This window comes from Camelus dromedarius, chromosome 5, assembly GCF_036321535.1.
Source record: "Camelus dromedarius isolate mCamDro1 chromosome 5, mCamDro1.pat, whole genome shotgun sequence".
Lineage (NCBI taxonomy): Eukaryota > Metazoa > Chordata > Mammalia > Artiodactyla > Camelidae > Camelus > Camelus dromedarius.
In genome coordinates, this window is record NC_087440.1 from 3828673 (window position 1) to 4030872 (window position 202200).

At 40.4% G+C, this 202200-nt stretch overlaps 3 protein-coding genes and 2 pseudogenes across 4 annotated transcripts; 2 read left to right on the forward strand and 3 right to left on the reverse strand.

The window, feature by feature from the left end:
- Positions 1-18821: 18821 nt before the first annotated feature.
- PIAS1 (protein inhibitor of activated STAT 1) lies at positions 18822-133853 on the forward strand. Its single transcript, XM_010985125.3, has 14 exons — positions 18822-18874; positions 48664-49108; positions 91353-91437; positions 91701-91748; positions 95286-95376; positions 96030-96164; positions 102941-103046; positions 112394-112467; positions 120731-120891; positions 122312-122442; positions 123157-123337; positions 126933-127075; positions 128973-129010; positions 129820-133853. The coding sequence occupies exons 1-14, from the start codon at positions 18851-18853 to the stop codon at positions 130111-130113; spliced, it is 1956 nt and encodes a 651-aa protein (XP_010983427.1). The 5' UTR covers positions 18822-18850; the 3' UTR covers positions 130114-133853.
- Positions 39447-39693, reverse strand: LOC105093279 (anaphase-promoting complex subunit 11-like; annotated as a pseudogene).
- Positions 58378-59934, forward strand: LOC116153405 (large ribosomal subunit protein eL33-like; annotated as a pseudogene).
- A 2415-nt stretch (positions 133854-136268) lies between the features above and the next one.
- Positions 136269-146111, reverse strand: CALML4 (calmodulin like 4). The gene is made up of 5 exons (XM_031452910.2): positions 145836-146111; positions 145680-145710; positions 141091-141231; positions 139355-139543; positions 136269-136577 (listed from the first exon to the last, which is right to left on the reverse strand). Exons 1-5 carry the CDS (start codon positions 145968-145970, stop codon positions 136480-136482), a joined length of 594 nt encoding a protein of 197 aa, XP_031308770.1. The 5' UTR covers positions 145971-146111; the 3' UTR covers positions 136269-136479.
- Positions 146112-146314: 203 nt separating this feature from the next.
- On the reverse strand, positions 146315-167007 carry CLN6 (CLN6 transmembrane ER protein). 2 transcript variants are annotated; one of them, XR_004137123.2, is made up of 9 exons: positions 166849-167007; positions 162472-162586; positions 159204-159302; positions 157866-158054; positions 157511-157566; positions 155888-156010; positions 153968-154310; positions 146894-147054; positions 146315-146541 (listed from the first exon to the last, which is right to left on the reverse strand). XR_004137123.2 is itself a non-coding variant. In XM_031452909.2 (7 exons), the coding sequence occupies exons 1-7, from the start codon at positions 166932-166934 to the stop codon at positions 154040-154042; spliced, it is 939 nt and encodes a 312-aa protein (XP_031308769.1). In that variant the 5' UTR covers positions 166935-167007; the 3' UTR covers positions 148362-154039. The 2 variants fall into 2 exon arrangements, 1 of the variants encoding a protein (XP_031308769.1); XM_031452909.2 differs by lacking the exons at positions 146315-146541; positions 146894-147054 and having other exon boundaries at positions 148362-154310.
- Positions 167008-202200: the final 35193 nt, after the last annotated feature.

Genomic DNA, 202200 nt, shown 5'->3' on the forward strand with positions numbered 1-202200 from the left:
AAATAAATATGTACATTTTAGATTAGGCTGGATGATGGGTACATGAGGTTTCATTGCACAATTTCGTGTAAGTTTAAAATTTTGCATACTAACATTTAAAAAATAAGTAAATAAATCCATTTTGAAAGCAACTGTTTACAATCTGTCAACTTCTATATTACAAGAAATACCGACACTAGCATTTCAGACTCAATGTGAACATTTTATTCTACCAGTTAGATGTTCTCCATAACCCTTAGTTCTGACCTAATGAATTTTTTAAAGCTGAAGAATGTCTCTTGCTAAAGGATGAAACATGCAGACCAAGAGAGCAAGAAAGGAGAGGAAAAAATAAAATTGTAGCAAGTCATGTCTGTATTTTCTTAGAGGCGAAACTAAAGCCAAAAAGGAAAAGGAGATTATAGAAACTGAGTGTACTTGGCTGTACCCTCAACATCATAGGGTAATGGGGAGGGAAGGGGAGCCAGAGCCTGAGGGTATGGAGCTAGGGAAAATGACCCTGCCATCAGACTAGCCCCTAGGGGAGCTGGCCGCAGTCCAGGACAGTGTCCGAAGGGACACGCAGTACTCAGAGTCAGACAGGCGGAAGCACCTCAGTTCTGGGTCATCAGTTGATTCAGAACAAAACAGCAGCCAGAAGTTGGGGGTTTAGAGAATACTGGCCAGTTCCTCAAAGGGAGAGGCTGATGAATGTGGGCAGAGTGTCCTGGTCACATGGTCCCAGGGTCAAGGCAGGAAGTACACAAACAGTAAAGACGCAAGGCGGATGCCCAGCCGAGTGTGGTCCTAAGGCTCTTTCCTGTTGAAGGGAAAGCAGACAATTCAGGTTAAAACTTTAACTGGTTAAAACTGGTTAAAACTTTAACCAGTTTTAAGAATGCATTGAGAAGGGTGGGTGTAGCTCAATGGTAGAGCACATGCTTAGCATGCAGGAGGTCCTGGGTTCAATCCCCAGTACCGCCATTAAAATAAGTAAATAACCTAATTACCCCCCACCACCACCAAAAAATTGAAGAATGCATTTAGAAGGTGATGTGAGCTCTGTCATCTTTTCTTCCCTCCTCTTACCTGGAGCTCCTGGCTTCTGAATGGTTTCTGTGAGGCCATAGTGTTGGCTACCTCATGCCTTTTGTCCACTGCCTTCTCTGATGGTGTCCAGGCTTCTGTTCCACTATCTCCTTCCCCCGGTTGTGGAATGAATTCCCAAGGAAAAGACTTCTGAGGTGGATATTTGTAAGCAGGAACTTTATTGGGAAGAACTCTCAGAATCAGCGCCTGTGAGAAATGCGAGACAAGGGAGGAGCTGGACTTCAGTGTCATCAGTACAAAGGCCTCAGCCAACCCCAGGGGGAGATCTGGAGCTGGGGTGGCCTTTCAGACATGCTTCAAATCGAGGCGATGAGGCCAGGCCTTTATACTCCTTCTAGGCTTTCGATGCTGCCTGCTCCTGAGGAAGGGGTATAATTTGGCTGAGGGTAAGTCTAGGAGAAGGGTGGGCTGTGAATAGCCAATAATGCCTGCGTTTCAGTTGTAAAGGACATCATAGCGTCCCCTAAAGGGTAGTTCTCGTGGGTCCACCGGTCACTCTAGGGTAGAGGAGAGGAAGTATCTGTCAGAGTTCTCATGCCTGGCACCCTGCAGCCTTCCCTCATTTCCAGTCCCTAAAGATGGCCACCGTCGACCGGGGCCTTCTCCTCTATCTAGTCAGATGGGGACACAGGTTGCCCAGCTTCCTGACTCAGAGCAAGACAGCTTTCTCAGAAGGTTCCATAAGCATGACGTCACGTGATTCCAGTGAGATAGGCGTTCGTGAAATATGTTAACTGGTGCCCAGAGGCCCCAACAAGGTTGCAGGAGCTCACTTAACCCCAGACCCACCTGCCTGAACGAACTGTGGCTGCTAATACTCTCTTTGCAGTGGTTGGTTTTGGCCGAGAACTTATGTGGGGTTGAGGCTGCACATGGCGGGCTTGAAGGTCTCCAGGGCCTAAGGACGCATTCTAACTCTGTGACTTCTTTTAAGCAAGTCATTGGCCTGATTTGTAGTCAGCTGGCAAATATTTAGCCAGCACTTATGTGCCAGGAACTCTGCATAGCTTTGGTGAGTCCCTCTCTGGGCTTCCTGTTATTCTTTGTAAAATAAGGCTGTCGGAATAGATGATCTCAACAGATTAAAATGGTGGCCATATTTTCAGAAATAAAAATCCAAGATATGCTGTCTGCTAATGCCAGAAGATTTGATATTGAGCGTGCCCCCAGGAAATCCAGGATGCATGACCTCATTGCACACCTATGGATGGGCTCCCCAACCCCTCCCTTTGTCTTCCCCAGACATTCCCCATAGAATGACTTGTTCCTCAGAACCAGCGGTGGAGGCTATGCGAGTTATGCCATCTCCTGTGTTGCTAATCTTTAAAATCATTTAAGTGTTTACCCTTATTTTTTAAAATTCTCTAGAATTTACATGATCTGAGTTTAAACAGTCTTGAACACATTCCTCAAACACTCTTATTTAAACAAAGCCAAGCCATGCTGATTACACAGCCAGGTTTTTTTTCCAGAGCCTGGAGACTTTATAACAGTTTTATCTTCAGGACAAGCATCCATAACCTCCTAAGTGTTTTGCATTCCAATAGTCTTTCAAAGGTTGGTGCCAGAGTCAGAATTCTCCACAGCACAGTCCACAGTAGTTCAGGCAGGTCTGGCAAGGCAGGGGCCATTAGCATCTCTGCAGTCACAGACACACTTTCCGCCTGGTCACAGAGCCCCAGAGCTGAGATTTGGGAAGTGGAGAAGGACAAGGATTTGAGTACCAGTCTTTGGCTTGGTAGGGAAGGGCATGGCCGTGAGCAAAAAGCCACCAGAGTAGTGAGTGCTTAGTACTGATAAGGCATTTTTCAAAATACTGTAAGAGATATAATGAGAAGGGAAGGAAATTAAAATCTCTCACAAGTTTGTTTTATGTTAGACACTTGATACGTACCGCCAATCAATCTGTAATAACGAAAACGATAATAGAGGCTTTGACGCACTTGCTGTGGTCTAGCCACAGCGCTTAATGCTCTTGTTTTCTTTTATTTCATTTATTCCTTCCACATAGTTGTTTTAGTTGGAAGTGCTGGGAGCCTTCCATGGACAAAAATCCCTGCCCTGGAGGAGATTTAATTCTGGTGGAAGAGACAGGCCCACAGATGTTTAAATAAGTAAATTAAGTGGAGCATTAGAAGATGACAATTACTGAGGAAAAGATTAGGGCTGGGTTAGATGGATCAGGAGTGCCCACTGTAGGGAGGGACACAGGGGGCTTGAATATCAGATAGATGGTCCAGCTGGTCTCCTTGGGAAAAGTAACATTTGAGTGAGATAGAAGCCATCAGGGTTTATAGTTAGTTTTGTTTTGTTAAACTGTGTGTTAAAACAGGGGTTGGTAAGCTTATTCTGGAAAGGGTCAGAGAGTACATATTTTAGCCTTCGCTGGCCAGATAATCTCTGTCACAGCTACTCAAAAAGCTAAGCTGCCACTCTGCTGTACAGACGAGTACTAAACAGTACTAAACTCTGCTAAACAGACGAGTGTAGCTGGGCTCCAATAAAACTTCATTTCTGTGTCCTGTCGGAACTTCGTATGATTTTCATGGGTCACAAAATACTATTCCTCTTTTGATTTTTTTATTTTTCCCAACCATTTGAAAATGTGAAAACCACAGCTTATGGGCTATATTTGGCGTAAGAGCCATAGTTGGCTGACCCCCGAGTGACAAGGAGTGACAGGATCTAACTGAGCTTCAGCGGGAGTGCCCTGGCTGCTGGGTTGAGAAGAGGCTGGAGGGAGAAGCAGGGAGACAAGAAGAGGCCATTGCAGGGGGCAGGCATAGCTCTGTGGTAGAGCGCATGCCTAGCATGTAGCAGGTCTTGGGTTCAATCCCCAGCACCTCTAGTAAGAAAATTCATAAATAAAGAAACCTAATTACCTCCCCCTCAAAAAATAAAAAATAAAAAGAAGAGGACATGTGATACAACATTGTAAAATGACTATAACTCAATAAAAAGATGTTTAAAAAAAAAAAGAAGAGGATATGGCAGTCAGCTGGGGGAAAGGTGATGCTAAGCTTTGGACCCGTGAGCTCATAGTGATTACATTCTTATCCATCCTCCACCAAACCTTTGAAATAGGTAGTATAATGATTCTTCATATAAAGAGGAGGATATTCAGACCTAAGGATACAAAGCACACTAGGGGCAGAGTTTGCATACGAAGCCCAGATCAACTCCAAAAGCCCTGGTTCTTAATAATCACGCCTTGCCGGGCCAGGGTGGGGGAAAGCAGTTAACTTAGGAATTCTCTTATTCCTCTGTAGCTAAAGAGTCCCATGAGAAGCAGTGGTGGGGCCCCTAAAGTGTGTCTCAAAGACATATATAATATATTATACACGTAACTTTGAAAAGATAGAAGAAAATAAAAGTTTTAAATAAAAATTGCTTAAAATCCCATACTCTGAGATAACCTCTGTTTAATATATTAGAATGTACCTGTCCATATTTTTTTCCATGTGTAAATATACCTTTTGAAAATTGGATTATAGGGTAGGTATTATTTTATAATGGGATATTCCCACTTCATATATTTTGAACATTTTCCCCACAGGATTAAATGTGGAAATTTCATTCTATAAGCTCATTTGTAATGATTGCAAAGTATTCCATTATTAATTGAGCACCTACTATGTGAGAGGTACTGTCCTGGGCTCTTGAGACACATCAATTAACAAAAGTGAGAAAAAAAATCCCCTTCCTTGGGTAACTTACATTTTAGCAAGAAGGGACAGTCATTTTAAAAAAGAAATCTAATAAATAAATAAGTGTAGGGCCTTGTAAGCTGAGCTCACTGGTCCAAAGTTTAGCATCACCTTTCCCCCAGCTGACTGCCATATCCTCTTTCCGGCTCCTAGAAGCTGCCTGCATTCTTCGGTTCATGACCCCTTCCTTCACCTTTAGAGACAGCAACATGGCATCTGGAAATCTGACTCTTCTGCCTCCCTCTATCCCTTGTAAGGACTCCTGTGATTACATTGGACCCACATTGATAATCCATGCTTATCTCCCCATCTCCAGATCCTTAACTTAATCATATCTGCAAATTCTCTTTAGCCATGTAAAGAAACAGAATGATAGATTCAGGAGACTAGGATGTGGACATCTTTGGGAACTATTATTCGGCCTACAACTTCAATCCCCTGGATCAGGGCTTTGCAAACTTTTACTAGAAAGGACCAGACAGTAAATATTTTAGGCTCTGCACGTCATACTGTGCCTGTCACAACTACTCAATTCTGCTGTTATAACATGAAAGCAGCCATTGATGATACAGAAATGAATGTGCACGGCTGTGTTACAATAAAACTTTATTTACAAAAATAGGTGTGGGTGGAATTTGGCCAAATACTGTACTTGAATGAAGTATGGGCCTTAGCATGTCAACCCCATCCTGGATAAAATTATCTCTGTTAAAAGTACCCATGTATTTTCTGTTTTCCTGACTGATTCACTTTAATTACCTCAGAAGGGTGAAATTGGAAGAGGCTAGTGAGGACATTTTCAAAATTTCTGTATAGATCTCTATATTGTTTGGCTTATCACAATTATGATAAATATATACATTTTTAATTGAAATATAGCCAGTTACAATGTGTCAATTTCTGGTGTACAGCATAATGTCTCAGTCATGCTAGAATATGTTACTTTTATGATTAAAATACCAAACATCCAATAAACAAAAAACTCTATTGTATATCTATACATAAAAATATGTTTTCTATAATAGCAAAATATTGCAAAATGTCCAGCGTGGGTCAGCAGGGCCATCTCTTCACTGAAGTCACTCAGGAATCTTCGCTATGGCCGCCCCAATTCAGCGTCTGCTTCCGCAATCATCACAACGGGGTTGGGGGGGGGGTGGATAGCACAGATCCATGACTCTGCCTAGAAGTGACACATCCTCCCCCTAACACTTGGGTATTTGTGGACAAACTTAATGACCATCACAGGTATTTTTGTTTTGAGGGTTCATTGCAATGAAATAGACTATATGTAACAATAACAACCTCTCATTACCCATCACTGGGTCTAGTTTTTTAACTCCATGTAGAACATCTGCTACTTTATTTTTATGGTTCTGAGGGTGGGCCACCATATTCTAAGCCCCTCTTCAAAAAGTTTTAATTTTGCTTTAAAGCTGAGTAAAAATATCTAATCCTTAAGACTGAGTTCCTGCCACTAAACCAGCCTACTCAAAGTAAGTTATAATTGGGATATCTCTGTATTCTTCCTTCTTCTTTACCTGATATTTCACTCTGCAATTCTTTTGAAGACTGAAAAGCCTGGTTAATAATGCATTTTTCAAGAAGATCAATTCAGAAAAACTAAAAATGTTTGGTTTAATGCAAAATAAAAGTTTTGTTTCATTTTTGCTTTTATTCAAAATAAAAAATGGTTTAACTTTGTTCACTAAAACAATGGGTATTCATAAAGTTTGTATGGTCTACTTTGTGGAATGGAAGAATGTTAGAGAGAAAAGCAAACGGTTGTTTAGCAACTAAAAGGTTAATATAAATATCTGGGCATATTTGAGAAGGAGCAACATGAGGCAGCTTTCTAATCTTTCATCCTGAAATTAGATCCTAGGTCTGTCTTGAAGCTCAGCTCCCTGAGTGCAGGCTTCTTAATCATTGGTTGAAAATGCCTTGACAGAAAATAAACATTACAGTGAGGATGGCTGCTGAAAACTCCTTGTCTGTGAAGAAACAGACAAGACAGCAGGAAAGTAAGCAAAGGAGGCATTGATTCATTCATTCATTCATTCAGCTAGAGTTCATTGAGTTCCTGTTTTATGTCAGGTCCTATTCTAGGTACAGGGGGTACAGTGGAAAACAAGACAGGTATGAACCCTGACCTCCTGGAGCTTACTCCTAGGTATGGGTGTGCACCAAGTAGACAAATAGATAAAACAATTTCACTCTGTGATAACAACAATGAAAACGAATGAGAGAATGCTGCATCAGACAGGGTTGTTGGCTGTAAGCATGTCAATCCACTTAGGTTAAAAAAAGAAAGAAAGAAATGAAAGTTATTAGAAGATAATTGGGAACTCTTAGGACCAAAGGGAGCCTGGACGAGTGGACTTGGAATGTGAACCAGAACCCTGAGAGATCCAGGGACTGGGTTGCAGGAACCACTGAGAAGGTGGTGCTGCAGAAAGCTGTGCTCGCTGGGTCTCTGCCCTTGTGTCTCTGTGTCTCAACAGAGAACCAGGGAACCAGCAGTGAGGTTTTGCTTGATCGGGCTTCATTCACACACGTCTCTATGAGGTCTGCTGTCACGGAGGTGACTTAGATGTGGGTCAGCCAGAAACAAGGCAAATATCAACTAGAGATGCAATAAACTCTACCAAGTACCATCCTTGGATAGCAAGGCTTCTCAGAGAGAGTAACATTTAAGCTGAGCCAAGCCTGTTCCATTCCTCTTCCCAAATTTGCCACACTCTGGTTTTAATGAGTGTTTTCCCGTTGCCTGATGAAGCTGAGCATCTTTTCATATATCTATTGGCCATTTGGAATATGCTCTTTAGGGAAGCACCAGTTCAACCCTCTTGTCTATTTGCTCTGTTGGGTTATCTGCTTTTCATTTTGCTCAATTGCTTTGAAGGAGTTTTATAAACTTCTTGTATAATATTCTGGATGATCTCTTTTGTTGGATGCATATATTTCGAGTATGTTTTCCCACTATTGGCTTGCCTTTTCTATATCTTAATAGTGTCTTATGGTGAAGAGAAGTTTTAAATTTTATATATCTAATTTATCAGTGTTTTCCTTTGTGGTTGGCACTTTTTTATCTCATTTAAGAAATCTCTGCCTATCTCAAGACCATAAAGATATTCTTCTATGTTAACTTGCAGAAGATTTATTTATTTTATATTTCATATTTAAATTTATAATTTGTCTGTAATTGCTTAATTAATTAATTGTTCCCTTCGAGACAGCATTTGCTATTCCTCAATCATTGCATTTCTGTAAATATTAGAATCAGTTTAATAGTATCCGTAACAAAAATACTAGGATTTTGATTACAATTACATTGAATATATTCTAATGAAATAAATATTTAGATTGGGGAAGAACTTACATCTTTACAATATTGAGTATTCAAATCTATGAAAAGAATATAATCCTTCAATTTATTTAAGCCTTTAATTTCAGCAAACGTTTAATAGATTTCAGTGTAGACTTTTTTTTTTGTAACATGTGTTCTGATATATTTTTTGTTATTTTTAAAATGTAATTGTAATTGGCATCTTTTTCTGAATTACATCTTCTATTTGTTTATTCCTGTTATATAGGAATATAATTGATTTTTGGTAGCTCACGTTGTATCTAATGAAATTCACTTATTAGTAAATTCTAATAGTTTTTCTGAGAATGCTTTGCTGTTTTCTTCCACGCACCATCATGTTCTCTGTGAACAACAGTTTTATTACTTCCTTTCCAATCCTGAATTTTTTCCTTCTTCTTACCTTATCATCTTTGTCTCATTCCTGTTTTCAAAAGAAATATTTTCAACATTTTACTATTAACTATGTTTTCTGTAGGTTTTTGATAGATACTTATAATCGTATTAAGGCGTTTCCTTCTATTACTAGTTTATTAAAGTTAATGTCACAAATAGGTGTTTAAATTTTATTAAATGATTTTCCTGCCTCTATCAACATGATCATATCATTTCTCTCTTTTGGTTTCTGTTAATGTGGTGAATTAAAATGGTTGGTTTTCAAATGTTCAACAGTTTTTTGTTTTCTTAGAATAAGCCCCTCTTTGTTATATTCCATTATGCTTATATATATATATATATATAAAATATATATATATATATATATTTTTTTTTTTTTTAAAGAAAGAAGTTCCTCTCTCTTCCTCTTCTTTTATTTTTTCTTTTTTGGCTTTTTAATTTTCTATTTTGAGAGGAGGTAATTAAGTTTATTTATTTGTTTGTTTTTTAGTGGAGCTTCTGGGGATTGAACCCAGGACCTCATGCATACTAAGCATGCGCTCTACCACTGACCTTTACCCTCCCTCCTCCCTTATGCTTATGTCTATATTACTGGATTCATTTTGTTAAGACTTTGCTTAAGATTTTCATCCCTATGAGAATGAGAAAGAATTGCCTATACTTTTCCTTTCTTGTAATATCCTTGTCAGATTTTGGTTTCACAGTCTTGGCCTCATAAAGAGTTGAGTGTGTTATACCTTTTTCTATCTTTTTGTATCCTTGAGAAGACTTTAAGATTGGTTATTTTGTCCTTTTGTTTGTTTGTTTGTATTCTTTTCTTTTCCATGATAGTTCATTACAAGATATTGAATATAGTTCCCTGTGCTATACAGTAGGACCTTGTTGTTTATCTGTTTTATATATAGTAGTTAGAATCTACTACCCCAAACTCCTAAGTTATCCCTCTCCCTCCTTTCCCCTTTGGTGACCATAAGTTTGTTTTCTATGTCTGTGAGTCTATTTCTGTTTTGTAAATAAGTTCACTTGTATCATTTTTTAGATTCTACATGTAAGTGATATCACATGATATGTGTCTTTCTCTGTCTGAGTTACTTCACTTAGTACGATAATCTCTAGGTCCACCCACATTGCTGCAAATGGCATTATTTCATTCTTTTTATGGCTGAAAAAATTCCCTTGTATCTATATACCACAACTTCCTTATCCATTTATTAAGATTGAGTATTATTTCTTCCTTAATTGTCTGGAAAATTCACTGGTGAAATCATCTGTGTCTGGAGTTTTCTTTGTAAGAAAATTTAAAATAGTGGATTCAACTGTTTAAAATAGGTGTAGGTCTATTTTCATTTTCTTGGATATGAGTCAGTTTTGATAAGTTGTATGTTTTATGGAATTTGTTCATTTCGTTTAAACCATCCACTGTATTGGAATCAGGCTGCTCATAGTATTTTTTTAAAGTATCTTTTCTAGTGTGTGTAGGATCTGTAGTGATCCTTTGTTCATTCATGACGATGATCATTTCTTTCTCTTTTTTTCTTCTTCTTGATCAGTTTTATTAGGGGGTAGTCAATTTTAGTAAACTTTTCAAATAGCCAACTTTTGGCTTTGTTGATCTTTGCTATTTTATATTTGTTTTAAATTTTATCTCTGCTCTCATTTTTTTATTATTTTCTTACTGCTAGTTTGATTTGCTATTCTCCTAATATCTTCTTGAGATGGAAACTTATATAATTGATTTTCAACCTTTAAATTTTTCTAATATGGCATGTATGACTATAAGTTTCCCTCTAAGTTTGTTTGGTTTACTATTTTTTTAATTGTGCTAAGTTATATAACAAAAATTTCCACTTAAGAGTTAAATAAATTCAGCAAATGTGTGAAATACAAAATCAACACAGAAAAATTATTTGTATTTCTATACATTAGCAAGGAACAATTTTTAAAAGAAAATTAAAATAATTTCACTTGTAATAATATTAAAAAGAATAAAATTCTTGGGAATAAATTTAACCGAGGGATTCATAAGGAAGATTGGTCTGTTGTTTTACTGTAGTGTCTTTGTCTCAGTCTCAGGCTACTGCTGGTCTTACAGAATAAGTTAGGGAATGTTACCCTCTCTTCAATTTTCTTGAAGAGTTTAAGAAAGATTGGTGTTAATTCTTTAAATGTTTGGTAGAATTCACTAATGAAACCATCTGGTTCTGGGATTTCTTTGTTGGGAAAGGTTTTAAAAATTACTGATTCAGTGTCCTTACTTGTTATAGGGCTACTCAGATTTTCTATTTCTTCCTTTCATGAAATTGATAATAATGTCCACTCTTTCAGTTTCTCTTTTTCCTATTTATTTATTTACTTATTTATGGTGGGAGGAGTTAACTAGGTTTTATTTATTTATTTAATGGAGGTGCTGGGGACTGAACCCCGGATCTCGAGCTTGCTAGAACGTGGGCTCTACCACTGAGCTCTTTGCTCCCCCCAACTCTTAGTTTCTGATTTTAGTAATTTGAGTCTTCTCCATTTGTTTACGTTAGTCAATCTAGCGACAGATTTGTTAATTTTGTTGATCTTCTCAAAGAACCACCTTTTGATTTTGTTGATTTTCTCTACTGTTTTTCTATTCTCAAATTCATTTCTCTCCACTCTAATCTTCATTATTTCTTTCTTTCTGCTGTCTTTTGGTTTAATTTGCTCTTCTTTTTCTAGTTCCTTAAGGTATACAATTAGATTATTGATTTGAGATCTTTCTCGTTTTTTTAAATGTATGCATTTATAGCTGTAAATTTCCATCTGAGCATTGTTTTCATTGCACCCGGTAAGTTTTGGTGTGTTGTGTTTTATTTACATTGGTCACAAAGTAGTTTCTAATTTATCTTGTGGTTTCTTCTTTGATCCATTGGCTATTTATAAGTGTTGTTTAGTTCCCACATATTTGTGCATTTTCTAGTTTTCCTTCTGTTATTGGTTCCTAGTTTCATTCCATTGTGGCTAGAAAAATATTTTGTATGATTTCAATATTTTTAATTTATTAGACTTATTTTGTGATCTAACATGTAGTCTATTCTTGAGAATGCTTCATGTGTATTTGCTTCATATATTTTGGGGCACTGTCATTAAGTACATATATGTTTATATGTGTTATATATTCTTTGTGGATTAAACCTTTTATCAATATAAATGTAAACAAGTTAAACTCTCCAATTAAAAGACAGAGATTGGCAGAACAGATTTTTTTAAAACTTTATCAGTATATAATGTTCTTCTTTGCCTCCTATTACCTTTTTTTGATTTAAAATCTATTTTGTCTGATAATTATACAACCACCATAGCTCTCTTTTGGTTATTATTTGTGTAAAATAATTTACTCCATCCTTTTACTTTCAACCATTTTATGTCTTTGTATCTGAAGAATGTCTCTTGTAGACAGCATGTAAATGAATTATGTTTTTTAAAATCCATTTTGACAATCTCTGTCTTTTAAATAGAGAGTTTAACCATTTACATTTAAAGTAATTATTGATAAGAAAGGATTTTTCTTCTGCCATTTAACTATTTTTCTTTATGATTTACGTACTTTTTATTACTCAGTTCCTCCATTACTGTCTTTTAAAAAAGGCTGACTTTTGTGTGGTGCTTTGATTCCCTTCTTCTTTCCTTTTCTGTACATATTTTAGTGATTTTTCAACCTCATCTGAATAGTACCAGCTAAAATTCAATAATATACAAACATTCTGCTGACACCAGTCTGTCCCTCCTCCTTTATATTATTTCTATCACATACTGTATCTTTACACTTTGTGTGTCCATTAACATAGACTTATAGATATTATTTTGTGCTTTTGTCTTTTAAACTATGTAGGAAAAAACAGGAGAGTTACTAAAAGTACAATAAAGCCGACTCTTACATTTATCTATGTAGTTACCTTTACCAGTGTTCTTTGTTTATTCATATGGCTTTAAATTACTATTTACTGTCCTTTCATTTCAACCTAAAGGATTCCCTTTAGCATTTCTTCTAGGGCAGGTTTATTAGTAACAAACTCTCTTATCTTTTATTTATCTTGGAATATCTTATATTCTCCTTCCTTCTTGAATGATAGGTTTGCTGGATATAGAATTCTTATCTCACAGGTTTTTTTTTTCTTTCAGTACTTTAAATATACCATCTTGTTGCTCTCTAGCCTCTATGGTTTCTGATGAGAAATCAGCTGTTAATTTGATTGAGGATGATTGTATGTGATAAACTGTTTTTCTCCTACTGCTTTCAAGATTCTCTCTTTGTCTTTGGGCCTTGATAATTTGACTATAATATGTCCCATAAATCAATTTGAGTTTACCCTACTTGGAGTAGGGTATGTGTATTTGTGTATTTCATCAAATTTGGAAATTTTCTGCCCAAAATTTCTTCAAATATTCTCTTTCTTTTTTCCTTCTGTAACTCCAATAACTTGTATATTGGTCCAGTTGATGGTGCTCTACAGGCCCCTTCGGATCTGTTCACTTCATTTTTTTCTCCTTTTGGCTTCTCAGATTGAATAACTTCAGTTGTCTTATATTCAAGTTCATTGATTCTTTCATGTGATTGCTCAGATTTGCTCTTGAACTCCTCTAGTGAATTTTTCATTTCAGGTATCATATTTTTCAGCTCCAGAATTTATACTTGGTCCCTTTTAATAACTTCCATCTTTTTATTGATATTCTCATTTTATTCAAACATCATTTTCCTGGTTTCCTTTAGTTTTTTGAGAGTACTTTAGATAGTGGTTTTAAAGTCTTTGTATAATAAGTTCAATGTCTGAGCTTCCTCAGGGATGATTTCTGTCAATTATTTTTTTCATTGTAAGAACCATATTTTCCTGTTTCTTTCTACATTTTGTGATTTTTTTTTTTTTTTTTTTTTTACTGTTGAAAGCTAGACACTTGAATGATACATGGGTTATCTCTGGAATTCACACAATCTACCTTGCCCAGAATTTTCTGTTATTGATTGTTGAAGCCTCAGCTTGTATTTAGCCAGTATTTTTATTGAGACTTCCTTGAACACTGGGAACTTAAAAAAAAAAAAAAATAATAATAATAATAATAATAATAAACAAAAACAACACCCTCTCCCAATCTTTGCAGTTGGCTCAATGTGGGGGGATTCCTTTAATACTTAGCTAGGCCGTTTGAAATTTTCTCAACCTTCACTTCCTGATAGCACTGAGCATATAGATCAGACAATGGTAGAATCTCAGTATCTTCTTGGGTCTTTCCTGAGAATGCATCTTGTCTCAGGCATATGTGTAGCCTCTAAATGCCCCTGTGTTCACAAGCATTTTTTAATTTGAATGTCCCAATTCCCCAGCATATTTATCTCTCCAGGTTTACTTCCAAAGTTTAGGTGGTCTACTGCATGTACCAACTGTAGTCTTTGGCCCCAGGCAGTTGCAGGTTGTTTGTTCACCTTATAACAGTGTTTTCAAGCAATGCCTACTGCTTTTTTTGCTGTGGATTCCAGGTTAGGCAAAATAGAGGCTAGTGCTTTGAATTAGTCCTTCAGCTATCCCCTAGATAGATTGGAACAAACACAATGATCACACGGGACCAGGGTTCCACCCTGGGAGACAGGGAGGGAGCAGGGCTGGGGCAAGTAAAATTGTCATACCATTTTCTTACCATTTTTAAGTTGCCTTTATAAAATAATAATAATAAGCATTTTCTTGATTGCTGTAAACCTTTGACTGTTTTCCAGAGTTCCAATAAAGTTGATCTGACAGCTTTTGGTTGTTTTTTTCCATGTTTCTGTGGAGGTATGGGATTTGTACACATTTACTCCATAGACAAAGTGCAGGGAGGTGTGGGGGTGGTTAAAGTAAAAGTAGATACACTCCATAGACAGACTTAGGAGATACACATTCCAAAGGCAGAATGCGGGCTATCTCAAGAGGCAAGAGGAAAAAGGTGAGAGGTGAGAGGCGGCAGCCTCAGAGCACAGAGTTGTCTGGGAAAGTGACATCATCCACGAGGTGTAGGGTTGTTAGTTTTCATGGGCAGGGTAACTTCATATGCTAACAAATGGGAGGATCATTCCAATCAGTTTGGAGAATGGGCTGAGATTCCCAGGAATTGGGCCACCATCCACTTTTTGACCTTTTATGGTTAGCCTCGGAACTGTCATGGCGCCTGTGGGAGTGCCATTTACCATGCTAATCTATTACAGTGAGTGTATAATGAAGCTCAAGGTCTACTGGGAGTTGAATCTTTTGCCATCTTGGTGCTAATTGCTGTGCCATCCTTTTAATGGTTGTGTCCTGCCCACTTCCCTCCTGTCTCATGTCTATGATTCATTCTGGGTTAATTTTTAAGTGTTGAGTGAGACCCACAATAGTTTTAGGGTCCCATAAAAGTGTTATAAATCTTTAAAATGAGAAGAAAAAAATAAGTACAATCTGCTTGCATTACATTCATCTTTGTACCGATGCAGCTGTAAAAATATAACTTTAAATTTTTTTATGGAAGAAAGAGCCTTTGAGGTTCTGACACCAAATATGTGGAGTCTTTCCACGTCAATTTTCCAGAACTAACTAGGTATCCAACAATTCACTTTTGACACTAACTCCAGGAGGAGGCTCAGACCCACAGATTAAGTGCTCAGTCCCACAAGACTGCACCTACTTCAGATACCAGTTGCCAGTTCCATAGGCCACTTGTACTTCTGACTACTACCTTTGAGGATTCCTACAATCTTCTCCTCAGTTTCAATAATCCAGAAAAAGTGAGACAGGAGGGAAGGGGGCAGGGCAGAGCCATTCAAGGAATGACAGCAGTTTAACATCAAAATGGTGGAAGATTCAACTCCCAGTTGACCTTGAGGATTAAGTTGGCAGGAGGTTTGACTTCTAGTAGACCTTGAGTTTCATTATATGCTCATTGTAACAGCCTATAATGATAAATAACATGCCTGCTGGCGCCATGACAGTCCCAGGGCTAACCACAAAAGGCCAAAGAATGTTCGGTGGCCCAATTCCTGGGAATCCCAGCCCCTTCACCAGGGTAGTTGGAATGGTCCCACCTGTAGGCTTGTGAAGCTACCGAGCCCATAAAAACTGGCAACACTATGCCTAGCGGCCCTTTTTCACTCCCTCCTCTTTAGAGACGGCCTGCACTCTGTCTATGGAGTGAGTACCTACTTTTACTTTAACCTGAGCACCCAACTCTACACCTCTTTCCTTGCCTTTCTCTTGCCTTACACTCTATGTAGTATGTATCTCTCTAAATAACTCTACCTTTACTCAACTGTGGCTCACATTTGAATTCTTTCCCATGAGAAGCCAAGAACCCACACCTGGTGGGGCACACCACAGGGGCTCCACCAAGACCTGGGACATGGCCCTCCTCATGCCCCACATCCGTTTTCCTGCATCAGAAAGACTCACAGAACTCAGGAAAACACTTTACTTGCACCTGTTTATTGAAAAGGAAACAACTCAGGAACAGCCAAATGGAAGAGATGCATGGAGTAGGTCTCGGGGCAGAGGATGCAGAGCTCCCAAACCCTTTTCAGGTACCAGGCTTCCCAGTACTTCCATGTATTCACCAACCTCCCTCTAACCACATTTGGTCTTTTTTCTTTTCTTTTTTAAAATTTTTTTATTGATTTATAATCATTTTACAATGTTGTGTCAAATTCCAGTGTAGAGCACAATTTTTCAGTTATACATGAACATGTATATATTCATTGTCACATTTTTTTTTCTCTGTGAGCTACCATAAGATCTTGTATATATTTCCCTGTGCTATACAGTATAATCTTGTTTATCTATTCTTCAATTTTGAAATCCCAGTCTATTCTTCCCACCCCCTGCCCCCTTGGCAACCACAAGTTTGTATTCTATGTCTGTAACCACATTTGGTCTTGCAGTGAGCAGATCCCATCCTGAAATTTCCTAGGAGCCCCACCCTACGTTACTTCATTAGCATAAATTCAGGTGTGGTGGAAAGGGGCTCATTATGAGTAACAAAAGACAATCCTACCACTCAGAAAACTGCAAGGGTTTCAGGAGCTCTGTGCCAGGAGCCAGGGACAAAGTCAAGTTATATTTGTTTTATTATCCCACAGTCCCTATAAGGCAAAAGTGCCCAGGGCCACAAAAATCATAATGTGGTCCTGTCAGTTATGTAGCCTTCCCAGCGGTCTATTTGTGAAATTATGGCAGCCTGGAGTAGAGTGAGGGTGGTGGAGACACAGTGAAACGGACAGGCTTGGGATATGTTTTAGACTGGGCTGGCTGATAGGTTGGATGTGAGAGGTTAATGAGAGAGAGAAACCAAGGATGATTTCCATATTTTGGGCTTGAACAACTGGGTGGATGATGCTGCCATCCACTGAGAATCCTGGGGAAGGAGCAGGTGTTGGGGTAAAATCAAGGCCTTTTGCTATGAGTTTGAGACGACTATGAGTTGTGAAGTAGAGATATTAAGTAGCCAGTCTGGGTTTTGGTGGGGAGGTCTGGGCTGGACAGCAATCAGAGAGTCATTCCGTTTGTAGACTTACAGTCAAGGAGTTGGATGAGATCACCTGGGGATGGTAAAATAGAGAAGAAGGTAAGGACTGAGCCCTGGAGCATAGCAACATTTAATGACTGAGCCAAAGAGGAGAAATCAGCAAAAAGACTGAAAAGGGGGCCCAGGGAGGGAACAAGAAACTCAGGACAATAAGATATTGAGGGAAGTTCAGGGGGAAAAGTGTTTCAAAAGAAAGGAAGCTGTCAACTGTTTGCAATTCTGCTGAGAGTTCAATTTAGATAAGAATAGAGAATTGGCAATTGGCTTCGGAAAACCGGTGATCATTAGTAATCTTCATAAGTGATCCTGATGAGGGAAGTCAAAGCTGGATCTGAGTAGGCTAAATAAATATGAAGTGAGGGAGTGGGGGCAAGCACTGCAGAGAGCTCTTGAAAAACTTTATGAGAATTTATGCAGTGAAGAGAGCAGAGAAATCGGGCAGTTCTGGAGGCGATTTGGGCGTCAAGGAGGTTTGTTTAGATGGGAGAAATTTCAGGATGTTTATATGCAGACAGAAGCCATCCAATAGAGAGGGGGGAAAGTAATGATGCTGGAGGGCAAGGTTATTGTAGGGGTGAAATTCTTACGAATGTGGAGGGGAAAAATCTGAGTTCTTGGTGGAGGGACTGGCATTCACAGGCACAGGGAAACTTCATTCATAGCATCCCAAATGTTACTGTGCCTTTAAGAGTAGTTTTGATGGTGAGAAGACAAGGAAGTTCATATCTGACATCTTTCTATCAGGTGTGAGACAAAGATGAGCAGCAAAAAGTGGAGTTTGGGAGGAGGTATAGGAGGCTTTTAGTGGAGAGGGAAAGGTGTGAAATAATTCTTTTATCAGTCTACTTAAATATCAGTTCAGTGGAGAAAGCCCTTTCAGGATTAAGTACATTTCCTTCCAACCTCCTTTTCTCTTCGGGGACTGTTTGCTTGTTTTTTGGTACTCATCATTTGTAATTGTATCTTTATTGGTTCACTTGTCTGTTTCCCCTGTTAGAGCTTCGTTGTATTTAATTTCTCAGTGTATATCTAGCCCTTAGAAATAGTGCCGCTACATTATTTGTTAAAACAAAGACGTTAATGAATGAACGTCTTAACAATTTTTGTCTTAGAGGCAACCTTTTTAAAGTCCTTGTTTGGGTAAGTCACTTTTCCTGAGATTTTACGTCTCAGGATGTATATAGCACAGGAATTGTAATCTCTCCTTGCCTCACTGCGTCATGAGGATCTGAGCTAAAAAACCTGGAAATGCTTTAAGTGATCCTTAAATGAAATGTAACGGGTTGTTATTTTTAGCCCACGTGTAGCCGAGCAGGTAGCAGGTGCTGAAAAGGACTTGCTGATTGCGGGAGAGGGGCATTATTGTTTCCTGCGACTGTAGGCATCGAAGATTTGCAGAAGGGCTCCGCAGGCCGTGGAGGGGCGGGGCTCCGGCCAGCAGCCCTCGCGCTCCGGCCTTTCCCGGGAGGCGCTAGCCGGGCCAGGATGGGGGGCGGGGAGGCCGAGGGGGGAGTAACTGTCAAACCTCCCCTCTTGGCGCCATTATTTAAATGGTACGTGCCCGTCTCGCAGCTGTACGTGCCCGGGGCGGGGCTGCGAGCATCCAGAGCGGGGCGGAGGCCGGGGGCGGGCCGGGGAGGTGGAGGGGCGAGAGGGGACGGGCCGGGGCGGGGCCAGGCTGGCTAGAGGGGCGGGTCTAGCGGCGGCCCCCGGCGAGGTTCACTGCGCTTGCGCTGACAGACGCAAGATGGCGGACAGTGCGGAACTAAAGGTAAAGCGCAGCTCGAATTCACTTCTAATATTCGGCCGCGGAGACGGCGCTGCTGGTGCCGGGGGGGATGGGTCCGACCCTGGGGGGCCGCTCGGGCCTGACTCCACCGGGACCTGGAGTTGTAGAGGGGAAAGGCGCGTCCGGCCCCAGCTGAGGGGGCCCGGCAGCGGCGGGCCGCGGGCCCCGGGTGCCTCGGGGGCGCTGACGGGTCGTCCCCGGCGTGTTATTGTTGTGGGCGCCTCTGGCGGGGGTGGCGGGGGAAGAGATCGCGAGTCGGGAGGTGGGGGCCGCGGCTGTCCCCCGGGCTCGGCTTCCTCACCTTCCAGTCGGCCTCCCCGCCCCCCGGGAGGAGCGGGGGCAGGGGCAGGGTGTTCATGTAGGGGGGATCGGGAAAGCTCCCCGCCGCCGCTTCCTCTTCCTCCTTTGCAGTCCCGGGCTCCTGTCAGGCGCTCTCCTCAGACCCCCGGGAACTTGGCTCCGGCCGCCCCGCCCCTCCGTGGCTCCCTGCCGCCCCCGCCCCGGACTCTGCTCTCCCGGGCTGCCCGCCTGTCAGGAGGCGCCCGGGGTGCCCCGCTGGTGGGCAGCGCGATCCTGGGGCGATGGGGTGGGGATGTAGGGGAGAAGCTCTGGTAAAGTTTACTGAACCCCCGGCTGGCGTTGGGGTTCGACCGGTGGGTAGCGGGGGAGTCTCCCTGGGCGGGACGGTACTCTTTCGCCCTGATTCCGGGTATCGTGGGGGAGAAACCCCCTCGAAGGGTGTGTATTTGGAAGCAGTGGTAGGTGGTGGGAGGCAGTTACTCTCCCTTCTTTTCCTTCTCTTCCTTTGGCTGGAGGGTGAGAGGAGCCTTCGGGGGTCTGCACACACCATGATGGCGATGCTATAGCTGATGGAGGTGAATGGTTCGTGTTTATATCCCCCCGTTGCCTTTTGTTTGTAGGGACATCTTGCTGGCCATGTTGATTTGAACGAAATTCTCCCCTCATCCTAGTTCAACCCCCAATAAATAGAACGTTCCTCCGTTCCTCCCAACTGTACCAATTACTCACGCCTCGCGAAATTGGATGAAAGAGTGCCCCCTTTTCCCCGCTTTTTCTCCCACCCCAATCTTCTTTACCTGATGATGGCTTCTTTACTGAAGCAGATACACCACTACACAAGCAGTTGGAGGAGGGGGTTGGAACCCTTATGATTGGACTGTGACAAATGGGGCTCCGCTTGAATAATTTTGCTTTAGTAACAAGCAGTTTTTAACTAACGCGTATTATTTCGAGGCTCTGAACGCGATATTCCCTTCTCCGTGGCTTCCTGTGTGTGAGCAGAGCAGCTGGTTGTATCCTGACCCAGAGAACTGACATCTCTGTCAGAGTGGAGATTGGGATATACAATTGTACATCATTGGGGAGAGTCTTCTTTTTGTAATTAATAAAAATTATTCTTACAATTGTCTCCTTTATAATGAAACGACAACTTCCAGAACAACCAAACGCCTGGTTTGTTTCTGGAGAGTTTTTCAGTGGAAAGCTTTGATGGGAGATCGTTTCCCCCAATAATTTTGCAATGTTAACATTCCAAAATTTGTATAATTAGGCTCTGCATTTGTCATTCTTTTTAAAATTTACTTCTTATTGCAAATTAATTTAAAGGAGAGCAGATTTAGAATGGATGGTTTCGTTTTTTCCAGTTTCAAACTACTGACTGAAATGAAAAAGCCTCAGGAATTTGACTATTTGGAGGTAATTAACTCCTGAAATAAAGTATGCAACTTTAAGATACACGTTTTCTATGGTATAACTCTTAAAATGTAGTCACTATGTTGCTGGGATCCTTTGCCTTCTAATATTTATTTTGTTAGGAATCCTTTTGAATGATAGCTAATCAGTTCTGTAATACGTGGGCTACAGAGTAAAGCTGAAAAGCCTGTGCTGGCTATGTTGTCACTCTTGATGCTGTCCAAAGAAACTGGTATGGAAAGCACATGCTGGGAGATTTCCTCCTTTGTTCTTTCTCATTTTAAGAAAGTGCCTTTGGGGATAGATCAGATCCCTGGTGTGAGTCTTGTTAAGTAAAGTTTCTCTTTACAAAAATGATCCTGCATCGGATAAACGCTACACACTTGCGGGGAAAAACATTATTTTTCTAAAATTGATCTCCTTTTTTGGTTTTCCAAAATCTACGTGAGTTTTTCCAAAGGAGTTTTTTCTACTATTCTGTTCTGTTGTACAGGTTTTTTTTTTTTCTAATTATAATAACTCCTCTTGACATAATGATCTGTCATTGTGTGTTACCCAGTACTTTGAGGAGCTGTGATAAATTGCTTAGCTGGTGATGGCAATGTTAAAATTTTTGTTTATATTTGATTATGATTACATTTGCTGTTCTTTTTTTTTTTTTTTAAAGGAGAGAAGATGATCTTAAGAACACCTACCCTAGTTATTTGAGAACGTGTATATAATTTTCTGTGCAGTAAGCTTTGGAAGATAACCCTTTTTGGAAATTGTATTTTCTGAGTGTTTTTTATTTGTGATTTTTGGAGGTAAATAACATTTATTCCTAATAAGGAGTGAAAGTCAGAGTAAGAATTAAGAAAAGCTCAGGTTTTTCAGAATTCTAGGTGAAAACACAGTGCTTCAGTGGATTTCCAACTATGAGGCGTTGAGTAAATACAGTGACTTTTTTTTTATCTAAACTTATAACCCACATTTCATTTTACTGTGGATTGTGTTCATAATTGTTTTCCTCATAACCCATCTCAGTGAGTCTTTTTAAATCTGTAACAGATCTGCAGGATCAGATGAGGAAAATGGATAGATCTGTATTCCCTGTAGGAATAGTGCAAACTGCAACACTTAACGATAGTGCCAATAAAAATTAGATTGTGAATCATACATATCAAAAATTTCTCTGTACCCATTTGTTTATGAAAGGTTTAATTTTTTATTAGGGGAATTATCCATAAATGACATTTGTAGGAATGTGGAGAGTGAGCATTTTATTATCTTTGGGAACTGAGAAGCAGGAGGGTCATATGATCTTGGAAGTTAATAATCTGACAGCTTCATGTAGCTCCTCTTAAAGTACTTAAAAAAAATTACACATTTTTTGCATTAAAACTCAAATTGAGTTACATTGCCATTTTAACTCACAGGAGGAACAGTAGGCAGGAAGAAGTTCATTATCATTTTAGTGGAGTAAATGATGAAATTCAAGGGGAAGAGAAATCATACTTTAAAAACCATACTTTTAAAAGTAGTTATCTATGTAAGCATGTCAATAAATTCTGTCATCATATTCTGCATCTCTGTTTTCAAGAAATAGCCACTTAATTTTGATCTTTATGGTGTGATTTTGTCACCTTTTATTTCAGATGGAAGCAAGTAAATCTGAAAATTTATTCGTGGGTTTGATTTGAATCTCCATAACTTGCTTTTCTCAAGTGCCACATTTAGATGGCTTTTGTTTTAAGTCACCCTTTTTATGAACAGTATTTAAAAGCAATTTATAAAACACTTTAGTTTTCAAGTATTTCATATACTTGTTTTGAAATACAGCTTTTTCCTCCACCGTTTCTCTTTGGTGGTTGTATTGTCTTTCTCTTCAAAGAGTCTTCTGTAATCCCAGTTGATTGCAGCAGTGCTTAGTGGTGAGTCCATAGCTGATTAACCTTGGGTTTCTGCTGGTGAACTCCATCAACATGCTGCTCCAGGGTTCTTGTTGAGGCTTTTGAGTTCAGTGTAAGTTGTACCGTTCTTGCTTGTAGCTAGGGATAAGAAAAGAAAAGGGCTTAGAGTTGTAGTAGGGACTAGGAAGAATTATCTAAATTTCTGAAAAATTGGGTGTTTATGACAAGATGTTCTCTTTAAAAACAAACAAAACCCCTGGTTCATTACTCCATAGACTTGATTGTGCTGTGTTCTGAAGTTTTCTGCTCTGGCATTAAGTACCTTGTTTTTTGTTTATATTTGAATAATGTATGGTACTTTGCTGTTCGAAGTGTATCACATTATCTTCTTTAATTTTTCCAACAGTTCATTGAGGTAAGAAAGGCAGATAATACTCCCTTTTATCTATAAAGTAAGCCCAGAAAGGGTAAGTGACTAGCCCAAGGTCGTACAAACAAAAGTGGCAGGCACTTGAACCTAGGTCTTGTGATTTCAAAACCCTGTACTGTAGGCTGCCTTAAAGGTGCCTTGTCAGTCCCGGGAGCCCTCTAGGGTGCCTCGCTCACAAAGAATTCTAGTTATGTTGTTGCTAATACTTTCCCTCTTGCTCTATGCCAGAATATTTTTGGATATTCCTTGGGCTTTTTGCAAGGAAAATTTTGGAGTTTGTTAGTTAGAATCATAGATGTTAATTCTTTCAAATATTATTTTGCTTGGGAAAGTTTCGGAGAACACTGAAGAGTAAGCAGAAAAATTAACAGCACCTGTAGTCGCAGCGTTTAGAAATATCATGGTTAACATCTGGGTATCTATCCATTTAGACTTTCTCTCTGTGAGCATTATGCATATGTATATTCACCATAAAAAGAGATAATGATACTCTTTATTTGTAATCTATTTTCATGACTACCTTTCCAGGTTAGTAAATACAGGTCTATATGATTATTTGAAAGGTAACATTGTACTTTATTCAGCTAGTCCCCTGTCGCTGGACAATTAGATTATTTCCACTCTTTTTTTAAACTGTTTTAAACAATGTGTTGACAAACAGCCTGATTAAAAGTTTGCAGATGTTTTATTCTAACTGAATATTTATTTGATAGACCTTTTTTTGTACCTCAGGAAACAGTGCGAATGATAGTTTTGATTGGATAAAGTGTTGTGAGTGAAATAAGTAGTTTTTGATTTGTTCATTGTCTTTACCTTTATTGTTTCTGTTCCTGTAAACCTGTCAGATAAGATTATTAAATGATGGCAGAGATAGATTTTATAAAATGTAAGTAAACATTGCTTCTGAATCAGAATATTTGATACAGTATGAAGTAGATTATGAAATAGCACGTATAACTTACTTCAAGAAGTGTTGATTTTGGAAATTGTATCACAGTAATCAAATATTGCAAGTTTATGTGCCTTATTTACATGCCCACCTGTTTTTAACTGATATTTAAAAAGAAAAAGTAATGCTGAACATTAATATAAAGACAGTGGAAGTTAAGAATTTTTGCCTTATCCATATTTTTAATCTCAAAGTGTTTGCCATAGTATAAGATTGGTAGGTAATGTTTCAAGGAGGCTGTTAGAGAAAGGAGGTTAAATAGGCAATGAAAACATTTTTATATTTTAAAAAAGAACTTTATGGGTTAAATCAGCTAATAAATGCATATGTGAATTCAATTAAGAATATTATTTGTGCAACATTTGAAAAGTACTGCACCACAGAAGGGATAGCTGATGAAATTAAGGATATGGACTGGATTATACTCTAAATTTGATATGTTAAATTTGCTCCTTACTATAATCTTTAGCATTTATGTAACAAATTGAATCATTAGGATTTTTTGAAAATAGGTGATAGAGAAATTTAAAAATACTTGGTTGTCCTTTACTGTCAATTGCAGAAATAGCACAAGTTGTCTTGCACTTTTTGCTGCTCTTTCTAGAAAATGTTTGTTGACTATACTGCTTCCCTTTTCTTGTTAAAAAATTGTGGAACTGTCATTGCTTTTGATTTCCTCTACTCTTGCTTTCGTGATATCACATGAGAAGATAACTCCTCCAGCCCTTCCTCCCCTCAGAATTTTCTGGTAAACCTTCATTCTTAGCCATGAACGTCTATAATTCATTAAGATGAAGAAATCACCTTTTTTCCTTTTCTGCTTCACCATAGAAATGCAAACAAAACAAACATAAACCCTTTGAACATTAACTAGTAACTTTGAAATGTCAATAACTCTTACAGGACTGTTGTGTATGTTCCTATTTTAGAAAACTTCATCTCTTTCTTACCTTTCCTGCTATTCTTCTGTGCTTTCAGTTTCCCCTCTTTGGTTGCCAGGTCAATTTTCCCAAAACACTCCTTTCATCCTGTAACTCCATTGGCTTTCCATCGAAAACAGGATAAAGTCTTAGCTTCTCAGTTTGGTATTCAACATTTTCTATAGTCTGACCTTGGTATATTTTGTGTGTGTGTTTTGTCTCCTCCACGAGATAACAAAAGTCCTTAGCTTAAAGCCAGAGCTGTTAGTTTGCTTTTTTTGTTGTTGACTAGTGTTCTGCTTTGTATACCACTCCATTTCCCCCATCCCTACCCTGTGGACACAATAGGCGCCTAAGATTTGTCAAGTGAACAAATTATGTTAAGATTTGTTTCTGTTAGGGGGCAGAAGCACATGTTTATATCCCAGTCTGAATTGTGAATGTTCTGAGATAGGCTCATATCTTCACACTTTTTTCCATGGCTGCTTCGTAGATGAGCTTGAGTAACATTAAATCCAGAGTAAGTTATGAAACACTGTTTTAAGTTTACCTTTTACATTTCCTTAATTTACATAGATGATAAATGCATACATTTCTCACTCTGATGATACAGCAGTAAGCAGAGTAAAATTTTATAGGCCTTCATCATCTTCACCCCACCCACGCCTCACCCCTTGCTATCACTTTGGTACCTATTCTGTTTTTTGAGGAGAGAGTATAACAGCTTTATTGAGATAAAATTCATATCCCATGTAGTTCACCGATTTAAAGTGCACAATTAAATGGTATTTTAATGTATTCACAAAGTTGTATAACCATCACTGCAACCAACTTTAGAACATTTTTCTTCCCAGGAAAAATCTTGCACCCTTCAGCTATCACCCCCACTGCCCACAACTCACCTCACCCTCAGGCAACTGCTAATCTACTTTCTGTCCCTATGGATTTGCCTGTGTTGAACCTTCATATAAATGGAATCATATAATATGTAGCCTTTTATGTCTGTCCCACTCATTTTTGTTTGTATGGGCATTTAATTATGTCTGTATAACATTTGTAATTTATTGTATGTGTATATGTCTTGATTCAGAACAAACTAGAGACATAGATGGAACTCAGTAAGTATGTATTAAATGTATGTATATACATTACATAATTAGACTATACACACTATACATAATATCCTTTGACTTGCTTTTTTCACTAAACAATGTACAGTATTCAAGCTTTTTCCATGACATGTCTCAACACGAGATAGTCTCATTCTTTTTTATAGAGCAGATATTTCATATGTATCTTCTTGAATTTATCGGTGTATATGTCTAAAAGTTCTTAACTTGATTGATGGTTTTTCTGTATGTTTAAAAAATAGTAGTTGCCACATTTAATGTAGCTTCTATAGTGTTAATATTGGAACTTCACTTAAAAATAGGAATAAAACTAATAGGTAAGCGTTGTTTGGCTTGAGGAGAAATGAAATGTAGCGTTCTTTATGGGGTTCTGGCAGTACACAGCGACAGAATTCATTTTGTATTTGGGTGTCTGAATGTGAGCAAGCCTGTTTTTAGCTTCATGGCATAGTGCTTAAAATAGAATTTAACATGCTATCTTGCGCTTTATGGTGAATTTTCAGACTTTTTCTTGCAGCCATGTAGGTCTAATCTTAAAAAAGATCTGAAAGATTTCAGGATAAATTTTTTTTCTTGTATATTAAAATCATCAATCTGGTCTGTGGGCTTCTGTGAGTTACCCAAGAAAGGGAATGTAGAGGCACCTAGCTCAGAGTCTGACTTATGATAAGTATTTGGTAATTATTTCTTAAGTTATTCAGGAAGTATATCGTATTTTGTTGTTCATTATATGTTTGAGTTCTGACTGTGTGAAATACCAGATTGTGGTTTGAGCATATCACCATATTATTGTGTATATTTAAACACTCTTGTTATAATGTGATGTATACTAAAAACATTTTTTTTTCTTAATCATCCAAGTAATGCATCAGCTATTTCAGTGGTTCTCAGAGTCTATCTCCCAGACTTCTATTACGTCTCCAGACTCTTTCTGGGGATACTCCAGGTCAAAACTATTTTCTCAATAATAGTGAGGCATTATTTGCTATATTGACATTTGCAGAATCAGTGGTGGGTAAAATTGCATGAATTAGAACAGAAGCATTAAACTGTACTGGTTTAGGACATCACCATGCACTAGGAATTAAAAAATAAATGGCAGTTACACTTAATGTCCTTGATGAAGCAATAAAACTTACTAATTTTATTATGTCTCAGTCTTTGAGTACATTTTAAAAAATACTTGTTTGATGAAATGAAAAGTCCTCCAAACCACTTTTACTGAACATCAAATCCAATGGTTAATTCAAGGAAAAGAACTTGTACAGTTGTTTGAGTCACATGCTGAACTAGCTGCTTTTTTCATAGAATACCACTTTTTCTGAAGAATGGCTTACAAAGTATGGTTATAAAGGCTTGGCTATTTGGCAGACATTTTCTCAGAACTAAACCAAGCGAGCCTGACAAACTGACAGTATTTTTTAGTTAAAGGTAAAATTCAAGCTTTGAGTGAAAATAGAGTTTTGGAAGACTTGTATTTGCCACTTAGAGCTCTACAGTTTCCCAATACATAACTTCTTTTTCCTTTTTTGTAAACTCAGCGGTAGCATTAATGAATGTGATATCTTGAAGTTGTATAATGAAAAGGTCAACATATGGAAGAACTGTGTAAATCAGTGAACCAGTATTTTCTAAGTAACCGGTGCATGGTGTTACAAAATCATGCATGGGTAAAAAGATCCATTGGAAATGGAAGATAGACCAATAGTTTTCAGTTTATCAGAGTAGGAAATGTTCATTGATACAGTTTCAGGTTCCATATTGGAGCAGCTTTTAAGAAACTGCCACTTGTTGAGTTTTGGTGAAGGATCAAAGAATATCCACAGTTATCTGAGAAAGCTATTGAAATACTTTTTCCACTAGATACCTGAATGAGACTGAATTTTACTTGTATACTTCAGTCAAAAGAACCTAGTGCAGATTGCATGCAAAAGTGGACATGAAAATCAGGCTGTCGTCTTTAAGTCAGACATTAAAGAGATTTCAGAACTGTGAAACAATGACAGTCGTTTTGCTAATATTTTTTGTTTTAGTATAGTTTTTTTAATTTGATATTTTGATTTATGTTAACAAATTATTTCAAAATGACAGATCTTTTAAATTTTTGCTTTGATTTTTTTCTTTAAAATATTTTATGTTGTAATATATACATAACTTGACTTACCATCTTATCCATTTTTAAGTATATACAGTTTAGTACTATTAAATATATTTACGTTGTTATGCAACCAATCTTCCGCACTTTTTACAAAACTAAAACTATGTGTCCATTAGACAACAGTTCAGTTTTAATTTCTAACACAGTGAACATGAATAGATTTGATTAACAAAGTTTTGGGGGGTCCTCCATTTCCAAGACTATAAAACACTCCAGACAGCCAAAATTTTGAGAACCTGAGTGCTCTTTTTTATGTAAGATTCAAGGTGTAGGAGTCTGTAGTTTAAAATAGGAATATCCCTCTCACCTTCTCATCCATGGTATTTTTTATAATGTAAAAGAAAAAACAGTTTGCGTGTAGGTAATAGTGATCCATTTCCAAGGCAAGTTTGCTAAGCAGAGCTGTTTAATTGTATCCTGTGTCTTGTAGTAAAAATGTTAAGCAGCTTGTGTTGTGTTGAATAAACGTGTTCCAATATTTCAATCAGTAAAGGTGTGGGGATCGTATAATTTTTTATTTGTTTAAGGTTATGTATCAACCCTTGATTGCCTTTTTTTTTTTTTTTCCGTAATAGGGGATGGAATTAGCTCTGGTAAATGAAAAATCCGTACAGCTGCCCCCTAGCCTTATTTTAGCTAATAATTTCCTCTTCAGCAGATCTTATTAGCCCTTACCAAATATCAAAGATGATTGATTTGCATTTGACCTATTTTGTTTTCTTCCTTTCCCTGTTGTGGGAGCTAGGGATTATAAACTGAATGCTTTTCACTTTCTTTCTACCTTTCTTTAGAGTCATGTTTGAAAAATTTCAGCCTCTGTATTTCTCAAGCATCTTTCCCCAGGGTGACTTGTATACTTTACTGGAAAAGGAAGATTTTTTTTGTCACAGAAGTTGTTCTAATATGTGATTTGAAAATAAGTAACATCCTAAGGGTGAAAGATCTTTTTAAAAAAATATGTTTTGTGTTTAATTGAATCATAATTAGTGAAAAGAACATGAATTTTAGGATTGCCATTAGTTTCCACTCCTGAATTTAGATAGGAGTCCTAGCTATAGTTCAGACTAATGGGAAGGATGAACAATGAAAGTTAATAACCCTCAGTTTCAGACTACTTTTAAAAAGTAACTTCTTGGTATATGTGGCAAGTATTTTAAAAAGGTTTTCCAAGTGGCAATCCTGCTGTGCTATGGAAAGGATATTAGATAAGACTCATTTATAATTAGCAGCATTTGCATATAAACCAAACGTGCTGTAACTATTGAGAAGGTTAAATTTGCTACTCATAGATTGCTTGATAATTGTTTAGAACATATTTTCTTGTAGGTAAACACTTCATACTTTACTGAGTTATTCTCTGGAAACTGTTGATGTTAACAGGTGATACTGTTGAGTGTGGAGGGTGATACCGAACATTTTGTTTTGCAAACAGATTTCAGTTTTATTTGTAGCTTTGGTAAAAGTGACACATTTTTTTGTTGTTCAAACATCTGTCATCCTAACTGCATAATCCATTTGAAGGAATGGGGTCTGAGGGCAATGTGTGTTAGTGTATAGGGAGGGTGGTGACGGTGGTGGTCGTGAGGATGCAGTGAAAACTGTCAATTCAAAACGTTTATTCTCTACTGAAGATAATTCTACAAATAAAGTTCAAAGGAAACTTTACAAATAAAGGTCAAGGGAAAAAGCAGTATGAAGCGCAATCTCTTGTTAGCTGTGAATTTAGAGTATTTGATTGAAGAAGTATATAATACCTAATGAATATTAAAGTAATTTTTTCATTTGATTTAAAAATTGATCCTTTAATATTTTCCCTTTTACAGTCTTAGCTTGTTACAAACATGGTATTGAAGAGAACTTGTTATACTTCCTATATAGTTAGGCCTTTTCATGCACTCATTTATTTATTCAGTAAATATTTGGGTGTATTCCATGTGCCTGGTGCTGGGCTAGTCATCAGTATACAAACATGGTTAAAGCATAACTCCTGACAGAAAGGAATTCAATGTGGTGGAGAGATGGACACATACTGTCTTGCATCGTAATTATCTGCTTAAGATAAATAATAGAGCCATGTGTGGTTGATCTGTACTTTTTGCCTAACTATGAATCTCCACATTCTTGATGCATTTAAGAAAATTGCTTCTCCTCAGCTTTCACATACAAATGACTTAGATTAGAAAAAAAAAAAACAAACTGGTTACTGTAACTTATTCTTTTGAAAAACTTATGTATAAAAAAGGCTTTTAATTCTGAGATTCCTGTGTCTCTTTCTTACAGCAACCTGCCCCCTGCTCACCTCCCCCTTCCTGCCCCATGGTTTTAATAAAGTATCTCATTCATTTTTCGGGTATTATGCCAAACTAAATTAAAGAAACCAAAATCTTAGGAGCAAGAGGAGTTTAAATAAAGTTAACATTGAACTCTAATAATGATCTTACTCAAAGTTACTTTACTTTTAAATCTTTGACAAATCTTAGCTTTTCAGAAAATTTTCTCTAAAGACTAGTTTTATCCCTTGAGTGAAACTCTCAGCAGTTTGAAGTATGATATAATTTTGACCAGTCTGAACAGACATTTTCTCTTCTATATTTTTGCCTTGTAACAGAAACTAAAGATAATTTCCACATTGTACAGGGTAAAGAGTGACATTTCAGTTTTTGAACTTTTCCTTGTAACCTGTCTGGAGGTTTTAGGATCTTTATTCCTGGTATGCTCAAACTTCATGATGTGGAAACTTTGTGTGGGTTATTTTTTCAGTCATTGTGCTGAGGTACTTGGTGGCCCAGTCTAGAGACACATGTCCTTTATTTCTGAGAAATTTTCTTGTATTAATCCTTTAGTAATTTTCTCCATTTCCTTTTCTGTTTTCTCTTGCCAGAGGAATGAACCTCCACGTTTGTTTTGTTTTCTTTTTTTTTAATCATTTATTGTCTTTTTGCTCTTCATGAGTGTGAATTAATTTTTATTTCTTTCTTGTTTTATTCTCTTTATGTTTCCTTTTAGGAGAGGGTACGATAAATATTGTGTATAGTCAGTCTGTATTTAATTGGTGAATATTGTAAGCTTTCTGCAAGGCTCATGATACAAACTGTATGATGACCATTCTTAAATAGTTGCCAGTGTTGAATTAGGGTTTATATTGTGTTAATAGAAAGTGTTTTCTTTTCTGAGAGGAAGCTAAATTGCTTTAAAAGAAAATAAATGTAGGTGGGGAGGGTATAGCTCAGTGGTAGACTGCGTGCTTAGCATGCATGAGGTCCTGGGTTCAATTCCCAGTACCTCTGTCTATCTATCTGTATGTCTGTCTATTTTATAAATCTAATTAACCCCCCAAAATGTATATACAAAACTGTAGAAGAATGTATAGCTTATAGGCAACTAATAAAACAAACATCAAACTTAACAGAGTATTCCAAACCATTGAGGCTTTGTTTTGTGCACCCACATCCTGTCTCCTCCCTCACTTCCTCCATGTAACTTTATTAATAGGTTACTTTCAAAATCAAAACTAGTAGTGAAATGTTAGTTTTATGTATTATTAACTTATAAGATTGTTTTTAAGCCTTTGCTTCTAATCAAGCTATTTAATTATATCATAGTCTTATACATTTCCAAATTTGACGTAATATTCTTTGAAGAGGAAGATTTCCACGGGTGGAGAGGAAAGTTTTGGAAACCTCATTTTGGAAAAATGCCTAACTGTGGCAAATATACATTCCCATAGAATCTAACAGTTATGCTCAATGATGTTTGGGGAAGAAAATGGAACTTAAGTTAATCGCCACAGTGATCCACACTTGGTCAAGTCTTGAAAAGTGCTTAGACTATTATGTGTCCATGGTGTAATCTATGAAGAAGTTAAATCAGAGTTATAAGAAAAGTCTAGCTTTTTGGTGGAAGCATAAACCATTCAAATCTATGTTGTACTTTATATCTTTTTGTCCATTATTTTGTTTGATACATTTTTTAAGGTTTATGTAGAATAAAAATAATTATGCCTTTACTAGACTGTAGATATTCTGTGCCAAATATTGAAAACAAACAAGGACTCTCTCCTCCCCCTGCCTTTTGCCTATTTCAAGTTTGGCCTTTCAAATCACAGTTGCTTTTTAAAGCAAGGTTTTTATTCATTCCATCAATAAAAATGAGGGCTGGTTAATGTGCCAGATACTGTTAGATGCTCAACAGTAGGTTGGAAATGAGTCTTTGCCCTCATGAAACTTGCATTCTAGTATTTTGATAAGTATATGAAAAGTAGTTTGATCTCTTGCACCTTTCTGTATCTAAATCTTTATAATTAGCAAGAAATGCAATTTTTTAATTTTGGAAGGTTTTTTAAATTATCAAGTAATATCAAATAACAATGTTGAATGCATTGTTAAAGAAAGTCATTGGTTTTATGTATGCTTCCTAAAGGCAGTTATAAGGGGAAGGATATGTGGGAGGAGCAAGGAAAAGTTATGAAATAATTACTGTGGGGAGTTTGACTGCTGGCTCCCTGGAAAATTTAATAGAATTCCTGTATCCATTGCGATTGATGATTATGGATGTATTATAACATCTGTTTGCCTGTATACCTACATTCTTCTGTCTGCCTGAGTTGTAAAGTTGGAGCCAGTTGAGTGTGCCAGGCATAGAGGCGCAAAGGGATTTTTGCAAAGGAATGTTTAATGATGTACCATGACATACCATGGAATCTAAGCTGGACCTGAAGGGGTAGAGAGCAATAACATCAATTAATTGGAGATAGCAAGAAGTTGAATTGTTGCAGTGGAGATAACTTAAGCACATAAGACTAGGAGGTGATAGTTGGAGTATGTGAGTATTTGAACTGGTGATTTTGGAGGTGGTACAGATTCTGGTGGAAAGGTCCAAGGTGTGGCCATGAAAGTGAGTGGCTGAGGGTGGAGAGTAATGATGAGGAGTTAAGAAACACAGCCCAGGGTATTGGGCTGGAGCCTGGATAACTGGGGCAGGGGCTAAAAGCTCCAGTGAATGACAGAGATGTTATTTTAGAGCTGCAGTGTCCAGTTCTGCAGCCACTAGTCATATGTGGCTATTAAGCATTTGAAATGTGGCTAGTTCGATTTGAGATGTGCTATAAGTCAAAAATATACACTGGATTTTGATGACATAGCATGAAAAAAAAAGGAAAATATCTCAGTAATTGTTTTATATTGATTATATGTTTGATAATAGTTTGGATATACCGGGTTTAGTAAAATTATGCTATTAATTTTACCTGTTTCTTTTTACTTTTTTTTTTTCTTTTTTAAAATGTAGTTAGTAGAGAGTTTTAAATTGCATGTGTGGCTCGCCATTGCAGCTTATATTTCTTTGGGTTAGTGATTTTCTAGAAATATTATCACCAATAACTAGTATGAGGATTAGGAGGAAAGACTGGGTCTGTAGAACCCGGTATAAGAATCCTTCAGGAGAAGGTGTGGACATTATTCCTAGGCTTTTTTTTTTTTTTTTTTTTTTTTTTTTGAATTCTTGGGCGATTTCTCTTCTCCTGTTCTTTGTGCTTGGAATTCCCATCTATTCAGTCCCTCCACACCTACCTCCGCTCCTTCCACCCCATAGCTGACCTCAAGGAGTTTGCCTCATTCTCGTGGAAGAGAGAAATGTCTAGAACTATAATAGAAAACAATATAGAAGGTTAACCATGTAAATAGCTAACAGTATATTCATAAGAAGAACAGTCACTTCAAACTGGGCCTTAAAAGAGAAGACTTTTGATAGTTGGTGATTACAGGGAGGTTATTTCAAGCAGAGGGAACAGCATGGTGGTGAGGAGAGAAAACACTGAATTACGTTTATGGAACACCCACTAGATCCATGTGTGAAGATCTATATATAAGAGAGTAATGCGAATTTGGGGAAGTTAGAGATAGATTGTTATTAGAACTTTTCACATTGAAATTAGAAGTCTGAAGTTGTACTAAGTTCTGTAAAGGAAAAAGACAGAACTCTATAGGCACATGTAACAAGGAGACCTGACGTAGTTTGGGTGCTCAAGGAAGGCTTTCCGAACCATCTGAGCTACAGACTTCCTCCACATCCAAGTCTTGTCAAATCTTTCTTAATGTTATGCCTTCCTTTCCTTCCCTGCTGCCACCGTCATTATTTCAGACTCTATATAGTTTCATACCAACCTCTAGGTTGGTCTCATATCTTAATTTTTCTTTACAATTTATTTGCTCTTTAGTCAGATTGACTTTTTGGTTATATGTCAGTCTCTTCCCCACCCCTGCATTTCCTGCAGTTGGACAAGTTTTTATAACTTCCTATTTTTTGTAGGATTAAGAACAAAATTCTTTAACTTATCTGTCCAAACTGGGTAAATTATTGCTTGGATTCCAGTAACATGCTGAGTAGGCACTGGGCAGAATTATATAATGCCCTTATTTGTGGGAGGTAATATGTATAATTTCTAATACGTTTGCATTGCTTGTATGGTTCATAATAATTGATGCCAGAACATCATTACTCATATTCATTGGCAATGAACAAGACACAGTTTGTACAGACAGAGCTTATAGTTTGGTAGAGAATAGGCAAGTAAACAGGGCCTCTCTACATTATGGCATAAGGGCTGTATTAGGTTAAATTGGGGAACACATAAGAGGGTAAAGTTACTAATATTGCAAGTGGCCTGAGTAAAGTATCCCAAAGATGATGACATCTAAGTTGAGACCTGAATGAGTTGAAGTTAGCTAGAAAAAGGTTGGGATGGGAGAGGGAAGAAGAGTTACTGAAAGAACTGGAGGATGTATGTGAAAGTCCTGGATGATGGAGAGCTGGCTAAGGGGGTTAGGGGCTCTGACTGAGACTGATCATGAAGGATATATTAGCCATGCTAAGAAATCTGGCCTTTGTCCTGAATGCAGTGGGTAATCGTGAAAGGTTTAAGCACCAGAGTGACATGGTCAGATTTATATTTTGGAAAGATCACTACTGTGGAGAATGACTTGGGATAATATTAGAGGCAGGGAGGACAGTTGAGTTTCTTGCAGGCGTCTGGGGGAGAGATCGTGGTAGTCTGAAAGTGGTAATAGGGACTTAGACATTTTAAGGTGGTAGGATTGCTGTGACTTGGTAAATAGACGTGAATGAAGGGAAAGGTGGTATAGAAGTTTCTGGCTTGGACAACTAGTTAGGTGGTTTGGAAGAAATTTGGTTTGTTAGGTTTGGACATGTTGAGTACTTCTGGGACATAGAGGTGTTTAGCAGAAGTTGATTTGTAATTCAGAAGACAAAGGCTAGGCTGGAAATGAAGATTTGGGAATTATTAACCTAGGAATGGCATTTTGAAGTCATGAGATGCATGAGGTCACCCAGGAAGACTGGACTGAGTGAAAATAGAGTTAAGAATTCTAAGGAACTCTTAGAATGGAGGCCTGGAATAATTTTTTAAAATATCTTTTGAAACATAAAAACATCTTCTTTGGACTTGGTCTAATGTTTTTAAGAGTTTTCCTGTCCTTACAATTAGATACAATAGGCTCTTTTGTAAAAATTACACAATTACAGTTATCTTTCACTGTCTACATCTGTATGGTTTATGAGTTCATTTAGCAAGAATTCAGTAGTCTATAGAATATTTTGAAAATATATATAAGATTGCTAGTGGAGAATTTTTTCAGAAGTTTGGGAAAAGGGATAGAGATTAATCACATCTACATAACATTTTAATTACATGTAGTCACACGGGCCTTTTGATTTGACATTTGGTAAAAGTAGTTCACATGTTTCATAATACATGTTTAGTTTTAGAGTATTAATTCCAGGGAGACCATATCATTTATCATCTAAACTGGGACACTTTTTAGAGTGGAAGGGGATGCTTATAATATTGTTGCTGGAACAACAGGTGTAAAATGAAACTCCTGGAAATCTTGAAGATCTTATCATTTTTTTCCCCAGAATTCTTTTTCTGTGAACTAAGAAATGAGGTGACAATGAATTAAACAATGATAATAGTAAAGAAGAGATCTGTGGCCAAGAAAGCTTGCAAAATGTTGGATGCAAAGATAGCATATTTCTGCTGAACTTCTTAGGACCTTTAATATATTAGTATTTGAGAAGGAGGGCATGGTAGGGAATTACAGAATCTCAATATCCTGTATTTGTTTTGCCACAGCATCCTATTTCTCTGAGTATCTATTAACCCTATGAACCTCGTTTGGAAAATGCTGATTTAGAGTATCCTGTCATTTAAATTGGAGCTTTTTAATGTGAAACCCAATCAGATTGCTTCTTAGTGATGTTTTATTTTGGCTTTTTTTTTTTTTGTCATATCTAGGCAGCTAACTTTATTAAAATAAAGAAATTTTGAAGTTTAAATAGACAACCTCAATTACAGTTCCCTGAAAAACATTGCAGTTTTGTTATTAGGGAACTTTGAGGACTGAATACTAATTTATTGAACAGATTTTTTTCAATTGACATATATATAGTCAGTTTACAATGTATCAATTTCTGGTATACAATATAATGTTTCGGTCATCATATACATACATATATTCGTTTGAACCGACTTTTCAGAAGGCCTTTTCAGTGTTATTTCTTCCAAACTAGGCAATCTGCCTGCATTTGTTTCTTCTTTTTTATCATTTTAGACTTAGGATGCAGCAACAGGTATTGTTTCTCTTCTGTCACAGAACCCATCTCTTACGTTTTTGATCCTCAAATGTAAAATTATGCCTTCTAGATTTAGGAAAAAAGAAAGAATTGAATTTCAACTTTTAAGAATATTAGTTGCTCTGAGTATTTGGAGAAATGCTCTGGAATTTGATTAGTTATGTGTTTAAGGAATGGCATTGAGTTTCTTCTTGTTCTTTTGATTGATCTGATAAACTTATTTTTCTTTTTTACTTCTAATGGCAACAAAAGCTAAGATATTCTTTTAGCATAACTATAGTAAATTTCTTTTGTTGGCTAGTTTATTGTCCTTTAGACATAACAGCTAAGTTTTTTTCCCCCTATTTTTGTGCTTTAAAAAATTTCTTCTTCCTTGACAGTAACTTTGGCATTGGCATTGCTTTGTCTTTTTTGTGGGGTGGGGGAGTTAATATTCTGCATTTGTTAAAATGGATGCTGTTTAGGGTTTTTGGCATCAGGAGTTTGTGAGTAGCTAATCTCCTCTCCCATAAATTTTAAGAAGAGTGTGTAGTATGTTTTCATGGTCCTCACAGTGAAATGTATCTTTATGTACATTAATGGAATTTCTCAAAAGAAAATATAAGCATTTTTTAAAACTTGATTTCACTTTTATAAAAACTTGGCATGTAAATATTCATATTGATCTGTTCTGAAGATAATGATTTGTGTAAATTTTGTAGTAGGTTAGCAATTTTACTTTATGTGGAATAAAGGATGTTTTGTTGTTTCTCTTACCTATAACTAAAAGAATGATCAGGTGAAAGCATTCTGTTCTCTGTAGAAAAGGAAGGAGTGTTATCATTAATAGGTTTCTGATAGGATTTAAAAGAATACTTAGGCAAGCTGTCATTGCAAGACTTGAACAACTTTTTCCTGCATCCTTTTTTTTTTTTTTTTTTTAACTATTCCTCTGTAGTTTGTGAGGAATCATTCCCAAGGCTCTTAGAACATTTGTATGTATCTTTTTCTAGGCTTGTTTTTCTCTGGCATCTGTAAATCAAGAGTGAAACATAATAAACTTAGTTGTTTTTCTTGTGTACCCTGGACAGTGTTTCTTGAATAATTACCTTAAGATTGGAGAATCCTAGGGGAAAATAGTCATCTGAATCCCTAGGGAGTTGAGCAGTCTTATTTGTAACCTTATACTTTATTGTTACCTGGAGGGGAATTTCTTACCATGTGCCACTGGACTCTGTAGTCTTGACTGTGTTATATCCCAAGTTTTAAGGGGGACCTGTATGAGTATTTAAGAAGCAAAACTCCCCAGTTTTGTAGGTGGCACAAACCTGGGAAGACCATTGATGACAGAATTGAGGGGAATTAGTTCATCTTCATCATCACCTTCTGGGTACTTAACTACTATACTTAGCATAGGTGATATTTCAGAGAAAAGTCCTTGAAAGCTCAAAGTCTAGGGGAGGATATAGACTAGAAAATCAACTATTTACAACACTGATAAGTGCTATATAGAGGGTATAGGTTTCAGTTCTTCAACAGGGTTTTAAAGTATTAGAATGATGAACTTGAAAAAAAATTTAACAGCACTAAATATAAAGTTCTATTTTTAAATGTAAAAAAAAAATGTTTTAGAGGATGAGGAGGTGAAAGCAATTGAATAAAGGTTTTAGGTAACTTCAAGCTTAATATGAGCAAGAGTTTGATGTGGATGTGACTCCCTGTCCCTGCTGAAACAAAAGCATAACATACAGCATCCTTCCAGTTGCCCAAATAAAGCAGGCCAGTCAGCCTAAGATGCCCTGTTCAGTTGCACTGGTAGAAATATTTGTGCCCATTAAATAAGAGAGGTAGTAATGCTAAGACTAGTCAGACTGTTATCTGGATTATTTCATTCATTCTGAGTATGATGGACTGCAGAATGCTCAGAGTAATGATCAGGGTGGGAAGGGGTCTATACCAACAGGACAAAATTTTAGAACCATTGGGTAGAAGTTTAACAAAAATTTTTATTCATAGAGCTTTTTAGTAATGTAGACTTTTAAGATTAGACTGTGAACTCTTTTATAAGTGTTTCAGCAGAGACTGGGAGACCATCAATTAAAGAGGTTACAGTAGAACTTCGTACGTTAGATAGAGAGTTGAACTAGAAGATTTCTAGTTTTATTTTATGTTATAATCCTACGATTCTACAGTTTTAAAAAACATCACTTTCAGATTACCTAATAGTGTCTGTCATTGTCAGTACTCTGCAGCATTGTGTGGACTAGCATCTGACTTTTGAGTCTGAGCTCCGCTACTTGCTGGATTTGTGAAAGGATAGTCAATCTTTTATAATTTGATAAACTTAAAATTTCTTAAAGCCTTATTATTTTAAAATTTTAGATTTTATTTGAAAAGTGAATGATGATTGTTCTCATGATCATGTATAGTACTACTTTTTTTTTTTAATTAGAAAAAAGTGTCCAACATTGGGATGGATAAAAACACATGCAGCTCCAGTCCTTGTTTCAGCCTTGTCGTAGCCCAGAGAGGACTGTCCCCAGTGAAGACCATGGCTTTAATTAGAAAAAAGTGTCCAGCATTGGGATGGAAAAAAACACATGCAGCTCCAGTCCTTGTTTCAGCCCTGTCATAGCCCAGAGAGGACTGTCCCCAGTGGAGACCATGGCCACCCAAACCCACTTGTGAGGGGCCCATCCCAGAGCAAGGGGAAGGGGCATCCAGGCCCAGCGCAGCCTCACCCCTTGAGCTTACACTCCTGGCGGCACATGGGGCAGTGCTGTTGGCCCTGCTGCATGCTGAGCCACTTGAGGATGCAGTGCATGTGGAAGCAGTGCGAGCACTGGCCCCACACCAAGGGGCGCTCGTCACCCAGCACCTTGCAGTCTGGGCAGCAGCCATTGAAGGCTGTCCGGCAGATGCTCATCGTTGGCCACCACGAGACAAGTGGCCACGCTGTTCTAGCACTTGATCCTCATTTTCATGGCACGGAGCCTAATGACGTGCCTGCCTTCCATTGGGCCTAGTACTACTTTTTATTTAATTTTATTTTTAAATATATTTTTATTGAGTTATAGTCAGTTTACAATATTGTGTCAATTTCTGGTGTGCAGCACATGTTTCAGTCGTATAGGAACATACATATATTCGTTTTCATATTCTTTTTAACCTTAAGTTACTACAAGACATTGAATATTGTTCCCTGTGCTATACAGTATAAACTTGTTGTTTATCAGATTTTGTGAGACTCCTCCTGTATTTTGAAATGAGAGACACTCTGCCGGAGTTCAGTAGGTGTTCTGTGCGGTTCAGTGGGTTTGTAGATGTAATTCTTAGTGTATTTCTGGCAGAGGGCGAACTTGAGTCTCTCTGCTCTGCCATCTTGGCTCAACCTCCCCTTTGGCACTACTTTTTAAAAGATGCACTTTAGATAGAATATTGAATGGAACCTGCAGATTTTTTTTTTTTTGCAGTATTTCTTGGTACTGTCTCCTTTATTTCTGTTGTCACAGTTCTTTCTTACCTTATAATGAGATAAATAATTCTTGCTTGTTGCCATTTCTTTTAGCTGGAAGTCTTAATTCTTAGTTTTTTTCATTCATCCTATAGGTGGCTACACGAATGACCTTAGACACTATTTCTATCACATTTTTACTGTCCCCAAGTATATATGCATTTATTCCAGTGCTTGTTCACTCTGTGTATAGTCTAATTTCTTTAACTGTCATTTAGTGCCCTCATCCCAGCGTAACACGTAACTATCCTGGCTGAGATTTGTGGTAAGACACCTGTGTTGGTTAGTGGTTGTGAGTTTAAGCTCTGGAGTCAGGTCAGGTTTGAGCCCCGTCTCCATCACTTACTTATTGTTTGACCTCAGGATTAGCATCAGTTTTCTTATCCATACAATGGGAATAATAATAGTCTGTCTCTTGGGTTCATGTGAGGGTTAAATAAGATAATCATGCTTACTATAACTAGTGTGTAATTGGCATGTTATAAGCATTTAACATGTATTAGGTTTATCATTATTTTTACTTTATCAACCCATGTATGACACTTAAATTTTTGATTGAAAGCATTGCTAATAGAAATTTCACTGACTATACAGATTGTTTGTATTTCATTAAGTGGAAGAGTAGAAGAATGAGAAGAAAGATTTCATTTAACACAGTCATAGAATTATAGAATTTTGAAATTTTAAGGAACCTTTGAGAACATCTACCCAGTCTCATTTTTGAAGTGAGAAAATAGACCCTGAAAGATTGTGATTCAATAAATCAGTGGCCGACTCAGTACTAGAATCTGAATTCTATGTAAACTAGTACCGTACTATGTTGTAGTTGTACTTAGCACATGGTAGGTGTTCAGTAACTTTTGAGAATTGGATTAATATGATTATGGGTGTCCATTTGTGAAGGCTAGCTTATCTCTATATGTTCATTGTTTGTTCCTTTAGTCCCTCTTTCTGCAACTCATTTAGGGCTTGTTCATTGATCCAAAAAGCGTTTATTGAACATTTGTGTGCAGAGCAGCTTTTTACTTAAAGTCATATTTTCCTACCTCTGCATAGGAAGTTTGGCAATATGGTAGAATTTTAAACTCTAAATTTAAAATTAAGTTTTAAAATTAAGTTAAACTTCAAAAATTAAAAAAAAATTTTTAATGGGGGAGGCAATTAGTTTTGTTTGTTTTATTTATTTTAACAGAGGTACTGGGAATTGAACCCAGGACCTCACACATGCTGGACATGCACTCTACCACTGAGTTATAGCCTCCCCCCCAAGTTAAACTCTTTTATTGTAAAAAAAATTTTACCCCAAATTTAGAATGTTTTGTCAGAGAGGATATATAGCTCAGTGGTAGAGTGCATATGTAGCATACACAAGGTCCTGGGTTCAATTCCCAGTATCTCCACCTTAAAAAAAATTAATTAATTAAAAAATAAACAAATAAGCCTAATTACCCCTCTCCCCCCCCAAAAAAGCCCCAAATTTTAAATGTTTTGGTCTGGGTTTGTTATTTTAGTATTTATCACCTAGAAGGAGCTTTTTGAAGGACAAGGGTTTATGAAGTGTGGTACATAAATGGGGATGATTTTTAAATTATCTATCAAAAATCAGAGCCATGGTATGCCATTTCAACAGTGTTAGATTTACACTTTGCTTAAAGGAGAACGGCATCTCCATGTTTTGTCATTATGTGAGAGCTAAATGCAACCCATGTGATAAAAGAGACCAGGAGAGGAGGCAGACAGTCAGCTACAGTAGGCACTACAGGTCATTTTTCAATCATCTTATATTGAGAATTTAAAGATGAGAAATTGGGTGGAACAAGATTATGGAGAAGTATGTAACCGGCCTGACTTGCTGCTTTAGTAGAAACTATCTAACTAGGTTTTCTGGTTGAACTGGGCACTGTTGACAAATTGCTAATCTAACAGCTGCTTATGAACCATTTCAAGTGGAGAGGATTAGAAATGACCCAGAAGTCAGTTCCATTGAATGAAGAATCTTTGAAAATAATGAATAAAATATTTTTGTAGTACTGTACAGGCTTTAATGTATGCAGTTAGAGAATTTTTGATGATTGCTTTTGTAGATAGAAAGCAAAAGTATAAATGAAATATGATATTGTTAAATGCCTATTTTGTCTATCTTTAGAATTCATTTTGGATTACAGTTGGTTACAAATTGATACCAGGTAAAGAGTCATAACGTAGAGTCTGCTTTATGACTGATCCTCTAAAATACTGCAGTGGGATATATGAATGACAGCAATTAGGTGGTTCAACAGAAAGTGCCCAATTCTTAGTCATAGTTTAGATATGACTTTTAGTAACATAAGGTCATAGCTAATGAGACAGTAAAATTGGCACTTCTTATTTAATCTTAAAAAGCACTCTGTTAACAATACTTGATGTTGCTTGAATATTTTGTTTATCTTTCTCAGAATATGGTCCCTGCCTCTGTAGTTGGAACAGTGTTCTTATACATGCACATGCACACGTCTATGTGTATGTATAAATGTGTGTGTTTGTAAAATCTTACATATCTGAAAAGGAGTTAAGTTCAAATGTCTTCTTATTGAATGGTGAAGACCTCCCCCTCTTCATGCCCCATTCCCCTGCTCTGCCCTGGGACCACTGGAGGCCAACCCTATACTGCCAAAGCAGAAGACTGGGAGATTCCTCTCTGTCGAAAGTGATCAGATAAAAGGAAAAACAGGAATCCTCCAGATAGCCAGGTTCCTGTCTGATCACCCTGGAATGAAGTACTGCTCACTCACACAGTTCATCTGATCATCTTTTCAGTGTCTTACTCTTACCCATAAATGTACAGCCAAGGATTCCCTATTTGAGGAAAACGTCAAGCACAGAAAGCAGAGACCAAAGCAAATACCACAGAAGAACTCAAGAGATTACAGAGACAGTGCAGGCAGCTGAAGAAAACAGCAACGTCAAACACCCAATTTATTTATACCCTCAAGGGAAAGGAAGGTAACTACATTCAAGAAAAGTAGAACAAGATGTAGAGGGAAAAGCAAAGAAAAAGAAATTTACAGCAATCAGAAAAAGCTCATGGAAATTAAAGTTCTAATATAAGAGACAATAAAATTGAGGAAATCTCCCAGAATGTAGAGCTAAAGACAAGAGAGATAAATGCAGGAGGAAAAAGAAAATAAATGCAAGAGAAAAAATAAAACAGAGCAAAGGAAAATTAGGCAATCGGGGAAGCCCAGTGTCTAAATAATAGGCATACAAGAAAGAGAACAGAAAAAAGTTAAAGGGAAATTATTGTAAGAAAACTTCCCGGAACTAAAGGATATACATCTCTAAATGTAAAAGAGTTAGCAGTTATTGGTTCATAGAATTAAGAAAAAAAAAAAAAACCTACTCCAAGATACAATATTATAAAATTTCAGAATACATAAAGAGAAGCTTCTGTAAACTTCTGGAGGGGGATATACATACAGGTGACTGTGAAAGACTGGGGATCAGAATGGGACCCCAGCCTTCATGACAACAGCACTAGAAGCCAGAAGATGAGGAAAGGCCTTCAGAAATCTGACTACGTACTTTCCTGTCTGGAATTCTATACTGAACCAAACTGTTATTAAGTATGGGTAGATGAAGATATTTTTAGATAACTCAAGGAATTTAAAAAACAAAAAGTACTTCCCATGCCCCTTCTCAGGAAGCTACTGGAGGAAATACCCCATTAAAAAGAGAATATAAGAAAAGGAAGAAGTGAGATCAGGGAAATGGTGGGGGGGGGGGGTGTCTAACATGAAGAGAGACAAGGGAATTCCCAGGATAAGTTTAAGGGAAATTCCGTGACCATAGTTTTGTACCAGGCCTAGAGAGCAAGCAGCCCAAACTGGACCCTGATGGAGGGTTATAGGAGGTATATTTTTAAGAAAGAAATTAAAGCAGATTTACCTGATATGTTTGAATTTGTTGAGAGGAAAGTTACACTTTTAGCAGTTTGCAGATGAATTAGCAGTAGTTACATAGAAAACTGAGAAAAATGCAAAAATGATGCAGTTACTAACTAGAAGGAAAACAAGATCATAACAAAAAAGGAACAGTAATCATAATGTGCTTTTGGCTCAGCTGTGAATATTACTTAACAGCCATAGTAATAACATAAACACCAACAATTGATTCAACCAAAAATTTTGATGGGAAGATAGAGGTAGAGGAGGTGAAACAGATCAAAACCATTATCTTTTAATAGGAAGTCAGTTTTTTTCTTAAAAGGAAAAAATTTTAAATTGCTCTAGCCTTAGATAGTGGAATATAGTGAAAAATGCCAGAAGAAATCACTAAAAAGATGTGAAAGTGGTTGCCTTAGGGATGTGAAAAATGTGAGAGGGGCAGGGGACATCTGTTTTACTTGTAAAACTGACTTTTGAAGCTGTGTGCATGTCTGGCTGATTAAAAAGATTAATTTTAAAAAGATGCCCCTCACAGAATGCTTTGTCTAAGATTCTGAGAACTGTATCATTTGGGGATGAAGAGTCAACAGAATGCTGTCCGAGGAGGTAATGATTTCTAGAAGTAGCAGTGGTTGATATTATCCTTAGTTATAAATATTCATTTTGTTGTAGTGCTAACAAATGGAGATTTTCAAACACGTGAAAGATTAAAACGTACTGCATTTCAGCATCTCAGATGTGTTTAGTTTTCCTCTGTGTTGTCAACACTTTACGTTGTGAATTGACTGTTCCATGCTTCTCTGAAGCTTTCCAGTTGGGTGATACTTCAGATGTTTGTGTTTCCTGCCCTGTTTTATTATTTTTTTTTTTAAATACTGCGTGCTTACTTCTGTCCTAAAGAATATACAGCAGCTGCTCCAATAATAGCAATAGATACCTTCTCATCTTTCACTATACCTGATAATAAGGTGCAGTGGTTAATTTTAATCCAAATGTTTTCTTTTATCTTAACCACTAATTTTTTTTTTATTAATAAACTTAATTTTTTTAGAGCAGTTTCAGGTTCACAGCAGAATTGAGCAGAAAATACAGAGTTCGCACACAGCTCTCCCCACCCACACATACACACTCCTCTACCCTCAACATCCCTCATCAGTGTGGCATATTTGGTACAATTGATGTACCAACATGGACACATTATTATCAACCAAAGTCCCCAGTTTACATTAGGGTTCACTCTTGATGCTGTACATTCTATGGGTTTTGACAAATGCATAATGACATGTAGCCACCACTACAGTGTCATACAGAATAATTTCATTGCCCTAAAAATCCCTTGTTCTCCATCTATTCATCCCTCGCTCCCTCCCTCTCCCCAAACCCCTGGAAACCACGATCTTTTTATCGTTTCTGTAGCTGTGCCTTTTCCACAATGTCATTTGGTTGGAATCGTACAGTTTGTAGCCATTTGCAGCCCTTCATTTACTTTTTTGTTTTTACTTCAAAAACCAGAGTCTTATAACCGGCATAAACATTTCCATTACATCAAAAACTTCAAAATACCTAGGAATGAGCTTAACCAACGATATTACTTATACTTTGAAAACCGAAATGACACAAAGAAATGGAAAAATTTCTTGTGCTCTTGAATTGTAACAATCAACACTATCAAAATGGCCACACTACCCAAAGCAATCCACAGATCCAGTGCAACCCCTCAATGGTTAATTTTAATCCAGATGTTTTCTTTTATCTTAACCACTAATTTTTTTTAAAGCCAAAGGTGTTGAAACTTGAAGATGTTAAATAAATCGATCTTTTTAAAGTTTTTCTGTTTCCTAATTAAAAGGCATGTGGTTTGTTTCCTCTAAAAGACACTAGCATAGTATAAAAGTATATTTAGAGTAGAACTAGTTGTGTAACATTCAACAAATTTCTTAACCTTCCAAGGCCTCAGATTTCCCATCTATAAGCTGGGGACAACACCTGCCTCATAATTGTGATGATTAATTATGCATCCTGTGAAAGCAAAAACAAAAATTATATACCTGTGCCATTAACTTTTTTCTGTCGTTCAATAAGCAAGAGATTTTATTTTATGTGAATTGTCAACGTGTTCTTGCAAAAATAGAACAATAATACGTCTCTGTTGTATTTAAATCCTATACCTATAGAGTCAGGACGGAGCTGCCATAAGTTTATGGTAATCACTGAATTTTGGTTTTTGTTTGTGTTTGACTTAGGAGAATGGAGTTGAACTGAAATGGAAGACATTCTGTTCTTTCTAAAAATTTATCCTGTTTTCTCTGTAAAACAAAATACATCTGACCAGTGCCAACTTAAATTTATTTTTAACCTATAATCTTTGAAGCATAATTTGTGCTATTTCTCTAAAAGCAGAGGCTTACTTTTAGGGCTTTTCTGTTGAAATCCCCATTCCTTTTAAAATAAGTAATGGGGGGAGATATAGCTCAGTGGTAGAGTGCATGCTTAGCATGCATGAGGTCCTGTGTTCAGTCCCCAGTACTTCTGTTAAAATAAATAAATAAGTAAACCTGATTACCCTCCCCAAAATAAAATAAGTAACAAAAAATTTTAAAACTATTTTGTACTCTTAGGACAGTTTCGATAGTAGTGAGAAATTGATATCCTGCTGACATTATAGTTAGTAATTATTTGATTTCTGATAACATAATCTAAAAAAAAACATTTATAGGATTTGTGGTAGAATTTGTTTTTAAGGTCTACATTGGTGAACATAAGAGCTTGAGAGTTCATTTGGATTTATATTATAGTTATGTGTATAACTTAGCACTGTATAATCCATCTCCACTCTTTCTTCTTGTGTGACTTTCTTGTTTACTTTGTTCATCGTTCATTCATTGTCCAGACATTTGATGAGTTTTTACTATTGTTGGGCACTAATGTTAGATGCTGAGGGTAACACGACCTTGTACCATAGAGGACCTCAGTCTGATCATGGAATCATTTGTATGAAAAGAAAGTTATAATACAGCGAGGTAAGTGCTAAAATAAAGATATGAACAATGGCCAGTAAAAGTAGTGTGAAGAGTGTCATTAAGTCTTGCTAGGCCCAGAGGGCAAGGCTGATGACAAAAGCTGGCTTTGAGGAAACAAAGCATTCTCCAGGCCGGAAAAGGCAGGGGAAGGGCTCATACTAATTTGATTAACCGGCTTGTATATAAAGCTGTTTGTACACTTTTTTCCTCACTTTTATTTTTTTTTATTGTTTTGTAATCTGCAAATAACTTCAGTTTCTAGATGATTGGCTTGGGATGGATATCTCAGGGAGTAGTAGGAAATTAGGGAAGACAGCTTAGCTTTTGTGTTTCTGGTACTTGTGATAAGGTGAAAGGATAAAACATTTGGGAAAATAGAGGGCAAATGGTAAGCTTACATGTGTCTTTCATCCTGACACCTCCCTGTTGGTGGTAAAGTCAGGGTTCTGCTGTTAATAGCTGTATGCCAGTAGAGTGAGTCAGTCATGTGTTTTTGTTGTTGATAGCTGTGTGATCTTTGGATTTCATTTTCCTCAACTTTAAAGTGAGAGAATTGGTGTAGATGGGCATTTCCTGTTGGTAGCCTCTTAGTAGTTGGGGAAAAAGGAGAGTGACCGAATAAGTTTGACAACATAGAGTTAAAGTTAAATAGATTTCTTTACCACAGCTTCATGCGTGTGGATTAAATTCTGGGACTTCTTAGCCTGGCTTTGCAAACAGTAGAGGAAGTCTATAATGTTTCCAGCGTCATCCTTTTCAAAATGGTTTAATGGAAAGATCATGGGGTTTAGAATCATGTTTATCTGGGTTTGAATCCTGATTGCTACTTAGTTGCTACACAGCCTTAGGTAAGTTATTTAACCTTTCTTAACTAGTTTCTTCATATGTAAAGCTGGAAGGATAACACCTCGTGGAGTTGTAAAAGATGTAGTGACAACCCATATGAAATATCAACTATCTCTTGTATATAATGGGTAAAAAAGGTATGGTTTAAGCCCCATAATAATACCGAAGTTAGTGTAGAATGTAATGCCTGGTAATGTTATTTGTATGCTGCCTACATCTGGTGTTTGAGGTGGGCTGTCTATGTTTCATATATACTTATATAATTTTTCTACAAGAAAACAAATGTTCTTGAGGGCTCATTATTATCTTTTGCCATCCACTCAGCACTCTCCTGAATCCTCAGTGTTTGATAAAAATACCTGAAAATTCCATTGTAACAGTGAAATGTGGTGAGATGTGGCTCTACCTGGTATATATTTTACATCTTCCATAACCCTCGGTAGATGTTAGTGAATTTATGAATATTAATTTTAAGTTTCTTTGGTTACTTACATTAAATGGTTGAATTCTAAATTTGAAATGAGTAGAATTGACTGTAAATGAGCTGACCTTTAAGCAAAGCATAAGGAGTAAGTATTATAATAAAGTACTGTTTAATATTGCAGATTATATTGTTGAATACTAATATTTACGTTTTGTTTTGTCTCTAAGCAAATGGTTATGAGCCTTAGAGTTTCTGAACTCCAAGTACTGTTGGGCTACGCTGGGAGAAACAAGCACGGACGCAAACACGAACTTCTCACAAAAGCCCTGCATTTGCTAAAGGCTGGCTGCAGTCCTGCTGTACAAATGAAAATTAAAGAACTCTATAGGCGGAGGTTCCCCCAGAAAATCATGACGCCTGCGGACTTGTCCATCCCCAACGTACATTCAAGTCCTATGCCAGCAACTTTGTCTCCATCTACCATTCCACAGCTCACTTATGACGGTCACCCTGCATCATCACCGTTACTCCCTGTTTCTCTTCTGGGACCTAAACATGAACTGGAACTCCCACATCTAACATCAGCTCTTCACCCAGTCCATCCGGATATAAAACTTCAAAAATTACCATTTTATGACTTACTGGATGAACTGATAAAACCCACCAGTCTAGGTAAGATTATTCTGTAATGGTTATTTGGTTTCTTTTAGGGGATACATTTTCATTTTTGACTTTGACTTTGACCCAGTTTATTATTCATAATGAAATTTACACGTGGTAATAGCATCCAGTTGATGATAAGTATCTTTCAATTTTAGACAAAAATCAAATATGTAAAAGCTGTCTTTTAGACAGAAAAAAGTACATTCAAGTCTTCAGTGATGGTTGCTGACACAGTGAATAAAAAGTTTCCAAGAATATAAATGTTTTTAAAGTGTAATGTTTTAGATTGTTGATAAATATTCCATAATAACCCTTACAAATTAGAAAATTAAAACCCAGTGACTACTACCAGTCTTTGAATTCAGTTTTTGATTTTCAAGGATTAATGACATCTGAAACAAATGACTATTTTCAATTATTTAAGTAAGTAAATGGTTTTAATTATTATAAAAGGGGATTTGAGCTTAGATGTATAGTATTTCACCTGACTTTTTCAAGTGGATATGTGTACTTTGCAGGTATACACTTGATCATGGTTATATACTACTAATGAATACTTGAACCTTCAGTTACTGTGTTTTCCCATCATTTGATTAGTGTCTAGATATTAATAGAATTTGATGCATTAATCAGCTTGTAATTTTAATTGCTATAATGCTATCTTACTTTTTTTAAGGTGGAGTAAAACTGACCTATTGTGATCTCTGATGCCTTTGGTGTAATGTATATCAAATATTAGGAACTGGGAAGGTGTAGCTCGTTGGTAGAGTACGTGTTTGAGTGCATGAGGTGCTAGGTTCAATCCCCAGTGCCTCCATTAAGGGGAAAAAAATTTTTTTTTAAATCCAAAAAAACAAAGTTTAAAATATCAGACTTCCAGATGCTGGTTTGTTATAAATCAGTGGTTGGCAAACTATGGCTGGCAAGGCAGATCCAACTTGCAGCTTGTTTTTGTGACTCTGAGCTAAGAATGTTTTGGGTTGTTTTTTTTTTTAATATTCCTAAAGTATCGTAGAATAATAACAAAAACAAAAACAAAGAAGAATATACAACAGAGACCATGTATGTCTGCAAAACATAAAATATTTACTGTCTGACCCTTAACAGAAAAAGTTTGCCGACCCCTGTTACAAATCATTAAATATTTCATTGTGGGGAATTGGTGAGTGATTTATATATATTCTTTCCCAGATTATTTCCCATTATAGATTATTAGAAGATATAGATTAGTTTTGTTTAGGCATGAGTTACACTGCTGTTGGCCATGAACTTAGTGTTAATGAATCATCAATATATGTTAAATAAGGTGTCTCTAAACAGAAACACACATAAAACAAGTTTAGGTATTGATCAGTTGATGAAAACGTGATCAGAGGCTTACAGGAACCTAACCCTACATTGCCCATAGGAGCAGTGGTTCAGTATTCACTAATTCATTGATTGTGGTGACTTTATAGAACAGCTACCACAAGTAATAAAAATCGACTATACATTTAAAGTATAATTTGATTTGAATACCAGTTTTCAAGAATAAATTCATTGTGGTATACACACGGAAAGAATAGGTGGTGTAGAATTGCTTGATGGTATGTAAATAGATTTCTAGTTTCTCATTGTTATCACAGAATTAAAACAAAAGCAAACATTTTGGTTATGCATAAAAATATCTCACTAGAAAGTAATTTGTGGAAGTTAATTGATTCAGTAAATATTCGGGGGATGGAAATGCTTAGTGAATCTGAAAAGGATTGTAAAAAGATGCTGAATAATCTGCAGCATTTGAGATGAATATATTTTGAGGCTCTGTTAAAAAACCATTGAAAAAAGAGCTATAAGATTTTTAACATTGTTAAAAGACTATCTCTGTACTTCATTAAATGCAGTGTCTACTTCATCATGGAATTCATTTTTCTGAAGGCTTACTTTTGCCAGTAGATTATTTGTTTTGAATCTAAGAAAACAATGTTGTCTGAAAAATTAAATGGCTTCCAACATTCTCTTTGTTTCTAAACATACATACATTTAAAATCATTACAAGCTCTTAAGATTTTAGTTTTGACCTATAGCTAGCTAGTTCATCACGATAATCACTTGAGTCAAGACTGTGATGGGTAAATTTCACTTTTCATTTTTTCCCCCTTCCATTTTGTCCTTAAGCACTATGTCCTTTAAACAGATTTTAAGATGTCTAGTGTAAGCTGAATGTTTTTATGCATGGTTCATGTTTCTAACTAAAATCAAAATACTTGTGGTATTCCTCCATCTTATTAGATAATTCATTTCTTTAACATTCAGTAATTTTAAGGTCTTTATCATTTTGGAACACATGTTAAACAGAATTCTTTTTATTTTCCATGGTTAACTAGAAGAATTGAGAGATGAAGTAGAGGTGGTTGTAAAGTAAAATGTTTGATTTACTGTGTATTTTTTGTCTGTCAATATTAAAATCCTGTTTGTTCTATGAGGCCCATTTCAAATGCTTTTTGAAACCTTTTCCATTAGTCTTTCTAAGATGTCACCCTTATATCTGTCTGTTTCTTCCCCTATCCAAATCAGTTTCACTTTGCTGCATGCTCTTACAGCATTTTGTTGTTGTTAGTTCCTCAAAATGGTAGGGTCTGCTGTATTCATGTGTATATTTCCATAATAGCTAGCTGTGAACCTGTTATGTGGTAGTTGTTCAGTAAACATTTATTAGCTCTCCAATTTATTTAAAAACAATAGAATCTTTTACTTTATTCTAATTCAGTGAATTTTAACTATTTTACATTCCAAACACAACTGTGGCACACCATGTATCATAAACAGTAAACAGTGGCTTATGATGGGGATGGGAAATAGAGGAGGGAGAAAAGCAGTGTCCTTCCCTTTATTGTTCTGCCCCTGCTCTGATCTCTGGTTAATTGATGACTCGGATATTTAATATACTCTATTTAAAATTTTTTCCTAATTATTAAAATACCACATGTTTGATGTAGAATTCATAGACACTGCTTTAAAGAATAAATTTTAAAGTATTCCTAGTGTGTTCTTCTAGTCAGTCTTTGTGTGTGTGTGTGTGTGTGTGTTTGTGTGCGTGTGTTTCTGCTTTTGAAGAGGAGGATCTCAAATATTAACTGACTTAACCCAGCAGGATCTTAGCCACATGTATTGATCCCGACTATTTCAGTCTTCATAGTGTATTGAGCACCAGGTGTTAGAGTGTACTTTGTTTGAAACATCTTATTTGCATAGTGTGCCACTGTTGGTGTTTATGAGCCAGGGATTTTACACAATTATGAAAGTCAGAAGGACAAGTAATTTTGGATTAAAGTATCTTGTTACGTCCATTTAAGGCAAGATATTTCCCCTTAGTCCTTTAATATTATTTTATTTAGAATAATAAAATTATTTAGAATATTTTTATTTGTATATATATTGTTTAAGTTGGCCAGTATTAAAGCAAGTAAAGGCAAAAACAAAATATTTTCAGTGACTGAAAGAATAATAATCCTTTAGAATGTAGCATTTGATTTCAATTTTAAGTAAACAACTTCATTAATACTCAATTTTATATTTGTTACTGAGTTATTTCTGTCTTCCTTGACTTAGGTAAATCTTCAAAGAGAAAGTATATTTTTCCATGTAGTGCCTGTACATATTTTTAATTGTTGCAGTTGTTTCAATGGCTAACATGTAGAGAACAGTTATTTTGCATTCATTTGGAGTAGTCATGTAAGTTTGGTAAACTGTCTCAAGGGTTTGCTTCATATGAAATTTAAACCAAATTGTATGTTCTCAAAGGATGTCTTCCTTTTCAGGTTTTTAAAAATCTTAGATAATACATCTGAGTAAGTTCATATTCCGTGTCTATGGATTAGAGATGTCTCATAGATTGATATAAGGAATAATAATTGATGTTGAGTGTTGTTTCTAATGTTCGGATTCAGTGTTCTTCCAGCTGATTACTGAAGGATAGATATGCTATCCTCTGTTATCCAAATTGGAACCAGTAGTTAATTGATAAAAGTGATGAATAATAAAAGTGATACATAATAATCTAAACATCTTACCTTAATGTAAAGCATATTAATGTATATTTACTTGCCTATCTTTTCATGTTGTGGGTCAGGGTCTTTTCTTTGAGACCCTGATTTCCGAGCTTTAGCTTCTTTAAAGTGGAGAGAGAATTTAAAGGCTTTTGTGAAGCAATTTGAGTGCAGAATCTGTTAAAACGGGAGGAAAAAACTTTTATAGTTACGTCACTCACCTAATTCCATTGCATTTTTTTTTAAGCAGCTTGCTTTTATTGGGTCTTTGCAGAGCATTTAACTTAGTTTTCATAAAAAGAGCAACTCTTTCCTTTTGCACTGTATTTCATGGATTTTGTAATATTTAAGTTTTATAATTACAAGTGCGACTGGCATAAACAGGTCTGAGAATAAACACCTCTGGTTCTTGGTGAGCACAGCAAGTGGTGTGAGCAGAAGTGCGCAGAAATACTAGAGAGTGGTCTGCTAGCACGAGCAGTCGCCTTGCTAGAGCGTAAGTCAGGATGGATAGAAGTAATTGGGAGCATCAGTTAATCCAGTTAACAGAACATCAATTAAGAGGGCTTCTACTGGTTTTCTTTTGCACCATTCTTACTTAACTCTCCACAGACAATGAAATTAGAAGTTTATTTGTCCTTTTGCCTGAAAATAATTTTAAGCGGTTTCTTTGGAGGAACAGCATAAATTATAATTTTTATGATTAAGTTCATTTTGTTTTGTTTTTAAGAAATCTGCTTTCATCTCCCTGTCACCTCTTTGGGAGGGTTATAATGGAGAGAAGATTGGGAGAAACAGGGAAGAAAGCAAATTATGTTTTTTATATTTGTAGTCTTACAGAACTCATTACAATTTCATTGTTTTCTCATTTAAGACAGTGATAGTAAATAACAAAGATAAAATGAAAAAACCTCAGGCATTTTCTTTTGTGAGTGTGTGCTTTGACAGATTATATACTTAAATTAAATTGTATATTCTTTTGTAATTTTTAAAATTTTTAAGTGTACATTTTACTGGTATTAAATACATTTGTTGTGCAGCCATCACCACCATCCATTCCCATAACTCTTCATCTTGTAAAGCTGAAATACCCGTTAATAGCCATTAAACAGTACCTCCCCATTCTCCCCTCTGTTCAGTCCCTGTCAACTGCTACTATATTCTAGATCTTTAAGTACATAACCTTTTGAGACTGGCTTCTTTTCATTCAGCATTAGGGCGTTTTCTCTTTCTTCCCACTTTTTTTTTTTTTTAATTGAAGTATAGTCAGTTTACAGTGTGTCAATTTCTGGTGTACAGCACAACATTTCAGTCATACATATATACATACATATATTCGTTTTCATGTTCTTTTTCATTATAGGTTACTACAAGACATTGAATATAGTTCCCTGTGCTATACAGAAGAAACTTGTTCACAGGGCGTTTTCTCTTAAATTTGATTTTTTACTAAAAATTGTCATTAAAATATTAGAAATTTATCTGTGAAGATTATCTCCTATTCTTGATCCTCCTAAATTCTAAGTATTCTAATAGTTTTTGCAAACTCTGTGCTACAGACTGAAGAATCTGAAATTCTGAGACAGTTTAGTTGGTCATATGGATGTCATTTTTCATTTGGTGATGAAACAAGTCATTTGCTTATTTTTTTAAGTCTTTGAAGGTGGCTTCTATTTAAGTTTTAATATTTGTCAAACAATCTTTCCTGTTAAACACAACAAATATCTGTTCTCTCGGTTACATGTATTTTATTTTCCTGAGCTCTGTTCCAAGTAGTTCCAATTTGATGTGGTACAGTGTATCGATAACTTTCTAGAGAAGACCAACAACCTAGGTGTATTGGGTTTATAGTCTCAGTATTTTAGAAAGCTAGGTCAAGCTCTTTCCTTTTTTAAGTAGAACATTTCTATATAGAAAATTACAATTATTTTAGGCTTGGGAAGATGTGTGAATAATTTATGGAAAAGATTTGAATTAAATATATGTATATAAAAACTTGGTTTCTTGCCTTAAGAAACAAGGCAGCAGATGCTTCAGCACTCCTAAATAGTTAAAATGATCCATCTTGTTTTGTGCAGTGCGGGTAAGGTTTCTGCTACATCTTAATAACATTGGTTACCAGTGTTTTCTGCCAACGGCTCCTCTGGCATTGGATTAGATTTCACAGTTTCCTTCTCCTCTTATTTTTTATAATTGAGTTTGCCTTCCTCCACATGCCTAATAGCCAGTGCCTGGAGATCAGGTGATGCAAATCTAAGGACGCAGGCTCTGATAAGTATTGGAAAGGGCATTCAAAGGTTTTATGATTCACTTTGCTCTGCTTTTAGAAAATTTGCCTTCTAACAATTTAACACAAGCTGTGCTCCTCTGTACTTGAATTTTGGGAAATCACAAGCAGTAATTTTTTCTGTAGGCGGATTTCTTCCCTAGAAACTTTTCTTCCTAATATGGCAGCTCCAGTTTCTGACTTCCAAAACAAAATCTAAGATTTACCTTCTAAATCTGCAGCCCCTTGTAGATAATATTCTGTCTTTTTAGCTGATAAGTTTAATATTTTTATTATTGTTTGTATAAGTGGCCCAGAAGCCTGAAGGCATCTATTGTTTTTTAAATAAATGATTGTCTGTGTTCTTGAATGCTATCTTGGGAATTAAGAATGATGGACTTTGTTGTTGTTGGGAAGGAATCTTGACAATCAGAATCAGTAAAGAATCCTGTATAATTGTAAATATGACATTAAAATTTTTTAATTGTGAGATTAATTAACCAGCCATTTAGGTTCAGAAGCCAGCAAGTACAGTTTTACAGAGAAATCCAGCATATAAGATTTTACTGGAATAAAATTTAAAGATCAAACATGTAGTATATATAATGTTTGAAATGGTAGCATTTTAGAATTTGCCAGTGGCTTCTACACCACTTTGTCTCAGTCTCCCCAGCACAATTGAGTTACCATACGAGTTGCAGACCAGCCAGCTGGAGGACTTGGTTGTGGTGATCATGGGAAAGGGAGGATGGTGCAACAAAGGAAGAACCCATGTTTGGCATTCCATTTCTTTCCCTTATTTTTTTTTTTTAAATAAAGATATTACTTATTTATCTTTTTCTTTTTTGGGGGCAGTACTGAGGGTTGAACCCAGGACCTTGTGCATGCTAGGCACATACTCTACCACTGAGCTGTACCCGTCCCCTCTTTCCTTTTTTTTTAAATGAAATTTTGTTGATGGCTATCTGAGTGATTAGAAGGTAATTTTAAGCCATTCCCTTTCTTGAGCCATACTCCTTCAGTGTTTCTAGTGCCTGCAGATGACCCCAATACTTTTGAGTGGGGATTAGTCATTCTAGTTCTTTGGTACTACTGCTGCTAAATTTAACACTAAAATGTAAATAAGCCTTAGATGTGCCAAAGATGGGCATTTTGCAGTGGAAAAGAAGCTAGATGTTGAATATAGTATGAGAATTAAATCACTTTAACGTAGGTAAGAATAAAAAGGCTGAGTTATTTAAAAAAAAAACAAATTAATCACCTCTACAACTTCTCTGCAGTTCCTAGAATTTTGTTTCTATGTTTATTTTGGTGCTGTGTTTTTAAATACTTTATATCTGCTCTGAAATTTTATTTTATTTTTAAAATTAATGATTTTATTACTTAAGATACGAATTAAAGGGGAAGTCACTAAAACTACTCTTAGCATTTTGTACTTCTTTTCACCACCTCTCCATGTAAAGTTAGCAATTTATGTTTACATACAATTTAAGAAACCTCAGGGGTATGATGGAGTTAATTACATAAAATGTTAACCTCTTTGCATCAATTTTTAAAAAAAGCCCAAATGTAAAGGTAAATGCCAAATAAAAAATATTGGAATCAAATGAAGGATACTAAGACTCTATTAGGCAAAATGTATGAAAACGTAAGTTATTAAAGGGGAAATGCAACTAGGAAACATGAAAAAATACTCACTTCCACTCGTTCTTAAAGAAAACTCAAAATAGGTCAGCAGTGAGGTTTTAAATCTCATCTGTAGTTTGCATTAAAATATATATGTGTTTCTATTAAGTATCAACGAGATTTGTTAAAATGGTTGTTTACTGTTGGTAGCAATATAAATTATTACAGCTCTTTGAGGATGCAGCTTGTCAGTAACTAGCAAGAGCTTAAAACGACATTTTGATCTATTAATTCCACCTTTGGAAACCCAAACCTAAGAATATTCATTGTAACATTATTTCTAGTATGAAAATTAGAAATAACCTAAATATCCAATAGTAGAATAATATTTAATTAACATGTGGTTTATTTACTATGTGGAATATTTTGAGGCTTGGTTAAAATTGATTGTAAGGTCTTTAATATATGAGTCGAGGAGAGAAATGGGATACACAACTAAAAATTGTTATATACTCTAACAGGCATTTAGCTAGGAGATTTATAACTGTTATCTCATTTAAGCCTTTGGACAGCTTTGGTAGGTTAGACTAATAGCCTAAATTTTATGAAAGAGGTAGTAACTGAGAACTGAAGAAGGCAATTCACAAAACTGAGGTGAAGGTGTCATGATTTGAACACAAATTTGCTTCTAAAGCCAATACTCCTGTATAACATAATGTATTAAAAAAAAGTAGATTTTTAATTGTCCTTTAAAATAATTTTGCAATCTTATAACATCTTTTGCTCTCTTTTTTATTTAGAGAAATCTTCTTGATTTTTTTCTATAGAATTCTTTGGAGAATTCTACAAATAGGATCACTGTGTTGTAATTTACTGTGTGGAGAACTGCTGAAAGTCTTCTGTATTTCGTACATACATTGAAAGAGGGTTTGACATTTTAATTTACATGATAATCCTTACCGGTACATACTATAAATGGAGTTTTATTTCAGTAGATCAGGTTGGACCTGTGTGAAATTCACAGTACATATGATGAATTTTGATTTATCACCTCTAGATCTTAGTATTTTTTTTTAGTTGAAGTATACTCAGTTACAGTGTATCGATTTCTGGTGTACAGCATGTTTCAGTCATACATATACATACATATGCTTTTCTTTTTTTTTTTCATTATAGATTACTGCAAGATATTGAATATAGTTCCCTGTGACTAGATTTTTTTAAAGTGTTAAAATTATAGACCCCTCATTACTCAATACCTACATATTTTAAAGAAAAATTCAATTTTTTCAGTCCAGTCTGTATTTCAGGTTTTTGCTAAATTCATTCTGTTGAAATTACAAGTATATGTAGTTAATCTCAAAATCTCACTGATTTTCTAATATTTGATGAGAGCAAAACCTTTTTTGCTTTAAATAAAATGATTTACAGTATTTTCTAAGATGTAGAGAGGCCTTAAAAATAGGATGAAGATTGTAAGACTCCTCAAAAATAGTGCAGAAAAAAATTATAAGTAAAATTTTAAAGTTCTTCTAAAATAACTGAATAAAAGACAAGTGTAAAATTAAGTTACAGCTCTTTCAGCCATCCTGGAGCCTGTGGAGGCCTGCTGGGAGCAGGACTTCTAAAACAACAAATATGCCTGGAAGGCTGCTGTCCAAGGCCATTTTCGCTGGCTGTAAGCAGGGTCTCTAGAACCAGAGGGAGCACACAGCTCTTCTTAAAATTGGAGGTGTTTATGCTTGAGAAGAAGCTGAATTCTATCTAGGCAAAAGCTGTGCTTATATGTACAAAGCAGAGAACAACACACTAACTCCTGGTGGAAAACTGGACAAAACCAGAGTAATCTGGGGAAAGGTAACTCGTGCTCACGGAAACAGTGGCATGGTTTGTGTGCGAATTCTGAAGCAACCTTCCTGCTAAGGCCATTGGACACAATCCATGTGATGCTGTACCCCTCAAGGATTTAACTTTTTGAAAAGTTAATAAAAGTGTGAATTTGTTCTCTTGAAAAAAAATGAAGTTACAGAGGATTCATCACTTATTTTATTGGTTAATTTTTTCTTTAGTTCTTACTTTTTTTGCTTATTTTTATCCTTTCCATATGGATCAAGCCACTGTAAAATATTCCAGAAGAACAAAGATTTTAATAAAGCATATTTTCATTTTTATGTGAATACTGATAATCATGAAAGTACAGTCTTCTCCATTCCGAGACTTTTTAAACAACATAAATATAAAAATAACTTACTTCTGATTTTTAAAAAAGTTTATGTATTTAACTAATGTTTGTTATTTTTGTGCCAAGCACCATTCTAGTTGCTAAAAGAAAAAAAGTTATTGAAGAGTTCATGATCTAGTAGAGGAGTCAAACATACATTAATTCATCTTAGAAAACACAAGGCAAAGTAAACTAAACGGCATAACCTAAGGATAAAAACTAAAGGGATTATGTTTACCAGGGATCATGAATTTAACATTTTTGTCTTGTGGAATAGTTGAGTCAGAATTACTGAGGATGCTTTAAAAAAAGAGATTTTCCACACCCCACATCTTCTGAATTGTATTTAACATCATACTACATTATACACCTTTCCCATGTAGATCGGGTCATTTCTTTGAACTCCTACAGAATGCATCATAGTATAAGCATAAACTTAAATTTTCTCCTTTCCATGCATTGGTTCTTTTTTTTTTTTTTTTTTTTTTTTTTGCTCCTCTACCAGTGAACATCCTTATATATGAGAATATATATGTTTGTACTTAAGTATTTCTTTACATTTAAAGTAGTTTTTGCTAGGTCGAAGGAGATGCATAACTCTAATTTGCTGTCAAATTGCATCATCCCCCTACCCCCCCCAAAAAGTTTATACTCCAATCAGCAACATTCTTAAGAGAGTGCCTCTCACCCACAGTTTTAGCGATACTTTAAATAATTTTTATAAACTGATAAATGGAAAGTCTTATTTTCATTTGCATACATTTGCTTACTGCTGAAGTTGAACATTTTAATGATTATTAATCATTTGTAGTCCATGAATTGCTTGTTAATATTCTTTGCTGATTTTTCTAGTGTTTTTTTTAATAATTGTTTTGTACTTTGTATGTAATACATACTAGCCAACCCTCTGTTGTGTGTTATGTATTAAATAGTTTACATTGATCTGTCACATATCTTACTATGTAATTTATAGTATCTTTCATTTCACAGAAGTTGAAAACAATCAAGTTGTCCAGTCTGTTAATTATTACTTTTATGGTGTTTGTATTTTTAAATTAACAGCCTCACCCTGTTAAAGCATACAATTCAGTGGTTTTTGGTATATTCATGGAGTTGTGAATCTATCACCACTATTTAATTAAAAAATTATCATCACTGGAAAAAGAAACACCGTAGTGATTAGCAGTCTCTCCCATTCGTTGCTCTTCCCAGCTCCTGAAAACCGTTAGTCATCTTTCGGTCTCTGGATTTGCCTAATCTGGATATTTCATATAAATCACAAAATATATGGCCTTCAGTGACGGGCTTTCACTTACCATAATGTTTTGTGTTCATCCATGTTACAGCATGCATCAGTACTTCATTCTTTTGCAGGTGTATAATTATTTTTAATGGGATGTGTATAATTTCCTTAACAATTTTTTTAAATTGTGGTAAAAGATTTTTCATCTTATCTGTTTTTAAGTGTACATTTCAGTAGTGTTAAGTGTATCCACATTATTGTGCGACTAATGTTGAAGTATATTCACATTGTTGTACAACAGACCTCTAGAATTTTTTTATCTTGTAAAACTGAAACTCTATACCCAGTAAACAACTCCCCATTTCTCCTCCCCTCAGCTCCTGGTAACCACCACTGCACTTCCGTTTCTAAGAATTTAACTACTTTAGATTCATCATGTAAGTGGAAACATATGATACTTGTCTTTTTGTGACTGGCTTATTTCCCTTAACACAGTGCCCTCAGGTTTCATCTGTTTTGTAGCTTGTGATAGGATTTCTTTCCTTTTTAAGGCTAGTATTCCGTTGTATGCATGTATCACGCTTGGTTAACCGTTAATCTAGGTGGACATTAAGTTGTTTCCACCTCTCGGCTCTTGGCAAACATCTCTTTGAGATCCTCTTTTCAGTTCTTCTGGATATATATACAAACGTGAGAGAGCTGGATTATGTGGTAGTTCTATTTTCAATGTTTTGAAGAACCACCATACTATTTTCTATAGTGTCTGTACCATTTAATATTCCCACTAACAGTGTACAGGGGGTTCTAGTTTCTCCACATCTTTACCAACACTATTTTCTGTTTTTTATAGTAGTCATAGTAATTGGTCTGAAGTGGTATCTGATTGTGCTTTTGATTTGCATTTCTCTAATGATTCATGATGTTGAGCATCTGTTCATGCACTTGTTGGCCATTTGTATATCTTCTTGAGAGGAATGTCTTTTTAAGTCCTTTGTGCATTTTTAAATTGGGTTGTTTTTCTGTTATTGAGTTATGGGCGTTTTTTATTTATTCTGAATGTTAAACCCTGATCAGATACATGATTTCCAAATATTTTCTGCCATTCTGTAGGTTGCCTTTTCACTCTGTTGTTTCCTTTGATGTGTGTGGGTTTTTAAGCATGATGTAGTCCCGAGTGTCTATTTTTGCTTTTTTGGCCTGTCCTTTTGGTGTCATGTCTAAGAAATCATTACCAAATCCAGTATCATAAAGCATCTCCCTTATGTTTTCTTCTAGCAGTCTTATAGTTTCAGTTCTTCAATTCATTTTGAGTTAATATTTGTATATGCTGTAAGGGAAGGGTCCAACATTATTATTTTACATGTGGATTTCCAGTTTCTCTAACAGCTTTTGAAGAGACTGTTCTTTCTTCATTTTGTGGTCTTAGCACCCTTGTCAAGGACCTTTTGACTTTATGTGCAAGGGTTTATTTCTGGGCTCTTTTCTGTTCCCTTGATCTATTTGTCTGTCTTTATGTCAGTACCACACTGTTTTGATTACTGTAGCTTTGTTACATCTTTTAATACCAGGAAATATGAGACTTCTAATTATGTTCTTTTTCAGGATTGTTTTGGCTGCTTGGAGTCCCTTTAAATTCCATATGAATTTTAAGATTTTTTTTTCTATTTCTGCAGAAAATGCCATTGGGATTTTGATATGGATTGTATTGAATCTGCAGATCACTTTGGGTAATACAGACATTTTTAACAATGTTAAGTCTTTCAGTCCTTGAGCACTGGGTGTGTTTCCATTTATTTATGTTAGTTTCTTTCAGCAGTGCTTTGTAATTTTTAGCATTTAAGTCTTTTGCCTCTTTAGTTAAGTTTAATCCTAAGTATTTCATTCTTTTTGATACTATAGAAGATGAAATTGTTTCCTTAATTTCCTTTTCAGATTGATCATTGTTATTGTATAGAAATGCATATAGAAATGATTTTTGAGTGTTAATTTTGTGTTTTGTGACATTCCTGGATTTGTTTAATTGCTTTTTGTAGGATTTTTAGGTTTTTCTACATATAAATCATATTGTCTGTGAACATAGATTATTTTATGTCCTTTTGAATTAGGATGCCTTTTATTTCTTTTTCTTCCCTAATTGCTCTGGCTAGGACTTCTGGTATGTTGTTGAATAGAGAGTTACTTTGTTCCTGATCTTGTTGAAGAATGATGTTAGCTGTGGGTTTTTCATATGTGGCCTTTATTATGTTGAGATAATTTCCTTCTAGTTTTAGTTTATTGAGTGCTTTTATCATGAAGGGATATTGAATTTTGTCAGATACTTTTTCTGCTTCAAATGAGATGATGTGGTTTTTTTTTTTTCATTGTATTACAGTTGTTATATTGATTAATTTTTATATTTTGAACCATCCTAGCATTTCACTATAAACCCCACTTGGTCATGGTATATAATTCTTTTCATACGCTGTTGAATTTGAAGAGTGGACATTCTTAATCTCCCTCTCTAGAGGGAAAGCATTTAGTCTTTTACCAGTGAGTATGACATTAGCTGTGAATTTTTTTCATAGATGCCCATTTTGTTGAATTTTTTTTAATTACAGAATTGTGTTGGAATTTGTTTAAATGCTTTTTCCTCCATCTGTTGAGATGACTCTGGTTTTTGTTCTTTATTTCTTATGTTAATTGCTTTTCTTCTATTAAACAGTGTGGCTTTTGGATTTTGTCTGATTTTTGATGACCTATCCTGTGTCCTAGATGAGTAAATTAAAAATTCCCTACGTTTTCTATTTGACATTTGTGGGTTTTTTCAATTAGTTCTTCATTTTATTTTTATTTATATGAGAGAAGGCTCTTATTTTCTCAGACTGCTTTGAATGTTTTTTCCAGACCTTACTCTGTTCTCCTGATCTGTTTGTATATTTCCCCACTAACATGAATTACTTAATTTTTTATTGTAATTAAAAATTTTGAATAGGTAATACATTTTTACTTAATACAAAAACCAAAAGTTACAAGAGTTTTTAATGAAAAGAAGTCCCTCTCCAACCTATATTTCAACCACCGGTGTTGCTTTCAGTTCCTTTTATGTCTTTCCAGAAGGTTGTCTGAGTCATATTTGCCTCATTCTTTTTTTAGCATCTACTTAGTATGCAATTGATTAGGCTGTGCTTTATTAAATATTCTCCTGTTGATTGACATTTAGTTTCCTGCTGTTAGAAACAGCATTACAGAAATTGTTCTGTGATATGTATCACTGTGCACATGTCTAAATATATCCAATATTTTTATAAGATAAATTCCTAGAAGTAGAATGTATGTTTAAGATTTTGATAGATGTTGCCAAATTTCCTTCCAGAGGCTTGTGTTAATTCATAATCCTAGTGGCAACGCAGAGTATTTTCTTCCCTATGCCTTCAGCAATACTGTGTGTTATTAAACTTTTTGATCTTTTGAAATTATTAGGTGAGTATTTGTACCTCATGATTGTTTTAACTTCCATTTCTCTTGAGTGAGAATGAGGTTTATTTGTTTGAGATGGTTATATTTCTTTTTCTTTGTACTGTTTGTAAACTGTGCCCTCTTAAAAATTGGTTCATTGAACTTTTCCTCTGATTTGCAGAATTAAGAAACTGCAGCTCTTTTCTAGTGTAATATCTTTTGACTTTATTTATGATTGGTGTTGGAAATTTGCATTCCATTACTTTTTATTGCTATTTCATGGTGTATCTCATGGTGTGCATTTGTCATAGTTTCTCTACCCTTTCACCTATTGAAGGGCATTTTGTTTTTTTCCAACTTTTGTCTATCACAAATAATGTTATTTTAAGCATACACATACAGCTTTCATATGGACATAAGTTTCCTTTTTTCTGGATGCATACGCAGTAGTGAGATTTCTGAATCATAAGTGTAAGTGTGTGTTTAGTTTGTCTGAGAAAACAACAGACTATTTTCCAGAGTGTCTTCACCATTTTACATTTTCAGTGGCAAAGTATGAGATGCATCCTTGCCAGCATATTTGTTGTCACTTTTTTATGAAATATGTAGTGCTACCTCATTGTGTTCTAATTTGCATTTCCCTAATGGTTAATGATGTTGAACATCTTTCCATGTATTTATTTGCCATCTCTGTAACCTCCTTGCTGAAATGTCTGTGCATGTCTTTCACGTTTTTTATTGTATTGTTTTGAATTTTGAGAGTTGCTTTATATACTTTAGATACTAGTCCTTAGATACATGATTTGCAAATATTTTCTTCCAGTCCGTAGCTTGTGTTTTTTTTTCTTAAAACATATGATGTTGAAATAATTATAGATTCATAGGAAGTTGCAAAGAAGTGTACAGGAAGTAACATCTGTGTATACTTCACCCAGTCTCCCTCATTGTTAGCATCTTTCCTAGCTATAGTGCAGTATCATAACCAGGAAATTAACATTGGTAAATTCACAGGGCTTATTCAAATTATATTCAAATAATATATATTTACATTATATATAAAGTTATTTATGCACTCATTTGTGTATGTATATAGCTCTGTAGTTTTATCACATGATAGCCTCATGTAACCACCACCACAATCAAGATATTTAACTTTACTAACTCCACGATACTACCTCTTGCTACTCTTTCATAGCCTCCCTTACCCTCTTCCTCCATCTCTAGTCCCTGACAACCACTAATCAGTTCTCTGTCTCGAAATTGTTATTTCACCAGTGTTACATAAAAGGAATCATGCCTTATACACCCTTTGAAGATTGGCTTTGTTTCACTCAACATAATTTCTTTGAGGTTCATTCAAGTTTTGTGTATCAGTAGTTCTTTTTTATTGCTGGAAAGTCTTCCATTGTGTGATATACTACCATTTATTTAACCATTTTATGCACTGAAGGATATTTAGATAGTTTTCAGTGTTTGGCTCTTATGAATAAAGTTGCTATGACCATGCATATGCAAGTTTTCTGTGTGGAAGTTAAGTTTTCATTTCTCTGAGATAAATGCCCAAGTGTTCAATTGCTGTGCCATGTGGTTAAGTTCATCTTTAGCTTTAAAAGAAACTGCAGGATTATTTTTCGCAATGACTATACCATTTTGCATTTCTACTGGCCGTGCCGAAGTGATCTAGTTTCTCTGCATCCTTGCCAGCATTTGGTGTTATTATTTTTTTTGTTTCAACCATTGTGATAGATGTGCAGTGATATCTCTTCATGGTTTTAATTTGCATTGCCTTAATAGTTAATAATATTGAACATCTTACTTACTTGCCATCTGAATATCCTGTTTGGTGAATTTTCTCTTCATTTCTTTTGTCCACTTTCTAATTGAAGTGTTTGGTTGGTTTTTTGGTTTTTTTTTTAACTATTGAGTTTTCAGAGTTCTTTATGTATTCTAGATACTAGTCCTTTGTTGGGTATGTAGTCTGCAAATATTTTCTCCAATTCTGTAGTGGTTTTTTAGTCCTCTTAATAGGGTACTGTGCAAAGCAAAATTAAATTTTTTTCCTTTGTAGATCGTGCTTTTGATGTCAAGTCTGAGAACTCTTTGCCCAACCCTAGATGTAAAAGATTTTCTGCTGTGGTTTTTTTTCTAAAAGGTTTATATTTTTATGTTTTACATTTAGATCTATGACCCATTTGTTGTTGCCTTTTATATAAGGTGAGGTTTAGGTTGAGGTTCATTAAAAGATGTCTGATTACTGCCATACCATTTGTTTAAAAAGGCTTTCCTTTCTCCGTTGAGTTTTTCACCATTGTCAAAAATCAGTTGTCCATACTTGTATGAGTCTATTTCCGGGTCCTTTGTTCTGTTCCACTGATCTGTGGTCTGTCTCCCACTTACATCACATGATCTTGATTACTGTAGCTGTATAATGTTTTAAAATTGAGTAAAGTCATTTCTCCAATTTTATTCTTTGGTGTAAAAATTCTTATAACTAATATAGTTTGCCTTTCCACACAAATTTTAAAATTATCGTGTATGTCTCAACAAAAAAAATCTACTGGGATTGATACTAAATGAATTAAACCTGCATTTCAATTTAGGGACAACTAACAGTTTTTCTATGTTGAGTCTTCCAATATATGAACATGGTATGTCTTTCCATTTATTTTTCATCTTTGATTTAGTTCATCAGCATTTTGTAATTTTTGGTATACAAGTCTTGTACTTGTTTATTAAAGCTATACCTAAGTGTTTCACTTTTTTGAGTGATTGTGGATGTTACTGAATTTTAAATTTTGATTTTCATGTGTTCATTGCTAGTATATAGAGGTACAGTTGATTTTTTTGTTATTGTTGATTTTTATAGCTTGTGACCTTGCTGAACTCACTTCCTAGTTCTAGAAAGTCTTCTGTAAATCTTTTGGAATTTTCTGCATAGACTACAATGTCATCTGCAAATAGGGACAGTTTTATTTCTTCTTTTACCATCTTACGTGCCACTCATATACTTGCCTTGCTTTATTACACTGACTTGGATTCCATTACAGTGTTGAATAGTAGTGGTGAAAATAACCATCCTTTCTTTGTTTTTAATCCTAGGCGAAAGTCTCAAGAGAAACTGATTTTTCAATTTCTCCTGCCTTTAGACTTTTCCTCTTAAAGTCTACCTTGTTTTGTGTTGTTATTCTTTTTTAAGCTTCCTTTTTGTTAGCATTTGCCTGATAGAAACTTTGTTCTTTGGGGTTTTTCTTTCCAACGTTTTGTGGCATTTTATTTTAGAATGTTCTCTGTGTTTTAAATAACAGCTTTATTGATATATAACTTATAGAGCATAAAATTTACCCTTGTAAAGTGTACAATTTATTGGTTTTAGTATTTTCAGAGTTGTGCAACCATTACCATGGTCAGTGTTAGAACATTTTCATCATCCCAAGAAGAGACCACGTACTCATTATCATTCACTCTCCAGTCCCAGCTCACCAGCCCCTGGAACTACTAATGCAATTTCTGTCTTTATGGATTTCTCTATTCTGGATAACATTTTCAGGGTTTATCCATGTTACAGCATGTATCAGTACTTCATTCCTTTTTATAGCAAAATAATATTCCATTGTATGGATATACCACATTTTTAAAATCCATCAGTTGATGGACATTGGGTTGTTTCCACTTTTCCACTATTTTGAATAATGATTATGAATATTTATTTTATGTACAAGTTTTTGTATGGATGTATGTTCTCAGTTCTCTTGGTTATATACCTTGGAATGAAATTACTGGGTCTCATGGTAACTCTGTGTCTAACCTTTGAAGAACTGCCAGACTGTTTTCCAAAGGAGTTGTACCATTTTGCACTCTCACCAGTAACATTATGAGGGTTCCTGTTTCTCCACATCCTTGCCAGCACATTATTGTCTTTTTGATTATAAGCCAACCTAGTGGGTATGAAGTGGTATCTCATTGTGGCAGGTTTCTCTCTTATAAATAGCAAGCATCTAGCTGGCTTTTAAGAAAACTCACTCTGAAAATGTAACGTATTCTCACATTTATGTTATCACTGTTACATTTGGTCTTTGTTTCCTTTTGTCATTTTATTTTTCTTTCCTGACCTCTGTGAGATGAATTTTGCTTTCTTTGTTTTCCTTTCATTTTCTAGTGATTTGGGAATTCTACCTTCTATTTCTGTTCTATAAGTAGTTACTATTTAAAATTTACCAAGCACATTTAAGCCTAAACTTTCTTACCACCATCATTAATTTTTCATGTAATCATTGTGCCTTGCCTCTTTCCCCCTTCATTAGTGTATTCATTGATTTATTTTATCAGAAATATGTTGGTGGCTATTTCCTCAAAATTTATATTAACAAAGCTTACATAAGAATCATTGACAGAAGAAACATATTCCCTCATGCATGATGAGAGATGAGAGTCAAAATCTTAATAGACTCAATAATTATGGTTATGAAAGACTTGCTGTCAAACGGAGAAATATACATTCACTTTAGTACTTTATTTCAGATTATTTTGGGAAGTCTCTGTAGAATCCACAAGCTAGCTGTCAGTCATTCAACTCAAGATAGATGGGGTGGGCTAAGAAAATCTGAGGAATACATTGTGAATTGAGTTAAAGCTCCACCAAGAGAGTGCAGCTATAACAATATTTAATGTGTCAAATTGTAATTTTTTTCCATTTAGCAGATTAGGAAATTCATGTTTTCAAGTTCACTTAGGACATGAATTGTTAACTTTCTTTTTAATAGAAATAATACATCATTCTTTAATAGATGGCTTTGATGCTATAGCTTCTATTTCTACTTAAGGTTGAAGTTTCTCTAGAATTCATCCCATGGTTAAGATAAAGTAAACCAGGGGGGAGGGTGTATATCTCAAGTGGTAGAGCATGTGCTTAGCATGCACGGGGTCATGGGTTCAATCCCCAGTACCTCCATTTAAAAAAATGATTAAATAAACTTAATTACTTCCCCCACCAAAAAAATTTTTATAAAGAGAACCAGGCCATATATATATATATTTTTAATTAGAAACAGTACTTTATTTTCTTTCTCATTTTTCAAAATTGAAGTATAGTCATTTTATAATGTGTTAATTGAAACGTGCTGTACACCAGAAATTATCATATGTATGTATTTGTTATTCATGTGTTTGTGTATAATTTGCTTATGTTTATGTAGTTTATGGTGTGATTTTGAAGTGAGTTTAAAGCCAAGATTATACTTAATGTATGTGATGGTTTTTTTCGTATTAATTCTCACTTTCTCATCATAAGATTTCAGTTTGCTAAATGAGACTTTTTAGAGGAGAATGACACTTAACTTAGTGTGACTAGAATTAAAATGCTGGAGCTTTTACTGCCTAACGAGTAATCTATATCAGCCTTTCTAAGTCTGCAGTTTCCTTCTACTTTGCTCCCCAATCTAGTATTTCACTTCTAGCTTTACCTCCATTATGTTTTTAAAGTAACTTCTGAAATGTTTTTTAACTTTGTATGAAATGAAATTATAATTCTTAATGATAGTAATTTGTTGTATCTCTTCTTACCTTACATATATGAGATTTTCTATAAAATTAGAGGATAGACACTAATTTTTTTTAATACCTAAGCAGTCATCTCACACAATTAAACATTTCACCCTTTAAAAAAAAGATAATTATTAGTCTAATTCATTTCTTCAACTGAGGGTCATTGCAAAGCATACTTCTGCATGGCATACTACAGTTTAGATACTGATTCAATTAAAGGTGATTCTTATTTTTCCAGTTGATTTTTTATACTCTAGTTTGCATATACACGCATTTGCACGCATAAATATGTGTGTGTAAGAGACAGAATATATTCACTTGCGCCCAGAGTTGGAGAGAGGAAGAGAAAGATATGAGAATGTGTATGTTAGAGATATTAAACTATTTGCATCCCCTTTTCTTCCTCATCAAGGCTAATAATGATGGTTAAACACCTATCTCTGTGCCCATGAGGAAAATACCCTTTGATTTTAGACCTTATAGATTTTCTGAATGGAAGGTTTTGTGGTACAGAAGGTGAACTGGAGGAGCAGGAAGAAAATACTCTCTTACCTTGGTGCAAAACTGGCCCAGGCCAGATTTCAGTGGGAAGTTGTCTTTGGCATCTTCCTATTTGTCTGTCTTCATGCTTCTGCCACTTCCTTCTGCCTGCTTCTTAGGTGTCTAGTGCCTTTAGCTCCTTACTGTGGCATTTTTTTCCAGGCCTGTAGATGCACCTCTTACTAGCCTCCACAAAACCCCTCCATTTTCTTTCTAATGTCTGTAAAATAAGAAAATAGTCTGATCTATAGAGTGAAGGGAGTTGGTTCTAAAAGTCAATTTAGTAACCTGACTACTGAGAATTCCTGAAATTCTTCAGTTACAATAGTGTACCATGTGTAAATAGATACATAGCACAGTAAGGTTTCCTCCAGCATTGGGTCAGATTCCTGTTTTTTTTCTTGTTGTTGTTGAATGTAGATGAAGTTGGCTTATGTTTAGGGGCATGTTGTGTGAAAAATCATTAGTGAGCATGGTAAGATGCTCTTGTTAGGAGAGGAGTAGAGAAACAGACTGATCAAGGGAATCACACTCTTTTCACCCGGGGACTGTGGTCAAACAGGATTTCTGGCGTTATTTATGATTATTGGGCACCATAGAGGAAAGGTGGCTTTGAGCAAGGAGCTAAATCCAAGAAGCTCACTTTTGCTTGAGCATTCTTCTGGGTCAGTTCCATGAAATTAATCTTGATACTCATTTCTCTTTTTAACCAGAGAAACTACTAAAAGTAGTTTCTCTGCTTAGAGATGGGAGTTCAAGATGGTAATAGCTATTTGTACATGCTTCTGTAATTTAAATATTTGTCAGGAATTATCCATTAACTTAAAACTGTTTTCCCTCTGATCACTATTCGTAACAAGTATGCTTGGGTATGGGCTCACTTGCCACCACCTTCACCTCATGAGTCCTCTTAATCCTTATCAGAAGGAAATTCCATTTCTTCCTGTGGGGAAGTAAACATAATAGTTTATAAGACTGAGTTCTCTTAAGTAGTATACTTCAAGAGCATAAATCAATATTTACCAAAACGCCTGGACCTTCTAGTTAGTCTGTTGTAAATATGAAATCAGTTATGGGTAATTGTTCTTAAATGCCTAATATTTATATTAGGTAGTTATAGTTTTTGGAGCCTTTTCTAGGCTCATGAATTTAGGTTGCTCCTCAAATGTTAATATTTTACCCTTATACTTCACTTAAGAAAGAAAGGATAGCATAAATGGATTTGATAATGGCTGTTAAACTATATCCAAATGCAATTATACAACTAATAGTATATGATGACAAAAAAGGGTCAACATTTATAAACCAGAAGAAAATTCACGGCAAATACGTAATGCTTATACTTAGCTAGAGAAAATGACACATTTAAGAAAAAACTAAGTGCCTAGTCATTGTGTTTCAGTCTGTACTACCAAGTAGTTACTGAAACACTAAAGTAATTTTCCTTTCTAGTCTAGAGTTGTAATATAGCTAGAAACTTCTAGCTCCTTTTATACAAGAACTCTCATACAAGAAAATTACTAGAAAATCAATTGTGAGGAATTGTTAGAATTGAGTTCAGCATGAGAGCTAATTGAAAGTTATTGTAAAAAAAAATCAGTATTCTTTTTTACTGCGAATGATAGAGAATCCACCCAAAACTGGCATAAATGTAAAAGCTAATCCATTACTTTATACAACCAAAGAATAAGAGGTGTGATGCTGAGCTCAGCGAGCATCACCATGATCCTTTTCTTGACCCTCTGCTTAATTCCATGAACAAGTCTTCTGTAGTCTCCATCCCCGATTCCTCAGTTTTTCCATTCTCCTACAGATCTATTCCACTCATGCTATTATTCCAGTCACTCCACTGAAACTTGCCCTGTCAGGAAGATCTGTGATGCCAAAGCCCATGGTGTGTTCTCAGTCCCCTGCTTACTTGATCTGTTATCAGCATTTGACACAGCTAATCAGGTGCTACTTGCAGGTTCCAGTCACTGGACAAAATAGTCCAGGGCACTATTCTCTCTCTTCGATTTTCCTTCTGTCTCACTGGTCATTTCTTCTTACACTTCTTTTCTTGTTCCTCTTCTTCTCCCAGACCTCTTTTCTGTCTATACTTCCTTCCTTGGTGATTTTATCTAGTCTCAAGTCTTTAAATAGTAACTAAACATTAATGACCCTAAATTTATATCTCTAGCCAAGTCCTCTCTGAGTTCCAGAGTCTCATCCACCTGCCTATATAAAATCACTGTTTAGATGTGTATCTCAAACTTAATTTGTCCAGAAGTGAATTTTTGTTCCCTCTTCCAAAACAAATTCTACCCACGGTCATTGTCTTGGTTAAGGGCATCTTCCATCTGTCTAGTTGCTCAAGCTAAGAATCTTTTTTTCTTCTTCAGTAATTTAAAAAGATTTCTAAACCATTTTAAAATTTATTTATGTATTTATTTTATAATATCATATTTTAAAAATTGAAGTATAGTTGATGTACAATATTATGTTATGGGTATACAGTATAGTGACTCACAAAGTTTTAAAGGTTATACTCCATTTATAGTTCTGTTATTGCAAAGTATTGTCTACATTCCCCATGTTGTACAGTATATCCCTGTAGGTTATTTTATACTTGATAGTTTGTACCTCTCCCCATCTCTCTCCATCTTGCCCCTCCCCCCTCTCTCTCCCCACTGGTAACCACTAGTTCCTTCTCTACATCTGTGAGTCTGTTTCTTTTCTGTTACATTCACTAGTTTGTTGTATTATTTTTTTTAGATTCCACATGTAAGTGATATCTTACAGTATTTGTCTTTGTCCGACTTACTCCACTTAGCATAATGCCCTCCAAGTCCACCCATGCTGTACACCAGAAACTAATACAACATTTTAAATCAACTGTATTTCCATTAAAACAACCAACCAACCAACCCATTTAAAATATGGGCAGAAGAACTGAACAGACATTTTTCCAAAGGAGGAAATGCAGATGGCCCACAGGAACATGAAAAGTTCAACATCACTAATAGCAGGGAAATGCAAATCCAAATCACAATGAGATATTATCTCACACCTGTCAGAATGGCCATCATCAAAAAGGACACTAATAAATGTTCGCAGGGATGTGGAGAAAAGGGAACCCTTGTACACTGTTGGTGGGAATGTAAATTGGTGCAGCCACTATGGAAAACAATATGGAGGTTTCTCAAAAACCTAAAAATAGAACCACCATATGGCCCAGCAGTTCCACTTCTGGGCATATATCTGAGAAAAACAAAAACATTAATTCAAAAAGATACATACACCCGCTATTAACAGCAACATTATTTATAATTGCCAAGATATGAAAGCATCCTAAGTGCACATCAGTAGATGAATGGATAAAGAAAATGTACATATATATGAAATGGAATACAACTCACCCATAAAAAAGGATATTTTGCCATTTGTGGCCCTTTACTTCTTTTTCCACTTCAAAAACCAGAATTTTATAACTGCCATAAACATTCCCATTACATCAAAAACAACAAAATACCTAGAAATAAACTTAACCAAGGAGGTTACCTATACTCTGAAAACTGTAAAACATTGATAGAGGAAATTGAAGATGATACAAAGAAATGGAAAGGTATCTTGTGCTCTTGGATTGGAAGAATCAATATTATCAAAACAGATCCAGTGTAACCCCTGTCGAAATACTCATGACACTTTTCACGAAACTAGAATAGTTTATATGGAACCATAAAAGACCCCGAACTGCCAAAGCAATCTTTGGTAGGTCTTTTTTCTTCTCTTTCTTCTTTTTGTTCTCTTTTCTTGTGGTTTGATGACTAGGGAAGTTCCTTTAACATTTCTTGCAAAGCTGGCTTGGTGGTGCTGAATTCTTTTAGCTTTTGTTTACCTGTGAAGCTTTTGATTGCTCCATCAAATCTGAACGAGAGCTTTGCTGGATAGGGTATTCTTGGTTGTATGTTTTTCCCTTTCATCACTTTAAAAATGTCACGCCCCTCCCTTCTGGCCTGTAGGATTTCTGTTGAAAAATCAGCTGATAACCTTATGGGAGTTCCCTTGTATGATATTTGTTGCTTTTCGCTTGCTAATTTTAATATTTTCTACTTATCCTTAATTTGTGTCAGTTTGATGACTGTATGCCTTGGTGTGTTCCTCTTTGGATTGATCCTGTGTGGAACACACTGTGCTTCTTGGACTTGGGTGACTGTTTCCTTTCCCAAGTTGGAGAAGTTTTCAGTTACCTCTTCAGAAATTTTCTCAGGTTCTTTCTGTTCTCTTTCTGGGACCTCTGTAATGCAAATATTAGTGTGCTTCATGTTGTCCTAGAGTTCTCTTAAACTATCCTCATGTCTTTTCATTCTTTTTTCTGTTCTGCTAATCTGTCTTCTAGCTCACTGACCCATTCTTCTGCCTCATTTAGTCTTTTCTTGGTTCCGTCCAGTGTGTTACTCATTTCAGTGATTTTATTCTTCAACTCTGGGTATTCTTTATATTTTCCAACTCTTTGCTAAAAACTTTGCTCTCTGCATCTATACTCCTCTTGAGTTCTCTGAACACCTTCGCCATCATTACTTTAAACTCTTTCTCAGATAAATTGCTTATCTTCTCATCACTTATTTCTTCTTCTGGGATTTTATGTTGTGCCTTGGCCTGGAAGATATTCCTCTGCCACTTCATACTGTTTATCTTTCTATTTGTATTTTTAGGTAGGTTAGTTACGTTTCTTGACGTTGGAGAAGTGGCCTTCTGTTGGAGACATCTTGTGTCCCAGCAGTACACTCCTCTCTTGTCACCCAAGGGCCAGGGTCCAGCTGGTCCTAGTGTAGAGTCTGGCCTGTGTGGATTCCTTCCACAGGCTTTGAGATTGTTATTTTCTATTTTCTGGTATCTGCCCCCTGCTGGATGAGGCTGGATTAGAGGCTTATGCAGATTTCTTGACAGGAGGAGTCAGTGCTTGCCCACTGCTGGGTGAAGCTTGGTCCTGGACCTCTGGTGGGTAGGGCCGTGTCTCCAAGCCAAAATCTTTAGAGCCATCCTGGATTCTTCTTTTTTTATTATGTCCCAATCTAATTAGTTAGGAAATTCTGTTGACTCTATCTTTAAAATATATTCAGAATCTGACCATTTCTCATAACCTTCACTGCCACTACCCTGATCTGAGCCACCGCCATCTCTTACCTGTATTATTGTGTTGATCACTGCTTCTACTTTTGCCTCCTTTACAATATTTTCAACTTAGCAGCCAGAGTGATTCTTTTAAATGCTTCTTTTAATCATGTTTCTTCTCTGTTTAAAGCTCTCCACTGGCCCCTCATGTGAGTAAAATCCAAAATCCTTGTTATCTAGCTCTGTCTTGTCTTTACCCATTCGATATCACCATTTACTAGTGTTCTTTAACTTTGCCCTCACCACTGTGGCTTTCTTGCTGTTCTTTGGATACACTGTATGCTGTATGCTCTTATATTGGGGCCTTGGCGTGGGTATTTACCTCTTCCCAAGGTACTCACGTGACGATCTCCTTCACCTCCTTTAAGTCAAGATATTAATATTTTTTTAAAAGACTTACCCAGACTACCCTATTTAAAATTCCACTTCATTCTTTCTAATCCCTATTACTCTGCACTATTTTTTTCCATACTGTTTATCACTTTCTCACATACTTTTTATTTATTGTGATATCATTTATTATCTTTCTTTTCCCATTGAAAAGTAGGTGCCATAAGGGCAAAGGTTTTTGGTTTCTTCTTCATTGATAATCCCAAGCACCTAGAATAATGTCTTACATGTATTAGGTGCTCAATAAATATTTATTGAGTGAATGTTTGTATAGCAAATCTGTTTTATATTCTTTATTTTGTGACTCTGCTTCCTTGAGCTTGGTCTCATCTTTTTTAGACATTATGTATATATAGTTCCCAGCAGTTCTTGAAATCCTTCCAGATTCAAATGTAGCCCAAAAGAGAAAAAATCTTTGTCCCTACATTCCCAAGATAAGTCCTGAGGTTCACGGTGATTGAGCTATTTTAAATGCCACGTCCAGCCAAGCAGCCCTGCAGGGGAATGCAGTGCACTTCTCAGCCTGGACTTTGGTCATATGCTCCATTCTGAGACTGGAAGTAAATCACAAGCAAAAATGCCTTTTAGGGGAATAGAAGCGGCTGAATACAAGAAATGTCTATTAGTTTATATACGACTGCTTTACAAAATGTGACCCTTGGATACTGGTTCCATGGGATGTCAGTCGGTATTCTTTGACCATGTCGCATTACGTTTGGAAACTTAAATTTAAATAAGCTTTGTTATTGCAGAATTTCTCAGGGTTTTAAATATGACAATATGCTCTATGAATCTCATAAGTGGGAGATGTTTTATGCAACAACTTGCTAAAATTCTTTGAGCACGGAACCTTTTTCCCTTTAGAACAGCTTGTGCTGTATTCTCATGGCCCACACTATGAGAAATACTGTTAGGTTTGCTAAGAACTAGATAGAAAATTGAAGAAAAATCTCATGCCACAACAACAAGCATACAAGAGAATACTCATCAAATTTATAGAACTTACTTGAAGAAAAGAAAGTTTATGATCCCCCCTAAAGACTTGAATATATAGAACGACACTGTCCTTTGAAAGATGTCTATTCTCAATAAATTTAGCATAGTTGTAATTAAAAATCCAATTTAACAGAAGGGGAGATAAGGGAAGAGAAAGAGAGCTTTATCAAATGATTTTAAAGTTTCTTTTGTGTTTGTAGGTTTTTTCCTTATTGCAAGGAGCGGTGATACCTCAGGCTATCTAAGAAAGGTTTATTGTAAGGCTATACAAGAATTAAAACCAGAATTACAAAATTATGATTATGTGCTTTCTCTGACTGGTAATGTGCGTCCTCTGTGGCATCTCTTTTTCTTTCTAAGCATCTATTTTGTTTGGCTCTGGAGACCCTGTATGTTCCACACTCCAAATCCTAGGAGAAGCTAGTTTGAATTGATTTTAGTTAATATGTTGCTAATGCATGGATGGATTCCTTCAGGCATAGTCATTTTATGGGTTGCCCTGTGGATAGGCCAGCCCTGGGAGAATTAGGCTCCCTATTGCCAACAATGGCTGTTCAGTATAGAAAACAGCCTAGAGCTGCTTGCCTGGTAGAAGGTATGGGCTGGGAAGAGTCAACTAGGATGGGAAGTTGGATGTGGTAGGTAGCATGACTGAAATATCCAGTATAATCTAGAAGAAAAAAATAAGAGGAATTCTGAAGATGAAGTATATGCTATCCCACATATAATACATAACTATCTATATATGTAGCAAAGGCCTAGTAATTGAAACTGTGGAACTGATGCCTAAATAAGCAATTAATGAAGTAGAAATATAATTTTAAAGTAACATAAAAGTGAAATTTCTAATTAGTGGCATGAATTGGATGCTGAATTGTTCAGGAGTACTTAATTAACCATTAAAAAGTAAGATTTCTACCGCCAACTTGTCAGAATAATATCAAAATGGCTTAAAGATTCAAATGCTTAAAATGAAACTAAAGTGATATCAGAGGGAAATATAGGTTGCATTGAAATAAGTGCATAAATAATGCATTAAACTGCATAAAAATATTTAAATAATATTGAGGTTAGGAAGAAATTTTCCTTCAGGAAAGAAAGCATTGAAATTTCATTATGAGTACTCAAAATTTTTTAAATTACATTAAATGGCAAAAATAAATAAAAGGAAAATAATTATATGACTATATTACATATCTTTAATATATGAAAAGCTGCTAGAAGTGATTTGTGTATGGACAGGAGGGCTTAATCCTACCCAGCCATCAGACAGTGCTACACTGGTTTACATGCTCTTCCCACTTTGCTGGATGACTATTTCGTATTTTATTCTCACAACACATTATTCTCTCACAAACAGCTATTCTTCCACTCTGACTCTTAGCTCATGACTTTGCTTGTTATTTCTTCTTCACCATGAAAATGGAACCAGTCAAAAGTTAACTTCTAAAAGTTCCCACAGTCATAAGTGCCTCATACACACCTATTTACCTCTCCGCCCATATGCTATGTACACTTTCTTTTGATACTGTATAAGTTGTTTGGTCTCTGGGCCAAGGTCAATTCTTACACTTGTGCATTAGATCTCATCCGGTTGCTTATTCAAAGACATTGCTTAGTAATTCTTTTTTTTTTTTTAACATTTTTTATTGATTTATAATCATTTTACAATGTTGTGTCAAATTCCAGTGTTCAGCACAATTTTTCAGTTATTCATGGACATATAGACACTCATTGTCACATTTTTTTCTCTGTGAGTTATCATAACATTTTGTGTATATTTCCCTGTGCTATACAGTGAAGTCTATTCTACAATTTTGAAATCCCAGTCTATCCCTTCCCACCCTCCACCCCCCTGGTAACCACAAGTCTGTATTCTCTGTCTGTGAGTCTATTTCTGTCCTTTATTTACGCTTTGTTTTTGTTTGTTTGTTTTTGTTTTTGTTTTTTAGATTACACATATGAGCGATCTCATATGGTATTTTTCTTTCTCTTTCTGGCTTACTTCACTTAGAATGACATTCTCCAGGAGCATCCATGTTGCTGCAAATGGCATTATGTTGTCAGTTTTTATGGCTGAGTAGTATTCCATTGTATAAATATACCACATCTTCTTTATCCAGTCACCTGTTGATGGACATTTAGGCTGTTTCCATGTTTTGGCTATTGTAAATAGTGCTGCTATGAACATTGGGGTGCAGGTGTCATCCTGAAGTAGATTTCCTTCTGGATACAAGCCCAGGAGTGGGATTCCTGGGTCATATGGTAAGTCTATTCCTAGTCTTTTGAGGAATCTCCACACTGTTTTCCATAGTGGCTGCACCAAACTGCATTCCCACCAGCAGTGTAGGAGGGTTCCCCTTTCTCCACAGCCTCTCCAGCATTTGTCATTTGTGGATTTTTGAATGACGGCCATTCTGACTGGTGTGAGGTGATACCTCATTGTAGTTTTGATTTGCATTTCTCTGATAATTAGTGATATTGAGCATTTTTTCATGTGCCTTTTGATCATTTGTATGTCTTCCTTGGAGAATTGCTTGTTTAGGTCTTCTGCCCATTTTTGGATTGGGTTTATTTTTTTCTTATTGAGTCGTATGAGCTGCTTATATATTCTGGAGATCAAGCCTTTGTCGGTTTCACTTGCAAAAATTTTCTCCCATTCCGGAGGTTTTCTTCTTGTTTTATTTCTGGTTTCCTTTGCTGTGCAGAAGCTTGTAAGTTTCATTAGGTCCCATTTGTTTATTCTTGCTTTTATTTCTTCTAGGAGAAAATTTTTGAAATGTATGTCAGATAATGTTTTGCCTATGTTTTCCTCTAGGAGGTTTATTGTATCTTGTCTTATGTTTAAGTCTTTAATACATTTTGAGTTGATTTTTGTATATGGTGTAAGGGAGTGTTCTAGCTTCATTGTTTTACATGCTGCTGTCCAGTTTTCCCAACACCATTTGCTGAAGAGACTGTCTTTATTCCAATGTATATTCTTGCCTCCTTTGTCAAAGATGAGTTGACCAAAAGTTTGTGGGTTCATTTCTGGGCTCTCTATTCTGTTCCATTGGTCTATATGTCTGTTTTGGTACCAGTACCATGCTGTCTTGATGACTGTAGCTCTATAGTATTGTCTGAAGTCTGGGAGAGTTATTCCTCCAGCCTCTTTCTTTCTCTTCAGTAATGCTTTGGCAATTCTAGGTCTTTGATGGTTCCATATGAATTTTATTATGATTTTTTCTAGTTCTGTGAAATATGTCCTGGGTAATTGGATAGGGATTGCATTAAATCTGTAGATTGCCTTGGGCAGTGTGACCATTTTAACAATATTGATTCTTCCAATCCAAGAGCATGGAATATCTTTCCATTTTTTAAAGTCTTCTTTAATTTCCTTCATCAATGGTTTATAGTTTTCTGTGTATAATTCTTTCACCTCCTTGGTTAGATTTATTCCCAGATATTTTATTACTTTGGGTGCTATTTTAAAGGGGATTGTTTCTTTACTTTCTTCTTCTGTTGATTTATCGTTAGTGTAAAGAAATGCAACTGATTTTTGAACGTTAATTTTGTAACCTGCTACCATGCTGAATTCTTCAATCAGCTCTAGTAGCTTTTGTGTGGACCTTTTAGGGTTTTCTATATATAGTAACATGTCATCAGCATATAATGACACTTTTACCTCTTCTTTTCCAACTTGGATCCCTTTTATTTCTTTCTCTTGCCTGAGTGCTGTGGCTAGGACTTCCAGGACTATGTTGAATAGGAGTGGTGATAGTGGGCATCCTTGTCTTGTCCCAGATTTTAGTGGGAAGCTTTTGAGTTTTTCACCGTTGAGTACCATGCTGGCTGTAGGTTTGTCATATATAGCTTTTATTATGTTGAGATATGTTCCCTCTATACCCACTTTGGCAAGAGTTTTTATCATAAATGGGTGTTGAATTTTATCAAATGCTTTTTCTGCATCGATTGAGATGATCATGTGGTTTTTGTCCTTTCTCTTGTTGATGTGATGTATTACATTGATTGATTTGCGTATGTTGAACCAGCCTTGTGTCCCTGGGATGAACCCCACTTGGTCATGATGTATAATCTTTTTTATGTGTTGTTGGATTTTATTTGCTAAAATTTTGGTGAGGATTTTGGCATCTATGTTCATCAGTGATATTGGCCTATAATTCTCTTTTTTTGTAGTGTCTTTGCCTGGTTTTGGTATCAGGGTGATGGTGGCTTCATAGAATGAGTTTGGGAGTATTCCCTCCTTTTCAATCGTCTGGAAGAGTTTGAGAAGGACTGGTATGAGTTCTTCTTTGTATGTTTGGTAGAATTCCCCGGTGAAGCCGTCCAGTCCTGGACTTTTATTTGTAGGGAGGTTTTTAATTGCTATTTCTATTTCCTTTCTAGTGATCGGATTGTTCAAGTGTTCAGATTCTTCTTGATTCAGTTTTGGTGGACAGTATGTTTCCAGAAACTTGTCCATCTCCTCTAGGTTATCCAGTTTGGTTCCATATAGTTTTTCATAATATTCTCGTATGATATTCTGTATTTCTATTTTGTTTGTTGTAATTTCTCCATTTTCCTTTCTTATTTTGCTAATTTGTGCTCTCTCTTTTTTCTTCTTTGTGAGTTGGGCCAGAGGTTTGTCGATTTTATTTACTTTTTTAAAAAACCAGCTTTTGGTTTGGTTGATTTTTTCTAGTAATTCTTCTTTCTCTCTTCTCTGTCATCAGTTTTTTGCCTATTTACCAGGTCATTCCATAATATACAATTTTATGCTAACTTTCCCATCTTGAAAAAACAAACTACTTTTCTCCTAATTTCCTTCCAGCTATACCCCCATTTTTTTTATTTCACAAAAATCCTTACCAGGAATGTTTCAATTCATTGTCTCTCATTTCTTTCCTCTCTTTCTCTCATGAACCCTTTCCAAATGAATGTTTCAATTCATTGTCTCTCATTTCTTTCCTCTCTTTCTCTCATGAACCCTTTCCAAATGGTTTTCACTTAATCCATGCCAACTTTTCTCCTAATTTCCTTCCAGCTATACCCCCATTTTCTTTTATTTCACAAAAATCCTTACCAGGAATGTTTCAATTCATTGTCTCTCATTTCTTTCCTCTCTTTCTCTCATGAACCCTTTCCAAATGGTTTTCACTTAATCCATGCCAAATAAACTGCTATCATCTAGGTCATCAGTGAATGACCATTATGTCACTAAAAGCAGTGGTCATTTCTCAGTTTTGAAGCATCAAAAGAAAAAATTACAAGATGACTGATACAAATAGTGATTTAAAAACCAAAGACAGTAAGACTATGAAGAGTAGTCAGCTTACAGAGTAGCCAAAGCAATGCAAATTTTAGACAATAAGATGTTTTTAATCTAGTGCCCAATGTTGGCCAGGAACTTTTATTACTCTCGTGTACCACTTACTTATGCAAGTGAACATTGCTGGAAGCAATCTGGCAACTTGTACAAAAGCTTTAAAAATATGTATATCTTTTGACCCACTCATTCCTTTTCTAAGAGTTTGTCCTAAGGAAATAAAGATCATATAAATGAACACACACACCAGGGAGAGAGGATAAGATTCATCAAGGCATAGTTTCTAGTAGGAAAAAGTTGAAAACAACCTAAATGCCCAACAATGGGAGATCGGTTAAATTATGGCATATCTATGTAATAGAATACCTTGTAGCCACTTAAAATGATGACAGAGATAGGTTTTTTGACGTGGAGAGTTTTCTTATTATACATTATAAAAAACTGAAGTGTAGTTGATTTACAGTGCTGTGTTAGTTTCTGGTGTACAGTGTATTGATTCAATTAGACGTATATATTCTTTTTCGTGTTCTTTATCATTATAGGTTACTACAAGATACTAAATATAGTTCCCTTTATTATACATTTTTAAGTGAGAAAAGAAAAGTATTTAGTGAGATTTTTGTGGGAAACAATGTGTACATTATGTACACAGTGTGTATGTATAGGAGGAAGAATGTACACCAAAATGTTTTTTAGCTTCTATCATCAAGTAGCAAAATTTTAGTCTTTTTTTCTATCTTGGGTTGGTTGTATTGCCAACAAGAGAAAAAGAAGAAAATGAATTTTTTTTTCAAAAGAAAGAAAATGAATTTCCCAATTACAGTCTGCTTCCTTTTTCTATTTTTGCATTTAAACATCGATCATCAGACTGGGTTCATAGCTGGCTGGCTTGATTTGACCCAGTCCTGTTTCTTAACCCCTCTGACTTAAAATAGCCTGATAGCATGCCAGCTGTGAAAGGATAGGCCAGATAAAATATTTACCATACTTTTAGCTTTAAAGTTACCCGAGAGTGTATATAGATTCATTCAATTTAAATCTGTCAGGAGACCAGCTAACTCAGTAAACTATCTGAGAAATTATAAAGGCAAAATAAATAGGACAAGTAGAGTTAAATCCAGAGGAGAAAAATGATGAAAAGTGTAGCAAGCTTATTGAAAATGAATTTATTAGGAACCTGCAATTGGAATGTGATGCAATAAAATCAAAGGATTTTACAGAGCTGGAGTCAAATGGTGTTGATTACATGTTACAGCGTTGTTTCCCACTTCTTAGTACTGGTAATTTTTATTCTGTATGAGTGGAAAAATTCACATTGTACCCCAAAGAACTTTACCCAGGTTTTATTGTGAAGCATTTGCCACCATGAGAATTGTTAAAATCTAGCAATAGAACATCATAGCTGTATATTTATTGTGTGTGTGATTTTACATTGTTTTCTACATAAGATACTTAAAACAAGTTATTATAAAAGCAATACATACTCAATATGGAAATTTTTTTAAGTTACAGAGAAATCAGTTTTTGCTGCCTCTTGATCTTTCAGTGCATATATTCTATAAATAATTTTACTTATGCTGTACATTTCAGGTTTATAGCTTGCATTTTTCCCTTAATATTTTATGACTATGGTCTCACGTCATTATATATTACTTGCTTTAAAAACTTCCCATATTAAAGATAGATAGTTAAAGCATTGTGAATTTGTTGATGATTTGGTATATGTCTTTTATTGGAGGAAATAAATTTTCTACAACTTTCTGTCTTAATGGTGGCTAGTAGCCTAATGATGAAGTTCTGTAATTCCAGCTAGGTTTTTAAAAACTACCTAGTTGCCCAGGTTTTTGTTTGTTTGAATAAACCAGAATGTTCATTAAAGATGTTAAGGCTGACATTTGTAGATAGGTACTTGAGTTTCACTTTCCCCAAGACCAGCAAGAAATATTCTATAACAGAAAGATGACTATTTTTAGCTTTCCTTTCTGCTGGTGAGGTGGAATAGCGAATATTTTTAGAGCAGTTGAAAGTACAACCACTTAGATTAGCTCAGTGTTTCTATCATCAGAATCTCAATAACCTTGTTTATTTTATGTATCTGGGTTTTACCTTCCAGTGTTTTGAGTTTATGTAAATTGCAACGTGATTCCTTTCTCTTTTTAGTCCAATTCATCTCTATGGAACAATATGTTAAAAAAAATGAAATTTCTAAAACCTTAACTTTCTCTCTGCACATTTTGTATACTTTAAATTATAATTCTATCCTGATTATTGTGGGCGATGCTTTTCTTTCTTACAGATGAAACATTAGTGATTAATACTTATGGGGTCAGGTCATTGAAAATCTTGTACAACAAGCCCTTAATATTCACAAGAGATACCCTCCACGGCCTTTGTAGGTATCCTTGATTATGAACTCCACTAGAACATTTCATCCTTTCTCTAAAGTGGAGCATAGAAAAAATGAAAATCTAATGACTCTAAACGAGGGTAAATGTTTTTACCCTCAACGAGAGCTACTGACAAGTATACAGCAATTTCGGCCACATTGAGAGGCTGAGTTATTACCCAAAGGATACTCATTCTACACCCCCAAAATAGATAATATTCAACTCCTATCTTAGCAAAACTTCTAATTACTGTACATTATAGAACTTCGGAGATCTTCAAGATTGGTTATGATGTTTCAAAACAGAATGGTAATTAATTCACAAATCTGAGATACGTAGTTTCCTATAGCAGATATGAAAACAGAGTTCTCATATTTAAGTGTTTAAATCAGTAACCATTCATACCTGAATCTGTTGCAGTCTGGCTTTTGCTCCACATTCCACTGAAACAGGTCCAGCCAAGATCACCCGTGACTTGCTAGTTATGAAATTCACTTCTCAATTCTTATCCTAACTGACCTCTGAGCATTTAACACTGTCACTTTGAAATTCTCCTTTCCCTTGGTGTCGAGGACATCATTTCCTCATGTTTTTCTTTCTGAATATCTGGCTGTTTCTTCCTTGACTTGAGCCTGAAATGTGGTACAAGTTCCCCAAGGTTCTGTTGTTAATCCTCCCTTTCCTTCTGCCTCCCCCGCCCACCTGTGTATGTGTGTCATTTTGCTTTAATTACTATTTTTTTTAAACAACTTCATATATATGTCCTTGACATACTATAAACTGCACATATTTGAAATGTTCAGTTTAATACATTTTGACTATGTGAAATCACCACCACAGTAAAAATGGTGAACATATCCATAACTCCCCAATGTTTCCTCGTCCCTTTAATAATCCCTACCTGCTGCCCCTTCCATTCCCACCCAGCCCCTGGATTAGATGTGTTTTCTGTCACTATAGATCAGTTTGCATTTCCTTAAATTTTATATAATGGAATCATGGAGCATATACTCTCTATTAACTTTTTTGAAGGAGGTGAGGTCTGACTTCTTTTACTCAAGATTATAAGATCTATTGTAAGATTTTGTGTGTATCAGTAGTTGATTCCTTTTGATTGCTAAGTGGTGTTTAATTTTATGGATATAACATTCTTTATTCATTTGCTCATTGATAGGCATTTGGGTTGTTTCTGGGTTTTGGCTTGTCAGAACAAAGCTGCTTTGAAAATTGGGGCTCAAATCTTTGTTATATGCTTGTATTCTTCTTGGATAAATTACTTAGGAATGGAATAATAGAGTCAAATGATAGATACAAGTTTAACTTTGTAAGCAACTGCCAAATTTTTTTAAAGCGTTGGGTCATTTTACATTCTCACCTGCAGTGTATGAATTTTCCAGTTGCTCTACATCCTTGTCAATGCTTGATATTGTCATTTTAAAGATTTTAGACATTCTAATAGGTGTGTATCTTATTGTGGTTTTAATTTGCATTTTCCACAGGGTAAGGATACTGAATATCTTTTAATATACTTTTTTGTCATCCATATATTTGTCTTCTTTGGTGAGATATCTATTCAGATCTTTTGTCCATTTTAAATTTTGTTATATTGTTTACTTTCTTTTTAGTGACTTCTTAGAGTTCTTTGTGTATTCTGGCTACAAATCTTTTAATGGATATGTGATTTGTAAATATTTTCTCCCAGTCTGGCTTCTCGTTTCATTTTATTTTTAACAGTGTCTTTCAAAGAACATAACTTCTTAATGTTGATGAAGTCCAATTCATCGATTAAAAAAAAGAATATGTTTTGGGGTTGTATTTAAAGGAATCTTTACCTAACCCAAAGTCACAAAGATTATCTTTTATGCGTTCTAGGTGTTTTGTAGTTACAAGTTTTACATTTAGGTCTCAGACCTATTTCATTAATCTTTTTATTGTAATAAAATATATATACTATGAATGACATTTTTAAGTGTATAATTCAGTGTATTAATTACATTCACACTGTTGTGCAATGATTACCACTATTTCTGAATTTACATCACCCCAAACACTGACTTTGTACCCATCAAACATTAACTTCCCATTCCTCCTTCCCTCAGCCGCTACGAACCCCTAATCTATTTTGTGTCTGTATGAATTTGCCTATTCTAGATGTATAAGTGGAATGATACAGTATTTGCCCTTTTGTGTCTGTCTTATTGCACTTAGCATAGTGTTTTCAAGGTTCATCCATGTTGTATCAGAACTTCATTCTTTTTTATGGTTGAATAATATATTCCATTGTATGAACAGACCACATTTTGTTTATCCATTCATCTGTTGGTAGGCATGTGGATTTCTTCTATCTTCTGGCTATTGTGAATAAAGATGTTATGAACATTGGAGTTCAGGCATCTGTTGGAGTCCCTGCTTTCAATTCTTTGCAGTAGTATATACCTACGAGTGGAACTGCTGAGTCTTAGTGATAATTCCATGTTTAACTTTTTTGGGAATTGCCAAATTGTTTTCCACAGCATCTACACCATTTTAATATTCTCATCATCAGTGTATGAGGGGTTCCAGTTTCTCCATGTCCTCACCAACTCTTGTTTTCTGTTTTGTTTTGTTTGTAATTATAGCCATCCTAGACATTTTGAAGTGTTCCTGGTTTTGTGTGGTATGTGGTTTTGATGTGCATTTTTTTTAATGACTAATGATATTAAGCATCTTTTCATGTGCTTATTGGCCCTTTGTATATATTTTTACCGACATATATATGAAAAACTAATCTTTGACTTAGGTGTAAAAGGCAATTTAGTTGAAAAAGAAGAGTCTTTTCAATGAATAGTGCTGGAACAACTGGATGCCCATATGCAGTGGGGTAAAATTTTCATATACCCCATAGATAGTATACAATGCAATAATTAAATATGTTAATAGGGATAGTGATTGAAAATATGTTAAGGGCAATTTTTAAAAAGCAATCTTTCAAATTATATGTATAATTTGATTGGAAAGAAATGTAAAAATGATAAGCAGTTATGATGAAGGTATCGTGGATAATTCTTTTCCTGTTTTCTAAGATCCAGTATAATGCTAGGCTGCATTAATAAAAATAAACCATGTGGATCAGGGGAGCTGATTAGACCTATGTGACGAGAAGAGCACGGGCTTTGGAAATGTGTAGAGCTGAGTTCCAAATCTGGTTTTACGTACCTTCTGTGAGGCCTTGACAATTACATAACTACTTTGAACCTCAGTTTCTAAATCTGAAAAAAAGAGCAGATACTTTTTCTTCATGATTGTTGTGTGGATTAACAATAGTAGTTGTTGATTAAAAAAAATACTATGCTAATCATATCACATATGGAATAATACATCAGTCAGCTTACAGGCAATCAAAAATTTCAGTATCAGACAACTAAGATTTATTTCTCACTTATATTATTTATTAACTGCAGGTTGGCTGTGGCTCTGCTGTATGTTTTATTCACTCTAGAATCAAGGCAGACTGGAGAGAAAGATGCTAAGGCCCAAGGATAGTTCTTTAAGGTCTGCTCAGAAGTGGTACACTTCCACTCATACTCCATTGATCAGGGCTACTGTCAGTGGCACTGGGTCATAATCCTCCCACAGGGATGGGCCAATACAGAGAGGCAGCAAGTATTTTGGAGAAATGATACATGCTATGACAGTGTGTGCAGTTCTGGCTGTCACTTTAAGAGTGTGATAGCCTGGGATATATCCAAAGGAGAAGGATCAGGATGGGGGAGTCATTCTGAAATCTTGCCTGGAATACAGTGGGAAGAGTTCATGGAGAGAAGGGGGCACATTAATGCTGTCTGAAATATCTGTAAATATTTGTAGAATGGCTGTGATTGGATATGCTGTATGACATCTATGGGTAGGAGTTACAGGATTATATTTTTTGATTCAGTGTAAGAACATGAGGAAGGGTGACATTAAAGGAAATTGGTGCTTGTTTTAAATACTTTACTTCATTTATATTTCAAATAACCCAGTGAGGGTGTGTGTGTGTGTGTGTGTGTGTGTGTGTGTGTGTGTGTGTGTTTATGTTTAAATATTACAGAAAACAGACTGAGAATGGATAAGTACCTAAGGTCACATGGCAAGTAAATGGTAAGACCAGTTTGGAATCGAGGTCTCTGTGATCTCATCTCTTTCCACTAAACTTTGCTACTCTGTTGGGCTGCAAGCTTTCTTACAGTTACACTGTTCATCGCCAGTCATCTCCTGTCTGACAAGGTAATGGCCCCTCTTCCTCCATGGCTAAAAGGGCACAAACTATAAATGAAAAAACTGAAAGGAAAGTTGAACTCTGTCTAGAACAATGGTCTGCAAACTTCGATCATTTGTACCTCTCAGCAAAAAAATTTAGTATATACCATATATGTGTTATACATTAAACTCTTATACTAATATTGTGTATGTTATAAAACACACCAAAAATGGAAGTTTTTAAGATTGACATAAAGTTTTAGATGTCTTTGTAAAGTAGATTTTATGTAAAAGCTCAACTTTTTACACTTCCGTTTTATAAGTAGATAGGTATTTGTTCCTTTATCCCTGTGGATTGTCGTGTGTACCCATCTGAATGCATTTCCCCAACACTGGAGGTCGTTATTTTGGATGATTTGTAAGACTCTTTTTTCAATATGAAGATTCCATGAATCTGTTTGGTGTAATTTTTCTGAAAGGGATAATAATAGTTTAATTCACTTTTAAAAAAAAATTTTAAATAGTCTGTTATCTAAGACCAAAAGTATAAATTCACTGGCATTCATAGCAAAATTAAACCTGAAAATCACATAGTATGAAAGACGCTTTTCCAGTTAAACAGTAATAACCCCATGAGCATTCCAGTCAACTGTCTGTAAAAGAGATGTAAATAGGCATTAGTATTAAGTAATAAACCTGGATTTTATTTGTGGCTCAAGAAACAGTCTCGTCATTTTAGTCATAACTTCTTTATTTAAATCTGCATATGTGTGTCCAAAACTTACTGTACTCATATATTCTAAAATGAATCTGAAATTTTGCCTAGAGAATAATGGGTTTTAGTACTTCAGAAATTTTTTTAGCACTCTTCTAGAATGAAGCCAATAATCTAAATCGGGCTAAGCCTACTGGACTGAAATCTTCATAGAGATATATCCTCTAAGACTCAAAGGAGTTACCTTCATTGTCTAACAGAGGAAACTTTTCTTTTCTACATTCTGATTGTTGATTATCAGCCTCTTTGCAGGTTGATATTTCACAATTAAGGTAACTTTCTAGTTAGTAACTATTTCTTGGAGATAGAGTCTTTAAGAAAAAAGTCTTCCCAGATCACAAAATGCAGAAATGCAAATTTAGACTTGAAAAGATACTCCTGTATTGACATGAAATTGTAGGTCAACAGTGCCTTTTTGCATTTGTACAGATTTTTTAGCATGACATACTATAGTTTGGTGGTAGTCTTGGAGGAAGTATTGCTTGAAAGTAAGAGATGGCCAAGTTCAGGTACTTTTTCTGCACAGGTTTAAGTGGCTCACATGCTGGGAGTTCCTTGGTAGTAACTTTTAGTGATCCATTTGTTCTAGAAAATTACCCTGGAAAAATATAGTTTACATAATTTAATTTGGCTTTTTTTTTAATTGAAACATAGTTGATTTACAATGTTGTGTTAGTTTCAGAGGTATAGCATAGTGATTGTTACACATATAAATACTTTTTCATATTTTTTCAATATAGGTTATTACAAGCTGTTGGATATAGTTACCTGTGTTATACAGTAGGACCTTGTTGTTTATCTATTTTGTATATAATAGTTTGTATCTGCTAATCCCAGACTCTTATTGTATCCCTTCACTCTCCTTTCACCTTTGGTAACCATAGTTTCTTTTCTATGTCTGTGAGTCTCTTTCTGTTTTATAAATAAGATCATTTGTGTCATATGATATTTATCTTTCTCTGTCTGACTTACATCACTTAGTATGATAATCTCTAGGTCCATCCATGTTGTTGCAAATGGCATTATTTCATTTTTTATGGCTGAGTAGTATTCCATTGTAGGTATATACCATAACTTCTTTATCCAGTCATCTGTTGATGGACATTTAGGTTGCTTCCATATCTTGGCTATTGTAAATAGTGCTGCTATGAACATTGGGGTGCATGTATCTTTTCAAATTAGAGTTTTCTCCAGATGTATGTCCAGGAATGGGATTGCTGGATCATATATGGTAGTTCTATTTTTAGTTTTTTAAGGAATTGCCATACTGTTTTCCATAGTGGCTGCCTAATTTGGTATTTCTTAGTTTTCAGTCTTTTGTTCATTTAACAGACATTCAGTGCTACTTTGTGCCAAGCACTGAGAAAACATCAGTGAAAAAGAGGGATATTGACCACTGATTTTTTTAAATATACATATAACATGTATTAAAAGCCAGTAGGACTGTTGCTCACAGCAGCAGCCTGCAGGCGTCCCTGGTCCACACTGACCTAGGCTTGCTTGTCTGCTCTCCTGCTCTTTTCTCTCTCCCCACCTCCACTTCCTTCCCTCCCTCCTTCTTGTTTTTCCTCTTTTGAGATCGTGACCACAGGCAAATTTTGAAGTCAAGTCATCTAAGCATAGGAGAAATTATATATGATATTTATTGTATAAAACTTGCATGATGTAGTTAGATGGGAGATGGTAAAACTCTTAATTTGCCTTAAAGACCAGATGTCATCTCGCCTGTGGAGATCTCAAGGTGTATATATTTGTTACTTAGCTGAGAAACCATGTATCTTTAAATGGGTTTGTATTATTCTGTTTTTAAACAAGTGTGCATTTTAGATGAAAATGTTTATATGATTATATATTTGGCACATTTCTTATTTTTCAGTGCCTTAATTGACTTATCTAAACTCTGGTATCCATCCTAGTTAATTTAAAGTCATGTGAGTGGGTGCATTGTTTTATTTGCATTGTATTCTCTGTTGATGAATTTTTTTTTTTTACTTTTTTTAACATTTTTTATTGATTTATAATCATTTTACAATGTTGTGTCAAATTCCAGTGTTCAGCACAATTTTTCAGTTATTCATGGACATATACATTTGAAGATAATTAAAAGTATAATCCTTTTCTTCTTTAGCATCAGACAACAGTCAGCGCTTTCGAGAAACCTGCTTTGCGTTTGCATTGACGCCACAGCAAGTGCAGCAGATCAGTAGTTCCATGTAAGTTGTCTTCAAATAGAACTTGCAGTTTGACTTTTGAACCCAGTACTGTCTGTAATAAGTGACTTTTTAGAACAGTGTATTGGGTGAGTGTTAATGTCATGCAAATATTAGTATTGAAAATATATTACAGTGTTAGTTACCCTGAGAACAATTAGTATCTCTGATTAATTTGCAATGCTTTCTGGAGTAGAAGTGTCTTTGAATCAGCTTTCATGTGCATGTCTTTAAAATAATTATAGTTCTTCCTCTGTCTTTTCTAGGGATATTTCTGGGACCAAATGTGACTTCACAGTGCAGGTCCAGTTAAGGTACAGTGATGACTACAGTATATATCCAAGTTTTAAAGTTAATATTTCTTAAGGATATTAAAAATATACCCAGTTTTCAACAAGTATTGAAAGTACTGGGTTTAGATGTTTGGGGGAGGGAAAACCTTTTCCTATTATGAAATGTCCTAATTATTATCCAATTTCAGTTTTAATATAGCAAGTCATGTACCATGTATTTAACCACATTTCTCTATTTTGGTTGCCTTTGGTTGGTTTATAAGCTCCAGCTAATGATATGTTTAAATATCATAGAGGTCAGCCCTTTAAAAGCACCAAGTTTTATGAAAGCAATGACCTTATCTACATGAGTGGCAAACTGCTGTAGATAAGGAACTGGTACTTAGGTTAAGTCTACAGTGTCTCATGGGCTAACAACCAAAATAGTCTAATTTGCTTTGTCCTGTTATTTTAAATCATTAATTTAAATGCACTCTTAATTTAGATTCCATGTGAGACATCTCTTTATAGTTTTGCAAAGACAAAAAGAAAATTTTCCAACATGGTACTGCCCCATATTCAGTTTCTTTTCTTAGCCCATTTCTTCTAAGAATACCTTATGAAATCTTTTACATTAATATGTCTCTCTCTCTCTCTCTGGCTTGTATAAACCACCTTATGCTGGATTTTTTAGTCAATGACTAGACTTGTGTCGGCCTAAGTGCCCTGCGCTGTTGTAGTTGCAGTAGTAGAAGGGGAAATACAGGACCACTGTCTGCCTCAGCCTGTTTTCTCTGTAAAGTGGGAAGGATAAGTCAGGTAGCCCAGTCTCAACAATCAAGTCCTAAGTTTTACGTACAGGTTGTAGATACACTAGGAGATCTGAAAAGAGCCTAAAGCACCATGCTTCCTGGAGCGACGTGGAAATCTCTGATCTAGGCTTAAAAATAGTGAAGACTGAGAAAGCGGAGGAGAGGTTGAGGTCTTGCTTTTTGGAAGGCACCAACAAAGGTATTTCTATGTAAAAGCTACTTTGTCTTCTGTCAGGGGCAGACCATGATCATGACTGAATAAAGGGTTAAAATATGATGCCTTCATAATTAATTATATATTGCTGTAATATTTTTTACTTCCTGCCTCAACAGTTCACATTTTGTTCATATGATATGTGATATTGTCCTTTAAAACAGTGATTTTCAAATTGTTGCTGGGAGCCACCCTTTGGGATCTACCCTCCGGCTACCATTTCACCTTCTACCCCTCCAACCCCCTTAACCCCACCATATATACACACTGAATCAAAGTAGTGCTTGCTTTGATCTGTTTTGCATGTTTGACTTCTGGGTTTTTATTTGAGGAAAGTTTTAAGACTAAAATAAAGCTTGAAAACTGTAGCTCTAGAACAAAAGATCTAGTTACTATCCTTAGTATTAACATATGTGCATTCTTTAAATCAGCAAGAGGTATGGTTCATATTCCAAAGGAAGGTTTTTTTCCCCCTAGGATAGACCAATTCAGAGATTCTAAGGGAATTTTGATGGTTAAAAATGGCTTAGCCATTTTTATTCAAATTTATCTCCAGAAGTTGAAAAAAAGAGCCATTTTGTATTATATTTGGTAATTGTTAGGCGGTTCTTTGTGTTTTAATAAAAAAGTTTTCATCCCCGCCCTCCTCACCCTTCACAGCAATCCCATTGTATTAAGTGGGGAGCATATACCTGTCTACTATCCTTTTTTTTTTTTTTTGAGAGTGATACAAAAGAGATTGTATTCTTCAAATCAGAACTTGCATTTTATTTTATTTTTTAACACCTTTATTGTGATATGGTTCCTATACAGTAAACTACACATATTTCAAATGTATAATTTGATGAATTTTGATAGATGTACACACCAATGACACCACCACCACAATCAAGATATCTAACATTTCCATCAATCCTCAAGAGATGCAGTTTTTAAATTCCCAGTTTATCCCTTCCCACCCCCTTTACCATAAGTTTGTTCTCTATGTCTGTGAGTCTGTTTCTGTTTTGTAGGTAAGTTCATTTGTGTCCTTTTTTTTAGATTCCACATATAAGCAATATCATATGGCATTTTTCTATCACCTACTTACAGTTCTTTTTCTAAAACATGAAAAGAATTTGGTCAGAATTAGGGTCAGCATTTTCTCTGTTAGATTCCTAATCTGTTTTCATTTATTTGTTTCCACTCCTCACTGCCATGAACTCCTATACAGAAACTTTTTACTATTGTTTGCCTTTTTTTCTTTTTTTCCCTTTGGTTTGTTAGGGCGATTTAGAGTTTCACTTTTTACTTTGTTGAATAGGCGTCAGCTTGTCATATAAAGTATTCTTTTTCAGTAGCTTCAGGCAGCCAGGTCCATGTTTCGAATTTATCACCGCACTGGAATAATTGATTTAAGTCTTCATGACGTGCTCTTACTGTTGCCGTGTAAAGAGCTGGCCTGTAGTGGGCGGTTCTGCTGGGGTCACAGATGATCCTGAGAGCTGTGACACCTGTTTGCTGAGTATGCTTTGAGAAAATGTTTGTAGATTAGTAATTCTCTACCCTTTCATGGATCTCTAATCCCTTTGAGAATCTGATGGAAGCTATAGATTGTCTCCCCTTAAAGATGAACATAAATGTGTATCCATGTGATTTGACAGAGAAAATTGTCCCATTTTGTGGATCCTCCCACACAATAAAAGATGTTGAAAGAAGATGTTTGTGCATTAGGGTATTTCACAGAATTCAGAGGCAGCCTTCATCTTACATATAACTCAAAGGTGCTATGAACATTCTGTAAATATGGAATGAGCCTCAGCTCTATATTGGGAATAATTAAGTAATTAAGAATAGTTGTCTTAAAGAGCAAATTAATAATTTATTTCTTGATCTATGTAAGAATGAATAGAGAATTTATAACTTACGTAGCTGCCCTTGGTTTTCTCAAAAGATTATACATTTAATTTAGAAATGAATGTTTTCTAAACTAGTATTCTAAATACTTGTGGATATAATACAAATAATGTTATTCAACATCTTCAGTTCTCAGGGAATAATGGAGTACCTGGGCTTAGTGGACAGAACTTGATCCTGGGGGTGCACTGCTAGCATTTTCAGTATGTTCTGCTGAGAACTAAAACAGTGTTTTGTTTTACTGGCACATAAGTTTGAGAAATACTGTATATTTCCCTTTTAAAAAGTTACAGTGCTTGTTAGCCTAGCTCTGAGAAGTTCTATGTTAAGGGAACTTAATTTTTTGATTCAGAATTTCTTAAATTTATTCAACCACAGAGTGCCTTCCCTTCCTTCCCCCGCCCAAACATGCTTAAACAAATGATTGGAAATATTATGAAGACAACTACAGGTTGGTACTTGTGAGCACTGAAACTGTACTTTGATGGAATTATTTATTTTGAACCTGTTTAAATACATTTATTCATCATGTGAAATGTCTAGTTTTACTAGTTTTTGATTGTTAAGTTTGACCATCTTTTAGATTAAGTATGGAGCAAAAATATTAATGAGGTCATCCTTTAATAAAGGAAATTAAACTTGTCCTTTATTGTTTAGGTTTTGTTTATCAGAAACCAGTTGTCCACAAGAAGATCACTTCCCACCCAACCTTTGTGTGAAAGTGAATACAAAACCTTGCAGCCTTCCAGTAAGTCCTAAAAACTATTTTTTAAATGCATTGCCAACATAGCTATCAAATAAGTCATCACAGCTGTTGTTAATCATAGGGGTTTTTTTCCCCTAAGAAAACATCTTTATTTTGGATATATATTCATGTGACTGAGTGAAACACTTGTACCAACTATGTACAATTAACAGCTGTGACATTAGCTGTGGAGACAGAGTCTAGGACTTGGCATTGGGTGTGGTAGATTTAGTGTTGTGCCGAATTTTGGGAAGTAGAGATGATTTCAACAAAACCTCAGATGTATTCATTTGGATCTGGAAGCTTGTGGGAGCATAGAGATTTGAAGAATGCTGGACCTTTAACAGAGGAATGGGGGTTCTTATTGTTCACCTTTAAAATATTCCTTATAGACTTATCCGAGCTCTTTAAGAATTTAGTCTAATTCTTAAATTTTAGAGATTTTTAAGTTCTATTACCAGTATTTTTTCAGGCTTACTACAATGAGACTGTAGGGTTGTTTAGAGAAATATACAAGAAACTCTTAGAAATGATTGCTTCTCTACTTTTAAACTAAAATACTCAGATTTTCTAATATGTCGTTTGTAAAGTATTTTTAAGGAATGAAAGTTGAGGTTTATGGGAATAATGTCAAATGAATTCTGTTTCATCCTTAGGGTTATCTTCCACCTACGAAAAACGGTGTGGAACCAAAGCGACCTAGCCGACCAATTAACATCACCTCCCTTGTCAGGTTGTCCACAACTGTGCCAAACACCATTGTTGTTTCTTGGACTGCAGAAATTGGAAGAGTAAGTAAATTTTTGTTTCTACCAGATTTTCGTAGTAGAAGGAAGGATTAAATTCCATGGATACCTGAGCTTATATAAATGTAAATGATATTATCAGACGAGTTGCAGAAGGATTTATTTTTGTCTCACAATAAATTTTCAGAGTGTTCCCATTTAAAAAATGGGAATGGGATCTCGCAGTATCCAGTGTTTTAAACCTGATAACTTTCACTCAGCAATTTACCATAAACGTCTTCCTACGTTACTTCATGTGCAACTGCATGATTTTAAGTGGCTACATGATACTCCAATATGAGTGTGCCATAATTTAGCCTATTCCCTATTGTTGAGCATTTATTTGGTTGGTTGATTCCTTACTGTTTCAGAGAACATTTTGAAGACCATCCTAGTGGTTATAACTTTGCATACATAAACATGATAATTTCCTTAAATTCCCAAAAGGAATTGCTGCGTCAAAGAGCATGCAGAATTTAAAGAAATTTTGTGTACATTGGCAGATTGCCTTACCAAAAGACGTACAAATTTATTCTCTGACTTTCAGTGTTTATTCACATGCCTATTGACCGATAGCCTGTCAACAGAGTTTTATTTTCTTTAAAATCCAATACCAATTTTAATAGGTAAATAATGGTACCACATTGCTTCAATTAGTGCTCCTTTTATTTTTACTGAGATTGAACATATTTTGTTTGTGATTATTTACATTTTTAAATTATAGCAATATCTATTTCTCTGTTGCTATTTTTCTTATTTTTATTGATTTATGAGTTCTTTATATAGTGATTTAACCCTCTTTCACATGTTGCAAATGTTTGTTTCTAGATTGTTGCCTTTTGTTTTTATTTATGTAGTTATTTAATGTGTAGAAGACTTAATTTACTGTGGAGCCAAATACTGACCGGTTCTAGCTCTTTATAGTCTTTCCCTCAGCCCCCATCATGCTTAGTCTGTCTGTGCTTCCCAATCTTACATAAATACTTGTTTATATCTTCCTCTGAACTTTTGAGGTTTCCTTTAAATATTTAATCAGTTACGAATTTATGTGGGGTGTGAAATAAAAATTTACTTAATTTTTTTAATAGCCAGTTCTGAAACCATTAACTAAATAAATGCTGATAACTCAGAAGCCACCATTATTATGTATTTGGTTTTTATTTATTCTGAACTTTTCTGTATTGTTTCTTAGCCTAGCATTCTTTTTCTGGCATAATTTCAGACTGTTTTTGATTATTACAGTTCTGTGATATGAACTCATGCCTGTTCACTAATTTGTTTGAAATTTATAGAATACTTACTATATTTCATGTACTATACTAAAAACTGGCAGTACCATAAGAAGAAAAAGAAGTCCTGACTCTTTTGGAGCCTAGGATCCAGGAGCCAGGAACCTAGTCACACACAAAACTGTGAACTTTATTATAAGTACTATCAAGGAGAGAGGTGTGTGGTGATTTTAGATTACATTAAAGGGCACTTTGAACTAGAGAAAGGGCAGGCAGGGCTTCCCTGAGGAAGTAATGGCTGAGCTAAGAGCTGAGAGAAGGGTAGAAGGGAATCAATCAGTTAGGTGAATGGTTGAGAGGAAACAATCTTCAGAATAGCCCACTGGCAGGGGTGAGTCTAGTTCTTTTTAAGAAGCTGAAAGGGAGCAACTGTGGTTAGAGCGCAGAGAATGTTGGAGAGCAGGATGCAGGATGAGGCTGGAGGTGGAAAGGGGCCAAACTGTGCAGGGCCTTGGAGGCATTGTTAATGTTAAGAATATTCTCTCTTTAAGCAGGAAGTTTTTAGGACCCTATTTCTGTTCAGAAAGGGCCACTCTTCAGAGTGTTGAACAATTTGAACACAGGCCAGAATCACACAGAGAGGTTACCTCTTACAAGCAAGCTGTTGCTGAAGTGTTAGTGAGAGAACATATTAGCCCTGAGTGATGCCGTTGGGGATGAAGACAAGTAGGTAACTCTGTAGGATTGAGTGATAGAAGCAGGGGCTGAGACAAAGGAGATGTCAAGGATGCCTCCTTGGTTTCTGGCTTGAGTATCAAGGTAAATGATAATATTACTGATAGAGGAAACACTGGAAAAGTACAGAGTTTAGGTGTGTCTTGTTTTGTTTTGCTTTGAAGGAAGAAGTATGGGACTACAGGGAGACAATCATGAGTTCAGTTTTGGAGCTTTTAAGTGTGGGATGCCTTTGAGACATTCCGAATAGGCAGTGGGGCAGATAGGCTCAGAGGATAAGTTTGGGCTAGAGGGAAAAAATGTGAGTCATCTGCACATTGGTGGTTTTCGGAGCCATAAAAGCAGGATGACATTGTTTAAGGGAAACCTATTGAGTAGGGAGAAAAGAGGGTTGAAGACGTGTTCTTGAGGAACTGTAACATTTGACGCTGGGTAGAAGAGAGTGAGCCTGCAGAGGACATGGGGAAATAGGACCAGAGAGGTGGGGCAGAATGGAGGGTGGCTATGAGAAGCCAAGGGAAACGTGCCAAGAAAGAAGCAGATTGTAAGCAGTATTGAACAGATGTTGAGACGTCAGGTATGTTGAAGTCTAAAAAAAAATACCTTTTTGATTAGAAACATAAAGGTGACTTTAGCATGAGCTGTTCTGGTGAATGTCGGGAGGAGAAGCCAGATTGTGACCAGGCGGAGGTGAGGCTGGAGTTAAGTATAAAAGTGTGACTTTGGAAAGAGAGAAGGGTGAGCTGGAGGGAAATGTGAGATATAAGTTATTTGTTTTAATGAGAATCTTAAACATGTTTAAAGGATGATGGCAGATAAATCTTGAGAGAAAGAGAAGATAATAGTGAATTGCATAGTAACTCATTGTAGCTAGGAGGGACAACCTTATTTAATAGAAGAATAAAAGGATTGGATGAGTCCATGTGATTGGTGCTGGAGAGATGAGTAAGTCCTGATCTGATGACTTCTTTTATGTCTGGGAGATAGGAAGTGAGGTAAGTCTGCTGAAAGTTTGAAAAGAAATAGGGGCCTTGAGGAGAGTGCAAGTGTTGGGAAAGTAATTACAGGAGGGAAGACAGGTTCCCCTGCATTATCTTTCTGAGAGTGTGAATGAGATTGCTTTTAAATGTGTACATTAACTTAGGGAGGATTAGTTTATTTTAATTAATTAATTAAATTTACTATTTCAATTTATTAAATTACTTAATGTCCTTATTCCAGGAACTGTATGTTTCTCCATTTGTTCAAATCCTCTTTCATGTTCCTCAGTAATTTAATAGGTCTCTTCGTATACATCTTCCATATTTTTATTGACTCCTGAGTTGTATATTATTATTACTGCTATTGTAAATAGATATTATTTCTATTATATTTTCTAAAAAATTATTTATTGTTAGTTTATTTAAAAGCTAGTTATTGTTGAATATTTACTTCACACATAAATCTATGTTGGTTCCAATAGCTTTTTAGTTGGTTTCTTGGTGTTTCCAGATAGGCAGCGTTGAATTTGAGATGTATCATTGATACATGTATCGTACAGATAATGATAATCCTAATTCTTATTCTTGTCCTATTGTGCTATCTAGAGCCTTCAGAACAATGTTAAATAATGCGAGTGCTGGTGGGCATACTTGACTTGTTCCTTATGTTAATGAGAATACTGCTGGTGCCATAACGTTAAGTATTATAATGGCCGTTAATTTTTGATAGAACTTACTTACATCAAGAATGTATTCCTATGGCATCTTTTTCACTGGATATCTTTGAGAGAAATGGATTTTGAATTTGGACAAAATCCTTTTTGACATCATGGTTATATTTTTTTCTTTTACCTAATGAATATGCCACTATTGAATTTTTAAAATCCTTTGAAAATGTTTTCTTCGAATGTACCTTGTGGTTCTCCCTTTTTGTCCCCCTTTTTGAAGAGAGTGTTGCAAATGTTTTGGGGTTTTTTTTTTTGTTTTTTTTTTTTTTGTCTGTATGAAGAGTATAGCCTGCCAAGGAAGTGTGTAGACACCAGGGTGTTTATAGTAAGCTATGAAAGAAGTCTGAAACTGTGGGAGAGGAGGGAGATGTGGTTGCTGATACATAGTCCTACAAGAGAGGGGGGGCTGTTCTTCCCTGGGAAGCCTTCCACACCTCAGAAAGAAAACATTATCTTCAATGATTTGAAGGTCTGCCTGGTGAGACCCTGATCTACAAGTTGGAGACCTTCTTTTTGAAGTAAAAGTTAGAGAGAAAATTACTCTTTTCTAAAGCCCAGAAGATAACTTATTAGATTGTTTTTTGATCACTGGTTTTAATTCAACTTGTGAAGATACTCTGAACAGTGTGTGTAATCCCTTGCTATTTTGGGGATTAATTTCTATTATTAGTTGCCACTGAGAAATGTTAGCATTATGCCTTCAAAGGAAATAAATGGAAGAGCTAGTGTTAGCTAATGCAGTGGTGGTAACCAACTTACAATATATAACTATGAAATCAACACATTGCACACCTTGAATTTACACAATGTTATATGTCAACTATAGCTCAATTTTTAAAACTGTAATATTTCAAAGAAAAAGAGCTAGTACAGTGCTTGAAGGAAAAAAGTGAACTGTGTTGTAACTTCTTATCCTATCTCAGGGAATCACTGCATTTAGCACTTACTTACAGAGAAGTTACTGACACACTGGTGTAAAGGGCTGTTAATGAGCAGATCATATCTTAATAATGAAGAAACTGTCCTATGCTCTTGATAAACAATTCTGAAGACTTCCAGAAAAGCGCTAGACAAAAACATCGGTGTAATGTAATAACTTTCAGTAGTTGGAGTTAGGTAGTACTTTGAAGGGTTGGCAGAAATAATATGATACCATCTCCCTAGAAGAGATCCTATACCACTGTGAAGTTTTGGGGTGGGGGAGTTGCTGCTGAATTTCTTTCATACAATATAAAATTTAATTCCATATTGTCAGTACAAGTGCAACTGACTGACGCCTGAGCTTCTTTTTGCTTTTTCTTCTACTGCTGTTTCTCTTCCCCACCCCCTTAATCTGGTTACATGTTTCAACTAGAGTGAACATACCTTTTCACTGAACTTGTAGTTGTGGTTTCTACTTGATCTCTCCTTAAAAATTTATATAAAGCCTTAGGGTAATTCCTAGTTCTGAAGATTCAAGCTGTCAGTACATAATTTCACAGTGTTAATTAGCATTTTCCAGTTTCTGTCATACTTGAAGCATTCATCAAATAAATAATAAAGGTGAATAAAGAATTTTTCCTAAAAGAAGCTTTTAAGTTTTATATTAGATTGGTATGTTGTATGCTTTAAAATTTATGCAGGTTTTAAGGTTACTTGTTCCTCATGAATTATAAAAATATATATTTTATAATTAATTATATATTTCACAATTTATTAATGAAAGTAAATTAGCTTTTTTGAGGCCTCATTTTTTTCCCCTGGAAAATGTGTAACATGTGAACACAAATAGGTTTCTGAACTCTAAATGAAAATCTGACCATCTAGAGGGTATTGTAGGATATGTTCTCTTCTTGCCAAAGAAGGAGAATACATTTTCAAAGGTGTGAAATGAACTGAAAGTTGGAATGTAGGATTTTGTTGGAATTGGCTAGGTTAGGAGGATCAACGCAAACTATATGAGATCAAGAACTATAGAGTACTACAGTGGCCTTGGCCATTAGTCTATTGTCTTGACATCCCTACTCTTTCTTCTTGATTTCTAGTGCCACCTTTGTCACCAAGCAGATGCAAGATCATGAGCAGATTACATGTATTTTTTAAAATTTAAATTTAAAAAATTGTGTGTGTCTCCATTTCATCAACCCTTCACTTAGAAAAATACTTACCCTGCCTGTCTCTGAAAGGCCTTCTGTGAGGTTTAAATGAAGTGGGTAGTATATAGTAAGAGTGCTTAGAAAACTGTAGCTATAAATAGAAGATGGCAGTAATCATTCTTCCTTTTTGCTTCTTTCCAAATCCTCTTGGTCTTCCTCTTGATTCTAACACCACATGGGAAGTGGGCCTTCTTATGCGGACACCTTTCCTACCGTGCGTACGCCTCAGCCCTCTTTCCTTCCTCTTGTCCAGTCATGTGCCTTTACTTTGCATTGGCTTACCTATTTCCTTTGTCCCCTTTCTCCTCCTGCCATCGCTGGGTAGTCCCTCTTCTGGTAGTGGATATTCATCTGTTCATTTGCCAATCCAGCAGCTTCTCTTTGAAAATCTTTAAAATTCTCTCTTCTTGTAGTGATAATGGCCCAAGTAGGATCTTTTCAAGAACTAGTTAAAGGCAGAGAGAGAGATTAAGTGGTATAAATTAGGATACCAATCTGATTTGTAATTTTTAAAATAGCTACGATTTTAGATATACCAATCACCTATAAATAAACCATATTATACCTGTAAATATAGTATATGATGACTTTGACATCTTATTGGCCTTGGTTTATGTTTAGTTTTAACAGTGTCCTTTTATAGAAGTGACTGAAATTGATTGGCTTCAAGCATAGGCAGTCAGGTAGTACAGAAGCATGGCAGACCTGGCTTTAAAAGTTGCGGAATTAGGGCACGTTCTTTTACTTCTCTGCAGTTCACTTTCCTCATCCATAAAAGTAGGATTACCTCAGCAGCTTTTTAGGTTAGGATTAAATGAAACACTGTTCATGAAAACACCTAAGATAGTGCTTGGCACACAGTAGGTGTTTTAACAGGTGTTTGTTTTCTCTCCCTATCATTGTGGGATTAAAATAGATGTACCTATTTACTTACATATGTTGTTTGTTTTCTACATCTTTTTTTTTTTTTTCCAGAACTATTCCATGGCAGTATATCTTGTAAAACAGTTGTCCTCAACAGTTCTGCTTCAGAGGTTACGAGCAAAGGGAATAAGGAATCCGGATCATTCTAGAGCTTTAAGTACGTATGATAATCTTATTTTATTTATGCAGCTGAACTATTTCGGTAAAGGTTAGAGTAGTATTTTCTCAACTCAAGAAACTTCAGGGTTTGGTTTTTAACTAGAGCTTGTCAGAGTGGTTAAAACACTGAAGACCGTGTTTTGTGAGCCAGAGTAAATCAAGACTTAAGAATAGTTTTAATATCTTTGTCATGACCTCTATTTTATATTTGACTGATCTTAAAATTAACTTTATAAAATCAGTACATGAATACAGATGCATATTTTACCAAAACTTGATAAAACAAATAAATGTTCAGGAATCCTAGGAGATGGGAAGGAAGTCTTGCCTATATCTCACAAGAATTATTTTATATTATCCAGGAAAAAAGTCCAAGGATATGTGATGATAACATCCTTGCAAACCAAATTACAAAGAGAGTTAGTGGGGTGGTAGATACAATAGTCAAGTAGGTTCTGCTTTTAATTAAATATGTGGCCTTGGACAAGTCACTCTACTCCTCAGACTCTCATACTCCTCATCTATAACAAGAGATTTATACCACATGAACTCTAAAGCCCCTGCCAAGTCTAAGTTCTTAGGTATGAATAACTAGATGGTTCATTTTCTTGTGTTGAATTTGAGATAGAGGAAGGTGCAAGTTGAGTGTTCTCATCCCAGTGTTTGAGGGTTAAGGCCAGAGGTTGGCAGCCTTTCCAAGGAAGTAAACTAAGTTCTTCCTTTATTCTCTTCTTTGTGAGAGAGAGATTGTTCATGGATGGATTTGAGGGTGGGGCTGGGCACTTGGCGAACAAAGCTTCTACAGACTGGGGTTAGATAGCTTACCCTTGAAGGATTCTTGATTTGAATTGATTAACGAAGCCCCACTATCAGGTTTGTAGTCAGGAACATGCAACTGAAGTAGTTCAGGCCATCTTTTGTCTCACTTGCCTTTGTGGCATAGCTTTTATCTTTTTTTCCTAAACTATTTCTATGCCAAAGTAAAAGATTCCACTACCTCTGAATATCAGTATACCCTCAAGAGTTCATTGAAGGGGTTTCTGTATTAAAAGAACCCTTTTAAAAATGCAAATATTCTGAGTCAAGAGGGGCACACTGGCGGCTAGGCATTCCTTGACAGTGGATCACTGGAATGGCAGCACTGGTTTGGGGTCCGGGGTAGTGGAAGCACCATGTTATATTTAATCATCATCATCATCAGAAGAAGGAGGCACACTGTCTTGGCTCAAGCTGTGAACTCTTCCCCACTGGTAGCCGCAGCACCATCTGGAGGGACAGTGGGCTGGTGAGCCTAGAGGTATTTTGTTTTATGGAAGGAACCGCTGTTAGCCACTGTGAAGCAGCAGAAGCGGCTTCATTCGCAGCCTGTTGATTTCATCTCTAATACAGGGCTGGAGGTGGAGAGTAGTGGAGACTGGGGAGGATTTTTGCAGCACTGTGTGTCTTACCTTCCTTACTGGCCTGGGGTACCGACAAAAACATCAATTTGGATCCTACTACCAGTAAAACATTCGTTGTCGTTGACTAAAGAACACATTTTCTGCCTTTATGTTATCACTAAAGAAAACTTTCCCAACAAATTAATTTTGTAATTAAAAGATGGTGTGAAACAACTTGACAGAAGAAAATGTTGGTGGGTTCCTCAGATATTTTTCAAGAGTCAAATTATCTACAAATTTGTTCATTGTGAGTCATTCTTAGTCTTATCAATAGATTCTTCTGGCAGCGTTTTATTAACTAAAACAGGCACTATTCTTGATATTAAAGTCGATAGTATTTATACTTTTCACAGAGAAATTCATTCTCTGATTCATTTGATTTAGTAGATTTTTGTATTGTGGTTTCCATATTTGTGCAGAGTTGGCCTCTCACAACTGTCACAAAACAGTCCTTTACTAACTGTTGGTCAAGTTCCTACCTCCTTACCCTCTTCCCTTCAGCAGTCACTTTAAACCTTGGCCATACTTTACTCAAACAGTATCCCCTCTCTTTCAGCACACTGACAGTACAAGACAATTGGGGCTACAAGATGTGAATTCTCTAAACTGCCCATTTCTTCCTCAATCTTAATGTCACCATAACCAATTTTCAACTTAACCTTCATTTGTACCCAACGTACTTACTTACTCTCTTCAATCTCAGGAGAAAGTGTCCCCTTTTTTGGCCAAAGTTAATCTTTTATTCATTTATTCTTCTCATTCAAAAAATTGTACTAAGAGTCTACTGTGTTCCAGGCACAGGAGAATATAGCATGAAACAAAACACACACTGTGTCTGCATCCATCAGAAGGTTGTAGTCTGGTGGGAAAGACAGAATTAAATGATTGCACAAGTCATTAGTGAATTACGGTTGTGACATGTGTCTTAAAGAAGAAAGACAGGGAACTCTGGAGGTAACATCAGGAGAACATAGTCCTCTGGTGTTGTGATGTTTGAGACAAGACTATAAGGATGAGACAGAGTTAAGCCCCAACATGGGAGGAAATAATGCCAAGAAACACGGCCAGTGGAGTTAGAGTGGAGAGAACAGAGGAGGAAAGTGGCCAGAGAGATAGCCATGGGGTGAGTTCATATGGGTCATATAAAGGCAGATGATAGAAAACCTGTAAAGGATTTTTAAACAAAGTGGTATGATCACATGTGGTCAATAAAAAGATCACTTAGAAGACAGAATTGAAGGGGAGCTAGGCTGATAAAGTGTGACCAGTTAGGAACCTGTTGTACAGATAAGAGATGAGTATGTCTCATGCAACGGTAACGATGATGGAAACAGAAGTTGATGGTTTGAGAAGTTGTTGAAGGGGGAAAATGGTGATGGATTACATGTGGGGAGTGAAGAAAAAGAAGTGAAGGAGGAGTTCTAGGCTTCTTACTTAAGCACTGGGTTGCTTATCAGGGCCATTTGCTGAAGTGGAGAGCAGTGCTGTAAAGATTGCATTGCAAGATCAGAGTGCACTCTTGGCCTTTCAGTATTTGAGAGGTCTATGGGGCATCCAGGTAGAGATGCTCAGAAGCAGTTACTATTTTCAGTTCCTTCCACTCTATAGGCTCTTTCTGTCAATCTTGCTTGTCAAGCCTTTTTCATCCTTTAAAAAATACAAAAACAAGCTGCTCTCTAGATAGAGCTCTGTGTTCCTCCTATTGTCCTCATCCTGGTTTCTTCCAAGAGCAGTCTACACATCCCTTTCTACCTCCTCGCTGAAACCCATTGAACTTTTAACTCCCATCATTCCACTGAAACTACTCTTGCGGATGTCACAAGTGACAGTCTGCCAGATTTAAACTTTGTCTTTTCAGCTTTCATCTTAAATATTTTTGCTGCGTTTCATACCAGAAACTTTCTCCTTGAAATTCTCTTCTCTGTGTCTTCTCAATCACTTGCCTTCAGTGAATTCTCTTAAGAGAAACATCCTAAATGTTTTCCCTGGGTTTTCATCTTTGGTCCACTTCTCTGCATACTTTCTCTAGAGATAATCACATTCACTCTTGTGGTTTAAATTAGCACCAACTCAAATTTTTTTTAAAAAGAATTAGCACCAACTCTCAAATACATATTTTCATTCCAGACCTTCCCCTGAATTTCGCGTGTAGATACACATAGCTGTCTTCACTGAAACGTGCCACTGGTTCTTCAAATTCAAGTAATTAAAACTGAACTCAGCAAGTTCTGTCAGACATACACCCTAAATATTTCTCAAATCTGTCGAGAGTTCTCTCTCTCCCTACCGTCTTTGCCCTCATGTAGCTCTCGTTTCTTGCCTTTATTTTTAAAACCTATTCTTAAATAATACATTCCTCTCCTTTCTTGGCTCACCTCTTCATACCTCCCTTCTGGCAGCAGTCTGAGTGATTAATACAGATCTGATCTTACTGTTCCTTTGCAAATCCATGGCTTCCTAACACCTATGGAGTCAAAACCCCAGCTTTGTTAGCATGACATCTGTGTCCAGCTTTCCATGATGTAGCACCTGCTTAGTACTTTCTTGTGTCATCTGCATTCACTCTTCTTCTCATTCTTTGTATCCCAAAGATAATGTTTTTTTCCTCTTCTCACTGCTTTGCAAGTATTAGCCAGTATTGTTCTCTGTGCCTCGGAACTTCTCTGGTGCCTCTCTGTCTAACTCTAGTTACCCTTCATGTTTCACTTTTTCCAGGAGGCACCTCCAGAACCCCCAAGAGTAGCAGCGTTGACTTCCAGCTAGTTTCTGTCAGAGTACATTCAAGATGATGTCACCAAGTGTCTGCTCTCTACTAGACTGAGTTCCTTTGGGCAGGAATTTAATCTTACCTTTCTTTGAATTCCTAGCGCTTAGTGCAGTGCCTGGCACATAGTAGATCCTCAGACTTTTGTGAAGTAAACTGATGAAAAGAGGTCTTGGAGAGGAGAGGGTACAGCTCAAGTGGTAGAGCGCATGCTGAGCGTGCACGAGGTCCTGGGTTCAATCCCCAGTACCTCCATTGAAAAAAACTAAAATAAATGAATAAACCTAATTACCTCCCCCTTGCAAAAAAAAAAAAAAAGAGAGAGAGAGATCTTGAGTTAAAGATCGGATCTCTGTGCCTCTGTTTTCTTGCTTATAAAATGAAGTATTGGATTTAATGTATTCAATTATTTCCCAGCCTTAAAATTTTTTAAGATAGAAATTATTTTTAAAAAAACCTAGAATGGCACTGTCTAATAGAACAATCTGTGGTGATGGAAGTGTTCTGTATCTGCACTGTCCCATGTGGTAGCCACCAGCAAACTGTGTCTATTGAGCATTTGAAATGTGGTAGTGCAAACAAGGACCTGAATTTTAAATTTCATTAAATTTAAATATAGCCACTTAGGACTAGTGGCTACCTCTCATAGCACATGACAGTAGGGATTAAAAAAGATTAATTTTGAATGTGACTAACTTTAACTTTATTAAAGGTCATATAGTACAATACTGTAATCGCTGCAGCTCACAGCGACACGAGGAGACTTACCACGTGGTGGTTGATGGAGCAGGGTGAATACTGACTCTGGTTTTTATTTTTCACTCCCTTGCCCACAAAGGATAAGTACTTTACTTACTTTGTTTTTCCTCCATACTTTCTTGTGAAATTTAACGTAGTGATTTCCACCCACTGTCTATCTTTCTTCCTTTATTTTTGGTTATGTTTATTGAGGTATAGTTTACAAGCAGTAAAAATTCACCTTTTTAAGTGTACAGTTTGGTGAGTTTGACATGCCACAGTTAAAATGTATAACATTCTTCACCCCAGAAAGTTCCTCTGTGGCCCTTTGAGTCCAACTCGTCCCCTTACCCCCAGTTCTTATAACCATTGATGTGGTTTCTGCCTCTGTAGTTCTGCCTTTTCCAGAACATCAGACACTTGCGATCCCGCAGCAGGTAGCCTTTCGTTTCCGGCTTCTCTCCCATAGCATAATGCTTTTAGGTGCATCCGTGTAGTTGGATCATCTTCATTACTGCGTAGTGTTCCATTTGTCTGTACTGTAATTTGCTCATCCACTTATCAGTTGATGGGCATTTAGATTGCTTCTAGTTTTGCATTATCATGAGTAAAGCTGCTGACACATTTGCATTTTGCATATAGATATCGCAGTTTTGTGGACACACATTTTCATTTCTCTTGGGTAAATATTCAGGACTAGGATTGCTGGGTCACATGATAAATGTTTGGAAACAGATTAGCAATTTCTTATTAAGTGCCTATTCCATTTTGTATTCCCACCAACAACGTATGAGATTTTGAGTTGTTCCCCACCCTCACCAGTGCTTGGTATTATCAGACTGCTGTGATTTTAGCTCTTCTGGTCATTGTGTAGTGACATGTAGTTGTGGTTTTAGTTTGTGTTTTTCTAATGACTGTTGGTGTTAAGCATCTTTTCCTGTGCTTACTGCCATCCTTATGGCTTCTTTGACGAAATGTCTATTCACATCTTTCCCCCATTTCTTTTATGGTCTGTTCTTCTTGTATGCTATGAAATCTTTGCCTAACCCAACGTCACAAATATTTTTCTTCTATTTTTCTTTTAGAAGTTTTTTTTTTCAGCTGTTCAATTTAGGCCTATAATTTAATTTTTGTATATGACTCAAGGTAAGGTTAGAGGTTCACCTTCTCCCCACCCAACCCCTCTGCCCATAGATACCGAGTTGTTCCATAACGTTTGTCAAAAATACTGATTTTTCCTCCATTTAATTATGTTAGAACCTGTGTCAAAAACCAAATCACCACAGATATATGAATTAATTTCTGGACCCCATTATTTTCCATTGACCTATTTATCTATCCTGGTGCAAATAACAGTCTTAATTACTAAAGCTTGATAGTAATTCTTGAAATTAAGTAGTTCTCCAACTTTTTAAGAGTTGTTTTGACTAAGTCAAACAATTTTAAGTATAATATATAAAAAGATAATACATAGTGATCAAGTAAGGTTTATTCCAGGAATATCAGGTTGATACAACATTCAAAAATCAAGCAGTACAATTTACCTCAGCAAACTAAAAAAGAAAAAATCATCAGACCGCCTCCATAGATCCAGAAAAAGCATTTGGTCAAATTCAATATCCATTCATGATAAAACTGAGCAGAATAGAGAGAAGGGAACTGCTTCAATGTAGTAAAGGGTATTTACAAAAAGCCTTCAGCTAATATCATAGTTAATGGTAAAAAATTTGAATGTTTCACCCCTAAGATCGGGCATAAGGCAAGAATATCTGCTCTTAATACCTCTATTCAGCATTGCCCTTGAGGTCCTGGCCAGCACAGTATGCAAGGGAAAAAAAGAAGCATATGCATTAGAAATGAATAAATAATTATTGTCTTTATTTGAAGATGACCTCACTGTGTAGGAAAAAACCCCAAAAAGCTACTAGAGCTAATATGTGAATTTAGCAAGGTTGCAGAATACAAGGTCACTTTGTAAAAATTGTATTTCTACTAGCTGTAAACAATTGGAGATTGAAATTCAAAAAATAAGGATTTCCTATAACAACCAAAAGCATGAAATACTTACGGCTATATTACACAAAATATGTGCAAGATTTGCATGCTGAAAACTATAAAACATTGATGAGAGGAATTAAAATAAGATCTGAATAATGGAGAGATATATCATGTTAATGGATCAGAATACTCATTGTGATTGATCTATAGATTGAATTCAATCCATCAAGATCGTGATGTATTAAAAGTATTGCCTAAGATGGAGTCTGTGATGGCAAAGGTAAAAGGCAAAGCTCTTTAAATAGAAATTGACAAGCTGATTCTAAAATAATTTCACAAAATTCATCTCTGAAAGAAAGTGAACATACAAGTCACATTTTAAGTCGCAGTAACTAACAGTTTTTGAGTATAATGTTAGGTTATTTAAAAGCATTTTATTTGTATTAACTTCATTTGCTCCTTAAAACAATGCTATTTTGAGGTTCACTTATTGTTCCCATTTACAAGATGATGAAACTGAGGCACAGAAATGTTAAATGACTAAGTCTGAATTCTAACCTAGACTGGCTCTAGATCCTATATTCTGGACCACTACCTCAGGTTGCCTTTCCTGTTTCAGTTTCTTTTCAGAATACTAACACTGAACTTTGTTTTCCATGAAGCTCATATTATGATCTATGGAATTGCTTCATTTAAGTGGAAGTTTAAGTAGACAAAACCTAGAGTCAGTTACTTTTCCCATTGCTGTGTGTATGGTGGGTGTTAGAAGGGTGGTTGATGAAGACATGCAGAATGGTTAGTAATCACATTAGAATTCTACCTCTGCACTTGTTTTGTATGGCAATTATTTGTTACCTTTAAAAAGATACTATTCATTAAATGTATCTTCATAAGAAAGGAGTGACTAAGATTGGGTCTATAATGGCAAAGGCATACTTTTCATAATTTACATACAGTATTAATTAACATAAGTGATGTGATAACTATATTTTCCAAACTAAAACCCAGGGATTGTATGCCTTTTTAGATATGATAAACAGTCTCTATGTAGACTTTAAAATTCTGGAGTTTCTAGGCTATGAATAAATAGACTTTTTAGTCTGTCGTCAGAATTGCGTCTAGGGCTTTTTAAAAACTACCCATTAGTGTCCCTCTTCTCCATTCTGATTCAGTGTGCAGTTACAAATTAGAAAGCTCTATGGTGGTTCTGATGTGCATCTTAGTTGAGGTCCGCTAATTTATGGAGACAACTGGATAGAATATCTAAAATTTGGACTATCTCAAAAAAAATCCAGACTGTCTGATCATCATGTTTAATAAAGGCAGGATTCTTAATTCTGATAAATGGTTATTAGTGCAACAAACATCTACTCTGAAATCATTCTTCCTTAGCCAACTACTTTTCCCTTCCCCATTTTCTCCTATCTGTCTATCTATAACTATCTGGTCACACTTAGTTATGCCTCAGCTCTGAAATTCTGTGATTGCCTATGTGCACAACTACTCCATGTGGGCCCCCTTACAGTTTCTGAAATTATTGAAATATTTAAGCATTTCCAACCTCATTTCTGTGTTGAAGTTTAATTAAAGTTTCAAGGTTTTCAGATGTAACAGATACCTCAGGCTTTCAGATGAGAAGTATAAAGGTCATTGTTACATTAGACTGACCGAGAGTAATTGAATAGCTTTAAAAGTAAAATTATCAATTTACCAGGTACTTAAGAGAGGTACTATTACCTCTCTCAAGAACCATAGGAAATTTGAACTGAGAAGACTTGGAGGTTACCTATTGTGGGTTGTTATTTTGCTGGAAGTAAAATTGAACTCAGAGAGGATTAACTTGCCCAAGGTAGCATAATTAACTAGCATATGGATAAATAAATGTAAACTCAAATAATTATATGGCAGAAAAGCAGTTGAACTTTTTTCTTCTTGTAGTTTGAAATTAGAATTAATGTGTTAACAATAAATGTTTTGTTTATTATCTGAGCTTTGAAAAAACTTAAACGTATTTGTTGAATATGTCAACCTGCCATAGAAATTTATTATCTGAGCTTTGAAAAAACTTAAACATATTTGTTGAATATGTCAACCTGCCATAGAAATTTTTTCTGTTACTGCAGTGCAGTTTTTATTTTGTGGGTGAAAAATAGGAAACTTAGAGGAAATGTAGTCAGTCTGTAGATATACAGTTGTTTTTCCTTCCTTTGCTTATGGCAGAGATTGTAAACCATATCGTTTTTATCTTTTAATTCAATTAATTGGAAAATAATTGAGCAGATTATTTTTGAGTTCCTTTTTTTAAAAGTTCCTCATTTTAAGTTTCCCATTCTTTTTCTTATATTGCATCAGTGATATATCTGTAATAAACTTCTTCTATTTGTTTTTCTCTTCGATGAACGTCAGTTAAAGAGAAATTGACCGCGGATCCAGACAGTGAAATAGCTACAACCAGCCTGAGGGTTTCTCTTCTGTGTCCAGTAAGTGTTAACTAATACTTGCTCTCCAGAAGGCTTGGGGTGCCTTTTTTTTATTAAGTATTTCCACTGTTTGAGAAATTCTGTTAACTTTGAAACATGCCCGTTTTTGGTTACAGTTTATGAAAAGTAAAAGACATTGTTATTTAGTCTTAGGATTTGAAATCTAAACAAACGTATGTCTATAAAATTTTTCTTCTCTTAGTAAGTTTTATTTAAATATTGCTTGTAGTTACTAATTGACTGTCTCTTAGACTTAAAGTATAAAATCTCCAAATAAGGCATATTTATTATATCAGGGTATTTATTATAATTTCATTTTTTAAAATAGTATACTTCTAAATAAAAATCTGGCCATGATTATTCACACATTCAACTTAACCATTTTGCCAACAATGACTATATTATAAGAATACACCAATTAAAAACTATTCTCTTTAGCCTGAGTAATTGAATTGGTTATGCATATAAAAGTAAACTAGAAATATTTTTAAACCAGAAAATGAGATCAATTTCAATCATGTCTACAAAATTAATATACCAAATGGTTAAACTTTGAGTGAAAAAGTTTCCCAAAAATGTGTTGTTTAAGGTTTATTTTTTACCCGTTTTTTGGGGGGGATTTTGTTGTTTTGGTTTTAATTTTTTTTTTTTTTTGAGGGAGATCATTAGATTTATTTATTCATTCTAATTTACTTGTTTGTTTGTTAATAGAGGTGCCAGGGATTGAACCCAGGACTTCATACATGCTAAGCTCATCTACCACTGAGCTGTACCCTCCCCCACAACTGGTTTGATGTTAGGTCCACCAGTACTAGGAATGGTAGTTGAATGATGCTTTCATATAAAAATATATGAAAAACTAAGAGTAAATTACTTGGACATTTTGATGACCTTTTGTTCTATAATTAATCAAACTAATATCTAAACTGGGGAGAAAGTATGAAAAATAAGAGGACACAGCTGTTTCCTAATTTGCTGGGATTGTTAAGGCAAGCCTGATATTGAAAGCTTTTAATATTGGAAATCCTACTAATCTAAAATGAAGCTGAAGTTATTCTTTCGGCAGGGGGGGAGGTAATTAGGTTTATTTGTTTCTTTATAGAGGAGGTACTGGGAATTGACCCCAGGACCTTGTGCATGCTGAGCATGCACTCTACCACTTTGAGCTATTCTCTCTCTCCTCTATTTATTCTTAAAGAAACAAAAATTTTTAACAGAAAATGTTACTTGTTCTGTATCTTAGTCTTTATAGTTTATCAAACCTCAAACACAGTATGAAAAAGTTATCAGCTGATGAATCAATTTATAATACAGTATTTTGTGTAGCTTTTTTTTAAATTTTGTTTTACCATTGATAATGGAACTCCTGTTCATTATTAAGTTTCTATAAATTATAGGAAAAAATACAGTGAAGTTAATAAAAACCAACAAATGTATCATTTTGTATATATCCTTCTATCTTTTTATTCCTTACTATAGCCAGTCATTTTTTTAGGGAAAATATTTTGACTCCAGGCTTTTTATATTATTGTTTAAAATATGTAAATTCTTTCCCAAATATATGATGCAATCATTGCCAGAACTGAAGGGAGTAATAGACAGTAACACAGTAATAGTAGGAGACTTCAATACCTCACTTTTGGTTATAGATAGAACAGCCAGACAGAAGGACAATAAGGAAGCAAAGGACTTAAACAACACTATATACCAGTTGGACCTAACAGACACATGCCGAGGACTGCACCCAGCAAAGCAGATTACACATTCCTCTCAAGTGCACACAGCACATTTTCTAAGATACAGAACATGGTAGGCTATAAACAAGTCCTAACAAATTTAAGATTAAAATCATATTAAATATCTTCTCTAACCACAGTGGGATGAAACTAGAAATCAGTAACAGGAGATAGAAAGGAAAATCCATAAGTAGGAGGAAATTAAACAATGCATTCTTAAACAACCAATGGGTCAAAGAAGAAATCACAAAGGAATTTAGAAAATATCTGAAGACAAATTAAGTGAAAACACAATATACCAAAACTTAAGGGATGCAGCAGAAGCAGTAGGAAGAGGGAAGTTTATAGCAGTAAATGCTTACATTAAAAAAGGAAAAAGATCTCAAATCAGCAACCTAACCTTATATCTCAAGCAACTAGAAAAAGAAAAACAAACTAAACCCAAGGTCAGCAGAAGGAAGGAAATAATTAAAGATTAGAGCAGAGATAAATGAAATAGAGAATAGAAAAACAGACTAAAAAAATCATGAAATCAAGGGTTGGTTTTTTTTTTAAAGATTAACAGAATTGACAAACCCTTAGCTAAACTAAGAAAAAAAGCGGGAAGACTCAAATAGCTAAAATTAGAAATGAAAGAGGAGACATTATAACTGATGTCACAGAAATAAAAAGGATTATAAGAGACTGCTGTGCCAGAAAATTGGCAAAGAAGAAATGGATAAATTCCTAGGAGGGAGAGATGAATAGATGGAGCACAAGGGATTTTTAGGGCAGTGAAATTGTTCTGTATGATACTATAGTGGCTACATGTCATTGTGCATTTGTCAAAGCCCATAGAATGTACAACGTCACAAGTGAACCCTAATGTAAACTGTGGACTTTGGTTGATAATAATGTGTCCATGTTGGTTCATCGATTGTACCAAATATGCCACACTGATGAGGGATGTTGAGGGTAGGGGAGTGTGTATGTGTGGGTGGAGAGAGCTATGTGGGAATGCTCTATTTTCTGCTCAGTTCTACTGTAAACCTGAAACTGCTCTAAAAAAAATAAAGTCTATTAAAAGAAAAAAAAAGCAATGGATAAATTCCTAGAAACATACAACCTGCCAAGACTGAATCATGAAGAAGTAAGAAATCTGAACAAACTTGTAAGTAGTGAGGAGACTGAAGCAGCAATGAAAACCTCCCAATAAAGAAAAACCCAGGACCCTACGGCTTCACTGGAGAATCCTACCAAACATTTAAAGAAGAATTAACACCAGTCCTTTTCAAACTCTTCCAAAGAATCAAAGAAAGAATATTCCCAAACCCATTCTGTGAAGCTAGCATTATTGATCCCCAAACCATACACAGACATAACAAGACTACATAGAGGGTCTCTTTAAACAGGTGGCATTGGGAAAGCTGGATATTCACGTCCAAAATAATGAAGTTGGACCCCTACTTTGCATTATGTGCAAAAATTAACTCAAAATGGATTAAAAATCTAAACCATGAGACCTTAAATTGTTATATTCCTAGAAGAAAAAAATAGGGGAAAAGCTTCCGTTGAATTTGGCAGTGACTTCTTGGCCATGACACCAAAAGCATAGGCAACGAAAGCAAAAATAGACCCATGGGACTACACCAGACTTAAAACTTGTGCATGTCAAAGGCAACAGTTAACAGGGTGAAAAGACAGCCTGTGGAATGGGAGAAAATAACTGTGAATTTTATACCTGAGAAGGAACTTTTACAGCCCAAGAACAACAACAAAAAACAAGCTGGTTAAAAGTAGGCAAAGGACTTGAATAGACTTTTCTCCCAAGAAGTTAACACAGATGGCTGACAAGCACATGAAAAGATGTTCATCATCACTAATCATTAAGGAAATGCATGTCAAAATTACATAAGATAAACTTCACGCTCTTCAGGATGGCCCTTGTCAATAAAACTGGGGATAATAAGAGTTGACAAGGATGCCAGAGACACTGGAACCCTTGTGTACTGTCGGTGGGAATGCAAAATGCTGCAGACATTATGGAAAACAGTATGGAGGTTCCACAAAAATTTAAAAATAGAATTGCCATGTCATCCAGCACTTCCTCTGGGTAAATATGCAAAAGAATTCAAAGCAAGATCTCAAGGAAATAATTTGCACACCCATGTTTATCACATTATTCACAACAGCCAAGGGGTAGAAGCATCCCATATGTCCATCAAGAGATGAACAAATAAACTGTGTATGGACATACAGTAGGATATTATGTATACAACATTAAAAAAGGAGGCAATCCTGTCCTGTGCTACATATGGTTGAACCTTGAGAACATTACAATAAGCAAGATAAACCAGCCACAGAAGCATAAGTACTGTATGAGTCCACTCCTGAAATACCTGAAGTAGTCAAAATCATAGAAACAAAGTTGAAAGGTGGTTACCAAGGGCTAGGGGGAGGGCAGATTAGTGGGTACAGAGGGTCAGTGCTGCTGGATGAAGTTGTAGCTGCCTGTTACACAACAACACGAAAATATGTAGCATTACTGAATTGCACACTTTAAGATGGTTAAGGTGGTAAACTTAATGTTAATTTTTTTTTAACCACAATAAAAAATATTGGCTGGGTGGACAAGGGGTGTATTCTTAAGTAATCAGATAGATGTTATAACTGACTATGGTATAAAGGACTGTGGTATTTTTTAGCATTTAGAAAAATGGTTTATAGACCAGGTTAGTGGAGGGTGGGAAAACGACATGTATTTTTTTTAAAGGTATATACTTTTCATACCTTCCTTTCCTCCAAACGCCGATTTATCCACCCTCCCCCTCAACATGACTGCTTGCCACCTCATTCCGTTATAAAACACCAGTCCAGAGAATATGAGAAATTTAGGAAAGTGCATATGCTTCATTTTCCATTTAAATCACTGGCAGGAGTCTTGTTTTTCTGAAATCTCATTTTAAAAGTGTTTACAGTTATACTAATAAATACGGTGTTTATATCATTTAACATTTAGATGAAGCATTTATTCATATAAATAAGCACTACAATATAAATCTTGATGTTCTTATAGAACTAGTTTTGAATTTCATAGTTGAGGTGATCTTTATGTTATTAGAAAATGTTAATCACGTTTTGCTCCTTGCATCTGTTAATTTAATGGGCAAGCTTTAATTTTTCTTTCCATAAACCCCTGCGCCTCCCTTTTTAGTTTAAATAGTTTTAGGAGTTCCTTTTAAATTGACTTATGCTTTCAAAATTCAGATTATAGGAAAAACCTCTATATATATAATCCATAATTATAATACTTTTATGGATTTCTATTTGACCAAAGGGACAATCCTTTTACGATTATTCTGGAACAGCAAGGCAATATATTTTAGGTATGTTTTTACTCTAAAAAGTAAAACTTAGTAATGATAACTCATCTATATATCAAATTTATAGAATAATAAAAGAGATTTGTTCCCTTTGAAATATGTAAATATGATGTCTGACTGTGCATTTGAATTGCCCTTGTTATGATATACACAGCTCAAAATAAATGAGTTTCTGTTGTTTGTGTGCCATTTAGCTAAAGGCAATGGAAATAATTAAAAATGTTTTTGCTCTCTGGGAATTTTTTAGTTCTGATTTATTAAAAATAGAGCTGGAAGAACATTTGAGAACCTGCCTTGTGAGATACTCCCCAGACCTGTAAACTCAAATACAAATCACTTAGAGTTAATAGAAGGAAAAAAAAAAACACTCTGTGGAAATTTATTCATGAAATATTTATGATGATGATGGTGATGGTGATTAAAAAAAATTGTGGAATTCTTAATATCACACCATTGCTTTCTTTTTACAAGGAAAAAGTACATGATATTATTGATGTTTATAGGGTCCTTTTGATAATAAGCTGGTTTGAACTTAAATCTAAGTCGAATATTTTCCCTTTTGCCATATTATCAGTTACGATTATGTTACAGTAAGATTCGTCCCATTAGAAAACTTACTTGGGAATTGTTTTCGGTGTTTATTTGCAAATGATGCAAATATCCACCCCATCCTATAAAGGGAAAGGGGAATTTGTAATTACAAGATGAAGATGTTCAGAGCTAAGCTTCTCTCCTGATACCCAGTTAGAGAAATCAGTGTCCATTTGTGGATAAGTATTTAGAATTTAGTGATTATTTTGAAAAATCAGGCATATGAGGATTATCACAGAACAATTACCTTGTGATTCTTTGAAGCAAGGCGTTTGTTTGACAGCTGATAAACAGTGCATTCTGAATTGTGCTTTCCCTTTCCTATACCTTATCTGTACACATCCTTCCTGTGCCACTCATGCAGCAGTGTTCCTTAAAAACTCTGTAGGTGAACTTGTCAGTGTGGCTGATCATTAAGGGTTTGAGAGTTGCTGTCCACCAGAAAGATGAACCGACAGCTTGGGGATTATAGGACTGAAAATATGTGAGAGGATGGTCTTTGGAGAGTAACTACTTTTCAGAGTATACAATTGTATGGCCTATGGCTTGGATTCTGCAACAGTCTTTATTTCTTATCTTTTTATCCATTGTCTTCATAAACTGTCATGAGTAGCCTGCTAGTTCTGCACTTACATGGACCTTGTCTGTGATTACTATGTGTGCCTAGGATTTCTATTCTATGACTTCTAGAAATTTGCACTTCAGAGGTAAGTTAGGGTCTGACTTAAGACATAAAAATTCAGTTTAGCACCACCAACTAGATCGTTATTTGGAAAATGTTTCTAGGCTAATGTAGCATGTCCTGGCTAATGGTAAATAGATGATTTTTCTTTTATAAGAGCTAGTTCTGTCTGTGTGTGTGTGTGTATTTTCATCAGGTACTTAGATAAATCAAATCATAAAAATTGAAGTATGGGGGGTAGAGTGTAGCTCAAGTGGTAGAGAGCATGCTTAGCATACATAAGTTCCCGGGTTCAATCCCCAGTACCTCCTCTAAACAAACAAACAAACAAACAAACCAACTACCTCCCCCAACAAAACCAAAAAAGAAAAAAAAAATGAAGTGTAGGAAGGGAGTAATGAAGTTGTTTAACACTGTGTGAGCACAGAATAGAAGACTGAGTGAGCTGAGGTTTGAGTGGGTCTCCTGCTACCTTACAGAGTGATTTGAAGCAAGTAATTCTGTACTGTAATTAATCATGGGGGGTAGTGTAGTCACATGAAGGGTAGAGTTGGGGGGCCAGAGAAGGGAGCTCTCAGTTTTTCTGTGCACTCCTCCTGTCCATACTTCTGATACTGTAACTGGCTTTTCTCCCTTCTCAGAAGTTGATAGCACATTCTGGGTCCTTTTTATTCTTCATCACTACATCCTATTGCATTAAGGAGGAAACAGTGTTACTTCAGAGATAGAAAAAGAGGCCCAGCAAGGTTAAGTGCCTTTCCTAGAGTTACAGTAAATCATTGGTGCCAGAACAATAATTTAGGGCCCCAAATGACAGTTAATTTCCGCAGTAGTCTAGGAAGTTGCATATTTCCCTGAAATTCTTCAAAGGCAAGAAACTTTCCCTCTTTTTTTCCTCATTTAACTCATATCCTTTTCAAGCCTTTGCATTTTTTAAGCTTGCAAATATGTGGGAGGTGTTTTCCTGATATTTAGCAAATAATGTGGTTAGTGAACGTAGATAACTTCTGTGCAGTACGGCCACTGTACGCCCTGGGGCCTCCACTGTGGTTATCCAGCTGCACTGTACGAGGCGCCCTCCAAGGAAGGAGGTCCAGATGTGGTAGCTCCCTGGGCAGGTCTCTGGACAGCTTGTCTGCTTTGGGCTATAAAGCTGGCAGTTCAGGGACCAGATGAAGCTGATTTTGGTGTTTGTAGGACAGATTCAACCTATGTCAGCTTAAAGCACCATTTGCAGGGCAAGAAGAAAAAGTCTCATATCATGCTAGAGATGCTAGGAGTCCAGAGGTGTTTGCTGAATTGCCCGTGGTGGTGCGCAGGGAGGGAAGAAATAGAGAACACACATGCCTGGCTTTCTTCTCAAAGCTGCCTTTTGGCATGTTAGGCCAAACATTGTGGGGAGTGCTCATTCCATTTTGACCTGTGAATTACTTTTGTTCAGAGATCAGGTTGATAATCAATGTCATTGTTACCTGTATCTTGCAGTATCTAATAAGGCATTCCTTCTTCCTTTCCCGATCCCCAGCAAAGTGGTTGTTAACTTTTTTGGATCAGGGATTACTCTAAAAATTTGCTGAAAACATGCTCTCCAGGAAAATGCACACACTTAAAAGATTTTGCATATAATTTCAAGAGGTTCACAGTCCTGTCTGCTAAAAGCTGATCGGTGAGCTGTGGACTGAGAGTAAAGAAGACTTTCCATATACTGATTTAATATCCAAAGAAATACTGTAATTTTTTAACCTGTAAATGTTTCACCTAAAATGTGTTTAGTGTTCTTCCATAGTAATGAGAGGTAAACACGATATGCTTTAAATCAGAATACTTATTATATTGTCTTTTGGGAAAATTTTACCAAAACTTATATTTACTTCTGTCTCCCTCTTTTAAAGCTTGGTAAAATGCGGCTGACAATTCCATGTCGGGCCCTTACATGTTCTCATCTGCAGTGTTTTGATGCAACTCTTTATATTCAGATGAATGAGAAAAAGCCAACCTGGGTTTGTCCTGTCTGCGATAAGAAGGCGCCATATGAACACCTTATTATTGACGGGTATGTCGATTTAAAGGTTTTCCTCGCACCTCAGAGTAACCATCTACTTTTCATCTTTAAGTCCTCTTGTTTTGAAAACGTGCGCTTTACTGTCTATCCATCCGTCCTGACGGTCACTGCTTAAAGCGCCAGTGGTTCTAAGCAGGCTGTGTGCTTACACCTTGTCCTAGCGTGACTCCTTCTGTCCCTAGACATGCAGACCAGGTTAGAGAAAGAATGAAAGAATGACGAAGTTCTGATTCACTTAAGCTGACCAGAATGTGGGCTTTTTAGTTAAGTTGCCGGTTTTTGTAGATTTTCTCGTCATCCATCATACCTAGTCCCTGCTGCACAGGCTTCTAAAGCGAGTCAGTACACTGAATAGCAGTTCTCTTTGTTTTTCTCTTTTCTCTAAAATACTTACCTCTGTCTGTCTTCTCTACCCACAGCATCACAACAGTTTTTTTTTTTTAAACACTCTGGTGTTTTATCTGCCCTTCCAGACACCTTGGAATGTCCCTTTAATTTTTCTCCCATTCTCTAACCTCCTTTTTGCTGTTGTGAAAAGAAGGATCTGTTGATATTTCCTGTACTCTCTAGCAAAACACTTAAGGCAACTTACCTAAAGTATTTGAGAAAACATAGGACCCTAAGATGTAACATAAGGAGTGGAATACCTTTAGCAATACAAGTGTAACCCAGAGCATGAAAGATGTCGGACCAATCATACAGGGAAAAGTAAACATGTAGAAAAATTGGAAAATGTAGGAAAATAAAAAGCTTTTATGTTATGTTACTTTCTGATTTTTGCTTTCCCATAATTGTATTTATACAATATTAGTATTTTTTATCCTTTGGTTTCATCTAACATTATAACCTAAGAATTTGATCATTAATTTTACACATTTTTGCAAATCTTGTTTTTTAATATCTGCTTGGTATTTATCAAGGAGACTTAAACTTTCAATACATATTTTTTTATGTAGTGCTTCAGTTCATCAAATAAGATGTGCTTATTATAGGCAATTTGGATTATATAGAAGAGTAGAAAGAAAAAGTTAATATCCACAATGTCACCACTCAGAGATAAACACTATATACCACTTATACACAGAATTTTATTTTTAAAATGTTGAATTGTCTTTTCCTGGCCTCTTCTCACTTTCTGTGAACATAGTTTTCCTCCCATATTATTAAAAATCTTTGGAAACCTCATTTGTCATTGTTACATGATATGTTCTTGCATCAAGTTACCGTAATTTAAATAACTGTTCTCCTACTTAGCCGTAGATTTTTGAGAACAAATACATCTTCTGGGTTCCACTTTCCTTCTCATTTATACTTGTACCAAACATAGAAGGTCTGAATGTTTTTTGAAGAGTAATGATTCTGATGTCTTAATGTAGAATATGATATTCAAAGGGCAAATTGTTTTTTATAGCTTGTTTATGGAAATCCTAAAGTACTGTACAGATTGTGATGAAATACAGTTTAAGGAGGATGGCTCTTGGGCACCCATGAGGTCAAAAAAAGAAGTACAGGAAGTTTCTGCCTCTTACAATGGAGTCGATGGTGAGTGTTCCTTTTCCAAAAGGGTGGGGCAGTCTCCCTGCGGTTGTAGAGCCTTGGTTTTCAATATTAAAATGCATAAATTTTTAAAAAAAACACTCAGCAGTTTATGGAGAGCTCAATAAGTCTTATTAAATTGTTGATTAAATGTTCAGAAGTAGTGAAACTTCTTAAATTTACTTTTGCCAGCTTTTAAAATTTTGTGGTATAAGATTTCAAAGTAACATAACCTAATAAGTTATTTGTAAAGTCATGCTTTTGAAATGGTATCTTATCCTTTTAAATTTTTAACAGACTTGGTACAGATTAGTAAATGTTCCTTTTTCATTTACATTTTTTCCCTGGCTTTTTTTTTTTTTTTTTTTTTTTTTTTTCTGCTGGAAGGAGGCTATGGCTTTTTAAAATGTTACCATAACATTTCTCAGTGTATCAGGTAATGTACAGGTAAACGTGCAATGTATAGTCTTTGCTCTCAGACGACTTTTATTCTGAAGTGGACATATGTTTTGATTGTGTGCCCTAATTCAGAATTGTTTTTCCAAAAAATCCTGTAACAACCAATAATAAATAGTAGTTTTAAGCTTAGAGGAAACAGAACCACTGTTGCTTTTCTACTCTCTGACCCGTAACTGATCAGCTAATCCATAGACACATTGCGGAAACAAAGAGAGATGTCATAGGTCTTTTTTGCCTTGTGTTTTAATCGTCCCCACACAGGATGCTTGAGCTCCACATTAGAGCACCAGGTGGCTTCTCACCACCAGTCCTCAAATAAAAATAAGAAAGTAGAGGTGATTGACCTCACCATAGACAGTTCATCTGATGAAGAGGAGGAAGAGCCATCTGCCAAGAGAACCTGTCCTTCCCTGTCTCCCACATCACCACTAAATAATAAAGGGTAAGTACTGAGAATTTAAAAAAAAACAAACAAAAAACCTCCTTGTCGAAGTTAATTTTGCAAATAGGATTAAAAGATCTGCCAAATAAAATGATTACACATGATTGTAAAACTTAGTGGTCAGAGAACTTTCATCTGTGTTATATTCTTGAGGGGTTGCGGTGATGCACTAGAAGGGTCACTTGGATATGACATTCATCACACCAAAAAATGATTCTAGTAAAGTAGTTCTCAAACTTTGGTGTACTTCAGAAGTCACCTGAAGGGCTTATTAAAGCACACATTGCTCTCCTATCCCTCCACGTCTGATTCAGGAATAGGAACTGAGAAATTTGTATTTCTCTTAAGTTCCCGGGTGATCCTAATGCTGCTTATAAGATTTAGGATATTTACTCAAACTGAAGAATGTATGCTGTGAAATTAACCCAAAGTTGAATGTTTCAAGTAGAAAGCAGCATAAGACCAGATGAAGGCTTTAAACGTGCCTCAGAACGTGTAAGGCTGGCAATGAGAGAAGCCCAGTACTTACACAGAGTCACAGTGCACAGTGCTTTCTATTTTGCAGACTCATTTCCCATACTTCCCATTAGTCTCATATCAATAATAATGTACCTTGGCTTATGCTTCAGTTCGCGTCAGGAAACACTGATACCTACTTTATGTAAAACTCCCTGTGCTAAACATTGGCGACAATAAAATGAGTGAGTACAGTCCTAACCTGAAGGAGTTGAACATTTCGTAGGGGATGGTATATAAAGCAGGCAGCTACCTCCAGCTGTGCTCTTAAACAGACTGTCCGTCTCATGAGACATTGCGGCACAATTGCAGCACACTAAAGGTAAATCTAGAAATAGACATGACCCTTCTTAGGTAGCATCAGGAGAGTGGTGTGGCCTGGTGTAACCAAATAGGAACTATTTTTTTTAACCTTCCAGCACACAGGAGTGCCTGAAGAACATAAGTGGGAGGAGGAAAGTCTACAGAAGGCATCGTTACAGACTTCAAGGTTTAAGAGAGAAAGTTAACACCAGACCAAGAGCAGGCATTTCTGTGCTCTGAGTCGAATTATTTTCAGGCTTGATGTTGTTTGATGAGATAAAAAGATCTTCTATTTGAATATATGTGTGGTTACTTGAAAGGTGAAGTTGCAACAGTAAAAGAGCACAGCCATGATTAATGTCGCTCCTCTCGTTAGAGGGCTTTGTCTATTTCAGGACTCTTTATAATGCAACCAGACATACTCCACAGGTTGGTATTTTCACTCTAGAGTAGCTTATCTCCCCATACAGACTGAAATACAGGCACTGAAAGCAGTATCATTATTCTAAACAGAATGAATATTTAAACACTAATTCCACTTTGCATTCTCCTTTATTAACGTTCACCTCTGGCGAAAGCCTGCCTTGATGGCTGTTACCCAGCAAGCCTGACATCATCACTACAGCAGCTTTTATAAATCTGAGTGGGGAGAGAGCAAAAGTCAAATTACTGGAAGCTGGCATAGGTAGAACAAATACCTGTAGGATTTTGATTCTAAGATATTTTATATTTAATGTATATTTTAATATAGTATGACTACAAACATATTATTACTTTAAATGCCATAGTAGCCCCATTAAAAGATATTTCATAAATCTGGGTATAGAAATACTTAAATTAAGGATTAAATGCTGAGGCATTGTGCTGTACACCCGAAATCGACACAACATTGTAAACTGACTATAACTCAATTTTTTTACAAAAGGATTAAATGCATAATTATATCTGTTAATTCCACTCTTTAGAATATTGATGGTAGTCATATATATGTAAACATTTTTCCTTAAAGGAAATTTTTTGAGTGTTTAGAAATCTAATTTTTCTTCCTTGATTATTTGCTTTGCTGTTTCTCCAAAAATAGCTTGTTTATTATGTTTATAAAATTACATTAGATGCATTAACTACTTCCTGAGCTTCTCAGTGACTAATTGAGCCCAGGTAGAGTATTTGCAATTCCAGACCTTTCTCCATTTTCAGATAAAAATTTTCAGGTTCAGGTCACCTGAAGGTTTATGACATTTTTAGAATGGTAACACCATATTCAATACCAGTGGCTGGTTTACAGTAATGACTAGCCAGTAAATAGAAACCTAGACCCAGTGTGTTGTTTTACTGTGCAGTGTGAAGGTGGAAATGCGTCTTAGAACACTGCCACAAAATTGAAAGCAAAGGAGCCAGCCAGGAAATAGAAAGAGACAAACATCAGTAAATGGTAAAACATGTTGCTGTCTTTAGATGCTGAGCGTTTAGTATTCATCCAGAAGTCTCCTTTGCTGTTTGGTTTACCAAGGTGTTTCCAAAGACTAGCATTTCAGCTGCGTTTGTCTCTTGTGTAATCCCTTAGGCGTCGTCAGAGGAGATAGCTAATGGAAAATGATACTTTTTATAGATGTTAAGAGGTTTACCTTAAATTTCCTTTAGACAAAGCATTTTTATGAGGTGGAGGGGACTGTATGTTATGCTTCATACCCCATTCATAAAAATATGGTAGAAGGTTGTAACTAGAACTCTGTTCTTGGAAATCCAACCTTGACATCTTTTGAAATATTCTTTACCACTGTAACTGTATCTGCATACCCCGAGTACTTTACACGAAGTTTTAAAAGCAAACAACAGCCTCTTCCTACCTTCTTTTTTCTCTTTATTTTCTGTAACTTGTCTGTTAACCTCTTGCATGGTCGGGATACCATGTTTTCACTCAGGACTATTAGAATTCTTTCTTTTTCTTTTCAAAATCATTTCAGTTCTTCATTTTTCCTCTCTCTCTCCCCCTTTCTGCTTTCCCCTAATTTTTGGTAAAGCAAAAAAAGTTTAAACTACTCAGCTGCTTGAACTGTCACTCTATTGTTACAGAATCACTCTCTTTGTTCTTTCTTCTTTGTCCAGTTACACCTTCTCCCTTTAAAACCATTCCACCACCTCTTCATTTTGGAGCATCTCTACCCCTTGTCTTGCTGCCTTCATTCATTCAGAAGACCTTTTATGCAAACAGTGTGCTATTGACTATACTGAGCATTAGGTATACCAAAAAACAGTACCTAGTTTTTGTTCTCATAAATCTCACAAGTCTAGGCGCCAGCTGTTAACTCCTCCCTGCTCTCAGATTGCTGCATTCCCCTAGTCTTGTTTATATGTGTTTTCTTTGCAAGGATTTACCTGTACTTTTTACTAGCAAACCCTCTAGTGCTTTTTTAAAAAGATTTCAGAATTCTGTCTGCTGTAGTTACTTTTCACTTACGTCCCATTCAAGTGGCTCAGCCACGGCCTTCTCCCAACACCCTGAAAGTGTTGATGTTCTAAAGACAGCATGCGATTCATGAATGTTGGATGCCATTGCATCCTTCTCTTTGTCCCTGTGGCCTCTGCAAGATGCTAATAAGTATACAAATTATTTCCTAATAATTATGGTAGTCTAAACTATACACTGCTTTGCTTGTCTTTTGTTTTTTTATTCCCCCAGCACAAAAACTAGGACTCAATGTGAGATGCACCCCTTTTGTTAAACTTAAAATTTCAACTGACTCATGGAAATTTTGCAAACCTTTCCTTCTTCTAGCATATTAAGTCTTCCACATCAAGCATCTCCAGTGTCCCGCACGCCAAGCCTCCCTGCTGTAGACACAAGCTATATCAACACATCCCTCATCCAGGACTACAGACATCCTTTCCACATGACACCCATGCCTTATGACTTACAAGGTGAGTCACCAATTCTGTGTTGTCACACAGCGTTATGAATGCCTTTGATCTCTATAGTCTTCTTCTGGGTAAGTCTAAGGAAGAATTGGAAGATTGGGAAAAGAGGGGGCTGGATCTAGGAAACTGGGAGAAATATATACTGTGGTCATGAATAAATTCGAACGCAGTACCTTGTTTGTACCTTCATCAAGAGCCAGTGTTTTGCTACTAGTGGTGAAAACAGTGCAGTGATCTGTAGGTTTTGTGGGCTTCAGAGTATTCTGAGGTGGTTTTTTAATGACTTCCAGTATGTTGTTTTGAATTTTTATATTTGTGAAAATTATTTTTTGTTCCCTGAATCCAGTTACAACAATGCAGCAGGCATTGTGGGTAACTATATTGTACTATCTTTTAGATAATGTAGAATTGAGACATTGGAAAATTTTTAATTTTTCTTCCAGTGAACCTGATTCTTCTTTTAAAAGTAATTTGAAATGTCAGTGTGCTCATTTCTATGATGTATTTTGAGTTCATAACAATTGTTTACATTATCAAAAAGAATTACTAGGTCTCATACATCTTTGTAATTTAGTAATTTATATATTAGCCATATATAATCTTAGAACGTATTTTAAATTACAAAAAAACCACATATGCTCATTGTAGCAAATAAAATACAAAAATGTAAAGTAGAAGCTCCCCCCCCCCCCCTTCCCTACAGTAAGATTCAGGGTCATTGGCAAGGATTCTTGGGAGCTGAGATAGTTGAGTGGATTCTTAGTGATTGCTCTGAAAACCGTTTCAGCTTTGTCCAGTAGAACTTTCGGCAGTGAGGGAAATGTAATCTATACTGGCTAATACAGTAGCCACTAGCCACCTGTGGTCATCGAGCATTTAAAACATGGCTAGTGTGACTACAGGACTGAAGTTTTCATTTTACTTAATCTCAGTCAGTTTAAGTAGCCACATCGCATGGTTAGTGGCCACTCTGTTAGATAGTGCAGCCCTGTTTCTCACTCAGCCCACTGCTGACCTCACTGGCGAGGACCGCAGTGCTGTGCATTTGCAGGTCCTTATGCTGTAATCTGGTTCTAGTACAGACAGTGGATGAGTCCCAGGGTATTTGTGTTATTGTTGTATTTTTATTTCCATCTGCTTGTTGTACTTTTCCCCCAGTGTAGATATCACAACAAGACATTTTATTCATGTTGGTTTGCTTGCTCTTCACTGCGCTGCACACTGGGCGATGTGGACTAGAATGTGAGGTAGAAGGGATCGGCTTGCAGTGACCTCCTGGCAGCCAGGGATGAGAGCTGGTCCTTCTGGAATAGCCTCCCTGCCAGCAGTCGGACACCCCCTCAGATCTCTTCCCCCTCTTAAGTCACCCAGGAGTCCCTGAGTTACCATCTGGTACAGACAGTTGGGAAGTTGAGCGAATGTGAGAAAGAGAAAGAAAATCTGTTTTACGGCTTGCTTACCATCTTTCAACTTCAAACCTTCTCATCCACAAAATGAGGCCAAAAATAGTTACATACTTCATTAGGTGATTGTGAGTGATAAATTAGAATAGATTAAAAAGTTGCTTTACAGGAGTCAGTGAGAGCATTTGATGAAAAGCGCTGTGTCAGCTTAAGGGATCAATGTTAGATTTAACAGGGCCGCAGTGGCCCAAGTCCCACAAGTGGAGTCCCTGGGAGCGAAAATCATTGCTAAAGCTTGGCCTTCAGACTTCAGTAATCCAGAAGTGGGACAGACGTGAAACGTTCAGCTCAACTCTTTATGTTTAAATAAAATTCTAAATGAATTTTAGAATTAGCTTTTAAGATACTGTATTTGTTTTTGTAGTATTGGGGCATTTGGGAGGGGTTTTGTCCTTTTTTTTTTTTCTTTTTAACTAAAATAATTTTTTCTCCCACAGGATTAGATTTCTTTCCTTTCTTATCAGGAGACAATCAGGTATGTTATATGAAAAAAAAACTATTATTTTAATTCTACATTAAAATACTTCAACAGTATAGTATGTAGCCAAGAGAGGAAATTTCCTTAGAAAATTCATAGTAGTCATACCCATTTATTGTTACAGATTTAAAATTGTAAGTAATAGTTCCTTTGTTTCAGCTGCGCCTAAATATATAATAAAAACAGTGTCTATTTGTTGGTTTCCAGTGCTGTTTTATAAAGAAACAGGGCAGTCATATTGACTGATACATCGCTTGGCCAAGGATCTCCCAAAGAGGAAGAAAGTGGACTGTTCTCCATCCTGTAGCTTCTGAGCATTTGCCTATTTGGAAATAGCATTTTGAGAATTGCTTGCAATACAAGTTAAAACAAAAAACAGTAAAACAGATTTGCCCCCAGTTTCAGATACAAAAATGTCTTTTAAGATCAATGATGTGAAGGAGGGAGGGTATATATAGCTCAGTGGCAGAGTGCTGCTCAGCACACATGAGGACCTGGGCTCAATCCCCATGAAAACAAACAATAAATAGATAAATTACCTAATTACCTTCTCCCCCCAAAATTAAAAACAAAACAAAAAATTTAATTTTTTTAAAGAAGCTATTTCAATTTAAAAAAAAAACGATGTGATCATTACATAAGTTCATTTGCTTTTGCAAAACGGTAACTAAGTATTTCAGAAACACCAGGTACTCAGAATATATTAAATTTCAGACTTGGTCTTGCTGAGAAGAAAGCTGATTATTTATGAGTGTAACTAACTTTATTTCCTTATGTATTTTTCGGTCTCTCGTCTCCCTTCCCAGCATTATAACACCTCGCTCCTCGCCGCCGCCGCCGCCGCGGTCTCAGATGATCAAGACCTCTTACACTCGTCGCGGTTTTTCCCATATACCTCCTCCCAGATGTTCCTCGATCAGCTCAGCGCGGGCGGCAGCGCTTCTCTGCCCACCACCAACGGGAGCAGCAGCGGCAGCAACGGCAGCCTCGTGTCCTCCAGCAGCCTGCGGGAGAGCCACAGCCACGCCGTGGCCGGCAGGAGCGGCGCGGACACGGCGTCCATCTTCGGCATCATACCGGACATTATCTCGTTGGACTGATCCTTTTGCCCCTGCTGCTCCCGTCCCCACCCCAGATTAAATGAACTTGGCAGAAAGAGGAGAACTTTGTGCTATGTTTTACCTTATTCTGTTTGGAAAAGTACACAAGCGTGGTTTTTTTTTTTTTTTTTTCCTTTTTTTAGGGAAAAAAATTAAAAGAAATGTACAGAGAACAAAACTATATTTTCAGTTTTACTTTTGTATATAAATCTAAGACTGCCTGTCTGATAAAAATACTTGTAAAAAACAAAAAAAAAGGAAAGAAAAGAAAAAAAGAAAAAAAAACAAGTACCCACAAACCACCTTCAGTTCATTTTTTCTGGATTCTGAAGATTTTTTCCCCCCATCATTTGTCCTATGGTTTTGGTTTTATTTTACTTCAATGGCATTATTTTATTTGCAATAACAGAAAAGGAATTGCATGTATGAAGTTTTAAATTGTGGGCTTTTCTTTGTTGTGGGGAGGGGGCTGGGGAGGATAGTTTTAATTTCCATTTTCTAAAAATGACAGACTTGGATTCTGTTTGTGTGTGTGCATATTTCATCCAGCCTTAAGTTATAAATCTCATCTGTCCCACTGCATTCCCTGTGTATTTTCAGGACATAGCTTGTGGGTGTGTGCGTTCAGTGTGTGTCTGTGTGTATTCTTCTGTCATTACTGTTCCTTCTCCCGAGTTTGCATTCAGTTGATAAATCAGTTGCCTGCTTTTTTCAGAGTGCTTTGAAGGTCTTGAACTCACATACGAGCATCTTTATCAACTATCCCAATTGCATGTTCTCCATCACATGTTCTCTCTTATTTGCTAGACACCCCCTGAGAATGTGTTTCAGAGATGGGAGGAAACTGTCTGGTAAGGTAGGCTTAGCAGGTCTGTGAATAACACACTTTAGTCTAGTTATTCTGAATTTGGATTGCCAGTATTATGTATTTAAACCAAGTCTGTGAACACCTACTTTTTTTGGCCACAGGGTAAAAAGTTTTCGTATAAGATCTTGATACCAAAGTAGGAAGTTAAAGTAGCTTAGAAAGGCCCTGTTGGGTGTCTTGTGCAGCTGACAGAGGTAAGGCTACATCACCTCAAAAAAGACAAGACAGTCAGTCATCCTAAAAGTAACTTCTCTTCAGAAAATACAACACACCACACATGTCAGTTCGTAGAAATCCATCATCTGATAAACGAAATTCAAAATGGGCTTGACCCTTAGTCGCTTTTACTCTCTGGTTCTGAGCGTGCTTAGTTTCTTAGCCTAGTTATCTTGTTTTGTTTTGGTTTTTTCTTCACCTTTTAAAGACAAGCATGACATAGGAAAGTCACTTTTTTTTTTTTAAAGAATTCATGGATCAGTCTGATCTATTCTTATTAATAATGGAACATGTAAATATATTGAAAACTGTTTTTCAGGAGATGAGTGAGGGTTGGCGGGAAGGAAAAAGTGGTTCTACTTGTGTTCCAAAATTGTCATCAGAGAAGATAGTACGTTCTTCAGGTAATATCTGAAGGTGTCGAATATATTTTTTAGCTGATTGAAAGGTTTAACGGAAAAGGTAAAGAAGGGGCATAATGATTACCAGTTTTCCAGACTGGATTTTTATATCACAACCGTGTTAATGTTCTCAGAGTTGTTCTCAGAGTTGATGAAGGACCACCTTTGTGTATAAAATTGTCATTCTGAACCTTGCAGTGGTAACAAATTGACCTGCTTTAATCCAGTTAGAATTCAAGATGGCTGTGTCTTCAATTGTATGATAAAATTAATGGTTCACCTGACTGTGTGGCACCTAAAAATAATACCTGTTTTTGCAGCATCTCTCTGCCACTAAATTGTTGACTTGAATTTTGAAAAACAAGTTGGTATTGATATGTATATGTGTGTGTGTATATATGTATTTATAGACAAGTGTGTGTGAGTGACAAGTGAGTTATATAGTCTTCCCCTGCGCATGTGTATTCCACACATACATGGCTGAGTTACAGTCACTAAACGATTTGCAATTAAAAAAAAGTTCATTGTCACTTAAAACAAAATAGTTAAGTTTTTAAATGAATCTGGTGTAATGGTGAGTAAACACTTTAGAACTCTCATTGCCATGCTAACTTAGACTAATATCTAATAGTATTATAATTTGTGTCTAAATTCAGATTGGGATAGAAATTACTTAAATTGTGGGGAGTTGCCTCTTATTTCACATTGTAATAGGAAACTTTCTCTTAATTCAACTACCTAAGATAAAATGAATAGTTTTTTTGTTTTTTTTTTTTGTCGTCGTTAGTGGTCTCAAAATTCTGATCAATAACTTTGTGTCTGATGCTGAATTACAAACTCTTTGAATGATCCAGTTGAAAACCCGTCCCTCTACTTTCTTCAGCCCAGTTTTGGAAAGGGTTTATTTCCCTCAGCGTCCTGCATTCTACCAACCTAAGGGAAGAATAGGTAACAGGGAGAAATACATGTCTGTCTAGTGGCTTTGGTCATGTCTCCATAGGAGAAAGTAACCGTTTGGTTTGTCTTTTTATTTTAGTTCATTCCACTCTAAGGAGTCTGTTCCTTTCAGTTGTTAACTTTCTAAAACGTAGCAGTAGTGGTAGCAGTGACAGCTGTGGCCATCACTCCGTTGGTCTCATGGCCGATATTAGACTTTGATGGTTCATAGTAATTACTGGTAGGGTCATGCACTGCAGCTTTATCTTCTAAGTTAAAAAAAAAACAACCCACAGTCATTTCTTTTTTTCTTAGCCCACCATTACTCCCCCACCCTTGCTAACACTGACATGCTGTCTGTGGACAAGTAATAGTTCTCAGACTCTTTAGTCAAGTTGCCACCATCCCCCTTGCCTTGGTCATTTATAATAGGTGTGCACATGTTTGTATTTCTGTACAGTACTCTGTGTGTGTGTGTGTGTGTGTATACACGTGCACACACTCATCTTTGATAAAATAGCTGTTTGACTAGCAGGGTTGAAGTGGCTTTTAATTGTTTTGGGCATTATTGAACACATCTTTTTAAAACAATCTGGACCTTAACCATGCCACGCTCAGTTGACTAATTTATTTTGAGCATTAAAATTTTTCTACTTCTATTCTATTAACTTAGACATCACATTATTATTACTGACTCAGAAAATATTCACTTAAGCTTCTGAAAAATGTGATTTCTTGGCAGATTTTCCTTTGATTCAGATGTCTGAAACTGAATGAAAACATATCCCAATTTTAAATTACCAATTGTGGAAAGAACATTGTTTTTAAACAGCTCCAATTTTAAACACAGAAAACACTTCAAGATCTTCAGGCTTTAAAGCACATTGGAAATTATTTTAGTATGAATTTTGTTTTATCAATACATGTTGAATTCTGTTTTTTAATCAAAAGAAAACACAAAGCTTAGATTTCAGAAAGAGGGAGGGAGAGAAGAGCTGGTGGTCCCAGAGTGTGCTGCTGTTAATTGTTTAATTAACAAAGGGGAAAATGTATATAAACAGATATAAGAGTTACCATAAATTCCATGAACTTAAATCTGTGATTCATTGCCTTAAAACTTTCTCTCTTAGAATTTCCACACCGCATGCCAAACCAGTAAAATGGCTTTTAAAAATGTATAGTAGACCAATGTCAGTTTGTATAAAAGTACCAAGTGGAAAATATTTATTACATGCATTGGAAAAAAAATTGTTTACCTATTGAATGTTACCTGTTTATGTAGAGCTCTTTAGATGTAATAAAAGAAAAGCCTTCAGTTACTTTGTCTTCTGTAGAGTACACTGCTGGGTATACAAGGGGACAGTCCTTATGAGAAAAAAGTGACAATGCTTTGTGCTTCCAGAGCCCCTTTGATCCAGAGATTTCAAAGCATGACACGTTACTCGTTCTCTTGCAACATGCTTTGAGGTAAGTAATGAACATGCAGCCATCACTCCCCTTTCTTACTGAAATACGGCTTAGTTTTGTAATGAGCCACAGCATCTGTTTAGTTTTAAACCTGTTTAATTAATCTGCAGTTTGATTATTAAGAGCACCATGGCCTTTTTTTTGCAAACAATACTAGGTGCTAGGTAAACTAACTGGAATTTCAGGAATGAGCATGAAATCGGGCCATGGGGTAGGGTCAAGGCCTTCCCTGGGGTAGCGGTTTAAATCAGAACACATCGCAGACTCTGGGCGTCCTCCCCACGAACACCCTTCATCAGGAGCCCTGAGTCGGTGGACGCGAGCCCCAGCTTCCGGTGGCCCCCACACCGCACTTCTGGCAAGATACACTTCAGATTCCCGTTAGGCAAGTGAGATTAATAAAACTTGCTTTAAAACCATACAGGCGCCCTTCAGTGGCACCCAAAGACAAAGCTCTGGGGGAGCGCGCCCTCATTTATTACTGTAGCCCAGAACTTCCTTGTCCCATCCCACCTAAATCACAGATACCTGCTGTCTAATCCTTGGTATTCCAGATTGGCTGTGCAAGACTAACTTCCTGATGTCCGTGATGAGTGTAAAAAAGGAATGAGGAGCTTGGACCCTTGAGCCAAGCCTGAAAGTGAAATGTAACTGTTCTCCCTGGGTTGCCAACAGCCAGCCAGCCCTCAGGTGGATTTACCCTGAAGGTAATGAAGTTAAAGCACCGACCGGGGCCCCTCACTTGCTCTGGCCTCATCCAGGCTCCCGGGAGCAGCCCGAGGACTCCTGTGTTTCTACTGTAATATTCCTAAAGCAGGCTGCTGAATCAGAGAACCCCCAGACCCCATAGAACGTAGATCTGCCCCCCGCACCGTGTGAACCTGGGGTTCCCAGCTAGACAGAGTTACCTACTTGGTGTTTAATTGTCCACTGACTGCCTGCTCCCCACAAAACTCCCCCCTGCAGCTCTGAGGGGTTCCTCCCCACTCCCACAGGCGGCTACACTGTTGGGGAAATGAGAGCCGCTCTCCTTTCTCAGGACCTCTGTTTGGTCTAAAGTCACAGAGCATCAGGGGATAGTTGTACCAAGACTGTCTTGTCCCCTGCAGTTTCCCTTGTGCCTGGCCCTTAGCTCAGTGTCCTGTGTAAACCACCCAAAAGACACACCTCCCTCTTAATTTGTTTTCCTTTGCTTTAGCCACTGAGGCGCCATTAGACAAAGCCACAGCCCTGAGAGCCCAATTTTGATACATATAAGGATGAAAATCCCTGCACTTAGAGCTCTACCCTGCTCCCCCCTCAACATGCCAGTGTGTGCCTCTAGCCCTTTTTAGGGCTGTGCTGACGCCAGCAGTGTGGCCACAAATTTGATGAGCGCACAGGCAGCACCAGCCTGGCACCTCCTGGCTACATAACTAACTTAAAAGCCACTTGAGCTGGAAAAGCTCCCGGCCAGACCAGTACCCCTCCTGTGTCCTGATCTCTTGCTGAGTCACGGCCATGGCCTCTTCCATCCCCTTATTTACTGTCTGTTAGTCCTGGGGAAATGGCTTAAAGCCACGATCAATTTGGCCCACTTACCTAGTCCCATAAACCTCCCTGATAACCGGCCAGGGGAGAGCGCGAAACTCTGACAGACGCATCACGGGTCTTCTCAAGCTCTGCTAGGCTTCGGGAGTGGAACTCGTCACACCTGGGTTCCTCTGGTGAGGGGCGTAAAGGTGGGTCACTCTCGCCAGGGTTAAGCCGAGGCTTTGTTTTAACCTGAGTGCTTTCACCTTGTCCTGCTTGTAAGTGAACATCCTGAACTCCACCGCTGTGCCTTGGGAATAAGGATTTCTAAGTGGCCCTGTGGTGCTGCAGGAAATGTTGCCATAGTTTGAGCTCTCTGCCTGTTGCTATTTCTCAGCTAGCACTGGCTTTATCTTGGAAATGTGGAAGATGGTTCCAGCACCCAGATGCAGATTAGTGTCTTTTGGTAAACTGCCCTTTTTTTTTTTTTAGGAGAAGCACTATCATGGCAACTCAGGGTTGCACAGGACTTTACAGTTTGCAGAGGCATGTTCAGATCATCTCAGACCCATCCTCAACAGGCTCCATGCAGTAAGAAGTAGGAATCCAACTTCAGTGAGGATCCTAAGGCTTTAAAGATGAAACGATGTCCCCAAAGCCACACGGCTGGGAGGTGGCAGAGTCAGGACTGGAACCCTGGCCCAACTTCAAACCATAGGCTCTTTCCATGCTGTCAAGGGCTCCACTAATGGTAGTTATTAAAATCAATAAAAATATTTTATTAAAGACGCATGAATACCATAACTGAAATCATTCATTTTCCTTGTTAAGTCACCCTCTGTGTAGTCAGGGACGTCATCTTGCTGTGTTTGCCATCCCCTTAGCATGACAGGAACACTTTCCTTGTTAAAAATTCATCAGTCTGAGTTTTCAGGCCCAGGGGAGGCTCTCTGGCCTCCTCCTTAGTCAGTAGTCCTGCACAGGAATGGTGATCTTGTGGATAAATTCATCATACTTCACTTTGCCGTTTGGTTCGATACCTGCTTCTCTGAAAAGATCGTCCACTGCAATAAATCACATGAATTTTTCAGTTTGGCTCCAGTGTTACGTTCTAGGACATCCAGTTCTTGGGGGCTGGGGCTCCCCAGAGGTCTTCCCTGAGCATCCAATTGACTGTTCTCGTAGACTGGGAGGTAAACCAGTGAACAGAACAGGACAATCCACCCCCTGCCTCTTGGAGACCACGGATTCAATTTTGGCTTAATCAAGTTTTTTTTGTTTGTTTGTTTTTGTTTTTTTTGGCAGGGGCCAGGGTAGGGAGGCATACTGGTAAGGAGTCAGACCCTGAGGCCACTTTTTGCCTTTTTTTTTTTTTTTCCCTTTTATTTTCCCCTTCTTCAGAAAATACCTGACCCCTGTGCCAATATTTCCAGAAAACTTTGGCATGAATTTTACCTTCCTTCAGCCCCTGCAGACCAGATGCCCACTGCAGCTCCATCCTGGGCCCCCCGAGCCCAGACTTTGGCCTGCCTGTCCTTCCAAATCGACACCCCCCACCCCAAGAGGGGACCTGGTGACAAGTGGTACCTGCCACCATCATCTTTTTTTTAAAGTGTGTTTGGAGGGTGAGGATAGGATAAGAAAATAAACTGAACTGTGCCTGAAGCTCAAAGCCTACAAAACTGCCATTGTTCTCTGACATTGCTCAAAAAAACAAAAAACAAAAAAAACACTTACTTGCTTCTTCTGGTTCTGGATTCCTAGGATAAAATACTAGCTTGTCCCAGGCTTTGACAAGAGCCATTTCAGCTTACACTTCTCTGCGGTGGCCTCTCAGAACCATTCTCACCCTCTTATAAAACTGTCTCCCTGCCCCACGTCAACTTCCCCAGCCCACGACGGCCCCGACCTAACGCTGCGCAGTCAGGAAGGGTCCTGTGACTTCCTGCCTCGCCGTCCTCCTCCAAAACGTAATTACTGTGCTCTGTGCCTAAGCTGATAGTACTGTGAGTATTTTTAGAACATTGAGACTGTAATTTATCTTGTTTCATGCAGAAGCTTCTACCCGTCAACCAGTTGGTTAAACCTGTCCCAGGGGACAGGGCCCAACACCAGCTCCGGTGCCAAACACGTGGCCCCCAGCTGCCCAGAAGAGGGGCAGCTACAGTCCGACGCTGCTTCCTGGGGAACTCGGCGGCTCCCTGCAAGCCCGTGAGGAACTGGGGTCCCGGAGTCGGCCTGGCCCAGGCCTCGGGCGGGAGGCCTCCCTGCAGCCGTCTCCAGCTGCTCCCAGGATGCTTCCGTAATAAAACAAGCTTTTCCTTCAGCCACCCAGGGTAAGGGAGTTTTTCTTCTAGTATCACCTTTCCTGTCTTCCACAGCAAGAGGCAGGGACATCGGTCGCCCTGCTTGGCTGGAACACGTCGCCAGTTTCCTTGAAATGTTTCTCCTACTCCATCAACAAATGAGAGGCGTGTTCTAATTTGGGGGCTGCAGTAGCGCTGCAGACAGATCATTAAACCCTAAGAATTAAGGCCCCTGCTGGCCCTCTCTGCTAACACCCTACCCGGTACCTAAAAGGCCAAGCAGTGTCCTCAGAGCCTGGGAGGGAAGGAGAGCCGCGGTTCCCTGTGCACAGTAAAGCAGCCGCAATGAAAGGCAAGATCATGAGAGCTGCCAGCCTGAAAAAGCGAGGGACGCGCCATCTGCCTTCGGTAGCACTATTTTTACATGCTTTGCGCTGTGCCTTTGTGACTGCAGATAAAATCTCAGCAGACTGCTTTATAGAATGTTAGTTCTTGGAAGAAAGGACCTGAGGGGTTGTCTATTGTAACCTCGTTTCCCAACAAGGAAACTGAGGAGGGTGAGAGAGGTTTAGAAACTCATCTGAGGTCCCCCAGAAGGAAGGGGAGCCAGGATTCAAGTCTCATTCAAACTGCACCCTTACAAATCCTCCGTTGGTTTGTTGTGATTTAACCAAAAGCTAAATAAAGGCCCATCATTATTGAAGCCTTTTTCCTCCATCCAGTGTGTCCAAGCCCGGCCCCTCCTGCCCCAATCACAGGCGAAGCCAGTGGCCTAACTAGAATCTCAGCTTCTGGGGTTGGTGGCTGTGGACGCTGGCAGCAACCCAGGATGGCTGCCGTGGCCGGGCCCCGGGCCCCGCCAGGCAGGCAGGCAGGCAGGCTGGGGGACGCCAGCAAAGGCCCCAGCAGCAAGGTCACCCTTATCACATACATCGGGCTTTCCCAGAAGCCCCAGGCCCCTGGTCCTGCTCTGGGGCAGGAAAGCATGGACGGCGTGAGGCAAAGGCCACCGCACACACACCCCCTTCTCAGTGCTGGCTGAATCGTGACAAGGGAATAGTAGCATCTCAATTTAGAAATTCTTGGCAACAGTAGCAGCTTCAGGCAACAGCTGTGTTGATTGAGAGAGCCTGAGGGGGGCAGGGGTAATGTCACAGACCTGCATTTGGCTCCCAGCCCTGCTACTCACCAGCCACTCATGGCACCTGTTTCTTTCATCAGAAGGCGGGGGGCACCAAATGAAGGGCCACAGTGAAAGCTCAACATGGGGTGATGCCCAAGTTAATCCTAGCCAGTTCCCCGGGGCCTTCCCTACACCCTGGGCCAACCTCTCCCCTGTCACCCCCCAGGCCCCCGCGTTCTGCCCCAGGCTCTACTCCAGAGTTCAAACTCAACACCTAGTCACAACCTTCTGGGCATCCATCAAATGCAGCGCCTATGCACCACGGGTGGCAAGGATTGGGTTTTGGTGCCCTTCCCCTAACTCCCTAATCCTTTCCCACTGCTGGGAGAGAGGGAACGAATGAGGCCATTACCTTCCTTGTGGGTCAGCTTCTCTCCTAGTTTCGTGAGTTTTGACCGCAGCTCAGACGCCATGATGTAGCCTTTCTTCTCCTTGTCCGCCATCAACATGGCCAAAAGAATCTCCTTCTTTGGATCCTCTTGTTTTATTTGCATGTGCATCATGGTCAGGAAAGTAGAGAAATCCAGCTCTCCATTTCTGTCTAGGAAACCCCCAAAGTAGCGGAGTAAGCAAGGAGGAAAGCATCCTCGTGGGGAAGCCAGCTGGTCTCCGGCCCCAGCCTGCATGGCCAGCTCGGGGGCGACCTAACTCAGAAAGAGCCGTGATGGTGGTAGTGGTCATGGGGAAGCGGATGCAGTCTGCCCTGCTAAGCTCCCACCATGGATGTGCCTCACTGAATCCTCCCAACAATGCTTAGTGACTACGGTTCTCATTTTGCTCACTAAGGAGACAGAAGCTTACAGCGTGGAGTCACCTCAAAGCAGTGGCAGGACCAGGATGAAGCACCATCTCCTCTGCTCCCTTCTGGATGCTCCTCTCCTGCCTGCACTGGAAGGAAGTGCACCATCGTGTCCACCCCTTCTCGACAGCCACCGCGGCACATCCACAAAGATGGACAGGTGACCCGCACCTGTGGCCTCAGCCTCTGTCCCACCTGGGCTGCGCACCTGCCTTTCCCCTCACTGCAGCCTGCCCACGCCCCTCTTCCAAGCGGGCCTGGGGACCCCAGCCCTGGCTCTAGCTGGGCTGCAGTGGCAGGAAACTGGAACTGCCCCGACCACCACTTCCTGTTTGGAGGAGACAAAAACCAAAGGAAACCACCACCCCGTCGGAAGTGGAAACAGGGACCCTTAGCACCGGGCTCGAGGTGGCGCAGCCTGGCCTGCCCCAGGACGGGCTCCGGGCGCTGCAGCAGGAGCCCTCAGTGCGACCTCAGGACGACCCCAGCAGGGGGTGGTTCCCCATGTGAGAGATGAGGAGACCGAGGCCCAGGCGGGCTCCTGAGCAAGTGTTCTTTCCAAGCCACCCCTTCCTCTTTCCTCCCTGAGTGTCCAGCTACCGATGCCAACAGCTGTCCCGGCCTCTGCCACCCCTCCCTCTTTTTCTTTATACAAAATAAAACTTGTTTCTGGTTGTAGAAGTCCTGTATGTTCCCACTGTCAAAAATACAGGAAACAATAAATAAAGGGAATGAAAATCACCCATAACTCCATTACCAGAGCCGCTTGCTAACGTCTTGGGTGGGTCTTCCTCCATTTTTTTCCTCCTAGTTTTGCCCAGTTTTTAGGAGGTTGGTGTTGGAAATGCGAAGAATTGGGTTCCAAGCCTGATTCCACCACTGGCTTCAACACTCAGCCAGGTTGCCTCCTGGGCCCTGGACTTTGATCTTTATCTGTGAGACAGGCTAGGATACAGCCTCCTTCATCGAGTTGTTGAGCTAAGCACACGACAGATACTCAGCAACGAGACACTGTTCTATCAGAACGACACTGTGGTCACCGTCAGCACTGTCTGGACCACAGGTCTGTGATCACCTCGTTGGAATGCTTAGAGCCCTCCATCCTCAGAGGTGGGGTGTCACCAGTTGCTGTGAGGACTCAAGGAAGCCCACGTGGTCCACAGCCACCACCTGCCCCTCAAACTTCTGAGCTGTTCACACCCCCACCCGCCGGGCCCCTCCCCAGGACCACAGCCGCAGGACTCAGGGCCCACCCCCCAGCCCAGACTCCTCCCTCCCGGCTCACTCACCTATCCCGTGCGTCTGCAGGTGCCTCTGCACCTCCCCGGGCGTCGGGCTGGCCCCCAGGCACCTCATCACCATCAGGAGGTCAGTGGCTTTTATCTTCCCCCGCTGCTGCTTGTCGTACAGGGAGAAGCATTCCTTGTACTCTGCCGGAGCCCAGCAGGGAGGGTCAGGAGCTCTCCTCCACCATCCACCCCCCCCCCCACGCCCTCTCTCCCCTCTCCCTCCACTCCCCTCACCCCACCCCCGGCTTCCCAGAGTGGCCAGATGCAGGCAGGGAAAATACAGGGGCTGCTAAGGTAAACTGAATTTCAGGTAAACAAATGAAAACATGCTTAGTCTAAGTCCCAAATTTTGCAGGGGATGTAAGTATAAAGGTATTGGTCGTCTATCTGAAATTCACATTGAGCCGAGTCCTGTATTTTATCTGTCAAACCTTAACTCCTCCCTCTCCTGACTTCCCTTCTGCCTCCTTCCCTCTCACAGCTGCCTAAAACCATAGACAAGCTCTCTCACTCTCCAGGGCCAGCACAGGGAGACCGGGGGCCCACAGCAGGGCCACCCAGACTCCCAGGGGACCTTGGCCAAGACAGCTGACGTGGGGAACCAGGGACAATAATGCCTCTGGGTTACTGGGAGGGCCAGCAATCCCCTCTGGGAAGGCCTGGCAGAGGCAGGCACTCCCACGTGGTGACAGTTATCACAACGGTGGGTGCTTCTGAGTCCCCTGCTCCAGCCTCTGGCCTCCAGGCTGCGCTCTCCAGCTGCCCCCCGACACAGACCCTGGTCCTGTTCCTCAAGAGGCACTCACTGCTGGGAAGCCCCCCCCACCCCAGGCTGTGGCGAGATCCTGCTTGCTGCTCTCCCCTGCAGGAGGTGAGGCGGCTGCCCGAGGGAAGATCTCCAGATCCACAGCCCCCAGCCCTGGAGGCTCAGTGAGGCCAGCCCCTCACAGAGGTTCTGACTAGAGGGTGAGAGTGGGGTTCTCGCCAGAACTGGTCAAAAGCTCCAATCCCAGAGTCCCATGGGGTGGCGCCACCTGGGAAAACGCAGGGCCCTGGGGTGGCCTTCTCAGCACCTTGCTCCTTCCCATGTCTCAGGTCACCCAGCTAGTTCCTTAGAAGCCTGGACCTTAAGTGGCTCCTTAGCTGATAACGACAAAAGCAACAGCAGCAGCTCATGCTGAGGAACACTTTACCCCCAGGCCGTCACCACGACCCTGTGATCTGGGACCTTGGTGGTTCCCATCCTGCAGATGGGGCCAGGAAGCTCAGAGCAGCAAGGCCTGGGATCCCCTGGGATCCCCACTGCCAGGCAGCAGCCACCAGGGGGGCAGCAGAGCAGGCGAGCCAGCAGAAGGGAGCCCCCCTCCCCCGCCCCCCTGGCCCAGGCCTGGGGCCCTTTCATGTTCCCTAATTAAGGCCTCTTCTGCTAACCCAGGATTTCAGGGAGGTTGCTAATAAAAGACAGGCCAGCCAGTGGGGGTTTAGGGACAATTAGCTGCTTTTGTTCCTATGGAGAGGTTGAAAGGGAACTTCCCACCCTCTCAGAACTTTCCAGAGCCTGGGCTGCTGGAGGGGCAGACCACCACAGGACCCGGGGGCAGGGGCTGGAGTGGCCCAGGCCACGCAGGGCCAGAGCCTGACCTAACCCCACCTCTGGTTCCCGCAAAACCTTAATTCCCTCCCAGAGGGCCCAGTGACAGAGAGGTTAGGGACAGAGGGGACGGCCCTGTAGGCAGGGCTCCGACCCAGGTCTCCCCCGCCACCATGCCCCTCTTCGGGCCCTCTCTTGGCCACCCCACCTTGTCTTCGGTCTGAGTTTGCCTCTGCACAAGGGGCTGCAGATAGAAGGCTCGCTGCCTTCCTGAGACGTCCTGCTATCAGAGTTGTCCCCATCTGGCCGGGGCCTGAAGGCGGTCGTCACATTCTTGGGGCCTGGAATGGGCCAGGCTCTACAGATGGGCAAACTGCCCCCGCCACCTGCCCTGCACCATGGAGACCCGCGGTCCCTGGTATCAGCAGGGCCAGGTCAGACAGGGGCCCATCTCCTAACAGTTACATGAAATGTACATAAAGTGTGTTCTGTCTTCCTGCCTTTAATGACCTGGGAGGCCAGATCTGAACTGGGAGTCCCGTGCTGGAAACAACGGGGCTCTTCTGCCCCCTCCCCAGCTCCCCGACGACCACCGCCTGCCTTCTATTGGGCTGCTGTGGTCACTGCTGTGTATTTTTTTCCCACTTCTTCCCCTTAATGGAGGCACTGGGGATTGAACCCCGGACTTCCTGCATACCAAGCATGAACTGTACGACTGAGACATACCCCTCCATCTCGATTCTTCATTGATTTCCGCTTGGAGGTGGTACCAGGGATTGAACCCGGGACCTCCTGGGTGCTGAGCTATACCCTTCCCCCTCGATTGCTGTATTTTGAATGCCTGGAACTAGGCTGCCACCAAGAAAAGGCTCACAGTTGCTGAATGAAAGAATGAATCGGGTTAAAGAAATTGGATTAAAAAATCTCCTTCAGGTTTTTTCCCTTTGAAAATACAAATGCCCTGAGGCCAGAAAGAATTTCCCCAGGGCCTAGGATAACACACCAGTTGCGTGTTGGCGAAGGTAACAACCGGTTCTGATGACGTATGTATAGAGTTTGCTATAAATTTTATAACCTTAAGGATGTGTAGCGCACAATTTACAAATAAAATATGCAATACTCTTGATTGTAAATTCCATCTAGCCAACTGATTATCACAAGTGAGTTTTGCAGGTATATATAGGATAAACAAGTTTATACTGTATAGTACAGGGAAATAAATTCAAGATCTCGTAGTAGCTCACGGTGAAAAATATGAAAATGAATATATTCATGTATGACTGAAAAATTGTGCTGTACACCAGAAATTGATACATTGTAAACTGACTATAACTCAATAAAAAACAAAAAAACAAGTGAGTTTTGCCAGCTTTTACAGCCACTGCCAACCTAGTTTCGATTTACCCACGACAAGCGAGGTTGCATGCCAGTGAATGCAACTTTTCCCAATGACTGTATTGTCATTAAGTCTGATGAGTGATCTTCTATTAAACTATCGCTCACCCTTGTGCAAATTACATTCATTAAACTGAAATCTCTCTCACATCTTCAGCACTATTGATTGCAGTACAGCTATCTTAATTTTTTTTTTTTGGTAGAGATGGAGGGGTTCTATGATCTTCCGTTATTTAATAATGGCTGATTTTAACAACCAGGTCAGAAAATTTCTTAAACTGCACTACCTGGCTGGAGCTAGATGACCCCAGAGAACATCTGGGTGCCTCCCGGGCTGCACCAGGCCTAGTGTCAGGTGCATGACTCGCATTACCCTCTGTCTCTCCCTCACAGCAGCCTGGTGAGGTAGTGTCATTATCCCACTTCACAGATGAGAAAACTGAGGCTTAGAAGTGACTGGACCCAAGGTCCACTGCCTCCAAGGTGGTCCCTGGTCTTCCCATTCCATCAGGCCACCCCGTCCAGTCTTTTCACTCATTCATTCAACATTTGTGGCCACTTTGTGTCAGACACTGGGATACAAGAGGAAGCTTACCTTCTTCCCTTCTAGACGATTCTGAGGCCCCAGAGGGAGGGTCAGTGTGCCTCAGAACCAGGTGTTGGTGGGGGGATGCTAAGGCTGACAGCGGGACTCCAGTCCCGAGACCCATCAAGTCTTGCCTTGAGAGCTGGGCAAGAGAGGCCCGTGCCCTGAGCCTTGCATTTGCAAAGTCCCTGCTCTGGAACCCCTTTTGGGAGTGAGGGTATCATGGAGCCTACAACCTACCCACCCACCTACAATCCCTTCTGCACCAAGCTTCTGGTACCCAGAACTCTGGAATCCCTGCCCAGGTAACCCTCCGTTCACCTCCAGGGCCTGCAGGACCCTACCTGAATTTGGCCGAGCCTCACCTGCCAGGCCTGGGCCATGAGTTCTGTGTAACCCAATTCTTTCTGCTTGGCCTTTGTGGAAACAGCCATGCTCCGTGGGAAACTGAAGCCTGCTGGGGGCCGGCAGGTCAGGGCACTCGGGGAAGAAAGTGCTCCAAACACCAAAACTAGGCTTGGTGTCAGGGCAGAGGGGAACTCAGAGACCACTGGAGCTGACCCCTCCGCTTGACAGATGGGGGGCCTGAGGCCCAGAGAGTGAAAGCCTCCTGCCCACTAGTGAAGACCTGGGCCCTTTGCTCTTTCTCAGCGGGCTACAAAGCCCCCTTCTCTGGCTGGGCCCTTCACTGGCAGCTGGCAGCATCTATCTGTCCATCCCGTCTCCCCTTCCAGCTAACAGGTTCTGGAGGAAAACCTAGTGAGGCTCGCTCCTAACACTCCCTTTTTCTAAGTCACATTGAGAAGTGTCCTAGTGACCCGTCTTACCTCTAAGTCCTGCCGCCACCTGCCCCAGGCAGCCGCCTCCCCTGCGGCCCCGACCCCCCTTGCCCGTGGGTGGGCCCAGCTCCCCCACCAGCCTCCTCCTTTCCTGGCAACAAAAAGTGATCAGAGCAAATTGCCTAATGAGCCTCACATTTTGCTGTGAGTTGCTAATGAAAGTGGAAACCCAACCTACCATTAATTTGGTCCTGGGAAAAAAACTTGGCCTGCAGCAGAGAGAAGAAGGCAGTTAGGGAGGGACCCCACGAAAGCCCCACCCCATCCCACCCCGCTTCCCCTCCACCTCCTAAGCCCCGGGCAGCCCGGCCAGGGCACACAGACCCTCACGCACCATCTCGAGGCCTCCGGCTGCCACCCGCCGGCTCACCGCTCCCAGAACTGCCCTCTCGTTCCCTTTCCTCCCGGCTTCAAGTCGAAAGTCCGCCAAGCTGGGCGGAGGCCCGGGTAACAAATCCGCCGCTGCCATGGAGACCAGGCGCGACGCCAGGGGTCAGATTCCAGCTCCCGCGCACTGCTGATGCCCCGGCCTGCCTGGGCCCGGAGGCAGCTGGGATTTGGAGAAAACGAGGCTGCATGAGGGCTTCCCCGGCACCGGGAGGCTGATGCTCTGTAGCCCAAGGACAGACGCTGCTGTTCGTTCCTGGAGCCCCCTGCGGACACTCAGAAGGGGGGTCAATGATACACACACACACACACAGGGTCGCAGGGTCCCGCCCAGGGCCTGCCTCCGGGATGGGGGTGGGGGATCTTTCCTCTCTCTCTCTCCTGGGACTCAGTTGGGGGCGGACAAGCGCCTCCCAGGTGCCGGGCGCTGCACACTGCCTTGCTCAAGGCCCATCACACACCATCTCGTAAGTGGAAGGAAACCTCGCCTTGATGGCACAACCCAGCAACAGCCGCTTCCACCGCCAGAGCCTGGGGATGCCGTGAGCAGGAGGGACCCAGGCCCTGGTGCTCTCCGCCTGTTTGCTAAGTGACCTTGGTGCGTCATTTCACTGCTCTGTGCCTCAGTGTCCTCGCTGGGCCTCATCCCAGGGCTGTTGAGAGAGTCAAATGGCCAGTTCCCTCCCTCGGGGGCAGGGGGTGGGGGAGGTGCCCGCCTTGGGGTCTCCCGCCCCACCACGGGCTACCCAGGGGGCGCAGAGGGAGGCCTCTCTGGCAACTTTCCTGGCCAGGAGGACTCCCCCTTTCCTTCCTTCCTTCCCCTCCTCTCCCCACTGCAGCCCCCACCCCTTCCTGCCGAAGCTGCTGACTCTTCATTTCCTCAGCGGTTTGTGCCGCCCGCCCCTCCCCACACGCACTGAGGAAGTGAAGGCAGGATGGGGCGGTTCCCTGGAGCTGCCGCACTGGGCACAGCTGGGTTCTCCCCCACCTTGGTCTCCCAGATACCTGTTGTATCCCTTGTCCACGGCCGGCCGGTGGCTGCCCTGCCTGTGGGGGCTCCGAATCCAGGGTCCGCACACTTTGTCAGGACCGGCATGGACGGCTGCATAGGTGGTGCACTGCACCAGGGCTCCCGGCTCCAGGGATGAGTGGGTCCTGGAAAGGGGCTGCACGTGTGCAGAGGAGGGACCTATTGCTAATTTGTTCAGGATGCATGGGTGGGGCCCTCCTTGGTCTAGTCTCCCTCCTTCCCTCTCCACCTCAGAGGATTCTGATGAAAGGCGAGTTGGGGGCAGGAGAGAAGGGACACTTCCCCCTAACAGCCTTGAAGAGAGAAGAGGTGAGGGAATGTCGGGGGGGGGGCCCTTGGAAGGATAGAGGCACAGAACTGAGGCTTGGCGGGGGCGCCTGGAGCGGCCAGGCCAAAGCACTCATCTGGAATCACCCAGCGTTTGCAAAGGGGCGCATGGGGGAGACAGGACTGTCAGGCTGCACTGCTCGCCTGCAGGTCTTGTAGTTGCCGGCCCTCGAGACTGAAGAGCCCAGACCCAGATACCAGTTTATTGGACAGTTAAATCTTACACGCTTGAAGCAAAGTCCTGGAGCGACACCCCACCCTGCTGGGCAGACGGCAGGCAGGACCGCAGAAGCAGTTTCCACTCCTCCAGGGAGGGGGAGGCTACCGTTTACATGGGGGAGGTGACGTCAGGATGGCTCATTGGTTACCAAGGAAACCAAAGGCTGGGGTAGGGGCAAGCACTAGGTAGTTACTGATTAAACCCTATGATTAACAGGATGGGTTAGTCATGTGAACAGGGTACAGGTGAGGCAGGGACTGGCTGAGCAGGGGATGGACGGAGAGCAAGAGCACAGCCATCTTGAGTGGCCTGACGCTACACGCCACCCCGACGTGTGTGCGACCCTCACAACCTTGGTCTGCCCCTCCTGGGATATCCCTGGGGTCGGGTGTGCAGAGGCGCGTGGCAACCAAATGCCACACACGCAGCACGGACAACAGCAGCTAAAGGGGCTCAACACTGAGACACTGAGTAATGCTGAAGATAGCAGCTCACCAAGACGTGGGCAAGTTTTGGAACTGAGCGCTTATCGGGTCAATTTTTCATGGCAGTCCAGAGGAGGACGACACGGACATCTCACTGCAGACCCAGCAGGCAGACTCATTTCCCAGTGAGGTCATCATTGCTGCCCAGCCCACAAACAGATTCCCTCCCCTCAGACTAGGGACGCAATATAAGATGCTTAATGGAGATCATGACCATTAAGCAAAATACAAGCAGTAACGGCGTTCTGAGTTGACACCACCCCTGCCTGTGGTTTGTCCACCTGTCCACCCTGGGTCCCCACAGCTGGTGCTGGGGCAGGAGAGGAGGGGACACAGTGCTGTTCTCCAGTGGGGGACCTGGATTAATTAACTTAGTGGTCTTCAGTGGGGCCAGGTAGAAGACAGGTGAAATCTCTATGTCTCTTCTTTTTTTTATTGAGATATAGTATGTTTACAATGTTGTGTTAATTTCTGGTGGACAGCACAATGCTTCAGTCATACATTAATATACATATATTCATTTTCATATTCTTTTTCACCATGAGCTACCACAAGATCTTGAATGTATTTCCCTGTGCTATACAGTATAAACTGGTTTATCTATTCTATATACATCTGTCAGTATCTACAAATCTCGAACTCCTAGTCTGTGCCTTCCCACTCCCCTCTGGCAACCACAAGTTTGTATTCTATGTCTGAGTCTGTTTCTGTTTTATATTTAAGTTCATTTGTCTTCTTTTTTTTTTTGATTCCACATATGAGTGATATCATATGGTATTTTTCTTTCTCTTTCTGGCTTACTTCAATTAGAATGACATTCTCCAGGGCCATCCATGTTGCTGCAAATTGCATTATGTTATCATTTTTCATGGCTGAATAGTATTCCGTTGTATAAATATACCACATCTTTATCCAGTCATCTGTCGAGGGACATTTAGTTTGTTTCCATGTCTTGGGTATTGTAAATAGTGCTGCTGTGAACATTGGGGTGCAGGTGTCTTTTTGAATTATGGTCTAAAGTCTCTTTCTAATCCTATTCCCCACTGGGCGGCAAACCCAAACCACTGGGGACTTACTTGCCAACTCCAGGGCCGTTTATAATGTATTCCCCTGGGGGTAGCTCCGGGGGGCAAAAGTAGGTTATTGTCCTGACTGACAGTTGGCAATGGTCCTTCAGTGGTGGACAGTTGAACTGTGGGGTGGACTAGTTGTCTCTGGGTTAACATGGCAATGACGCACTGGGACGATTGCTCTGGGATGTCGAGTCACAGCTCACAGGGCTTGAGTTAGCTTCCTGGTCCACACGTGGGGAGAGCAGTTTTCCCATCTCACTTGTTGGCTAAGTAGCCCATTCACCCTGTTGACTAGCCTGGCAGCGATGGGGTTGGAGGGCATGTGTAAATGCCAGTGTCTGCCATTTTTACCGGCTCATTCCTGAACTTCGTGGACGGTCAAATGGGTTCCTTGGGAGCTATCAGTGTCCTCTCCCCATAGGGGGCGCCCTGCCACCACGCAGTGTGGGGCTTTCCACTACATCCACTAGGATACTGTCCATCACAGGCTGGGTGCCCAATGGGGTCCACATGCATGGACCACCCCGCGCAGACGCATCTGTGCACTGTGGCACTGTGCCTCCAAGGGGTGGGGCCTCGGCCTTCTTCCACTGAAGATGGTATCAGGAGGATCAGCATCTCCGTCAGGCTGGCGGGGCCCCCAGTGGTGTAGGTAACCGGGCTTAAGACAGCGTGTAACTGCATTCAAGGGGCTAATAGATAAAGTGCTACGTTGACTTAAACGGGCATGCCACTTAGCTACGGCTGGACTTGTGCGTGCCTGGACTGGGCCTTCCAGAAAGTATCCTTTACCCCCCCAGCTATGGGATACTGAGCACATAGTCACCAGGCTGCCTTTGGTAATGTCTTTCAGCTGTCGTAAAGCATCGTAGATTGCACATAGCTCTTGTTCCATCACAGTATGTTGTTATTCTGCCCCCTTCCATAATTGGGAACGGAAGCCCAAGGGTACTCGTTATTTTGCCGATGCCACAGTCCCCAGCCTAACCCTTCCAGGTAGCTAGCCACGTCCAATTTACAAGCCTGTCCCTGAGTCAGTATCCCTGACGCCTGACTCTGCTTAACAGCCACCTTGGCTTGGGTGAAGGCGTCTTACTCTCCATGCCCAATCTGGCACCCTGCTTCTTTCCAAAGCTGTACGAAGCTTGCAAAGTTTGGTTGGGCCAGATGCAGGATAAAAGGCTTCCAATAGTCCAACAGCCCTAGACATGTCTGTAATCGTTTAGGGGTGGTGGGTCGGGGGTAGCTTGTATTTTGCCGGTCACTGCTGAGGACACCACTTTCGTCTTATCCAACAAGATAACACCCAAGTATCTGACAGATAATCCGGGCCCTTGTGTTTTGTCTGCATTTACCAGCCATCTCTGTGCAGCCAGGTGAGCCACGAGCCACAGGGGATACCACCGGGGCTGCTGCTTTTAAACTGGAAAGCGACTCTGAGGTTAACAGAGCACCATCAACATGATGGAAGACAGAGACTCACAGTGGTTAGCTGCCTCCGCACTGGGCGAGGGAGCTGCTCTTCATCTGTATCCTGTGGGACAGGGTCCACTAGGACCTTCTCCCCATCTTCTACCTCTTCTTTCTCAGTGCTGTCGGTAGGGTCCCACACCTTGGGGTTCCAATCTGGATGCGCCATGACTCTCCAGCCTCTCTGTTGGGGAAGCTACCTCCCCTTCCACCGTGCCAGCAGGCGGCCCACGGCTGCCGCCACTGCCTCACCGTCTGGCTTCTTTTTACCCCCAGTAATGGCACCCGACACCTCCACAACACCCAGGGTGTCTCTGGATTCTCTGTAGTCTCTTGGTGGCCCCCATTCATCAAGGACAGTCACCACAGGGCCCCACACACAAGTGTGCGGCCACCCCGAATTCCCCTGCAACCTTCCATTCCCCATCCTTGTTCCCTGACATCTTGGTGCTCAGGGGAGTTTCCGTGGCTTCCTGGTTGGCTCTCCAAGTGATGGGCTGCATCCCACAGGCCTGTGAGCCCTGTAATTGCCCCACCTTGAGGCCAAAGAAATAGCCCTGAGACAGTGACGGAGATGTCAACAATGTGTTGGGTAGGGGAGTCTTACATGTCCGAAGCAACATCCTGGAGAGACACCCCACCGTGCATGGCAGTCGGCACACAGCATATAGCAGCAGTTTTTGCTACTCGGAGAGAGTTATAGCGGGAATTGACATCAGGCTGGCTTATCAGTTACCAGGGAAACCAGCGGCTGGGGAGGGGCAAGCACGCAGGGAATTACTGACCAAGTCCTAAGATTAAGAGGATTGGATGGTCATGCGAATGAAGCAGGGACTGGGTTTAGGTTTAGGTCAGTGTGTGCTGGGGTTTGGGGCTGTCTGCCCCCAAAGGCAACCAAACTGACACACCCTTGCCAACTCCTTTTTTCGGTTTCTAGGAGCCTCCAAAGAGTGGTGTGCATAATGATCAAGAACACCTGCATGGGGTGGTGACTACATGAGGTTCATTACACAAAACTTCATCAAGCTGCACGCTTTACTGTGTCCCATGTATGCCACACTTCAGTGCACCGTGAGGAACAGTTGGCCCTCCCACTTGGGGGCCGAGATTTTGTTCACCTGCAGGTCCCCATCACTAGTTTTTTTTTTAATTGAAGCGTAGTTGATTTACAATGTTGTGTTACTTTCCAGTGTAGAGTTTCTGATTCAGGAGGTGGGAGGGGGCAAGAATTTGCATCTCCTTCTGCCATCCACATGCTGCCAGTTAGGGCCACACTTTGAGAACCACTAACTTAGTTTTCTAAGTGGAGTGAAGCCAGGTTGTAATTATAAATTATTTCTAGGAAAGTGTTCCTAGTAAATTGCCCAGAGATCTTGGTCAAGAGGGACATGAATCTCCAAGTCCCCGATAGTTTGCTGATTTTTTTTTCCATTCAAAATATTCACTTTCATATAGATAAATGCTTTTACTGTTTTCTTGTCAAGTGCCCCTCAAATCGTACGCACTTCAGACCCACATAACCAGGTCTGTGCCTGCTCAGAAGATAGCCATTAAGCCCTTCTGTGGAGAACAGGCCCAGGACAGGGTTTGGAAGAGCAGTGTCCTCGAGGGAGGGAAAGAGTCAAAGGAGGTTGCTGGGCAGGTGGGGGCCCTTGTGTGCTGAGAAGCCAGAGCTGGTGTATTGAATTAAGAATATGCAGACTGTGACGCACTGATTGAGGGGGCACGAACCAGCCATACAGGGGCGGCAGGCAGCGCCCCCGTCATCCAGCTCCCGCTTTGGGAAAGTGAAACCCACGGGGTTTTGACTGAAGGCACATCCGCACAAACGAAGTAGTCACAAGATTGATCATTTCAGGTCCCAGAAGCCAGGGGTCGCCATGAGCCGGGGGAAGGGCAGTCCTCTGCCCCAGGTCCAGAGCATGCAGGGCAGCAAGCACCTGTTCCTCATAAGGTGGCGGGGACCGAGGTCACCAACTTTTCATGGGTTTAAACTCGAAGTGGTCATGTGAAAAGGTGCTGGGGGTGGGGGTGGAGCAAAGCGGGGATTTATACAGCAGGAATCGTACACTCAGGTCGTTATTCTAAAGGTCAGGACTCTGGGAGAGCAGGGTTATCAGAGCCCCTGCCCAGGAACTCTGGGAAACAAAGTTGCTTTTCTCAAAAGATGTTTTTCTCACCACAGCATGGCATATGAAGGTGCAAGCATCTCGTCTAGTGGAGCCCACCCCCACGGCCCCCAGACCCCCCAAAGAGAGCTGGGAATGACCGAGGCGGCCCTTCTGGGGGGCTCACTCCCACCTTGGGGTCCTACCAAGTGGCATGGAGGGGCAGTGGGCATTGGCAGCATCTGCTCCCAGCCAGGTGGGGCTGAGCAGGCCCCCGGGGTCGGCCCAGGGCTCCTGCCTGGGCCCCAGACCAGCCACTCCCTCCCCTGCTCCCAGGACCTCCCACTTCCCACCTCCCAAATTCATACCCAAACGCGGAGGCGGCAGCAGCCGGCCAGGCTTGGCTTCACACCGCCTTCATTCACACCTCTCACCACCTGATGGGGCCTGACCTGGGGCGGGGGGACCCACACATAGAAGAGGAATCTGAGGCACAGGGCTCCCTGAGTAACACTGGAGAGGAGACAGGGCCTGGGGAGGGCGAGGCAGGCCCCCCCCCGGAGAGCCACGGGCTGGTGCTGGGTGAAGTGAGGCTGTGGTCCCTGCAGCTGGATGAGACCTGGGGGCAGGCGTGGGGCGGGGGTATCCTGCTGGGAATGAGGCCTCCCTGTTATGGGAGCAGGGCAGCTGGCAGAAGGCATGACATTTAGGCTGAGGCAGGGCTGACTGAAGAGAACCTCAAGACGCCCCCTGCCCCTACTGAGGGGCTCAGGGAATAGTCCAAGTGCATGAGAACTTGGCCTTCAGCTGCCGCTCAAAAACCTGTGGTCAGGCTGATGTGAAGGGGGTGCCATGAATTGGGGCGGGGGAGACAGAGCTTCCAGGAGAAGGAGGTATCTGGAGGGCTACCACGGCCAGACCCTGAGATCAGGCCAATGGTGCTGGAGGAGGGCGGGTCTCTGGCCCCCAGGGTCGGCTGGCCCACTACCCCAAGCAGCCTGAGGTGCCCCAAGACGAGGCTGCAAACCAGCCCACTGACCTACTTGGGGCCCGTGGGCCCATCTGGTGCAAATGAGGCCTAGAGGAAGGATGTGTTTTGCTCAGTAATACACAGAAAGTTCATGTAACCTGTGTAATGTGGCCTCCAGGGTCAGGGTGGGTCTGCAGAGTGAGCCAGAAGCACCCTAGGAAGAGACCAGCCCTGAGCAGAGTGAGAGGGCCTGACTGCAGTCAGATGTACAGGAAGGCAGGAACTTGGCCTGGACACACTGGAAATCCCATCCTGGAAAGAGCCCAACCCAACAGAGACTTGACCAGAATAATCACGTCTCACAGCGATGCCCTCCGCGCACGCGCGCACACACACCTTGCGCTCAGATGCCCTCTGTGGTCCATCTCCCCGGCGGGCAGAGCACACCGGGTGGCTGGTGCCCGGGACTCAGTGCTGGCTGCTGACGTGGAGGGTGTAGAAAGCCCAGGGCTCAGGCACGTAGATGACGCCCGGGTACTTCTTCCTGAGCACAGGGTCATTCCACAGCCAGGCAACCCAGAGCGCCACGAGCAGGAGGGTGAGGACGAAGGAGTAGAGGAGGAAAAGGCCGTTGCTGTCCAGGAAGAGTCGTTTGCGCTTCTGGTGCAGGACGAGCGCCAGCATGGCGAAGAAGGTGAAGATGAAGAGGATGAAGATCTGGCCCTCGGTGACCAGGTACCTGAGGAGGCCAGTGGCTGAGCTGCAGTGGGTGTCATGACAGCCCACCCTGCCTGGCATTCCCTCAGGACCAGGCTACCCTCCCCATCAGTCAGAACAGCACACGGAGTCAGAGGCTCGGGCGACCACATTCCTCTGAGCCACAGCCCATAAGCAGCACGTTGATTGGGCTTGTACAGTTATTACTTTTTCTTCAAACATTGAGTTTGTCGCCGATATTTAAGTAACAGATTACCTGCAAATGTGGATTTCTGGCTCCCCTGCTCACACTAGGCTTATATTCCCACACCACAGTAACTGATTAGAGGAGAAAGCAGCTGCTCCCCTTAGAGAGAGGATTGTTCTGCAGCTAGCCACAGTCCCCACCTTTCCCTACTGCCTCACTTGATGCCTGCTTGATGCATTTCTGTTACCATCTTGCTCCCTAAAGGTATTTCAGTTTGCGAATGCAGTTTCAATTTATGAGGCTTGTCATTACTGTCTCCTTGAAGGCTGGGACACAGTCAGATCACCCAGGGTTCCCTGTGGTATCTAGGCAGTACCTACCTACCACAGGGCCAGCAACTCAGTAACACTTGTTTGAGGGCTTCTGAGAGATCATCTGGTCTACTCCCCTGCTTCTAGAGAGAACCTCAGTGCTGACCCATCCCACTGAAGGAGCCACATCGCTCTGCAACTTAGCGGCTGTGTCTCCGTGGGGAATTCACATGACATCACGGAGCCTCTGTTTTCCTACTCATAAAGGGGGCATACATGGCCCTATCTCTCAAGGTTACTGACAAGAACTATGCACTTGGAAAAGTTACCACTGCACCCACAGGCCGTGGCTAAGAACAGGCCACGTGTCACCTCTTTCCCTCCAGCTGTAGCTGCCACCCATTCTTTCTAACCCTGTTCTCAGCGGGCCTATAGATTCGCCCTGGTGGACCCCCTTGGCCGGTCAGCAGCAGCCCCTGGAGGTGGGCTGGAGCGGGCCCCTTTTTATTTTGCTGGAAGCTTCCCACCGGAGAAGGACTCAGCCCTTTCTAGGACACCCACAATCCCCAGGGGAGCCTGGATCTAGAGCAGAAGTGACCGAGGAAGAGGAAGAGCCTGGCTGAGGCCTGGGTCCTCTGGAATGGGAAGAGAGAGCTGGAGGGAAAAGAAACCAGGCGGGCAGCCCCTGAGGCTCTGACATTCCCCTTATCTGCCCTTGTCACCTCCATGATGCTTTGAAGTTTATGAAGCCCCCTTCTCTCCCCCTGGATTCTCACCATATCCCAAGAGCGAGACAGGCAGGTATTATCCCCATTTCACAGAGTAAACTGAAGCCCCCAGGGCTCTACAGCGTGTGGTGTTGGAGTCTGTCGGCCCCAAGGTAGCACTCGGAGTGTGGAGAGGCCATACTCAAGCCTGGCTTCTTGGTAACAGAGCAGCCACCACAAGGCACTGTCACAGTCCCCACTAGAAGAGGACGACGCAGGGGCCCCAGGAGGGAGAGCCTGACCTGGGGTCACACAGGGGTCATGAGCACATTTTCTGTAGCTAGCTCTCTGAGGGACCCCACCCGCCCCCAGCCCAGGCCCGAGGTCCACTCACCAGTAGTACAGGCCACTGGGCACCACCAGGAGCAGGGCTGCCCCTGGCATTGAGCTCTCGGCTTTGGTGGGAGTGAAGCAGCCGCTGAAGTACATGAAGAGGATGAGGAAGAAGGGGATGTACCTGCGACAGGGAAGCCAGCGCCTCAGACGCCTGCCCGGCTGCCCCACCCATAACCTCTTCCCCACCCACCCTTGTGCTGGTTCTCTGCACCACCCGTGCAGTCACTTAACAGTTTACAAAAATACCTGGTTTGGGTGCGGGCACTACCCTGACAGCCTTTCCTGAGCAGGGCATCCAGGGTGGAACAGGAGGGAGCAGGAAGGTGAGGCCTGCCCCCTGAGCATATGCAGACCAGACGCCCACAGGCTGGTCATGGGGTGGGGGGCTCCCTCCCACACTGCCCTGGCTGCCTCATTCATGCTGTGTTGCAGGGTGGGTAGGGGGGTGAGGATGTATCTGACCCAGACACGTGCGGAACACCAGCACTCACTGGCCTGGAAATGGGTGTAGCCAGCAGGGCTGAGGAGGAAGAGGCCTGAGGTCCCAACTTAAAAAAAGAAGTGGGGAAAACAGACCCGCAGGGGGGGGGCCAAGGAGCTGTCAGTCAGCCCACAGCCTCACCCTTCCCACACACACACCTCACCCCAAAAGTACCACCCTCTCTCCTTCCCCACGCACCTGTGCCATCTCTCATCCGCACCCCCTTTCTCTTCCCACCTCCATGTCTCCTGACCTCCCACCTCCTGCTCTTGCGGCCCCCACACACTCCCAGTCCTGTCCTGAGGTCTCACTGCTCCAGGCCTCCGTTCCTCCGCCTCCTCCCTTCCCCAACCTTCCACGGGAAGGGTCTTCCGCCAAAGGCCAGGGAGAACTGGCAAGAGGCCTGTCTGCCCAGGGACACCCCCTCCCCGCCCCCCGCCGACTCTCCAGGCCCCAAAACAGACCCTGGAAACACAGTGTAGGGCACATGCGACATGAGGGAGCCCACCTCACCCAGGAGTGGGGCCACCAAGGTCCAGGCCTGGCTCTGTCACTAGCCGTCAACCCATGTCCAACCCCTTCCCACTGGCCCCAGTTTATCCTGCGGCCTGGAACGGACGACTGCCCCCAGCTTGGGCCCGGAGTCTCCTGTGGCTGGGCCTGCATGTGCCAGGGTTCCTGCCCTGCCGTGAGGGGGTGGGGGGCGAAGCTCTCCTCGGAGTTCGGAGGGGGAGCGCAGACAGCACCCCCCCCACTCCTACTCTGCCCCCAGCCTGGTCCAGCCGGCCCTCCTCGGCTTCCTGCCGTCTCTCATGCCCAAGATCGCGGCCCGTCCCGGCCCGACACAGCGGGGTCCTCTCGGTCCCCATCCCCATCCCCTTGTGGGGACGGTTGTTTATCAGCGCGGCAGCCTCGGCCCTGCGAGGACAGCCGCTCGCTGCTCTCTAGTGGCCGCCGCGGGCACCGCGGGCTGGAGGGCGACGCAGCTGCCTTGCGGGAGCCAAGTGACAGCGCCGCCGCCTGGGACGAGCGCGCCCTTCCGGCCGCCGCGCTCGACACCTGGCGCCCCGCGGCCCAGAGCTGCTCAGCGTCCCCGAGGCCGCGGCAGAGCCGCCCGGGACCACGGGCCCCATCACTCACCACATGGAGTGGCCCAGGTACTCGTCGTAGTAGTAGAGCAGCTCGAAGGAGTCGATCTGCGGGCGGCAGGGGCGAGGCAGGGGCAGAGGGGGAGGGGCTTCAGGGAGGTTGCGGGGGGGGGGGGCAGCGGCCACCCTCCCCGCACGCCCGCCTCCCCCAGCTGCCCTCAGTCCCTCCCTATGAAGAGGAGGGGGCCCAGGTGGGAGCCAGTGTGCCACTTCCTGGTGACAGGAGCATCCTAGCTCGGCCCGGTGACCTGGCTCCCGCAGTCTCTCTGACCTCCAGGACAGATTGTGCCCCCCCGGGGCTTACATGCGGGGGTGGGAGGTGGGGGGAGCGAGGGGGGCGGCCTCACCAGCGTCTCTGGCTTGAGATTCTTGATGATGGGGTTCTCGCGGACCGACAGGTGGTTCTGGTAGCCGCTGAAGATAAGGCGGTGGTTCACGGAGTCGCCCACCAGGTGGATGCTGGCGCCCATGATGAAGGTGATGATGCTGATGTAGATCATGGAGCGCGGCAGGGTGCGGGGGGACCGCTCGATGAGCTGAGGTCAGAGGGAGACCCGGCAGCATGACACCTGCCTCTATCCTTATACAGACACCCTCCGCTTCCCTCCCTCACACCTGGGCTGGGATGGACATCCTTAGCTAGAAAGTCACTCTCAAACTGGTGGGTCCCTTTAGTGGCTTAACCCAGCCTCCAGTCTCACAGGATCCCTGTGAACCCAGGAGCAGCTGGGGAACAGCACCCTCTTTTTGTGGTGAGGAAACAGGCTCATTGCCCAAGGTCACACACAAGCCACGTGCTAAAGGTGACAGCCAGGCCTTCAACACAAGCATCTGGGGTCCAGGTCCTGCCCTCCCACACCCCTAGTTCTGCTCCTGGGCGGCTGGGCTGGCCTGCTGAGACCCTCCCATTTCTGAGCAACTGATCCACGCCAGCAAAATAATAGGAATGGGGCGGGTGCTTCTGAAACTAAATTACTTAACTAAATATTCCTCTGAATTCTGAGGTTATACCTTTGGTACTTTTGGAGGTTTGAAATGTCTCTCTGAAAACAAAATGATGGGGATAGTAGAGGGAGATAGTTGGTTTCAGAGCCTTTATTTGGCAAAATGCAAAGCCAGCAGCTCTGCCAAGAACTGCATTTGGGAGATGGATACAGTTAATCTCCCAGAGGCATCTAGGCGACTGCTCTGTGCTCCCAGGGCTATCTCAGAGTCAGGGATCTCCAGGCCAGAGTGGAGAGTTCACCCTCCTTTGCTGCCTTTTCTGCCCCCAGCCCCCACCTGCCTTCCCAACTGGTCCCTGACTTCTCCCTGGGCAACCCAGCCACCCCTTCCATCTCAGCCTTCACAAATGTGTTATGGTTTCTCAAGCCCAGCCTTGTCTTCAGGTTCTCCTGTCTGAAGGTCTCTCCCAGGTCACCCCCAGGCACACCCCCAGGCAGGGGCCCACATCAGACGCCCCTCTTTGGGGAGCCCTTCTCCATCCCCCGCCCCGGCCGGAGGCAGCCCTGCCTCCCCTGGGGGCCCCGGGTTCTTGACACTTCTTTCTATCACAGACTTCGTCCCCCAGAGTTGGGCAGGGGAAAGCCTGATTCAGGGCACTTCCAGGGCTCGGCACCAGCTCCCTGCTGGGGGGGAGGAAGCAATGAGGGCAGGAAGGGAGGGCAGGGAGCCCAGAACTGTACCTTGAGCAGGAGGAAGGGCGTGATGATGTTGTAGGCCATGTGGAAGTAGTCCCCCACGCTGGGCTTGTTGAGCGGAAACCATTCGAGAGGGAACACCAGCTGGGGAGCAAGGAGAGGAATGATGCTCACCAGGCACGGCCCCAGGAGGCCCTCAGAACCCCCCTGCACACACTCAGTTCTTCCTGTGATCTCCTGGGACCTTCTCAGCAGCCCTGGGGTGAGGGTCTTTTCAGACAGACAAACCAAGGTCCAGAGAAAGGAAACGGACTTGTCCCCAGGCACACAGCTGATGCGAATACAGGGCCTGACCCTGTGGGTCCCTCTCCCCCAGGTAGTAAGTCAATGTCACTGGGTACTGGCCTGGGAGTTGGAGGCTCCCTTGGGACTCAGCTGTGCCACCAACTTTCTGGGTGACCCTGGGCAAGTCCTTTGCCTCTCAGGCCTCAGTTTCCCCATCTGAAACACAAGAAATGTGGCCCGGGGGTCTACACGGACCCTTAGGGATCCGACACTCCAAGTCCTAGGATGACGACCAGATCTCCTGGCCACCCAGGTGTGGACAAACCCTCTGTCCGCTGAGCAGGTGGGACCATTTCCAAATCAGGTTGAAACTACACATTATGAAACAAAGAAGAAAACAAGAGAGACCTATAAAGTAGCTTCAGTTCTTCCTTTCCTAAGAGAGGCAGGCAGGCAGGCTGGGGCCGTTCCCGTCTGGAATTCCCTTGTCCTCCTACTGGTCTACACCAGCGAGTCCTCAGCGTGAAAACCCTCACCCGAGCTCAAAACACTTCACAACCCCTGCTCTGCCCAACTGTACCTCCATTATCTGTTGATTGAGAACACGTGTAATGACCATAAACATCAATCAAAAATTTAAATGTGTCTTTTAATTAAAAAAATGTCTTGTTGGATAAAATGAACCTGCAGAAATAAAACTCTTAGGACGCAGGAATCTCATTCTCTCTCTTTCTTACTTGGTATGTGTGTGCATCCCTGTACATTTATCTACAGCAAGATATACATGCTGGCTGAAACACTGTGATAGCGAAATATCAGAAACAGGCCAACTCTTCAACCAAACAGGATTAGGTGAATACACTATCTTTACTACAGAAGGTTAAGTAGCCATTAACAGAAATAACATGGAGAGATATTCATGATGTGATGTAGAGAAAAACAAGCAAGTTGTAGAATAAGGGATGAAATAAAATCTCATTTTGGTTAGAGAAAAAAAAAAAAGGATGTATACATATATTTGCATGAGTAGAGAAAGGAGTGGAAGGATGTGCCCCAGACTGTCAGGGGTGGGACTGAAAGGGGGAGTCTCACACTTCTTTATATACCTGAGTAGGAACTGCCTATCATTTCTCCCCTTATAATATGACATATTACTTTTATAACTTGTAAAAAGTTTGTTTTGTGGTTGTAGTTAAATTTGGGACTATCAACGTGTACAACTGAAAAGCTCATGTCTACACCAGCTTTTCAAATATGACGAGCCCGCTCAGGGTTTTAGTGGCCACAGCAACTCTGGCCAGGATGGGGGAAGTGATTTCTCCAACAGAAGATCCCTATTAGGCCACATGAGGCTAAGCCCTAGCAAGTGAGGAGAGCCATGGGCCACTCCTGGCTTCATCTCCCCTCTCCCCATAACACCAGTTTGGTGGGCAGCTCCTCTGTTCCCCAGTATGCAGGACCTTCAGTGAGTTCAATGAGTTCAATGAGCTAGTTCAATAAGCCTTCTTGAGATGAGAGAACCAAAGCTCGGGCGACAGTGACTTGCCCACAAACCTGACCGGGTGCCCCGACTCCTGGCTTAGTCCCTTTTCTTTCTCCTACATTTAAAAAACGGCACGTAAACCTCATGGAAAATCTGCAGAAAGGAGACCCAGCATCTGTCATAACTCCTCCCTGACACTGCTGCCAGGAAGCTTTTTTTTTCTTCCCCTTCAAGTCTCTGATCCAACGGATACAGGATTAAGAGTTGTTACTGACTGCCTGTCACTTAGGCACCTTTTTTTCTCCTTAAACATTCCAGGTTCCTCTATAGTATCCATAATTCCTGTTTAATGCCCAGGTAGCAACCTCTATACTGGATGTAGCCAAGCTGATCTTGGCTGGACACTGAAGTCATTTCCAAGTTTCAGCTCCTGTAAGCAACACTGCAATGAACATCTTTGGTACAGGGGCTGGTGTCTTGCTGATTACATCTTCAGGGCACATTCTTGGAAGAGGTCTTACTGAGTCAGGAGGGTTGAACACGTTAGGGTTCTGGGTATATATATAACAGGAGGGGGTGGGCTCTCGGGCCAGTGGGCTGGCTCCTCTACCTGCTGGTTGGGTGACCCTGAGCCAGTCACTTACCCTCTCCACTCTCAAGTCATCTCATCTATAAATTGAGATTAGTAATAGTGTTGAACTAAATAAATTTAAATATGTAAAGAGCTTCGAACGAAGTAAGCATTCAATGTATGTTAACCACTATTTCTACCTTACTATTATTGTTATAATTATTATTCACTTAGTACAAGGACACTGAACACATATCCTGCAAGGCACTATTCTGGGTACTAGTTACCACCTTGACAAACTGTATTCCCAAAGGGCTTTGCAAATTTGCATCATCACTAGCATGTGCAAGGTGTCAGTTTCAGCGTTGGATATGGTTATTTTTAACCACCCACATGCAAAAATTAACAGCTTGGTACATGCTGGTCCCTCACTCAATTTTTTTCACCTTCTACTATCTATCTACCCATCCATGACAAGTGAGGGGCTTCAATGCTCTTCCAGGATCAATCTCTGTAGAGGCCACCACTATACCCTGATGCATGAAGTAGCCTTGGAGGGAAGGAGACGGTTTCACCAGATGGCACTAAAAAATGACCTGAGGCTCAAGTCATACGTATTGTGCAAAATCAGCCTATATGCTTCACCTCCAGAAAAACAATGCTATCCCAAGGCTGTGGGGAAGGCAGCTGGGATCCTTTCCCATACCCCCATGTCTGGCTTGGTTATCTGGTAAACCTGGATGTGGGATACAGTGGGGGTAGGCACAGTATGACTGTTCAGGCCCCCAGATCCCCCACCCACTGGCACCTGCCTCATGGGTCACAGTCACGGAGCTAAAGGACATGAAAGTACCCAGGCCTGTTCTCACAGTTAACTGCTAAGGGCCATGACTCGTCTGCGGTCACTCAGCTAATTCAAGTCACCGTGAGTCCTCACTGCTGGTCGGGACTCTTATCCACAGCTTCATGCTCACCATAGCAATGGGGCGGCCAAAGTCCAGGACCCAGTTCTGCAGGGTCAAGTAGAACCAGAGGTCGAGGTGGAAGGGAGCTGTGCCGGCGGCCTCATCAGCCTTGACAGAGCTGTGCCTGGGAAAGGAGCAGACAGAAGGGGTCAGCCCCTCTCCTCCCATGGGAAGCTTCCCCCAAAAGACGAGCCACAGAGATCTGGGGGCCGGGAAGAAACACACATGATTAAGTTTTAGGAAAAGAGTTTAGCTGGAAATACTGTGGTCCAGGGGAAGGTATCCTGGGAGTGGACGCCATCTGACCTGACCACAGCTTCTCTGTGATTCAGGAAGGAAAGTGCCCCAGGGATGTAATAACTGTTGGGCTTTCTCACCTAGAGGACAGGGGAATCAGATGGAGCAGAGGGTGCAAATGCAGCTGAGAAAACGTGAAACATGGTGATGGACGATGATAGTGGACCTTTATTGAACACCTTCTCTACTTCAGGCACTGTTATAGCTCTACGTTTATTATCTCATTTATCTCTTCTAATCCTCACAGAAACCCTTTAAGGTCGGAATGTCACCCCCATTTTCCAAGTCAAAAAAATGGAGGCATCGGTGTGGCCTGGGGCAGGATGCACAGCCTGCCTGAAGGAAGGGTGCCTGGAAGCATGGATAGGTGGATTTAAGTTGGCAGACAAGCAGGCGGAGAGCAGGACCAAAGGCTGGAGGTGGGGAAGTGAGAAAGGCAATGCAGGGAGGGGAGATCTGGCTTCCAGGTGGAAGGGAGAGCAGGGAGGGGCTGCTGGGCCTTCAGACTGGGCAGATACTCACTGACTGTGAGGATGTTTGAGATGAGGTTGAGATGAGTGACTGGCACAGAGGCCCCCCCCGCCCCTTCCCCTTAGTGGCCACTGGGGCAAGGCCTCAAAAAGCCGACAATCTCTAGGCCTGAAGAACTTGGATGGAGAAGGAAGATAACAGCCCTCAGTGTTTTGCTCTGGAAACCTCCAAACTGGGCAAAAAGCAGGATTTTGGTATAGGAAATAAAGGCATTTTGAAAGCCCAGAAGCAGGTAAGCATGGGTCTCCAGAAGCTGTGGGTACCAAACACAGTTTAGGGGCTCAGAAACGATTTCCTTCTCCACCCGAGGAGGCACCTCTGTCACCGGGGACCCCTGTCAGGAGTGCAGCCTGGCTGAGCAGGGTCGGAAGAAAAAGCAGAGGTACAGGGCAGACACCCAACTAGGGAATCAAGATCGGTCAGCATCTGGCTGGTTTTCTTCTGCTGGGATTCTGACCACAGGGCAGGTAACCCAAGACAAGGATGGCCCTTGCTCTCCTCCGCAGCCTTACAGGTCTACCATGTGGGGAAACTGATACCATGACAGTTGGGGAGCGATACCATCCAGCGCATACCACACAGTTGAAATATTCAAGCAATCAGCGGCATCCACAGGACTGCTGGGCAGAAAAGGAAGACATCTCAGCCATGGTGGAGTCAAGCAGGGACCTACGAATGGGGACTGTAGAGGGACCGATTCTGGTTCTGTCTACACATGGTGAAAATATCTGCCATGATGAAAAGTTTGAACCAAAATGAGAAAATGAAGGCAAATAATAAGAGGGGCAAAAAAAGAAAGCCATATAAGAAAGCAAATGTAACTGCTAAACATTACTTGACTCTGTAGGAACAACATTTACATAGCTGAACTAATAAAGACATTGTATATTGATTTTCCAAGTTTAGAATCAAGCCACAAACAAAACATGGAAGGCAATAATGATTAAAATACAGCATGTAAATACTGTCAACCTTGACAACTTAAAAGTAAAACTTTAGATGACGGGAATTGGGGAAAGGGCAAAGAAAGCTAAAGTTTAGGTTGGGGAGTAATATTCTCCTTTTAAAAAGTAATCAAGAGACACTGCCTACAGCTGACCAAAAAAGAAATAATGGTATATACATATTCCCTAAGGTTACAAAGGTAACAATGAGCAAAACTAAAAATGGTGATTAAAAAAAAACCGTCTTGTGAAGAAGGGAGAGGTATAAGCGAACCAAATCATAATAGGAAATTAGTAAACATTAGCTTAGAGGCTAAAAGTGAGAAACCAAGAAATAGCAGTTGAGTATAGCTTTCAAGAGCATGGACTTTGGAGACTGCCTGGGTTCATATCTCAGCTCTACCACTAACTAGATTTTGAGCAAGTTACCTCTTGAGCCTCACTGCTTCCATCTGTAAAATGGGGGATAATAGTGGATTCTACCTCAAGAGTTGTGGTTGAAATGCAAAAACTCAGAGCAGGGCCTGGTTCACAGAAAATGTTACATTCGTAGCATTTATTATTATTTAGAAATATGAATTTAATACTGATAGAAACAGCTAAAAGAAGCCACCGTGGTTGTCTCTGATGCTAGGGAGAGGCGGTACAGAAGACCATTGCTTTTTACTCTAAGCCTGTCTGTGCAATTTTATTTAATCATGGGCACATACTACTTTGATTACAATTAAAAAAAATAACTCAACAAAGCAGGTGGAAGCTGGAATAGGCTACATTGAAGGGTAGTAAATATCATGTCATTAGAGGTACGTAAGCAAAGCGTGGAGGCTGCAGAGGAAATCCGAGCATCCTAGGAATTGGTCAGTATGACTGTGCCTGCTGTCTTGAGCAGCAATGATACAGAGAACAGGCCTAGAGGCACCCAATGAAGCGGGCAGAGACACCCCGGAAGAGAGCCAGCCCCTCATGACATTCCCAAGAGCACCCTGGCTGGTGGGGAGCTCACTCAGGAGTGAAGAGAGACATCACTCCTTGGTAACCAAAGTGGAGTAGTAAGAGCAGAAACCAGTGGGGAGATTATAGCTCAATTGATAGAGTGCCTGCTTAGCATGCATGAGGTCCTGGGTTCTATCCCCAGTACCTCCATTTAAAGGAAAAAAAAAAAAAAAAAAGGCAATAAACCAAATTACCTCCCTCAGATAACAACAACAAAAAATCCAATAAAACTAAAGTTAAAAAAAATCACTTAAAAAAACCCAGAAGCTTTGGCCTTGGGCCTTGGTTCTTGCCAGTAAATGATGTAACCTCTCTAGGCCTCAGTTTTCACAGGTTGAAAACACAAAAAGACTGAGTAAGATGATGCATATGGAAACCTCACACAAGAGATAAAGTAGTGACCATGTCTGATACTCACAGACTACTCTAACTGGTCTACTATAGTTCAGACTCCCCACTTGTAAGGGATCCAGAACAGAGATGTCCCTCAGTAGCAGGACAAAGAGCTACTCTCAGGCAAATCTCTCAGATTTCCCCTCTTATCCAAATCGTACCACAAACTTCCTAAAACTGAGCACACTAGTGCTCAAAAACCTTCCATGGCTCCCCTGTGCCTACAGACAAAAGCTGCATCCTTAACCTGCCATTCAGGGCGGGAATTAGGCTGAGGCAAGCAAGGCACATAGGGCCCAACATTTAAGTTGGTGCAGGGGACCCATGGAAGGTTTTTGAGCACAAGTGTCCTGAGAGGGAGCGTCTCCTTAATTTTGCGCTCTGGTCCCAGCCCTGCTGCCATTAAAGGTCCTTCACAGTCAGCCTGTATCCTCCTGCCACTGTACACACAGAAAGCTCCAAGACCACTGCACTCCTTGCCTTTCCCCTGGCTGGAACAGCCTTTCTTCTCTGTCACCTACTGGGTAGTTTGAGACGCAGCTCAATTGCCACTTTCTCCAGGAAGCCCTCCAAGATGACCTTTCAGCCCCACGGGGGCTCTGTTTTTGATCTGTAAAATGGAATGAAGGCAGAGTGGAGGGAAAGGTTAAAAGGTGGCTTTCTGTACCTCTTCGTCTGCTCCATGCGCCTGGTCTCAACTACATAAACCAATAACTTCCTCGCCTTGCTGAGAGAAGGGAACAGCTACCGTGTGGGAAAAGCCCTTCCTCATTCTTTCTCTGGAGGGGAGCTTCCACGCTTTGCTATCTCTTCCATTTACATTCTTGGGTTCCTCCGCACAAGGAGCGAAACCAGAAGCCAAATCCTATTCATGGTTGGACGGACCATGAACTTGGAGGTGGCGCAAAGGGCTTGAAGGCGCGATGGGGGCCCGAGTGAGCGGGGGTGTCCTCTGGGCCTGCTGCCCCCAAGCAGAGTTTCTTGAACCCGTGGATAAGTTCCGCCGGCTGAGCGTCTGTCCCAGAGCCGACCAGGCCGCGGGAGCCGCTGAGCTTCCCTGGGCCGGGGGTCCCCCAGGAAGAGAAAGGGGCACACAGGCGGGGCTCAGCTGCAAGGGTAGCTGGCGGAAAACCCACCCCCGGCTCCGCAGCTCCGCGGCCCCGGGCTCCCGCCCGCCCTGTCACGTGGTGGGGCCGCCGTTCCGCTCCGCCCGCCGGCGTGCACCCACCTGGCCTGCAGGAAGGAGGCGCCCGGCTGCACCCCCGGGGCGCCCGCCGCTCCCGGGTGCTGCCGCCTCCGCGCCGCTGCCTCCATGGTTGCCGCCCCCGGGCCGGCTTCTCGGCCCCGCTGGTCCGAGCTGCAGACCGGCTCCACGGGCCAGCCCGCCCAGACTGCAAACACCGAGCGTGGGGGCGGGGCCAGAGGGGCCGTGGCCAGGAGAGGAGCCAACGGCGCGAGGCAGGCGGGGCGAACTCCGCTCCGGGAAAGGAGGGGCCGGAGGACCGCGGTGTTCCCTGCTGGGATCGGGTGTAGAGCCCTGCACCCACGGCGTGTGACCTTTTGGGGCTGGGATCTGCTGGGGTCGTCTCCGTGACCAGGGGCAGGAAACTTTGCCTAAGCTGCTTGAGACCTGATACTGGTTTAGTCTGCGCTAGGGACGTCGGAAAAGACTAACCGGACGCAAATACTCTCCTGGGGAGGAGGCGAGGCGGGATTTCCCTTGTCCTTGGGGATGGGAAAGCTTGGGGGAAGGGTTCATGTCCTTTCCCACTGTGTGACCCATTTTCCTTCCTCAGGAGGTGTCGCTCCTTAAAATGTCAGTTCTGTGGCTCTTGATGCTAGGAATTAAATAAGCTGTGGGATAGGTGGGTAGGATGCACAGGATCTCTTTCCGAAGAATTCTTTCCAAGTTATGGTGGGAGGGATGCAGATCTCAATTCTCGCTTTGTCACTCTTGGACTCTGGCTTTGGAAAAGTTACTTCCCTTCTCTCCCATTATTCAAACGTGTTAGCTCTGCTGGGAGCAGGGCACTGTGCGTGCCAGAAGTCTGCTCTAGTAGGGCCTACATTTGGAGGGCAGGGGGCATTGGTAAATGGTGTGCTGGGGAAAGTATTGCGCAGGCAGACCTGAAGGGAGTGGGTTCAGACAAGGCTTCTGGAGGACCTGTTACCAAACAGGACTGGGTCTGCTCTGGATGTCCAGCAAAGTCAGTCTTGACACCAGGTTGTGTTGAAGGAAAGCACTGTTTATTGCCCGTGCCAAGCAAGGGAGTGGGAGACAAGCCTCAAATCTACTCCAACTCAGTCTTTGAGTTACGTTTTTTTTTTTTAAAGGGAAGAAGAGGCTGCAATTAATCATTGTCTTGTGAAATTTGTTAATTGTAGCTTCAAGAATCGAGATATCTCTGGCTTACAAATCTCTGGCCAGGTGGTCCATAGCTTGGGGGTCTGTTAGCTCATCTTGCCCTGGAGAAATAACCTGAGTTTGTACATTAATGATGTTATCTATAATAGCAATTTTAGTACATTAACAATTGTAGACAAAAAAAAGCACAGCCTAATAGTTGAGAATTATGTTTCATTTGGGGACCTTACTGAGAACTGTAGCCTGGGATGGCAGCCTCTCAGATAGCTCTGAGGGACTGTTCCAAAGAGGTAAGGGAGGAACCAGGTTATACGAGTTTTTGCTGGAAAAAAAATGTAGTCAAACATCAGAAGATTATTGCTAATCAAATAAACAGACATTTCAAGTTAATAATTTTCATACTTTCCTATGAAACGGGAACATACAAGAGTCTGGGCTTATTGAAATCATTCCTTTGATGTGCACCTTAACTATCTAGGGCCGGTATCCTATCTTTTCCCATCATTAATTCCCCTCAGGGTGCACCTTTGGGGGTGGCTGCACTGGCTGACGGCTTTACGGTTGCAACATCCTTTGTTTACTGCAATGGCAGCTGCATTTTTCGTCCACACGATGTTATTACCAACAACAGCAGTTTTAGTCACCTGACTCTGGCTGATTAGTGTTTTCAGCTAGCCGAGGATTGAGGTCAGACGGGACAAGAAAGAGAATGGCGTTTTGGACAGAGAGATTAATCACGAACTCGGTTTAGGGGGACTCAGTTTCAGGTGGACATCCAAGCTGTGATTTTGGACTTCTGAACTGACAATGACGTCTGAGCAGGAGTCAGCCGAACACACAGGGGAGTGGGGGTGGTTGGGGAAGAATGTTCCAGGCAGAGGGAACAGCCAGCCAGGGGGCCCAGCATCCAGAGAGACCCTGGTGTTTGGAGGAAAGGACAGAAGTTCAGTGAGGGCAGCAGAGGGCAGGGAGGAAGGGCAAGAGGAGTTGACCAGGGGAAGGGATCAGTGCAAAAGAGGAGAGCCTTTATCCTGAGGACACCGGGAGGGCTTTGGGCAGGGCAGTGGCACCATCATATTTGCATTTTAGACCCTTCCCTCCACAGTGTGGGGCGAGATGTGGAGCAGATGGCGCACAGTTCTAGTGAGGGTCCTGGACTGGTAACAGTGACAGTGGGAAGGAGAGAGCTGATGACATCAAGGGTTGTGTGGGAGGTACGGTGGCTGTGACTCGGGTGTCAGGGGTGAGAAGAGTTCAGGCGGTGGCCAGCTTCTGCAGCTGGGTGGATGGTGGAGGTGCCCCTTGGGAAGTGAGTTGGAGCAGGTTTGGGCTAAACGAGAATCCATCCTTGGACATGTTAAGCTTGAGGTGGGTCAGGAAGGCTGTTGGACCCAAGGATCTGAAACTTAGGCCAGACTTAGGAGTTGGGCAGACAGATGTGTGAGTCACCAGGAATACAGATGACAGTCAGAACCTTAGAGGCTGCCTGGGGGCACAGCGTCCCTGGGAAAGAACAAAGGGCTCAGCCCAACACCGATCTGCAAGGCAGACTGCCCGGGTTTCAGTCCTGGTGCCACTGCTAACTAGCTGTGACACTTGGGTAAATTGCTCGACCCCTCTCAGCCTCAGTTTACTCATCTGGAACAAGGAGAAGCTTGTTGCATCTACTGCATTGGGGTTGTGATGTTTCAATGAAATAACGCACCTGAAGCACTTAGCACAGAGCCTGGCACGGGTGGGTTTCTTATTTCCAACAGTCTGTCCTCGGACCTGAAGTTTCCCTCTGTCACGTGAGAGGTTTGAGCTGTGCCTGCTTCCATTTTATTTGCTCTCCTATCTTTTCTCTTGGGAGACTTTCATTGGGTTTATTCCTCCTCCTGATCAGAGCCCGCAGGTCCCATCTTGGCTGTGGCTGGTGCCTGCATAGGGGCCATTTTCCAGCAGCCGCATCCCGGGCTCCAGCAGCCCACAGGCCGACCCCAGCACCCACTGGTGCCCCACTAAAGGGCACGTTTGCTTTATAGCTTGCTTTCTCATGTGCTCCTCACCATGTCATGAGCAGAGTAAGCCAGTGTCCAGAGCCAAAGCAGTGTACCCAGTGTCAGCTGATGACAATGCTCAGAACGGATCCCAGGTTTTTTTGGGTGAGTCTGAGCTTCCATCTGCAGATTGATCTGTGCATACACCAGAGACAAAGGATTGAAGCTTCCCTCTCTGACCCTAATCTCTCATTCTCTGCTGGCTTTGCGAGCCTGCTGGGCTTCAGAGGAAGGGGCTGGAAGTGCCTGTCATGTAATCATTGACTTAATAATACCCAGGGGAGGGCTCCCCACCATTAGCGGGTGAAGCTGTGTGGTGGGGGCCTCTCCGGCCCATTTAATCCTCCAATCCCTTAAATACCAACAAATCTGCCTCCTGTTTGGAGCCAACAGCTTACCCCTTGAATGGAGGGAGAGGCCAGGCTGGCAGGGAGACCAGGACTTTCTGAGCAAACAAGATGAAAACTCGCCCAGTCTGGCAGGATTATCAGTCCCCCTCTTTCCTGTCCCATCAGGACACTTTAAAAACACCATCTGCATTAGCTCTCAAATTGCATGGAAATTGGGGGTGGTGGTGGGCAGCAGAGGGGGACAGACCAAAGTTGGCATCAACTCTTGGGCACTGAGGGGTACACATTTCCAGGGATCTTGCTTGCAACAATCTGGGGATGATTCCTGCACACCAGAAGGGCAGATATTCTCAGCAATCTGAGCTGTGATTTCAGTGAAGAGCATCGAGAAACTTTGCAGCTGGGAAGGTCTTTTGGGGATGAAACAGCCCGCGGTTTCAACTTTTTTAGATGTTCTCACTCTTTTTCCACTAGAGCTGTGTGAGATCCTTTTTAATGCACCACATCACATCCTCTTGGCTACACACCTGTCTCCCAGATCTTGTCACCTGTTTCATTCTGGCACAAGCCAGCAGCACCCCCACCTCCAACTTCTGGCCTCAGCAGTGGAGGGGTGTCAGACCCTCCATAGGATGAACTGCTGTCCAATAAGAGACACGGGTTGGAAGATAAAATTCATGTCTCTTCCTCTTTCTGAGTGGATTGCCCTAATAAGCTTCATACAGTCTCTTTAAAGCAGGTCCCACAAGACAGAGCATCAGGGGTGAGACATGACAGACTGGGAGTTCAAGATTTGCAGATACTGACAGGTACATATAGAATAGATAAACAAGTTTCTACTGTATAGCACAGGGAAATACATTGAAGACCTTGTAGTAGCTCACGGTGAAAAAGAATATGAAAATGAATATATGTATATTCACGTATGACTGAAGCATTGTGCTGTCCACCAGAAATTGACACAACATTGTAAACTGACTATAACTCAATAAAAAAATAAATAAATAAAAATAAAATCACCTTGTTGCCACCAAAAAAAAAAAAAAAAAAAAAAAAAGGAGCATCAGGGAAGCTCATGGCAGCCAGCTCAGCAAAGCATTCCGTGCCCTCCCCTCCTTCCGTCTCTCAGCTGGCTTTTCCCCCGCACCGGAGTTTCCCCCGCATGGCACTCCCTTGTAAAACGTGAGCACGTACAGTTCTGCCTCAGACCTGCTTCTTTGCGAACCTGGGCTAAGACCACATCTGAGAAGGCTGCTCAGTGTATAAATCAGGTACACGTGGGGCCACTCTGAGTGGAGAGAACCGGGACCCAGGTGCTGTCTCTTTTTCCCTCTACTGTTTCCAAGGCGAGGATCACGGCACCCTCACGAGGCTCCCAGAAGCCTTTGATCTCATTCAGTTCTTTCATTCTGCTGCTGAGGACACTGAAGCCTGAAGTCACACAGTGAGTTAGAAGCAAAACCAGGACTAGAATCCAGTCTCCTCATCCCTGATCCAGTGAGGCAGATCCTCACCTTTCCATCCAGTTTATGGAAGAACTTTTGAAAAGTTTTCTTTTCCCAAAACATCTTCCCACACTAGTCTGCCCCCAGAAGGCTTTCCCCATGACCCGCCAGAGTTTTACTGAGAATTAATTGACATACATCACTGCACAGGTTTAAGGCGCACAGCATGGTGGTTTGATTTACATATATTACAAAATGGTTACGTCAATAGGTTCAGCTAATACCCATCATCTTCAAGGCTTTGAAGTCCCCTGTTAGACTGTAGCCACCCCCTGGGAGGCATGACACACATTCCTCTGAACTCAGGATGGCGGACAAAGAGGAAATGGGATGGGGAAGGAAGAAAGGCCTTCAGGAAAGGCTTGATCTAGGGACCTCTGCGTGTGGGAAACAGGGCTTACACATGGTTTGAAGGCTGTAGAAGGACAGACCCCAGGGAAGAGAGGACAGGCCTGGGAGAAGAGGGAGGGACACAGAAGGAGAAAGAGACTGGCTTTCCCTGCCAGCCGATGTCGCCTGTAGGACACCCTCCTCCAGGCTGAAGTTGTGGAGGGTGACCACACCATGGAAAAACAGACAGAAGGAGGTAATTGCCTTAAATTGTTTTCATTAAGATTGTTGTGGTTGCGACTGCTAGAAACAACTGGGGCCAGATTAATGGCAAAAGGCGATTTTATGTTATAAGGATACAGGGGCATCTTACAAAATCTAAGAACAAGGATACAGCTGGGCCATGGGGAACAGATGAGAACCAGGGCCTGGACTCAGAGAACCCAGAAAGCCACCCCCTTCCAACTCTTCTTCTGTTCCATTCTCTCTCTCTGAAACTGGCTTGCCCTGTGTCCTGGGGGGCATTGGCAGCAAATGGCCTCAGCTGGTGGCTTCCAGGTTTACCTCGCTTCCATGCAGGAGATGAGCAGAATGAACCTGGGCCCAGTCCTAAGTTCTCATGCAGGGATTCCGGTTGGTCTGGCTTGAGGCAGGTGCTCACCAGGCCAATCAGTGAGGCCACATGCTGCCCAATTATGACTGCTCCCTCCCTGACCAGACAGGTCAGGGAAGAGGGGACAGATCACTACCATGGGCTTGCATTCCTCAACAAAAGATAGGAGACTCTGTGCTTTTCCCCCACCCCTTAATGGAAGCGATCGCTTTGTTACATGTGTTGTAAATTTGAACCTTGTCTGGAAGTCAGCCTCTCGATTGCAGCCCAGAGCTGAAACATTCTCAGCTAGCCCCTTCCCCTCCCATCACCTGCTGAGAGGGGCCCAGGGCCTGCCACTGCCCTGATGCCACATCCATAGCTCTTAAGTGAACACTGGTGAAGTTTACTTAAGTTTAATCTTAGACCCATTTGGGGGGGTAGGGCAGAGGTGATTAGGTTCCTTTATTTAAATTTTTTTTAATGGAGGTACTGGGGATTGAACCCAGGACCTTGTGCATGCTACCACTGAGCTATACCCTCCCTCACTTAGACCCCCTTTTTTTTTTTTTAAAGGCAGGTTCGTGGGCCTCAAAATTCTTCCTTCAAAAGCCCCTGGTGGAAAAAGCTGATGTGAGCTTCTAAACCTAGATCTTATGTGGTGTTTCCTGCTTCAGAAGTCCACGGGTTCAAAGCCCAGAAAGGAATTCAGGGTCCTCTTCTTTTCTTTCACTCTTAACAACTAACATTTATTGCACAATTTCTATGTGCTAGGCCCTGGTCTCAGTGCTTTATGTATCTGACCTCATTTAATTCTCACAGTAGCCCTAAGGGGTAGGAATAACTTTTGCCTAGCTTACAGATGAGGAAACTCAGGCACAGAGAGGCTGAGTCACCTGTCCAAGACCACACAGCCTGTCCGTGGTGTAGTTGTCAGTGAACTGGGCACCTGCCTCTGGGGCCTGCCCTCCTCAGAAGCCACCACACCAACTGCCTGGCCAGACTGGCTGTATGCAGGCTTGAAGGCAGTTTCTCCATGGCCGTGATGATCAGTGAGTAATATCTGATCTTAAAAGCTGTTTAAGCTGTCAAGCTTGAATACTGCTATTGGACTTTGAAATTTAACCATCTGTTCAAGAGACCCAGAGCTGTTAGTGTGAGAAAACCTAGGCTTTTCCTGGAGGCATCTTCCTAGGCCTCATCTTGAAAAAGTAGAAAAGCCGTTCACTCGAGTGGACAGTCATGCTGCAGAAAGAGAGGGCTTTGAAGAGAGAGGCCTTAGACAGGATCTGGCCCCACTGAGGCTGATTTAGGGCCGTGTGATCCAGGAAAAGTCACCCTAGCTCTCTGACTCTCCGATCAAAACAGGCCCCTTCCAGGGTTGTTGGGAAGCTCAGAGAAGGTAGCCGAACTGACACCTTCAACTCATGGTCATTGTCCTGGTGGCAGAAAATGTGTGTCCCTGGGAGGGAGGCTCTGGGAAGGCAAAGCTCAGTCCAGAGGGAGCACTAAGACCAGAAATTCAGCACCAACGGGGGGACCATCCGAAGGAGGACTTCCGGGGTCCCCTCAAACCCCACCAGGCAGTCAGTATCCTGCTCCACATCGTCGGAGAGACCCTGAATTCCTTTCTGGGCTTTGAACCCATGGAGTCCTGAAGCAGGAAACACCACGTAAGTTCTGGCTTTAGAAGCCTACATCAGCCTTTCCCGTCACCAGCTCAGCAGCAGGTCCACTGACCTGCCTGCAAGATGAGGGTAAGATCACATTTAAGTAAACTTTGCTACTCTTGGCTTTAACTGAGAGATAAATGTGATAGCCTCAGGTCACAGTTTTTTAAAAGTTAGACATATTGAGGTATAATATACATACAATAATATTCTTTAAATTACTGTAACTGATCAGGACCCCATTGTCACTGGTGACCATCTGATATCGGCAAATGGTGTTTGTAACTGCCTAACTGTATCATAGTTTAAAGAGTTTTTCTCCTGCTCTTGCTGACCAGGGTTAGGCTGGGGAGGAAGGAGGCTGGGGTGGTCTGTGTAACCCCCCCCATGGTGCTGCATGAGGGGATCATGCTCAGTGCCCTGCTTTTGCCCCCAGTGCACTCCTCTTCACCTCAACACCTCAGAAACAGCAGTTGGGTGTTTTGTGCATCTTGTATATAACTTGCCCCAAATGTGCACTTCTGCAGTTGTTCTTGACTCTTTGTGGGTTCCTTGTATCCTGTTGTTCGAGCTCTAGGCCTCAGCCTGCTTAAAAGGCTGAAAGCATTTATCGACATGAATTCAAGCTGCAGAAGTTTTTATCTAGAGCTCTTCTCCACAGAGCCCCTTCTTATGCCTCCTTTGTTCTAAGAACAAGAACATTAAGAGTCCCAAAGCCGGAGGTGAACGTCATACCCGGCAGAAGAAAGGGGACCATTGCATCTGCAAAGACAAGAACAACTTTGTACGCAATCTCTGTGGACACTAGCTCTGCCCCTTGAACTTTTGAACTTTGACTATAAAACCCCCTGCCTTCTCTCCCCAGTGGCTCACAGTCTTAGAGGCATTAGCCCACTGTAACCTCCACTGCCTGGCAAAGAGATAAAGCTGCCTTTCTACTTCACCCAAAACTCTGTCCTCGAGTCTCCATTTGGTAAGCTGGGTACGGAGGTGTGTTTCGACAACAGTACAACTCAATGAATTTTGACAAATGTATATTCTCATGTGACCACCACCAGGCATGATACAGAATAACTCCATCACCTCAGAAAATGTCCTCCTGCTCCTTTACCATCACTCCCTTTCACCATCACCAAGCTCTGCAACCACTGATTTTCTTTATGTCATTATGGTTTTGTCTTTTCTTAAATTTCATGTAAATGGAATCACCTAGCTTTTTCTATCTGGATTTTTCCTCTTAGTATGATGTATCTGAGATTCACCCATATTGCTACACGTATCAGGAGCTCTGTTCTCTTTATTGCCAAGTAGAATTCTACTGTCTGGATGTACCACAGGGTTGTTAATCCATTTGGAGGACCCTTGAGTTGTTTCCAGTGTGGGGCTTCTATGATAAAGCTGCTAGGAACATTCACGTACAAGTCCTTGTGTGGACAGATGCCTCATTTCTCTTAGGTAAACACCTAGGAATGGGGTTGCTGGGGCACATTTAACTTTTTAGAAACTGCGAACTGTCTCCCAAAGCTGCTAGAGCATTTCAAGTGAGCGTTAATCTTTTTTCTTTTGTTTGAATTGAAGTATAGTCAGTTACAGTGTGTCAATTTCTGGTGTATGGCATAATAGTTCAGTCATACATATACATACATATATTTGTTTTCATATTCTTTTCCATCGTAAGTTACTACAAGGTATTGAATATAGTTCCCTGTGCTATACAGTCGAAACTTGTTTTAATCTTAAAAATTTCAGATGCTCTGCCTTGCAGTAGGAGTCAAAAAAAAAAAAGATCACTTCTGGACCACAGCAGAGGTAACCATGGCAGTGTCACACTGATGATGAATTGAGTTGCACGTTTAACTGCCTGGAGGTTCCTCATCCCTGCGATGTGAGAGGGAAGCCGTAAACTGGGTCATTCGCCCTCATCCTGTGTCTCATCCTCCCCTGCCCTTCCATTCTCTTCCTGTGCTGGGCCCTGGCCTGAGTGCCAAGTGCAGAAGCAGGCAAGGCAGTCTATACATAATGTATGAATTATCAGGGAATTAAATTTCCACCCAAAGCAAAAAGCCCTAGTTGCCTGACTTTAAATTAACTATTCATTGGTTTGGCTACAGGATCCTCCATCGAACAATGGGCAAGTCATAATTCTAAGTAGACCCAGCAGACAAAGCAGGATCCCTTTTCCTCGCTGGACAATGAACCGGAGTCAGTTCTCAGTTACACAATCAGTCAGTAAGCATGTGTTGAGCAGCGCCAGGATGCTGCAAGTGGAACTAATATTTCTTGCAACCTTACTGTCCTTGCCCACCCACTCCGTGGGTGTTGTCATTACTCCTTGACAGATGATTAAATGGAAACTTGGAGATGTGATGCCGAAGCTATACCCAGCAGAAGCCAGAAGGGACTCCCAGGTCTTTCTGCTCTGCCGTTCCTTCCCTAGGGAACATGTAAGGTGCGGAGGGGTGGGGGCAAGGCTAACATGCATGAAAAAGACAATCCAGTTCCCCCCCCAAAGGGCATTCCTGAAAAAACTGTTGCATAAAATTGTGTTTCCCCCGTAAGAACGCTGTTTTGAGTTGGGAGTTTGTTCCTGATTAAGACCTTGATGTAAATTAAGTGATGAAAATGTCCTACAAGTAAAGTTATTACAAACAGAAACCCTTATAATAACATGTTAATAAAGTGAAGTAAGCCAGAAAGAGAAAGAAAAATACCATATGGTATCAGTTATATGTGGAATCTAAAAAAAAAGACACAATGAACTTATTTACAAAACAGAAACAGACTCACAGACATGGGAAACAAACTTACGGTTACCAGTGGGGGAGGGGGTTGGAAGGGATAAACTGGGAGTTTGAGATTTGCAGAAACTAAACTACTATATATAAAATAGACAAACAGCAAGGTCCTACTGTACAGCACAGGGAACTATACTCCGTATCTTGTACTAACCTATCATGGAAAAGAATATGAAAAGGAATATACGTACGTATACATGTGGCAGTCATTATGCTCTATACCAGAAACTGACACAACACTGTAAACTGATTATACTTCAATGAAATAAAAGAAGCAAGAGGCAAAAAAAAAGTCATGCTGAATAAAAAGTGTATTAAAAATAAAAAGTAACGTGTTTGTAAAGCCATGTTCAGTCTTTATGAAGCAGCCATGGGGGCATGACAGATGTTAATTACACAAGGGGCCCTATTCCACTGCCAGTGTTTTTATGCAACACAAAAAAAATGTACTATGTCTTTAATATAATTTAAAACTAATATGCTTGAAATGGTGAACAGTGAACATTTAATTACAAGCGCTTTTATTCATGTTTAGAAAAGCACTGGGACAAAAATACCAATGGCTTTGGCCTCTTTATAAAAGCTGGACTGACATTTTGTATGTGACCTTATTTCTCTTTTGTCATGTTCTTACTCTCACGGACAGGGTCCACAGATGCACATCAGGGAACTCTGGACCACCTGAAATTGCATGCAACATGTTTTGAGGACATATATTTTTGCTGGAATCGCTAGCTTTCATCAGATCCTCACAGGCCTCTGTGATACAGCCCCAAGTTAGAATCACTTATTTCTTAGTTTTTTTTCTGTTGCGAGCAGTGGCATTAAAATCATTTCAGTGACTTTAAAGCCGTGCTCAGAGTTGCAATCATTCTTTTAAGAAGTAGCCTGGATGTTCTGTTCTTGGCAGTGTGATGGTCTAGATGGTACCTCTCTATAAAACAACTGGATCTTGCAAAAACAAAATTTTTAATGCATTGGTGGGTATGTGGGTAGTAGGGGAAATCACCAAGGTTCCTCACCACTAAAATTAAAGAAACAAATAAATCATGGACCTGAGGTTGGAGGAGGGAAGACCTGATTGGAAAGCAAAGGAAAGGTTGGGTGGCTTTGAGGGCAAATGCCCTTTTCAGTCGCTCCTGGGAAGCCCACCCTTGGGCCAGTAGCAGCGCGGGGGATCTGCCTCAGAACTCCACCTTAGCTCAAGTTTCTAAGGGGCTGTGCATTGTCACTGCCCTCCCTGCCTTCTCTGGCCTCCTTTGCATCGCTGAGAAGCAGAAACTACATTTCCCAGAATCCTCTGCCCCATGGGGTTTCAGTAGAGGCTGCAAATGAGAGGACCTTGGGAGAGACTTGGAAGGCAGGTGAAAGGGACGGGGTGCTATTCTCCGGAGGTGTTGCAGGCTGACTCAGGAGCAGACGTGAGTTCACAGTAGCTTCTGGATGTGCTTCTGCAATGACCTATAGCCTGAGAGGGTGGGTGGCCGCTTCCCAGAGGCTCTTGAGATTAGAGTGGCCTCGGGGCAAGTCTCAGAACCACCCACATGGGTGCTACAGACTGAAGTTGCACTTGAAGGCTCCCTTACCTTTGCTCCCCCAACCCTTCCAAAGGTTGTGTAAACCTCTATTTCCCCGTACCCAAAATTTAGATGCTTGGCATGTCAACTATCAATGTATCGCCTTTTCCAAATTCACTTTGCAATACCTGTTCTGTGATCATGGGCAAAATTTCTTTAAACCTAACTTATTACTGTCAGCGTGATCTTACGCTTCCTCAGTAGATGGCACTGGAAAGATTAACATAACTAGTAGGAAGTGTTTAAAGAAATAAAAGATGGGATCACAGGAATAAGCAAGGGATCAAAAAGACAGTAACCAATATTGGGGAGGATGTGGAGCAACTGGAATCCTTAACACATCGCTAGTGGGACTGTAAAACGGTGTATCCCCTTTGGAAGACAGTCCGGCAGCTCCTCAAACTGTTAAATGTAGAGTTACCACGTGACCTAGACGTATAGGTATATAACCAAGAAAATACACATCGACACAAAAACTAGTACATGAATGTCCTTGGCAGCATCACTCGTAACAGCCAAAAACGTAAGAACAAGCCACATGTCCATCAACTGGTAAATAAATAAACAAAACATGGCAGACCCACATGACGGAATCGTTCAACCACAAGGAGGAACAAAGTACTGATACTTCCTACAACACAGATGAACTTCGGAAACATTGGGGTAAATAAAAGAAACCAGTTAAAGGCAGCCATACATCGTATGATTCTATTTATATGAAATGTCCAGAATAGACAACTCCATAGAGACCAGAAAATAGTGGGCTTTGGGAGACAGGGTAGAAGGAAATTGGTAGCGACTGCTGACGGGTAGAGGGTTTCTTTTGGAGGCGAAAGAAATATTCTAGAATTAGATAGTGGTAGTGGTTTCACAGCTTCTGTGAATATGCTCAAAGCCAATGAATTGTATACTTTTTTTTTTTAGTTTTTTTTTGGGGGGGGGGAGGGTAATTAGGTTTATTTACCTATTTAATGGAGGCAGTGGGGATTGAACCCAAGACCTCAAGCATGCAAAACATGCACTCTACCACTTGAGCTATACCCTCCCCCAAACTGTATACTTCCAAAGGGTGAATCTTATCGTCTGGGAATTATATCTCAATAAAGCTGTTATTTAAAAAAAATAAGCAAGGCAAAGAGACTATTGCAAATGATCAGGCACATCTGGCAGCTCCTCAAACTGTTCTAGAACTTAACAATTTAATTGTTGAGATTAAAAACTCAGTGGACGGGCTGAACAACAATTAAACACAGCTGGATAGTGAGCTAATGGGTTCAAGGAGAAATTGTATGATTATCTCAATAGGTGTAGTGAAGGCAGTCAGTAAAAGTCAACATCCATTCGCAATAAAAACTCTTAGTAAAGCAGGAAATGATACTTCCTAATGTGAAAAGATAACCCTTTTTTGAAAGCCTACAGTAGTCATCCTTCTAAAAGGTGAATCACTGAAATCATTGTTCCTTTAAGGGAAGAACAAGACAAAGGTGTCTGCTGTCACCTCTGCTGTTCCACGAGGCAAGAATAAAACGGATAGAAGGAGACAGAAGGAAATACTTATTTCTCGTGATTTGCAGCTAATATAATTGTTTATGTAGAAAACCCCCAAAGAATCTACAAATTATTAGAATTAATGGGACAGTTCACCAAGGTTGCTAAACACAAAAACTGATCTTTCTCTCTATGTATATATATCCCCAGATTAAGATCTTAACCTTAAAATAAGAAAAAGACAAACCAGTAGAAAATGGGCAAAAGATATGAATAGGCACTTTATAGAAAAGGGAAATGTAAATTACCAACAAAAATTAAAATATGCTCAACCTCATTGACAACCACAAGTCAGTGCCACAATAAGAATCCATTTTCCGACTCCACTGGCAACAATTAAGAAATGTAGTAACACCAAGTTCTAATGGAGGATCAGTGGGACGTTTTATATACCACAAATGGAGTGTAAATTGGTAAAACTTTGAAAGATACTTTGGCTATATGTATCTTGTAAAATTGAACTAGATATATTACAAAGAAATTCTTGCATATGCATAAGCATATTAATTGCAATACTGTTGAAATGGCAAAAAAAAAAAAAAAAAAGAAAATTGGGGCTACCGCATGTCCGTCAATAGGAGGATGGATAAATAAATCACTGTATGTTCCCACAGTGAATGAACTACAGCTACACACATAACCTGGTCCAATACAATGTAAGAAAAAGGCAAGTTGCAGAGAAATACATAAAATCATGATACCATTTTTATAAAGCCCAAACAAGTAAATTAAACAATATTTTGTCTAGGGATGCATACACATAGGATAAAACCACCTGTTTCTAAAATATCAAGAAAATGGTCAACAGAAAATTCAAGCCAGCATTATTTCCGGTGAGGAGGCAGGATAATATAGGAAAAAGGCATACAGGTGGAGCCATCAAAAGGTAACGTTTTTGTCCTTAAGTTGGATGGTGCGTTTCCAGGTGTTTATGTTGTATTTACTATTTTGATGCATTAAGTACTAAACATTAGATGTTTAAAAAGTGGCTTGTAGTTTCCAGCTTTGACCACTATGTGGCAGATTAGCCCGTCAGTAAAGTAACTCCTGGATGGGAAAGGCTGGTGAAAATGGAAATTGACTTAATAACGGCAGTGTTTTGGTAACTCGATTTCCCCCATAGGAGCACATGTAAAACGGGGCTTTGTGTTCTCAGAGTGTTTACATACACAACCAGGGCAGCTCAAGTGCACATTACTCTGATGTGGATCTTGCAGCCACGTAGCCAGATTTTGTTTTTTCCTTTCTTTTTGGCTGGTTATGTAACCATTTTTGTAAACTTCAGTGTTTTTGCTTAAAAGGAACACTTCTGAACACATTCTGTGAGGCCACCTTCACTCTGATACCAAAACTAGACAAATGTATCACAAAAAAAGAAAATTATAGACCAGTGTCACTTATGAACATACATGCAAAAGAATGGAAGACAAATATTTGCAAATGATACGACTAACAAAGAATTAATTTCCAAAATATACAAGCAGCTCACACAGCTCAATATCAAAAAAACAAAGCCAATCAAAACTGGGCAGAAGACCTAAATAGACATCTCTCCAAAGAAGATATCCTGATGGCCAACAGGCACATGAAAAGATGCTCAATATTGCTAATAATTAAAGAAATTTTGATTTTGCAGATCAAAACTACAATGAGGTATCACTTCACACCAGTCAGAATGGCCATCATTAAAAAGTCTACAAATATTAAATGCTGGAGAGGGTGTGGAGAAAAAGGAACCCTCCTACACTGCTGGTGGGAATGTGAATTGGTGCAGCCACTATGGAGGACAGTATGGAGGTTCCTTAAAAAACTAAAAATAGACTCACCATAGAATCCAGCAATCCCACTCCTGGGCATATATCTGGAGAAAACTGTAATTTGAAGACACATGTACCCCAATGGTCATAGCAGCACTATTTACAACAGCCAAGATATGGAAACAACCTAAATAACCACCGAAAGATGACCAGATAAAGAAGATGTGAGATACACACACACACACACACACACACACAATGGACTATTACTCAGCCATAAAAAGGAATAAAATAATGCCATTTGCAGCAATGTGTATGGGGCTAGAGATTATCATATTAAGTGAAGTATATCAAAGACAAATATCATGATATCACTTACATGTGAAATCTAAAATAAAAGGAATCAAATCTTATTTACAAACCAAAAATAGACTAATGGATATAGAAAAAAAAAAAAAAAAAAACTATGGTTACCAAAGGGGAAAGGGCGGAGGAGGAATAAATTAGGAGTTTGGGATTAACAGATACACATTACTATATATAAGACATAAACAACAAGGACCTACTATATAACACAGGGAACTATATTCAATTTCTTGTAATAAGCTGTAATGGAAAATAATCTGAAAATATATATGTGCTTGTATAACTGAATCTGATCAAGACACCAACTCTTACTGCCAGCAAGTTACAGAAAATCTTGGGATAAGATGATCACGGTAAACAATGTATCAACGGGATGCAAGCAGCAAAATCCAGACTGTAGGAAACTCTACAGGACAAGTGATCTAGTTTCTTCAATAAATAAATTTAAAAGAAAAAGAAAAAAAGGGGGGAGGGTGAAGGAATTTCTAAAATAAATTTAAGGTACATAGTAACCCAAATGCAATATATGTGCCTTATTTAGATCCTGATTCAAACAAACAAACAAAAAATGCTATCATTTATGACAATTGGGAATTTGAACCCTGATTGGATATTTAATGATATTATGGAATTGTTAATTTTAAGATATTGTGGTATTGTGCTATTTTATAATATGATATTTTAGATGTTACTGTATTATTTTTCAGATTAATATATTATGGTTAGGTTAAAAAATCTTACCTAAAATGTTTATGTGATGTATATAAATATAATGATGCTAAAATAATTATTGATGAAATGACACAAGGTCTGAGATTCATTTCAAAATAATACAATGGAAGTATGTGGGGATGGGGCATGGATGAACCATGACTGACTCTGAGTTTACGATCGTTGAATCTGGGTGACGCATACTCTACAATTCTCTCTACTTTTGTTAATGTTTGAAATTTTCCAAATAAAAAAGTTCATTAAAAAAGAGAACGAAAGGAAAATAATTAGAAACAATAAGTACAGATAGTTCTTTTTTGGAATTTTGATGTAAAAAAGAGCAAAAGGGAAAAGGAATCCATAGCTATCAGGGTCAACAGAAGGGTATTACCAAAAAAAAAAAAAAAAACTTAATTATTCAAGTGTTACATACATATGGAATAGTATACAGCACAAGGAAATGTTTATGATGTAATATTAAGTTTTTTTACAAAGCAAAAATAAAGGCAAAGGTTATAAATAGTGTATATGATACACTTTCAGTACAGAAACAAACCCCACATCGAGGAGGATGAGATTTCGCTCCCACCCATGGTAAACTCACAGTTTGGAAAGGACAGACAGCAGAAACAGGCAAAATTAGGCAGGCCTCCACTTTTGTGAGAAAGGGGATTTGAGGCTACAAAGTTGACCTTGTTAAGTAAAAACCAAGATCACCCATATCAACATGACACAGTGGTTCCAGGAAATTCCTGTCCAGGAAGATACATTGTTTGCTTCAAGAAATTAATTTATCTGGGCAGATAGTTTGCAAGACAGATGACTAGCTCTTATCAGGCCCACAGATTGCTCACAGAGGCAGAGAGCTCACATATGTGACAAAGTATATTTATCAAGATTTGCTTCAAGCCACCTGCTTCTCTGTGTCTACAAATCCTAAACTGTCTTAAATGTCATCAACTCTGTCCAATCCCAAAGTCAATTTCCAAAGTCAATTTCTTGCTTTGGAAAACCACCTTAAACCACTTGGGCCCAGGTTCCAAATCCTATAAACAGCCTTTCTTGAAATTCCCCTTCTTAGGTAATACACCAAGTCTTTATCAAGGTGTTAATATCCTTTACTGCAATAAATACTGAATTAACTTAGACTCACTTTACTTGATCAACAGGTTTTTTTTGGTCTTCTTTTGAGGAGTTGACAGTAGACAAGAATTCGCATAAAATCTGCGAACTTGAATGAGAAAAAAACTCTTGACATTTATTTTCTGCAAACTCTCACTGAAATGTAGCATTTCCTTCAATTACAAAGGTAAACAACAAACCACAGTGACTTTTTCACCAGTAAAAAGTCCAAGTGTTTTCAGTCTGCATTATAGCTGTTGCATATATCTCAAAATATCATTTATGCCACCATTGCTTTGAAATTAATGGTACGGTCAGAACTGCAAGGGTTCTGGGAGCTAACAAGTCAGACTGCCACAATTTCCTGGATAAGGATGGTTCTGGGAGCTAACAAGTCAGACTGCCACAATTTCCTGGATAAGGATGTTACTGAGTCCAAACTCATTCTGCTCACAGCACGACAGGCCAATAAATTGGGAGACGAGGTGCTGGGGCAAGGAATAACAACTTTATTCAGAAAGCTGGCAGACCAAGAGGATGGAAGACTAATATCTTGAAGAACCATCCTACTCAAGTCAGAATTCAGGCTTCCTTCATACTAAAAATGGGAGGGGGTGTGGTTGGTTGCTGCAAACTTCTTGCTATAAGAATCCTTTGTTCTTGGAATTCTATGTTCTTGCAGCTGTCCATGTGGGGCAGCTAATGGTGCCCCTGTAAACCTCCAACAAAACAAATGTTATTTTCCATTCTGCAACATGTTATCTTTATATAGTGCTAAAGTGTTACTATCCTTAAAGGTCAGAGCCCTGAGAATAGGCTCTCCTGTATATTTCAGGCTAAAGGCAACATTTACAAAAGGTGCAGAGCCAGCAAGACTGAGCCTAGAAAACAGGGCACAGGGTTAAAGCCAAAAAAACAGATCTGGTATGGAGTCAGATTTGTTCTTTTTCGTTACACTTCCACATATATAAGTACAATTCAGATGCTTTATCATACACAATACTGATACGTATAATTGTGAACTAATTATCTAACCCATGTGTATAAGCACATACATCAGCCTGTTGATATTAGAAGACACATTAAACAGCTCAGTCCATATTAGATTCCAGTCCCTACAGATATTCACAGGGGTAACTGAAGTGATTGATACTACACAGAACATATGCATATGTTTATTACTTGTACATACACATAAGTCCAAACATTTCTAGCCAACATGACCAATAACCAGAGCTCGATAAACCATCAGCCCACCCAAAAACATGCCTTTCTCCTTGTTCTGGGCCTATGATCCACGGGGGTTTCTATAAACAAACTATAACTGGCACCTAGTTCTTTCAAGGCCCTCTCACCTGAATTTGCCCACTTTTCCCCCCTTAAATAAGACATCTCAATGGACTCATGACTAATTACCCTGCGCTCACATATAACTCGTTTATGCATTGGGTATTCTGTAATTTGGGGGAATGACATGACTCAGCTAGGGTCATCAGAGGACTTAACACAGTCAAGCAACTTGTAGCTCAGCTTAAATCATTTACCAGCATCGTCAACCAGAATGTGTTAGAGTCAGCGGTCACAGGACATAGAACAATTACAGATACATACACGTGCACACATGATTATCAGGTACTCGCTTCCTTAATCGAACCCTTACCCTACATTAATTCCCCTACTTTATAGACCATTATTCCCCGGCCAAACCCCCAAACAAGCCAAAGTACATAACTACGTAAGATTCAGCTAACTCATCGAACAAAACATACTGCTCTTACTTCACCGACACTCAGTATAACTACAAATTAGCCTAATTATATCAGATACTTAGATATATAAGGCCTATGCAGACAGACAGATGCCTAGATATGCCATTTACCTCAAACAAAATAACAAAGTACATTTTAATAATCCCCAAAGGAAGAAACAATTCAATAGTAATTTTAACACAACCCAAACTACTACACCAAATACCCATAGATCACTTAAAGATGTAAATCTTATATGTACAAAGTCCTACTCAACAGCGTAATGATTTAAGCAAAGCACTGAACATGCCTGAGTTTACTAACTCCATAAATACACAGGTGTGGTCCTAGCCTTTCTATCAATTTCTATACCTTGTTTTTTGTTTTAATGGAGGTCCTGGGGATAAAAAGCAGAACCTCAGGGATGTTAACCATGCACTCTACCACGGAGCTATACCTTCTCTCCATCTTTCTATTAATTTCTAATAAAATCACACATTCAAGTATCTGCATCTCAGTGAGAATCCCTCCAAATCATAAAAGATGAAAAGGAGCAGGCACCAAGCACACTAAAAAGTAGTTCACAACAACTTAACGATGTTTGCCTAAATTAACTCATTAGTGCTAGTAAATTTTGTGCTGGCCACTGTGATCATATTAACCTATATTAATAGAAATCCAGCATAAAGCATGTTAAAGAGTACCCAAAAAAAAGTCCTAGATAAGGTGAGAAAAACCATAGCCAAAATACAAATAAGCCATGAAGATAGCTTTAACATTTCTGATTACAGGACAGCTAAGATGCAACCTGGGATCCCACTATGCTTAGCCCTAAATACAAATAACTGTAACAGTAAAATTATTCATCAAGTACTACTAGTGTCAGAAAAATTCAAAGGACTTGGCTTTATACTCCTCTGGAGTTGATCAATAAACTGATAAATCTCACTAGGTCTGTATACCGCCATCCTCAGGAAACCCCGGTAAGAAGCAAGAGAAAGTGTAATTTATCAGACATAAGAATGTTAGATCAAGGTGTACCTATGAGGGGAAGAAATGAGCTACATTTTCTACCTCAAGAACATAAAATAAATTATTTGAATGCTTTTGTGAAATTAAAAAAAACAAAGAAGAATTTAGTGGTAAATTAAGAATAAAGGGCTTAATTGAATCAGGCCGTGGAGCACGGACACACTGACTGTCACTCTCCTCAAATATTGATAACTTCATAACCGATTAACAAGTTCCAAACATGTAAGAGGAGGTAAGTTTTAACAGCGTAATCATACTGGAAACTGTGCTTGGATGGATCAAGGTGTAGCTTAAACAAAAGTTCCTAGTTTACACCCAGGAGATTTCATACTGCACGGACACTTTGATGTAAAACTAGCCCAAACTTCCCACCAAATTCAACTACCATAAGTGAATTAAATAAAACATTCATTCAATATCTGTGGCCACCATCAAGAAGTCTACAAATAATAAATTCTGGAGAGGCTGTGGAGAAAAAGGAACCCTCTCACACTGTTGGTGGGAATGTAAATTGGTGCAGCCACTATGGAAAACAGTATGGAGGTTCCTTAAAAAACTTAAAACAGGGTCCCACTCCTGGTATATATCTGGAGAAATCTCTAGCTGAAAAAGATATATGCACCCCAATGTTCACAGCAGCACTATTTACAATAGCCAAGACATGGAAGCAACCTAAATGTCCATCGACAGATAAATGGATAAAGAAGATGTGGTATGTTTATACAATGGAATTACTCAGTCATAAAAATAATGAAGTACTACCATTTACAGCAACATGGATGAGCCTAGAAATTATCACACTAAATGAAGTAAGTCAAACAAACATGGTGTCACTTTATATCTGGAAAAACAGTACAAATGAACTCATTTAAAAAATAGACTCACAAACATAGAAAACAAACTTATGGTTGCTAAAGGGGAAAGGGGGAGGGATAAATTAGGAGTTTGAGATTAACATACACACACTGCTTTATGTAAAATAGCTAAACAACAAGGTCCTACTGCATAGCACAGAGAACTATATTCAATATCCTGTAATAAACCAGAACGGAAAAGAAACTGAAAAAGTGCATATATGTGTGTATGTGTATATATACTGTATATTTTGCTGTACACCAGATACCATCACAATGTTGTAAATCAACTATACTTCAAATAAGAAAATTCTTTCATTCAATATCTAAAATATAGGAGATAAAAATTTAAATTTTGTGCTGCAGAGAAAGTACCATAAGGGAATGATGAAAAAAGCATTTGTACCAAAAAGCAAAGCTTAACCTCTTTTACATTTTGCATAATGATTTAACTAGAAGACTAATGTAGGGAACTTAAGTTAAATACCCTGAAAGCAGATGAGCTGGTTATGAAAAGTTTATAAGGACAAAAATCACCTATATGACAAAATAGAAGATTTATGAATAAAGGTGACAAGGCTAACAAGCCAGGTGATAGACTGTTGTCCAGAAAATAATCTTAGTTCCACTTTATGTTTTTTTTTAATTTGAAAAAAATTTGGGGGAGAGGAGGTAATTAGGTTTATTTATGTATTTATTTTTAGAGGAGGTACTGGGGATTGAACCCAAGGACTCATGTATGCTAAGCATGCACTCTACCACTTGAGCTATACCCTCCTCCTCAAATATTACTTACAAAGCATAACTTTCAACATAATTTTAAATGTTATTCTAAAAAGATTCAGCTTTTTAGAACCAGGATACACCTTCCCTAGAGAGTAAGCATAAACATCACCGTAGTTGGCTTAAAGAAGCCACCAGTGAAGAAAGTGTTCAAGGTCAAGAACACATTCATCTCAAAAAAATTTTTTTTAAATACTTCATATAAAAATAGATTTTAAAAAGTTTCTTTTGAATAGCACAGGGAACTATGCTCAATATCTTGTAATAACCTTTAATGGAAAAAAATATGAAAATGAGTATATGCAAGGCTGGGACATTGTGCTGTATACCAGAAATTGATACATTGTAATTGACTGTACTTCAATTTTTAAAAAATTTTTAAAAAAGAACATGTTCATCTCAATACCAGTAGTCAATAAACCAACTTCTGATTTAATACTGGGCTAATCTAGGAATTAATAGAAGGAATACTGTTCATATGGGTCCCAAGAAAAATTTCTCCTTGCATAAAAATACATCAGAATGGATAACCCACTGATAGTTTACAGGAAAATAAACCTTAACCAATACCTAATGATTTATTAAAACAATTGATAACCCAGCACGCAGTGACACTGTGGGATGCTTGACGCTAGCCTGTCAAGGCTCTTACAGCCTTTCCCTGGTCTCCGGATTGCTCACCCTGGGGAGAGCCAGACGCCAACTCACGAGGGTGCTTGTGAAGCTCTTTAGGGAAACGGAGGCATCCAGCCAACAGCCAGGACGGACGGGGCATCTCGGAAGAGGGTCCTCCAGGCCCTGATGGGACCTCAGGTGATGCAGCCTCATGGGAGACCCCGACCCAAACCGGACCACCTCAAATTGCTGGCCCATAGACACTATGAGGGGTAATCAATCAGTGCTGTTGTAAGCCACTAAACTTAGGGTAATCCGTTACAGAGCAAAAGGTAACTAAGACCGCACGTGGACTAGGGCCGGGAGAGAGAAACACTGGCACTTCATAAATATTTGAATCGTCTGATGACAAGCAAGGCCCCCCAGGCCGGGGAGTGAGTGAGGCTGGGTTCTGGTGGAGTCACAGTAGAACTTTCTGGTACTAAGGAGGGAGGAGGAGGAGATAAGCCTCGAAGGTCAGGAGGGAGAGGCCCAGTGGATGCCCCTAGGAGCTGCCGCCTCAGTCTGCTTTCCTACATCCCCATGGAAGATGGTCAGAGGCACCGACCCCAAATGCTGCAAAGGCCACGATACCGGAGCCTGGGACGTTGCAGAGCTCAACTGTCAGATGAGTTACTGCCACTGACCATGTCGTAACTCACCCATCTTCAGTTTCCTCTCCTTCCCATCTTCCCTCCCTCCCCACCGTGTCGGCATGGCTACTCTGGGCTCTGTTCTCTCTCCATCCTACGCAGGAGACAAAGCGCACGGTCGGCCCTCACTGTTTGCAGTCATTACATTCTATAAAGTCACTGGGAAATAATGGATTTTCAAATACTGAACCAACGCTCCGGGGAAAAGACACCGCGAGCTTCCCGCGAGCCTCCGATCTGTGACATTTTTGTCAATAGATCAGTACACAACCTTGTTATATGTGTGTTCCTGTTTAAAGAAACTTCGCTCGTATATATTGCTGACTTACAAACTCTGCACTCACAGCCGCATTATAACTCAGGCTGGAAGGAAGCTTACCTAGCGCATGTTTCTCCATAAGGGACATCACAGCCTTCGTGCACTTAGAGACATCAGACAGCACTTCCACAGGATGACTGGGGCCACCCAAGATCACTAGCAAAAAGCACCCCCAAAATGCAAAAACCATGGCACTAAGTAGACCATGAAAATGCGCCTGTTTGCAGAAGGACCTGAGAGATACGAGGGCAGGACGTCTCCTGGTTCAGCCTCAGCTGGGAACGTGCATCCTGGGAGACTCACGTTTCTCGCTGGCCTGTGCACGTCCACACATGAGCACACAAGTGCAGTTAGGGATCGATGCAGGGGTGGCAAATATAGTTCAGCAAGGAGGTGACTTCACAAATCTGGAATCCGTGAAAAAGGAACTGACTTCCCTCCACTCTCCCCCACCTGCCCAGAAAAGCCCCCACCTTGTGGGCAGATGCACAGCGATGCCTGAATACAAGACTATGTTCTTACATGTCTTATTCTTGTCCCCTAAACCTGTGTTCATTTCAGGGCTTTTCAACTCGGCATGGAACAGTACTTATGTTTGTTTTTTTTTTTGAAATTCTGTCTGCCCTGGTTATCGCCAGCCCAGAACTGCGCTCTAAGGCATCTGCTTTTCTTAAGATCCATCAAACCATGGCTCCTGCAGGTGCTGCCACGTCCACAACAGGGCGCAGCCGTTTCTGCTTCCTGCAGAGAACATTTTTAACAGCACTTCGCACACTAAAGCTGGCAGATTTCTCGCCGCTGGGCCATGGTTTCCCCACCTAATATGGACTGAGGGGACAGCAGCAGGAGTAAATGGTACTCTGGGGACACGACACCTGGGGACAGTCTCAGCCAGCACCCCACCATGCAGGGGAACAAAATCAGGACGTTGCTAAAAGGCATCTTGGCTTATCGCGCTCAAAGCCACCCAGCCATCCGTCAGTGCAAAGAAGCCCTGATACAGTTTGCCTGGGAACTTCCTGGCATCTAGAAGCCGAGAAATGAAGCATTAGGATTTGGGTAAAAGGACAAATTTCCCCTGTGGTTTTGATTAACTTTCCTAAGAAAGAGGAAAGAGCCGGCCTAGTGGGAAAAGAGATCTTGCAGGCTGATTAGCTGTGAGGAAGGACCAGGCAAACGGGGATGCGGTGGGACCAGCCCAACCAGCACCAGCAGACTAACCCTCCACTGGTCTGCAGAGGGCCCCGGGCGCTGCCTTCTGCAGCAGGATCTCACCGCCCAACAGAAAACCCATGAGCAGACCCATGGCCACAACATGGAGACACAGAACCCCCAGCACACAGCCCGAGCCAGCCCCATGTCCACCTGGCATCCTGCGTGATACCAGCTTCCCCTCTGGGAGGCCACCTGCAGGGCTGTCCCCAGGTCCCCTGCAGCCTGCTGGGCCGGTCAGACCTGGCTTCCCGAGGCAGACCCAGTCACCACGATTTCTCAAGAGTGGCCCCCGTTCTGCATTTGCGGTAAAAAGCAACAGAGCTTCTCAGATAATGAGACACACATTTCAGAAACAGAATGTAAATCTAAGGCTGAAGAAGATGACGCTTTACTAATATTTAGACACAGAGGGGATGTTTCAATACATGAAAACGTTATCCAAACCTTTCAAAATTGAGTTCTTTGGCCTTGCCGTCAAAGCATGAAGGTCCTGAAAACATACCCAGGAGAGACGGGTGTGTCTCAGCCAACATCTGGATTCTCCAGCTCCACAAGGGATGTTAAGGAACTTCTTTTCTGTGCCAACCCAGTATTTCTCCCTCAACATAATTAGCACAAATCACAGATATCATGCCTACATAAATGTTACCTCTCAATGTAAACATTAACTCATGACATATTTGGTTACAGATAAGCAAGTGGCCCACCATAGGTGAATTTCACTTGAAAAAACGAGTCATTGATTCACTCAGTATGCTTGCTGAGACCTACTATGGGTAAGTCATTTTTGGGGTGCCATGTGGAATAGAAAGGGGGCCGCTCTGCCTCCAGACAGCAAGCCAGCAGAGGTGGATCACGGGCGGCAGGACCTGCTCCAGGGGCCCCGCTCCCCTCCTGTGAGGATCCGGGAGCTCCACTCTCCACACCTCCCCTGGCCTCCCAGCACGACTGGCCAGAGCAGACTCGGCTTCCTGGCAGGAGCCCTTGCTCACCATGCCGTGCGTGCACCTCCTGAGTGTGGCCCTCAGGGCCCCACCCCAGGCTCAGCCTTGGGAATGGGGGTCCCCTCCCAGCTCGGGTGCACAGGTACGGCATAGAGATGGCAAGCCTGGGCTTTAAACAACTTCCTATTGATTTTCAAGCACCCTCCCATTGGAGAACTTCTGCCGTCATCCACTATTTCACTCCCCCAGTGGGGCTGGCAGAGAGAAAAATGAGTTGATGACGTCTGCCTCCAGGATGTCGGGGTGGGGGGGAGGAGTCAGGGGACGGGACAGAACTGGGCTGCCACCTGCCGCAGCAGGGAAGGGTCCCGAGCTGTGCCTGCTGACCCCTGGGCAGGGAAATCCCGTTCCAACCCCATCGGGGCGGGAAGGTTACCCCTGCACGACTCCTGCACCAGGCTGGATTTATGCGCGAGTCATCCGAAGTGAGCTAGACTTAACACAGACTCAGTGAGAGGGGGCTCGCGTCCATTGTGTCCCTGGGTGATGCCCCCCCCCATGCTCTCCTGAGCAGAAAAGTAAGGGGGGTGGTATTGCAGCCACTGGGTTGAGGCTTATTGTCCCTTCCCGGGCAGAGGGATGGCCCCCAAAGGGCCTCACTTCCAAACATCCTCACATTGGGAAGCAGAGGTTTAATTTTGAGAGCATACAAACATTGAGTTCCTGTCAGTTTCCATACGCCGGTTCCCTTATGCCCTTGCCCTGTGCACCACAGATCATGTCATTTGCAGGAGGCTGTTATCAGTCATCTTTTGCTACACTGAGGTTGTGACACACAGAACCTTAAAATTTCAGAGGCTTATGTGGACTGTAATTGCATAACGTGAGAGCTGTGAGTAACATTTCATTAGGGGCCAAATGAGGGCTACGGCCTGAGATAGTTCTGAGAAACTGCTCTGAATAGGTAGAGAGGGAGGTGAGTATACATGTGATCTTGGTGAAGGGGGTATATGTGCAATCAAGCATGCATTTTGGCAGAGAGTTGCTGCTCGTCTCCAGGAGCAGATGTCTCTGTTCTCTGTTAATTATTTTAGTGCTTTTCTAGAAATGAGAAAGTGCAAGAAATTAGGCTCACAGGATCTCCTAAAAATACCTCACTACCTGAAGGCCTGTTCTGCCAGCTTTCCCAGAGTGCCCTGCACTCCTTTCAGGGTGTGCTGAAGGTCCGAGACTGCAGTGGCTTGTGACTTCATCCTTGCAGAAGCAGACGACGAGCAACAACTTTTAGCTGGCGCTTACAATGAGTTGTGTATTTCTTGAGTTGTATGTTACTGGCTGTGGTCATGTGTTGTGGCTGTGTCCCATGTCTCTTCATTCTAGGACCCAGACTTCAGGGCACCCCCATAATCAGAATATAATGTTCTTAAGGTAGAAAAAACAGCCTGGCAATCCCTCGAAAGGGCTTTGTTTAGAACTTGTGCAGTGAGACGTCTGTTCACATTCTGTCCAAAGCTAGGCATCTGGGAAGGTCCAGTGTTAATGGGCTGGGTAAGTAACCTCCTCCCAAGGTGGGGTGTGGGGTGGGGGCTGGGGAAGGAAATGTACACTGCACGCTGCACAGTGACACACTGCCGCTGGGGGGGAACTCACGAGCAGAAGCGTCAGCCATCCAAGCCCCTGGCTGCACAGGGAGTTGTCTGAGAAGGCCAGCTTCTAGCACTCCACTACCCAAACGGAGGTTAGATTTGGCGGAGGAGGAAGTGATGCCCCCAGCCCCATGGGAAGCCTTCGTCCCAGACAGCTCATTGCCAGGAAACATGAGGCTCCACAGTGGCTCGCTCTCTCTTTTTTAAATTTAAAAGTTTATTTGATCACGTATCAATCTGAATCAGGCAGCATCCAATCTAGCAGATAAAAAGGAACTTCAAGGAGCAATATAAAATGGAAAATTTCATAGGCAGAAGGGAGAAGGCACAAGGACATACTAGGCAAAAAACAGCTTGGTTATTGCAAAGTTACCTTCCTTTAGGGGATGGCAGGGTTCTTTCAAGCCAATTACCTAATGAGTGCTGATCAGGAGATGCCTTTTTTTTTAAAAACCATTTTAAAATTCACACGTACGTACTTGTTCACTGTTTCTAAGAACAGTGGCCCTCTTCAGCGGGACCCGCACCTTGCTCCCTTCCTCAGACCAACCTCCTACTGGGACAATCTCACTCTCACCCCATCATCACTTGGCTGGCAGCTGACTCTGGAGCTCTCTCTCCACTACTCAGTCCTTAGCTCTCAGCTGGCCCTTCTCTTCAGGCTCATCCAGTCCCAGAGTTTCCCCCACTCCCGGGGACACAGGACAGGCTCTCTGAGTGGTTCATCTAATGCTCCATCTCTGAGGTTAAAGGGAGAGAAAAACACTCTATCCTTTCACAGACAGGGGTGGGACATGCCACACACTCCAGCCACTCCTTGCAAAGAAATTCTCCCTTCCGACCTCCCCAACATCACCTTATCCTAGAAGTTGGAGGTGGGCAACCAGCTAATACCATCACCTTGCTTTAAAATATGAGGCTACCTGGCACTTATTGGTACTTGGGTCAAAACTGAGTCATAGAGATCCTCATTTGAATAAACTCCTACATACATTAGGCTTTGATAAACCTGGATGGTGGTATCAGTCTATTATTTCCTATATCTTTTTTGTTTTTAACATTTCCTAATGTAATTTTTTTTTGGTGACCAATATTTCAAATAGTTCATTTTACATAGAATTTATCCAAGTATTTAATGATTATCCATTAATTAATCCAATGTCATTTTTTTTTAATGAAGGGTAGTTGGGTGGTCAAACAAGTCTTCTCTAAGGAGGCAGAGAACTGAATGAAAGAAAGGTGAGGTGGGAAGTTTGTCACAGGCCAAGGGGACAGCAAGTGCAAAGGCCCTGAGGTAGCTGTAACTCCAGCATGTTCCGGGGACAGAAAGACCTGTGGGGCTGGAGTGCAGCGAAAGGCAGAGTAATAGGAGGTGAGAGCAGACAGAGAGGCCATGCTGGGAGTCTACATTTGAAGGGTTTTGCATGGGAACAAATGACATAGTTCACACTTTTAAAAGACCCCTCTGGCTACTGAGAGGAGACAGCCTATATGGGGGTAAGAGTAGGCTCAGGGGGGCATTTGCAGTGTTCTGATGGAGAAAGAGGGGGCAGCATAGGCTGCCTGGACCTTCTCTTCCTCGCTTCACAAGGAGATTGCATTTCCCAGCCTCCTCTGCTGTTAAGACTGCCATTGACTTTTTTGCCAGTGAAATATATGTAGCACTGGTGTGTTTTGTTTCATGGCAAGGCAGGTAGGGAGCCATGCGCTGTCTCCTCCTTGCTCATCTGCTGTAAGCCGCAAAGACTCAGGGGATGGTGAGGCCACAGGATGGAGGTTGTGTGGATCCCTGAAGCCTCCATGGAGGAAAGCCTCTTGCTAATCAAGATCATCTGTGTCAAACTCTGATATGAGGAGGAAATAAGCTTTTATTGTATAAAATGACTGAAATCAAGAGGTGTGTTTGTTGCAGCAGCTAATATTCACATACCTAGCAAAGGACGGGGCCATGAGGTCATGAGAAGTGATCCGTTTTAGAACATACAGCACTGTGAAAGCAGATACTATCCAAAGAGCATCCAGAGGCCAGACCAGGCAATGCGAGCATCTTGGCTCTAATCCTCACAGGACTCCAGAAAGGGAGGTATTACTGCCCTAATTTTACCATTGATGAAACGAGGCTCAGCAAAGTTACATAACTCACGTGGGGTCACACAGTGGCAGGGCCAGGATCAGAATTCCAGGACTGTCTGTCTCTCATTTTGCTCCACTGCCCAGTGCGTTACCATAAAGGTTGTGTATAGGGAGAGAACAAAATATGGGGACTAGAGGGCTCCAGACATGCCTGTTCTTATTATTATTGAAGAGAAGACAAGGCAGCTGGGGAAGTGAAACTTCTCGTCTGCACCAGCCTGGGTGATGCTCATGCATCTCTGCTGGGCCCCTGCTGGTGTACAAGGCTGGGTTCATGCGTCTACCTCGTGCTGCAGAGTATGAGCTCTTCAGGTCAGGACCTGGGGCTTGTGCATCGCCATACCCTCAGACATGGGCCCAGCCCACAGGAAGCACTCAATATGTGTCCTTGGAATGGTAATAATGGGTAAGGGATAAAGGTTTGTTCATCCGCAACAGCCCAGTGATGATGGAGACCAGCGAAGATCACACAGCCACCGAAAGGGTGAGGCTGGTTACAGAACACTGAGCCTCCGTGATGTCTCAGTGTGCTCTGGACCTGCGGGACTGTGTCCCCGAAACAGTAGGCAGGAGAACTCATGCTAATAACATTTTTCTTTCTTTCATGGAAATCCTTGCAAGTTTCTGGAATCCTGCAAGTTCCCTTAATTACACTGGTTTCTCTGTGAGGTACTGAATGCTGGTCCCCTTTCTTCTGTCTGTGGTCTCTCACCTTGCAGGGGCCCTCCTTGCAGGAGAGAGGCATGAGTGCATTTGCCCGGGCCACACAGACGGATAGGCGTGCCAGGCCCTCAAGGTGCCCCTGGGATTTCTAGCCTCCTCTCTGTTTGCATTTATAGAGCATGGTCCCTGGAGCGAGAGCCTTGCCTCTGAGACTTGAGCTCTGCTGGGGCAGAAAACAGAAGAGAAGGGTCTGCAAGAGACATAGAGACAGAGGAAGCCGCAAAAGTGCCAGAGTGGAACTGAGGCCACTCAGACTAAAAGACAGTCACCCGACCAGACAACGGAGAGCTTGATTCAACCGCTGGAGCTGAGGCTCCTGAGTTCTGTGACCGTGGGCAGCATAATAAGACCCCTCTGCTGAACTGTACTGTGTGTTGATAACCATTCACTCCCCCTCCACCCAGGCTGCGGTTCCCTGCCGGCGGAGTATGTAATTCCCCACTCCAATGATTTCACGGTTGGGCAGGAGATTTGTTAATTAAATGAGTGTGTGGATGTGATGGAGGCCATGTCTGAGCAGAAGTTGTAAATACACTCTGGGGATTTGGCTCTGCCCTTTTCATTCTGACCCTCCACTCTGAGAACAGCCTGTCCCAGAGAGTGGCCGCCCCTTTAACCTGTATGGGGAGCCCAGCTGGGTCCAACCCAGCAGAGGCCAGCCGAGCTACTCCAACCCGCAGCCCTTCATGTAAAGTCAGGAAGAGAAAAGTGGTTGGTAGTTGTAAGGACCTGACAGCCTGGCTGTTTGTTACCGCCGTGGAAACTAACCAACACAACCCACCACGTGCATGATGAGGGCTTTCCCACACAGTACCTTCTCAGCTAGCTCCATGTGTAGGGGGAAGGGCTAGTCCATGTTTCCTTTTCCTCACGATCAAGTGAAGAGACCAAGTCTGAGAGTGAGTAGAGGGTGAATGTAGCAGAAAAACCATGTGCTTCCCATCCCACCCACTTCTTAACCACACCACGCCTGTCCCAGCCTCTGGATAACAGACACCTGGGCCCCCTAGACCTGGGGTGTGTCAGAATCCCCTGGGGCTCCAGCTGACCAGCTAGATTCCCGCCCCCCAGTCCTGACGCCACATGCCCCTGCACACAGGGTGGGTCAGTCCCACACATCCATGTTCTTGAGAGATGATGAAAAGCTCCAGGGAGGGTCCTGATCTGTCAGTCAGAAGCAGCCACGTGCGGCCTCACCTCTGCTCCTCATTAGCTGTGACCAGAAGGCAAGTCACTTAACCTTTTATCAAAAATTGCAGGAAGAATATTTGAACTCTCTTCTCTTTAGAGCTCTTGGAAGAACCAAATGAAGTGGTTAAAAAGTGCGAATGTGCATCGCCTGTGGCAAAGTGATGGGAAAAACGGGTGTGACCGTGTGCACCTCGCGCCTTTCAAGGGGATCGGCTCTCCCTTTAAGGGCCGTGCCCCAGGGAGACTCACTTCTCTGCCGTTTGCAGCAGGGGTGGCGGCAGCAGCATCTCCAAACAGCCTCCAGCGCCACCCCCACCGGCCAGGCGGTGGAAACGGGGGACGGGCGCCCTGCCAAGGGGAATTATCTGGATACTTGGAAAAGACCGGCAAAAAGCCAACCTGAATAACAGGTCTGAAGGTGCCAGACCAGCTCAGCAGGCCACAAAACTGTTAACTGGGAATGCTGAGCTGGGTTCATTTCTGTTGGCTCAGCAATCATTTCAGCATCTTCTTTGGATGCCGAGAAGCCCTCGGTGCAGGAGCAGTGGGAGCGCACCTTGAGGAAGAGCGGTTCTCCTCTGCCTGCCCTGGGACTGGGAGCAAACTCCAGCATCATGTGGTCCCCACCCCTAATCTTCCAGGTGGGGAAATCGAGGCTCCGACGGGGTGAAGGGTCTGCCAAGATCACACAGCTAACCAAACCTTTCCATGCCCGGCCAAGAGTCCCCTCCACTCCATTCTACTTGAGAATCACACTTGGAGAAGGTTCGTGTGTGTGTGTGGGTATGAATGAGTGTACTCTGTGTATGTGATTGTGAGCGGGTGTGGGAAGGCTTTACATATGTGAGAGGGTGTGTGTGTGACGGGGAAAGCACTGATGAAGGAGGGTCTGAAAGGAGACTAAGCACAGGGCAGTGGTGCCTCTCCCCTTCCATGGCTGCACATCTCCTTCCGTGCACAGCCCTGAAAAGGTACTGCCTCCCTGTCCTCTCAGTTTCCTTTATCTGCCATCACCCTTCTTTCATGGATGAGAAGTAACGTCCGATTTTAGTCCGTGGCTTCATATTCTTCCCACATTCAGTTCTCTCTGACTCCAGGACTTTACTAAAATTGTGCAGACTGCCCTGAGCGTGTCCTGGGCCCCCTCCACCCTCCAGTGAACGGACAGAGGGCAGTAACCAAGGGAAGAAAAGAGAAGTAGCCCGGGAACCAGGGCGTCTACCCCGAGGTGATCCACACCCAAGGCCCGGATTGAAAGTGCGAAGTGTTGACATATTTCCAAATTATCCTTTTTAATCTCACAAGCCTAAAATGGAAATCTTGGCAGATCCCAGGAAATTAGCAACTTGGAGATACGAAAACTACTATATAGCTCGGTTTAACACGTGCTTGGGCATATTTAAGACATATTTAAAATTTTGGAAAGGCCAAGAGAGTTTGGCTTTTTTAAGGAAAGGGCTGGCAGAAGAAGACTGTACCATCCTGCACGCTGCGGGCTCCAAGGCTGAGGCTTTACATGTGTCGGAGGGGTCTGTTCATCAGAAAAGGCAGGGCAGGCGAGCGGAGAGAGCCAGGCAGGGGGCGGAGGGCACAGCCAGCTGGTGGCAGTGACCCCGTCATCAGGTAACCACAACCTGATTAGAAGGAAACCAGACTGGGAACCACAGGAGTTTTCACTTTCTTTGCGCTCTGACCACAAAAGAACAGAAACAAGAAGTCAGTTGTCTCTTAAAGGGACTCGGAGAGAATCGAGCAAGCAGAGACTATCCCGCCTAGCAAAGGCCAAGCCAGAAGGAATGTGGACCAGAGGTTCCCAGACAGGCAGGGACTGGAAAGTGTTACAAGGATTCCCGGAGGAGAAGAGGAGAACCTTAGGTCAAGCAGCAATTAATGACAGCTCCCGTCCAAAGGCACCAGCCTGCGCCTCACTGCTCTGTGTCTCTCTACACCCCAGCGAAACCTCAAACTTAGTCTCCTATGGAGTAGAGTAAATTAATGCATAATATTTGGGTTTTTTTAATCCTTTCTTTTTATGGAAGAATCCTGACTGACCGGATCTTATGCGCTATCATTGAGATGTCAACTGTTTACACCTGGAGAAGCAGCGGCACCTTACCATCCAACCCCAACGGAGCCTTCCCTGTGTGATCCGTGACAGTTAGTGGCTCAGTGGCAATGGTCCTCATGGTAGGAGAGATGTGATAGAAATAAGATAGGTGGCAGGCCATGCAGAATTTCCTTCCAGAGCGGCACACCCATCCCCTTCTCTGACACTGGGAGAAGACTCAAATATGAATAAGAGTTGTACTGCTATAGAAACAGCTTTGAAACTATTATGGGGGCCACATGAGTCATATTTAGTTGTTAACAGGTGTGGCCTCGCATCCTTGTGCTGTCACATCAAGTTGAAAACCATGGTTATAGATGAATGAAAGAGAAAAGAGGTGCAGGTGGGAAAGCTTCCAGGGCTCCAGGCCGTGTTGAGGCCCCAGGCTTCTTGTCCCAAAGACAGAGAACGCAGGGCTCTCTGGGCTCCCTTCCCTACCAGCCTCAGCGACACTCAGACAAGCTCCCAAGCATGAGGCACATCCCAGTTCTATGATTTTGCTTGCATTCTCTTCTTTGTACAGGCATTCTAACTCTCAAAATACTTCTGCTATTCACTTGGGATATTCTTCATCTCAAAACCACACCAAAACACATCATATTCATACCAACATCAGGACAATTGTCTAAATGCTACGATCTTCTGAAACCTTCTTCAACTTTTGGGAATTTTAGAAAGCACATATGAGAAGGCACTTATCTTTCACCCAAAAAGGCACTGACTATTCTAGGACATTTGTGGCAAATGTTTTAGTTTGCCTGTATCCTGATTGAGAACAAAAAAATGTATACAAAGCTCGTTACTTCTTCTGCTATGTGCCCCGGTTTTTTTGTTCAACTCACCATGATGGAATTTTCTAATAGCATTTTAATTATCTGTCTAACTTCTCTTGGTCTCCCTTGCCCAGATGATCATCTCTGGGAATGGGATCACATCTTATTCATGTCTTTGCACAGCCCTCATCAAAAGGTCTGCGTATAGAAACTGATTAACAAATGTTTGGTTTCGGATGTATGGATGGAAATAGAAGTACAATATGATCTGCTTCCTAAAATATACGAATGTGATCTGCTTCCCATAATGAGAAAGGACCTATAATTTAATAACCAAGTTTGTACACCCCTCCCTTTCCACTTAGAAAGTCTACAGCTATGGGGTTAGTAGTCAGCAGCCTAGAAATGGGCTTTATTGAGGCAAACTGTGGTCCCCTTGAGTTGTCCAAGGTCCTGATTTCTGCCAGGCTCTCATTCAAACTAGTCCGGCCAGGGTGTAGAAAAGCCTTGAGCCAAGTCTCATGGTGCTCCCTGCTCGCCCACAAGGGCTGATGTGAGCTGATGCAACTCCACCTGCCTGATCACACCTCTCCTGGTACGCCGAGCCAGTTGCCCCATGTTGGTTCCTGGGATTGACTTGTGATGACATTTTCTAGGCTTAGCCACTTCCTCTCGCTCCATATGCCTTTTTAGTTCTCCTGGCCAAAAAGGATTCTCTGTAAACTAGTGAGAAACTCATTTATTCCAAACAGTAAATGATTTGCACGGTTTGGTGTATTACTGCTCCTCAAAACCTCTGCAACTTAAAGGGAACGCGATCTTAAGTCAAAAAAGGAACTGTGGCATTTCAGGCATAAGCATACACTCAGTTCTTTGCTCCTGGGCACATAGTCCCTGTCCAGAGCTACTGGCTACCCAGCCTTCTTCCCCTCCTCAGTAATGCCATCTTCCTACCATTCTTATTCATAGATGACTTTGGCCCCTGCATCATGTGCTTCATGGTCCACACGGATGACCATCCAACATTGGGATGGCCATCAAGTCCTCTTTTTTTAAAATTTTATTTTATTGAGTTTTA

Coding starts and splice junctions, on each gene's coding strand:
- CLN6 (XM_031452909.2), bottom strand. CDS start 166,934: ATGGAGGCAGCGGCGCGGAGGCGGCAGCACCCGGGAGCGGCGGGCGCC. Junction 162,587..166,848: donor GCCTCCTTCCTGCAGGCCAG/GTGGGTGCACGC, acceptor CTCCTTTCCCAG/GCACAGCTCTGTCAAGGCTG. Junction 159,303..162,471: donor TTGGCCGCCCCATTGCTATG/GTGAGCATGAAG, acceptor CTTGCTCCCCAG/CTGGTGTTCCCTCTCGAATG.
- CALML4 (XM_031452910.2), bottom strand. CDS start 145,970: ATGGCAGCGGCGGATTTGTTACCCGGGCCTCCGCCCAGCTTGGCGGAC. Junction 145,711..145,835: donor CAGCCGGAGGCCTCGAGATG/GTGCGTGAGGGT, acceptor TCTCTGCTGCAG/GCCAAGTTTTTTTCCCAGGA. Junction 139,544..141,090: donor CCTGCAGACGCACGGGATAG/GTGAGTGAGCCG, acceptor GGGGTTTCCTAG/ACAGAAATGGAGAGCTGGAT.
- PIAS1 (XM_010985125.3), top strand. CDS start 18,851: ATGGCGGACAGTGCGGAACTAAAG. Junction 91,438..91,700: donor CAGCAGATCAGTAGTTCCAT/GTAAGTTGTCTT, acceptor TGTCTTTTCTAG/GGATATTTCTGGGACCAAAT. Junction 122,443..123,156: donor CTCTTACAATGGAGTCGATG/GTGAGTGTTCCT, acceptor GTCCCCACACAG/GATGCTTGAGCTCCACATTA.